A 288358-nucleotide genomic window follows, 5' to 3' on the forward strand; every position below is an offset into this window, starting at 1 on the left:
GACAGTATAGCTGATAATAATACGTACATGTGCATCCAAACACAACTACCAGAATGTAGAACAACATGACTATACAACACTGGATTCGCAGAGTCAAGTAGAAATTCCACTGCATATTTACAAGGTTAACTGACATATTGACATTAGACAGAGATTACAGCTGAGATTTGGGTTCAGTATCAGTAATACAAACAGATCCCATACAAACTATGCTGATACATGTAACATCGGCATCGCTTACCTTAAACATGTCAAACTACTTAGTCATTTTTATCTGATATAGATGACACTTAATAGGTGACACTGGATATTGATGGTCAAGTACATGTACACTTCGAAAGGCTATATCATCAACACCAGTTACGAACAACGATGGCGAACACAGTTTTTATTTCCCGAAGTACTAATGGATACATTCCATCCTGCTCAAAAAAAGCAATCTGACATTTTCAAATCGTTATATTGGCAGGAATATGATATTTAGACCTGTGCATGCTCATTTTGGATAGTATGATATGATGATTCTGATCTGCTACGTATTTAACAATATTTCTGGTTCTTGATTTATTGTTGGTTGCATGAAAACCCGTTACCTTGATTATAGCCCGTCCTCTATAAGAGCCGCGACTATTTTCAGCAAGATTGTACATTCAGAGACCTTACATGGAAAAGGGAAATGTTACGGGAAAAGACCTTCCCTGCGATGATCCAATATATGGCCAAAAGACAGCAACGTTTTACTACTGGAAAAAATGTGACTCAACAAACCAAAATGTTTCGATCGCAGAACCAAATATATCCCAATAGTTATATTGATCTTGTTACGAATCTGGGTTTTATACTAAAAAACGGAGAGAAAATGAAACCAATAATTTAAGTTAATTCAACAAACAATTTATTTCACTAAGTTATAAAAAGTTAAAATTCAAGAACCACTTATAGAATTTAGAACTAAGTCCCAAACAATCCTAAATGTTCTATAAATAGCCCAAATGTTCAGAAGGAATTCCAATGTGCTTGAATGTCATGACGTTATCTCATTGATGTGATCGAGAATGCTTTGAATAATCCCAAAATAATGCGCAAATCCAGTCAATGAGCACTTAGTACTTCTAATACATATGGGCGATAAACGTTTTTGCATTTCTACCAGTTGCTGCATGGGAAGTCTTTCAAAGACTAGCAATGGACCAAGCAGATGACTCTGGCGCGCTGAAAAAGGCACTTCTGTGCCATTATCAGCTTACCGCCGAGACGCATGGAAAACTTTTTCATGAGTCCACGAAGAATCGATCTGAAACTCAGTATCACACGCGCATTCGCGTTTTGTTCGAGAAGTGGATGAAGATGTCCGAGATTAAACGAACCTAGGACGGCTTGCGTGAATCGAGGGAAACTTCTTGAGTACGTACAGAAGGGAGTTAGCAGCGTCCCTGGCAGAGAGGGAGCACAAGACTTCATAGGAGAGAGGAAACATGGCCAAGAGATATAAGCAAACTCACGCACGGACTGGGAACTCCGAGAACAGATCGACTACGGATGCTTGAAAGAACGCAAGTCTGGCTTAAACATCCTTTGGATAGAAATGTCGGGGCTGGCCCTATGGGGAAGTACTCATCCTACCGACCCGCTAGGACTCAAACCACGGTGAAGGGCTTGTGTGATTGTGAAGGGATAGTGAAGAATTCACTCTGTCTTCTATTTTGTAGTAGAGGATGATGAGGTCTCCTTATCTCTGGCACTGATAGTGATGGCTGCAGCTAACGTTGTTGTGGTGCTGGTTGTCGTGTTGGTTGTAGTGGTAGAGGTGTTCAAACCTCAGGCTTGACCTCACACAGAGGTCTTGGTATGAGGTGAGGCAGGGTTGTTCCTTTGTTTTCCTTCTTCTCTTCTATTTTTTTCTCCTCTTTTATCCTAGTACTTTCTTCTATGACCTCCATGCCCAGTTCATTTAGTATGCGCCTAGCATAATGCAGCTGCATTGAAGTTCCAAGAGTTTTGCGATTCTACTAATTTTTCAAGTTGATGTATAAACGATGGGTAGCCAGACTGCTTACCTACTAAATTACTTACTTAATTCAATTATATTCGTATTCCGCCCTTTTGGGCATGCAAGACTGTTTTATTTCCCGTTTGTGAATATTGGATTATTTCGAGAGGGAAGGTAGGATGCCAATTCCTCCAAAGCATTAATGCACTTATAAATTGCTATCTGATTGGTCCGATTTCGAGACATTTATGTCCCACGGGACTAAAGTGGGTGTGAATGGTCCACACACACTCACCTAATTATTACATGTCCGGAGGCGGCAAAGGAGGATCAGGCTAAGCATAGGGTCGCACCCTACATCCGGTATCTATTTTTGTTCCCATTTGTCGAATAGCAACGGCGTCGTTTGCCTTATTTATAGTTTGGAAAATCATTTTGTGCTGTCTGCTGGAAGAGTATAGATAAAGATAGCATGATGAATATCCTAATATATGTTTGGGGACAAGTTATTTAAATGAGTGGTATTTGGTGTTTCTATGCTAATAGTAATTGTTTCCGCCTTGTGCGGAGGGCCTGATGACTGGGTTTTTAGTCACCTTATAGTTCACTATTTTTTGGTCCTAATTTTGTATTATATATTTTGCTGCCACCTTGAGTGGCTGGCCCTGATGGCTTGGGTTTTTGGCCACCTTATAGGTATAAGTTGGGGTTGTTATTTTAATGTTCTAGCTAATTTATAATCCATTTGTTGCCGCATTGTGAAGCGGGCCCTCATGGCTGGGATTTAAGCTACCTTATATGTTTAATGTTGTAGGCCAGTTATAATTAATACATTTTATTGTGATTCGTCATGCTTTGAGTAGAAGTAGAAAAATAGGAAAAGGTGTTAGTGATAAGTTATATTTATAATAATCCATTACTCCACCCGATCGGCTATTCATCTGGCCAGCTCATTGCGCTGAGGTAGGTGACAGGTGCAGGTGTAGCATCGGCCCGCGCACTGACGGTACTCACCCCGATTGGGCTGTAAACCGTATGCCAATCCTGCCCTCACTTCCCCACCCAGCAGCACTAAGAATGGTTCCAAGTAGCGCACAGCCCAACGGCCGGGCACGAGTATAAAATATTCATTTATTTAATTAGTTCTATTTCTAATTTTAATTTTAGTATATATTCCTTATGTGCTCATTCTAATCGTCCAGTCAGTCTAAGTATCGAGGTGTGGAGGTATATTGTTGTTGTTGTTGTATGGTTTAACGCCATTTTTCAGCACACGATAGGCTATACATGGCGGCCAGTATTAATGGTGGAGGAAGAACCCAGAAAAGCCCGGAAAGAACCACCGACCCACGAGAAGCTACTGGCAAGCTTTCTCACATATCCACATTAGCCGAATCCGAGACTCGAACCCACGCAGACAGAGGTGAGATGGCAGTGATCCGTAACGGACAGCGCTTTAGACCACTCGGCCACTCTGTGGAGGTATAGCTTATAACTTACTGATTTTGTCAATTTCCTTGAGGAAAATCAACATAGCATCAATCATTTGGTTGGGTTTGGGTTAGACTGGTGGAGGAATTCAGGGTAGGTATATGACGAATTAATTGACTTAAGAGTATTGATCAAATTTTTCCTTTGTTTGTCATATTTCGGGCATATGTTGAAAAAATGCCTAAGGTCTTCATCATCAACGCAATTGGAGCACTTTGCTCCCAATCCCCAATTAGCCAGGACATATTTCCCCATACTGCTTGCAAGTAAGGTTTTTCCTGTGTTGATTCGGTTAATGATCCGTTGATGATGCTTGATCTTGGTTTTCGGTGCTTTGATGTTGCGACTCACTGTTTTTTGCGTCGAGTACAGCCTGCGTCCTTTGAGACATGTATCCCATTGCGTTTGCCATTTGGAAGCAATTTTTGCGGTTATCATGCTATAGAGTTTAGGTACGCTGTAGTCGATGTGGGTTAACTCAAGTTTGCTTAGAGCGTATTTAGCTGCTTGATCTGCCTTTTCGTTGCCTTGGATGTTAATGTGTGATGGAACCCACAAGAATTCTACCGTTTGCCTTGACTTTTAATGTTGTTAATTATCAAGTAGGTTTCTTTAAGGAAGTTGCCAGGTCCCTTAGAGTTGCCTGTTTCAATTGTTTTTGAGTACACTAAGTGAGTCGCTTACCATTAGCGTTTTCTGGATTTTCTGTTTGTGTGCTATTGTTACTTCTTCGAGTATGGCCCAAAATTCTGGTGTGTATATTGAACATTTGTCTAGGAGTCGATATCATATTTCATTGTTCAATTCCGGTATGGTTACTGCTGCAGCAGTTTTGTCTGGGTTATTTGATTTAGACCCGTCTGTGTATATTTTGACAAACTCTGTGTATGCGTTGTCTAATATATCGTGGATCTTTGATCTTATTTCTAATGAAAATTCTTCTTTGGATCCGAATGATGTTGCTATGGTGTTGATAATTGGTTTGTCCCTTGACCATGGGGTCGGATCTGGATATCGTATCTGTTCTTCAAAGGGGCAATCGAGTTGAAGTTCTTGCATAATGTGTGGATCATTTTTCCAGATGACGGGTAGGGGCGAGTCTCTGGCTAAATGGGATATTGCATTTGTCGATGATGTTTCTTGTTGGATGATTTCGATTATGTATCGAGTTTCTGGCGGCGTATTTAAGTATACATTCTTCTCGCCTTAGTGTTAGAGGTGTTTCACCTGTAAGGATTTGTAGTTCTTTTTTTGAGGTGTTTCTGAGTGTGCCTGTGCATATTTGAATTGCTTTTAATTGGATTATGTGAAGGAGTTTGGATAATGTTGGTTTTGCCGATGCGTAGATTTGGTATCCATAGTCCATTTTTGATCTAATTAGGGCTCTGTACAGTGTCACCAACTTGTCTTGGTCTGCACCCCATTGTGAACCTTTGATGTTTTTTCAAAAGATTTAGGTCTCCACAGTATTTCTGTATTAGTTCGGTTATGTGATGGTTCCATGTGAGATGTTGATCGTAGTACATGCCTAAAAAAAATTCTACCCTCTCAAATTTGATTTGTTCGCCTTGGATATATAGGATAGGTATTTCTATTTTATAGCATGGGGGGGGGAGGTAAAACTCCCGTTGTTTTCCATTTTGATAGCTTAAACCCCCATTTATCGGCCCATTTGTCGATGTTGGTTAGGATATCTTGAAGTACTGTTAGTAGTTGTTGGCTGTGTGGGTTGCCCCCTTTCCATAGGCCATCTATTTTGGGATCTATTTTGCTTAAGTTGGTGGAACGTTCTAGATCGTTTATCATGATGTTGAAAAGGGTCGGACTCAGGATACTTCCTTTTGGGGTGCAGTTCTGTAGCACGTGTTCTTCTGAGTACTGCGTTCCTATTCTGGTTCTGATGTGTATATCTTTTAAAATGTTTTGATCCATTTATGCCTATTGCCATTGGTTCCATAATGGATCAATTTGGCAATGAGACTATCAGTCCAAACTAAGTCAAAGGCTTTCTCAAAGTCTAGGAAAAAAGCTATGAGGTGTCTATCGCTTTTCTTTTTAGCATTAAAGGCTAGTTTGATACTAGACTCAAGCCTTATTAGTAGATTTCAAGTGGATCTTTTGTTGCGGAAGCCACTTTGGTTTTGTGAGAGAAGATTATTGCTTTCAAGGTGATATTTGAGTCTGTTAATCATCGTCTCCATTACCTTGTATATTGTATCTGTAAGGGAGATCGGTCTGTAGGAGGATATTTCGGTGGGATCCTTGCCAACCTTGGGGATCGGGATGACTATAGCCTGTTTCCACTTTAGGGGGATTTGTCAAGTCTGCCATGATTGATGTATCAAATTTAGTATGACTTCTTCCATATTTGCTGGGATATTCTTATATATCTCGTATCCGAGATCGTCTTCCCCCGGGGAGGTGGGTTTTTTTTATATCTAATTGCTATCTAATTTCGTCCAGGTTGAACGGGTCATTTAATCTAGTGCTCGTTAGATCTAAGTCAGTAAATAGGTGCGAATATTTACACTCTATTGTTTTTCTATGTGCTTGGAATTTACCTGTGTGATTATCGTTTTTACTCCTTCCAGCGAAGTGTATTGCTTGTTTTTCTGCTTTGTCCTTTTCAGTTGTTGCAGCTTTAATGTTTGGAATGCTGTTACTATTTGCGCTTCGCGTTGCTTTAAGTTTGTTCCAAACTTGTTTTGAATTACTTTGATTAATTTCAATGTTAGAGCAATATTTTTGCCAAGATATTTCCTTTGCTCTTTTGAAGATGTTCTTTAGTTGTTTAGCTATTGTTTTATAATTTATATAATCGGTTGAAAGTAGCCAGACTGACGACAGCTTCACTTTATATTTGTCGAGCAATAACGTGAAGGAAAACATCCCCCTGATACTTCCAAAACCGATATCATTATCAAAACAAATATGGAAGCGCGGACCTAAAAGAAACACTCACACGCTTTGTATCTTTAATCTCAAGCTACCAACAAAAACACACTATTTGACAAGACAAGGAAAGAAAGTATTCATAGACACACTTATATTTTGTTGGACATAAAACAAATAAACGAAGTGCTTATAGACACAGAATAATATAATTGGCAATTGAATTAGTATCTCTTTTCAGGAGTATTGGGCTAACCATGAAAAGGGCTGTTTTGTGGCCTGGGAGTAAAGGAAATCTTTTATAGTCTAAGACTGCGTCTCCGTCTGGCGGCAGGCTCTCCCAAAGGATAGGTCTGCTTCTTCGGAAAGAGAAGGAGAACTATATCGTGTCTACACGGCTGTCGACAAAACCTCTCGTTCCTGCAGCTGCTGCTGCTGTTCTCACCGCTATCTTTGCTTCTTTGGCACGATTGACAACGTTGTGAAGTGAAGTGAGATTTCCACTGATGGAAGTCAATGGACCATTGATGTGCACTATGTTTCCTAGCTAAACACAAGAGATAGCCATAATGGTCACAAAACCATCGATCTACTGTGTCACCGGTTCTAGAAGAGTGCCGATCAAAATAAGTCACTAAATGTTCTAAAGAATATCCAAGACTTCGTCGATCTGTGTCTTGTAATCTCACATTATTCAATCGTGTCGACTGGGCATTTCTTCTGATAAAATCGATGATGTCGTCTTCCAAAGGTGGCAATCCATACGAATCGAAATACTCCATTCAACCCTCTTTGCGAAGTAGACGGCTACCCAGTGGGTTCCTGGGAGATGACTGTCGTCTTTGTTGATGGCATAAGCTTGATGGTCTTGAGGTTTGCAATGAGGCAGTTCATCTTTAGCACACACCACTGGACTCCTAGAAGCAGAGTACGAAATGTGGTTCAAAAGGTAATAAAGTTCCCAGGTATCCATTGTTTTTGTGTTTTTATCTTGTTTCTTTCTCCCCATCCGAGGGTTTTATAGATTTGTAGCTCTTGATATTAGGTCTACCATGGGAACGTGTACACGACAGACCCTCCATCTTGACACTAGTGGTGAAACAGATGGGTACGAGATCACAAATAATCGGGGTGGGTGGATTTTAAATCCACAGGTAAAAAGGCATGTGGGGTTTAAGTGGCATCGGCGTACGCAAGAGTAAGCCAGGCGTTCCTAATTATTTGGCTAACATTTGCATTTGCGATTTATCTCAAGGGCTTTTAAAGAAGACCACATAATGAGCATTGAGACTGATGGTACTATGGACTTTACTTTGTTGAAAAATATTCTGAGCGATGAAAATTACGATAATGTCCTTTGCGCGTAAACCACGGTTTAAGTTCTTCTTCGTCTTAATAATAATGATTATTATTTTTGTGGTGTAAGGGAGAGAAATTTGTGAGATTGTATTTCCTTCTCTTACATTCTAAGCAAATACATAACGATTTTGTTGTGCTGGTATTGGTCTTTGTGTTTGTGTGCTTGCACGTACGTATGTGTGTATTTGTGAATTTGTATGTGTATATGTGTGTACTCGCGTATGCTTGTTTGTGTGTTGTGTGTGTGTGTGTGTGTGTGTGTGTGTGTGTGTGTGTGTGAATGTATTGGTAATTGTTTGCCCCTATAAAACTCCCTTTATCCCTATCAAATTCATTTCGCCTACCTACCTTGTAGCAAAAGGAACGAGGCACGACAAACCAAATTCGTCTCGCCCGCGTCAAGTTTTACAATGTCTGACCACTGGAACACTTTTAGCTGAATCAGTCCTCTTGTAGTATTCAGGTTCCAGTGGTTTAAACATCGGTGACGTAACGGATGCAATGTCCCTTGCGTTTCACTTGTATTGTTCTCTCACCTCTAGAGGCAAACCACGAGTGTTCTCTTGTAAAGTATCCATGATCATGTCGGTCAGTATTTATACCCATGTTGTCCTTATTTTATTTGAAATTTTCTTCTAGAGCGAAATAAATGGACATAGTGAGTAATTTCGGACCAATGCCATTCAGAATAACGGTCTACAATGGTAACAAAATCTTTTGATATAAACGGTCTAAAGCGGAATAACCGAATAGACGCAAACTTGATCCAGACAAATCTGACAAATTTGTTGACTTTTATCAATTTTCTCTTGTGAATTTCTCGGCACAAAAGTTTCTCAGTCACCAGTTGACATTTTGCTCTGGCAAGTCCCTACCAAATTTCCTTGCAATTCGTTTGGTAACCTTGGACATTATTTTTGAAATGGGGTTTAAGCATTTATCTAGGTGTTGTCCAACGTTTGACTCCTAGCCAAGCTAGTTTCTTAAACGAAATGGTACGCCACTTCAATGACTAGGGTCCTACTAAAGGTAGGTAGTGACAATACGGAAACCATCAATCATTTTCCAGGTGAGCCGTATCTTTCTGCTACCACTCGCGAAGTGACACGCCGCAACTAAAGCACTTTACTTTATCTGCTTCGCCCATGTAGAAAACTCCGGCTGTGGCTAATCCTTCGTGGGTAGTTCCTCACAGATATTTAGGCCTTTTTCCTTTTTAGGTTTTGAATCGACTTTCAAAGTTGCATTATTCAGGCAAACGCACAGGGAACGAATATGCGTCTTTCACAGGCTCATTTCGATGAGGGTACAAAGAAATCCGCAGGAGTTTGCTCAGGGTTGGATGACATCCGTATGGTGGTAGACGCATGGTCTCGCGTGGAAGATGACATTGAAAGCTAGCAAAGGGTCCACAATTACGAGTGGCATTGCTTTCGCATCCGACAGGTTTGACACGTACATAATCACTTTCCATGATAGGTACGGTAGCAGTGGTAGTAGTAGTCATAGCACAGTTTCCATGAAGTCCTGCTGAAGTAGTCATAACGAGGATCCCATGATGTAATACTGAATTCCTAAGGTCACAACGTACAGCATCCCTGCAATCGCAAGGCACAGCATCGCACTCCATATGAGAATCCTCGAACTTGAATAGTGTCTGTTTAAAAGCATTCATCTTTCTTGATTGACGTTGGTAGTTACATTGAAGAATAGGTATTGGACGTTTTCCCCTTTATTTTCGTCGGCTTCTATAAAGCCCGGTTCTTCTTCGTAATTGACTAAGATCAAGTCCTCACAAAGGAAGTCAACGTGTCTCATTTATTTGGTTTTGTCGTGAATCACCTGGAAATAGCAGAAAGGTTCTGTCAAATACTCTGTTTTGGGTAAACACTGTCATTGTACCATTTTGCCCCACAAGCAATTTAACATCACTTTGGCAAACGATCGCCTTCATTCGTTTTTCTCCACGTGGTCTAAAGTGATGCATTCCTGCTCCCAGTATTTCTCTCTTTGAATTTATTTTGGTCTTCTGGAGTGTGACAGGATAGCTGCTGCCATCTTGTTTCAGTTTCGAAAAGTCATTCACATAGTCTGCGAGAATGCTTTTCTAAGTCTCGTCTCCCTTGTCTTATATGTGTATGTTGGGAAAGTGGTAAATTTCGTACACTTCTAACTATTGGTATTCCAGGTCCAGATATTCAAGCAACTCTATACTGATCAATGTTCCCGTCAAGGCGCGTTCTTCTTGTATGTGCTGATAAAGCTAGTCTTGGTTGCATGTGTCTGCATAATTACAGCACAAGTGAAACATCAGTTCTCATTGGCAATGGTAAGATAAAAAGGAATGGTACCGTTCCGTGTGAGGCAAGACTTCGCATTTAATCAATCCTGTTGCTGGTTCCCTAAGCGAAAGTGACACTATTTGCACACATAAGGATACAGCGAATATTCGACCAAATATTTGATTTCTTATCCTTTCTCTTCGTCGGTGTGGTACAGCAAACAGGTGGCATTCGTCCATCCTACGTACAAACTACCCAGCGGGTTCAGAGGGCCCACCAGCTTGTAACTTTCAACGATACGTTTAAACTCGGGATCTGTTTTCAAACGGTGATCGTACTCTTGTTCTCACATTTTCACCATCTGGTATCCTTGCTGTTCTAACTTCAAGCGTCGCTGACAAGTGACCTGGTACAAGTCTTCAATGGTACGTTGTAAAACCTGATTTTTAATGTCACGTTGAGGATAGCAGAGGGGACATCCGTGAAAAAGCATCCGTTAAACTCGTTCACGATCTTGCGGTTTTCTATGTCTCATCCATCCGCTGTATACGTTCCGATGGTCTTTTCGCCTCCTCTGTTGCCGGCGGGGGGGGGGATCCATTTGTCTTCCTTGTCGCACAAGCAATGTAGCCAGAATGGGGCTTTGACCGAGTATTGAAGTTTGACAAAGTTGGTGTTTGTTTAAAGGCTGATGACAGCCAGTGTGTTTTCCGGCATGAATCGTTGGCGGTATACCGAGGAACACGATTTGGCAATGGTGCAAGCTTCTTTCAATCGATCGATCCCACCTCCCGTGTTCCATGATTAATTCTCGAAATTTTCCACAGCAACCACGTAAATTGTATACGTCGGCACGACAATACTTTAACATTTCTTCCTGAAAGTCGAAGGGGTCTGCGTTGTGAGTCTGGTACCAAGCGTATAAAGCTTCTCATTGTTCGGTGCGCATGTTATCTTGTCTTAGTAGTGAGCAACAGGCAAACTGGGTGTTGATTTCCTTCGATATTGAAAAAGTGCGTAAAATAACCTTTGACTATTTCTGTCATTACAAACATTTCAGGCATTTGGCTCAAAGGCATGGCCATGTAACTTATATAATCTTTAAACTGTACTTGTCCCACTTGCATGCAAATGAGCTTGGATCCGTTCACTGTCACCTTCGGACGTTCGGTACTTTGTTCATTATATTATCTGAGAAGAAGATGTTCATCGTATCCCGAGCAATTGTGAGTTATCACCGTGGCATAACGATGGCAATGTCCGTGACGTTCGATGTCCTCTTGTTTCTCGTCGATTGGGTCTAAGATCAAATAGACAAAATCGGCTAGCGTGTTCGGTCCCCGAAATAGTTTATCACGCCCTCCAGGAATCTTGCTGCAGTGAGGGCAATGACTAAAGACAGGCCCTTGGATGCACTTCTCGCACGCTCGCTGAGCCAAGCAAAAATTTGGAATGTGAATGCAAGTCTCTTGCATGAATTCGAAATCGATAAAGATAAAATTGCCTTTCTTCTGGTCATCGCCTTCCTCTTGATATTTGGTATGGCCTTTCTGAATGTAGCATTCGTGTTTCAAGTCTACGATTTGGGGACAAATGTGACATCGTTTCTTTCCTGAACATAAATGTGCCTTGGCCTGTAGATACGCATACCTTGTCCACAAGGAGGGCACAATCTTAGCAGTTGATAAGCACTCTTCTTTTGTGAACTTTGCGTCTTTTGATGTTGTTGGTAACAGGCAGGGCTGACAAAAGTGAGCTGAAAAGTGGGCAATGCACCCGTTCTTGTCCTACGTCCAGACAGGGTTGAGAGGCCAAATATCCCTCACATTTCGATCCACAATGTTTGTGTTGCTCTCGATTGTTATAACCATAGTCACATTTCTCACAGTAATAACTGTATCCCAGGAATGCGGAGATACTGGTAATGGCATCGATATGTTCATCGTGATGATAGACGTGAATGTATTTTCCGTCTTTGAAATATTTGCCTCAAAACAAAAGAGGTCCGCGCACTTCTTGAGGATGCACTTTCAATTCAAGGTGTAGCATGTTTGCATTTCAGGAATGCCACAGGGTGTGTCTTTGGATAGTCCAGCTTGTTGTGGCAGGCGTTCTGCTTCACTTCGATGTTTGGCTCGGTCTGATTGTTGAATGATCTCCCATGCTCTTTTCATTCTGCCGTGTCGTTCTTGTCGGCATACGTTCGTCCCACCACGATGGCACGGCCTAAACACATCTGGTCTTGAGGGTTGTTAATTTGGACGAGACTCTTTCTGTGCTGAGAAGGTCGTGCACCAATAACAACACTTTGCGTTCTGTCCCTTGGGAAACAGAAACGTGGGTAACGAACAGTGTCGCTTTTTCATTGTTGATGTAAAGCTTGTCGTTGGATTGTTGCACGCGTTGAATCTTGTCGATGACTTTGGAAGGTGTCAATTCTGCCGGGCTGCTAAACTCAATCCAAACGGGGGACTTCAAACTGTCGTGATGAATGGAAAGTCTCAAAGCGATCGTCCGTTTTTTTGGCTTCACATTGCCGTTTCAATGTGGTTAACAAAGAATCCCACCCGTCGGTGATGAACCCCTCTGCTTTCTCCAACGGTACTTTGGACTTGAAATCGTTAAAATTCACCGTGTGCGTGCAAGACGTATTTCTAAATTTTCTTTTTCTCGAATGTGGTAGCACTTTTCAGGGATTACTGGTGGTAGACTTTGGTTGGGAGTATACTCTCTGGTTCTGGATTCTGGCTTTCTCATGTCATCTTCACAATCACTGGTTTTCACACAAGTTGAGACTATAAATAGATAGTGAGGTTTTCATAAGAATTTTCACAGGTTGTAGCTATAAATAGATAGTGGGATTTATTAGGGATTTCAACAGGTTATAGCTATAAATAGATAGTTGCTTTTCCATAGGAACTTTCCACAAGTTTGGGCTATAAAAAGATAGTGGGTTTTTCATATGAATTTCCACATACATAGTGTGATATTAGGAATTTTAACAGGTTATAGTTATAAATAGATAGTTCATATGACTTTTCTACAAGATGAGAGTATAAATAGATGGTGGGGTTATCCATATGAATTTTCCACACGTTGTAGCTATAAAAAGATAGTAGGTTTTTCTATACTAGGTTTTTTCACATAGTGCTTTTGGTAGTGTAAGAGATATACCATTTTGTGAAATTGTATCGCCTTTCTTACAGTTTAAGTTAACACAGCGCGTTTGGATAATTGGTATGATCAATGAATTGTACGATGGATGTAACGATTATTATTTTTGTGGTGTAAGGGAGAGAAATTTGTGAGATTGTATTTCCTTCTCTTACATTCTAAGCAAATACATAACGATTTTGTTGTGCTGGTATTGGTCTTTGTGTTTATGTGCTTGCACGTACGTATGTGTGTATTTGTGAATTTGTATGTGTATATGTGTGTACTCGCGTATGCTTGTTTGTGTGTTGTGTGTGTGTGTGTGTGTGTGTGTGTGTGAATGTATTGGTAATTGTTTGCCCCTATAAAACCCCCTTTATCCCTATCAAATTCATTTCGCCTACCTACCTGCTGTAGCGCGTATTCAGGTCAGTCACTTGCAACACTGTTGCCATTTTTCCCCTAGTGTCCAATATAGTGACGTCACTGAAGCTAGAAATGTAGACTTGGAGTTTTCCATAGGAATTTCCACACGTTGTAGCTAAAAATAGATACTTCGGTTTTCAAACAGGATCGCCACACAAGCTGTGACCATAAATAGTGGGCTTTTCATAGGAATTTCCACAGGTTGTAGCTATAAATAGATCGTTGGTTTTTCATAGGAATTTCCCACAAGTTGTGGATAAAATTAAATGCTAGGTTTTTCCAAATGAATTTTATACCAGTGGTGACTATAAATAGATAGTGTGATTTTCATAGAAATTTCCACAAGTTGGAAATATAAAATGATAGTGGGATTTCATAGCAATTTCAACAGGTTATAGCTATAAATAGATACTTGGGTGTTTATCCACGATCGTCACAAAAGTTGGGATTATAAACAGTTACTACGTTCACTCATTTAAATTTAAATCAATGAAACCTAATGTTCGGGGATATGTTTAGTCTCCTTTAAATTCTGAGATAATTTCGTCATTTTAGTGTTACATCCATTTTGGCGGTGGTCTTTTCCTAAATTATAACTATTTATAGCATCATTACAATTATGCAAATTTATGAACACCGCCAACATAATTTCAGGTATAGGTAATGCCTTTTATAGAAATCTTGGGCTTGTACTAGTATATGTCTGTCTCTGTCTGTGTTGTCTGCTCATCCATGTTCAAGGTCCCTTGTCCCTTGGTGTTTATCAATATATGTATATGTGTTATATATCTTTGTCTATATCTCTACTGTATTTGTCTTTCCCTATGAGTAGCATGTATTCAGGTTAAACCCTTGCTACATTGTTACCAATGTCCAGTACCGTGACGTTACCTCACATGTTCCTTTCATATTGCCCTTATTAAACAACCCAGCTTTCCCTTGACGCTGTACAGGCCCAATATTCCCCATGTTCAATTCCCACTGATCCTAAACGTGCCCATAACTTTTTCACTGAGATTTAAATAGACCCTAAACAGCCCAATTCACTACTTTCAGCTGATGTCAATTGAACATCTCACAAACATGCCGTATCATCCCCTAGGTATCGGATTGGTCAAGCGCTTCAATGGCACCCTAAAACACAGGCTCAAAACGTTTTCTGAGAGCTGTCCAACGGATTGGGATTGCTGCATTCTAGCCAAGCTATTTGCATATCGCAAGGTCAAACAAACTAGTATTTTCCCCATTCGAGCTACTGTACTGGAGAACTGTACAACATTCCATAACCGCACTGGAACAGTTGTGAACCTACCAGTATGTCAACGACCTACGTAACACGCTGGAGGAAGTTTTTATGATAGCTTGGGAAAACCTCTGGCAGGAGAATACTAGTCTAGCGAAGTACTACCACAAGAGAGCTGAACCAAGCCTATACGAGATGGGAGACAAAGTGTTGTTGCTGTTACCCCAAGATCGAAACAAACTGCAAGCTTTGTGGAGAGAAGCATACGTAGTTACAGAGAAGGTAGAGGGTCAGACCTACTTTATCCGACTCAAGAACAAGTAGAATCTATACCAGGCAAATATGTTGAAGAGATACCAGTAACAGGAGTCATTGGCCGATTTTGTTGTTGCTATGATCGTCACAGACAAACCCGATGGAAGATGCCTACACGGGTCTGAACTGTCCGCTGGTGATGTGATGTGATATGGATTTTTAACGTAGCTTTGAAAAATGTTCAGTCATATAACTACGACGTCGGCAGTGTGGCAGGTTATAGTGATGTCTAGCACTGGGGCATCTTGCCGCAGACATGTATCATTATGTCCCACCCAGTCACTTTATCCTGACACTAGGCCGACCACTCCTAACACTAACCTCTTAATGCTGAGCATCTAGCGAGACAGCTGTTAGTACCATTTTTATAAGTCTTTGGTATGACTTGGCCGAGGATCGAACACACGACCTCCCGCATCCGAGGCAGACACTCTAACCACTAGGCCACCGGAGCGGTGTGTCATGGATAATCAATGCATCCAAAACAATGTGTGCTGCCCTATTCTGATGTCATGTACTTCAAAACAGAATGGTTGCTTCTTGATGGTGGTACATTTGGTAAATTATATGATTATTTTGGGGTTAATCTCTAGTCCTATCCCCACCTCTTACACATTATTGCCGTTTTATTTTAAGAGATAATTCTGATTTCAAAAACCAAGTGTTGTGCATTCATATAAAATATCATGATGTAAAAAATGTTGTGTAAACGTTTGATCCATCATGTAGTGTTTGGATATTCACTAACTGTTTTAGACACTGTATGGGAACAAGCTGATTGAAAGAGAGTCAGAGGGGCCTGGGCAAAGCTATATTATGTTTGTGAGGCATAAAATCTTGAATGGAATATTGAGACAAAAACTACAAATCCACAAAGTAGATACCTCAACCCTACCCAATATATATGAAGAAAGAAAATAAATGTTTTATTACTCCCTGGTTTGCTCTGGCCTGTGTGTCAGTTTGTTGCGACTTGTGTGTCTGGTTTGGTATAACTTGTGTGTCTGGCTTGGACTGACTTGTGCATCTGGTTTTGTCAACAATACTGGTAATTCTTAATACTATCCTAAGGCAAAGTTCACTGTAAAAATCCATTAAAAAAGACGTGTCTTTATTTTCTGTTGCTAAAGGCCAAGTAATTATGTTTTCATCTTGGGCAATTAGCATCCCAGTAGGAAAAAATTCTCCACTCATTCGACAACTTATACTCTATCAGAAGAATTGTCGATAAGCTGCCTTGAGGAAATCAATATTATGGTCCAAAGAAAAACTGGTAAACATGTTTAAAATAAAAGCAATGTTACAGGAAATTGTATCCATGTTTTTCATTTAACAGTACTGCTGAACTATAAATAAACAATGAAACATACAGCACAACCCCAACACATACAGAACATCCCCAACACATACAGCACAAAGCCAACACATACAGCACAACCCCAACAGAGGATACACTTATCTCATACATTATGTCCTACACATTCTCCATCCATTTTACAGCTTTCTCTTTGATAAATGACCCTAGAAATTCATGACAGATGGATAAATATGGTAAATCTCTTATAACTTATATTTTGACTTAGATGTCATATATGAATCTCTGATGTCAGTTTTATAATGGGTTCATTAAGTTTGAAAGCAAGTCTGTACTAAAATTGTATTCTTTTCCACTGAAATGTGACCTACAAAATGCAATATCTATTACTATTTCTATTTTCCAAGACTGTTCCATTGGTGGCAATCACTATTAATAATAGTATTTTTACTGATGACTTCACAGATTAGCTCTTGTGAAGTTAAATTACTGTGAATGTGTGACAGCATTATAGACGATGTGTTTTTCTGTACTAAAATATGTATATTATTCAAAATAGGAGTGCAGAGCCTGACACCTACAGAAAAAGCAAAATAATATATTATAATCCCCTTTATTTTCCCCAATTTAGTAAATTAGTCTCAGAATATGCTACTTTGTCCTGATGCAAGTAGTGCTAAAAGCAGTTACCTCCCCTGCACTGAGTCTTCTATACCATAGGTGGGGGTATGGTCAAATAGACTAAGGAAGGCAGCACAATGAGGCTAATGCATAATAGTTATTTACATATTTACAAGTAAAAAAATGTGTTTTTTCAGCAGAAAATTTAGCCCAATCAGCAGACAATTTAGCCCAACATAAAAAACCAGTTTCTAATCTATCATTATTAGTTTTGGTGGATCAAATACCTGCAACAGAAGGACTGGGGTGGTAATCATCAGACTTGATAATTGGGAGATATTAAATTTAATCAACAAACATTAGGTCAAGTTGGAACATTGATATGCTTCTGTCTAAGGCCCTTCAAATCTTTTATAGTGACACATTGAATGAAAATGGTCTCTGATGAGAAATAATTACAGGGTCAATATGTAAGTATGTCTGCTATGCATGAATACTACATCAGCAATTTTGTTCCATACTTTATTAGGGGGCACAGTTCCTAGTCAAGCGGATATAGAGGCTAGTGTGTGCATGCAAAGTTATGGGTGCCTTAACCTTGAAACCCAGGTCCAAATCTCAAGTGTGTGTGTGTGTTTGGGGATTTTTAATGTAGCTTTAAGAATCAGAGTCATGTTGGTTGTTGTTGTTGTGGGGTTTAACGCCATTTTTCAGCACACGATAGGCTACACATGGCGGCCAGTATTAATGGTGGAGGAAGAACCCGGGAAAACCCCGGAAAAAACCACCGACCCACGAGAAGCTAATGGCAAGCTTTCTCACATACCCACACTGGCTGAATCCGAGACTCGAACTGTCGCAGATAGAGGTGAGATGGCAGTGATCTGTAATGAAGAGCGCTTTAGACCACTCGGGGCCCCTACTGGTATGATTCTGCAGTGTGGCAGTTTGTAGTGATGTCTAGCACTGGGGCATCTTGCTGCTGACATGTGGCATCATGTCCCAGTCAGTCACATTGTCCTGACACCAAGCTGACCAGTCCTATCACTAACCTCTTAATGCTAAGCACCAAGTGAGGCAGCTGTTAGTACCATTTTTATAAGTCTTTAGTATGACTTGGCCAGGGTTTTGAACTCATGTACTTCCACATCCAAGGCAGATGTTCTAACAACCAAGGCCACCAGAACACTGGTCCAAAATTTCAAGAGAGTTCTAATTAAAAATTACCTAGACTGTATAATAATATTCTTTCTCCATATTTACAAATAAACACCACATCATCCTCCACCCTCCAGATCCAAGGTAGCACTTTCTGTTTTATCTGGTTACATGGTATATATTTGCATCTTTCAAAATAACTGTGAAGTAACTACAAGAAATGTACATGCCTCATGTCTATTTCAAGAAGGGGGAACCAGGTGATTGAGTGGTCCAAGGTACTCACCTTTACAGATCACTGACAACTCACCTATTTCAACATGGGTTCAAGTTTCATGGATATGTGAGAAAGCTTGCCAGTAATTATCTGTAGGTTGATGGTTCTTTCCAGGATTTTTCTGGGTTCTTCCTTCCTCAGATATACAATCTGCCATGTATAGCCTATTATGTGCTGAATAATTGCAATCAACCCACAAAAACATTTAATAAACAAAAGCCTGAAACGCCTAATTTATAAATATATCCGTACCTTCAAGTATTACCCCAAAATAGCCTAAATAGTCGCATAATGGCCACACGTCAAGAAATTTGATAGGAGCCAATTTATTAAGTTGTTTCCTGCAGCCTAACAGCAGCAAAGGATAGTCACTTCCTGATAAGTTTGTTTTAAAGAAGTCCAAGGTATTCCAAGTCATGATCTGTAATCATCCAGAAAGTAAATACTGCAAAAAGTGGTTGGCAAGAAGAAAATTAGGCTCAGCAAGGTCTAATAGATCTGAATAAATCATATTTCCTTTTTAAACATCTGATATGAATTAAGGATGTACTAGATAATACATCTAACATCAGCATGCGTACAAGAATTTTTTTTAATGTAAATAACACATGTGTAATGGCAACCACCATTTGCCCAGTTGGTATAACATTATAAGATATTTAGATTCAATTTTTTTTCCTGATCTGCTACTAAACTGGCTGATTAAGAATACAAGATTTTATTCTCTTTTTCTAAAAACGAAATATTTCTATGGGGAAAAAAAAAAGAACCTACCATCAGTTATGTCAAATTGTCCCAAACACACACCAAATAAAAAAGTATTTTAAAATCATTTTTCAAAACACATTTCATTTTTTTAATTAATTTTGGTGGACTGTTTTATTTATTTGTTAAATTTCTTTCTCTTTATTTTATTCACAACAGCGACTTCTTTGCATCATCTTTTTTACAGTGTAAAATTTTATTAGAATTTACATACAGCAGAGTGAAAACCTGTAATTACAAAAGAAAAAATGGGAGGACCTTTGAAGGAAAATAAAATGACACTTTGCATGTCAAACACACCCAAAAACATCCAGCACAGCACAGGCTATTTATAAGTAGGAAAAAATGCAAAAACACAATTTTATACATTAACCATTTTTTATTTAGTATTGTCTAGCGAAAAGGCAAAAGTTCCAAAAATGTGGATACTTTACCAAGAATATTTACTCACAATATAACCCATAATCCCATTCTTGACTATTCATAAAATAAAACCGGCAATAAAACAACTATACTATGAATAAATGAAGACTTAGATCAAATAAATTCACGGTGGCATGTTTTAAGTTGGCTTTCTCTTTCAAACAACAAGAGTATATACTTCATGCTCAACAAATGCAAGTCACACCCTAAAATTAATATATGCATAATACTTCAGAAGGGTTCATAAATTACTTACATTTATTGTAATGGATTTCAAGTCAATAATGTTCTTGGGATTCACACTATTAATATTTGCATACTTTCAATTCCTTTACTAATACTGAAAAGGAAAGAACAAATAAATTACAAGAGTCCTAAGCAGGCTTGACATTGCTCATCAGACTGAGTGTGCACTGCAAATCAAACATAACTGGAGCTAAGGAGAAAACTTTGAATAACACAATGCATCTATCTATAAGATCATATTTTTTGCAAAACACTCACTCGAATCAAGACATTATTTATAGATTTAAATCCCTTGCTTTTCTTATGGGTCTGTAATTAATTACATACATTTAATTAAAGGTACTGCAAGTATATTTCATTATGCATCAGCTGTACCAACATCAAACGAGATATCCATGAACATCACATTATACACCCATCCCATGCATGATAGTCCTCTATGTATATAACTCAAATTTTTATTTACAAACTTTTTCTTCTTTCTGTTACAATGACCTTGACCTTTGCTTATTTTACCCAAAATCAAAAAGGCTAATTTCTAACCCCATGTGCAAGCCATCTACAAAGTTTGGACCAGGTCTTTGACACAGAACTCAAATTAGTGTGTGGTACGCCATTTTTTTTTCCTTGCACTCAGTTACCTTGACCTTTGATCACAAAATCAATAACCTTTCTTATCCAAAGAACAAGCCAGCAACAAAGTTTGTAGTGCATCATGCAGAACTAGTTATAATGTGCTTAAATATTTTTCCTTCTTTCAGGCAGTGGCCATGACCTTTGACTTTTTGAGTCCAAATTGAATATGGTCCTTATTAAATCAAGTGTGAGCCATCCACAAAGCCATTTTCCTTTGTTCATTCAGTGACCTTGACATCATCATGTTTCCTCCTTACAACAAGTACAAGTTATCCACAAGCTTGGTAAATGCAGATGGTTAATAACTTGAGTTATTATGCAGACACTGTTTTCCTTCTAGTCAGAGTGACCTTAATATCTGGGCTTTAAGACCCAAAATCAATAGGGTTTTTCTTTACTTCAAGTACAAGTCATCCACGAGCATGATAACTGTAGATGGTGGGCAACTAAAGTTATTGAGCATAAACCAAATTGGTACGAGATGGCTGGGCAATGTCATAACACAATATGCTTCTTCTTATGAAGGGCAAATAAAAAGTTGTGTTACTGACTGATTCCCATTTTTAAGACTGAAATATAATGATATATCTTATGTTTAGTCCTCTTGACTGGTTTAAACTTCACCTCATTTTGTGACCTTTAAAACTTAATGACAAGAGCACTTGAAGTGTAACCAATACTAAAACGGAGTGAAGGTCACTATGCCAATAAAAGTTGAACAGCTGTTAAATCGTGCAATGCAACAGTTACACTCTACAGAAATGAATGATCTGCTTAAGTAATGCTGTACAACATTATAACAGATGTAAAACAATGCAACACTTCCAGCGCAATCATACAACAATGACACAATGCTGTGCAACAAAAACTACAACAATGTACCGCAATTATAATCCAGCAAAATGCAATGGGTATTCTGCATTGTTTTCTGACCAACAGTAAGTATAAATTTGTGTAATTAGTTTCCTGAAGATGTCATCAGCTATAACAATTAAGATGCATGCATTTGTTGATGCACCTAAAATGGATAAGAGATGAATTGTCATGCTATTTGCTAACTTGTTTGCTAACTTGTTTGCTAGCTTGTTTGCTAACTTGTTTGCTAGCTTGTTTGCTAACTTGTTTGATAGCTTGTTTGCTAACCTGTTTGCTAACTTGTTTGATAGCTTGTTTCTCCCACAAGCAGTAAAGAATTAAAATATTCCAACTCTAGAAATATCTGCAATTCTTAAATATTTTATGAAATCATTTATCCTGAGGGAAGCAAACTAGTAGAAAACTACAATAACAACTTACTGAAAAAGATATACGCAAAAAAACATCATAAAAACAAATAGGAAAATTTAAATGACTTTCAAATCCTTCCTGTTCCATAAAACTACTCATTCTATGTCTATCTGAAATTGGTCCTCATCTGATGTGAAATTTATGACAAGAGTTCAATAATGCTACTAAAGTATTATCCAACAAGTTGCATAAACTGAGGAGTTGAATATTTTATTTGTCATGTAACAACAAAATTTATGTTGTACAATTACAAAGTGATATCAGGCATTGCAAGATGTTATGAAACAGAGTAATCTGCAACATGACTGATATGACCCTAATATGTAATAATTACAGGTCATTACATTTTAATCAGAAAATATTAACAAATTTATTTTGAATAATACTGCACTCCTAGTATTGGGGTTTATATTTTCCCATTCGAATGTTATATCATTTTTATTACATGTTCACATGGATAAAAAGAGGTAATTATCTGTCACAATAATTACCTCTTTTATTTATGTGCATCACAAAAGAAACACTCTTTATGATGCAACATTATGACATCATCACTGGTGCAATGGGGGATAATTTAATAGTGCACCATCAAAATCAGGTCTTGATTGATTGAAATAGATGGCTCTTATCAATTCAATATTTACTAAATAATACACTACTATACGCAAATACTACTCAAAAGTATACAAATTTCTTGACAAGAAAAATGTCCAAGCAAATATTACACTTGCCTTTACCATAAAATAATTCTTGTATAGCACTAGGGTCGGACATGAATTATTCATATTTTTTTAAAAAGTAAAATACCTGAATTTTACCACATATTCATTTTTCACCAGGAAAAAGAAATGAAAACTGTTTTCTTCCATTAGTGTTTTCTTATCAGTATATAATAAAATAACAATTTGAAAATTTATAAAATAATAATTTGAAAATTAGCATCTATCTGAATTAATCATTACCTGTTTTTGATGGTATCAGAATGTTATTGACTGTTACAGTTCACAACATGTACAGATATTTAAAAAGTGGCATCTACTGTGAAAGATCAGAACTGCAGAACCTCTTTTTCTCCATGCACTGTATCAGGGGAAAAAAATCGCTTCATGTTGCGAGTTGGTCACAGATAATCTACAATTCTACACCTGAATGAAAATATGAACTCCTGTTTTGTTTTCCCTGATTGATAATGAACATGTAACATTGTACAGTGTTGCTCAGAAAAGGCTTGTTCATATTTTCCATTACATAAAGGGAGTAACATTATAGTATTGAAAAGATATGGAGAACTGTTATATTTCTGCTAGTTTACAATGAAGCTGTGAAAATACATGACTGTATACCATTAACGTTCTCTTCCATATATATCATTACATAAATTGGTATCAAAAGCACAAGTGTAATGTCAACGACATGACAGAACTCGAATTCTTCGACCTTGTTTTGTTAGAACAGACACAGTGGTACCCTGAAATAAAAATAAAACAAGACTTCCGCTGTCTTGGTATTTCACAAACAGATCATGCAATGCAAGTTCTGCTGAATAGTGTTTCACCCATAAACAGCATTATGTGTCGATATTTATTACTTACCCATTTAATATTACATGGCTGATCTGATGTTTGACATGGATGTTCAATCCCATTATTTGGTCCCATCCAGACTGTAAATATTTAAGTGTTTTCACTGATGTCTGCATGTCATTATTTTTATGCATTTGCTTATGCAAGAATGAAGGAAACCTTAGCAAAGATTGGTGTAAACTTTAGTCACTAACATATTATTAAAGTTCCAGTTGAAAAATAACTTGTGTTGAAGATATTTAACTTTCAACAAAATTTAAACAAAGAATCTATATTATAATTATATATATATATATATATATATATATATATATATATATATATATATATATATATATATATATATATATATCTTGCTACTTTAAAGAGACTGCTTTTCCCTTTAATGTATACATAAGAGTGTGAAACGTCTTTTTTCCCCATTGTAGATATAATCTGGTCCTCATTTGCATTCACCAGTTTACTGAAAAACTAAGGTCACAGGTCATCATCTGTTTTTCTTCTCTTTTCCATAGGCACTGTCTAGGGACAGACCTGCAAACACAAACATGGTCCCAATCCACTGTTTGGCACTCATGGGATTTTGGAAAATAATGACTGATCCCAATATTGTGAAGAACTTCCTAGTGGTAGTTATAATGGAGCAGGTCAAGGGTCCAAAACTTGCTACAGACAGAAAAATGAACATCTGAAAATAAATTAAAGAAAAATGTAAAGATCTTCACAAATTTTTCTGAACAAGCAGAGCAGGGGAAAATGTTTATTATATAACAAGCAATATAGTACTATAAATTGTATAATGCTATACATTACAAGCAATATAGTACTATAAATTGTGTAATTCTGTACATAACAAGCAATATAGTACTATAAATTGTGTAATACTGTACATTACAAGCAATATAGTACTATAAATTGTGTAATACTGTACATAACAAGCAATATAGTACTATAAATTGTGTAATACTGTACATTACAAGCAATATAGTACTATAAATTGTGTAATACTGTACATTACAAGCAATACAGTACTATAAATTGTATGTAATACTATTATATTACAAGTAAAATAGTACAACAAATTATGTACTGTAACATTTACTATATTACAAGTAATATACGAGTGGCAGAGTGGTCTAAAGCGTTCGCCGTTACAGACCACTGCCATTTTGCCTCTGTCTGCATGGATTCGAGTCATGGGTTCGGCCAATGTGGGTATGTGAGAAAGCTTGCCAGTAGCTTCTTGTGGGTCAGTGGTTCTTTCCAGGGTTTTCCCGGGTTCTTACTCCACCTTTAATCTGGATGTCGTGTATAGCCTATCCTGTGCTGAAAAATGGTGTTAAACCCTACAACAACAAGTAATATAGTACAACAAATTATGTACTCCATCATTTATTATATTACAAGTAATATAGTATAAAAAATTATGTACTGTCATTTATTATATTAAAAACTATAGTACTATAAATTGTGTGTAATACTGTTTGTTATATTACAAGTATTACAGTACTATAAATTGTGTGCAATATTATTATATTACAAGTAACAAAGTACCAAAAATTGTATGCAATATTGTTTATTATATTACAAGCAATACAGTAATATAAATTGTGTGCAATATATGTTCTGCCACATAGCAGTTCACAAAGTATCATCCCGCAAATATGATGAATCAACTGTTTTATGAAAACTGATTGATCTGTTCTGGTTTTGTGGGGTTTAATGCCATTTTTCAGCACAAGACAGGCTATACAAGGCTGCCAGTACATCTGGTAGAAGAACCATGGAAGAACCAGTGACCCATGGGAAGATACTGGCAAGCTTTTGACACATACCTTCAGTGGTCAAGAAAAGACTTAAATTCATGCAAAAATAACAGGTGCAAGTTAATCTGTAAAGGTAAGACAATTAAAAAGTGCAGCTAAAATAATATTAATGACCATTCGCAATTTTCCCATTTGACCAGTAAATGCAGCGTAAGATATAATGTCCACAACTGAATGTAATAAAACACATAGCATCTTGGTCTAATGGGATATACAATTAGCTAATACTGTATTGCTCGAACGTGAAAATTGCAAATTGTTACATATCTGCAACTATGAGACACAATATTTAAACAAGTCTTAAATTTTATAAAAATCTCATGAAACAGGCTATAGCCTGCATGTCCCATGCTCTCAAAGTTTGAACGAAATGCAGATCAGAATGACCTGCTTCTGGTGAAAAGGTGCTGTACCCATCAAGACACACTGATATACTAGTTTCCACGACTCACTGTCCATCCTTACCAAAGAAACTGACCATAATAAAAGCTTCAAGCCCCTGAAGGAAATCTAGGTCACACTGGCCTACTTCTGGTGATTCAGTTGATATTTCTACCCAACAAAATGTATTGATGAACTAAGCTTCATGACACTCTACTCAACAGGACAAAAGAAACTGAATTAAAGAAAAACTTAACCTACGAAATGAAAGCCTGAAATGTATATAGACGTGACTTCCATTGGTAAACTGGTGTCCTACATATCAACATGTATCCAAGTACCAAGAAAGATAACCCAATAGCAAACTTTACTTGAGTAGCGTACCACTTTACTAAAAGTTGAAGGAATGTAAAAAACTTTAACAACAATGTTAATCTCACACTTACTGGACTATCAGATTAAAAGCTGGTGATAAATCCACACCCCAAAGGATGATCCATGAAGCAGGATGATAATAAAGATAAGTGCATACTGGCGTTACATTCTACATCTGAGGAGGGAAGGATAAAAAGGTATTGGAATAAAAGGAAAGATAAAAATTGAGATTAATCTAGGGTGTAAATGGATGCAATGACATAAACACAAATGGATTCCAAAGTGAATGTGGAGTTTCAACATGAAAGGATCAACAAAAACTGAATGTTATGTTTCCATTGACCAAGTAGCAAATTCTTAAAAGACATACAAATGTTTTAAGTTTCTTCATGTGGTAGATCATTCCATGGTCAATGCCAATCATGAAAATCAGATAAAAACAAATATATTTTAAAGTAATTACAGACTTGTCACCCAAAATTGTTAGCAAAACTTAGACCTGACTCACATCCAAACCAGCAGCAACGAAATTTTTTTAATAACAATTGATCTGTATTTAATGAATGTCAGACACCTTTTATGACATTTCTTGTAATAATAATGTAATATAGAATTTGTTTCCTTTCTGGTTTGCTGTATGACCCAATCACAACCTTAAGTTTCCTATATGGTTACACTTGCATTTACATGTCTTAAGTTGAACTTGAATTTTTTAACTGAACTACACAGTTTATAATCTTTAAAACACTTAAATTACTCCAGAATGACATATCATACGAACCTGTCCTAATGCACTAGCGATACCAAAGGTCACTATTTTGATGAGAACTGAAGGATATCTCTGCACAAATCCAGGGAATGTCCATATCTCACCAGTCAACACCAAACCTAAAAAAACATGTTAGAAATTATAAAGATATAATCTTACTGGCTCAGTCTTGGTTGGCTCAATCTTACTTGATTATTTTAAATTAGTTTGTAAGACCAGGCAAAAAGTTTATAATTACAATAAATTTTGGTCACCTGAATTACGAATTTCTCAAACTAATTTGCCAAGTCCCTTAGGTGCTCATTTGAAATGCCGATTTCTCAAACTGATTTGCCAAGTCACCGAGCTGTTCACTTGAGTTACTAATCTCTCAAACCGATTTGTCAAGTCACTGAGCTGTTCACTTGAGTTACTAATCTCTCAAACTAACTTGCCAAGTGTTCACTTGAGTTACTAATCTCTCAAATTGATTTGCCAAGCGTTCACTTGAATTGCAAATCTCTTAAATTGCCAGGTCCATTAGGTATTTAAACGATTGAGATTCACTTTTAAGTAATGCTGAGAAAACCCAAGAAACATAAAGCAATTTAAATTTTTCACTTTTGTATTCAGTACATAATTAAACAAAACAAAACCGGAATAAGGTAATGTAGTTTACACATGCTGTGCGATTATTTCCAAGATTCAATAAAATAATGTCAATTAAAAACATGTTAGGCAATTATTTCCAAGACTGTCATCCTAAATTCAGATGCTAAAAACTGTGAATCTTTAACCAACAAAAAGGCACGCTATCCTTCACATGCACTGGACCATAGTCTTGTATACTGACACAAAATATCTGACCCTTGCTGGAAGTTTCCGATAAAACACTAAAAAAGTATTATTCTCACTTTCCTGACACTAAAAACCTGTGTCAGTGTACAGAAGGCATGAAAAGGACAAAATACTCATGAATTCTATTTAGAATAAGTGAATAATATTTGGTGTAAACTCAAAATTCAATGTAAAATTGCAAATGCTGTTAAAGTGAAGATAACAGATCAAATCACTAAAATTGACTGAAAATATAGTCAATAGAGGTATCACATAATGGTGATATCATACAAACAAGACAAACTGGTGATACACCAATCTAAAAGTTAATTTTTATTTCTTGTGAAGCAAAATAAAAGTGAAAGAACAAAGAAAAATAATGTTCAGGTGTTCCACACATGACATCAGAATTATATCTGTAGGAATGTAAGAAATACAACCTACCAATGGCCAGCCATAGAAGTGACCACAAATTAACACTAGCCATCATACTGTAGCCACCAGTCTTGTGTTCTGCCCTCATCTTGTCCTGTGAGGCCCCTGTCAATCCATCAAGAGTCAAGGACACCAACTTTAAAAGAAAACAAAGACATAACAATGAAACACATATAACAGGGTCAGACCTGCAAACCAAAGCAAGACCTTCTCAGTAAGGCAGTCAAAAAAAGATTTCCACAAGCAAGGCAACTTTTCAGTCAGTTGTAACTAAATATCATATACTGCTATTGTCAACATGGAAGCATGCATTTGAAACATTCTGAAGTGTGAATCTGAAACCAATGCAGCAAATGCAAATATTATATTCAACTAAAACAGTTTTTAAGGTACACTTAACCTTAACTACCACTAGCACATTTCAGAAATTACAATTCCAAAACCTATGGAGTTCCAAGGCTTCTTGCCAGATCTCTCTAACTAATGTAATCATTATGTTCCTTTTTTTTTAATAAATAAAATTTCATGAGACGATGACAATCATCTTTCCTTCTATGAAACATATTAAATCAACAAGATGCCCAATAAACATAATTGTTGTCTTTCCTGTTTTTTCTCAAGAATCTGAACATTCCTTTATAAATTTCTACGCTGACTGTTTCAACCTTTTAAGAGTTTGTTTTTTTTCATTTTGTCTTCAAAATGTTCATGTTTGTTCAATGCCATTTCTAGCCAGTGCTATAAGCACCAGCTAGGCTTGATCATACTACTGTAAATGTTAGTCTGGTTCCCTGACTAACTTTACTGACTTTAATATAAAATCTGTAACTTGCTCAAACATGGACAAATCAGTTTCTGGATTTGGCTACAATGATATTATTTTCATAATTTTAGCTATTATTCCAGAATTTTGTAATTTAAGGGTCATTTCAATCAAATCACAAGTGTTGGCAGGTCAGAAAGGTGTATACACTTAACAATGAATCCCCTCAAATCAGTATACTATACGAGCTACCAAAAGTATATAGACTGGTATGAAGGACTGATGCTAAGATAACTGGAGTTATGGTCCTTGCAAAGATGTGCACCATGACAGCTGATTAAGAGGCCTGGACTGGATTTAAGCCTATTACCCACTGGATCTAAGTATAAGGTAATGACTAAACCACGATGTGGAGGAGGAAATCAGTAAATACTGTCTTGAGAGATTACCCCTTTCTGCCAACAAAAAACAGTCTCTCAAGACAGACAGTCTCTCATAACAGTTTTGTGCAAGTTGGCCAGTTTATCATGTGAAAATTCAACTGGGTTTAAAAATACCCACAATAATAATTTATTACAGTACACACAATTTAATTTTTTATTTATCATTTTTACATTAATTTCATCCCCAAATAATTATGATTTTACAACAGTATCAAGATATACATCTATCAAAAGATATTCAAATCATATTTTAAGATTACATGTGTATGTATTAAGATATGAATTGCAACATCATCTAAGGTAATATTAATTTATTCTGAGTATGAATTGCACTGTAGCGGCATGTATATATATATATATATATATATATATATATATATATTAAGAATACAAATCATATGGCGAATAACAGTCCTTTCAAGTGCACTGGAACGCTAGGTTCTACCAAAAACTGGACTATGATCCAACACTGGAATATACAAAAACCATCACAAATATTATTGACGAGGCATACCAAATCGGGCACATAGACCAGCAAACAAAAAACTACTTAAGCCCAGAAAACCCAAGGGCAAGTAGATTTTATCTTCTACCTAAAATCCACAAACAAGGAAACATGGGCAGACCGATCATCTCTGGTAACTGCCATCACAGAGAGAGGATATCAGAATATTTGGATCATTTCATGAGACCACATGTCCACAAATTACCATCATATCTTCAGGACACAACAAATTACCTCATAAAAAGCAAGTAAGCGAGCCATTACTGCCAGATATATTGCTTGTTTCCTTAGACGTTACACCTCTGCAGAAACCTCCTACTTCACTTGTTAAAATTGTTAATGAAATTTTAAAGCATGATAGTAGCGATAACAGTGTGTGTAGTCTACAAATTTCATAAAATTCTGCACCTAATGTTTGTCGGACATTGATGGTCAAAACTGATCAGATGTTTAATGTGTAAGGCAGGTGCAGTTAATTAGGTCTTTGGGAGAGGTATACTAAGGGGTTTTATAGTGAGTGGTTACTTTATATGGGATGCAAGACCATACTCATTTTATAAAAGGGGGAGAGGAATAGCAAAAGGCTTTACAGAGATGGGTCACTGTATAAAGGATGCAAGACCATACCCATTTTATAAGAGGGGGAGAGGATTAGCAAGAGGCTTTACAGAGATGGGTCACTGTATATAGGATGCAAGACCATACCCATTTTATAAGAGGGGGTAGGAACACTAAGGTGCTTCATACCATGGGGACAATGTAATTATTTTATATAATGATAAAAGATGGTAATTGATAATTGAAATTCCTTAAAGCAACACTTCACTAATTATAAAGTTTCCATCATGATAATGAATCTACATAATTAAGACTTAGATCAGTAGTTATATCCCCCATACCAAAAATTAAAAGATTACCTAAAAATGAACATGACTACAAATATATTTATTCACAAAGAAATTAAGCTGTGTTAAATATCATACCAGTAAAATTTCTCCAATTCCAAATACACTACTATCAGCCTCTGTCACTGTAGCGGGTTTATCCTTGTACATGAACAAGGCTACACCAATCACAATCATCAGCACAAAGAGAAATTTAGCTGCTGGATAACGTTTCTTGGCCAGAAGTATTCCAAGAACCATCACTGGAATTGGCTTTGCTGACTTGCCCAGAACCTGAAATAGTGGGAAACAAGCAATCACTATCATTGTCAACATTATCATCATCACCATATATGAACGCAACAACAATCATGATGTGATGATGTGGGTGAAAGTGATGATGTGGATACTGAAAAATAAACTGGTTTAAAACACTTTAAGCATTAAAACACTTATTTTGTACGAACAATTCAACATCTATTGTTAACAAAAGTCAATATTTTGACAAGAAAAGGCAACTGCTTTTTGAAAAGCAATTATCTGACATACTTCTCTAACCTAATACATTTTTCAAGACTGCATGATTAATTTCACCACACTTTCTACATTGATGCTTTTTAGACCCAGATACCAGAAGTAGGACATAAAAATTTCCTATATATACAAGTCTGTCAACATTCTCTCCAACTGGAATAATTCCTCATGACCTCATTGTGAAGAAACACTTACAAAAAGCTTGTTTCAATAACAATAAAAACCTACTCAACGGTAAAACCACTCAATAAAAACCCACACCAAAGTAAAAACACTTCCCAACAGCAAACACATTTGTTCTTAATTAATTTGGAAATGAGTGAATTTTTTCTTTAATATCACATCAAATGCTAAACGTTTTTCTCCAGACTGATTAGTGCTTTTCAATAGGGAGATTTGGTTCTAAATGTCTCCGGTGTAATGTGGTTTCAGATGGGGGCGGTAAGAGTTTAATCTCCACTAAAACTACTTTATTCATTAAGATAATCCTTTACATCAATCATTTAATGTGTGAACTCTATTGAATAATGGATCAAATGGGAGTAAAACCCATGAAAATGGTTATATTTATCATTTTTAAACATTCACAGATAAGAAAAACTATCATCTTGAAGTTGTAATGGTTGAATTTCAAGGTTAAATAAGGAGTTATTTCCCTTGTTTCATGTCTTAAATTTTAATGTGTTCGAACGTTATTACCTCTTGCAAAGAAAAACTGCTTTTTGTGCATCTAAATCACTTGTGTATATAGTTTTCAAAAATCAAGTGGACTACTAAAAACTTCTGCTGTAGATTGTACAAGAATTGATACATGACAATAGTACTCTTGGAGAACAAACTTTGTCTAACAACACAATTTTTGTTTATATATATATATATATATATATATATATATATATATATATATACACACACATTTTTTAAATATAAACTTAATTTGTTTTTCACACAATGAAAATGCAGACAATATGTTTGAAGTGAAATTCTGTTCTAAGTAGTTTTATGACTGACTCACAGAGAAATGAAATGATATGTAATGTCCTGTCATGACGGACATGCTGTGGTATCAGAAATAAATAAATAAGCACTCTCAGTGCATTCTGGACCTTCAAATGCAAGACTGGGACCCCAGTATTTGTCTGACACAAAATTCTAGCTGCTTACATATCAACGACATCAGAGTTTAATAGTCACCTGATACCATCAAAAAACATGTAGGCTCTGCTTGATGAATCTGGCATTTTCTAGGCTGCTGCCAGAGTGAAAGGGTTGTGGTTGTTGTTATTGGAATAAAAACTATGGAAAATGATGTGTCTATAAGATTTTGTTTTATAAACATTACACAGCTTTAACCTTTCATTTAATGTTTTCAAGTGGGTTTGGATAGTTGATTTGTTAGTAACAAATGAAAACTGAACATCTCATGTCATGGATATATAATAGCCTATGAGATTTTGGTAGGCATGTGACAACCAATATATAACGAAGCATCTGTCTCACTATCAAAAACCTTTGCTGGTATGCTTAATATAATTTATATGATGGTCTGTGACAAAACATGTTCCCAAATCTCAGGCTCTCCATTTTGTCCAGTGACTTTTTTTGTTGTTGAGTTTAATTATAGTGGCGTGCGCACAATTGTGACTAGTGACTAATACCACACAGTGATGCATAAGCAGTGACAAAGGTGATCTTTGTCTATTTGAACTGCTTACATCAGTGTGTCCATTTTGTTTTCTGATAACATAAACAATCGCATATGTACTTGCTTTAACTTTAGTATTTGTTGTTATGATAAGCAGCAAACATTTCTTAATTTATAATGTTTATTGTAATAATAATTATACAATGTGTGAAGGGCACTTTCAATGTATGTATCATTCTCAACATTTTACCTTATTTCATCATGAACTGTTAATAATAATAATAATAATAATAATAATAATAATAATAATAATAATTAATAATAATAATAAGTAATAATAATAATAATTAATAATAAAAATAATTAATAATAATTAATAATAATAATAATAATAATAATAATTAATAATAATAATAATTAATAATAATAATAATAATAATAATAATAATAATAATAATCAATAATAATAATAATAATAATGTTTTGGGTTTAATACCATTGCTCAGCACAAGATAGACTATAGCATGGTGAATGTAATGTCATTTATGTTTGCTAAGCCTCTTAATGCTGAGTGCCTAGTGAGGCAGTGTTAGTACCATTTTTGTAAATCTTTAGTTGGGATTCAAACCCCGACCTCTGCATCTGAGGTGGATGCTCTAACCATTAGGCCACCGAAGTGGTCTAGACATAAAATAAAATCTGATTTGCATTGAATGTGTATCTGATGTGCCTATACCCATGACTATACTTCACTCTTTTTTGGGGGGGAAGTACATTAAGTCGAAAAGATGTGGGGGTTTGGTCATGCATGCATAGTGTAGCCGTAACAAATTCAAAGCTGAGCAGAAGATAAGGTAAAAGTATTAAATTTTAATGAGTATATATGCTTATCATACCACCAGTAATTCATCAGCTTTCATTACCTGTGTTGGATAACTGACATGCTGAAGTGCGTGGTTGCTGGAGACCATCGCTCCCAAATACGACAAAGAGCAGGCAGCATAGTATTTCTTAGGCGTTGTGTCGTGCTCTCTGTTGAAATTCAACACTGCAATAAAATCAATACAAAATCTCAGCTGATTTAGATACAAGACATGCAAATGAATCCACACCTGAACATGACGGTCATGCATCCTGAAATCAAAATTCCACTTGCAAATATTTATTTATATAATAACCACAAATTAAAAAGTACTCTCAGTTTATGTGAATTATACATTATTTTAAATTCACAAGTATTAGAAGGTAATTATTTATGTGATTTGTTTGATGCAAGTTTTCAGTACTGGATGTCATACAACATGACTGGCTCATTTCTTCTGTTGCCAATATTTATACATTATAAGAATTGTATGGTGAGTTATCAACAAAATTGCAGTGTTTTAAAGTCATTACTTAGTGTTTTAATCATCAAATTGACATTACAGATTTAAGGAAATTTCTGACTATTCTTTTAATAAAGCTGAGTAGCTGATATGATTGCCGCAGTTTATGTATGTGTTGCCTAATGCCTTTTCGAAGTGGAAATGAACCTGACCTTTTATCAGAGGTCACCGAGTACAAGTGTTACATATATTTGATTTAATTTAATTGTTTGTAAATTTTAATATCTTTTTATTTTTAACTTTATTACATGTCAAAATAATGAAGTTTTGTTTACTAGAAACTCTATATTTTTTCAGAAAATAGTTTGACCATGACTCTTCAGATGTAAACACCTAAAGCTGACCTAGTTTCAGACCTTGATTTAGAAATCAGTGAGAAGTAAACAACATTTTTTTTTATTCTCGGAGTAACATGATTGGTTTTTATCAAGGTCATACTGGGGCTACATGATTTTTTATATACATGTAAACAGCCTCCATTTCACAATTCTGGGCTTTCCGAAATTGTGCATTAATTTTAATAGTGATGCTTCGACAGAGAGATCTCAGTTGGGCTTCTAAACACTGGAATGTAAAGATGTTCATTTTGTTGTGACAGTCTGAAGTTACAATTTTTATTCAAATTACATGTATTTGGATTCTAAAGAATAATTCTTTTTCCTGGAAATATTTGAGTGCTCATACAGAACTCTTGGACAAAGACATTTATTTAAATTTTATTTGGAAATTCAAACACTGGAATATTATTGTCTGTGGAATTAAAAAAGAACTGTAGACAGTACAGCACCATAAATGCTACAGTATATGTCATCACCTCCCATTTTCGATTTTTTGTCGGGACTAGCACTTGAATTCATTAGAACATTTCATTACTAGGACTTCTAAAATTTAATTCGTGGATTATTTTTGGATTTGAATTCTTAAAACAGTAAGTTTCTTATTTTTTCATTTTTTTTGTGCTTTTCCAGGGAAATAAATTATTTGTTAAATTTTTCAAAGCTTATTGTTTTCACTCTTTCTTTTGTAATTGTTTATTCGAGCCTAAACACGTAACATAAGACAAGGCAATACAAGATCGGTATGACACATTACTATTCTGCGCTAAAACTAAGTGGAAAGTGAGCTCCACTGATTTAGACGTCTGAAATCAATATTTATGAGCAACTCATTTTAATAAACTGACAAAATGTCACTTCAAAAAACAATGTTTTTAATGATTTATTGAACAAAAAAAGCTTTCATGTTGCATCACGTACCAATACTGTCAATTCAAAGATTTTTAGGTTTCACTTTTCCCATTCAGAAATGCATTTATGGTATGCACTGTGTTTATCCATTTCGTGGCTTTAATTAATCACCCAATACATGAATCTAGTTAATTGGATTTTAAGGATTTGAAAATATTACCGATAAATTAATTTTTACTGCACCTCCGAGTGAAGTGACAATCAATGTTGTTTATTGTGGATATTTAATAGTAAGTATAGTTCCTCAAATTTCAATCAAGTCCAAATAATCTGTGTTTATTATATTTTGTGATTAGCTATACAAACATTGTTTGTGACTAATGCAGGAAAAGCTTTGATTTGATTTATATTTTCCTTTTCAATAAGCCAGATATAATTCCCAAGTGATATTAGCCAATTTATCTGCCAGTGCATGTGGCTGATAAGCCCTTAGCTTGTAAAGGCAGCACTTGCCTTGTTTTAAACTTGACAATCCTTTTGATTGATCTGCAGATCTGATACTTGTTCAGTGCTGAGTAACAGATGACATTTATTTGAACTCTATGTTATCTTGCCGCACAAACGACACACGTTCATTTGCATCCTTTAACAGATTTTGCAGAATGTATGATAAAAGTTTATCTTTTTCCTGCAAACTCAGTCTCAATGTGCATTTTACAGAAAAGACAAGGAATCAGAGTCAAATGATATTTACAATGAAAGAGTATCAGGTCACTTGGAGGATGAGGATGAATTAATGGGCTTTGTACCAGATGACATTAGACAGGGTTCTCAGGGACCCGAGATTTTTGGTAAAATATGCATGAAATTCTTAAGGGATGTACCATTTCTTCTGTTGACATGCTTCATTTTCCCCCTTTTCATATTCTTGCCAGCTATGGCCAATCTGCACAACAGCTAAAGGCTAGACTTAATTAAACAGGCAAGAAGCTGTGTGATTAATTAACATTTAATCCTTCCCACTGCAATTATCTTGTGAAAAGGACTGGCATACTTCAAATAAACCATCTTTTATGGAGTGTGTTTGTAACCACTTGCAATTGATCAACAAATAAATGATGCCCTGTTTTAACAGCAACTGTAAAGCATTTAACACTGTTTATCTGTCTAATAATTAGCATATTTTTTCTGTATTAGTTGTTTTCAGCAAATATATGCATGGTATTTTTTTGTTCCTTTTCTTTAATTTAATGCTGGTAATTCATGTTTACATATATGGCTGGGTTCATACAGAATTCTGAATGATAAATTCAAAGACTTTTCCCAAACTTTCAAAGACCACAAACAAAGATTTCCAACACCTATTTTCATTAAAATTTTGTATACAAGTTATGTCACATGAAAAAACAACAAATGCAAAATTCTACAATAATGTTTAATGATGAACCGAAACTGAACGGGCCATCAAAAGAAAGAAACCAGGAAAACTTGACTACATCCAAATCTAACAATCATGGACAATTTTATTTGTGATTACGGAAAGAAATTACAATGTTTGGGTTTATTTAAATTTTCAAAGACTTTTAAAGACCTTAGGGTAATCTGCACAATTTTCCCAAATTTTCAAGGCCTTGAAAATGCAACCTCATATTTCCCAAACTGTCAAAGACCTTCAAAGACCATATGAACCCTGTATTGTACAGTAACAGTGTAATGCCAGGTCTTTATTCATGCTAGTTTCTTTGGTGGGAATTTTACCTACAGTATATAGAAATCTAGAACAGAACAGAACAAAACTGTTATTAATAAAAATAAATCTCAGGCCACACACAAGTGGCATATGACAATACCACAACTGCTACAATAGTGTAAGGTGAAGTCGCTAACATATGGAGATACAAATCACATCATAGGTCAATATTTACAATCATAGCAAGAATAAACATTTGGATGTAATACAAGATAATTTGGGTACATTAATGTAACATTGTTTTGTTTAAAGCACAATGTCTCTCATGGACTGTACAAAAGTTGTAAGAGAATTTTTTTTTATATTGTTGGAAAATTTATGCTTCCACAGATAGCTGAAAGTTTATGATATTGTTCTCATTATTACAGTAACGAATCTGACAAGATTTGGACAATTTTGCGATTTTTAGGGGCAAATAAGGTTTGAAAGTGATGGACTCCATGCCAGTTTATGCCAGATACTCTCAGATATAGGCTGAGGAATCTTTAGTCCTATGAATGAAGAGTCAATGACTAAACTTCCTGAAATTCTGTTGAGAACCCTGATTAGACAGTGACATTTATAAGATGCTGTAAATCACAAGTATGGACATTGTTTTGTGAGATATACTGAATTTATAATGAGATACTGTGAATTAAATAATTTGGGCAACTATTTGTGTACTGGTATGTGACCTAAAACAAAATTCATGAATTTTTATCTCAACGAATTTAAAATGTCAAGCATTGTGGATTTCTAAGGCTTTTACTACAGGAAGATGGACAAAATGTAAGTTGTCGATTTATCTGCAACATATACCACTGAATAATATGACTGTATTTTACACTGGTTTTGTCTTTATTTATCCTTTCAATCTACATATCCATCCAGTTTGGCATGTTTATTTTTACAAAGTGCAACTCAACTCACTGACGACAAGTCACCCCTTCAAAGCGATCTGACTTGCAAAGTACACCCGAACATATAGGAAGGTCAAAGAGAAATTGACTTTTTTTACATCCCCAAGGGGAGGGGGTCAACTCATTGACTTATAATTGTGTATATACATGTTTGTTATTTGCTTTCAAGTCAAGCCAAACTGCAAACACCCAGATAAGCTCTCATACAATGCACCAGCAGACCATAGTCATATTTCATTATGAATAACCACTAGAACAAGCACCATAGACAATGATCTGCCCAAGCATGATGTCATGTCATACCTGGGTCTCTGTTGTTTGCAACTGGAATGGACTTACGAGCTAGTAAATACAGTAACCAAGACATGTTCAGAATGCAAACTTACCTATCCATGCAAAGTATTAATAACAGATTATACGAAAACAATGGATGTGGTGTAGGCATACTTACCTATCCATGAAAAAAGTATCAATGAGTCATTGTAGAAAAATAATGGATGTGGTGTGGGTAAACTTACTTATCCATGCAAAATATTAATGACAGAATGTATGAAAATAAAGGATGTGATGTAGGTAAACTTACCGATCAATGAAAAAGAGTATTAATGAAACATTGTAGGAAAATAATGGATGTGTTGTAGGCAAACTTACATATCCATGAAAACAAAGCATTAATGACAGAATGTAAGAAAACAATGGGTACGGTGAAGGTAAACTTACCTATCCATGCAAACACAGTATTAATGATGCATTGTAGGAAAACAAGGGATATGGTATAGGTAAACTTTTCTGCCTTATCTCCATCTCCATACTTTCCTTTTGTACTGAAATTTGAAACAAAATTCCAATATCAGATAAATTATATTAGATAATTTTTGACAACGTAATTAAAATTAATAAATGCATATCAGTTATCTGTTTTGTTTAATCCAAATAAGCAGAATGATACATATACAAAAACTCATAATAGGAGGGGGAGGTGGACAGGGGGAGAAGTAAATTCTTAAAATTGAAATCAAATGAAAAAAGTGAGAATACATGATAGAAATGATCAAAAACTTTTGATGTTTATACAGGATGCAATTTTATGAACATGAGAGCTAAATCAAATGCAACAGAGGGTTTCACGGTTCCGTGTGTGCGTGTGTGTGTGTGATTTGGATTTTTAATGTAGCATTCATAATTTTTCAATCATATCACTACAATGTCTGTAGTGTGACAGTTTAGCACTGGGGCATTGTCCCACAGACATGTAGCATGATGTCCCACCCAGTCACATTATCCTGACACCAGGCCAACCAGTCCTAACACTAACCTCTTAATGCTGAGTGCCAAGCGAGACAGCTGTTAGTACCATTTTTGAAAGTCTTTGGTATGTTTTGGCCAGGGATCAAACCCATGACATCCCACATCCGAGGTGGACACTTTCATTGTTGTGATAGAGTTACTGATTGTAGCGCTTAAAATTACCTCCTCAAGCTTAAATGTGCATGCCCACCACAAAAAATTTCTAGATAGTTCAGAACTATGCACTCTTTTACACTTGGTTAGCGAAACATAAGTCAACCAAGGAAGGAATCTTAGCTGTACTACAGATCATTATGGTTAAACCAACGAATAAATTATGTGTCTAACATCTTTTGTTCATACTAGGAGAATAATTATAGACATTACATCAGATAATTAGATTTGGTGTCCATACATTATATCAGATAATTAAACAATATTTACTATCCATAATTTCACAAACATTTGTAGGAACATTTCACTTTGCTCTCCGATTTTAAACATTTATTGCACATTTTTGGCTGCATAGCTTTAACAAAAACATCTCAACAATTTGCATTTTTCATACGTTGATATATCCTTCTTTATGAGATATTTTCTCAGTGCTAATAGTTCATTTATAACACGAGTTAAGAAAGTTATAATATGAGTTCAGTAAGAAAATTATAACACAAGTTCGATACATCAGCTGTTCTGTAATGCTGAATATTTTAAACCAGAAAAGATTTTTAAAATGGAACACAGTATATTAATGTATTCAGAGAAACTTAACAAAGCAATAATTACATTACCTATCATAAAGATAAAGGAGTGTAATTAATGCAGATTGTATATTTATTCATATTTGGGTGTAAATATCTTACAATATTCAGATTAATTAACATGCCCAATGACGCTTTTTTGTTTCATTTTCTTTTTGGTGGGAGAGGAGAGGTTCTCCCATATTTAAACAATCAGAAAAGTACATCATTACTAAAAATTAGAATAACATTTTAACAACTTGTAAGAACGAGAAATAAACTACAGAATTTAAATGATGGCCATCATGGTGGCCATATTGGATGTCAAATTGGCATCATTTTCATTTAGGAACAGTGATTGCAAATTACCAAATATAACACACATCTATGTATTAGCCACTTTTTCTAATGTGTGTAAAAAGTATATTAGATTACCTGTGGATGTACATAACATGATGGTGTTTGCAAATAATAATAAACAACCAAATCTATGTTGGCTTCTTTTCATTATAAACATAGCATAATACAGAAGGGTATGGTGAATCATCCTTTCTGATTAACACTGAATCCCTAACTGTATAAATTTCAATCCACATGCTCTGTTGGATAAAGGGACATACTGCAAACAGAACTATTTCAACCAAACAAGGTCAATTCAAAATTAGTTTCCTCAACTTGAGACATCTCAACAATTTTGCGAGGACAACACATGCTTTCTTTATTAAATGCAGGAACAAAGCCATACACTATCCATTAATTCAAAATCAATAAAATAATCACCTGCCCAAAAATATCTGCCCTATGATATGAACTACACACCATCCAATTTTACCCCACAAGGAGAGAGGGGTGCATGGTAGGGAAAAACTTGGATAACCAGCTTATTTATATTCTCCAATTTATGAGTCACTACAAGAAGTCTTCTGGTGAAAACCCATGCTAATATCAGATTTAATTTAAAAGGAGCAGTGACAACAATATGTTTAAGATGGCTATCCAATCAGCATTAAGGACCAACTAGACATCAAAAGATGTCTTTCAGTAAAAACCCAACCATCCAGGAGGAGTAACAATAAGATTTTCAAGACAACTGCAGTGGTGACCATATTGGAAATAAAGTCACAACCATTCTCATTTAAGACCAGCTAGATATGATAAGAAAGTCTTTTAATGAAAACCCCATGATGATATGACCACCCAGTCAGGAGCAGAGACAAGATCTTCAATCTGGTGGATGCTGGATTATGAGCCGCAGCAACTTCATTTAGGACCAAGTTGACCGAAGATTGACCATGTGTGTAAAGTTTCATGTCAATCCTCCAAGTAGATTAGGAGAAGCAGTGTTCAGAATATTTGTGCTAACAGGTATTTGGACAATGGACAAACTTCCAGCACATAAACTTAGCTGCTCAATGACCAGTAGAGCTTACATAATAATAATAATAATAATAATAATGATAATAATAATAATAATATTATTATTATTATTATTAATGATAATAATAGTAATAACAGTAAGTCCAACAATAACAATGATAATAATAATAATAATAATAATAATAGGTATATCATTTTCACAACTACAGTCCCTACTTCTATCTATAGACGGAAGCAGGAACTTAAGTTGTGAAATGATATACCTATTATTATTATCATCGTAATTATTTCTGTACAAGATACTGTATGCATTTGTAACTCTTGAATTCTAAGCTTTCTATTTTGGCTGGCTCATACATTAATAAACCAGTATATTTAGAAGAAATTTCAGCATGGAAAATTAAATATACCAAAGATTTCATGGATACAAACAATGCTACAAAGTATACACACATTTTTCAATCAAAAAACTTACAACTGTTAAAGACACAATCCCTGTTTAAAATGAGATATCTCACATTCCTATATATGTGTGATATGTCTGCCCATGTGAGAAAGGATATCCCACATAAGTGTACTCACTGACATTATAGACAACATTATGTTTATGACATTATAAACAAGTACATTTCTCAATGTCATGCAAGCCTTTATACACTAACCTAATTATCTTCATTTATAACAAATGTTTTGTCATAAATGAAATCTTTTATGAGATTTCTAATCAATTAATCATTTTAAGAAAATACCCTATTTCTGATTTTATATCGATATCAATATGCCATCTATTTTTTTCCATGCCTATTTCCAAGTTAGAAATAACAAATAATCCACTTTTGTGGAATAGGGAAATCTCACCTTCAGGATCAAAATTTGATGGCAGCAACTCAGCAATGCCTTAATCCCATCAACAAATTCTGACCTTGGGTGGGATTTCCCTAACCCACACTGATAATCCCTTGATCAGCTAATGTACAGTAGAGAAATTCTATTTAATAAAATAATAAATGCTTACATGTTTTCTTGAATGATTCCATAGTAAAAATGACACACTAAAATCCCCAATGCGCAAGTAAACAGCAACCTGTAATTGTCTTCACTCTCCACTTTCCTAGGAATGCTTATTGTCAAAGTCTCATTGTCCACATTTCTGGACAGGCTTTTCAACGTGTATTTCTGCTTTTGCATTGTTTGATTTTCAATCTCACCGCTGACACCAATAATTTCCTGTTCATCCATGATTCAGTTTAGGTATAATAGTGTTCACTATCACACAGTAGTATAACTCACTAACAACAAAATACTTGCCAATCAGGGATCCATGTAACATGAAACGTCCATGAGTTGCAAGTGTATGCTCAATAATGAAATATTGCTTGATTCAAAAGACACAAATGTAGGATAATTAACATCATACAATTTTATTTTATAATGATATGAAAACTAAGAACAAAAATACTGATAAATAAAACTTCTGCAAAGAAAACATGAAAAATTAAAAATATATGCAAAATTAGCAATAAATCCTTGAAATAGTATAAATCTTTGAAACTTGAACATAACTGTATAATCAGAAATAATATGCACCAACATCTGACTGACAACTCGAGACTTCAAAGTAAATTTTCAGTCCATTGAGGGTGCCAGCCAACATGTCAAATATCAATCAATGATCAGCTGTGACCATAACAAAGCAATCTCTAAACATGCAATGGAAGCTACATGGCAGCTGAATAAATTTAAATAATGATTTAGATTTTCAATTAAATGTAATAGGCGATGATGTTGATTTCAAGGGATTATTTAAAGTGTAAATTAGTTCATAGTCATGTAAAATCAATCTGATGCAGAACCTAGTACTCGATAAATGAATATCTCTGGAATATTGTGCCCTGCATAGGAACTCTTCAACAGTGTCAGGGCTCACAAATTCCACTAGTTCAATAATAAATATAGAAAAGATCTTCAAGAATACCTTTACAACATTATTTAAGTGTTAAATATGGCCCATAATGGAAAATAAAGTCCTAAACTAAAAGAAACAACTTTTCACAACATGACTAAACAAAACCGATGACAAACTTTTCACATCAACCAAATAAGGGATCACATAAAAAGAAAACATTTATAAAAACTTCTTACAGTAATATTTCATGAAAGTTTTGCCTGAATATAGCAACTGATGCATACATTACTTCAAAATATTGACAAGGAACCTAATAAATGGTTACATTGTGGTCAGCAGCACCAGCTTTATGACACATACAGAATTTGACTCATTTCGTACCTGTATGTGTAACTATTAAAACACTCCGCTATGTACTCGTACACTACACTTGTATGTGTAACTATGTATTAATACACTCTACTATGTACTCATACACTACACTTGTACATGTGACTATTAATACACTCCACTATGTACTCGTATGCTACACTCATATGTGTAACTATTAACAAACTCCACTATGTACTCATACACTACACTCGTATGTGTAACTATCAATACACTCCACTATGTACTTGCACACCACACTCATACCTGTAACTATCAATACACTCCACTACATACTTATACACTACACGTGTACATGTAACTATTAACATAATACACTTCACTATGTACTCGTACACTCCACTTGTACATGGAACTATTAATTCACTCCACTACGTACTTGTACACGACACTCGTATGTGTAACTATTAATACACTCCACTATGAACTTGTACACTACACTCATACATGTACTACATGTATTAATACACTCCACTAATGAAAATTACAAGTACCATATGCACTCACTTGCAAGTTGAGTCCAACTGTAAACTTCCACAGACACAGATCTGTCGTCACTTAATGTGCCAACAGATCTGGGTCCAAGAAGTTAGGAGAAATCAGAATAAACAGCATAGATCTTGATTCTGCTGAACATTATATAATGGCATCCACTGTATCATATATTTTCTTAATTAATTCACCTATTCATATATACATTTTATTTTTATCAGCACTACTCATCAAAACTCAAATTCCCAGTCCCATATCCTAGCTCATTCATTCACCAACCACATCCACATACATTCTCATTCATGCTTGCTTTCTCTTCCTTTTCTCTTGGGGCCCAGAGTGGCCAAGTGGTCTAAAACGCTCTCCGTTACAGATCACTGCCATCTCACCTCTGTTTGCGTGGGTTCAAGTCTAGGATTCAGCTAATGTGGGAATGTGAGAAAGCTCACCTGTAGCTTCTCGTGGGTCAGTGGTTCTTTCCGGGGTTTTCCTGGGTTCTTCCTCCACCATTAAGACTGGCCGCCATGCATAGCCTATCATGTGCTGAAATATGGCGTTAAACACCACAACAACAAATCCTTTTCTCTTCCTTCAGTCATTCATTCACTTGTAATTTATGCTCATATTTTCTATGCCTATTGCTGCACTGAACTGATTTTGCTCTGGATAGGTCTGTCAGAGGGGGTGCATGATAGTTATCTCAGATGAATTCAAGTCATTTGTTGTCTCTTGTCCACTTTATCAATATTCAACTGTCAAACGTACAGAATGTACTGCAAAATGCTATTGACGGTTTATGATAGATGTTTGTATTTTGTGTGAGTATGAACGCTATACATATAATAAATTTGAGGTGATACTTCCTTTATATATTCCTGCATAAGAACACATGTACAATTTCTGCCATTATGGATAACTACCTAAATATTGTGTCCATGAATGTTAGAAGCCTGCAAAGTTCTATCTTTAAAGTAAAAGATATTTTCCGCTGGGTAAAACAAAAGATTGTATCCATAGTATATTTGCAAGAAACTTGTAGTACAAAGATCGATGAAACATACTGAATCGGAAAACAAATGTATATTTAGCCACTTGACTGGTAGTAGTGCTGGGGTCTCAGTATTCTTTAGACTTTTGAATTTGTGATCCATATAGAAAAATGTGACAGTCAAGGATGATTTACTATGTTAGATATTACAATTAATGGAAATATAATAATGCTCATGAATCTGTATGGGTATAACGATGGTAATCCTAAATTAAATACAAATCTGATGGATGAAATTTTAGTTTTTCAGAACTCAACAATTATAACATGTGGAGACTGCAATAATGTACAAGACTTAGATTTGGATCCTTATCATATTTTACATGACAAACACTGACAGTCTAGAGCATCAATCCAAGACCTGAAAAATGAAGTGTAATTAATCAACCCCTGGAGAAAGACTTGAAGATGTGTATCTGGAGGCAAAATTCTCCTTGAAACAAAGTAGATTTGATTACGTTCTTGAATCTGATGCTATTTATAGGAATACAACTGATGCATTTAGTTATCGGGGTATCAGGTATCGTGCCCCCCCCCAAAAAAAATATATGTTTTTCTGGACAGCCAAACATTCAAAAGGTATTATCATTCCAAAAACTGGATAACAATTTTTTCAAATACTTGTCCATAATATCCAGAATTCCAAAATCATGGACCAATGCAGTTAAAAACCATTTGGCTGACAACACTATTTATAAGCAGGAGGATAAAATAATGAACATGCAAAAACAAACTTTAGTGAAGTTTGTTTACTAAGATTTTTAAAAATAGCAAAGGCGCATCACACTGCTAAGCAAGAAACTTTGATGCAAGTAACAAATAAAAGTATAAGTAGTGAGGACTGGTTTGAGAATTAAAGCTGGATAAAACTTTGTACTAAAGATATAAAGTCGATCTCTTTTAGTTTTCAATTAATTCATAGGATAATGGTCACCAACAACTTTTTTGAAAAGAATGAACCTAGTCAATTCTATTTAAGTTATATTTAAATTGGTCTGGGAAATTTACTCAACACTTTACTCAGTACATTTAGAAGCCATGAAATGTATGTGTTTGACTAGTCAAATGGGCACAGCAAAGGTTGCTGGATCAAGTCCTGCCCAGATCATACTGTGTTGGATGCATTGATATGCGTGTGTGTGTGTGTGTGTGTGTGTGTGTGTGTGTGATTTGGATGTTTAATGTAGCTTTCACAAATTTTTCAGCCATATCGCTAGGATGTCTACAGTGTGGCATTTTGTAGTGATGTCCAGAAATAAGACATGTAGTATCACGTTCCACCCAGTCACTTTATCCTGACACCAGGCCGACATGTCCTATCACTAACCTCTTAATGATAAGCGCCTATCGAGGCAGCTGTAAGTACCATTTTTATAAGACTTTGGTATGAATGCAACCTCCAAAATCCAAGGCAGACACTCTAACAACAAAAGCTACCTGAGCAATCTGCATAATTGGTTCTAACATGACAAACTCATTACATCTACTTTCTTGTTATGATAGAAAATTTTAAGGATCAAATGATTATATCGATTTATTCAAGCGAATAAGAATAAATATTTTTCATGAACATCTATGAAAAGCATCTATATTGTGTGAAAATGTTTCAACACTTACATATGATCCAGTGGTAATATTTTGTCAGTCGATTATTGTTTATGGATAGAGCACTTAGGCAGTTGAACCTATTGTTGAAGGCCCCTGAAATTATTGTTTATGCAGGTGAGAGCCAACAACTTTGTAAGTTTTAAATAAGAAATATATGAAAATGATGATCTATGATAAATTTACATTGCTTTTAGTAGTAGTGCTATTTCATAGTTCAGAGATACATGCCAATTAGCCATCAGCATATTTTGAAATGTTTATAGGTATTTATGTGTGTGTGTATATATGTGTGTGTGTGTGTGTGTGTTACTATATATATATATATATATATATATATATATATATATATATATATATATATATATATATATATAATAAACACGTGATCTTACATAGATTCTTGTAGTATCCCGTAGTAAAAGTAGCAAAAGAAAATGCCAAACGCATATGCTAGCAGTTTTTTGCTGCTTCCCGCGACAGCCATGCCCGTCTGATTAATGTTCAATGTGTTGCTCTTTCCGGAGTGTGTATCAACTTTTATCCCCACCTCTGCATCAGGCTGTAACATAAAGCACTCTATTTAAGGCTGAATTAGTCTTATTTCAAACGCATTTAAGTGCAACATATGTTCTGTAGATGATGAAGAATACGTTGACATACTAGTTATCGGAATCCCCCTACTTCCGTTGTGGATGTATGACGTGTACGTTGCCTATTCGTTTACGCATTCATAACGAGAATTTCCCACTAGATGGCAGTCCTACCGCGAAATGACCAGTTAGTTTCAACAGCGGTTGTGCCCCTTGAATTAGTACTACAAGAATGGCTATAAATAAATAAATAAATAAATAAAAGCCAAAACAAAAAATAAATATGTTGTATATGCATTTTTGCAATAAAATATCAATCAAAAGTTAAATGTCGCTTTCTGTCCATCCATTACACACATAAATCAGATACAGGTTCCACCAATCTAATTAAAATTAGATATCCGCTGTCCTACGTGAAGATCTGGAAGCGAACGCTTAGGGAACGTGTTCTACTTGCATATGTTATAACCATAATCGCTAATTTTAATAGCCAATCAGATGAAGTCGTATATGTTCGCGTTTGGGAGACTAAGGCATTATAACTAAAGAGCATATGTGTGCCTATCGATTTGATTCACTTTCAAATTTCTGAAACCTGCATTCCCATTGGCTAACTCAAAGGTATGGGGAATATGACAACTAAGCAGTAAATGTCACATCTTTACCATGACAGTGGTGATCTGATTTTAATCAAATTGATCTTGATACAAGAGTCAGCCAAACTGATTATTATCAAAGTGAAAACTAATCAAATTATTGCTGGTGGAAGTGCTATCACTACTTGAAAGACTTATAAGTATTATTCCAAGACTATGCATGCTTACATTTACACTGGACCGTGTATGGGTGTTTATATAATATGCCGTGGAATCGTGATTCAAAATGGCATGCTTTTCACATTTACACATTTACTTAGTCTAGGAAGGATGAGCGCGCGTGTTTTTTCGTCAGTCTTGTTAGTTCAAGTATGACTACTTTCACTAATTCGTTTAGTGAACTTGGTGAGCTAATTACTTACCATGTTACGTTCTGACAGGGACATTGCAGATACGAATCACACTTGCGGAAAATAACATTTCTCGTTAGTAATGAGGAAACGTCTAAGCTTAGACCGGCTGTACATGAAAATGAAAAGTTACTCTGACCACATACGAGGCGTACATACAGGGGCGGATTAAGGCTCACTGGTGCCCTAAGCACTGACAAATCTTGTTGCCCTCCTCCTTTCCACGTACACCTGGGAAGATAACCCTAGGGTGCCCCATGATCAAGAAACAGAACATTATGATCAATTTGCACTAGTTTTATCAATAATTTTTTTTTTACAAATCTTCATTCTTTTTCTTTCTTTTCACCCTTTTCTGAACTTTTGGTGCCCTCTTTGGCACTGGTGCCCTAAGCACGTGCTTAGTCTACTTAATGGTTAATACGCCCCTGCGTACATAATTCTTAATAGTAAGTTGGTATCGATAGGGTACTGTGTTGTTATCCAATTATATATAATAATATACTATATATAATTGGGTAAGAGCACAGTGTGTGTGTGTGTGTGTGTGTGTGTGTACAAGGGTGTGTGCCTTGGAAAATATGATCAATCCTCCAGAACATGCCGTTACGATTACTGTAAATCCCAATAGTCTCAGCGAACCTATGATTGTACAAACACCCGATGAAGCAACCACTTTTGTAAACGATACAGAAGTCAATGAAAAAAAAAAAAAAAAAAAAACTCAGCTAGTATTGAAACAATTGCAGTTTCTAAACCTAGTAAAGTAAAAACAATAATATAAAATGTCACAATTAGACAATGATTTTCCCATTATATACCAGTATGCAGACTGTCAAACCGGCTGAAGCAACTCGTTCGAGAGCGTGGAATGGGCATTGCAAACGGAATAAAAATGCTGATATGCTAATAATGTTAAGACGTTCGTCAGAGGCGACATAGTTGACTATGAAGCAACTTCGTGATCTAGCAGCGCAGTATTATATCAAGTGTTACGATGTGATTTGAATTTATTTTTTTTACGTAGCTTTAACAATTTTTCAGTTATATCGCTACGATGTCTGTAATGTGGCATCATGCCGCAGACATGTAGCATGATGTCCCACCCAGTCACATTATCCTGACACCGGGCCGACCAGTCCTAACACTAGCCTCTTAATGCTGAGCGCCAAACGAGGCAGCTGTTATTACCATTTTTGTAAGTCTTTGGTATGACTCGGCCGGGGATCGAACCCACAACCTCCCGCATCCGAAGCGGACGCTCTAACCACTAGGCCACCGGAGCGGTTAGAGTCTGTGCTCGTAAAATAAATAACAGAAAAAAGTGAAAAGCAAAAGGCTTTGTAAAATTCAACAAATAATTTATTTTCCAGTGCCGGATTACCAAATAGACAGAGTAGGCACCTTCCTGTGGGCCCCACGCCTTTTAGGGACCCTGCGACAATGGTTCAAAATAATATTTTATTAATTTTTGTTTATAACATAAATTGTTAATTTGTTTAATAACAATAATAATTGTTAATATTTGTTTTGTGTAATAAAATTTGGTTTAATTAAAATTGTTGTTGGTAAAATTAAAAACATATTAGAAGATAATTTGCGATTGAGGGTGGGAGTGACAAGATTTTGACTGCCTCAGGGCCTCCACGGGGTTTAATACGGCACTGCCTCCTACGGTATTATTTATGATACCGGCGAACGATGGACAATTAAATTTTAAGTAGCTCTGAGCCCTTTGTCAGCAATGCCGACGGTCTAAGTATATAAATAGCTACAGGTGGACAGTATAACAATATAATAAAATATCACAAATAAATTTAATACTTCCCGTGACAATTTCTCAAATTCAACTCAGAAGAAAACTAACGAGGTTAATGACGCCATAGCAAAATCAGAAGATTTCCAGAATGAAAAATTAAGTTTGGTCACAGAAATTAAACAGTCTAAGTGGACTTTCTCTTGATATACCTCAACCAATAGAGGCAACTACAGCAAAGCTAGCGAACAATAGGAACACGCTTCCAAGCAGTTATTTTTTCCCCCGACATTCCGGGACAATCTAAACCTAAGGATTGACACCTACATTCTAATAAATAGGTGACTTATGAATGTTATTTATGTACTGATTTTGCAACGGTAGCTACTGGCTGTTTTATTTTCAAAGAAATTAACGTATGTATTCTTTTACATCTTTATTTTAGTTGTACATTTGTCAAAGATTTCACCTTTCTTGATATTTCTTTCCTTAAACACTTCTCCATCTTTCTCTGGTGAAGGCATGATTTATTTATTTGCCTAATATTTTAATTTAATTTCATATGTTAAAAGACTCGACAGATCAACTCTGATGATTACTGCTCATATCCATTTTTTAAATGACTGATTCACCAAAAAAAACTACTTGCTTAATTGTAAATATGTCCTCACCAAAGTTAGAAAGATTGCCATTTTCCAATAAATTCTTGTTTGTTTTTTTTTCTTGATGACTTTTTCTTGTTTTTTGAATTTAAATCTTCCAAATGTATATGTTGTTAGGTGACCAAATATGCCGATGTATAGTTCTGATCGATTTCCTTCTTTACTGGGTTCAGTTGGAGCCATTCCTATTGAAATATAACGAGTTTACATCTCTCCATGAGGTTTGGTACAACGTTAACCCATTTTCGGTTTTAGTTGGGAGTGAAATACTTCCACGATGTAGTTTTTCTTAGGTTCTGTTAATTTTTGTTTCATTACATATGTTTTGTTGTCTGAATACGCTAAAATACATTTATTTTCAAGAAAATCATTAACCATTCTTGTAAACTAATTTACTTCATCAAATCATATCTTGTTCATGTGTTCGCTGTTTTAAAATTTCTGTACAAAGCACATGATTGTTATCATCCTTCTTTCTTTTCAATTTTCCAGCTCAACTGCATCTGGAGAAAACACTTATCAATATAATATGTTTCACATACTTGCACATCAGTAATAACGGCCTGTCTCTGGTCACCGAGGTGATTAACATAAACCCCTTCTGTATTGTCTTTTTCTCTCGCTTGCGTGTGTGATGAGTAATTTGGTTGTTCATTTAACGGTTGTGTTTTATTTATTTCGTCTAGGTAGATTATCCAACCCATGACAGATATGTTGGGAGTTCAAACTCTTTGCCGCCAAGCTGTTTTGAGTACTCTCGGCCAGGAAAATTTCGAAAGCTCACCTTGTGAGAACTATTGGTTTTGTTGCAAAATTAGCTGATAACAACATTGACTCAAGATAGATAACTAACTATAAAACTACACTGTTTTTAGAGTGCAGTATCGTGAGAATTTACCTGATCTATAAAGAGGTTGATACCGTAGTCTTTGTTCAGCCTATACATTTACAACTTACCGAAATCTAATTCCTTCACACCAATAATGATTTACAAATGGTGTCCATTTAACGTTGTTAGAGTCGCTACTTAATAATTTAAGTGTTTCGTTGTGAATGTATTTCTTAGCTTGTAAAATGTCGCTAAAATTAGTTACATAAAATTACTGTATATTATCGATATCTATAGATGGATTGCGTTGCGACACAAGTTAGTTGGGCTATGTTATGACAGAAACCACGTCAGAGGCGGCGTTATGAGAACGCGGGGCCTAGAGCCGACCATGACCGCGCGGGGCCTGAGTATCGGTATCTCAAATGGTTACGAAGTTGACCAAGTTGACTTCGCAACTTTGCGTGCATTACGTGCGGCCTGTATCAGCGGTTCCAATTTACCGGAGAATATAGCTTGACAAACTCGTATTTGATGCGTTTATTGGTCAGGCTTTTGATGAGCTCGCTTTACAAGATCTACATAAATTTCAGCAACGATGTACTTTCGTCTCGTCTGTCAGCGGATTAAAGACAGAACGAATACTATGATTGCAATTTCTAAGAAAATAAATCATATTCCTATCGCTTTCATGCAGGTATATCGCGATGAAAGGTCGTTCAAGTTTTGCTGGGCCGGCTAGTAAGCGGCTACCCCATGCCGACACCAAATGATGTCGGCGAATTGCAACTTTTCGATAGGGAATGGGCTCTGACCCTACACCCCAACATAAATGTCCAAATATAAAAAAATGGGGTGACAAGGGTCAGAGGAACTCGGACAATAACATATATAACACGAGTGATTTACAACACACACACACACATATATATATATATATATAGAGAGAGAGAGAGAGAGAGAGAGAGAGAGAGGTGAGGATGGTACGGGAGAAGTTAAACCGGTATAATATCTTTGTGCTAAACAAAAGGTAACGGTGACATATATTTCAAGCAATTTGCGTCATTTTTACATGAGTAAAGCACGGTTACAAGCGGGCAAATGGTCACAAGTTTACTATCAGGAGCACAAGCTGACAGCTGACCAAGTAGGCAGTATGTTACAGTGATGTTACAACTTACCTATTCTATCTAAGATCTCGAAGAGGGACATTAAGATATTAGTTAGCTGAACTTGATTTCCCCAAACAAAGGCCCATTTAAGTAGTTTGTTTTGTCGTTGTATATGCATAACCCTTGATACCAAATATGTCCTAGTTAACAAGTTTTACTAGCGAATATTTCGGTTTCCATAATAATGTTGACAGTGATGTAATCTTTAATCTCGAAAGAGCGTCAATACGTAGTAAAAAAAATACCGGCAAAACCCAGATACCTGGTACCGCATACATCAACGTAAGGTCCGTTCACTCTTAACTTGGGGAAAATGAAATATTCAGAATCTATATCGATAAATAAAAGTTTTAAACCAATTGATATTAAAATTTTACAAATCAGGGATACTGTAATTTTTTAAATTTATTTATAGTGTCAACAGTCTAATTGGCAACTTACTCGAGTTAGAAAATATATTTATCGGAATTCAAAAGGACTAGAAAATGTCAGATTGTCAATAAGTGACAGGAACTGAACAATTTATTTGGCTGGCTTACCGCCACCCCCACCCCCACCTGTTCTAATAACGGAAATAACTTTTTTTTTAAATTGAAGAAAAAAATATTTTAAAAATAAAACCAAAGCAACAGGTAGGAGTATCACTCATAGTGTTCGAACTCGATGTGTTTAAACATAACGTGGTGTTATACGTCATACATTGCAAATTCAAAGTTGATTGCTTAAAAGTGGCTGCCATTATGCGATGAATACGGCTGCGACGCTGTAGGCAATAGTAGCCAAAGAACGATGGCCCGGTTTTTCTGATACCATGCCTTCACAGACTGGGGTACTAATCAATATTAGATCACGTCTTTGCACTCTTTCGTACACGTGATCTTAACAGTTGTGTTGTGAAAGTTCATACCGTTATTGCTGGATGTGATCTGCAAAAATTGGAAGAAAGACATTTTTTAAGGTAAGCTATTTGCGAAGAACCATTCCGCGTAACTTTAAATCTCGCTTGCATATAAATTGTGGTAGATATTTAAAGATCTCGAAACGATATCAAAACACATCGTCTGAGCATTGTTGACTTTCTTAACATTGTTGACTTTCTTAACTGGATTTGATCAATGTGTATTTTAATGCTGGTTTTCATTAATTTTAGATAGAATGGCCCGTTAGACACAAATTGACCAAAAGAGTGGACTTTTGATTGCACCAAATTACCTACTACAATAACTTTGATGATTTATGGGTTCAACGGACATTTGTATATTTGTATTAGGGTACTGTATCTTTATAATTATCGGGTACTTTACTCTGGAGTTATTTTTTGTGAATTATATTGTACTGCGTAAACGTGCAGGTTTACCTTATCACGCTTGGATTTACCTGTATCAGGATTAGTGAATAAAAGAATTTGGAAGTTCTTGTTTTACAAACTTGCAGGATGATATACGTGACGTAAAACCTATCATGGATTCCCAAATGAGCGTCTTCTCAATGATCGTCAAAGAGTTTGGTAAACAGGTTTTAAAAAATATACCTGTTTAGTATTATCCGCAGTTTTATTGGGTTGAAGATAAAATGAACACGCAGATGTTAACTTAGAATGATTTTAACGAAGCAGAGTAAAATGGTGCTGAAAAAAATGATCACAAAACTTTAATATTGTGTCAGAAGTCTCTTATTAAATGAAAATGAGCTTTATACTTCAAGTAACCTTTGACCCGATGCGGCTAAGACATAACTCCGATTATTATACAATTCTCGCGAGACGAGATATTAATTGGCTGGCACAATGTAATCTGCTTGACAATAATTCACACTGTACCACCATGATATCATAATGTACTTTATGGCCTTATTACAGTTGAAATGGCAGTTTCACTTTACTGAAACAAAACTGATTTTCAAAATTGCTACTCTTAAGTCATGCAATAAAATAGTTGCAGACATTTTGTTTCTGTAATCTGATGTTCCGTGAATCATTCAGCAAAATTATATGTATATTCGTCTCGCTGATCACTATAAGGTGCACTGCTTCATAACGCTTATATTCACCTTTAGAAAAAGTCATTAATTCTTTATTCGTACTTAAAAATGCGTGTGCATGATTACCGAACGAGATGTATCGTTGTGGCATACCCCTGCTTGATTTCTATGAAAATGTACAATCTAGGGTCTTTCAGTTGCTCAAACCCGTACATCTCATCAAATTCAGTGACTGTAATAACTGGAAATGTAATATAATTTTCAGGCGAAAATATAATAGTTTTTTCCTTAATTAAAATGGGAGTACAATTTGATCGCACGTGTATGTAAATATGCTTCACACGAAATGTACATGCAATGTAATAATTCCAGTAATAGTGAATAGAAACATGTACAAGCTGTTACGTATTACACTCACCTTTATATTTTTCCAGGTAAATTAAAAGATGTGCATCCTTAAAAGAACATTATTTTTGCTTTTTTGGGGATCCTTTACTTCCAATGGGAACTTGCTTCATCCAAGTAACAATTATCAATTACCATCATTAACGATCCAAAACAACGTTCCTAGCGGTTCTTCTGTCGCAAGGCAAAACAATGGCAGTCATGCTGGCACAAGTAGTACAGGTTCAAGTAACTCTAGTAATACGCACGTTAATTCTGCTCGTAATATCCACGGAAACGCTTCATCCCTTGTTATTGGAGAAACGAAAAGCTCTTCTTCTAGAGGCAATGGAAACTCGGAAACACTACTCAGCGCCTCCGTTGGTGGCTCCAGTATGCAATCTCAGGCTCAAAATAGTAGCATCTTTGCTGGAGATTTGGCTAAATTGATACAACACATCTATGATAAAATTGCGACTTATATGACATCCGTTCAAGAAAATGGTCACCCCCCTGCCAATTCCATTGGATATATTCACAGCGGAGGACACGCTATCGGCCCAGATAAGGTCACCAGTGAAGACCCCACCAACGGGAACGGGAATGTAAATGCGCTGTACCAGAAACTAATTAATCTCTGCCAGCAGCAATGCCAGTAACTCTCATTCTCTCTCTCTCTCTCTCTCTCTCTCTCTCTCTCTCTCTCTCTCTCTCAATATTTAGGGTTACCTGATTTGAGCTACATACATTTTCTCAGGCAAGATTTAAACTGGATTTATTGTATTTTTCGAAAAAAGCCAGTCACTTTTCAAACAAATTCAAGTGCAGACACAATAAAGACAATATCAGCAGTACCACCACCATAAAAAAGAGAAACGAACAAAGAAAGAACAATAAACAAATAAACATCAAAAGAAAAGAAAAACAAACCGTGATTAGCAAAGCAAATCTATGACAATGATTTTGCCTTACAGTTTCTTCCTGATCCTGGAGATCAGTATGCGATCCAAACAACTCCTGTGGTACATTCTTTTATGAACACAACTTTCTTCTTGATTTCCAAAGTTTTGCATGTGAGTCAGGCTATGACATAATTTGCGAGTGATGTTTATATATACGTGTTTGTGAAAGTGTATATGTATATACAAGGTTGATAGTTACTTCCTTTTTTTAGAAGTGTGTTTGTGACTGATTTATTGTAATGTTTTTAGTTACATTCTTTTTCCTTCTTCATCAAGGCACTTAGAATGGTAGAAATTTGGCAAAAGGTTGCTTTTTGTAGAGACCAAACAGCTACAGAAAATTGGTCACTGTGTGTGTGTGTGTGTGTCGGAGTGGGGGGAATAAGGATTCAGATTTTAAACATCTTTATTGTTTTTTAGTAGAGGTAAGTCGCAATAATACAAATCATTTGACAAATCACTGCAAAACAGAACCAGTATGTCCTACACTGTCAGTCTGCTTAAAAGCGCGGCCTTTACTACTCTTTCCATTACTACTACTACTCATTATTATTATTGTTATTATTGTTATTATTGTTATTATTAATATTATTATTATTATTATTTAACACTTTGGAGGATGTATTATGATCAGTCATCTCCACACGTCCGTGCCTGTCTTTTTCTTTTTTTTTTTTTTGTAACGTAAATTCCGTGTACATCGATTAGGAATAAGGTTTTAATCAGCTCAAGGTTCCACAAGAAAGAGCAGATAATAACGACAGTATCAGATACTGGACGGAACCCAATGGGAAGATGTGTGGTTGTGTTCCTGTTGTGGGAGGTTCAAGCATCACATTTTCATAGGTAATAAAATATACTAAAAAGTATGTATATTTGCAGTTCCGTCCATAATTTATTATTAATTTATTTATAATTTTCTCGGTTTCCGCAGGTCCGGACCTTGCCCAAGTAGCTGTCCACAGGCATATCTCGGGGCGTGGTCAAGACTGGTGCGGTCTGTGCGTGCTACCAAGGAGGCGTGGTCGAGAATAAGATTACACATACCTTGACCAACATTGAAATACTGCTGAATTAATGTACATACTTCGTGTCATAATCCTTATTCTTTCATAGAAAATTTGTTATAGCTCCACATTTGAGCGACGCTTCCTAAAAAACATTCTGAATGCAAATAGCTATTAGTTTCTTTTCAAAGTATGCTTTGTTCTGAAAAATGCATAATTTTCGCCATTTATATGTCCGGGTATAAAAAAGGGACGGAAGCATCTTGGAATATTATGCACAGTTCTTCTGAATTTAGAGGAAATATATGTCTCACCTGCATCTCAGCCTAATATAATACAGTTTCGTTTTCAAATAACTTTTACCTTGACTTTAAGGGCAGAATGAGGGTAGGGGTGCACAAATGTAAGTCATTGTTTCTGAATTCTTCAGAGTTTAATAGCTATCCCTCCTTGAATTCGGGCATATTTACCGTATCCCCACAAAGTATTCTTCAACCAAAAACTATTCAAAGAAAATCCAATGAACTTTATCTTCCTTGTGGGTTAAATGAAGGACAGATATGAAGAAGAAATGGATGAGCTTCATTATTCCACAATTCAGATATCCCTCCAAAGGTATGGGACTTTAGACCACGAAGAAAAGCTTTCATTGAAAACTTAACCAAGATTTTCAACGATTTTGGTTGAGCCTGAGGGTCAGAAGTAATTAGGGTGAATGAATATGAAAGGGAAGAGCTTCCTGATTCTGCTGTCCAAGCATTATAATTGTCTTCATCACGGTTTAGGCTCTCATGTCCATACCGAATAATTTTGAAGAAAAAAAAATAATGAAAAATTGACCACCATTTTCAACAACCTAGATCCTGCTTGAGGGTCCAAGGAAGGATGGGCGTGCATGGACATGAAAGGGCACAATTTCCAGATTCTACCGACCAAAATGAAGAGCCATCTCTCCCATGCTTGTGACTTCTAATAAATTACTGTTGACGATGATGACACCATCATTGGAAGATAAACTGATACCTTTATGTCACCTTTGCTGAAGCAGGCAGGCAAGACAATATATAGCTCATGATATTTGGTACAAATGTTCTGTTATACACCAGAATATCTTCACGAAGAATGAAGGGACATGACAAAGTCATAATTTTTCCAGGTACACTCCCATAGCTCTAAATGCACAAGAATTTTGCATGTCACAAAATTCACCTGTTTAGATTAAAAATGTTTATATTATTCCATTAGTGTTATTTCATGGCACTTTCATGTCAAATAGTCTTGTAAACCTTTACTTCATGTTAAAAACTTCAGGTGACAATTTGTATAGATATCATGTCAATATTTAGTTGATCAAAGTACCATTAATACCGACGTTTTGGCTGGTATTGGGAATATGGTACATTAAGCAGGACCTATGGGATGCACATACATTGTTAAATATTATGTGTTTCTCTTTTGACCATAAACAAATACCAATATCATTCTTAAAAACACACAATCTGAATTTTAAATGTGTCAATTTTTTCTTAACTTTGTCTCTTACCAGAAACTTGATTAAGAGATTTATGAAAATTTTGTAATAAAAAATATTTAATTAAAATCTATGAGCATGCAGAATTGAAATAATACCAAATAAAAGCTGTCAAACAATGGATAATCACCAAGTAAAATAATTTACTCTTATTATTAAAATTGGAATTAGGTCTCTTTTCAAAGCTAAAATTTTCACAGACCCCCAAAATTTTACAATCCTTAGGCAGCATGTAATGGGGATTTTATGTATACACACAATGTTACTTAACCAAAATCTATTTCTGTTAATGTGATACTTTGTATATATGTTTCAATGTATTGTCAATTTAATTTGGTCCACTTAGTATTTTGTCTGCATTAAAAAACATAAAGAAGAAAAAAAGAATTATGTCAGTTTTATTATTTATTATCATGTTTATTACCAACAACTGCACAGTACAACATGACTGTATTGCACTACCCCAAATTATAGGCAATTTTCACAATAACATCAAGATGAAAAGTTACGAACATTTCATTGCAATTAAATAAATCAAAATAAAATGTGTTAGGTTAAAGAGAAAGAAAATGTCAGATATAAGATTTCTTATTCATTACTGTACTACCTGCGACTAAGATACTCAGTAGATCCATATCTGTAACTATACAGCTCTTAAGCTGTCATAAATATATACGGCAACAGTGGAACAATTCATAGCTAAATTGTACTTTATTTATTGGAAAATAAGACAAAGGGATGATTTAACTCAACAAGGTTATACACCACATGTAACCGTTCTTTCTAACTAATAAATTTCATTTAATTTTTTTTTTGTAAATATATAAAATGACGATTTCAAAACAAAAATGTAAAAATCTCTATGAATAATCATATCAGATTTAATAAATTGTAATTTACTATGTGCTAGTTACAGTCAAGGGGGCATTCTGTCAGTCTTATCTTCATCCAACAACAGTTCTTATCCAACATCTTGCTTTAGTATATAGCATATATGATCATTTATAAGACAAGTCCAACTGCAACTAGAAAGATGACGCGTCAGACACAGTAATTGGGGACCATCCATTTAGTACGTACGCAAAAATCTGGCAAAGCTTGGCCTCTCCCCACTACCTGTGCACATGCATACTTTTTACACCCCCATCCCCACCTGCATACGTATGCTTGATGCCCCCCCCCATTCTATAGAACTGCCTATATTTAATCCATGCAGAAACAATGAATGATAAATAATATTAACGTGCTTAATAAAACAAATAAACGTGTAAAAAAGATAGTCCAGCGATGTTGAATGTCTGGCTGCATCAAAGAAATAAGCTGTGTAACTTTAATACGTTTGTCTAGTGTCTGCTAAATTCAAACGCTGACCGAACAGGTTACGTATTAGTCAAATTATTATCGAGGTTTCACCCCCCCATTTCCTATGCATATGTATATTATCAGCAGACCCCATATGCAAGTGTATGCATTTGGGTAAACCCCACTTCCAACATACATACTAAATGGATGGCCCATCGCTGTTTTTCCCTTTGCAACATTTGTTGCTGGTGTGAAAGAAAAGAGAAAAAAAAGCAAAATAAAAGCTGACATATCAAGCAGAAAACTGAAAATGAAAAATGTTATACATGAAAAAATACTTGCATGAAAATAACACATGCAAACACATCTCAAAATTATACCAGTACAAATAAATATGCGTGTACATTTATTCCTGCATACACACACAAAGCAGCAGAATCTATCTATAACACTTAGACTTAGCAAATAAGAAATACTAATGCAAAAATTTAAATAACTTTTGGAATCAATGACACAGAATTATTCCATGTTTATGAATAAAGTATTTCATAGTAAGGATAGTTTACTTAATTACCAAAACATTTCACTGTACATGTACAATGTTCACATTAAAAAGCACTTGCCAGCAAGAAAAGCAATCACTTAAAGTGAAACAACCTACAAAACTTGTGTTATATCGATACACAGTCAATTCACTTTAAAAACATTATTTCCAATAGGAAACTAACATTCTGTAACAGAAAAGTACAAACAAGTTTGCAATATTAAAAGGTTGAAATCTATGAAATGGGCATTAAATGACTTTTGAGTTATTGTTGGCAATTTCAAGTGAATTAAGAATTACTGCTGACACACCCCAACACTATATCATTCACCCATACGTTTAATCTTAAAGGCACCATGTCAATAAAGTCTCACAATGTATACACAAATCCATCTAACCTGTGCCAGATATAAATTCACAGTAATAAAGTTAAGCAAAATATGAGTATTTTAAATAAAAATGTTCAACATTTGCAAATATTCAAAATTTGAAGAACCATTGGTAGGAAGAGTATTTGCATATTTTACACAAATAAAACGGGGAGTCGATGCTGGGCAAAATTCTTTAATGAATTTGTTAAAGGAAATTTACTTTTCTCTGATTGTTTTGTTTCTTCCTCACAATGTTCATTCTCCAATAAGAGCTCTAAGGAGTAAATCATTCAAAAAGCCATAAACAGAAAACCACAAATCAAGACTTCTTTTAATCGGATTGCAGTGCAGATGATATGTGTTACTATAAAAGTTCAGTCTTTTGCTACAATTATACAGCAACAAAAAATATTTTGATAGGGAATTTAGCAATTCCAATAAATTTTGGATAATATTTTTAATGTTGCAGATGATGGTGTTAGAATGTAATAAGTCTGTCATTAATGTAATAAGTCTGTCATTAATTAATACTCTGACCAATTATTTTATGATGCTATAAAAAAAAGTCCCAATGATGCTATACAAAAGTCCCATTTATGGTATTTTCCTTATGTCATAATTAGATCTTTAAAATATAAGCAAACAAAGCTAGAATGTTCATAAATGAAGCCAAGAAATTAACATAATGATCGAACAAGTATATAATGACGTAAGTAGCCTTCAATATAGAATCTTTGAATTTGTAAACAGCATGAGCAAAATGCCTAACTAGGAGTGAGACAGTTTCTGGGTATGTGAATCTAGATTTCAAAACTAATTCATTTCACTTAAAATCTACTGTCAAAAACTTTTTACAAATATCTTGAATAGATTTAATATGTACATCCTGAAAATAATCTTTTGACTACCCTCCTTTCCATCCAGGTTTGTGGCCAAACTGATGAAGAATCCTCATGCAACAAATCTCTTTTACATCTTAGCAAAACAATCTTTTGCACTGGTCCAAATAGCAATTCCCTAAAAAGAGAGAAGAATCAGAATAATTTAATTTGACCTTTAAAGAAGAATTATGAACAAATCTTGAAGTACAATTTTTTAAAACATGAAGATTTTTATTCTTTGACCGTACAAATTCTGTTTCTGAAATTAAATCTTTCCTGGAACAAAATTTCTGCAGGTACATAGATAATTTGTGTTCCTGATCTGTATGCATTTTCACAGTCATGACTTCATATGTAACCATTTTCAGCACTCAAAGCGCTCAATGGCAGCCACAGAGTATACTACCCTACACTCAGTATTTTTTTATGGGTTATAACAGCACATATAACGCATTATTGGCTGTATGATGCCAAAAAGGGAGGTGGACTAAATGTCTTTCCTCACACAATGAGGCAGCCAAACATGACCGGTCAGGGTGGGTTTGAACCCATGACTTTGGATTAGGAGTTTGATGTTCTACCAACTAAGCTACCATAAGACTGGCTTATAATGCAATACATGATAATATAATTTTACCATAACTCTAACTAATTATAATGCCCCTCATGTAACATTATAATGGATAGAATGTGGTAGTGCTATGAACCATGTGAATAAAATTAAAACATTGTAATTAAATTGGTCTATCAAATGTATGACAAAATAATGTCAGAGTAGCATTTTATCATTATTTCCTTTCAAATATACTATAATGACAAAATTAAATGCAAAATTCCATGAATTAAAAAAATATATTTAATTACATAAAGAAACATTGCTACTATGTTACAATGATGCTTATTTACCACTGTTACACACACACACACACAAATTTTTTTCTCACTCGTTTCAAAATCAATTGTTATGGACCTCAATTACCATGGTATGTAGCGGGTACATATATATGTATTTAGTGCTTAATGGTACCTCTGCAAACAAAATGTTTGACAATTAGAAATAAAGTTCTAAAAATATAAAATGAAGAATTGCATAACAACTTTAAGAAGACAAAGTTGTTGTTTAGAGTTTAATGCCATTTTTCAGGACACGATAGGCTGTGCATGGCGGCCAGTATTAATGATGGAGGAAGAACCTGGTAAAACCCCGGGAAGAATCACCAACCCATGAGAAGCTACTGGCAAGCTTTCTCACATACCCACATTGGCTGAATCCTTGACTCAAACCCATGCAGACAGAGCTTAGATGGTAGTGATCCCCAATATATATATATATATATATATATATATATATATATATATATATATATATATATATATATATATATATATATATATATATGCCAGCCTGAAATTACAATGGCTCTGGACATTTTTTCCTGATAATCCATGCAGTGACCATATATTTGCAAAATTTAATGTAAGAGGAGTCAAATGTGGTATAACAAGTTGTGACAAAATTAAAATTTTAATATAACAAATTATTAAATGTGCTAAAAAATGTACATTCTTTTCATTCCATATTTGCTGCTGCTTTAGCATTAGAATTATCCTTCCATGTTTATTACATGGCTTTCTTTCAAACTAGTTATTGATAATTTTTCTTTCAAAAACTATATTACAGAATTTCACCCAATATTTTATTCAACTCTCCTATTTTTAAAATAAATTATCAACTCATGAGTATTAACTCTTAAAAATTAATTATCGTACCAGACATGTCCAGTAAATACTGGTATTTAATGATGTAGTTCAAATTTGTTTTTTAAGTACAGCATTAAATAAGAATTAGACCTAATGATATAAAAATTCTATAATACCAAAATGTAGATATAATTTTAATCAAATAAAGTCAAACCTGTTCTAACTGTTATATTTATATAACAGTTACCTGGTCATGATATCCATTTTCAATTCCACTGCCTGGAATATTTGCTATAAAATGTCATGTCTGTAATGGTCACCAGATTTCTGTGGTCAATGGCCAGGTGTCTTCGAACCAAACAATGGTTTCTCATTACCTTAAGCATGGTACATATGCTCAGTCTATACAAACAAAATATTTGCTTCATGAAGATGTCCATATAACTTAAAAGAATTATCATTATATCAAATTCAAAAGCCAGGTAATTTTATCATTGGGGTATAAGGTCAGAGCAATATGTTTGCTGGACGGTGGGCAAAGTAGTCAGGTTATCACAGTGCGACAGGTGTAGCTCAATATCTTCATCTATTTACCAGTGAATTAAAACTAACTCTGATGAAAAAAGTTCATTGAGATGAGATATGAGTTACATCCCTTTTCATCAGGGTCAGCGGTCATTCAATATTCAAAAAATTTCTGTAAAGACAGGCAAATTTTTGGTTCATGTGTCAAAAAGAACAGCCATACATGACTCTTTTTTGATCTTGGCAAGCTGAGCAACTGTTTAATCCAGATATTGTTTTTAAAGTTTGAACAGCTGTTTCCAAGCCTAATTTATACAAGCTGGGCGATATAAGAGCCAGTTAGTTGTTTGTTTTACAGTCTACTGTCAATCAGTTGTGAAATTTGTGTTTTGTCATGATGCACAAAACAAACTAAATCAGTGATTATTTTAAGTCAGTGATGATTTAGTTTACATGAGGGATTAAGGTTAACATACTCGAAAGCCCACAATGATGGATACTTTTGTTGAATTGGGTCAGACTGTTTTGAACAGATTTTGAAAAGTATTTGTCAGATTTGTTATATTTTTAGTAAATGAGGTCATATGAGAAAGTGCATCAGCATCAATTTTTTTTTTTTAAAATAAGAATTTTAATGGTTTTAATGCCAGGATGCTTTGTATCACTTTTTATCAAATACTATTAAGCAATTTTCTGGAGAAGTCATTTAAAGTTTTTAGCTATTATTCTGCATGGAAGCCATATCTGACGGTGTAATGGCATCATTTGTAAAAATTTGAAAGTGGTGTGTGTGTGTGTGTGCAAGGACACTTTCTGTCACATAAGACCAGATTAACTTCAACATTTTTAGAGAAGTCATGTAAAGATTTGTACTATGTTTAATAACAGTAACCATATCTGATGGCAAATTTACATTTTTTGTACAAATCTGAAAGCCCTCTATACCAAATACACTTGTTGACATTTTAGTCCAAGATGGTCAAGTTGCTTTTGAGAAGTTTAAGATAAACAAATTTGATGGACTTATGATGCATGGGCACACGTTGCATTATAGGTACATGACCATACCGCTAGCTCGCTTGACCTTATAGTCATGTGCAATAAATGTTTGGCAGAAACTGGAGCAGTTGTCCGTATTTAATTACATCTAGTACCTTCTTGCATGTCTTAATTTGCATTATGGCATAATTTGTGAATATTTCTTTTAAATCCTTTGTTTTCTGTCTTTTAAACCGGTCAATATCTCGTAGAGCTGCATCAATGAATTTCCTGGAATGAATAAGAAAGAAGCAGTAAATTATGTATCGCACTGCAATTATATTGCACAAACTTTATCTCTCTTTCGATAAAAGAAAGGGTATGCATCTAACAAATACTGTAATTAACAATAAAGTAATTAATCAACTTGAATGGGAATTGATCCCTGTAGGTATACAGTAAAAACTTTATTTGTGGGTACTTAAATTAGTGGATGCGAAATAGGACCTTTGATTGCAAAGATGGACTGTTGTTGATTTGGGTCTAAATTTTGTGGTATTGAAATTTTAGGATACGGAATGAGGCCCTTTTGACTGCAAAAATGGATGGTTACTGATTTCTGTCAAAATATTATCAGTACTAAAATCTGTGGATGGGAAATGATGCTCTTTGATTGCAAAGATGGACTGTTGTTGATTTCTGTCAAAATGTTATTGGTACTAAATTCTGTGGATGGGAAATGATGCCATTTGATTGCAAAAATGGACTGTTGTTGATCTGGGTCTAAATTTTGTGGTACTTAAATTTGAGGATGTGGAATGAGGCTCTTTTGACTGCAAGTATGGACTGTCATTCGATTGGTTTTAATTTTGTGGTTAAAACCACCATAAAATTCACTAATAATCTATACCTCACAGAAAAGTGAACTCACAGTTTATTATAATTTATATTAGGATGACCAGCACACATTTATACATATCTAAAAATGGGTATGTGTTCAGTGGATTCTCTATGTCACTATATACTGACTCTTTGGGGACAATGTGGGAACTAGTTAGATGACTGTATGTGTGCATACATATAAACAAGTGATATAACAGATGACAAAACAGCATTTGAACACATTATTGGATATGTTGTGCCAAGCAAATGGGAGCTAAGTGCATTTTACCAGGACAGCTGACATGGTCCGGTATTGAATCCACAACTCTTGGATTGCAAATTTTACACTCATTCCAACTGTGCTACCACAGCTCCTTTAATGCTGCACTAAGGGCACCTATGTCTTGTTATGTGTAAAAGCAGGGGAGACAATCATAATACACTCACTGTGCATCCGTGTTGACTTGTTGCAGCTCTTGCTCTGTCTGTTTAATCTGTTCATCTAATTGCTTGATCTTTTGCTCCCTTTGCTCTGGTGTGTCACCACCAAATATTGCCTTTTTCATCCCACTCAGGGAGAAACTACCACCTGTCTTTCCCTGCAACTGAACACAGTATGAAGTGAGACAAAATTCTCAGGATCCTGACTGGTTATAATGGGCATAAAATTCAGATCTGACATTTTTCTTGGCAAGTTTGGAAGTGCCTCCATGCCCATAAAACTAGGAAAGTATCTTTATTCTTTGTATCTTTATTTTATAAGAGATGTGCATGACTATACTAAATGTACTGGCTACTGTGGCTTACATTTAACTCTTGAGATAATTTCTCAGATACTAATGACAGTAGGATTTAAAAATATTGCAATGATGTCTGCAGTGTGAGTGTTTATAGTGACGTCTAGCATTGTAGCATCATGTTCCACCCAGCCACATCATCCTGACACCAGGCCAAACAGTCCTAATACTAACCTCTTAACACTGAGCACAAAGCGAGGCAGCTGCTAATACCATTTTTTTTAAGTCTTTGGTATGACTCGGCCAGGGTTTGAAGTCGCGACTTTCCACATCCAAGGCAGATGCTCTAACCACTAGGCCGCCAGAGCAGTCTTAATTTGAGAGGAAACATTTATTAAATTATTCATTAGAATTACAAAGAGCTCAATGACTATTCTGACTAAAATACTATATTGGGATTTTTGTGAATTCATTCTGGATTATATCATTGTGATACATCAAGACTGTTAGTACATCAACATATTTAAGACTATTGGAACATCAGCACATTCAATACTCAAATTCATTCAGAACACACTATACTTTTGGACTTGTGATTGAACATATAGGATTATTTGGGATTAATTTTCAATATTGTAAGTTCCTCTTAAATCTTCACTTTTTAACTTTGAGAAATAAATTTATTTATTGATTTTGCTAAACTTAGTGATTTCATTTCTTTCTGTTACTAAGTTTAAGACCATTGAATCATAATAACTGTGCCTACAACAATGTACTGAAAAGTTATTTCATTACACTTTTTTGAGGTCTTATGGAAACACTCAGTTATCTTTGTTGTATATTAATATTATGGTCTTGCACATGTGTACTTGTTTCCATGGAAATTAACAAATTTAATAATTTTTTTATTTCCTTTTATTTCACTGACTTCTTCAAATTTTTACTACTTAAGTTTCATACATTTTTGAAATAAAAAACCCAGGTAAAATAATAATAATAATAATATTAATAATGATATTAATAATAATAATAATAATAATAATAATAATAGCAGTAGTAGTAGTTTAATTTGCTTTGGTTTGGTGCTTTATGGCACAGCAACACAAGTAGGTTATTTAGTGCAGAGGTAATTGGAGTAGAGTGCATTTCCCAAAGATATATTATGGTAGCTAACTTAGGCTGATCTTGTGGCAGGATTCTAACCCACAGCCTTTCGGTGTTGAGTCCAGCATGCTAACCACTGAACCACCACAGCTCCCACATCAGTAGTAGCAGTAGCAATAAAAGTAGTAGTTGTAGAAGTAGCATTAGTAGCAGTAACATTAGAATACTACATAATACCTGTATCATGAAGAAAATACTCCTTGCCTGTAACCTGATGAAAGATAGGTGGGTCATTTATGTGAATTAATTGATGAGCACCTGCATAATATCACATTATCAAACAGGAGTGATACCAAGAAAACTCAGGCATTGGGAAAGTTATACTAAGAGCTGTACAAGTCATAAAAGGACTTTACAGCTACAGTCTGCATGTTGAGCCCATGACAACAGCATTGTTGTAAAATGTGTGACTTTGACTCCGAAGATTGAGTTAGCAAATTGCAATGTGTACTGTCTTAGTGTCTTAATGAGTCTTAGCGTAATAACGAGTCAGCCTATGAATGAAATGTTTTATTGTCACAATGACTCAGCCTGTGAATAAATTGTCTGTGTCATATTAAATTCGCCTATGAATGAATTGTCTTAGTGTCATAACTAGTCAGCCTATAAATGAATTGTCTTAATGTCATGAATTGGCCTGTGAATGAATTGTGTTAGTGTTATAAAGAGTCAGGCTGTGAATGAATTGTCTTAGTGTCATAATGAGTCTGACTGTGAATGAATTGTGTTAGTGTCATAATGAGTCAGACTGTGAATGAATTGTCTTAGTGTCATAATGAGTCAGACTGTGAATGAATTGTCTTAGTGTCATAATGAGTCTGACTGTGAATGAATTGTCTTAGTGTCATAATGAGTCAGACTGTGAATGAATTGTCTTAATGTCATAATGAGTCCGACTGAATGAATTGTCTTAGTGTCATAATGAGTCAGACTGAATCAATTGTCTTAGTGTCATAATGAGTCAGACCATGAAAAAACATTTCATCAAAGGATTAAGGAATTATAAGCAATGGAAACTTTTAAACAAAATAGCACAAATGTAATTCTATAATTTTGATCTTAACCCAAGAACAAAGGGGCAACAGCATGTGGTACAGGATGAATTGTGTAAGCTGCATAATGATTCATCCCAAATATTCAGAAAATCCAAAGGGTTTAGGAATTATAAGAAAACTGAAGAAGAAAAAAACTGAACCAAAACAGTAGCACAAATTGTTTCTAGGGGCCCCAAGTGGCCGAGTGGTCTAAAGTGCTCACCATTCCAGATGACTGCCATCTCACCTCTGTCTGTGTGGGTTCGAGTCTCAGGCGGTTAGCATAGGTATGTGAGAAAGCCTGCCAGTAGCTTTTCATGGGTTGGTATTTCTTCCTGGGGTTTTCCAGGGTTCTTCTTCCACCCGTTATACTGGCCACCATGTATAGCCTATCTTGTATTGAAAAATGGCATTAACCCCTACAATAACAAATTGTCTCTAACAGTAATGTAGAACCCAAGGTAAAAAGAGGCAAGCAAGCATGCCACTAAATGAGTTGTCTTAGCTTCATAATAATTCACCCCAACCATTAAGAAAATTCACAAAGGTCATTAATTTATAAAAATAAATTAAAATTCTGTAACCAAAGCTTTCGATCAAATGTTCTATGACTGTGACGTTGAGTCCAAGGTTATAGGAGGAAGCATGTTTGTCATAGAATGATTTGTCTAAACTTGATAAAGATTAATGCCAACAATAAATTGTGGGCTTTAGGAAATACGAGCAAGTGAAAACTTTTAACCAGAACATTAACCCAAATTTTCTATGACCAGGACCTTGACACTAGAATAACAGAAGCAAACGAACATGTTGTTGCCTTATGACAATTACTGCCACGTATTATGATAATCCATCATGTGATTTAGGAACTGTATGCAACCCGTAACTTCTGTTATGACATTGTCAGTGTTGATGCCAGAAAAGAAGCTATTTCTTTCTTCTCACTAATACTGACTTAACAAAATCAGCAGTTCTTCTTATGGTGCAGTGGCTTTATGTAAACTAATATAAATGTCTAAATTAATGCATAATTTAGCAACAAGCAAGATTCTCACGTCAAGACTAAAATCAGTTTATTACACTAAGCAATTTTCAATATTAATAATCTGACAAAACTTCCAATCATAGATATAACCATACAGACTAATTCCTATCTATAAAAACACAAAGATGAAATATTAGTACACTGGTCTCTCACTAAAATGCTTTCCAGGATACTGTTGTTATGCAGCATGGGTAGAGTCATGGAGCCCACTGAATTGGTCAACAATACAGTATGGGTACAGTCATGGAGCCCACTGAATTGGTCAACAGTACAGCATAGGTATAGTCATAGAGCCCACTGAATTAGTCAAAAATACAGCATGGGTACAGTCATGGAGCCCACTGAATTGGTCAACAATACAGCATGGGTACAGTCATGGAGCCCACTGAATTGGTCAAAAATACATTATGGGTATAGCCATGTAGCCCACTGAATTGGTCAACAATACAGTATGGGTATAGCCATGTAGCCCACTGAATTAGAAAAAGATACAGCTTGGGTATAGTCATGGAGCACATTGAATTGGTTACAAATACAGCATGGGTGTAGTCATGAAGCCCACTGACTTAATCACAAATACGACATGGGTATAGTCATGGAGCCCACTGAATTGGTCACACATACGGCATGGGTATAGTCATGAGTCCACTGAATTAGTCACAAATACAGCATGGGTGTAGTCATGAAGCCCACTGAATTGGTAACAAATACAGCATTGGTGTAGTCATAAAGCCTACTGAATTGGTCACAAATACAGCATGGGTGTAGTCATAGAGTCCACTGAATTGGTCAATTTTCTATCAGATATGGTATGAAGACTCTGTATGGCATATTGCTGATTTGCTTACAAGATGTACCAGATTTGTGTTTGATTCAATAATACACACAGATGAGTTACTGTATGGAATACTGCAGTTTGCAAGTTATGTTGTCAGTGTAAATAAACATTCTACATAAAAAGCCTGAAGCCTAATAAAACAAGAAAAAATCATTTCAATAACATAAAAATCAAATAAAGTCATCTATGTACTATATATACATGCTTATAACTAAAATCTGACTAACTGCTTATAACTCAAATCTGACCAACTGCTTATAAGTCAAATCCAACCAACTGCTTATAGCTCAAATCTGGCTAATTGTTTATAACTCATATGTGACTAATAACTCAAATCTGCTAACTCTGTAGATCCAGATCTGCCATCACATAATGCACTGGCAGATCTCGATCAATACAGTCTTTTAGAAGTAATCAGTAGAATAAATTACTGTCGATGGGTCATATATCTGCTGTATTCAAGATTATTATTTTTACCCTTAAACACTACAATACCAAATGACAGGGCATATCATCTCTTCACAATAGAAATACAACACTAAAATTCCTACATGACAGGGCATGTTATCTCATCACAATTGAAATATATCACTAAAATCCCTATGTGATGGGGCATGTGATCTTGTTAAAATGGTAGTACAATTTTGATTAGAATGGGAATAAACAGTTGTAAGTTATATCTTTATTTAATTATCATGTTTTCTGAACAATCAGTAACCTGCTCATAGATGACCTACTTAAAAATTAAAAATGCCATTTTCAGAAAAAACACTGAGACAAAATTCTCACTGTGAGTAAATCTAGGAGAATTAATCAGGTTTAGTTTAAAGTGATGATATAATTAAAGCCAAAGGTATATACATACCAGCATATCTTTCTGGTTGTGTTTATATGTCAAATTGTCCTCTACCTTTTCCACATCATACTGGATACACTCGTATTTCCTGCAGACAGTTCTGTTATAAGATTTTAAAAAAAACAGAGTAAGCTCCACTCTACTTTCACTAGTTTCCAGTAGCCACTATAAACAATATCATTCTGACAACAAATTAACTAAAGACTGTTTCAAAATCCTTTTTCTTTATATTTGAGCTTTAAATCATTTTAAAATTTAAAATCTCAACTTTTGAAATGGTACTATATAGACAGTATTGTATTGACATAAAATGAAAAATCCACCGCCTACCTACCCACCTCTAAACCCTCTTAGATGTATATAAAACCACAAAAGAACATTGTTTTTTATCACAAAGTATACTAAGGCAAAAAGTTTCTAATAAACAGATTGAGAAGAAAACTTAAAACATAATTTACCTAAGTCAGTGAAGCATGAAAGATAGGGCTGTGACCTACTTTTGTGATGATGGTGCAGTACCCATCAAGATGCATCCCTTCACCAAGCTTTTACAAATCTAGGTATAATAGTATATTTACTGTGCTGAGAACCTATTTGCTCATGAGCTAAATGCAAAAACTAAACCTATGCCAGTATTGTGAAATGTAGCTCACAGTGACCATTATTGTGGTAAGGGTGTAGCAGTAACATTGATACATACAATCATAGTTTGATTCTGTAATGAATTTAGTCTGTGAAATGAACTTAAACCTCAAAATTTAACTCAAGATAGTGACCTACTTTTGTGATGAGGGTGTATTGCTCAATGCATCAATATGCATCCCCCCACCAAGTTTTATGATTCTAGGTATATTAATGTTAACAGCGTGCAAAAAGCCTGAGCTAATCATAAACATTCTACAGAAAATGTGCAATTAATATACATGCATGTTCAAATTTAGACTCCTCAGCCCCCACCCCATACCCACTGGGAGCAAATGCTATGAAACCCACTCCAAACTGTTGCATAGGACCTAGGAAGAATGGAGTGGTTGACATTCAGTGTTTTCGCTCCTGCTCCTCACTGATGCTAAGGAGAGAAGAAAAACTGTCTTAAGGGCAAACTTCTCAAAGGAAGCTTCACTCAAAGCTTTATAAGAAGTTTTTAATAATGCTTGAAAGATATGCACAACGTTTCTAAGATCCAAACAAGAGTGGGCCTAAGAAGGCCTCTATAGACTAGAAAGAATCAGACCCCAAAGGCTTGGGGTAAAGGTCTGAGGAAAGGAGGCATCAAATTTCATTTACCACCTTATCAAAACTCCATACTTCGTTCTCCTCTACAACCTGACCCAAGATGGTGGGAATGAGCATGGTACCCTGATGGAAGGGAAGGACCTGCTGCAACTGGTTCTTATTCAATCTAGTCCATGAGAATGGAAATTACATTACTTTCTTGAACTCATTCCCAAGGCAAGAAAACTGTCCTTCCTGATCTCTGTCTCTGGAGAGAGATTCATTAAAATGGGTTCATCCCATAACCACTAATGGGAATAATGGTACCAATCCTAATATCTTTTCTCCTTGGCAAATGGGACTGATGATCCCTTCTCAACAATCTTGGAGGTGAGTGGTGATCTGACTCATTTCTGTTGGACAAGACCACAGGAGACAGTGCAGGACTATGGCCAGCCATGTGCCGGGTACCTGCAGACCAGTATGGTGCAGAAGCTCAGACAGACAAAACTTTGGTGAACCTGAGTCCATTATCATATCTGTATTAGCAACAGTGCTGCTCTTCCATATCTCTGGAAGGGTGTGACTCTGGCTTATCAGTCAATATTGTACCTCTCTTGAGAAAATACTGCTTATCCCTGCTGAGAGGGTGCAACTCTTTCAAAGACACAAGCACTGTTCCTCACTTGGGAGGGGCGAAGTACCTGTCTCTAAAAGACACAAATGACATTGTAATTAGTATCAGGTATCAGAGGATTTTTGGTCAGTGAAGCTGTTCTTGGTTACAGCCCCACTGTAGACTTCTTAGGACTGGAAGTGATCCTGACCACTCCTTGGAATGAAGGGTGTCATACTGGGATGAAGAGGAGGAATAGGGACCTTTCTTTCTGCAATGGCAATGTGTCATGACTTTCTGCCCACAGGCAACAAATAGGACAGCCATCCAAACTTATACATTTAATGCATCACAGACAGGTAAGGTGTGTCCCAAACTGCTATTTTGTATCTACATTTACCCATACCATATAGCATATTAACATCTTGAAAGAGTAAAATTTATGAACACAGTATAACCAGGAGCCACGAAAGTGTGGGTGATACATTGACACCAGCAGTTTGAAGCAGAAACAATTAGGAGAGGCACCACTTCACTTAGTAAGGTGCAAAACCCCTTAAATTTCTGCAAAAAGGAACACAATAACACTCAATAAATACAAAAACTAGGGAGAATAATACACGAACAGCTCAAAAAAGGATGTTTCTTTGATAAAATAGTTAAAGTTCAAAGAATAGCAAAATTTGTTCAGCATCCAGATGCACACATATTCACCCTATGTTCCAAGAAAAAGAGGAGAGCCATCCACAGATGTAGCTAAGGCATAAAACTGGGATCATGTTCTTTCCCATTCAGGGCTACCAATTACTAACTGGAGAAGGGAACATGCCTGGACTGAGGACCTGGCATCCTGGCAAAGTAGAGCAATGCAAGAGTCTACAAAATTTATCACGAGTGTATTAATTCAAACTGCCATCTTTTCTAAGCTGAATACACACTCATTATGACTTACTGCATCTTATAAATATACCTGGGGGATAGCATTTCATGGTTTGGGAGTAAACAATCAATTTCATGGATATAAAATTGCATTAAGTAACCATTCTATTCTTTAACAAAATCATCTTTCATGGTAGACATAATTTTGTGAACATCTGATACCCATGAAAACGATGCAGCTAAATCCACCAAAGATATTTCTGATTAAACAACCAGTTTAAGAAAATTGTGTTGATGGAACAAGAATACCCACAATACCCTCAATATGGAACTATTTTCTTGTTTGCTGTTTTACAGCACAGCAACAGAATCAGTTCAATTAGTGCCAAGCCAACTGGAGCAAAATGTCTTGCCCAGGGACAGATGCAGTTTAAAGCAGTTTTAAAGCTGATCCAAGTTAATCTGAGTATAGAATTGAAACCCAGTCACCCTTTTGGCATCAAGTCTGGCATGTTAACCACCGAGTCAACACTACAAACCTGTATTCATGGTGTTACATTAAAAAACTGTGCAAACAAGGCTAATTGATCATTTTGGGATAAAACTGTAATTAAAATCAAACCTTAATGAATCCCCAAATGCCAAGTATTCTTTTAGTTGGTCAGAGTACTGCTCTTCTTCCTCCAAAATACCATCAACTGCTTCACTATATCTGAAATGTGAGTTTAAAAAATTCCAGAATATACTATATATACTTGCGTATAAGTCAAATCTGCCTGCAAACAACATGGACCCCAATCTGCTGTACCAGCAGATCTGGGTCTATGTTGTTTGTTCTACCTTAAGAAACTGCAATGACCCAGATTTCTCCAATGGCAGATCTGGCTCTATGTTGTTTGTTCTACCTAAGAAACTGCAATGACCCAGATTTATCCAATGGCAGATCTGGGTCTATGTTGTTTGTTCTACCTAATATTCCTAAGAAACTGCAATGATCCAGATTTGTCACTGACAGATCTGGGTCTGTGCAGCTTGCAGCTGGACAACTTAAAAGCAAGTATATACTGAATAATGAATGTTATGAGCAGAATTATAAACACGTGAGCAATACCATGGGATGCCATTCCTATTGGTTTAGAAGTATTGAAGACGGATCATATGTATATATATATATATATATATATATATATATATATATATATATATATATATAGCATGTCTCTACTGAAATATAATTTTCTCAATGTTCCTAAGGTTGTGTACTCTGAACATGAGAAGGATTAACATGTATTAATTTTAAAAAGAAACTTAACTGTGATCTGTAATTACAACAAGAATGGCTGAAAACAGAACAGTCAACTTAAATGTGTGTGTGTGTGTGTGTGTCCTTCTGCAATGATATAACACTACTTAATTAACATATTAAACTTAGGCCTGAGCCTAATTAAAGGTACTCATGGTCAGAAGGCACATTAATGGAACACTGGTGGTGCGGGTAAGGACTTCATGTTAACCACCACCACCCAATACAGTTAATTTTGAAATAGTCGTTTGGTGTTTCTCGTTTTAGTTCGGACAGTTTGGGAGAGAGCTTAAGCAGGCAAATTCAGTGAATTTTTGTCCCCTGTCTACCATGGTGAGGATGTGAAAGTTCACAATCATGAAATCTGACCTTCATTTATAAGACAGCACTGTAAAATTACTGGCAGACATCAGAAGAAGCTAAGTTTTATTGCTCTTCCATAAAGATGATTATAGAACAAACACAGAAAATGGGTAAAATAAAGTGTTCAGTCACCTTGACCATGGAGATAAAAAATTACATGTGATACAGGAGATGCCACTTAACTGATTGGTGAACTTCAACTTGGAGTTAAAAATTACATGTGATATATAGGAGATGCCACTGAACTAAGAAACACTGCAAACTTCAAACATGTTTATGACATCAAGCTGAAACACACAAAAATTACATGTGACCAAACACACAAAAATTACATGTGACCAAACACACAAAAATTACATGTGACCAAACACACAAAAATTACATGTGACCTTGATGTTGACCTTGAGGATGATACCTCAGATATGCAATGCAACACATCTTCCAGTGAAAGTATACAAATATACTAAGCTTAATCGATTTATATTGAACAGTGTGAATCAAAAAGCAGAATAGCAGATGTTTCTAAAACCTTAACTATTGACATCTGACCTGAACCTTCAAGATGGGAACTGTGATGAGGCAGGCAACACACTTTTTAGTGATGATATACAGTAATAGCAAGTTTCATTCCTTCATCCCAACTGTCTCTAATGAGTAGAAAGCCTAACATTAACCGTAAAGATAAGATCCACAATTGTTACACATCTACTGGCAATTACACACATGAATACCATAAAGATAAGACCCACAATTGTTACACATCTACTGGTAATTACACACATAAATACCATAAAGATAAGACCCACAATTGTTACATATCTACTGGCAATTACATACATAAATACCATAAGGATAAGACCCCTAATTGTTACCCACCTAGTGACAATTAACACATGCATACCATAAAGATAGGAGCCAGAATTCTTACACATCTACTGGCAATTACACACATAAATACCATAAAGATAAGACCCACAATTGTTACACACCTACTGGCAATTACACACATGAATACCATAAAGATAAGACCCACAATTGTTACACATCTACTGGCAATTACACACATAAATACCATAAAGATAAGACCCACAATTGTTACACATCTACTGGCAATTACACACATAAATACCATAAAGATAAGACCCACAATTGTTACACATCTACTGGCAATTACACACATAAATACCATAAAGATAAGACCCACAATTGTTACACATCTACTGGCAATTACACACATAAATACCATAAAGATAAGACCCACAATTGTTACACATCTACTGGCAATTACACACATAAATACCATAAAGATAAGACCCATAATTGTTACCCACCTACTGACAATTAACACATGCATACCATAAAGATAGGAGCCAGAATTCTTACACATCTACTGGCAATTACACACATGAATACCATAAAGATAAGACCCACAATTGTTACACATCTACTGGCAATTACACACATGAATACCATAAAGATAAGACCCACATTTGTTACACATCTACTGGCAATTACACACATGAATACCATAAAGATAAGACCCACAACTGTTACACGCCTACTGACAATAACATGAATACCATAAAGATAAAACCCACAATTGTTACACACCTACTGGCAATTACACACATGAATACCATAAAGATAAGACCCACATTTGTTACACACCTACTGGCAATAACACACATGAATACCATAAAGATAAAACCCACAACTGTTACACGCCTACTGACAATAACATGAATACCATAAAGATAAGAGCCACAATTGTGACATGCCTCTTGGCTATTACACACATGAATAAATAAAGATAAGACACACAATTGTTACACACCTACTGGCAATTACACACATGAATACCATAAAAATAAGACCCACAAATGTTACACACCTACTGGCAATTACACACAAGAATACCAAGTTGTACAATAATTAATCTGAAACACTGCTGTTATTATAGAGTGAAAAACAAAGTGTCATGGAAAACATAAAATACTGAGCTATGACCTTGACCCATGAGACAGGAACCCCAATGTGGTACATGACACACCGTCTACTGATGATGTACATATATGCAATACAAATTCTAATAATGACTTACAAGTTAACCAAGTTTCATGCCCTAATCTTAAATTGCTTAAAAATTATATAGAAGAAGAAAGTGCAGTGAACAAGAAAAAATACTGAGCTGCTACCTTGACCTTGAAGACAGGACACCCAATGTGGTATATGATACACAGTCTAGTACTGATGTATAAATATACTAAGTTTCATCCCTCAATGTTACAGAGAACCATGACAAATTTAAATAATAACATGTAATGATGGAAACCAGTCTGACTCAAGGTCTCATCATCATAAATCTATGTCAAGCCTGACTGAAATCCAACAATCCCTGGGAAAAGTTAGAAAGTAGAAAGGACGACAGTCTATCATGGGCCAAAACTCCTCTAACTTAAGACAAAGAAGGCTGAAAATAAATAATTTCCATTGTGTAATCAATATCGAGCAGCATCCCAAATTTGGTTAAAATTGAGCAATTATCCTTCTAGTGTTGAAATCCAATTAATGATGGACTGATACAGATGGATGTAGTTTGCAAACCATTTATATGTATCTCATTAAATCTGACAAATCTATTTGCATGATTGCTATATGTAACTCATTAAATTTAGTCTATTTGAATGTCTGTTACTTGTATCTCATATTAAGTCTGACAGGCTATTTGCATGCCTGTTCCCTGTATCTCATTAAATTTACAGTCTATTTGCATGCCTGTTACATGTATCTCATAACAAATCTGAGTCTATTTACACGATAGTTACGTGTATCTCATAATAAATCTGAGTCTATTTTCAGAACAATTATGTTTATCTCGTAATAAATCCAACAGCTTATTTGCATACCTGTTACTTGCATCTCATTAAATCTGACAGTATATTTTCATGCCTGTTATATTTATCTCATGCCTGTTATTTGTATCACATTAAATCTGACAATCTATTTACATGCCCATTTTTTTTTCTCATGCCTGTTATTTCTACCTAATTAAATCTATGTCTATTTGCATGCCTGTTATGTCTATCTCTGACAGTCTTTTTGCATACTGGTTATTTGATCTCAATAAATCTGAGTCAGTTTACATGTCCATTATTTTTATCTCATAAAATCTGACAGTCTCTTTGTATACCTGTTATATTTATATCATTAAATCTGACTCTATTTGCATGCTTGTTATTCTATCTCATTAAATCTGACAGTCTATTTACATGCCTGTTATTCTATCTCATTAAATCTGACAATCTATTTACATGCCTGTTATTCTATCTCATTAAATCTGACAGTCTATTTACATGCCTGTTATTCTATCTCTGTCATTAATCTGACAGTCTATTTACATACCTGCTATTTCATCTCATTAAATCTAAGTCTATTTGAATGCCTGTTATTTTATCTCATTAAATCTGACAGTCTATTTGTATCTCCTGTGTATTTGGAAAGTCAATGTCCAAACACTGTAGCTGTTGTGACTGTGGGGAAGGTCAAAGAAGCAACACTGATAAATGCTTGCTGGTTCAAGGATCAAGTAATGACCACCAGTGGTAACTGAGTGAAGACTAGAGACACTATTCAGTATTGCAATGACTCTAAGTAGTCTTATCTTAGTACATCATTATACACATTATAAACACAAGATGATAGAATTGGCAGGATATAGCCAATGTGTTAACAAGACCGATCTTAACTGAAAATAAAAAAAATTCCTTGTTATAACACTGTCCTTTAGGCCACTGTATAATTAAGTACATTATATATATATATATATATATATATATATATATATATATATATATATATATATATATATATATATATATATATAATTTTACTATTACGTAAAGAAATGGGTTCCCTGACCACTGTCAATTGTATAAAAGGAACAGCGTTATATTGATTAGTCTTATAGTGAGTAAGTGCTGTATTTCTTAATGTATTTTCAATTGTGTTAAGATCGCCTGAATATGTTAAGCTGATTTAGATATACTGATGACTACTGCTGACCATTTTATGTGCTTAGTGTCTTCAGCTAGTATTCTGCATTTTAGTGTATTTTACATTCAAATCAATTAAAGTTAAAAACGTTATGTACATTCTATTCTAACACATGCAAATATTTTACCACAGAATTTATTTCTCTGATTACAGATTATTCCCGGTTTTATGCATAGACCTAATACTTGCATATTTTTCACTGGCATGCTATTGTATTTATTCAGGTTTAAAAAAATTCAGTTTAAAGGATCACATTCAATGTTTTCTTAAAGATAAATAAAAAATTCCATAATACTATGCATGCTTACACATTCATATAGTGGCCTGCACTTTGTAACTGGTCAACCATGTCCTTCTCAATTCCACTCCACTCACAAAACACACGACCGAAGTTACCATGAACCTTGTGTATCCCATACAGGCGGTCAGCAAGTTTCTGTACAAAAAAAGCAATGCTCCAGTGATTTCTCAAGGATTTTAACACTAAAGTGGAATTCTCACTTTAGCATTTTTAGAACAGTGGATATTCAATGTGAAAGGATTAGATACAAATAACCATATTTAACAGACCACTTATAGTATATTTCAACCAGCACAAAGTCATAAATAACTATAAAGGAATCAAGATAAAATTTAACAGTCATCTATTTTATCTGCACAGTGGCTATCACTGTGTTTTATGAACTGCATATAGCAGCTGACACATTAACACTAAATACAGAGAACAGCTGGTCTGCCCCTGTACAATTTTTGCCAGGTAAAGTTTGTAAAATGCATTATAATAACTATGTAATTAAAGTAACTTACTGCTGAATTGCAAAAAGCCTCTTAGTAAGTGCTTCATTATAACAGTTCATCTAGACCACTGACAACTTCTTAATATTACGATTGTTACATTAATGATTGTTATGCTACTACGAAATCAGCTTCACAATTTTTTCATGCTTGTACATTCTTAAGTGTGGGGAATTCATCAAATTTAGTGAGGATTTGCACAATCACAGATCATAAAGAATTCCTGATGCTCTTTTTTACATGTAGTCTATTTATAGAAGATGATACTATTGATGATGAATATTAAATCAAGATTAAATTTGTAAGAATTGACATTTTCCATCCACCCTGATCAGAACAATAAAAAAATTTATCAACAAATTTCATAAATTACATAAAAATCAAATACTTCTTTTATTGCATGATTATTTTATTTTTTTAAAAATTTCAACCACTCTTTTGAAAACATCACAGTTTGCTATGACTAATCAGCAGAATATACAGCACAGACCCTAATCTGCTGGCACAATTAATGATGGCAAATCAGGATCAATGTTGTTTGCAATCGGCCTGGACTTATAAGTGAGTACATATATGGTACTACAACTTCAGATTGTAATACATGGGATCTCAAACTAAAACAACTCTGAGAGCCACATGAGGGTATTTAAGATGACCCAAGGGCCGCACCACCTTTGTTATCTCTCATGTCACCTTGTGATGCCAATCAATTTGTAGGGCCACAGGATACAGCTTGGAGGGCAGTATGCAGGCCGCGTGTTTGAGACCCCTTTTGGAATACATTCAACACATTAAATCATGATGAAGTAAGTAGCAAATTAAAAACAGAAATGTGTAAAAGCAGCAACAAGCTGATGATGTCATTCAATAAAACAAGAAATAAATTTTTTCAAATACCATAATGTACCATTTTTCATTGTCTGGATAACTTATGTAATGACAGTATAGAGTAAGAAGTTCAAGATGAATTCTTTCATTTCTCTCGTGAAACCTCGCCACAAATTAAAAGATCCACCAGTCAAACTGAAGAGAATAAAACAACTTTACCTCCTTTTTTTGTCACTTATATACTTTATCAAACTTAAAGACCTAATAATGGTTCCTACCTGAACGATTCTCAGCATGTTTTTTTCTATTTTTTAATGTTTTTCTAATTTCATGGTGTTTGTTTTTGTAATAATATTATTATATGTATTTTTTATCTTATAGGTGTTGTCTAATGTTATAAAGCGCTTAGAGCTTCTAAACATTAGGCGCTATACAAAGTCCTCATTATTATTATTTATCTATAAATTAAACACTTTTGTTATGATAAAATGAATGAAGTCATAACAACTTAATCACAGAGCATGCAAGTATATCTTACACTATGGAATATAAATAATCAAATAACCAAAGCAAAGGATCAAACATTAATACAGTAAAGTCTCATTTAAATGACTTTTTTTAGCAACGTATCATTGCAAATTCCATTTTTAAGTTCTGAGGAGTTATTACCCTTGTCATACCACTATCAAACCACAATGTATAAATTATAAAAATGGGTCAGATGTAGGAACTGTATTAAAAAAATATAATTATCTAACTATAATTAACTGTAACTAATTAACTATATTTCACATCTAATATTATAATAATTATTGTTTTATTTTTATGCATATTTTCCAAAAATATTAAATCTAATGAAATGAAATTTGTGCATACACTCCTCTTTTCTATTTGGAGTAAATGTAAAATCTCATGGGCTGACAAGGTCACTGTAAAGAATAATTCCTTATATATTTGCTTATGTGTTTTTTCCAACTGCAAACAACATAGAATCTGATTTGCCACTGCATAATGTGGTGGCAAATCATCGTCTCTTGTTCTACTGATTACTCCAAAAAATAGCAAAGACCCAGATCTGCTAATGCATTATGTGACAGCAGATTTGGGTCTGTGCAGTTTGAAGCTGGAACCAATTTATATACAGTAAAAGAAATATATACACTTGTTACTGGTGAACTGCTGCTCAATGCGCTATTAGGATCAAAGTTTGAACTAACGTGTTTGTTTTCACATGTTAATTTGTACGAACTTGAATATTCATATGTGATGAATGTCATTATAAGGGGAATTGACTGTATCATAACAACAGTAATGTTAAGCAGAACTACCACCATGAAACACAAAACCTTAACCATTAAATAGTAAAATGGTTTAAACTCGCGACCATATTAAATATACTTACGGCTCGTAGCTTGAGTATGTTGGCAATGTTACATTGGATTTCATTACCATAGTTCTTCAACTCCTCAAACCGCCTGAAATTGAAAAATGCAAGGTACTGATAACAACATGGTGGTAATATGATGGTGACACAAATATACATGAAAGTTAATCTTTCAAAAGTCATCAAAATTAACGACCTCATGGCCATATTACATTTGATCATACAGAGCTCAGTGAAATTAAACTTGGTTCAATGAAATGAGACTTGCAAACTTTAAAACTTAAAAATTCAACTACAAACCAGACTATAATCACTGACGAACAGCTCACCATTATGAAGCCTCTGACAGCCACTGTAAATATGATTTATCAGTACAAAAATTAAATTCAGATCACAGTAATACTGACCTCTAAAATGCTGGCCCCTGAAACAAGAGACTCCACTGGGCATGTTATTGATGGCTTATATAACTTATCAGTTCACCATTTCAGTACGCAGGCTTACGCAGCACTGAACAAACAGCCGATGTAAAGCATCTACCAAAAGTTTATATCATGCAGATTTTACCTATTTTATTACAATAAAATTCTTTTAAAGGTATAATATGCAAAGTCACCTGACTGTAACAGAACAATTCTGAGACATTGATGACAGAAACCCATTTCCCAGGTTTTATAGAAATTGGAGGAAAAATATAGGGGTTGCTCACTAGTTATTACGTACTTTTGAGAGAATGATGTATGTGAGGTAAAGTTGTTTGCATTTAAAACATGCACAACGGAGAGAATGTTGGCATACCTCTATTCTACATTAATGTAATGTGGATGATATTTCTTTGGATATTGTACTTTTGGAAATTGTACATGATCTAAGCACACTGCTAACTAAATTGACTGCTCCCTTGTGCTAAAAATTCAGCCTGAATTAGTCTAAAGTACACTATCCAAAGCAGCTTTTAAAATAGGGAAAATGGATTTTGCCAGACTAGACAATACCAGCTTCTGAAAGTGCAATGAATGAATAACCAAATATATAAAATGTAAAAAAAGTTATCGGCTCTTTTTTATACGATTTACCTCTAAGTTCAAGAAGTGAAAATGACTTAGTGGAGCAAGCACTTTTTTGAAAGGTGTACACCTGGAGTAAGGCCAAGCTGTATACTCTATAACCCATATTACACCCATCAATCATACACCAAAATAAAGGGAATTAAAGGTTTTTTGAATTATACCTAAGATATACAAGGTCTTTTTTTTAAAAACAGTATAACCAGTGAGGAAAGCTGGGGAAATTCTTTTTCTTTAAAATTCTAACCCTATGCAAATTGCGAAACTGTAGAGTGCCACCATAGTCGCTTAAGCTAATGAGATAATGAGCTGAGTCAATCAGATGCAAGGTATCTCACTAATATATGCAGATCTCACAACAGAATGTGTCACAACTATGATAATATAAGCCTATATACCAAAGTGAAACAAAACACAACTGAAATCCAATCTCCTGAGTTAGCTAATCAGAAACATACTTGTCCAAAAGTTTGATAATACAAGACTGTAAACAAGTTTGATTTTTCAAATGCAAGTTACTGACATTTTTCTTGTCTAAAATTATAACATACTTATATAAATAACAATGACAATTTTACTTTGCATGAAAATTTATTAACAAAGCTGCACTGCCTTCAAAATACTGGCAATCTGGCCAAAGCATGACAATTTCTGCCAAGATGAAAATCATGAAATGTTGACATTCTGTTTCTTAGCTTCTGCCATATCTTAATGATGTTCACTGTAAAGGATATGTATCATATCTATATTACTGAAAGGTTTTACTGTAAATGTGAATACCACTAAGAAATCAATGGCTATGTGTGCAACTGCAATTCCTTCAGTTACACACCTTGTCTCATATTATATGTTTGTCTAAGAAGCTATGCATTAGAACATACTATTTCTATGATCCACATATAGTACCTGTGATTCGTTAGAAAAAGGGAAAAAGTACAGTGAAGAAGTGGACTGTACTGAGTGTATTGACAGGGGCAGGTAACTTTTTCCTCAGTCCTGTATTAATTTCCTTAATGGAGTTCATATAGGTGGCGCTATACAGTTTCGCATTTTGCATAGGGTTAGGATTTTAAAGAAAAAGAATGTCCCCGGCTTTCCTCACTGGTTATACTGGCTATTTAAAAAAGACCTTGTATATCTTAGGTATAATCAAAGAACCTTTAATTCCCTTTATTTTGGTGTATGATTGATGGGTGTACTATGGGTTATAGAGTATACAGCTTGGCCTTACTTCAAATGTGCACCTTTCAAAAAAGTGCTAGCTCTACTTGGTCATTTTCACTTCCTGAACTTCAGAGGTCAATTGTATAAAAAAGAGCTGATAACTTTTTTTACATTTTATATATTTGGCAATTCATTCATTGCACTTTCAGAAGCTGGTATTGTCTAGTCTGGCAAAATTCATTTTCCCTATTTTAATAGCTGCTATGTATAGTGTACTTCAGACTAATTCAGACTGATTTTTTAACACAAGGGAGCAGTCATTTTAGTTAGCAGTGTGCTTAAATCATGTAAAATTTCCAAAAGTACAATATCCAAAAGAAATAAATTCCACATTACATTAATGTAGCATAGAGGTATGCAAACATTCTCTCCACTGTGCATGTTTTAAATGCGAACTACTTCACCTTACATATGTCACTCTCTCAAAAGTACATATTATCTGGTGAGCGCCACCATAAAGAAGATGTAGATATTATTTTTTTATGATTTAATTATGTTTATATGGCTGAAACATTTAAGTTGCAAGCATCAAAACAATCCTTATGAATAATTCTCCTGCCTTTTTCCCCACAGAACAGTATTTATGAGTGTCAGAGTCTCTAACAAGTCCAGCCTACTCCCCCCCCCATGATAAAAGTGAGCTATTTTAAGAATGCACATTACATTTTGTAAACATAGCAACCAATGTTATGCTGAATGACAGGAACATGAAACTAGCCAGAATTATTTCTGAGATATCAACAATGAATTTTACAATTAGAAAAGGGAGGTAACTCATCAGCTTCATAAAGGTCAAAGGTCAAAGTGTAAAATATTGGCCTATTGTTTAATATGGAAGAAGCGAATTCACTTTCTCTTCATTTATTTTTTTATTTCATTGCAAATAAATGAAAAGAAACATTTTCACCATATATTTCTGTCACTTATTGCAACAGTTTTAAATTTAAGTTGACTCTATTCCTATATTCTAAGTCTTCTAATTTCCCCATAATTAAGGTCACTACTCACACAACCATACCTCATGGCAAATTATGTAAGCAAGAGAAAAATGATCATAATTGGCTTATTTTCATGCTTAAATGCAATATGAATGTACCATTTTATTCAGAACATCATACATAATTATATGAAAATAAAAAAAAATAATTGCAAACATTTTTTATTTCTTTAAGGTGGCGCTATACAGTTTAGCATTTTGCATAGGGTTAGGATTTTAAAGAAAAAGAATGTCCCCGGCTTTCCTCACTGGTTATACTGGCTATTTAAAAAAGACCTTGTATATCTTAGGTATAATGCAAAGAACCTTTAATTCCCTTTATTTTGGTGTATGATTGATGGGTGTACTATGGGTTATAGAGTATACAGCTTGGCATTACTTCAAATGTGCACCTTTCAAAAAAGTGCTAGCTCTACTTGGTCATTTTCACTTCCTGAACTTCAGAGGTCAACTGTATAAAAAAGAGCTGATAACTTTTTTTACATTTTATATATTTGGTAATTCATTTATTGCACTTTCAGAAGCTGGTATTGTCTAGTCTGGCAAAATTCATTTTCCCTATTTTAATAGCTGCTATGTATAGTGTACTTTAGACTAATTCAGACTGATTTTTTAACACAAGGGAGCAGTCATTTTAGTTAGCAGTGTGCTTAAATCATGTAAAATTTCCAAAAGTACTATATCCAAAAGAAATATCATCCACATTACATTAATGTACCATAGGGGTATGCAAACATTCTCTCCACTGTGCATGTTTTAAATGCGAACTACTTCACCTTACATATGTCACTCTCTCAAAAGTACATATTATCTGGTGAGCGCCACCATAAAAAAAACTTCAGTTTCAAATGGTAAAAATCAATAAATTCAACAAGACTGTCGTCCACTATCAGTAGATGGTATGCACTCTGGTCAAGAGGTAATGGGTATGCACAAGTCAGGTACATGTGAATTTCTGTACCACAGTGTCTCCTAATAATAAAGCATTATTAAGGGTCCCTTGAAATTTGTCATAAATGCGCATAGCTGTCTTTTCCAACAACATTTCGGGCTAAAATCTGCATTGTACCTGCTGTCATATTTCTTGTTAACTGATTTGTTTTTGTATTGTGCTTCAGGGTATAACAACACATAAAGGTTATATAGTGATAAAGCAACTGAATTCCTACAGTGTCTTGCCCAGAGATGCACCAAATTAGCCTATTGTAGGATATGACCCTGCAGCATTTCAGTTGAGAGCCTGGTTTGATAACCATGGAGGAAAATGCGTCAGAAAATCTCACCTGTCAGGTTTCTTCAATCTGAAGGAAGCATTCAAAGCCTTCAGTCTTGACTCTCCCTTAAAAGATCAATGAGAAAAAATTACTTTCGTGTTGCATTAAATATTAACACAACTTATTGAATAGATCTTTATACCTGCATTGCCAAACTTCAGGCAGTTTCTCATCTATAAATACTGAAGATGATTATGTATCACATCTGTTGTGCAGGATTTTTGAAGCCTCCCAAATACACATATAGGTGGAAATTATAGAAAATGTTGTGAACTCAGTACACATATTAATATTAATAAAATACTGGCAGTGCTAAGTTTGAAACTGTTTGCAATTTCTACTAACATAACAAAAATTAAACATGTCAATTATGCTGCTATAGAGAAACAATGACATCATTTATTTTTTTAATTTGGGGAAATTAAGACAAGTTAATTTTGTAATTTTTAGACCATTAAATACCAACACACATCACATACTATCAGTATGGACAAGTTTATTTTGTATTTCTAAACCATGAAATATCTATACACATCAAATACTGTTAGTATAGACAAGTTAATTTTGTAATTCTCGACCATGAAATGTCTACACACATCAACTGCTATTACTACAGACAAGTTTTTTTATTTTGTATTTCTTGACCATTATATATCAACACACATCAAATGCTATTAGTACAGACAAGTTTTTTATTTTGTATTTCTTGACAATTAAATATCTACACATATCAAAAACTATTAGTACAGACAAGTTTTTATTTTGTATTTCTTGACCATTATATCTACACACATCAAATGCTATTAGTACAGACAAGTTTTTTATTTTGTATTTTTTGACCATTATATATCTACACACATCAAATTCTATTAGTGAGGAGAAGCTTTTAGAATTTTAATTTTAATTTTATGGAATGCAAACCACATTATTCTGGTATTCCTCTACTTTAGAAATAAACAGATGGATGGATCAGGGAAAGTCCAAAGGAACTAGATTTATATTTGTACAATACATATGCCTCCACCACATACAAAAAAGACACTGGACAACAAATTTTTACAAAAGTCATGTTACTGAAATAAAATTAGTCAATTCTTATCAATTTTTATGTGCTGAACACGAATATGACAGTCAAATTGCAAAATTGGCTCTAGTTTTTTTGTAATCTGCAAGAAATTAATGTTTACATAACGAAATGCATTCCAATAGTAAAAGGTCAACTGTAATAGCCTACCTATAAAAAATCAAGTCATTGACTACATCTTAGATTTCTTCGCCTGTCTCTTGTACAGCTGTTCGGGAGCATCTCTGAGGAGTGTCCAGCAGTAGTCAGCCAGCATTGTAGTGGACCATTTTCCCTGGTATCTTTGTTCCATTGTTGCGATATCTTGATGAAAACATTCGCCGTGTTCATCACTAAAAATACCACAGTTGCTAGGAAAGAAATCCAAATGGGAATGAAGGAAGTGAATCTTTAGAGACATATTGCAGCCAAGTTTCTTATACTTCATCAACATGTCTTCTACTAGTTCCTTATAGTTTTCTGCCCTAACATTTCCGAGGAAGTTTGTAGAAACTAGGCGAAAAGCATTCCATGCTTGTTTCGCGTCACCTTCCAGCAAGTTGTTGAACCGGTCATCTTTGAAAAGCTCTCGAATCTGAGGACCCACAAAAACTCCCTCTTTAATCTTTGCTTCGCTGAGTCGAGGGAATTTTTCATGCAGGTATCGGAATGCTGGCAAAGTCCGGTCAATGGCTTTCACGAAGTTCTTCATCAAACCTAGTTTGATGTGAAGGGGTGGTAGCAAGATTTTCTGAGCCTCAACCAGAGCTGGGTGTTGGATATTCTTCTCTCCAATGGCTACATTCTGCCTGTGAGTCCATTCCTTCCTCATGCAGTGCATTTCCCTTGCTCGGCTATCCCACTCGCATAAGAAACACATGTATTTTGTATATCCTTGCTGCAGTCCCATTAAAAGGGCAACTACCTTCAAATCACCACAGAGGTGCCAGCTGTACTTGTTATACTCAATGGAATTCAGTAGCTGCCTTAAGTTATCGTATGTCTCTTTCATGTGGACAGCATACGCTACTGGAATAGATGGAAGAATGTTTCCATTGTGCAAAAGCACAGCCTTGAGACTCAGTTTCGAAGAGTCCACAAATAGTCTCCATTCTTGTGGGTCATGAGTGATTTTTAAAGCATTCATGAGGCCCTCAATATCGGAACAGAATATCAGATTACTTTCCTTTCTGAAGAAAGGCTCCAATTGCTGGTGGCGCTTTCGATATGCAGTAATTGTGACATCTTCTTCTAGAAGATTCCATTGTTGGAGTCTTGATCCTAGCAATTCTGCCTTGTTCTTTTATAAGTCCAAATCACGAATCAGGTCATTTAGTTCTTCCTGTGTTATTCTGTGTGGGGTTGATGATGCACCACAGTGAAAATCTGGATCACTGCATGCTGATGGACCAGGAGAAGAACAGGTCGACTCACCTTTGTCTTCGTCAGATGAATCAAGAGAATATTCTGCTGGAGGTTCTGGAATAGGAAGTCCCTCACCATGTGGAACTGGTCTCAATGCAGACGGAATGTTTGGGTAGACTATTCTCGACTTCTTTCGCTTCGTTATTCCGCCGGAAAGAGGAGGAACCAAGCAGAAGTAACAGTCATTTAGGTGGTTGCTTGGCTCTCTCCACACCATTGGGACTGCAAACGGCATTGATGACCTTTTGCAATTCAACCACTGTGAAAGCTGTGTTGTACATGTAGCACAGCATATATGCGGAGCCCAAGGCTTGTCTTGGTCACCAACCTTGCATCCGAAGTAAAGATGATATGCCTTCTTCACTTGAGAATTGATACTTTTCTTCTGGTTGGCAAATGTCACTTCCCCACAAATATAGCAAAAATTGTCCGCGGTATTAACACACTTTCGAGGCATTACTGTTCTTTATTGTACGTAAATGGATAAAATAATAAGTTTTATGTAACAGTAGCTTGAACTGTCTCGCACAACGTCTAAAATATTTTAAATGCTGAACCTATCTGATTGGGCTTTATATAGTACACTGCTTACGTCAGCTTCAGCAGCCGCCTGGCATTAGTATAATAGGCCTACACATGTATAGTACACTGCTGATGTCAACTTACTTCAGCAGCCGCATGGCATTAGTATTGCATTGCATCAGAAAATGATGCAATCAGCTGTGGATGATGTGAGCATGATGGTATTATGCAATGTTACATCATTATTCCGGATGTTGCTGCAGTCCTACTGGAGAAATTTACACAGTGAAACATAGAAAATGAGGTATATGAATATCTTCAAAACGAGAGCCAATACAAATTTTTCACGGTTATATTCGTGTTCGGCACACCAAAATACTACAGATTAGGGCCTTTTCAAGTCAGTAATGATTTCACTGTTGACCAGTGAGATCTGTCATTTAGCTCTCTTTTTTCAGTAACCTTGTTCAATTTTGAGAACACATAAATATGAAATAAGTAAATATTTATTGGAGACTATAGGCTAACTAGTAGGGGTGAAACAATACACCTGTGCCTCATATCAATAAGATTCACAACACACAGCATGCGATACAATATATATCAATACACATATGAACTTGATAGTCCTTCCATCTTTGGAAGGTCCTTAGAATAAATTAAATTAAAATGTTGATTTTTCTCATGAACAAACCTTGCTGAGGAAGTCTGTAGCATAAACAGAATCCTTCCATCCATCTTCCTAAAAAGAAAAGAAACAAAAATCCAAACTGATGACTGAAAAGCAAGGCTTAAAAATGTTTTACACCAAACGATTAATGATGATTTAAAATTAAACTTGTTATATTGTATAGTCATTGCCTGAATATTAGCTGGGCATGATGATTCCCAAGCCCAACTAACTATGTAAACTAAAGAATTTTTGAATAAATGAAATGAGACATAACAACTTAGCCCAACTTTAACTCATAAAAATAGAATAAATTCATATTTCATGACCATTTTCCCTGCAACGTCATTGCCATGCTAGTCGGTTTACTTAAGTCTGGAATTGTCACCCCTGATGAATGGGAAAGAATTAACTGATTTAAAATTATTAAGAAAACTTGCAACAGCTGACAATGTTATCAAATGGTTGGGTGGGTACGGCAGGGATTTTTCCGTACTTGATCTGTCAGTAAGCAATAATTTTCTCCCCAATTCTAAAAGCAAAAGTTGGACAAATCCCATTTTTACATATATGATAAAGTCTTTTGCCATGCCACAATGTAGATCACACTTTATGAAGATACCTCAAAAAATGGTGCACAAGGTAAGAACAATCCAGAGTCTATGAGACGGCTGAACACACTTTTTTATATAGATATGACAACAATTCTTAAAACGCCGATCAGAGCCCATGTATAACTAGAATATACGAGCATATAAAGTTTCACAAAAATATCTGAAACAGTTCAAGATATATAAAATATGAATATAATTTTTGAAATGGGGACATAACTCTAAAAGTACTAATCTGTCAAAGCTATATCTTAAATGGGACACAAATTTGTCATGATACAAATGCATCCCAAGTTTCATGAACAATCTCAGATGATTCAGCTCTTAACAGGAGGTGACCATGACAAATAAAATTTGGAAAAACCATTTTCACACGTACGTAAGAGGCACCTTTTCATATAGGACAATGTATATGGGTCACTTCAATTATGTTTATGATCGATTTTACATTTATATAAAGGACACCTTCTCATTAAGGACAATGTGCATGGGTCCCTTGTATTATGTATATGATCGTTCTTAACATGAATATAAAAGGACACCTGTCCAAAAAGACAATTTGTTAAGGTCCATCGAGTGTCCCTGGTAAACATGTTCCAATATAAAATTCTGTTTACTTGTAATTGCCAGAAAGAAATAAAAATACCTTTTGAAGAAATCCTATAAAAATCTTGTCCTGTGATAGCAGGGGATGAGCTGCAATCCTTAACAAGAAGATCTGTAAAGGAAATTAGAATAGTCTGTAATCAGACAAATAGGTTGACCCAGTACATCTGGAAACAGATCATAATTAATAGTTCCGGTTCAGTACCCATGAATGTAGCCCCAGTACATTTTTAGAGCATTTTTTTCATGTCTCCTTTTGGTGGTGATGCAAGAGTTAGATTTAGGCAATCTTGTTATGGATTTAAACGTAACTGTTTATTCTTTAGTATATGAGCTTATGGTGTGGCTGTCTGTGTGTGTTTCGACGACAGTGAGTAATAAGGTCTTGGTGATGACCCAGAAGTGAAATCTGTGTGAACCTATAACAAGAACTTCACCGTGAAGTCATCTTTGAAGGTATTTTTAGATTAACATGATTTTTATTGATTTTTATTGATTGTCACACAGTGGAAAGTTCAGTACTGAGAATATATAGTAAAATAGAGAATATATAGTAAAATAATTGTGTTCTGGGTCCATCTGTTAATTTATGTAGTCTGTAATCAGACAAATAGGCAGAACCAGTATATGTGTTATCTAATGTAGTCTGTAATAGTTGCTCTAATTGGATGCATGCTAATTGGAGGCAGTGGTTGTAGGGTTTGGGGTTGTGGGGCTTTGGGGTCATGGGGCTTTGGGGTCGTGGGGCTTTGGGGTTGTGGGGCTTTGGGGTCATGGGGCTTTGGGGTCATGGGGCTTTGAGGTCGTGGGGCTTTGGGGTTGTGGGGCTTTGGGGTTGTGGTCTGATAATGCTTACTTATATTCAATGATTTTCAAACTGATGGAGATAAGTTTAGCAACAGACAACAACACAGCAACTGTGGCTGCTGAAGTTAAATTACCAATAACAAATTAAATAAATCACTATATTCAAAATTAAATAAAATTATAAAACAAAATCCATTTACAGGATAAAAACAAACATTTGGACAGCATCCTGTTTTTAAACAATAAACTTGTTACCCTTTTGTAAAGAATGGCACCAAAGCAAAGTAAATCGGAATTTAATTTACAAAGAATTCCATATAACAGAAAAAACAATATGGTGAAAGCAAGAACAAATTATGTACCATATATTCTTGCTGACAAGTTGAACTGTAAAAAGCATAGACCTCAATCTGCCACTGTAAAACAAGCTGGCAGATCCAAGTTTATGTTTGTTCTACTGGTTGTTCTGATAACAAAATGCAGTTGGACAGCCTATTAGGCTGATTGCATAAGTAAAGTACACTAAGTGAACAACACAATCCACTTCAAGTTACATAAATCAAAAAGATGCATGTTGAAGAAGAAACATTTATACATCATTGCCTTTAAGGAAAATGTTTAAGCCCTCTTTATTAAAATTTACTTTCAACTTCATGATCAGTGGCAATGTCTTTTTCAGCTGCATTTTACTTCTTATATAGAATGCAAAACATCATTACTTTGGTAAACAGAATTGTGTACAAGTGTGATTCAATTCTGAATGCAAAAAATTGAAACATACTTGTGATTCAAGCATGGATGAGCCATGTGTGTATCCTATCAAAACTAAATTTCAAAACTCCTGTCTGTCTGACGGATTTTGACAATGTAAAGCACATCAACTGGGGGAGTTTGCATTTTATTCTTTCACATGCAACAAGCACTGTATTGAGTTTAGTCATTCTGGAGCGTACAATATCTGTTGACACAGCAACAACACCCAGCATTGGGACAATGCACAAATGCATAGCTCAATCCCAAAAGTAATCATTACATTTAAACAATCACAAATAGACCACATCACAAGAGCTTAAAAAAAATTCAGTTCTTCTACTGATTACAATCAAGACGTTTGCAGATGTAGATCATTTTTCGGACATGCTTGTGTGACGCTCAATCACAGCAATGCAGATCCTTTTCAATTCTGTGAAAAATTCAATATGATCTTCATAAGTTGTAACACTACCACTAATTCTCTAATGAATGCAAATATAAACACTGTGATACCTTCAAGCTGCCAAATGAACTATTAACAGCAGTGAAGATCGAATCTAACTAACACTGTATTCCGCTGTCAAATGGATTTTAAAGAAACTTGTATTTTTTATTCAGTAACTGTGGTTGTGATTATGTTAATAATAATAATATTTGACAATGCTAAGTCTACAAAATAATTTTGTCTGTAAGTGTATTAAATTCTTGAAACAAAACTAGCAACTAGTTAGTTATGTCATGGTCATCTTTGAACCAGGAGGATGAACAACAGCATATATATGTGTACCTCTCATTACAATTTTAAGATTCCTTAACTCATTTGGCCATGGAGGTTTTTGTCGTTTTCACCTGAAATGCGAGTAGGAAAGACATTTTGGGGGCTATTTCTGAATACATCAGCTTTCAACAGATTTTCCATGAGACAAATGCCTAGTTGTAATAGAAACATCATTTTCCATTGGTTATTTTGCTTGCGCATGAGCAGAAGGATAAAAGTTTTTGTATGGAGACCACTCTTTATTCCAAATGTCTACCTTATCCTAGATTGTGCAAAGGTTTACCTGTCTGTGTGCAGTTCAGACCAGTCTGCCTTAGATCTGAGGCCAAAGGGTCTAAAACCCGGGCACAAAATAGCATTCCAACCACGAGCGAAATTTGGGTCAAGAAAAAAAAAGGTCCAAAAATGAGGTTTTTCCCTCTGTATTTTGTAGAGCAACCAGAACTTCAAGATTATTTGGTATCATTGTAGAGTTATATCTGTCTGCTTTTTTGTAATACCACCCACTTTGGTGTATCTTAAATGACCTCGATGTTGCAGAACTCGGAAATAGGGTACAGCCTTATCATGCCTACAGGCATGATTGGGGCCGAATGAGTTAAAGTAGCAAGAACTTGTCACTGACAGATTATGTCCAACTGGCTTAATAAACTATTTGTAAGATTGCAGTTGAAGCTTATGTATGTAGATTTCATGCATACGTACTTCCAGGGCAGCCCTTCTTCTTTCAATAAACTCTGCATCAAACTTGTCTGTAGCGGAATTCTGCCATGTGTAGCTTGCCTACAAAAAATAAAAATATTGTAATTAAAAAGATATCAAGTTGAACTGTCCCAAATGAAATCAAGCTGAGCTGTTCCAAATGATATCAAGTTGAGCTGTTCCTAATGATATCAAGCTGAGCTGTTCCAAATGAAATCAAGCTGAGCTGTTCCAAATGATATCAAGTTGAGCTGTTCCAAATGATATCAAGTTGAAGATGTTCTCTTGACTTGAACTATGAATGTTAATAGGGCCTTTCTCTGATCCTTAAAAGCAATTATTTCACCTCATTAAATAATATGTGCTGTATCGCTTGCTAATGAGAAAATTAATATATGTAATAAAGATGCCCATCCTAACAAAAAATTTCTTCCAGATCAATGAACATTTATATCCAGTAATGATGCTTTATTATTATGAATTATTATTATTTATTATTATTAAATCTACGTAACATTATGTGCTGGCAGTTCAGGGTCTATGTCATTTGTTCTACTTATTATTCTTATTATGCAATGGCAAAAATGGGTCTGTGCTTTTTGCAGTTGGACTGGACTTATAAGCAAGTACAGACAGTAAGTACATGTAAATGGTGCATGGCACAAAAACGGCACAAATTTGTGTTCTTTTTTATTAGCCTTTAGTCTTCTAAAATGGTAGATATGAGAACAATTGATACAAATACAATAATATGTGAAACAGGCTAAAACTAGGAATGAAAATATGACAATGAACATTTGAAATACATATCGGCATATATATATATATATATATATATATATATATATATATATATGTATATATATATATATAAGAAAAGACTTCAAAACAACATTTTTTACTGTTATAAGCGATTTCAAGTGCTTTTGTCAAAAGCAATGGACCGCTTTCACAATACACATTTCCGACAAGTTGCCATTCCTGATATTGATCACTCAAAATCAAACTGAGGCTATCACTGCTGGGTGAATGTTCTTTATATTGACTGGGAAGTTGGAAAGTCTAAATAATATCATGATTTCATGCACATGGACTTAGTGTTGATAAACAATAATAATAATAATAATAATAATATGAATAATAATAATAATAATAATAATCCCCAATAATTTTTTGCTGAAAAATTAAAAACATGCACACAGACAAGCAAATGAAAAATTTCTCTTAGAAATTGGTTTTATACTAAAAATTTGTTTTAAAACATATTTTATCTTATTTGCATTAAATAATTAAAGAAAGTTCTTTTTTTTAGTTTTAATATTTGTCAAATCATGTTTATAAGTATTTACAGTTTAGCTTTCAAAGCTTGTTTGGATGTATGTAGTTTAAATAAACTGTAACAACAGTCAGTGGAAAAACTATCCTTGCAGATGCAGATGGCAGCATTCCATCCTCACCATTTAAAATAAAATTTTCCTAGGTCCCATTTGACTAATACCAATTGTGTCTGTAGTGAAATCTACTAGTCTTCAACTAACAGACAGTTGTTAGGTTCAAACTATGAAAATGTCTACATAAACCCATTTTTAAAATCCTGGCTCTAAGTCAGACAATTATCTAAACAATTTTAATTCCAAATAACTTTATTCTATTGTTCTGATATTGTAATATAAATTAACATTATTTGATAATTTTGATAATTAAAATAACATTATTCTATAGTTTTGGTGTTTGTTAATTAAATGACTTTATTCTATGGTTTTAAATTTTAACTGAAATAAAAGTATTCTGTAGTTATGCTATTTTTCAATTAAATAACAGTACTCTATGGGTTGTAATTTTAACTAAATTAACAGTATTCTATAGTTTGGGTATTTTAATTCTAAAAAAAACATTTGTCTACATTAGGTTTTTAAATTTTAAATAATATTATTCTATAGTTTTGGTATTTAATTTAAATATTATTCTATAGTTAAGTATTTTGTTTTTCATCAATGCAATCACTTTTGACATACACAAATAAGGTCTTTCTTCCTTGAAACTTTAAGTTCTGTGACATGCCTTGCTGAGAAAAATGCAAATGCAATTTCTTCTTCAAACTTTTAATTTCATCACTGTTTTCATTTCCTCTACTAAATAGTCATAAATATGATGTAAATTCATTTCTGACCATTTTTTAAATTTCCAGTTCACTGAACATTTTCAGAGAGCCATAACAGACTGTGAAATGTTGGATGACAACATCATATTTACACATTATTTTAACTAATAGGCAACATCTTTCCTGCAATAGCTGTTTGTATACTGAGACTATCATTGTTAGATTTAAGATTTTCTTTAATTGTTTTACAGTTAAACATTGTAAATTCTCTACTTTATAAATGACATACTTCTCACGTTCTGACATTTTGATTGTAAATCTCCCAGCAGTGAGCGCCTCGTCTTGCAATTGCCAGATTTTGCAAGATAACCCAAGAGCATTACGAACACAAAATAGAAGGAAAAAAAAAATGCTAAACTTACAAAATATTATATTGTTTGAAAGGTGTAGTTCTATCTGCATTACACCTTATTTATATGAACTCAGAGATAAAATGGCAACCTAGCTGGCATTGACCTGGAAACAGAGACTACCGTCTATTTTCTTAATATAAAATGGTGAAACTGTAGATTATATAAAATAAATCATTGTTTCTGTAATATCAACAACAAGGATAAAATATCAACAACGAAAATAAAAAGAAGAAAAAAGTAATAGTTGAAGGTAAAAGAATGAATAATGAACTAAATGAATAAACTGTTTAATGGAAAATTATGAACTCCAAAAGCAAGAAACTGTTTAATGGAAAATTATGAACTCCAAAACAATAAACTGTTTAATTGAAAATTATGAACTCCAAAACAGATGATACATTCATTTGCAAGAGGTTGCCTGTTTGATGTTTTCTAGGTTTAAATGCTTGATTTCAGTCTTTGTAAGCAGTGTTTCCAATAAGATTCCTCCTCTTTCCTGATTTCAGAACTCCAGCTGAAGTTCTGGGCAACTAGAGTTAAGTATGATATCACTGAAAAGTATGCCAGGGGAAGAGAAGCTTTCCATTCCTGGATTTCTGTGCAGATTCTTTGTCATGCAATCAAATTTGTGAAGACTGATCTTTTTATGCAATTTTAGATTTCTCCAACATACTGAAAACTGCAAATCTTACATGTGACCAGATGATTTACTTTCTTTGTTTTTCATATTCTGTTTGGCCCATGTAGAATACATTTGTCACACACTGCTGTGCTAACCAAAGTGTTGGTTCATGTATGTATCATACGTTGACACATTTTGTACCTTTGTCAGTACAGAACCCAGAACTACAAGCATGGTCTTGGCTTGAATAAAAGTCACTCCTGATTAAGGTAAAATTATTATTATTATTTTTATTATCATTATTGTTATTATTATTATCATTATTATTATTATTATTATTATTGTTATTATTATTATTAATGATGCACTTGTTTGTCATTGTTCAGTCTTCAAAATATGCTAAAACATTTAATGTTGCAAATTTTCTCAAATGACTACAAAGCAACATGAACTGGTTTGTATATATAATCATTGAAATACCTAGTTTACTGACTGTAAAAGAAAATAATAAGATCAAGGATTAGCTCAGCTTTAAATGAATGAACATTCATATACTTTAGTCTTAATCCAGTGAATCATGTTTTAAGTCAAGATTGTCAACATTGTTCAACAATGCATACTTTCCACTTGTAACAATACATACTGACAGATCGCGTAAGTTCTGGTCACGATAAATAATGCTCAAATAATGGATCAATCCTATGACATGCCATACAGTACTGACAATCATTATCAACCAAACAAGACACAAGTATATACTTCTGGGGTTTTAAATTTGATACAGGATAAAACATTCTCAGTGAACTAGTTTGATTAGTTGTCAATTGGCGTGTAACTAACATATTTCCAAAGGACCTCGTCTTGCCACTATGATCATAATACACAATTCAAACATACTCTTTGAATATTCAACTGGTGAAAATGTCTTATGAGAATAGTTGTTGTTGTTGTTGTTGTGGGGTTTAACGCCATTTTTCAGCACACGATAGGCTATACATGGCGGCCAGTATTATTGGTGGAGGAAGAACCTGGGAAAACCCCTGAAAGAACCACCGACTCACGAGAAGCTACTGGCAAACTTTCTCACATACCCACATTGGCTGAATCTTAGACTCAAACCGCCACAGACAGAGGTGAGATGGCAGTGATCCGTAATGGAGAGCGCTTTAGACCACTCGGCCACTCGGGGCCCCCTCTTATGAGAACAATGATGTAATTAATGTACAAGTATGTCAATTAGATTTTTGATATTTTCAACATGCTACAGAGTGAAAGTTTTGTTACATGCAATTCTTTACAAATAGACTCAACTAAACAAAACAAAACATGATTGTTACAAAGTTTGACGAGGTCAAAATATGTAATTGCCATCTCAAGAGCAGAATGAATAAGTCTGAATTTAATGCCAAGAATACCAATGATGACTTGTATTAAATATTTCAGCAGGAAAAACAATTATTGGCCAGACAGGCATGCTCATGGTTTAGTGTACTTGCCTGGTGGACAAATTTCTCAACTTTTGTCCCAGGCATCTTGGCAATGGATTTTTCTAGTGCTGAGATATAATGGTAGTCCGATAAAAGACTGGACAGTTGAATGGATAAACAGGCAGACAAAAATATTCCCAATACCTTTACAAGAGGCATGGTAATAATTACCTACTGATTTGAAAATACTCTCCAAAAATTTAAGTACAATTAGCAAATAAAGCATACCAATTACTGCTTACAAAAGCAAGAGTGCCAAAGCCAACTGGAACCTGCAAAAGGTTTTGCTTTAGTTTTTCAAAGACAGACAATGACAAGAGTTAGCTTGGGGACCCTCACCAATAAACAAGATAAAAGATATACACACAAAAAAAATAAGAAAAAACCCATGGCAGATGGGTACACTAATTCAACCATAACCTATACACCGATCCACTTCATGAAATTTGATTTTCTTGTTAAACAATCAAACAGATGTGCGATTTCACATTATATAAACAAAGCAAAATGCAAATGAAGGTTGGACAAAAGTATGACATGATGGTTGTCACCATTAGTGTGTGTGTTTGTGTGTTTTGGGCTTTTTAATGTACCTCTAAAAAAAATTCAGTCATATCGCTATGATGTCTGCAGTGTGGCAGTTTATAGTAATAGTCTACCACTGGGGCATCATGGCACAGACATATGGCATGATGTCACACACAGTCACATTATCCTGACACCAGTCTAACTAGTTCTAACACCAATAACCTCTTCACTTCTTCATGCTGAGCACCAAGTAAGGCAGCTGCTAGTACCATTTTTATAAGTCTCTGGTATGACTATCAGGGTTCGAACCCATGACTTCCCGCATCCGAGGCAGACACTCTAACCACTAGGTCATTTATCTTCACCATGGCGATAGCCTGTATAATGAAGGCAACCACCAAGGACAAGAGATTTGGAACACAGTAGAACTTCACAAAATGTTGTGAAGATTTGGACTTTGCAGATGACCTGAACCATCATCTGAACCCCAAACATCAACACACGCACAAGTCAAGAGCAACTGCCTGACAAAAGAATCAGGTGGATCAGGCATACAATATCGCTAGGCAGGCCCCAGAATGAAACGCTGAATGCAACAGAAAGTATGGGAGACCAAGGGAAGACATGGCACAGATCTGTCAAGAAAGAGATCAAGGTTGCTAAAACAACATTGGGTCAAACTGAAGAGAACAGCCCAGAACTGGCTCCACTGAAGAAGCACAGTTAAGGCCCTAGGCTCACACAGGGGCAAACAGGCATAAGACATAGTGCTTGCCAGTAGCTTCATGAGGGTCAGTGGTTCTTCCCAGGTTTTTCCTCCACCAAAATATACTGTCCACATGCATAGGCTATCATATACTGAAAATGGCATCAAACCCCATAACCAAAACCTTATAGAATTTCCTCTGAGACACATGTGTAAGACCATCAAAATAAAAGAACAATTATTCCAAAAGATATTTCTTTTATATATGTGCCATTGCTGGCATGAGAAGTGTGTAAACTTTTGCTTGTATTGCATACATTCAACAATGTTTTGATGTACTGCATGTCTTTCTACTGAACAATATAATTCTCTGGTATTAAATATAAAGTTTATTTTTGTCCAATTGAAACATTTAATACATTGCTTTCACAAATAGCAATTACTGAGCATATTTGTTTCTCATAAAAAATATCACACTAATGAGGAGAAACTGGCTAATGTATATGGCTGCCAAATTGTGTCTACGATGTCCAACCGGAAACTTTGCAAGCATTATAGACATGTGGGTGGAATAATTATATTGACAGTGGATCGGTGTATTTCCAATGAAAGGTAAAACGATAACCAGAAATATATACCTACCTTCATATCCATTAACAATGTAGGTACATGTGTGTATTGCCACAGTTCCTACAATGATTGTGATAGATGGAAGTCTACTCAATGTCTTTATTTACATCAACTTTATAATTAGTACATGTAAGTTTAAGAGAACATTTTAATGTTTGGATAAGAAATGTGTCATGACTTCTGTATTGTGATTTTCTAAATCAAAGACTTTGACACATCCTTATTTCAAAGTTCCATTCTGACATCAAAATCAAAATATATTTTGAGTGATCAATTCTTAGTCAAATATCTTCTCCTGAACTGGTAAATTTAGATATTAGCTACAATGAACAGGTTATACTTCAAATCTTCATGATATATTTTGATTCAAATCTCCAATTACACATGTACACTTGTAAAACAAAAAGCAAACTTATAATGAACAAAGTGAACTAGTTTTTCAACCAGCCTTATAAGTTTTGACTCTCAAGGAGTCTTTGTAAGTGGCAAATTAAAAAAACCAAGACAAACAAAAAACACAACAAAAAAAGCCCACTCAGGTTACAACACTTTACATGTCTATGGGTCTAACAGAAGGATTATTTCATTTGCTGTACATTTCTTGGCTCTTGCTATGAAATGGTTCAATTTGTAATGCATGTCTTTATCAAATATATCAGACAATTCAGTAAACCATCTCTGGGATCAGTGTAATATTACTTACAACTACCTACATCTACAAATGGGGACTCCACCTGGGTATGTATGAGTAATCTAGGTGCCATTTTAATGTGGCGTAAATTTTATTTTCAATGAGCTCTCACACAACTAACGAGTTCAACATGAGAGAAAGTATGAGGCTGAGGATGTAAAAAATTTCTGAATTTACCTCAGACCTTTCATATTCTCATGACTGTGCAACTTTATCAATGCCAACCAGTCCTAACGCTAACCTCTAAATGCTTAGTGCCTAGCAAGGCAGCTGTTAGTACCATTTTTATAAGTCTTTGGTATGATTTGGCCAGGGTTTGAACCATTGACCTCCCACATCTGAGGCAGACGCTCTAACCACTAGGCCACCTGAGCAAGAACTGCTTGGTTGTTAAGGGTAGAAATAAACTCATGTTTATTCTTAAGCAGCAAATCTGGATTCTCTCAGTTCAGGAACTAGTAAGAATTAAAGTTTATTCAGTCCAACCAATTTTTATCTGGCCTAGAAAAGAGGATAACTGATTTTCCTGAGCCCTGTACAGGCCTCTTCCATCCTTTAAGTACTCGATAGACTTTGGTCAAGGTAAGTGGGGCAGAACTATAGTTATCATGCAATATCCAGTTTTCTTCTTTTAAGCAACAGACATGGTCTCCACTTAACTTTGACAAACAGGCATCTTTCCTGCCACCATACAAGTCTGTATTATTTTGTTTTGTTGCTTTAACAGCACTTTTGGCCATGGACACACAGATGCAGCCAACTTGGGTTCGCCTGGGCAGGTTCTTCTCAAGTGCAAGGCAGCCATAAATTTGATCCAAATGTGTGTTGTAGAATTCAAGTTATTGTGCAGATACAATCAGTCAGAATGATCTTATCTTTGACTTTCTGACCCCCAAATTAATACGGTTTTTCCTTACCCCAAGAGCAAGCCATCAACAGAGTGTAATTGTATATTGTGGAGAACTGAGTAATTGTGTGGTTTTCTCATTCACAGTGACCTAGACTTCTTTACCCAAACCATCCACAAAGGGTTGTAACTGCAGATGGTGATAAAATCAAATTATGGTGCAGAAACCATTTTTCTTCATTTAATAGTGACCTTGACCTTTCACATTTAGACTCTAAAGATCAAAGGACCGTTCCAGTGGCCTAAGTGCTTAGAGTGTCCATCTCAGGTCTGGGAGGCTGCAGGTTCGAACACCAGCTGAGTCATACAAAATAGCAGTTGCCTCACTTGGAACTCAGCATTAAGAGGTTAGTGTTAGGACTGGTTGGTTTAGTGTCAGGATAATATGACTGGGTAGGACATGATGCCACATGTCTGTGCCATGATGTCCCAGTATAAAATATAAACTGCCACACTGCAGACATCTAAGCAGACAAGCATGAATGTCACTGAATGAATGGTCTTAGCTTCATAACCATTCATAACAAGTATGAAGAAATTTGATTAAGATGCTTACACAACACAACCAAATTGAAATTATTAAAAAAAATTGAACCAAACTTTAATGCATAAAGTTAAAATGGATAAAACTAACATGTCACTGAATGAAGTATCATGGCCTCATAATGAATCAACCCAAGTATGAAGAAACTCTATCAAGAGATTTAGGACATAGATGCCAATGAAAAGCTTTAACCGAAACCTTAATGCCAAACTTTGATTAATTGTTACCTTGGCTCCCAAGATCATAGTGGTGAGCAAGCATGTCATTAGTTTTGTATGATTACTTCCAAGTATGATGAGAATATAAAAATCTTAAATATTAAAAACTAAATATATTAAATATTAAAAACTAAATATATTAAATATTAAAAACTAAATATATTAAATATTTAAAAAAATATAAAATCTTAATCAAACCCTGAAGACAATTTTTCTATAGATGGAGCTTTGACCAAAACATAAAACAGGCAAGTGAGCATGCTGTAGAATGAATAGTCAAAGAGTCATCATAATTCATGCCAAATATAATGAGAATTTATTAAGGGTCAATAGGAGATAGATATATATATATATATATATATATATATATATATATATATATATATATATATATATATATATATATACATACACATACACAGATGCTGAGTATTTAAATTTGTAGTCAGTAATGATCACTGAATTCAGTGTATTTTGTATCCCACAAAAATACAGGAATCCGTTGTAAATACAGACTTAATACTGTCATTATTTTTCTGAAAAAAGAATCAAGACTGGTACCTGATGCTGCATCAAAAAATCTCAATGCAAAAAATATCAAAAAAATATTTTTAAAGTTGCTTTACTTATTTCAAACAGTTGTTTCCTCCATTAAACAGACAGTTTACATTCAAATCACCTGGAAAAGGTCATGGCCTACGTTCAGTTAAAATTGCCATGTTGTCAAATGATTTTTCCCTGCATGGCTGTGCAGGCTCCAAAATCTGGGATATTTCCAGTCATGCACTGTTTCAGTAATTTATCCACAACATTTTGTTTGGATTCATAAAAAAGTTTTCCTTTGTCCAGAAAAAGTTTTTTGGATATCAACTATTATTCTGATGTTTCCAAATTGTGTAGCAAATGGCAGCAGGACATAACCAATCTAGGATACACACCCTGTAGAGTTATACCAACTTCAAGCCACTGCTAATCATGCCAAAAATTTTGATTATAAATGCCATGACCTTTCAAGAGTGAAATGAAGGCATATCATTAAGGTCAATGGAGGCATGAACAATGTGAAATTATTGAAGCCAATATAAAAGGAACTCATTTTAGCCATTTTTCACTGATCTGAATTACTACATTATCTCATGTAGCAGCTAGCAGCTGCTATCATTTGTGATGTCATTGGAAAATAGCTTTTGGCAACCTTAGTCATTTTATGCTGCATATGATGTGTAGGATTTAAAACAACAGGAAATAAATAACTTGTTATAATGATACATGTAGTAAAATCATGATCCTGACTAGCACATACTCTTGACATCAAATATTATTTGGTACATACTCTTAATATAAAATTTTATTTAACATATACTCTTGATATACAATATTTAGCACATTACTCCTGATGTAAAATATTAGTTAACACACTCTTTATACTGAATATTATTTAGCACATAACTCTTGATATAAACTAACATTTAGCACATCCTTGTGATATAAAATATTATTTAGCACATAACTCTTGATATAAATATTTAGCACATCCTTGTGATATAAAATATTATTTAGCACAAACTCTTGATATAAATATTTAGCACATCCTTGTGATATAAAATATTATTTAGCACAAACTCTTCATATAAATATTTAGCACATCCTTATGATATAAAATATTAAGCACATAACTCTTGATATAAATATTTAGCACATCCTTATGATATAAAACATTTAGCACATAACTCTTGATATAAATATTTAGCATATCCTTATGATATAAAATATTTAGCACATAACTCTTAATATAAATATTTAGCACATCCTTATGATATAAAAAATTATCTAGCACAAACTCTTGATATAAATATTTAGCACATCCTTATGATATAAAAATGATATAAAATATTTAGCACATAACTCTTGATATAAATATTTAGCACATCCTTATCATATAAAATATTTAGCACATAACTCTTGATATAAATATTTAGCACATCCTTATCATATAAAATATTTTTTAGCACAAACTCTTTATTTAAAATATTATTTGATTTAGAAAATGAAAGTACTCTGAATACTGATGGTTTAGAGTATTTAACCAACATTAAATGTTATCAGACAAGATATAAGTACACAACTCCATACAGATTGATATTTATGGTCTTTTTTACCATCTTAAACTCCCCATCAGCCTCAGTGATGTAGAATACATCTAATGCACCATACTGTAAGTTGTAAGAGCTGCCTAATGGCGATGAAATCTTTAATTATGCAGTGGTTAGCATACTGAACTAATGAATGAGTGGGAGCTGGGCTATTATAGTGTGTTCCTACGCAAAGCACTTTATTCCACCTGCCTCAGCATTAAATAACCTACCTACTTGTGTTGCCATGTCATTAAATCAAACAAAGCTATCCTAAACATACTGCTCTTAATAATATATAAACCATTTTCTAAATTTTCTGGGGTTTATTTTATATGTCACTAGCGAGTTTATATTAACATTTAAAATGTTAGTTTGAAAAATTATTCTTTTATAGTCAGTGGTAATTTTCCTATAAAAGTAGTTTCAACTCTTGTTTTAATAACTATTATCAATAGAACAATACACAAAGGGAGATAATTACTATCCAGCCTCACCATTTACCTGAAGTTGAGTTTTCTCCCCTGATACAGAAACATTTACCTGAAAGGCCATCGGATCAATACTTTAGTTGTTATTTTTAGTAACACCACAACATGAGTTTATAATGGAGAAACTGAAACCCCTTCATCCAAATTATTAAATAGCTTGCATTCAAATAACCTGATGAGATATTCCTACATAATGTCTGCAAAAAAATCCTGTGAGTTACTGTTCAATGCAATGACAAACCTTTTTCTCTGGCAAAGGGGGGATAACCATGGCAGGGTAGATGCTTTCCAGATAGCTTCTTAAAAGCTCAAACTCATTGTATCGTCTCCATAGAGATGTGGTTCCATCACCAGAACATTTGATATTGTTATCTGTGATCCTGCAAATATGAATGAACAAACTGTATCTACTGTTCTCTGTGTCTGTCTATCTGTGTGTCTCATTACTAAAAATTTGATATAACTGTTGCTTCAAATGACTGTTGTTGCTACATCTAAAAGTGTATTAAAACAAATGGTTTTAAAAAGAATTCCTTTTACACTGGCCTCAATGATTTCATACTGGACAGTCCACACTACTTAACTCACCTTAAAAAGATCAAAGCATCTGTACTCTAAAAACTGCCACCAAGTAAAATGGCATTTCTCAAATTGGTTTACAGGCAACAACTTCTGGAATAAAATTCTGGTCATGCACCATTTCACTATTTCATCTTATTTGTTTGCATGTTCTTTTATTATTTTTTCTAAAGGATCCTTTCATGTGTCACTAATAGGCAACACAAGGTCGCAAATTATGATGCAGATGATAGTGGCATAGGACTATTCATGGGTGGTCACCTCTGTTAAGTCATTGCTAATTTACATTATGGGTACTTTGCCTTGTTCAGGATGATATGAATTTGACTTTACATGCACCATGCTCATACTAAATGGCCAAAATAATCCACAAGTCAGGATAAAGGTCACATGCGATGTAGGATAGAGATATCCCACACTGGAGTTCCACAGAGAAAAACATGATTGTATACATATAGGAATGAGATAAATGATTGTCTCACATTGCTTTCTTACATACAAACATAGAAATGAATGAAAAATCAAACCAATGTGGGTGCAAAGCACCACATGACACCATACAATACCATCATCAAAGTTCCTGCCACAAATTTAAGAAAGATTCCAGACCAAAAATTAAAACTTTCCAGATCTCCCAAAGAGCTCAGAATCCACATACTAACACTTCTCTCTAACCCGGAAGAAGAGTAGTGTTGATGGTTTCTGACTAAGAAGGTTTAACAACAAAAATGTAAGACTTTTTAAAGATTTTTTTAAACTCATTTTCAATTTTTTTCAAGACATTTTCCAGACCTGGAAAAGCAATTTTCAAATTTAAGACCTCTATTAGAATTCCAGACCCATGCAAGAACCCTGCATCATGCAATATTTCTGGTCATTATAATATTGAAAAGAGCAAGTTCTACTATTGCCAAGTAGCAAACTCTAGTTTACAAAAAATACTTTGTTTTAAAGTAATAAACTTCTAATTCCTTTCTAATGATATAAAATGACAAAAGTATTTACAAACTGCACTGTATTTTACTACACCTAGTCTGACAACTGGTTATCTTTTTCCTTAAGCCATTGTTACTATACATGAAAGATTCATAATGATACATCCTATGGACTGGATACATGTAGAATAGGGAAATCAACTAAGAACTGATACATAAGGTAATAAATAAACCTACAGATTCTGGGATTTTAAGGTCAGAGGTCAGGATAATGGCTCAAACTCACTAAAGCCTTGTTTATACCAAACTTTGGACCGGAACAACTAAATTTTTGTCACACATATGTTGGAGTCTATTGATCTAAAATGTTTTGATTTAAAAAATCATATATGCTTTTAATATAAATTTTAATCAGTTATGATCATACATTAAATATCAGAGAAAGTCAACTCTCAATTTTACCTGGTCTCTACAAGGTAAACGATATAAGTGTCCTGCATCTTCATTGATGATGTTGTTCTTTTCTCTGGTTCAACAACAGTGATCTCCATCCACTGAAGCAGGTTGGTCTAAAAAAAAACACCAAAATAATATATGAACCTGATAGTAAAAAATCTGCATAATGTAAACAGTTACAAAGCAAGATATATTTTACAGTGATATCACAAGAAAGACTTTAAACGTGGTCTTTTATCTTGCTCTTAAAATTCCTGACAATTTATAGTACAGATTTTCAAATTTCCTATACTCTGCCCTCTCATTAGCATATTAACTTCTCTGAAATTCAGAATACATACTTTAATGGCACTTCGGTGCATGAAATGAAAATGTCATAAAAATTGGATAAACTTGAGTACCAGGAACAGTAAATTCACTCCCACCTCATGCTCAAGGTAAGAAAGACTCCTTAACATTCAACTCTTCTAGCCCAAAACCTATAGTTGTTTCTTACTCCAAATGCAAGCAATCTGGAAAGTTTGGTAAAAAAAACTTACTCTAGAACAAAAATTATAGTGAAAAAAAACCCCCACAATTTTCTTTGATTCTCAATGACCATGACCTTTGACTTGCAACTCAAAACACCTCTACTAAACCTTAAATGCAAGCCCTTCGCAAAGTTTGGTCAAGGTATGTGTTCTCTAACTCATTATTATGCAAAATCGTTTTTTTCTTCAGCTGCCAAGACTTTGATCTTCGAACTCAAAATCAATCGGCTTCATTTTGACCCAAAGTGTAATCCATCCACAAACTCGGGTGGAGGTCCATGTACATGGTCAAGAACTTGACAGTTTATGCCAAAACCCATCTTTTATTTTTCAACCAGTCAATAACCTTGATCACTGACCTTGTAATCCTAAAATCGTTTTGATCCAACTCCATGTGCAAGCCATCCAAAAAGATTACTCCAGGTCTGTGTATTTGTGATGCAGAATTAATGCCACTGAATAAAAACCCTTTTGTCTTCAGTTATGGTGATCTTAACCTTTTTACTCTAAAACTGATTGGATTTGTTTCTATCCCCTATATGAAAGCCATCCACTAGGTTTGGATAGGGTCTGTAATGTAGAATTGATGTTTTCTGTACCAAAGCTGCATCTTCCTGTCAATGTGACTTTAACCTCTAACCCAAAATTTATAAACTTCTTCCTTAAACCAAAATGAAAGCTATTTACAAAGCCTGGTAACAGCAGAAGGTGTATAACTAGAGACAGAGTAAATGCCCCCAATGCGGATCAAAAAGGTTAAGATCAAATAAAAAGTCACAGACTTACTGAAAACTGTATCAACTATTATAACTGCATAAAAGTCTGAGCTGGTCATGTACACATGCATACAAAAACGTATACAAAATTTATCTCCATGCATACAAAAACGTATACAAAATTTAATTTATCTCCATGCATACAAAAACGTATACAAAATTTAATTTATCTCCATGCATACAAAAACGTATACAAAATTTAATTTATCTCCATGCATACAAAAACGTATACAAAATTTAATTTATCTCCATGCATACAAAAACGTATACAAAATTTAATTTATCTCCATGCATACAAAAACGTATACAAAATTTAATTAATCTCCATGCATACAAAAACGTATACAAAATTTAATTTATCTCCATGCATACAAAAACGTATACAAAATTTAATTTATCTCCATGCATACAAAAACGTATACAAAATTTAATTTATCTCCATGCATACAAAAAAGTATACAAAATTTATCTCCATGAATACAAAAACGTATACAAAATTTATTAATCTCCATGCATACAAAAACGTATACAAAATTTAATTTATCTCCATGCATACAAAAACGTATACAAAATTTATCTCCATGCACACAAAAACGTATACAAAATTTAATTAATCTCCATGCATACAAAAAAGCATAAAAAATTTAATTTATCTCCATGCATACAAAAACGTATACAAAATTTATTAATCTCCATGCATACAAGAATGTATACAAAATTTAATTTATCTCCACGCATACAAAAACGTACACAAAATTTATCTCCATGCATACAAAAACGTATACAAAATTTAATTAATCTCCATGCATACAAAAACGTATACAAAATTTAATTTATCTCCATGCATACAAAAACGTATACAAAATTTATCTCCATGCATACAAAAACGTATACAAAAATCATCTCCATGCATACAAAAACGTATACAAAATTTATCTCCATGCATACAAAAATGTATAAAAAATTTATCTCCATGCATACAAAAACGCATGCAAAATTTATCTCCATGCATACAAAAACGTATACAAAATTTATCTCCATGCATACAAAAACGTATAAAAAATTTAATTTATCTCCATGCATACAAAAACGTATACAAAATTTATTAATCTCCATGCATACAAAAACGTATACAAAATTTAATTCATCTCCATGCATACAAAAACGTATACAAAATTTAATTTATCTCCATGCATACAAAAACATATACAAAATTTATCTCCATGCATACAAAAATGTATACAAAATTTAATTTATCTCCATGCATACAAAAACGTATACAAAATTTAATTTATCTCCATGCATACAAAAACATATACAAAATTTATCTCCATGCATACAAAAACGTATACAAAATTTAATTTATCTCCATGCATACAAAAACGTATACAAAATTTAATTAATCTCCATGCATACAAAAAAGCATAAAAAATTTAATTTATCTCCATGCATACAAAAACGTATACAAAATTTATTAATCTCCACGCATACAAGAATGTATACAAAATTTAATTAATCTCCATGCATACAAAAATGTATACAAAATTTAATTAATCTCCATGCATACAAAAACGTATACAAAATTTAATTTATCTCCATGCATACAAAAATGTGTACAAAATTCATCTCCATGCATACAAAAACGTATACAAAATTTATCTCCATGTATACAAAAGCGTATACAAAATTTATCTCCATGCATTCAAAAACGTATACAAAATTTAATTTATCTCCATGCATACAAAAAACGTATACAAAATTTAATTCATCTCCATGCATACAAAAACGTATACAAAATTTATCTCCATGCATACAAAAACGTATACAAAATTTATCTCCATGCATACAAAAACGTATACAAAATTTAATTTATTTCCATGCATACAAAAACGTATACAAAATTTAATTTATCTCCATGCATACAAAAACGTATACAAAATTTATCTCCATGCATACAAAAACGTATACAAAATTTAATTTATCTCCATGCATACAAAAATGTGTACAAAATTCATCTCCATGTACAAAAAAACGTATACAAAATTTAATTTATCTCCATGAATACAAAAACGTATACAAAATTTATCTCCATGCATTCAAAAACGTATACAAAATTTAATTTATCTCCATGCATACAAAAAATGTATACAAAAATTTAATTCATCTCCATGCATACAAAAACGTATACAAAATTTATCTCCATGCATACAAAAACGTATACAAAATTTACCTCCATGCATACAAAAACGTATACAAAATTTATCTCCATGCATACAAAAACATATACAAAATTTAATTTATCTCCATGCATACAAAAACGTATACAAAATTTAATTTATCTCCATGCATACAAAAAGGTATACAAAAATCATCTCCATGCATACAAAAACGTATACAAAATTTAATTTATCTCCATGCATACAAAAACGTATACAAAATTTAATTTATCTCCATGCATACAAAAACGTTTACAAAATTTATTAATCTCCATGCATACAAAAACGTATACAAAATTTAATTTATCTCCATGCATACAAGAATGTATACAAAATTTAATTTATCTCCATGAATACAAAAACGTATACAAAATTTAATTTATTGGCATCATGAGGTTTCTACTCAATCATGCTCTCTTGCCTTATCTGAGGTCAGCAATGAGAAACACGAGTCCAAAATGGTAAAAAAGTCCAAGTGGTAAAAAAACAAAACAGTTTTACAGATCAAATATTTGCCATACTGGTCTGAAAATCGTATCACTTCATCAATACATGCACACAGATATGTGTGCCAAATTGTATTTGTCTATTACATGTTTTGGACACAAGCTTCTAAAAACGGATGGATGGAAAAATAAAAAGGACTGAATCAATATGTAACTGGTGAACAATCCATAGGTGTAACAACTAATCTATAGCATACTGAAGGCTATTGATAGATCAATCCAAGCACACTAATTTTAGTTTAATATGTCACATGTATAAAAAGACACATACTTTTATTTTTTTAATTTTTAAAATCAACAGCTTTTTTAAAAATATTCTAGTCTTATTCCATAAATACATAACCTTTCAAAAGAAAGTTTCTATTGATTAAATAAATAAAGCTTACTAAGTGTGGGTTATCCCTTCATCTTTGGAAACATCTCTGCAAGCCAAGGTCATCGATCCACTTTGTTCCACATCAGTGGATCAACAACTTTTGGCTAGTGAAGATGCTCTGGGAGCACCTCCAACAACATTTATTGTAGTGAGATCGTAATCATGGGTATAATGCCATATTTCAACACATGACAGGCTACACAAGGCCACCAATATATTTCGTGGAGGAAGAACCCTCGGAAGAACCACCGATTCACTGGAAGCTAATGGCAAGCTCCATGACATACTATGATGAATGCGCCGAGACTCAAACCCACGTGCACTGAGGTGAGATGATAGTGATCTGTAATGGCAAAGTGCCTTAGAGGACATGGCCACTTGAAGTCCCACACAACCATATAGGCCACTTGGCCACCCAAGGTCCCCTTTTGTTTAGTGAGATTAAGAGATGATCCCGACATTACCTGTGATCTCTACCTTATTCAAGTACCCAAGGCTTGTGAAGATTTATATATATATATATATATATATATATATATATATATATATATATATATATATATATATATATATAAATTCTTAATGAAAACTCAACAATAGCTTCTTCTATATTCCCTACCAAACTTACTGTCCTAGAAGATGAACAATTTACAGTCTTAATAAAGTTTATTTGTTGCTTAATGGACACATTGTTTCTATTCAACCAAAGTTTTTTTATTAATCTATGATCTCTAATCCTCTTTTGACATCATAATATTTTGCATTATATAAATATATAAGCAACTTGTTTGTTTGTGTTTAATTATACTTTGTTTTCTTTATATTCACATGGGTAACAAAACTAATGACTAATAAATTTCAGGAAATTTTGTAACTTTGCCATATTACCAACATAAAATGTTAGCATATAGCCGATGGGGAAAAAATATATTAAATTATAGCCTACATTTTTTGGTCACCTTGTATGAAATAACATACATACATACACATATACATATGTATATGTACCTAATAATAACGCATCAGATAAATTCTCTGCTAGTTACTTTTGTCTGATTTACACTATTTGGCACATGGAAACCTCCATGTACTGGTAACATGTACTGGCATTTATGAGAAACAGAATACCTATTTACTTTTTTTTAAAATTTGTCCTGTGGCTTTACTATTTTTTCCCGTTACAATTTCAAATATCAACATGTCAATCAATTCCTCTTGTCATAACAAACTTGTCCAACATGTCAGTGAACACCTCGTGTCATAACAAACCTTTCCAACATGACAATCAATACTTTTTGTCCAAACAAACCTTTTCAACATGTCAATACCTTGTCATAACAAACCTTTCCAACAAGTCAATAAATACTTTGTCATAACAAACCTTTTCAACATGTCAATCAATACCTTGTCATAACAAACCTTTTCAACATGTCAATCCATACCTTGTCATAACAAACCTTTTAAACATGGCCAAACACCTATTTATCTAATTACCCATGATCAATGTCCAGCCACCCATATGAATCTTCACTACTATATGTTGATAGTGTGGTTTCTTATATCAAACGCAACGATTGTGAGGATGACTATATCAGGGAAACAAGCAGAATGTTAGAAACAAGGATCAAGGAAAACATCAGTAGAGAGTCATCAGTAAAACATGAACACTGCAGCAATATGGGACATTCCACTGTTCCCCATCAGTAAAACATGAACACTGCAGCAATATGGGACATTCCATTGTTCTCCATCAGTAAAACATGAACACTGCAGCAATATGGGACATTCCATTGTTCCCAATCAGACCAAGGTCATCACACTAGAGGACAACATATGAAAAACCAAGGTGAAGGAGGCTATTGAAATACAACAGTGGAGGCCAATACTAAAAAGGGTCGAGGGGCTTTTATTACCACTCATCTACACGTCTCTTTGTATCACATAACCATTATAAGTCACATGATCAACAGTATTTCATGATGAATGATGCGAGTTAAGTGCCAAAATTTTTCTAAATCTTAAGATACTTATGTTCTGAGTATGGGAAACTACTAATGATCATGAATTATCATGAGTATGGGAACTACTAATGATCACAAATTATCCTGAGTATGGGAAACTACTGATGATCACGAGTTATCATGAGTATGGGAAACTACTAATGATTATGAATTATCCTGAGTATGGGAAACTACTGATGATCATGAGTTATCAGGAGTATGGGAAACTACTAATGATCATGAATTATCATGAGTATGGGAAACTACTAATGATCATGAATTATCCTGAGTATGGGAAACTACTAATGATCATGAGTTATCATGAGTATGGGAAACAACTAATGATCATCAATTATCCTGAGCAAAGAAGCAACTTTTCAGTTGTATGTTTTGTACTCAGTATTAGTTTTGTATTGGACTGTATAATCACTGATCTAAATATTTACATAAAAAGTACAAATGGGGCACTGTCTTATGTTTTTTATTATTTCTTCAGGGAACAAATGCATAACATAATTCTGTGCAACTTAATTTATCATTATTAAAAGTTGTTTCTTTTTCAAATCAGTCCTTAAAATCTCTTAAAAAGTTAAATTAACATTCCATATCTGCAAAAAACCTTCATTATCTTTTGTGATTCTTTATTAAGTTGTATTTAAAAGCAATTGTTTTGTTTGGGAAATTGGTCAGCTGATGTGTATTTGCCTCAATAAGCAGAAAATGTGTTCTCTGTCAAATGTTTTTTAATATTTTACTGACTGCACTATTTTCTGCTGATTTATGAGTACAAACACCTTGCACATATTCCAGGTCTGGTCCAACTATTACTGCCATTCCGGTCAGCTCAATCCACCAAGAAGTTTCCATCATTATTCAGTAAGCACAGCAAAATATTCAAGATAATACTGAAATCACTGACCTATTTAAGTATAAAAATTTACAGAAACATGAAGGAAAAATGCAACCAAACAACAAATATAAAGATTCTCTTTTTAAACCAAATTAGGATTAGGCCAAATAATTTTAAAAAAAACAATTAAGTGTGGTTATTGTTACTCGACTGCCACTCTTTGTTTCATGTCAAGACTACCTATTTTGTTCTGGAAGAAAAGAAATATTGAACAAAACGGGCAGGAACAAATTGGAGAAAAAAGAATTAACAAATGGGTCTAGCTACATTTGATGTAAAATCCATGATGTGATTTTACACTTATTTTCAAGTTATGATCCATTTAAATCTGTTTAGACAAACAAACAGAAATTTAATTTTTTTATTGACCTACCTACCAACCAGGTACCCTTCTTCAATGTAAACAAAACCACGCCTATTTATGATTATTTGGTTTTAAGAATATGAAACGAATATTTTTGGGTCTGAAACCTCCAAATCTAAAATGGCCAAAATCTCTGGTATCCAGACCTATTAGTAAAAATAGCCAAATCCAAATATTCTACAACGGGATGGCCTAGGTCGGAGTAAACTCGAAAAACATACCAAAATCGGCTCACTTCCTCACCATATTCTTCGTAACAAACTACTTAAAATGACAATCTCATTTCTTTTTTTAATTTTTAAAAGGACATCTACTGTGTTTTTCTTTGATTCAAATGACAATAACCGAATACGATACAATAACGTTTTTGTCTTCTTCTACTCCCTCCTCCCAGGTCATAATCAATACGTGTAACTCAACCTCGAAAATATATAACATTCCTCGTCTGCAGTGCCTGCCACGACGCAAACGTTGCTAGGAATATATGTACTTATTTATTCTAAACAAGATTAACCTTGCCCATCTTTCGAGCATTTTCAAACGGGTCCTCATCAGGAGTATTTGGAAAATTCTCTGGCGAATACGTGGGAACTTCGTCGGCCATGATGGATAAATTTAACTACAACACACACGGAAGTACTTGAAAGATAAATTGATACGGAAAATTTCATTTGAGACAGAGAGGTAATTCGTCTTATGCTAATGTCAATGTTTCATCAGTTTAAGGATATTTTCCTTTGTGCAGCTCAAACAATATTTCCTAGGTATTTAAAATAGCATTTTATTAATGATTGTCATTAATAATGTAATAATAATAATAATAATAATAACAATTGTCAGCAGGAAATTAAGATGCAGGGTCTCATGAGTATCTGAACTAAAAATTCAAAAAGGAGTTGCTAAGCGGTCAATGTCATCTTTGCTAGCCAAAGTCCCGATAGGTTAACCAAAGTAGATAGGTTAACATATCGGAACCTTGGCAAGCAAAGATGGGGTCAATCCTTGGACTTTTGCTCCTTTCTTTTATCGATAATTTTCTTTTATTAAATATGCGCTCTATACAACTACATTGATGACAGCACTATGTCCTATTTTCTCATTGATCTCTGAACACATTTGAAGAGATTTCACAACAAACAAAATGCAAGCCATCCCTGAAAAGTTTCAAGCACAAGCTGTGGGTATAAAGAGGTTCAGTATGAAAAGTGTACTTAACATAAGCACTGCTGATATAAACTGTGAAGAAATCACCAAACTGCTAGGAATTGATACTGACTATCAACTTCATTTTTATTCACAAGCAAAAAAAAGCTTTATGTCAACTAAATGTCTTGAAATATATCCAACAAACAAAAAGCAACAAACTGACAACTGTATCCTCTCCAATTTCAATTTTTGTCCCTTAGCTGGTAAATGTAACATTGTCAAACACTAGCAATCGACCTATCTGTTACAGTTTTGTTTTACAGTCTTTGTCTTATATACAATCAAATGCTCTACTGTTATCTCTTTTTTTTTTTAAGTAAGGAGTTATCTGCAACTCAGCATGATTTTAGTTCTAAATTTAAAATCTAATTTATAATTTTAAGTTATGTCGATCATCTTTTAGCATCCTTCTGGTCAAAACCTGTTATTTTTATCTGCCAAAATAATATAGTCACTTTCAATTGCTGCCTTATTTAAATGCTTTGCACATGTTTCAAGCTATCTATTATGTGAATTGTCCCAACATATTTATTCATTATCCTGTGTTTGTGTCTTGCAAATCAAGCTTATTAAATATTTGTATTGTCTTCATGTCATGTTTGTAAGTAACTCTTTAAAATTTCTGATGAAGTCTTCTTTTAAATCATGATATCCATAAATAAATATTCTCTTCAGTTATCTATTGTAAGTGATGATAATGACAAAAGCTCATTAATAAAGGCAGTAAAGAGTAAAATGCTGTTCATGTAATATTTTTAGTGGATTTATTATCAGAAAGCAAAACTGTTGTATACCTTTTTATTTACCAATAGAACAAATATTATCAATAAAAATGTATCAAGCGTACAGGAAGCATGCTTTTAATTATCTGTTATTTTTTTAAAATAAAATAAAATGGTCAAAAAAATTAGTTGGAAAATGATTCTTTCAGCATAGGTACTATAGGACGGAGAACTTGCATATGAGTATCATAATTTAAAACGTGAGTTTTATATGGATTTTGTTTTAAATTAAAATATGATTCAAACTGACATGACTAAATTTAAAAAGCATTGTAAATTTAACAATATTTAAAACAAAAATGTAATATTTGATAACAATTAATAGCTAATGAAAAATGTTATTGGAAATCGAGACTGAATTTGTAATAAACTTGATTTATTGTTCAAATACCAGAATGATCGATCTGTTTGACACAATATTCAGTCTCAAATTATTTGTCATACAAATAATGATATGCTATAATGTTATGACATCCTGTGCAGGCAAAATTTCATACATACATAATAAATTTGATACGTACAAAAGAGACAGACAATAGAGACACAGTCAAACTGTGAAACAGATGGATAATTAGTATATAAAAGATCATTTGAAATTCATTCATTCTGTTTATTTGTCAAGCATATTTTCAAATGTAACATAAAATGAAGAGCAGGGCTATCTAAGCATATATCGACTCAAATAATTCAAACTGGGGGTGTGGGGGTCATGAAACTTTAAAATCAAGAGTACATATTGAATAAGCAAGGTTATTTCATGAGGAAAAGCCTAGAAATGAAGAAAGAAATGATAGCAATATCTTCTGCAAATATGTATTATTTCTTCTTTTCCATAAAATTTTCAATTAAATAAATTCTATTATTTTCACACACTAATCCATGTGAACAATGTTTCAGTTACAACAGGCACATTATTATTCCAACATGCACCTCATGCATGCATGTTCAAACTATCATGATAAAAAAAACTGGTGTACAAGGCACACCAAAACATCCAGATAATTAATACAGCTGGTTAGTTGCAAGAATAATATATATGCAGGACATCAATATATATATCAGACGACTGCAATCTTTTGACAATGTCAATAAACAATTTATACACTGTTTAATGTCTATTTCTATGGATTTTCGTGTTAAATGATAATACAGGTTATATACATGACTGATTTCCACTTACTTTGCAGTCTATCACATGTAGAATCTGAATGTTTTAATTGAGAACTTAAATTTTAATAAATGAATGGTACACTACTGGCTCTGTAAATTACCAACCATAAGGGTTCAATGACTTTGACAACTAGTCAAGTTATGTGATACTGAACTAACCTTATGGGGCATAGACCATTATTTTCTTATCTAACTATAACATACACAAAATCCAAAGGTTTCTTTATTATCCTAACTTCAAATCATCGTCAAAGTTTGGTCAAGGATCATATTATTAGACAAAAGTTATTGAGCCTCAATATTATGTACATCATTATGACACTGTTCCTGATACAACACAGATTTGGTCAAGGACCCCATTATAATGCACATCATTATATCACTGCCCATGATACAACACACTTTTGGTCATAAACCCCATTAAAAAGCACATCATTAAAACACTGTTCAGTATACAATGCAGGTTTGGCCATGGACCCCATTACAATGCACATCATTATATCACTTTCCCTAATACAAAGCAGATTTGATCATGGACCCCAGTATAAAGCACCTCAGTATAACAATGTCCCTGATATAACAGATATAGTCATGAATCCTATTCTATCAGCTAAATTATGTTTTCCATGTCGCATATCCCAAGATGACCTTACCTATACCACAGTACTCTGTTATGGCATCCTTGATCAGCAAATATATATTACTCTTAAACTTTGTAATTATAGCATAAAAGACATATGCTGGCAATGGTGTGTGTGTCTGTCTGATATGGATTTTAATGTAGCTTTAACAATTTTTCAGTCATATTGCTACGATGTCTGCAGTGTGACAGTTTACAGTGACACCAGGCTGACCAGTCCTAACACTAACCTCTTAATGCTGAGCACCTAATGAGGCAGCTGTTAGTACCATTTTTATAATAAGTCTTTGGTATGACCCGGCTGGGGTTTGAACCCTTGACCTCTGCATCTGAGGCAGACATTCTAACCACTAGGACACCGGAGTGGTGCTCGCAATGAAAAGGACACTGGAGAACATGCCCACAAACACTAGGAAATAGTAAGCAGTATAGTTAAAAAAAGTGTTAAAAATATTTATTAGAATGTCTGATGGAAATTACCTGTAGACTTGTTTGTAAAAACAACAAAAGTACAAAACATTTTGAAAATTTAATCTAATGACAGGTTATCTACTTTATTCACTTACTTATAAGTTGGGTCCTGCTTCAAACATCATGTACCTTATCTGCCATTGCATTATGTGCCAGCAGATCAGGGTCCATGTTGTACATTATACTTTTTACTCCTAACAAACTGCCTAGACCCAGATCTGCTTGCAAATTATGCAAAGACAGATTAGGTCTATTCAGTTTTGCAGGCTGACCCGACTTAAAAGTGAGTATACTAAATTGATCTAATTTGTTAAATAATACCAACAAGATTTTAGACGTTTATAAATGCACAGAAATTTGGAATAACTTATTCAGTGGACTGATAAATGATTGGGTCATCTAAAGGAATACAAATATACCTGCCAAGTTTCATTTGTGATCCTCATGTGGCTTTTACTGTACCTATCATGCAAACAAGTTTTTGTTTAAAAAAATGAAAATTTTACAAACAGATCTTAACATTTAATATGGTCATCTACATTTATGCCCTAAAAAGATTATTTATTTATGCTGCATGGTTTTTGCGTAACTGCTCTAACAAGAATTTGTAAAGAAATTCAAATCCCAAAACTTTCAAGATGTGTAAAAGAGAAATGAAAAACTGCTACCATATATAAGCATTTATATGCTGAGTCCAACTGCAAACTGCACAGACCCAGATCTGCCATACACACTGCACCAACAGATCTGGATCAAGAGAGTTTGTTGGGAGTAATCTGTAGTACAAAACAACATAGACCTTAATCTGCTTGTGCATTATGCTACTCACATGGGGTGTCCTTGGACAAGACATTTTACTCACCTTGGCATGATATAACCTTGAAAATGCTGTTGTGCTGTGAAACCAAATTTAATTTCAAGAGTCATACCAGATCTGATTAGTTGTACATTAAATCCATGTGTGTGTGTGTGTGTTTATATATATATATATATATATATATATATATATATATATATATATATATATATATATATATATATATATATATATATATATATATATATATATATATATGTATGTTGTGGTTGTGTTAGTCTTCCCTGTTGTCTTCTGCTGTGCCTGACAGAGTTGTTATAAAATCAAAACAACAGATAAATAACAAAAAAGAAAATAACTCATGTAGCAACTTCAGGTCTACCTGATTTTGATAACAGACCATACAAAATATTTTGAGAGAGTCAGACAATCACACATACATGAAATTGAATTATCTGTTATTATGTTAGAAACAACAGACAGCATGGTGAATTTTATCTGTAACATTTCAAGTCAGTGTCATTCATCTAATCAGTTTTAAATACTTCACGTGAAACAAATTTGGTACTTATAGCGAGATTTAATGATGATGACCTGAAAATTTACTGAGCTATAGATAGGATAAAATTCTTGATGGAATGACACTATAACATAAAATACTGTTCCATATACACAGGCAATACACATCAGTGACTACAAAAATCCATACTCTCTCAAGAGCATCTGCAAAGCTGGAAACAACCAGAAAGCAATTTTTAAAGTAAATTATGTTTCTCCGAGAATGCGTACCCAATCACATTATGTTAGGAATATTTGCCTGCTAATTCATGAAATTAGCAATACTAACTGACAAAATTTTCTTTTTTTCCTGTACATTTCAATAAACAAAGGGCAATAACTCTTGTCCATGTTATGTGATTTGGGAACATATTTGAACAAGAAATGTGTTATGTGATATCTGTGTTCTTCAAACTTTGTTCAACAACCCCAACCTATCCCAGCTGAATCAAACATTGTAGATAATTAAAATGCTTGCACTTACCAATCAGAGTGGTTCTTTTCTAAGAACATCATATATAGCTAGATTTAGCTTAGATAATTATTCAGATTGCTCAAAAAAACAAAAAAAACAAAAGAGTACAAAACTTGATGAACTTTATGCAGAGTGAGTGGCAATAATAGTACCTAAAGAATACTGTGTTTTGAATCGGCTAATTATATTTCAAAAGTGAGGGTTATTTTAATTTAAATGGAGAAAAAAAATTTGGGTGGGAAAAATAATCTGGGTCGTGTTTGTACCAAGACAAAGAAATCCCAATCACAGGCTTACATTGCAGAGCCTTGTTGGGAGACAATTAATGTAACCCCATGACTAGGATTTCCTTGTCTCAGCATAAATCCCAACATGGTTGATCAAGTGTACGAATTACATCAAAAAGCTGACATCTGATTAGCCACACACTGAACTTGTGTGCGAGTGTATATATGGCAGTTGATAAATTGCATCAATTATATTAGGTAATTTGTTTTAAATATGTTTCCCATTAACTGCAAGCAACTATACATTTGTGAGTGTATGGGTATCAAGAACAATAATTTTTTTTTAAAATTATGACATAAATTACAATCAAACCCTCTTTCTTTTAATCCCACTGTTGGCTGCTTAACTCAGGTTTGACTATAATTCATATGCAAAAACTATCACAAAGATTATCATAAGTTTCTTAATTATTTAATTAATTAATAAACAACAGCAAAACATTCTTCAAAAATGCAAATATATACAAAATAGTGTAAAAAATTAGTAAAACCACTGCTTGGCTTTGCTAGATCTCATTAAGTTACAGCTTCTGTCCTAACAAAATTGTGTAGCAACTGCAGTGACAAATCGGTCAGTGCGCCCAACTTGCAACCAAAAGGGTAAGGTTTGAATCTTACCATTGAATCAGCATGGTTCACCAAAATAACATGTCATTGGGAAATGCATTTTACTTTGCCTGCCTTGGCACTAAATAACATAACTTCAGCTGTGCCCCAAAATACTGTTTCAGGGGAGACAAACCATGGTACATGAGGAAAATGATATTGTATTCTTAAAAACTCCATACCAGTAATGACCTCTAAAACTCCATACCAGTAATGACCTCTAAATATAACCTTCAGCCATATATACTTTACTAAAAGTGCTAAATGACCATTGGCAACCCTCATCAGGTTAATCCTTTCCTTCCTTACACCATTGTTCATGTTGCCTTGGCAACCACATTTGAACTAAGCATCCTGATCACAACTTTCTCAGAATCCAGCCATATCTGGAGATTAGCTGGGGTTTGGGTATACTGTTAGACCAACAAATGTAAATAAACAAGACCTCTCACAGAAAAGCATATCACTTCATGATATATTTCATCTCTCTGGCAAAGATCTAATTACTGCAGTTGTATGGAATCTATATAAGAGAGTCTTGAAAATGTCATATGACAAAATCTTACATTTTTTCACAACACATCTTTTAAACAAATTTTAATTGAAATGTGTTCTCACAAGAAAACACTGAATAAAAATATCCATGACTACTGATGCTGTTTATTTCCCGAATCATCTAATTTCTCTTGCTGATATAGCCAAGCTTGATCAACCCCTTCTCCTTCTGTGTTAACTGGTGGCCAGTTTGGGAAAGGAAATCTGCAAGCAACTACACAACTCCCAGGCTTCAGTCCTGATTGAAGTTTCCCTTCTAACTTTCCCATCTGAAATAAAAAAAAGAAAAAGAGCAAATGAAATTAATTATATTTTAACAACAAATGAAGCATTCTCTGCTTTTTCAATGAAACAACCTTAAATGCATCGAAAGAATGCCAGTTTGAATTTCATTCTAAAGAATCAAAGGATGGGATAACATGACAAAATACCACATCTTGGTGTATATGAAAACTCTGTGTGTGTATGTGTGTGTGATTTAGATTTTTAACATGTTCCAGTCATATCACTACAATGTCTGCAGTGTGTCAGTTTAAAGTGATGCCTAGCGCTGCAGTACCATGCCACAGACATGTAGCATGATGTGCCACCCAGTTACATTATCCTGACACCAGGTCGATCAGTCCTTACACTAACCGTTTAATGCTGAGTGCCTAGCGAGGCACCTGTTAGTACCATTTTAAAAAGTCTTTGGTATGACTTGGCTAGGGTTCGAACCCACAACCTCCCGCATCCAGGTTGGACGCTCTAACCACTAGGCCACTTAATTGGTTTATATGAAAACTAAAGTATTGATTAATTTTTAAAAATTATTCAGATGTTACTTAAGATCACAATATATCTCTCAGCATGAATATGTTTAATTGACCGGTTATCTAGTCCAGAACACTGCATATTACTTTCTTGTGCAAGAATTTTGCGCTGTTTGTTTTTCAGTTTTCCCTAAAACTAGAAGAAATCAATCTATCTGACTTTTTCTGGATTGACAGGAAAAAAACAAGTATATGTTAAATGATTTTAACAAAGCATTCAAATAATTTCATCAGTAAACAAGTTTTTCATGGCATAATGTACCTCAAGGAACTGAATAATCTTCAATGCTTTAGATGTGGACAAAATTAACATTAAAATTATTTTTTATGAGTTTCTTTACTTTTATAGAGATGCAATGATGGGCATACATGCTCATATGTTATTGTCATATTTCAATCCAAGACATGAATTTCAAAGACAGTACACCAGGATATAACAGTACCCGAGAGGGTCATATGTCATGTCACTATACTGAAATAATCCTCAATATATAGAATCAGTATGACTTTGCAATGTACATTGCAATAACTGATGTATTATTGTATGCAATATCCTGTTGAGCGGAATTTACTGTACAATATATGCACCTTGTTACATTGGCTTCATGTGTGTTGATGTTTCTCTAGTACCATATGTACATATATTTGCGTTGGAGCCAACCGCAGACTAATGTGATGGCATAGTGGGGTCTGTGCAGTTGGTTTGAAGTAATCAGTAAACAAACAACACAGACTCTGATCTGCTATCGCTTAATGCACTGGCAGATCAGGGTCTATGTTATTTGCAGTTTGACTCACCTTGTAATGGAGTGTATACGGTATGTATACAGGTGAAATTTTTCCTTAAAAATAGGCACAAAAAAAATCTTTTAACCATAGCTACTTCTTTCTTACCATTTGCTCTGTTCCAAAGGCTATAACATTTTCATAAGGTGACATGTCTGTCTGAAATATAAACATTAATGTTTTACCAGGCAGAATACATATTGAAGAATAGTTAATAAGTATAAATGTTCCTATTTCGACTCAAATTGACAGATTACTAAACCGAACTTTTTTTTATGCGTATGAAATATCAAAGGGAATACTGTACAATGCCAGACTGGGGCTCGAATCCAAATCATGCCAGTTGGGTTTTACCACCTAAGCTATCTGAACCAATGTACCTTGCAGATGTAAGTGACACATTAATTTCCCTGCATTTGGTAGACATTCCCTTGGGTCGTCATCAGCTCCAATGACCAATTTTTAACTCAGAGTAAATGACCTGAAATGGATGGTCCATTTGTTGTCACAAACATGTCACAGCTAAATATGTGGATATCCAGACAGTACCTCAAACCCAAGTCTTCCAAATGCAAGCCAGGCACTCTACCACTTAGGTCATCAAACTAATATCTGATACAGGTATCTATAGCATCACTGTACAATTAATTTTATGTTAAATAAGTTCATATTTTGGTCAGCCACACAAACTAAAAACAGGATAGAATATTCCAGTATCTCAAATGGTGGCTCATGCACTGGTCCACTGTTATGACTCAATGTTCTTAAACTAAGTGACAGAAAGAAACAAGTTTAACAGAATTCAACAAATAATTTGTTGTTGTGGGGTTTAATGCCATTTTTCAACACAAGATAGGCCATACATGGCGGCCAGTATTAATGGTGGAGGAAGAAACCAGAAAACCCCAGGAAAGAACCACCAACCCACAAGAAGCTACTGGCAAGCTTTCTCACATACCAACACTGGCTGAATCCAAGACTCAAACACACACAGACAGAGGTGAGATGGCAGTGATCTGTAACAGAGAGCACTTTAGACCACTTGGCCACCCAACAAATAATTTATTTCCCAAGAATACGAAGAGAAAATCAAAACACATACAATATTGTAAATTAAATCCCTGATGAACCTACATGTTCCATCCCAAGTCCAAGGGTACTGAATGTTCCGAATGTAGTCAATAATCTTTAATGTGCAGATGTACCAATGATCTTGAATATGCTGATGTACCAATGGTCTTGATGTATCAAAATGATATAATCCAGAATGTTTTTGAACGAGTCCTCAATAATCACAAAGTGTTGTTTTAGTCCAAAAAGTCAATAAGCACTTTGTAATTCCAATTAATAATCTGAATAAATAATTGCTCTCAAATTATAACTAAACACAATGAAAAATGATTCCACAGACTGATTTTATCATAGGAATGAACAATTGTTTACCTAGTCCTTTATATACAGACTGTCTCCTGACCTATGACACAACGAAAAATGCCCTAATTGTCAATGATTTCTAATGGTAAACTTAACTAATTCAAAAGCAAGGTTCAGTCTTGAATATAAATCTTAGCAAACATCTTGCTTACCTCTTATGACAATGACAAAACTGACAGGTTGACATTACATGGCAATAGTCAGGCAGGATAAAAATCTACCCTCAGACAAAGGTCAATGACAAATTAAATATATATCACCATACATACTATGCAGTTGGTCACCTCCTTTGAGAGCATCTGCCTTGGATGAGGGAGGTTGCAGGTTTGAACCCCGGCTCAGTCATACCAAGGAATAATAACAATGGTACTAACAGCTGCCTCACTATGCACTCAGTGTTAAGAGGTTAGCGTAAGAACTAGTTGTCCTGGTGTCAGGATAATGTGACTAGTTGGGACATCAAGCTACATGTCTGCAGCATGATGCCCCAGTGCTAGACATCACTATAAACTGTCACACTGCAGACAACGTAGTATTATGGCTGAAAAATTGTTAAAGCTACATTAAAAATCTAAATCACACACACCTTTTGGAAGGATAACATCAATTCAACAATGCTGTAAATTTGGTGGTAAAATGCCACCTGGAGAAAACTGTGCTTTGACAACATTGAATTTAAACTGATGTCATTATTTCTTTACTTGTAGAGATGGGGCACAGGGCTGAAGATGTTATATGGCTGCAGGTGGTCAGTATCACGATATACCAATAACATCATAATGAAATGCACCTGAACTGCCAAGGTCAAGTATTTTATCCCTGAGATTTATCTGATTTTGATCTGTAATCTGTTATGTATATTTAATTTGCATTGTTTGCTAATTAGTTTTTATTTTTAATTTCTTTTATTATTACATTATACATGTACATTGATAATGTAACATTATATGTCAGACTTGACCTTGTTCAAAATCAAAGAAACAGAGACTTGAATTTGTAGTGAAATTACAAAGAAGGATATATTCCTGGATAATAGTAGTAGTGTGATTTTAAAAAAAGACCGTTGACATATCAGTACTACATGGACCACCTAAGGGCCATTAACACCTCAGGGATTGGATTTAACGGGACTTCCACTAAAGTTTATTCAGAACTTTAATCATGAGGACTTGTGTCTGTAATTAAAGGATTATTTGGGACTTAATTCACAATAATGTAAGTTCCTTTTTGTACAGTTTCACTTTGCATGGTAATGGAAATAATTTTTTGAATTTTACAAAGCTTGCTGCTGTCACTCTTTTCTATTACTTATTTTAAGACCATAGGGTCATAAGGTAGCATCAGCTTGATGTGCTTGTGTACTGATGCATGGAAACAATAGACCAGGGTTCGGATGACCGAGGAGTAAAAACAGCCTTGTTAAGTTCTTAAAGAGTACAAATTCTGAAGAGAATATGGCAAATATATTAATGACAAATTTTGCTCCATCTGGAGCCATAGGCAGATGTATAGTTGACAGGATACATTTAAAAGAAATTTTCACATTTAAATCCAAACATGATACCTATTCAGTCATGAGAATAATGGTATTCATTCCATTATAACATTATACCTATTCAGTCATGAGAATAATTCTATCCATTTCATTACAACTATACCTATTCAGTCATGAAAACAATTCTATCCATTTCATTACAACTATACCTATTCAGTCATGAAAAGAATTCTATCCATTTCATTACAACATTATACCTATTCAGTCATGAGAACAATTCTATCCATTTCATTACAACTATACCTATTCAGTCATGAAAACAATTCTATCCATTTCATTACAACATTATACCTATTCAGTCATGAGAACAATTCTATCCATTTCATTACAACTATACCTATTCAGTCATGAAAAGAATTCTATCCATTTCATTACAACATTATACCTATTCAGTCATGAGAATAATTCTATCCATTTCATTACAACTATACCTATTCAGTCATGAAAACAATTCTATCCATTTCATTACAACATTATACCTATTCAATCATGAGAACAATTCTATTCATTTCATTACAACATTATACCTATTCAATCATGAGAACAATTCTATCCATTTCATTACAACTATACCTATTCAGTCATGAAAACAATTCTATCCATTTCATTACAACATTATACCTATTCAGTCATGAAAAGAATTCTATCCATTTCATTACAACATTATACCTATTCAGTCATGAAAACAATTCTATCCATTTCATTACAACATTATACCTATTCAATCATGAGAACAATTCTATCCATTTCATTACAACTATACCTATTCAGTCATGAAAACAATTCTATCCATTTCATTACAACATTATACCTATTCAGTCATGAAAAGAATTCTATCCATTTCATTACAACATTATACCTATTCAGTCATGAGAACAATTCTATCCATTTCATTACAACTATACCTATTCAGTCATGAAAAGAATTCTATCCATTTCATTACAACATTATACCTATTCAATCATGAGAACAATTCTATCCATTTCATTACAACTATACCTATTCAGTCATGAAAAGAATTCTATCCATTTTATTACAACATTATACCTATTCAGTCATGAAAACAATTCTATTCATTTCATTACAACTATACCTATTCAGTCATGAAAACAATTCTATCCATTTCATTACAACTTTATACCTATTCAATCATGAGAACAATTCTATGTATTTCATTATAACATTATACCTATTCAATCATGAGAACAATTCTTTGTATTTCATTATAACATTATACCTATTCAATCATGAGAACAATTCTATCCATTTCATTACAACTATACCTATTCAATCATGAAAAGAATTCTATCCATTTCATTACAACATTATACCTATTCAGTCATGAAAACAATGCTGTTCATTTCATTATTACATTTCAAAATTTTTCAAGAAAATCAATATTTTGATAAAGAACTTTTTACAAATCAATACCTTCCACAAGTCTTTCCTAAAAAACTTGGCACTTGATGAAAGGCCCAATCTCTTCGCCTGAAATCTTGAAAAGAGTACTAGCCAGAAGTTTAACTCCACTCCATATGCCTGGAAACCCTGCTTGGCTGCTTCAAGTACCTTAAGAAAAGAAAACAAAACATACCAGTATATTAAAAAAGTTTCACAGGGATACTTACATTTGGATGGATATTGTATGTGTGCATTATTAATCTGTATTTATTGCTTTAAGAATGGCTGCAATTATTCAAGAAAGGTTTTCACTCAAAATTCATAATTTCAAGTGCCATGTAACTACAGATTTATAAAAAGATTGCAATGCATCAATTAAAAGTATTTAACTTATGCTTTGCTGTGCATCTGATTTCTGAATTTTGAATCAAATAGCATCTTTAAAATCATGAGAACCACTTCAACAATTAGGTAATTCACCTTTATTTGATTTGCTTACTGAAATTTTTGCTGGACATTGTGAATTTTTTCAGATTAGTTCAGGGAAATGTTTTGTAAAAATACCCGGTTGGACAAATGTTATTTTCTATGAACAAAAGGTAGTTAAAAACATAATGCATGCAGTCAATGTAGTTTGTTAGGAGTAATCAGTAGAACAAACAACATAAACCCTGGTTTCTGGTGCATTATAGATCGGGTCTCAGTCATTGCAGTTGAACTCTACTTACGAGCATGTACTTAAGGTAAGTGATTAATCAGGATATTTTCTCCTGTACAGCAACTATACAGTAACTAAAATGACCAAGATAACCAACTTATAACTATGCATTTCAAACAACCTCATTTTTGCAGCTTATATTTTGGTGATGTGATATTTCATTTTTGAAAGAAATCTTTCGTTTGGCAGTGAATTCTCTTAAAGTAACAGTTAACTGCTTGATTGTAGGGTCACTATGCAGTGATGTAGCCTACTGTAATTAAGAAATGATACGATGTAGAAACCTATCATAATTGATCAATGATGTTGAGAGATTTCAAACAATTCTGCTATATATGTGTGTGTGTGTGATTTGGATTTTTAATGTAGCTTTAAAAATAATTCAGTCATATTGCTATGATGTCTGCATTATAGCAATTTATAGTGATGTCTAGCACTGGGGCATCATGCTGCAGCCATGTAGCACTAACACTAACCTCTGAATGCTGAAAACCTAGCAAGGCAGCTGTTAGTGAGTGTGTGTGTGTGTGTGTGTGATTTGGATTTTAAACAGAGCTTTAAAAAAAATTCAGTCATACTGCTATAATGTCTGCAGTGTGACAGTTTATATTGATGTCTAGCACTGGCGCATCATGCTGCAGACATGTAGCATGATGTCCCACCCAGTCACATTATCCAGACACCAGGCCAACCAGTCCTAACACTAACCTCTTAATGCTGAGCGCCAAGCAATGCAACTGTTAGTACCATTTTTGTAAGTCTTTGGTATGACTCGGCTGGGGATTGAACCTTGGACCTCCCACATCCAAGGCAGATGCTCTAACCTCTAGACCACTGCAGCAGTCCTCTGCTACTTAGTGCTTTTTGGGGTAAATATAATTTCTTTCACTTGGCAGTGAGATGTCTTGAACTAAAATGTTATCAGCTTGACAGAAATGTTGCGGTGCATCAACTTGGTCAATGGTAACTGAGAACTGATGCAATCTGTAAACCTATTCTATCAGAAATTGATCAATGCTATTCAGCATTTTGCCTATTATAAATATGTTATATACTTGCTTATAAGCTAAGTCCAATTGCAAAATGCATAGACCCAGATGGTAGTGTCAAACAGCAGATCTGGGTCTATGCTGTTTGCAGCTGGACTCTATGTATAAGTGAGTACATATAGTAACTAATGCTCTGCCATGCAACAACTGTCTACCCTAAAATATTAAGGTTATTCAGCATCATAAGACAGCTGATGCTATGAAACCTATCCCAAACTATTCAGTGTTATTCAGCATTTTGACTAGTATACACTTAATAAATGTTATTTAGCATTTTGACTAGTATAAATTTAATAAACGTTATTCAACATTTTGACTAGTACACACTTAATAAATGCTATTCAGCATTTTGACAGTATACACCTAATAAATGCTATTCAGCATTTTGACACTATCCACCTAATAAATGTTATTCAGCATTTTGACAGTATACACTCAATAAACGCTATTCAGCATTTTTACCTGTCCTAATACTGCAGTCAGTGAGTTCTTCATATCATGAATCTTGAAATAATCATTAAAAATTATCAGTGCACTGCATAAAAATTTAATTATCTGAAAGTTTTCAAGTGACAGTATTGGAAAATATCTAAAACATCAAATTCTACATTGATGTCCAAGTATAACATTACAAGTGCATGAATATAGTTTATTCACAAGTAATCAAGGGAGCCCCAGGTGGTGAAGTGGTCTAAAGTATTCATCTTTACAAACCACTGCCATCTCACCTCTGTTATGTGGGTTCAAGTCTCAGTCAATGTGGGTATGTAAGAAAATATTTAAACAGCTTCCTGTGAGTGTTGGTTCATACTAGAGTTTTCCTCAGTTATTCCTCAACCACTTACACTGGCCACCATGTATAGCCTACTGTGTGCTGAAAAATGGAGATAAAACCCACACAAAAAACACAAGCAAACAAAGTTGCCCAAATAAAAGTTTAAAGTTTTACTTTGATCATTTCTCATAGTTAGTAACAATAAATTTATTCCTTGAATATATGATAACATGAATTTGTTTGCTAGCATAAGCAAAATGAAATAAAAGCTGTTTTACAGCAGTCCAGACTGTAGGAACTGCTATTCAGCAGCTTTCGTAGCTTTCTGAATTGTTAACATTTTCTACACACCCTTAAAAAAAACATCATTTTGAACACAATTTTTAATTTCATTCACTTTTCAATTAATAAAAAAACTGGCTAATTTCTTATTACAATTGATAAAACTAAGAAAAATACTTGTTAAATAAATTAAAAGTTGAGGGTCTGGAACAGGGAATACTGGGTGATCTGCTTTAGGTTTGGCTTCATCAACCAAGGGGGTTTAATTGGAGAAGACATCAACTATTGCCTCAGCCTGGAAGATGGATTATTCACTTTTCAAGCTGCTTTTTGTACAACAAAACCAACTTTCATCTTGCTAACATGCCCCTCAGATGCTAATCTCTTATTTGCTGTATTCTGAGGTCTGCAAGGCAGATTTCTCTACTGTTGGATCCATCTGAACTTTAGCATCCTGTTGTTACCTGCCAATTTAAACCTGCTTCTTTTTCAAAGATGGAAGTCACCCAGATGGATACTAAGAGTTCTATGGGAAGTCAAAAATCTGCATAAAATAATGTTTATGTTTCAAACGCCAAGTCCTCTGTACAAGCTTTTTACTCTCTTTAATCTGATCTGTTCCTAAAAAACTGAGTAATACTCATGTAGTGTGTAGATTATAAAACAAAGTCCAAGTGAGTGCAAAGCAATTTAGTTAAATTTTGTAACTCAGATCATAGCAGATAAGGAGATTAAAAGACCTGTTAATGGACAGTCAGTGTTCTATCAACATTTAAATTCAAAGACTAATTACAAATCCTTTAATACCATGCTCCAAAAAGCATTATTTGGTCCCCTTGAATTCATCACACTTTAAATATGTATGCAGAGTTTGCAATACTTGCATTACATCATACCGGTATACCATATTAATATAAGTTGTACTAAGATTTTAGGACTTGTTTTGTTTGCTAGAAAACATATACCTCTGAACTTAATTATGATTCAACATAAAATCAGCTGTTTTTGAATGTGTGTGTGTGTGTGTGTGTATAATATGTATTTTTAACATAGCTTTAACAATTTTTCAGTCATATCCCTACATTGTCTGCAGTGTGGCAGTTTATAGTAATGTCAGGCACTGGGGCACCATGCAGCAGACATGTACCATGATGTTCCACCCAGCCACATTATCCTGACACCAGAGTGACCAGTCCTAATACTAACCTCTTAATGCTGAACGCCTAGCAAGGCAACTGTTAGTACATTTTTCTTTGGTACTCAGCAAGGGTTGAAACATGCAACCTCCTGCATCCGAGGCTGATTCTCTAACCACTAGGCCACTGGAATGTCATTGCTTTGGAGTGTGCTTTCCAATGGAAACTTTAAATACTTCCTCTGGTGCCAAACACGAGTTACTGATAAGCCTGATTATGGAATAAACAACACCATAGGACCAGGAAGTGGAACAACCCATTATTGGTAAATCAGAGATATGCTAGATGTGTGTATGAAAACAAAAGTTATTACACATCATTGCTTTGAATGAGAACGTTTAAGCTAAATGCAGTGGCATACAAGGTGGGGGTATGATGACGGCCAGTCGGCCCAGGGTGACAGCCATCAGGAGAGTTTGAATTGCCAATACAAGTTTTCAAACCAGAAGAAACATTCACTAAAGTAATTTCCAATTTACTTATGGCAGCTCTGTACTGTCTAAAAATCTACTTGCAAACATAATTTATTTTTCTGTGTGTTTACATTTTAAAATTTTTTGTGGGGGTGCCAAAGGAAGGATCTGCGCTGGGTGTCAAATACTTTAGGTATAACCCATGCCAAATGTATTATATTTTTGACAGGTTTGTGAACAGCAGCAATGTTCTCTGAAGTCCAATTTTACTACATATATAGAATGGAAAGCATGATCATTTCATTTGTTGAAACAATGTTCATGTAATTAATTTTTTGAAGCCGATTTCAAAAGCAATTAGGTATCAGCAAAACCTAACAAAAACAATTTTCAGAACTCTTTGTTGATGGAGTTTTACCTTTGTAAAGTACGCCAGCAAAAAGAGAACAAAAATGGAGGGGGGGAGCTATTAGTTTATTGCACATACTGCAAACAACAAACATCAACAAACGTCAACTCGGTTATGACCAGGGTTCACTCAGAGAATCTAGCAGAGAAGTTTAAACACCAGGACCATCCTGTGAGTGTAGTGATAAACACTAAGGACACTTGCATTCCCTTCAAACCCCTTTGAACCCTATTAAATTTATATTCAAACTTAACTTAATAACTATTGCAACCCTGTGTGACAATATTAAAAAAGGGGAAATTTTGGGCATATGGAAATTGGAGTCCAGGCTTGTGGTAATTTAGTCACGCTTGTGAGTTTATTTAAGTCACAAGCCTGGGGTTTATATTTATAAAAAAAAAGTTTTATTTTAGCACTGGAAACGTAGTTCAGGACAGCAACTTCCAAAATTATATGGATATCATTGGATAAATCTCCCTTCGAAGATGCCACATCCTTCCCCAAACTGCTGACATCCATTGCAGCTCTAACAATGTCAATGGACTGGATAGGGTCCTTCTCTAATGTCCAGTACTGATCAGTCTCCACTATGTTTTGCTTACCAGTATCCACAATGATGTCTTCAATCACCGCATGATATAGCCTCTCCCGTTGATCTAAAACACATATCATTTGATGTACAGATCAGCTGCATCACAAATGCAACCAGATGTTACCAATACGTTTTAGCATGCCATAGCAACTATCGCCTATCTTGGGCCTTGTACAAACACACCAGCTATCAAATCATGTATCTTGCAATTCCAACCTACCCTGGATTTCTAGTTTACAATGTTTTGGTCTGAAATTCCCCCTGATGCAAATACATGTACACCCCATGAAACCAGAGACCTGGAGAATTTCTGGTCTTGGCTGAGGTGGGATTTGGGCAGTAGTGTGTACTTTGTGATTAATTTTTATGCATCAGTCATTATGATATGTGCATATTATTTCAGTTTAACTTAGTACTGATGGCATCATCAAGAGAGATTGTCACTAAATTTTGATCTACTCTCTTTACATAGAATTATTATTATTATTAAAAGCATTTTCTTTCTCTCTGCATAATGTTCTTGAAATGCAAATAAAAATTAAATAGAAGAGGAAGAACATTTTTCAAACTGCATTGTTAACCATCAGACAACCAAACTGATACATCTGGTTGTCCAATTACAAATCCTTATGATAATTCCAACCAAAACAGTAATTTAATACTAATTCAAAATCTTTCATTCACAGCAAATTAAATGAAAATGAGAGACAACATTCATATTATTAATGTTCACTCACTTAAAGACCTAATAATGTTTTCTACTTTAAATATTTTCAGCATGTTTTATGCTTTCTAATTTCTTGGTGTTTGTTTTTTGTGTGATTTATATTTAGATTTTTAACATATCTTTAAAAAAAATTCAGTCATATAGCTACGAACGTCTGCAGTGAGACAGTTTATAGTGATGTCTAGCATTGAGGCATCATGCCACATACATGTAGCATGATGTCCCACACAGTCACATTATCCTGACACCAGGCCAACAAGTCATAACACTAACCTCTTAATGCTGAGCGCCAAGCAAAGCAGCTGTTAGTACCATTTTTGTAAGTCTTTGGTGTGACTTGGCCAGGGTTCGAACATACAACCTCCTGCATCTGAGACGGACGCTCTAACCACTAGGCCACCAGAGTGGTGATGTTTTTTGTAATCATATCATTATATATGTTTTTTATGTTAAAGGTGTTGCCTAATGTTGTAAAGCGCTTCAGAGTTTCTAAAGAGTAGGTGTTATACAAAGTCCTCATCATTATTATTATTATTATTATTATTATTCGTGGGGCCCTGAGTGGCCAAGTGGTCTAAAGTACTCTTCGTTACTGATCACTGTCATCTCACCTCATTCTGTTGCTGTTCGATTCTAAGATTCAGCCAATGTGGGTATGTGATTCTTTCCGGGGTTTTCCCGGGTTCTTCCTCCACCATTAATACTGGTCGCCATGTATAGCCTATCGTGTGCAGAAAAATGGCATTAAACCACACAACAACAACAATTATTATTATTAAGATGGTCAATTTTATTGACTTGAATATTTGCATACTGAAAGCTGGTGTGGTTAGGCTCTAGCCTTACAATGAAAAATGTCTACCCTGATACCTATGTTTTGGGGTCAACCTAAAAGCATAAATATCAGGTAGATATTTTACATTGTAAGACTAGCTATGGTTTCACTTCTAATCAATTGACTGTCTATTCCAATAACCAACTCGCAAACCTGAACAGATACTGAATGTTTGGGTCCTAAACAGATCATCAGTATTAGTTTGGCTATATCCTGGTCCAAAAAGGCCGTCTTTTTATTCATTACTAATAACTACCATCATTTATACTAAAAAAATAGATAATGCAAATATCATCACCTTACTTTTTTGTGAAATATCTATGAATACTGAAAAAGAACCCAAACATTTAACTAAAACAAATTATAGAGGTACTTGATGGATACAACAGCCAAAACAGGATAAGAAAGCATTGGAAGAAGGGTAGAACAAACGACTTTGACTATGAATGCTAACAGGGCTTTAAAAACTCAGTATAAATTGCAGGTACAATTCGAAAGAAGAAAAAAGTGATTAGAGACTTATTTAAAAACAAGGAGACCAACATTGTGAAATAGAAAAATTATTATTATTATTATTATGGCGGTCATTTTTAACGAGGGCCTTTTATGTTCTGGTCCTTTCTGACCCGTTACCGGCCTTTCAAGACCGGACCTTTCTGACCCGAAACGATGACGAGCTAAGATACTAACTATTCTACCGTCACCACTTCCTATGTCAAGAAGCGTGCCTTTCCTTCCTTTCAACAATGTCATCACGTTCTGTATCTGTTTTGGTGTAGCCGGTACGAATGGCAAGCAGATTCTACGGAGACCAGGAGTGATGAAAGGTCCCGTTATTGCATAAAATGTTACGAAGGCTGCTGCAAAAATCCCTAAAATCACCTTCTCTGATTTCGATGTAGGCTTTGATTCAAAAGCCTCCACACTTGAGCTTGAAATTTGCTCACAAATTTCACAAGTTGCCGGTGAAACGGCAGTTTCGCGTGACTTTTCCAAGGGCGCAGCCATATTGATCTACGTCAAGAAACGCTTTCAAATTTACTACAAATAAAGGGACAAGCATATTAACGACCAATGTGGGAACGGTAGTTAAACCAGGCACCGAAACCCTTAAAGACAGTCCATAGCGATTTAAGGTTTATGTTATCTCATTCAATACTTTTGAAACACTGACCAATGGCTCTCAGTATTTACATATAGAAAGGAAGGATAAATACATGGAAACCTAACAAGATTACATAATATTGTCATTCTTTGATGAGTGTCCAATAGAGACAGAAGTATGTAAAATAAATCAAGAAACTTGGTTAAATTATGCTATAAATTATGATTTGAGTATGATAATAATAATAATAATAATAATAATATTATTATTATTATTATTATTATTATTACTTTTTTAATCATGATTTGTTTTTAATGTGACTTTTCTAGTTATTCTTTTGTTTTCTGAAGAAAAAAACAATAAGAGTTTCACCAAAGTAATGAGTGGCATAGATCTTGCATTAGAGATAGATTATATTTTTGGTTCTACATCCTAACTTTGGTTTGATATTGGAGCTAACTTCTGTCATTAAACGTTTAAATGATTTGGTCTCAAGAATTTCTTTGCAAGTTAGGCAATGTTCGTCTCACCAATCACTGGAAATGCAATGCATATTGCTGCATGTACATGCCATCATGCCAATCAATTGTGCGTAATCGTGATCATTAAGTCCAGCAAATTCAGATAAATTCTAAATGTGAAAATTGACTAAACCTATATTTTTCAAGAAATGTTTTTATGAAGTTATTTTCTTATTTTGTTCTACATTAACATGACTATTTCTTAATGCATGTGACAAAAAAGGCATCGACATATTTATTTTTTTGTTTTGTTACTTGACATAACTGATTCGTTTAATTATGAGGTAATTTATTTTATACAGTTCTGTCTGCAATGTTATTGGACCAGGTGTAGCTTCTTTATGACTTTATTACAGCTAATTAGTTTAACATTATATAATTAGGATTCTTGAATGATTGATCACAACTAAGGTTTCATTCTCTTAAAAAATGAATAGTAAATTTTAGCTTTTAAATATTTTTATGTAAATTAAATTATGAAGTTTAAGATTGGTCTCACTGATGTATTATGAGCAAGAATATGCAATTCTCCAAGGTTAATAAACTTCACTGAGTAATCTCATATTTCTTCTAATTCAATTACATGTGCCACATTACACCAATGAGAAATAGATATAGGCTGTACAAGTTAATTTTGTTGGGTAAACTGATTTCTTGCATCATATAGATCACACCACACTAACATTTGAGGCTCTATATAGATGGGCCTTACAAGTGATTTTCACTTGGTAATATCAGGTTTCTTGCACCTTAAAGATCATTATACTACACCAGCATCTGAGGCTCTATATAGATCGGTCAGACAAACGATTTTCACTTGGTAATACCAGGTTTTCTGCATATTAAAGACCAATCTAGGCGATATAGAGATGGACCTTATTGATTTTTTCCTGCTTAAAGATCACATTACACTAACATTTCAGGCCATACAAGTTGACTGCACCTTATTAACCTTCGCTTGGTGTATACCTTCTGCAATAATGTGAAACCAGATTTTAAGTTAGGCTACTGCAGAGTTGGTTTTCTAAATTTCTGGAACCAAGAAAAGTAGTCAGTTTTTTCCAATGAAATATAATCAGATGACAATTATTATTCTAAGAGTTATAATTCTGACATAACATGGACATTAATTATAGTGCCTGAAGCTTCATTCCTATTCTTGAAAATTAAATTCATACATGTACATTTAAATTTGAAATGTGGTTAGGAAATGTACAAAAAGGTGTTTTGCAATATTTGAGTAAAATATTAACTGTGCTTTTTTAAAAAAAATTGTGAGGAAGCATCATTTTTGAACTGGTTTTTCTTAGAATCTGCGTATCAGGAACATTTTAGTATGTTATTTTTGAGATTTAAAAAAGCAATCCTTTTTGAGGGATGCTGGAATATAAAATGTAACCACATTCACGAAATCACAAAACAGGTAATTTTCAGCCAGACAAATTCTAAAAAAATTAGAAAAGAAAGGGCAGGTTACTTGTATTGAATAAAATAATCATGCCCCGATATAAATGTTGAATGGACATACAGTATTACATTCGTCTGGCTCTCCATCATTTCATTGGGCCATCAATCCATCAGTGTTGTTATATTGTGTCTTTAGGTCAGTTGGTGGGGCATTCATTGTCCATGAACACATTTAATTTTATTTTCTAAAATGGAACAAGCACGATTACCAATTTCTAGTAAGTGTGACACCTTGTAAAAAAATATTTAAATGCACTGAATAAAAACAGAGATTCAGTTGAAGATCTGTTAAATATTATATATAATCGTATTCAAAGGAAAATTTTTACATGTTTTGAATGCGTATAGTTTCATATCTGATTATAATCAGATAATTACAAAGAAAGACAAAACATCAGTGTAAAAGCAAACAACTTTTATTTTCATGGTATAACAAGATTGCCATAAATGGTACATAATATATCTGCCTTGTGTCCAGAAATTTTCTGTAGGCACCAGTAGTGAATGTTTTAGACTTGGGAGATTACTGACCAATGGGAATCACTGACCTTGACCTTTTAACCATGACCTTCCTCTGGTCAAGGTTTGCATTTCAATTAAACTCTACAGAAACTGTTATTCTGTTATCATACTTATGGTACTATATGTCCATGACCTGTTACTCTCAGTCCCCAAAATCTATAACTTCTTTTTTAATCTAAGTGTAAGTCATCCACACAGTTTGGTCAAGGAGCTTACTCTAAAACAAATGTAATTGTGCAAAACCCATTGTTCATTTAAGACATAATAACTTGACCTTGACCTTTGATACCAAAATAAATAGGTTTCCTTCTTATCTTAGGTGCCCTTCACAAACTTCAGTGAAGATCAAGGCATGATGTTTCAGTGCACAATCACACTAATTTGACTTTTGATATTTTGGCCCCAAGATTAATAGGCTTCTTCTCAGTCCAGAATAATATTTTTGTGTAAAACATTTTTCTTTTATTCCATCACAATATCCTTTTCACCACAAAACTGACACTTCTTCTTTACCCCTAGTGCAAGCCATCTACAAATTTTGGTCCTGGTCTGTATTGTGGAATTAATGTTATAGTGCAAAAATGACTTTTATTTCTTTCCTTGACCTTTAAGTCCTACAATCAACAGGTTTCTTCAGTACCCCAAGTGCAAGTCAACAAGAACCTAAAGTCACAGTGCGGAAACAGAAAACAAAAAATAAAGAATGTAAGTGTTTGGACATTATAATAATGTAAATATTTGGACATTATAATAATGTAAGTATTTGGACATTATAATAATGTAAGTATCTGGACATTATAATAATGTAAGTATTTGGACATTATAATAATGTAAGTATTTGGACATTATAATAATGTATTTGGACATTATAATAATGTAAGTATTTAGACATTATAATAATGTAAGTATTTGGACATTATAATAATGTTCACCAATGAGGCTTTGGGTGGGCATAAAAAGGAATCAATAGGCAAATGGCAGATAAATTATAGATAATGTAATCTTTTGCTTGGTAAAAGAAAAATCATTTTTTGTAACGAAAACAAAATGATGATAAAACAAGTGTTTAGCATAAAACAATGAAAAAGCTTAAGACATAATAAATATTGCATACATTTCAATATTTCTCCAAATAAATGCAAAATGCTAAAAATGTTTAAAAATATTGCATTAACTATAAAAATTATACATGCATATTTATGTAAATCTGCTGGAAAGAATATCAACCTTCCAATAACAACTAAATGTCTGCAATATAGGCACAATATTTAGTATATGATTAACAGTAACAACTTTTCACCAAAATTATAATAATCAATGACTAGTAAACAACAATCAAAATAATATCTGACCAACGACTAGCGCACAACAGGATGGACAATGTAAATCAGACAAGTTTAATAAACTCCATTAGAACAAATGTGTATAATTTATCACATAATGTTCATCTTTAGCAGCTTCATTAACTAAATATCATTTATGTGTTTATTAATTTATTAATTACTTTTATTTTTCAATAAGGTCTAAGTTAGAACTTGGCAAATACTTTTGATCATTTAACATGGGTCACTCTCGTCATTAAACAACACAATAGTTCTCTATAGTTATGTGATGAGCAGACTCATTGTTCATTTGTTGTACAAATCAATGAAGAGTCATCAAGTTTAGTTATCACCACCTCACAGGGCCGGCGCCACCATATAGGCAAACAAGGAAGCCGCCTAGGGCGCTGATTTCAGGGGGCGCATTTCTCCAAGTCAACAACAGTTTTGAAAAATAAATAAATAAATTTCAGTTTTATTGAGGGTCGTTTTTTATCCTGGTTTATTTCATACAGGGACAAATAGTCGGGTAGATTCAGTCTTATATGTTTGTTGGGTATGAAAAGACAAATGTACATTATGTTTATAAATTTTGAAATTTAGATTTTCCGGGCGGTGGGGGTGGGGTGGGGGGCCAGAATCTAACCTTGCCTAGGGCGCCAGATAGTCTGGCACCGGCCCTGCCACCTCATATATTTTTACTTACCTGAAATCTTGTGAAGCTCCAATAACAAGACTTGTCTAAAGACAGCATAGTTAGCCTGTACTCCAATAATAAGACTTGTCAAAAGACAGCATAGTTTACCCTAATAATAAGAATTGTCAAAAGACAGCATCCTTAGCCTGTACTCCAATAACAAGACTTGTCTAAAGACAGCATAGTTAGCCCATTTGTCAAAAGACAGCATCGTTAGCCTGTACTTCATTAACAAGACTTGTCTAAAGACAGCATAACTAGCCCGTACTCCTTGTTAAAAGACAACATATTTAGGCTGTACTCCAATAAGACTTTTCAAAAGACAACATATTTAGCCTGTACTTCAATAATAAGACTATTCAAAAGACAGCATAGTTAGCCTGTACTACAATAATAAGAGTTGTCAAAAGAAAGCATAATTAGTCATGCTCCAATAATAAGACTATTCAAAAGACAGCATAGTTAGCATAGTTAGCCTTATTCCAATAAGACTTGTCAAAAGACAGCATAGTTAACCTGTATACCAATAATATGACTTGTCAAAAGACAGCCTATTTAGCCTTACTCCAATAATAAGACTTGTCAAAAGACAGCATATTATAAACATTAAACATATAGAAATATTATCCTCACATAATCATGTATAAACCTTAGACCTCACACATCCGTGTATAAACTTTAGACCTATAGTAATATTATCTTCACATATCCATGTATAAACTTCAGGCCTATAGCAATATTATCCTCACATATCCGTGTATAAACTTTAGACTCATAGCAATATTATCCTATGTTGAACATAACAACTAATGTCAAAGACAGGTCCCTTTCAAAAATGCTAATAAAAGAATGATTAAACATACTTCCTACTTAAGCCGACAGGACAGGAAGTCCAAGTATATTGACATGTAAAGTTTAGATTATAACATTGTACCATGGTTTTAGTTCAAAAGAGCAACAAATGTAGAAGATATCTGACCTACTATGATGGCATAAACTTGAGATCAACTGTGATGGCATAAATGTGAGACCTACTCTGATGGTATAAACTTGAGATCAACTGTGATGGCATAAATGTGAGACCTACTCTGATGGTATAAACCTGAGAAAAACTAAAACATCCAAGATTTTCACTTGCTTGCAGCATTTAAAAGACAATTCAAAAACTTAAACACAAAATGTTAACACTGCCAATGATGGTACTGCTGGATTTAAAAATGACTGCTGCATCTTACCATGTTTCCACAGGTAACTTAAAAGAGGATTTCTAAACTTTGACTCGAAAGAGCAAGTATAAAGATGATAAAATTAATCTCATGCAAATTGTAAGAAACAAAGGCAAAAATTGCATTAAAAACCAAAAATGGCAAGAAAATGCAAATAAATACAAAAATGTGACATCAAAATGCATAGTTCCTAAATAGACATATAATAATAACATCAAATACAAACTTTAACCATACAAAATGCAAAATTTAACATCAACATTGGTCCATATATAAAAGGAGATGTTTTACAAATATTTATAATGTCATGGCAACTTATAGGGTTTTCCAACATAGCAGACTAGTCAAACCCTTCATCAGGGAAAAGAATATAAACAAGGACATAAATATATGAATGACGAGATTTGAAAGAGAATGGTTCTATATCTTTAATGAGGTACAGAAAAGATAACATAGAAAAAATAAACTTTTTAAATAAGACATTACTTCTCAACAGCAAAAATGAGCAGAAAGTTCAAAATTTAAATGAGAACTTACAAAGGAATGAAAACAGTGACTGATGAATATGAAAGATAAGCATGAAATGGTGAAATAAGTCTCTATAATGCCCACAGAGTGACCTAATTAAATAAAACATCTGTGAGAATTAGACTCCAAGTAAAATAATTTCTAAAAGAAAGTCAATTAGCAGAGTGTTCTAATAGAAAAGCAACAAGACAATTTTGTAAAAACGATGAAACATTTAACACTGCAACTACTAAACTACTACTGCTAAAAAACATGCAAGGAGGGTTATATATATATATATATATATATATATATATATATATATAATGACCATGTTATTTAGGTTAATATGTCTTTATTGTAATTATTCAATAGGCATAACATATATGGAGAGAGGTAATATGGCTCTCTGTGTGAAACAGACAGTTAGGACCTCTATCCCCCTCCCCACATCATGAAAATATTTGCTGATAAGGAAACTTATAAGATACTGCTATTATTACCAAAAAATACAATTTTTATAGGAAGAAAAAAAAAGCAAAGGTTGTATTTCATTTTAGCTCCCTTGTCTCATTTTTGTGCCCCTTTTCTTCTCTGATTTGGCACCCTTCATAAAATGCCTTCCTTTGCAAGAACACTGCTTGCACATAGCTTGCACCAACCCTGTAAATAGAATACCTTATACATTGTGGAAATTTACTTTCTGCTGTCAATTTGCACTGTTGATTCCTTGTATACAGATCTGAATTATGTCTGTAATAATTCGCATTTTGTTGCACATTAATTTTAGGGGCTGAGGACCCTTAAGGCCCTGGAGAACTTCAGTATTTCCACAGCCACTAAGCCATAGTCATTTCTTAGCATGGTGTAGAGAAACTCGGGGGCTGACTGATGGATCTGCTTCAATTCAAGTAAAAGAGATCCATCAATTTCATTAAACCTGGAAAAAAATTTAAATATATAATTTATGGATACTTGTAAAAATGTCAGCATCAATAGCAGTAAAATTCCACAAGAAAGATCTTATTTTTTTTATATAATAACATTGTTATTATAAAGACCTATTAAAATGATAAAATTCATAATGAACTTAAAACCAGTTTAATTTTATACTTTCGGAACACTAGATTCATGCACTGTAGGCAAAGGGTAAACTACTTCCATCATCAAGGATCAAAGCCATTAATTTTATGACTCTGTCAGGCACATATACCATGAGATCAAATGATTCAAATCAGCAATTGTTAAGTGACCTTGTAATACATATACCACAACCACTAAATAACCACATCCAATTTAAAGTCATCCCTGTATCTTGCCCAAACTTTCACTTCAGAGTTGTCAAAATGCATTCTGCACAACATCATCATCTTCTGTGAGGTTTTCAAAACACAAAATCTGGTCACAAAAAAAGACCAATATCAATGATCACAGCTGTTTCTTTTATTTCTCAGTATGGTACTGTACAGGGTCCAGAGATGTTATGATTTATACTCACATATAAGTCATAAGTCCAACTGCATAACATGCCAGCAGATCAGGGTCTACTCCAAAGAAATTGTACAGATACAAATCATCCACTGCATTTTGCAATGGCAAATCCGGGTCTGCAGTTGGAATTGACATATAAGCGAGTATATATGTTATAAAGGAATCACATATATTTTGTAATCATGGTAACAAGAAATATTTGCAAAGATATGATCTGCAGGGTCTGCTAAGTTCCTCCATCTCAATGCAACTTCAATGCTATTTCTGCTTCCTGAAAACTGCATGCCTTGCTTAATACTCAAGTGCATATCTTCATTGCTAAATAATGGTTTCCTAACCTTTCTCAAAGGGATTACCATGCAATTCAAAAAGTTTTTTCCCATTCAACAAAGAGTTATTTAATTGTTCTCATATTAATGGTACCTATTCAAATCTTTATTTCTTTATTTTAGTAGCCTCATTTTCCTCTAAAATTATTTACATATTGCCACTTCAATACAGAACATCAGTCAACCAGACTGAAATCAGATTGACACAGACCTATGCTGCATGGAGATCTGAGTTCTGATGATGTGTATAAAATTTATTGACCGCTTTATGTGCCCAGAGCCTATAGGCTGTTACAATGCTTGGACTGTTATGTGCCAAATGCCATGGGCTATGATAATGCTGAGACTATTATGTGCCCAGTGCCTGAGGGCTATCAAATGCTGGGTATGTTATATGCCCAATGCCCAAGGGCTATCACAATGCTGGGTCTGGGCTACTTTATTTGTTGAATTCAAAGAACTCAGTGAGTTACTTAATGAGATCATTACATGTTATTCATATTCATTTTCAAAACCAGGGGCCCCAAGTGGCCGAGTGGTCTAAAGCACTCTCCGTTACAGATCGCTGCCATTTCACCTCTGTGTGCGTGGGTTCAAGTCTTGGATTCGGCCAATGTGGGTATGTGGGAAAGCTTGCCAGTAGCTTCTTGTGGGTTGGTGGTTCTTTCCGATGTTTTCCAGGGTTCTTCCTCCAACATTAATACTGGCCGCAATGCATAGCCTATCATGTGCTGAAAAATAGTATTAAACCCCAAAACAACAACAACAACAACATTTTCAAAACATTAAAATTCTTCACTACAGAGAAACAAAATAGAAGGAATTTTACACCTACACTATTTAAAATTATAAAGACTCCTCTATACTAAAACATGACCACCTGGAGTCCTTTCCAGGGACCCCACTAGTTTATTAAATGATGCTGCTGGATCCTATGATTATATAGTTCTGGTGAAGTAAAAACAATGTGGGGGTCTTATATTCAACATACCATCCCGTTTATCTTTTGCGGAATGCATGCAGAGTGGCAACTTTCAGGGTCATAAATGAAGCAACTACCTTCGCAACATTAAAATCGCCAGGACATAACTAGTGATGGCTGATTGCCAGATTTCTACATAATATATGTCTGTGGAGATTTGATTTAAATCATGCCCATATCATTGTCCGAATTAATATTTTCATTATAATGGCACGTAACATAAAAGTTCAACAAGCCTATTCTTAGAATTAATGCATTTCTTCTTCCATTCAAGTAAATCATATTTGGTCACATTAAAGGAGAGCTAAATTTAAGGGAGATATCCAAGACTCAAAGACAAACATAAAATTGTCTTTGAAATAACTTGAACTGCTTTTCCATTACCACTTTCAAATACATATCAGCTGCTCTTCATCTTCATCAATTAATAAATGTTCTACTCATTGTACAAGTTTAAACACCTGAATAAAATTTAAGTTTAAACACCTGTATAAAATTTAAGTTTAATCACCTGTGTAAAATTTAAGTTTAAACACCTGTATAAAATTTAAGTTTAAACACCTGTATAAAATTTAAGTTTAATCACCTGTGTAAAATTTAAGTTTAAACACCTGTATAAAATTTAAGTTTAAACACCTGTATAAAATTTAAGTTTAAACACCTGTATAAAATTTAAGTTTAATCACCTGTGTAAAATTTAAGTTTAAACACCTGTATAAAATTTAAGTTTAAACACCTGTATAAAATTTATGTTTAATCACCTGTGTAAAATTTAAGTTTAAACACCTGTATAAAATTTAAGTTTAAACACCTGTATAAAAATCCGACTCTGAAGTAACTTGTAATGCTTTACTACTGCAACTGTCAATCACGTATCAATTGCTCTGATTTATGTATCTCTTTGGCTTCCATTCAAATAATTCATTTTTGGTAACATTTAAAAGCTGTATACATTTTCTGCTCATTGCACAAGCGTTTAGAAAGATAATTTGAAGGAATCTGTACTGCTTTTCTGTCGCAACTTCCAAATATATTCCAGCTGATCAATTGTATGCATTTCATCATCTTCAATTAAGTCATATTTAATATAATTTACAAGCTAAATAAATTTTTCCAAAATTACAGAAGCCGCAGGAAATCTAATTTTAATTTTAAGGGCCATATACTAAGGTGTAAGGATAATATTTAGTGTCTAAACATAGCGTATATACTCGCATATAAATCAACCCGCCCCCAAATTTGAGGACTGCAAAAAGCAAATCCATCTGCTAGGGGCGACATGTTGTCATTGAGTCAGAGTTGTACATGGGGAAAACAAACTGGATAGATGGACAGATGCAGAAATAGGACAAATAAAGACAAAACCGAATTGTGGAATAAATACATTTGTATTATTGAGTTGAATTTGTACAAATAAACTGACAACTTACATTTTGTCCATTTTCAGGAAATAAAATCTATAATGCTTAAATTTTTTATTTCATCTATAAAATATATCCATGTACTGAGTTATATGTCATATATGGGTATAAAAATGGTAATCCAGAATAATGTGATTCACAATATCATGTAATGAATGAATTTCGTAAGTATTATAATAAACAAAGTAAAGTCAACACTTTTATGATTCACACCATCTAATATCATGTGGTTCAAAGCCCAAGAATTCATCTTCATCGTCGGGAGATAATAATAATAATAAAGACTTTATTTAGAGAAGGTAACTCAATTAGTTACAGCACTAATTTACCTTGAGGCCTTCTGTCTGTTATGTACAATATATACAGTATATACAACAGATGTGAAGAGTCTGGCTTGACACTAAATAATTAAGTAATTTTAAAATTCAAAGTATCAAGCCTGGTACACATGCACAGGCATCAGTGGAAACATAAACATATATAAAACATAAAATATAATCCTGCATTGAAAAATTCAGCTATGAAAATGATGTAAAATTACAGAAAAGCAGGCGGTATTTTTATTCTAGAAATGTTCAATTTTCTAAAGAGTTCATCCATTTAAGCCACTGACTGTGAAAAGATGAAATGATAGGAGCCTGCCTTATGTCACTGGGAATGTTGTTCCATACAAGTGGACCAGAATATTGAAAACTTTTTTTAAACAATTCCTTCTTTGGCCTTGGTATAACGTAATTTTTTCTTCTTATGGACCTTAAATTTGGAGTACCATCAGCATCTCTTTGGTGAAAGATATTGCTTAGATAGACAGGAATGTCTTTTCTGGATACATCAATTTGGCCAAATAAAGTTCTGAATTCCTCCACTGTAATCTGGTCATAGTAAACATTGTCCGACTGATTATCTCAAATTAAATCACTGAAGAGTTCATTATCCTCTGTACCATCCACTGCATTGGCAATACCGCATTTCTTAAATGATTTTACCACCATCTCATAAGGAATTTCCTCCAATGCATTACACACCCACTGAGATACTAACTCAGTCTCTGGATGCTTTACATTTCCTGCCTTGGTAAATTCTTTGGGCCCATCTACGATCTACTTGTGCCACTGTTTATGCATATCTGCCTTGAATGACTTGTTTAGACAAACATCCAATAGTTGTAGTACTGATATGGTGCCTCCAAGGATCACATCTTGGTATCTTTGAGGTTGATACAACTTCTGTTTCACATGTGTCCAAAACACATTGTTATAGAACCCACTCATTCAAAACAAACTCCCAATTTGCAAAAGGGCTTTCCACTGTTAAAATTTTCTTCAGATGTCTGGCACTATCAACTATGACTGACTTTCTTGCACCAGTCACACACCTGTTTCTCCAACCACAAAATTCCCGTTCTGCAACACTAATGTTGTTTTTCTCTGTAAAGTCTATAACATTTGACTTTAATGCTCCTTCATACACATTGTTTTCTTTTCCCCATACTGGTGAAAGTACCGAAGTTTAGCAATTTGTGATGTATGATACTTAAGTGATATAGTACAATGAAACTGACAGAACAATGACTATTCATCAGGCAAACAAAACAAAGTATATGTTTTCGGTCAGCCAACTGTCCCTGTTTTTCATTGCCAACCCTAGCACATTTCCCCCCCATGGTAAAAAAATCACACTAAATAAATAACTATATACATAGCTGCCAACCTTCCAGGCTCACAATTAGTGAAAATAGGGACAAAAAGTCGTGAATTTCGACATGAATTAGTGAAAAATACCATGACAATAACTCCATCCACTCTGACCTACAATACTACACTATATCAAAATCGCATTATAAAACTAAAACACTACATATATGCAGAAATATATCTGCATTTCTATTATGGTATTCATAAACTTCACTTGTTCTTGTGGTTATTTATCAAGACATGATATTGTGGCAGACTTGAAATTCCTCAACTGCTTGATTGTAAATTTGTTTTCTAAACAGTTTAAATTTCTTGACTGCTGGTTGATCTTGGTGACTAAAATTGCTGACAAATTTTCTGCAGCTAAGGAGGCCCTAAAGACTGTCTTATTTTTCCTCACTAGAGAAAATACTCTTTCGCTGTCACTGTTGCTGTGAGGAATGCACAGGAGCTGCATCACTTTTGGTTCTTCCACAGGAAAATTTGGAAGCGATTTTCGAGTCTGGGAACATTTGTCGGAACAAATGTTTAGCATGGTCTCCAGATGATAAAGGTAGATTGTGTTCAACAAGACAACTCACAAATAATGCTTCGGCATTGGTAGCTTGCAGGTCTTCCGCCAATGGCTTAAAATATTCCAAAGCTGAAATCTGCGAATTCTTAATTTTCCCAAATTCTATGTGCTTCCTCACATCGTCTCTGCGCCTCTGCCCAATACTACAATTTGTGGCTCACTGTGTGCAAAAAGCATGATGTATATCAATGTTTAATGGCAGAATGCACAGCCTATTTTTGATATATTCCAAATTAAACTTCACTTTTTGAGCAATACATTTCTTTTTCCTTGGTGGTGAAGACATTTTCAAGATCTTGCATGCGATGCTGAACGGTAACTCAAATCAGTGTTGGTGACGCATGCGCAGAGCAAAATTCCGGTTAGGCCCCAGTTTTTCTCAAAAGCATTCATAAAACTACTCTTATACATATAGATTAAAATAGGCTAAAATGCTTGCTACTGGGCCAACTGTAGTAATCGGCTGTAGCTCTACTAATATCGTGACCAGCAGTACCAGACCGTTTTGGCAACTGCGAATATCATGACTAGCGCTTAATGGAAAATTGGTTATTTTATTAAAGCTTTAAAATAATTGAGAATTCGTGAATTTTTGGCTTGTGGCATGAATCCGTGAATCACTGAAAAAGTTGTGAAATTCACGCCAAATTCGTGAGGGTTGGCAGCTATGTATATATGTATGTACGTATGTACGTACATAGGTAGGTACATACATACGTAGGTAGGTACGTACGTACATACATACATACTGTTTAACAATAAAAGAGACCTGCCTACCCTAACTTTAAACCAGTGCAATAGGAAACACACATATATATTTCTTTTGCTGCCTAAACTTGGACCATTATTTATGTAAAGGTTGAAATTGGGGTCTGTAAGAGCCACTTTGATAATAGTCTTTGAAATCCCATCAAAGGATTGCCACCACTGAACAAGTGTCAGTTTTGTGTTATGATCAAAGGGTCTCATGGCTCTGAACAAATATCCACATTAGTTATAGACTTATCAGAGAAAAACAACAATCGTGTTGCAGATTGTCCACTGGGGGAAAACGAAACAGTTCTGATTTTACATATTAAGGTCAGATTAATCTAATTAACAACTCTATCAAAACATTGTGAATTGAGAAAACAACACAAGTTTGCCCTTTACAAGCTAAGACAGTAACGTCAGATTATATTTTTGTATATCTAGCTTATTAGACGACTACTACTCTGTGTTAATACATTGTGTGTGTGTGTTTGTGTGTGTTTTGTATTTTTGACATAGCTTTAACAATTTTTCAGTCATATCGCTATGATGTCTGCAGTGTGACAGTTTATAGTGATGTCTAGCACCATCACAGACATGTAGCATCATGTCCGACATGTCCCACCCAGTCACATTATCCTGAAACCAGTCTGACCCATACAAACACTAACCTCTTAATGCTGAGTGACAAGTGAGGCAGATGCTAGAACCATTTTTACAAGTCTATGGTATTACTTGGTTGGGGTTCAAACCCAATAACTCCCACATCCAAAGTGGATGCTCTAACCACTAGGCCATTTGAGCAGTATATCTTTTGTAATAAAGGTCAACATTAATGCAAGTATATACAGTAAGAAAAATCTTCCCTTCTCTACCTGAAGATAATAAAATATCTGATGCAGACATGCAAACAGTGCCCAAATGTATCCTGAAAAATCTTGATCAACTGACGTTACATTATTGTGGAAATTACATCATAAATTGTTTACTTAAAGTTTATTACTGTCAAAGATAGTTTCTTAAACCAAGTGTCATCACATATTTACTATCATATATGGAGTTGCCAGTAGTTTACATCCCTGCCTCATCAGGCACAGTGCAAACCTAAATGGCCACTTAGGACAATCACCATGTCAGCACCCTCATCTTAATATGAAAAGGATGCCACTAGATAGTACAAAGACAGTGGGAGGGGGATTGCCAATCTTTGTGTCATATATGTCTCTACTATTAAGTAAAACCATTCAGTTTCTTACTATTATTAGTAATAAAAACATATTTGGTAAAAGAGACTTGATACGATGCCAAACAATAAAGGGATTTCATCCTCCTACCTTAAAATTAATTAAAAGATTTATCATAAATTTATACTCAACAAGTATTCTGCAGATTGTGATGTCTTACTGTGATATCATGTAATCACACTTTCTTTCATTCCTATATAAGATTTGACATGAAATAAATGTCTTTTAACATAAAACTTGAACGCAGAATTTCATCTTGCTGTTGCCACTGCCATGGACTACTGCCTTGGTATTAGTTAACCTATGGGAGACAATCGAGTCAAAACTCACCTTTTTTTTTTGTTTTCAAGCCCCAATGTAGTCAGCCAGGTGGCTACATTGTTCGTGGTCCAATTCTGGACATTCATCTCTGCCTTGGGTGGGGAGTTTTCTCTGGACATAACTCTTTCCAAAAGAGGGGCTGGAAAAATAGGAACATGAACATTAAAAACAATGACCCAAAAAATCTACAACACAATCAGTTTAAAACTAAAACTCGTTTATAAGAAATAGCCTTTTAATTTAGAAAATGAAAAATCACTAGAACAATAACAATTATTAGTGCTCGTCAGATTTCATAATGTGAGAGATCTCAACTTTTCTGCAGATTGATATCTTTTGTGTCAGATAAATTCAAGACAAAATTACCCAAGATTCAGTGCTCACTCTTTATGCCCCTAAATGTATTTCAGCCTGTTTTATAGCATCATTGTGGCATGGATCTTGTTCATATTTCAGCATGTCTTACAACATCAGGTGGAAAAAAAGAACTACTTTCCTAATCCAAGTGGAAACAAACAAACCCCTTCCCTAATCCATGAACATAAGAACCCATAAAAATACCATTCTTCAAAAAACACAAAAATTAATAAACACAAATATAAAGTTACCATATATACTTCCTTGTAGGTTAAGTCCAAATGCAAACTGCAACGATCCAGATCTGCCATCGCATAATATGCTGGCAGCCCTGGGTCTATGCAGTATGTTACAAGCAATAAGTGGAGCTAATAATATTGACCCTGATCTGCCAGCACATTGTCTGACAGCAGATCGAGGTCTATGTTGTTTGTAGTTGGACTTGACTTATAATTCAGAGTAAATAAATATTATAGCTGTTTGAGACCCTTTTATTCTATGTTAGCTTTGGACTAATAAACTCAGCCTGGGCTGATAAAGTCCCTGTCTTGGCAGTCTTGGTTGATACAATCGCTATCATGGCAGGCTGGGCTGATAAAGTCCCTGTCTTGGCAGTCTGGGTTGATACAATCGCTATCATGGCAGGCTGGGCTGATAAAGTCCCTGTCTTGGCAGCCAAGGGTGATAAGGTCTCTATTTCTGCAGCATGGGTTGATCAAATCAGAATCTTAGCAGCCTGAGACAACTTAAAATGATCACTTAAACTTTTGGAACTTTTACACTAACTGTTCAAACTTTTACTGAAAATATGAAATAAAAAGTTAGCTATTTCAGGTATTGATGCCTGTGGTGGTAGAAAGTCCCCCACCAGTATGCAATGGTCTGGGGACTTGGTTCCTCCATGGCATTTGAGATCAATCACTGTAGAGCTGTTGAATAGAATGAGGACTCTCTTTACAGTTAAAATTCCTGCCACCTGAGAAAGGCTTTCAAAATAGCCTTCATCTCAAGGATATTGATATGTAGATACCGGTTTTGGTGAGACCACAATCCACTGGCTTCCCGAAAAGGTGGAAGTAGGTGTGCTCCCCAGCTTTCAGTACTACTGTTTTCTCTGACAGATGTGCTTCCACTGTGAGTCAAGTCAGGTCACTCCAAGTCTGTAGATGGTACCTCATATTTGTGCAGATGGGGAGTGGTTGGTCCAGTGGGCCAACTTTTGACCTCCATTGGGATAAAAGAATCATCTGTAATGGGCGCATACAAAGGTAGACCATATGATGAGGTCTACTGCCACGTTTAGCAAGCCTATAAGGCGAAGGAACTTCTGTGCAGAGAATAATTTCCTTAAGAGTAACAAAGCCACAATGGTCCTGATTGCAATGCTCATTCTTGAGGGACACAAACTGATTACCTGTGTGTTGACCAAGAAGACCCAACTGTTGAGCTGGTATTAGGTTGGCTTTGTACTAGTTGTTGAGGAAACTCAAATTGTAAGCAGCGTGACAAGGATAATCATACTGTGATCTAGTAATTAACCTGATGTTTTGTGCAGAACGTCATACAGGTAACTTTATGCTGCCACCTTGGAGACAGTCTGGACATGAGCCATAACACAGTTCATCAGACAAGTGATGACCCAGAGACTGATGTTGAGTCCAAGTAGAAGCACTCAGAATTGATTAATTATGTCAGCATATGCAAAATGCAGAAACTTCCCTGAAGCCTTGTGAATGGGGATGTGAAGATAAGCATCTTTAATTCCATACTGATTGCAAAGTCTCCCTCTTGAATGTCAAAATGTGCCATGGTGTTTCCATCGAGAACCAAGGGGCATGAATGAATTGAGGGTGGTTAGATCACTGACAGGGCGTAGAGTGTTGTTTGCCTTTGAGACCATGAATAGTCTGGAATAAAATCCCTGGGAATTATATTTTGAATGATTCCTTCCACCCATTCCTGCAGAAGGTTGTCTATTTCTTGCTGCCAGGTGGTGGCTTTGAATGGGTCCATTGGAAAGATTTAGCTGATGGGACTCTGGACAGAGAAGGAATTTTTTGAAAGGGATGCAGTGTCCCTTGGAAATCACTTGTCAGGTCCAATGATCACCATGGCAAATCTTATCCCATCTGGTAGCAAAGAAATGAAGCCTTTCTCCTTCCAGGACCTGTGGGAAGGGTGGTGTTGGAAGGGCGGTGTGGAGACAAGAGTCATTTATTGAGAGATGGAGATGGTCATAATGAGAAACTTTGGTGCAAGCAATCACTACTTTTCTGTCTTTTGTCTGGTTTGGTTTGTGAGAACTGCAGTTTACAATGCGAAGAACTAAGATAGGACAAATTGTCAGAGGTTTCTGTTCAAGTTGTGTCCCTTGGTTCATGTTGCTGGTTTCCCAAAACTTCCCTGTTTCAGAAGTCAGAAACTTTGTCTTCTTAGTGGCTTGCCTGTGTATCTCGTCAATCTGGCTATTAAAAAGCAGATTAGAGTATAATAGTTGTGATTATAGCTTGGTATTATAATGATCCTTATGATAAGGAAGGTGGAGGTGGAGAGCAGTGCATATCTGTGACAGTAATGGCTAAAGTATGTTGAGCAGCTCTGTTCAAGACCCAGGCCATTCCGGAGACTGACTCCCATGCATGTACTTTGGAATTCAGATAAGATAAACCGTCAATACCAAGTCCAAAATAGTGCCCATGGCTACTACATTGTGAACCAATTGTTGAGTTCCATTGAAAGATGTTTGATCCAAATGAATGGTTTGTATGGTTTGTCATACCTAAAGCTGTGTTGTCCCGGTCAACTGTTGGGGTTTCCGAATAAAAAGCTGGTGTATGGCAATAGTAGAACTGCCGACAATAAGATGATGGAAGGCATTTTGTGAGAAAAAGGAATGGTTGATGCTGATGTAAACTTTTCGAAATGTCATTGATTGTGCCAGACTGCAGAATTAAATTAAGTAGGATTCCTCATTTTTTGCAAAAAGATCAACAGATGCTGGAGCTCAAGTCAAGCTGATTGATAAAGTAAGAGAAGGAGGACAGAACTATGGAGGTAAAAGACAGAAAACTTCTTTAATGGCGGCTGTGAAGGCTGTCTTCCACAACATAGGGAATTCAGGAAGTGAAGGAGCCTGAGACCAAGCATCATCAACTCTGCCTGAATGAGTTACGGCTGATATCTCTTGAGCTGCCTGAGACTGAGCTTGCATTGCGGGATGAGGTTTGTCGCTGACAAAATTCGGCAACCTGAAACAGAAACAATGATTTCCAATCAGTCACTGATTAAAGAGTCCCTTCTACTGACCAAGGGTTGAAATAAATGAGAGGTGGCATCTGTTGGTGGCTGAGGTGCTAAGCTCAGCATTGTAAATGGAGCGTGCAGTGAGGCCATATGTGACTGGTCTCCATAACTGCCTGAATACATCGTGTTTGACAGACTGGACAACAGATTGATTTCCAGGAACTTACTGTGTTGAGGTCTTTGTCCTTGAAGACCCCTTGTGGTAAGCCTAAACCAGTCAAAACAGAAACAGGCCATGTTTGTTGGGTGGACATCATCTGAGTCATAATGATGGAATGGATTATGGGATGTTTGATCCACGTGACCAGTCGGTGTATCGGTGGAGCAAAAGGATACTTTTTGTTCATTTGCTCAACGTTGATCATCAGGAGCTGTAGAGTGGAACCCTGAAGAGGCAAGGCCTAAAGGTATAGCCAGCAATGAGGAGTCCTTTGCTGGTTACAAAGGTGCTGGGGCTGTCAATGATTGTGCAGATTTCCAGCATTTTGTAACTGGAGAACATTTATTGAATTATCTCCCTTATCCAAATTAAATTCCCACATTGAGGACATGTCAGCATAGCGTTTTCATCCTAAGTCATTTGTTTCTGCACTTTGCCTATTGTCTAATCTGTAAGAAAAAATTGTAAAATGTATAAACTGTTGTAGCTCTGCGCTGAGCAGAAAGTCGGCGCTGAGCTATGCCTTATAGCGTTACCTGGACAACAGCAGACAAATTTTACCAAAATAATTTACCATACTACCTGTGAGAGGTTCAAGAATGACCTGTACAGGTAAATGCAATGAAGCATGATGTCCAGACACTAAATCTATTATTGCAGAAAACTCACTTGTATGTAGCCAGTAATTATGGACTTACACATATGTTAAGAGTTTTCTAAGGTCTCAGGGACTTGCACATAAACATAATAAAAGTACAGCAGTGAAGTGTTATAGGCTACCCATGCAATAACCTAAGTATAATTAAATGTGTAAAGATGACAAAGTGTGGCTAAAATTGTAAAGGAAGAACACTGTTAAAGTAGAGAGAAAAGTTGGAAATATAGATGGAGTATCCTTTCCTTCTGAACTCCAACTTGCGAGGTCTCTTGTGGTGAAAGTGCGCTTCTCGACAAAAGTGGAAGTAGTAACTGACATTTTCACTGGTTTTGCCACAAGTCTCTATGTCAAGGGGAGATCATTCGGCCCTAAAGCCAACTATGTGGGCAGATAACTTTTAGCTCTTTTTAGCTAAATGTTTTATCTGGGACAGCTGGATTTGCAAGGAAATAGCAGTTCTCCCAAGGCATCATGATTGGGATATGTATTTAAAAAAGACATGTATTTGCACAGGCTTAGCTTTTTAATTCATTGATGAAGAATCACTTGTTTTGAACTCAACACTAAGGTTTACTTCCTCACCATCAACAGTGTCCATATAGCCAATCTTCCCTCTGTTTCCAAGCTCCTTGATAAGTTTTGATAGCTGAGTGTCCAGCTTACTAACATCACTGAAGTCAAAATACAGCCTTGTACCAACCATCATTCCAAGCCAGCCATCAGGAGTGTATGTAGGTTGGAGTCTTAATGGAATGAAGTCCTTCCTAAGTCTGTATACATACTCTGACTCTGAAAACATAACATAGTGTTCAATTTAATAACATTGTTCAATTTAATTACAGTGTTCAATTTAATAACAGTGTTCAATTTAATAATAGTGTTCGATTTAATAAAACTGTTCAATTTAATAAGTGTTCGATTCAATAACATAGTGCTCAATTTAATAACAGTGCTCAATTCCATAAGTGTTCAATTCATTTCAATACAGTGCTCAATTCAATACAGTGCTCAATTCAATAAGTGTTCAATTCCTTTCAATACAGTGCTCAATTCAATAACATGACATTCAGTTCAATTACAGTGCTCACTTCAATAACATATTGTTCAATTCAATTCAGTAACACAGTGTTCAATGTAATAATATAGTGTTCAATTCAATACTAAGTGTTTAATTGAATAATGTTCGTTTCAATAACTGTTCAATTTAATAACAAAGTTTTCAATTCATTATCACAGTGTTCAATTCAGTAATACATTGTTCAAAGGAAAAACTGTAAGATATTACACACACTTTTAATAAAAAACTGCATTACAGTCAACATTACAGATATTTTTAATTTGAAACATAAAAGCATGCAAATTTATTGTTTTTATCTTCAGAATGAAACCAATAACAGTAGTTGCTATTGAGCTGGTGTTTAATGAATAATAGAATTGCAAAGTTACAGATACATGCATACAAAAAGATCTGCATTTTCGCCATTTTGATATGGCATGGTTTGTACACTAATGCATTAAACTTAAGGACACATGATACTAATTGAATGGAAAATGGGAACCAGCCTGGAAATGGGTGAACATGCAATCGAGTACATATGGGTCTGGGTGGCCAGGATTGATTGATAATGAAAGTTATTTTGTTGGAAAACAAATCTTTTGAGAGCTTATCCTAGTAGGAACTTAAAAAAATAAAGACATTGTTTTCTTGATGGAATTTCAGTCCTTTAACAGTCTTGAGTTTGGAACACTCATTACTGAAATAAGCACCTGATTCTTTGGTGCGGAATTGAAACACATGTTTCAAATACTTGTAGGTCCAGAAAATGCCGTGGCTCCTATGTTTTTCTCTACATAGAAACTATCATTCAGGTTTCATCTATACTGATAAACATTGGCACTCAGAAATGTAAAGTTACTGAATTTTGAATATCATGGTGTTTCCATAGGATTACTATGGGAACTGGATTAGTACTGTGAGTTCTTAAGAGCCCAGTTTCTACCAAACATTCATAACCACTATGATCAAGCACTTACAAAGTGAGTTTCTGCATCTGAGCAACAAGATGCTTTCAATATTGATAATCAAGTAATTAAAAGCATTTCACCAACTGTACTTGGTGAGGTTCTACAATAGCAGACATGCAGATTTTCAGTATTTGGTGGTAATGCCTCTCCTTTATATGCACTTCTAATGCACATGATGCAGTGCCATTATCACAACTGCTAACGCTTTGCTAATATTGAAAATAAGAACCATAAGTTTATCTGTATTCAATGAAAGCTTGTTATCACACACCTCTTTGAAGAAAGTATAAACTTGGTTCTTCGATAGATACTGTTGTCATATAAAACTTCCCTCTCATAAATCCAGCATCTGAGAACGCTTGAAGGGGAATTCCATCTCTGAGAGAAAATCCTGAAAACAACTCTGGTCAGATATTCCAGCAACAAATCTGCATATGCCAATGTTTTCATATATTTACCACTAATGTACTCCTATCACTATGACCTAGATTGAACTGTCAGGAAATCTGTTTAGACAATTAAAAATTAATTCACCAATTAAAATGTTATGAGATGGAAAACAATACATGTGATAGAGTCCATAAGCGCAATAACATTCCACAAAAAATCTAGTTTCTAATTCATATTGTGAGCAATGGGACACTAGGGAAAAAGCTGAAGTGTTCCAAATGCACATTGAGCTATGAATAACATAAAGGAAGGGATTGCTATGAACAAGCTGGTTTTCAATATTACTTTATTCAGAATCAGTCTGATATTGTATCCCTTCAAACTATTAGTTCCAAAGCATTTGTTAAAAAGGTCATGCATTTATTTATGTAATAAATGGTACAGGAAACACTGTACTTGCTAAACCATATTGCAGGCATGCTCACAGTAATAAACAAGTATGGAAGATGAACTAATGGTTACAGGAAAGGAAACAGGCTTAAGGATAAGTGCAGAATTTGGTATTTCCGACAGAAGTACTGAGAAATTGGAGATATCACAAAAATAAATGCAAAGCAACGCAAGCAAAATATGTCTATATTTGGCAAAAAAATGTTTTGTTTAATGCAGCAATGCATACACATATAGACTTTCAAGAAAAATGGACTTCAACAGACACATATTTACCAACTTGCCTTTTCCTAGGTACAACTTCCACGATATATTCACATAAACAATAATGAGCTTTCTTTAAATGCTAATCTAAAATATATATAATGAAAAGTGACAGGAATATTTTAAACATCACCCATTACAAGCAAATAGTCTGTGGCTACAACAACAATGTACGTGTCATTAGACGACTGCAACAAAATAATGCTTTATTACATCAATGTTTATTTTTTTTAAAAACAAAAAAGAAAATTGTGTTTTGTTAAGAATACCGAGTTCAAAATACTTTATTTGAATAATTTTCTGCTATTAGTCAGGGACAATTTAAATAAACAATTTTGAAGTAACCACTCATGTATTTGTTTCTTTCTTTATTTGTTTTATCACCAGACACTTGTACAATGCAAGTAGCAAATGACAGATTCAGATGAGGTGAATGACAAATGTGGGAGATGCATTGGTTATTGAGTTAGTACAATTATCTATCTTAAAACATTTATTAATGCATATAACTGTTTTAATCAGGAAAACCTATAGACTTTCAATTTTCGACAAACGTTTCCAAAAGTTTTATTAAGTCTTGAAAGAAGAGTTGATCTGCATCAGCCCAATCTTCCTCATAGAAAATGACAGATATAGACACAGACAAAGTTTATTTAGAGCTGGAAATGCATTACATATTAAGAAACATTAATTCACTTTGGCTATTTTATATAATAATTTACTTCAGCAAATTATAATTTGTTTCTAGTTGTAAAATTATGCTCCTTTGCTAAATCTCCACACCCCTTTCCCATTTATCGTTTTATATTTTTAATAATCAATGCTGGAAAATAATTTTACATGAAAAGATTCTACTCTCTCTTTAGGTATGCAGAATTAAATTACACATACATTATGACTGGCCAATACATATTTAAAATACTTCCCATGGAACTTTTTTTTATAGCATTCACCAGTGCAAAACGAAGGGCATGGTGACCATGGCTGCTACATCAAACTAAATGAAAGAGCCTGAAATGGCCTAAAAGGTTGATTTTTAATCCCTAACAACCAGCAGGTAGTCTTTGTTTTAAAATCCCTAACAACCAGCAGGTAGTCTTTTGGGAAGAATTTTTGTTTTCTTCTCTATATTCGTAATATAATCAATATGTCAACAAAAAAAGGGCACCTGCCTAACTGCTGACAGAAATAAATATGAAAAAGTCCATGAAGTTGATATGTGTATCAATAATGTATCATATCATATGTTGTATACTGCAAATCATATTGATATGCAGCACACGTGTATCATTTTACCCCTAACTGAAACATTGTTTTTGTAAAGTCATATAAAAAGAAATTAATTCTGTGTAATCAGGCTAATAAATTGATTTCACTTTTATGTTATTTATATTATTTTCACCACTCCATTTTGTTAAAACTAATATTTATCATCAACTCTCTTTTTGCAACTTAAATTTCTATGGAATGTAGATTTTTTTCTCCAAAGCAGTTTGCATTTGATAATATTTCCCTTGCACAAGATTAGGCTTGCATAAACTGATTAAATTTAATAAAATTGTTTTATAATACGTTTAGTATACTTGTGTAATGTGCCCAGTCCAAATGTGCTGTTTTAGAAATATGCCTTTTTATTTAAAAGCGAATACAATTATCAGCATATAAGAGCACTGCAAGTGTACAATTATCAGCATATAAGAGCACTGCAAGTGTACAATTATCAGCATATAAGAGCACTGCAAGTGTACAATTATCAGCATATAAGAACACTGCAAGTGTACAATTGTCAGCATATAAGAGTACTACAAGTGTACAATTATCAGCATATAAGAGTACTGCAAGAGTACAATTATCAGCAAATAAAGAGTACTGAAAGAGTATGAATATCAGCAAATAAGAGTAGTGAGAGTACATTATCAGCAAATAAGAGTACTGCAAGAGTACAATTATCAGCAAATAAGAGTACTGAAAGAGTATGAATATCAGCAAATAAGAGTAGTGAGAGTACATTATCAGCAAATATGAGTACAACTATGAATCAAATCACAAAATACCACAATGCCTTCAAATATTTCTGAGAAGAGCCCTGAATATCATTATTCTTATTACAATATAACATATCCAACCACCATGCCCATATCGTCTTTTCCTCTATAAAAAAATAGTGAACTAAATATAAAACAGATGAAGTACCTGGCAAAAATGTGTTAGGAGACAGAAGGATTCATCCAAGATTTTATATGTAGGCATCTATACTTACAAAGTAACATATATACTCACTCTTAAATCAAGTCCGACTGTAAAGAACACAAATCCAGATCTGCCATTGCATAATGTGCCAGCAGATCTGGGTCTATAATGTTTATTCTACTGATTGCTCCAAACAAACTGCATAGGCGCAGATCTACCGGCAGATTATGTGATGGAAGACCTGGGTCTTTATAGTTTGCAACTGAACTCAACTTCTAAGAGAGTATCTGCCGTTTGCAGGCAATTATTAAGCTTAGACAGAAAGATGAATTGGGAATGGAAAAATGAAGAGATAAATGAATGAAAAGCTCGTAATGTTTGAAAGTGAAGAACTGTGAATAGCCAAATCTCACACCTATACCATTAGTTGAATACATGTAGCAAATTTCATAATGATATAAAGATTTATCATGGAAGTCAAAGTATGGATTGGATGAATGGATAAAACTATGACAATATAAAAACCTAATGAATTATGAATAGCAAATACACATAGGAACCATTAGTCTAATATATGTTGAAAGTATCACAGATATATCTTGAAAAGTTGTAGAGTCATGCTCTTGAGACAAAAGTAGTATGGATGGAAGGAAGAACAAACAGATGAATACATTAAAACTTAGAGAAATGGTTTTCATTTTACTCACATGAATATACTACATACTACCACACCCTCCACAATGGAAATGAGTCTATAATTTAAAAAAGCCATAGCTCTTTTAAAAATAGTACAAGTTTAATAATAATAATAATAATGACTTTTTTTAAAGAGTGCAATACAATCAGCTGAAGAACTAATCTACACTGAGGTCATCGTACAAAGGAATTTATTTATTTTAACTGCATCTGTGAAGCCACTGGCTATGTTGGGTTTGGAAGAAGGAAATAGAGTGGGCATTTATAATCTCAACTGGAATACTATTCCACAGCAAAAGTTTCAGAGTATGGAAAACTTTCTTTTTTAATAATTCCTTATTTGGTTTGGGAATTTTATACTGTTTGGAAGACATGGATTGCAAGTGGGGAGTATTACCAGGTAGTCTATACTGGAATTGTGATTGTATATATTCAGGAGCACTATTATTGGATATCCTGTAAATTGATTTGGCTTTTCTCAAACAGATTCAGTCTTTAACAGGTAATACTTTTAACTTAAAAGCTAAATTTTCCTTGCTCTCTTTCTGGATTGATATTTGTCAAAATGTTCTTTTTTTTTGAAGATGTGCTAGCTTTGATATGACTTTATCATTTGAATTACTCCATACTGAAATACATAAGTCTAAAATGTGATGTGTGTAACTGGGTCAAAATGCATAACTTATGATAATGAATATAACATTCATCAAGTCAAAAATGGCAGCAAGTCAAAGAAATTAAAAATTGTGGAGGCACAAAGATTTGTCAGCTTGCACATCTTTAGATGATGGCCATAGTATGCACCAAGCTTTACTGCAGTCCATAAAAATGAAATGCAAGTTGCATTCATTTTATTGTGTCTTATGAGATCATGAACATCTGGTACCTTAATCTGATTTGTGAGCATTGCATATTTACCAGAGCGACAATTTGGACTGTCCTTGTACTTCTGGGACATGCAAATTAGAACCACTGAGGCCTTCTCTACAGCCAGTGCCATAGCTTCCAATGTTGACCCAGCTGGAATAAAGAACTGTAATTAGTTTATACTTGTATCACCAGAACACATTTTAGATACCAATTTTTGGAGTAAAACATGTTTCTTCTGCAATACTTACTGACAATTATACATTAAAAGTATACAAATACCTCATAAACTTCTCAACAAAAGTGCAAAAAAAATCTGCCAACCAAGGGGAAGTCAGATGAGAGTGATCTCCACTTGGTTAGTGGGACTGGTACCACATCCTGTTCAAACTTCTTGTGCTACTGGAGCAGTAAACATGGTCTGACAGGTATTAAAATGTAACTGTGGCAAGGCTAGAAGGGTGTGCCTCCTATTACAATCAGATATCTATTATCGAAGAAATATTATTTTACTCCAAATATTCATTTTTTTCTTAAACATGCTGCCCAATCATAATACATTAGTAAAATAGACAAGGGGTGGGAAGTTACTTCCCATTAGCTGGGAGGAGGTCTCATCTCTGATGCACTAATGTATGTCAAACAAAGCTCAAATCTCACGAAGACAGGGGTTGGAGTTAGTGGATAGATAAGCACTTTGATGTGGCTTGTTGGGACCCACCCACCCACCTTCCACCATGAAAATCCAGTGAAGATGTTGAGTAGACTTGTTTATAAAGCTGCTGTATAACCCAGGAAAGTATCCTGTTGTGCTCCTGACATAAGAGCCTTTTTGGGGGGATTAAAGGTTTCTGAGATAAAAGCAGGAGGAAGTCATCTCTGTCCTCCATCCTACAGCATAGATAATGTCAGTTACTGAAAGTTGGATTCCGATGATGGTGGCAAAAGTGAACTAATATCCACAAGAAACACATCTGGTTTTGGATTAGTTCTTCAAGCAAAACGTGTTCTGAGCCAGAATAATAATGTCAGAGCTGAAATAATATCCTTTGCTTCTCTGTATAAACAAGGTCAATTATTCTTCTCATTGTCTCGGTTCACTTCAGCTACCACCTCAAAATCCTTAATGTCATATGGAATCCTGCAGATGCCCTTGAGGTGAAGGGTCAATAAGGAAAGAGTTTTCCCAACTAAGGACTGATTTACCACAAGCAGGTGCCTGCCCTGAGCAATGAAAGTAGAAACCACCATAATGAAATCCAACAGCACTTCAGAATGTTCAGGCAAACCAACAAGGCATGTATCTCACTGCTAGAATGACATAGAAACAGTTTTGTACCAGATCAAGAGCCAAGGAGACATAACTTCAAAAAAACACTTTATTCAGCCATGTCAGAATCCATGGAAGATTCCATTTTAGGCACATGGCAAATGCTTTTGGTTGAGACAAATCAAAATTTGCCAGTAGATTAAAGTGGTCTTTGTTTTGACCTAAAGTCTCCTTTTCATGATGACAAAACGTGTTTGAGATCTTAGAACAGTTGCTTTATATAGTGATGGAGGCAAACTTCTTCTCTTCAAAGAGCCAATGGAAAATGTTAGCTATCGTGGTATCAATGTTCTTAATGGAGTGATCTGTTTCTGGAAGAAGCTTTCACTTCCCTTACATATGCTTTCAAATTGGTGGGCCTTCTTGCCTGACTGGTTCTGTCCATCACTTATACTGAGAACTCTTTTCCACCAAGCATTTACCTGATAGGAGCCACAGATGCAGGTTCATCAATTCCAGTTTTGAATGAAACACCTACATACACAGTTCCTTGAGCATGTGAAGAAAAAATTTCAAATTTACCTGGAAATTTCTGATAAGCTTAACAGATCATTTATCCATGATTTTTCTACTCTCAGTGAGACCAGACAGCACTCTGATTTCCTTGCTTCTGCAATACCTTGTGGACAAGACAGGATGGAGGTAAGTTTTACTAAGAACTGGAGGGACAAAGGTAGGTAGCTTGCATTCAATCTTGCTACAAATACATCCACGAGTGGTTGATCCCGTGGCAGAAGGTGCAGATTAATTTGAATGCCAAGAGGTAAACAGACAATTCAGTCTGAGCTAGCTGATTCTGTTGGATCAGTGAGTCTGCCTGCTATGTGGCAGACACATATGTGGATTTGTCAGTGATGACACCACTTCAAAAAATCCAAAAATAGACTGCAGAGGTCTGGGGATTTGGCTCCCCTTGCCTTCTGATGTAATTAACCACAACAGAGTTGTTGGATAGTATGAGAACACCCTTGGTAGACAGAGCCTTATGACAGGATTGAATCACATTCACTATGGCCTTCATCTCCAGGAGGCTGCTGTAAACTGAACACAACTTAAGGGGCCATATCCCAGTGACATTACAAAAGATGACTGGAAGTGGCAACTAGCATGCTGTGCTGGCATTCATGCACATCGTAATAACCACAGGGTGAATCTGCAAGCCTATACCTGCTAAAAGCCAGATAAGACTCTCCCATCTGCTGAGATTGGACCACATGGCAAACTGGCAGAAGTTACACGACAAAAGTTACATGATCAAAGTTTGCAGTTTCTGAAATCTAGTGAAGCTTATGAGTTATACCTTCTGATATAAAAATATTTTCAACTTGCTTTGACCGCTCTGGCAGACTATTGGTTAGAGTGCCCATCTCAGATGCAGGTCACGGGTTTGAACCCTGGTCAAGTCATACCAAAGAAATAAAAATGGTACTAGCAGCTGCCTCACTTGGCACTCAGCATTAATGTGCAAATTTCTTTATATGTGGTGCTTTTGTTTTTTATATGCACAAATTTGTACTTATATGATGTGCAAAATTTCTTTAAATGCGTTGCTTTAATTTTTATACAATGCACAAACTTCTTTATATATGTACTTTTGTCCTTATATGATGTACAAAATACTCTATATGCTGTGCTTTCGTCATATGATGTACAAACTTCTTTATATCTGGTGTTTTTGCCTTACATGATGTGCAAACTTCTTTATATGCGGTGCTTTCATCCTTGTATGATTTCCAAACTTCTTTATATGCAGTGCTTTTGTCTTTATATGATGTGCAAACATCTTTATATGCGGTGCTTTCATCCTTATATGATGTGCAAACATCATTATATGCAGTGCTTTCGTCCTTATATGATGTGCAAACATCGTTATATGCGGTGCTTTCGTCCTTATATGATGTCCAAACTTCTTTGTATGCTGTGCTTTTGTCCTTATATGATGTGGAAACCTCTTTATATGATATGCTTTTGTACTTGTATGATATGCAAACATTGTTATATGCAGTGCCTTTGTCCTTATGTGATGTGCAAACTTCTTTATATGCGGTGCTTTCGTACTTATATGATGTGCAAACATCGTTATATGCGGTGCTTTCATCCTTATATGATGTGCAGACATTGTTATATGCGGTGCTTTCATCCTTATATGATGTGCAGACATTGTTATATGCGGTGTTTTCATCCTTATATGATGTGCAAACATCGTTATATGCGGTGCTTTCGTCCTTATATGATGTGCAAACATCGTTATATGCAGTGCTTTTGTCCTTATATGATGTGCAGACATGACTTTATAGAAGACCCTTTAAATATGACTAAAAACATTTCATTTAGTGTCCCATGTACTAGCCATAATATTGGTGAACATATAACCCTCCGAGTAGGTGAAGATTTTTTATCAAGTCTTCTGTCTGTGTATATTTTCTTCCGCTTGAATATACTTTGTTTTCCGTGAGACCAAAAAGTCTTTAAGTGATGATACATCATCATCACCATATCAAACAAGCTTCACGGTTCTACGAATCTTAACATATTTCTTCATTGGCAGCGCAACCAGATTCCTCCCCTCCAGAAATATTTCTGGAGTGGGTCTGGGCAAACATGTAGTGGTCAGCCATAATGTTTAATGGATGTAGTCCAAAACATATTTAAAGGTAAAATCAGGGACGGGGGAGGGGGGCAAGTGCACTCCCCTTGCCGTTATATGTTTATTAATAATTTTCAAATCATTCAAACTATAGAGGGAGTTTACAGACATTGCTAATTTAATTAACTGGTGTTCATCGATGTATGGACAAAATTTAATCTATGTAATCAACTTAATAGTTACACTGGATACATATAATTAAATCACTGTTTAATTTCAATTTAAGTTTAGGTCTTGTATCACCCATTTGGTGTTTATATATGTTGATTCTTATATGTGCCACTAACCGATTTTTTTCATCCATTTGGTGTCAAATGTTTTTTCTTGTATATGCAAACTAATCCCACATCATGTTATCATCCATTTGGTGTTAAATGTTGATTGTTGTATGTGCAACTGGTCCCACAGCTTTTTATCACAAACTGTTTTTTAGTTATTAAAATTTTTTGAGAAACTTCTTACTTAAATAACACAAATGCTAAAGTACAAATTGGATTATATATATATATATATATATATATATATATATATATATATATATATATATATATATATATATATATATATATATATATATCTATCTATCTATACTAATTTTGAAACCATTATGTTCCGATGCAAACTCTTAATAGTTGTGTCAACTGCCATTTCATCTCATTGTAAATTGCATAGCCAAGCTATGATCAGAATATCTGTCTTTCCTGTCTATCCACTATATGAACACCATTAATAACTTGTATTTTTACTTTATTTGTTACATCTGTTGTTAGACCAGAGTTGGCAACAATGTTCCGTGCTGTTTGTTTTATTATAAGTGCTCTACTGTTTCAGTATCTTAACTGTGTAAGTGATTGAAGGATTTGTAAAGGATACTATATTGCCAAAAATCACTGTTTAACAGATGAGAGAGAGAGAGAGAGAGAGAATCCTAATCCAGCATACACAGAAACTACTTGTGTGTGCCTTTTGTGTGTATTTTCACCCAATATATTTGTATATCACCATTGTATTTTAATATTATCATTAATTAGACCTAATAGTAAAAGTGCTTGTTGTATTTTATCAATATGTTCTGTAATAGATAAATTGCTGAATTTTCTACCAAAGAAAATTCTTTGAAAATTGGCAACTTGACGTACATTAAAACCTGTAAGAAATGACCGCCATTACATTTGCTAAATTCAACATTCTATAATTCTGAATGTATCTATGTTTTCTCTGAAAGAAAAGAATGAAATCATCTTTCTAGGTTATATTGCGCCACCCCAACCCCAAATTTTATACTATGATATATCTTTGAATTCTGCCCATACATCGATGAACACCAGTTAATTAGAAATGTCTGTTTCCCTTGACCTAACACTATTAAACAACTGAATAAATTTAACATTAAAATAATTATTTTTGTAACAATTATTTTGAGGACGACAATATGGTCATCTTTATAAATTCTTTGTGTCTCTCTCTGTTCTGAATGCCTGAAAATTATTAAGACATACAGACATGTGGTTACAATACTAATGAATAATTTGTTTTAGATTCGCAGAACCGTGTAAACTATTTGATGAGAGGATAATAGTCACTATCACCCAAGACTTTCTTCAGAGAAAAAAACGTATTCAAACCAAAGAAAATATATACAGATGGAAGACTTGGCAAAAATCTTCACTGACTCATAGGGTTATATGTTTACCACTTTAGTGAGATTTTAATTTGTTATAAACAAAATCATCCATATGGCTAGTATGTGGAGCAAAACAAGAATCCTGGGATAGTCTATAATAGCTCTCTCTCTCTCTCTCTCTCTCTCTCTCTCAAAAGAGGTTCGGGATTTAATGAATGCACATCTTTGTATAAACAACAGTTATGTTTTCGATCAGGGTGGCAATCGACTTGGGCATAGGTGGGATTGGACTTGGAATTTTTATAAATATGTTTTGTTTGTTTCTTTTATCTTGAGAAAACAAAACCCTGCTCTAAATGATTCCAACTTGATGGGAAGATAACATTTAATATCACCGTCATAAGTGATGTCACACATTTATATCATGGATTCTAGTAATTTCCTGAACCAAGCTGCCCAGCACTTCATGGTTATTGGTTGGAAGCTGTTGTGTGTTTAAGACAATTTGTCAGCACATGATAGACTATACATGGAGGCCAGTATGACTGGTGGGGGACAAACCCGGGAAAACACATGTAAGACCCACCGACACATAGGACACTACTGGCAAGCTTCCTCACATACCCCCATCAGCCTAGCCTCAGACTCGAATCCACACAGACAGAGGTGATCAGTAAAGGCTATCGCTTTAGACCATTAGGTCTCTGAGATCCCCTGTTTTGGAAGTCCCAGTCCCACTTCCAGAACTACTGAAAGTTTCAAAATGTTTAGGGGTATAATCAGTTGAAATTTCTTTAGTGTTAACATATAAGTACAATGTACTCTCTTGTATTTGTGATATCCAGGGAGTGATAGAAAGAGGCAACGATTTTAGAGTTTAGAAGATAATTGTTTTGCTGTTTTGACTGAGTGAAGAGAGAGGGGTTGAAATTTAGGCAAGCCCACAAATGTGATCTTGGTATAATCATAAATGGGGTTTGAGATTGAGAGGGAATTCTATCAAACCGGAGAAATTCTAAAAGAACAGTGTGATGTACAGTACATTTATTTTTATTCGCAATGCACAAGGATTTCATCTTTCAAACAAAATAAATACTTCAACAGCATATTTTCTTACTTGGCATGCATATGCACAAATTATTGTATATGAACACTATATATAAAAACTACAATACAAAAGCACAGATAATGATTATGCACCCATGTATACTGCAGTAGCACAAAATATTTATTATATGGTTAGTATAGTGTAATGTAATCGAGCTATCACCCTTTGAGATTGAATGTGGTTTAAAAAATAACAAACATGTATGTGAGTGACAACGAAAAGAATGTATTATCCTCTCGCACTAATGATTGTAAAATAAAAAACAGGACATCAAAAAAAATACAAAGGTACATAGTATGGATTCAATGGAAAACAATGAGAAAGAACAAATAAATATCTGGAATATTCAATAACGCTATGACATTGTCTTAGTCAAACACTATTGTGCTTCTTGTCTCTATAGTCAACCATTATACTGACATTTCTCTTATAGTCAAACACTATACTGATATTTTTCTTATAGTCAAACACTATACTGACATTTCTCTTATAGTCAAACACTATCCTGACATTTCTCATACATATGACCAATGTTTACTTGACATTTTTCATATGATGCTCTTGACAAGCTTTCCCAGCTTGGTCACTTTAACCACTCAGGTCTTCTATGCACACAAACATTGGCACTTCTTCTGGCGGTCTTTCATCTCTCCTTACCCAGTTATCCACACCTAGTTATCCACACCTAGTCAGCTGAATATGAGAAAACAACTTTCCAAATAATCTGTTTTCTGATTATCATTTGGGTTAATAACATCTGAGCTTTTAAAACACTGATTGGCTAATAAAAAATATGATATACTAAAACTCTAATATATGTATATATAAACATCTTCAATATTAGTTACATGTATAATAGCGAAAAAATAACCTACAAACAGGAGCACTGCATATATGCTCATATCCCTGTCAATAATCAGAATCGTACCATCTCTACCAAGTTACATAAGCCATACACTCTTGGTTAATAAACTAAAAGTATGATAAAACAACGCAAGCATATAATATAACATTGAAAGAGTTTTGCAAAACTGAATATTAATTTGAACTAAAAAGAATATAACTCACCAACTCATTGGCACCAACTAGGCAAAACATAATGGCAATCCCGCCCTGACAGCTAAATGTACAAAGAGCTTCCCTCTAATGGGTGTCCCAGTCAAGATCCCTAATATATATATAGTCGTGCGTGGTAACATGTATTACGCATGTGCCGAGCAAGCGATGAAGGTATCACGTGATGCAAAAATACTATGGTGCTCCAAACACGTCACTTTAATAATACTGGAATCTATGGTGGTCTAGCCAAGCCATATCAGGTATGTCATAACATCTAGTGCTATACTTTACATTTCAAACTGTTCTCATTTCTTAGGTATTTCTGAGAACTTGGCTGGTAACATCTCTCCTATTCAGTTACTGAATGGCATTATTTTAGCTTCTATCTGAAAGAAAGCAATGAATGCTTACACATGATAATCAAAATGTTACTCTGCGCTCACTTGGAAAGAAAGTCTAGAAAAGACATAAAAAATTTTCATCTTTTCAAATTATTTGATTCATAACGTTCATTTAAAATGAGCAAGTGTACAGACTTGGAATTGAAAATACATTTCTTTGTAGCCATAATCATTAGTGGAGTGAGAAATTTACTTGTCCTGCTGAATTTTCACAAGTCTTTCACATAAAATGCTGTCAGACAGGTATGAAGATTAACTAGCCATTAACCTATTGAAATTATGTAAATCATTTGTCAGACATAAAATGTACTTGTCTTGCACTAGTAGACCACCATTAATTTTGAGGCTTCTAGGATCTCATGTTGTCTGTCCATTAATATTTTTGTTATCACCATTTATTGTAAGCTAATTTGGAGGATTGTCATGAAACTTTATACACACACATTCATTCTATGGTGTAGTTGGTCATGATTGAAAATGGTGTCACTCTGACATTTAATATGGCTACCACAGCAGTCATCTTGAAATCTTGTTATTGCTGCTAGTGAATGGAGTGTCATGTCAATGTGGGGTTTACAATGAAGGACTTCTTACAATGTCTCAAGCTGATCCTAAATAAATACATTACTGCCCAGACATACAATATGGTGACCACAATCACCATCTAGAAAATCGTATCACTACTCCTCAATGTACTGTCATACCAGCATGGAGTTTTACGGAAAGATTTCTTTTGATGTGTCAATGGTTGTAAAATGAAAATGGTGCTGACCAGACTTCTGATATTGCCACTGCAATGGCCATTTTGAAACTTCTGTTATCGCAACTCCTCCAAGATAACTAGAACTGATATTTTGATTTCACAAGACTTCTTAAAAATGTCTTTATTGCCTAAATAATGTCTTGGTTTTTTATAAATCAATATGGTTCCAATGTGATGCCCACAGTAGCTGGTTTGAAAATCTTGTTATTGCTGACAAATATCAGAGATGGTTTAAAACACTCAGGAGTTAAAACAAACAAATAGTGTTATCTTGAATTTCTGAACATTCTTTTGCACCAGTAGCATGTCATATCCTTATAAATCTGGAAGAGATTTTCTGTTCTTCAAATATACCAATAAAAGAATCTAAATTCACTTGTTTAAGAACATTACACATAGAGTCTGCCATTTTATTTCACTGTAGTCACTACAAAATTAATCAGTGTAGCAAAACAATATATCCCCCTTAGGCCTCTTTGCGCGCCTGTGAAAGTTCAGTCTTTGTTTATCACCATAAAGATGCCTGCACTGAACATAGGACGTTTCAACTGAATATAAGATTTTTCTGTTTTACTACATGATATAAGGATAAGAGCACCACATATAAAGAAGTTTGCACAACATATAAGGATATAAGTACAGCATACAAAGAAGTTTGCATATCATATAAGGACATAAGTACAGCATATAAAGAAGTCTGCACATCATATAAAGACAAAAGTACCGCATATAAAGTAGTCTGCATATCATATAAGGATGAAGGCACCACATATAATGAAGTTTGCACATCAAAATAAGGATGAAGGCACCGCATAAATAGAAGTCTGCACATCATACAAGGACAAAAGTACATCATATAAAGAAGTTTGCACATCATATAAAGAAGTTTGCACATCATATAAGGACAAAAGTACAGCATATAAAGAAGTCTGCACATCATATAAAGACAAAAGTACTGCATATCATATAAGGATGAAGGCACCACATATAAAGAAATCTGCACATCATGTAAGGACAAAAGCACTGCATATAACGATGTTTGCACATCATATAACTTCAGCCGATGTGGGTATGTGAGAAAGCTTGCCAGTAGCTTCTCAAGGGTCAGTGGTTCTTTCCAGGGATTTCCTGGGTTCTTCCTCCACCATTAATACTGGCTGCCATGTATAGCCTATCTTGTGCTGAAAAATGGCGTTAAAACATACAACAACAACAACATCATATAACAACAAAAGCACCACATATAAAGAAGTTTGCATAGCACATAAGGACAAAAGCACTGCATATAATGATGTTTGCACATCATATAAGGACAAAAGCACCACATATAATGATGTCTGCACATCATATAAGGACACAAGCACAGCATATAACGATGTTTGCACATCACATAACGACAAAAGCACTGCATATAAAGAAGTCTGCACATCAACATATATATCCCTAAGTGTCTCTGAGAACCTACCGGTAAGTGCTGACTTAAAATCTCTGACCTGCTTATGTGTTTTCTGCATTGTTACAATTAAACGTTGACTGCTTCACAGTATCATGTTTATTAAATAAAGTAAGTAAAAGGCATTCAAAAGTCCATTATATTTAAGAGCTAATGGTCACCTCTATGTATCAAGTCATTTCATTTCAGATGACCAAATGAACACTGTTATGAATATTAATATGCAAAGCACCATAATTAAAGTATCACACATTAGTCGGTAATTAATTCTACTCATTCACGCATGTGATCAAGGACAGCAAGAGAACTGAGCAAAAGGATATACAGCGCATGAAAACTTAAGTTTCACAGATGGGGTAAATCATTGGACATGTTATTTCCAATGTTTGTAGTGAACTTAAAATTCCCAAATTAGTACTTGGAGGTATGCTCAAGGATGAGCAGAAATTTCACTGTCATTTGCAACAAAATCACAGCATCAATATTTTACTAATAGAACAATTTTAAAAAAATAGAGTTTCAATGTTGTTGCTTTATAAAATAAATGTTTTTTTAAAAAAAGAATCTTCTATTCTAATGAATCAACAATAACATTAGAATGTGCAAAAAGCAGTGAGAGGTTCAAAATCAAGCTGAATATAACAAGTATGAATGATCCAATCACTAACATAAACTGTCTGTCACAGGGATAACATAAACTGTCTGTCACATGGATAACATAAACTGTCTGTCACAGGGATAACATTTTACAGTTGGACCAGAGATTAAACAATGAACAACCTAGCAAGACATTCTACAACTTGTATGTATATGTATGTATGTATGTATGTATGTATGTATGTATGTATGTATGTACTATGTATGATATTCATGCAGAACTGTGTAAAATACAGAAATCCAGATGGAAAAATATCCTGCCTTGCATCCAAATGACACTGAAAATAGGGAATGGCAATCAACAGAATGGCAAGTTGCCGGAGTTTTGTTTGTCATAATTCTCTATAATTCTCCATGGGGTGGGAAATGTGTGCAAATGACCAATGCAAATATTATATCATATTTCTTATCTCACAATTAGTTAAAAATATGTGCTCGGCCCTGATCAAGTGCATCTTGTATGGTAAGTGTAAATCATGCCAATGGTGAAGTAGATTTTGGCCTCTGTATTTGTCATGTTCTTGATATTTCCCTAGTAACTAATATATTTTGTTGGAGTATCCCTAGTTTGGAACCAAACCGCTGAATTATTCAAGTTCCTTATCCATTCCTAGTAGTAACTAAGATATTAAATTCGAGTGTCCATAGTTTGGAACCAGACACCTGGATAACTCTAGTTCCTTATCCTTCCTTAATAACTAAGATACTGAGTTTGATTATCCAAAGTATGGAACCAGACCCATGAATCACTCTAGTTCCTCAACCTTCCTTAGTAACCAAGATATTAAGTTCAAGTGTCCATAGTGTGGTACCAGATCCCCGCACACTATATGCTCTGTTTAGCATAAACATCCTGAATTCTACGGAAAGTTTTCTTTTGCAAATATACACAGAATATACTGTATTACATTTGTTAAGAAGCCAGATCTGTTGAAATTCAAAGAAATGTACAGTTTTGCAACTTTGCTACAATACTACTGGTGGATGCAAATTCTGATCAACATTATGTTAAAATTCTCTAAATACAACACTCCATATTGTCTGTTGATAACGAGTGCATAATTTCACAAAACTGGGGACATAGGGGAAAAAATATTTGCTGTATGCATTCTGTAACACGAACATATATAACTTGCATTACCACTAACAATAGATACAACAGATTGGAGAATGTAGGAAAGAACAAAAGCAGTTACTCATATGTTCCACATCCATCCAGACTTTATACCCAGCACATCTCAATTTGTCCTTGACCTTCATCATGATTGGCTGAGAATCCCACTGATAGCTGATCATAACATGGGGGCATAAATGTTCATGTAGTAACTCTGAAACAAAAGATGTAAAATTTTGTTAGCTAAACCCCAAAATAATTTGAACAGAAATCTATAATGTAACCATCTTCATGCAACTCTAAATTGAATTGCACCTATTATTTAAATGTTGTTTTCATAAAAAGTCAGATTTCCTTTAATTCTTTTAATACTCAAATCAAATGGTCAAAACTCTGAAATGAAATCATGCTGACATCACTGGCTAGGTGATTAAACAGTATGTCATATCTCCTAGTACTTTTAAATACCTTGCATACTCAAATCTTATCCATCCGCAAACAAGATAAACCTTGATCTGATATCTAATGCAGCAGGTGATCAGGGTCTATGCTGTTTGTTCCATTGATTACTCCTTACAAATTGCACAGGGGGCCCCGAGTGGCCGAGTGGTCTAAAGTGCTCTCCGTTACGGATCACTACCATCTCACCTCTGTCTGCGTAGGTTCAAGCTCGGATTCGGCCAATGTGGGTATGTGAGAAAGCTTGCCAGTAGCTTCTCAAGGGTCGGTGGTTCTTTCCATGGATTTCTCAGGTTCTTCCTCCACCATTAATACTGGCCACCATGTATAGCCTATCGTGTGCAGAAAAATGGCGTTAAACCCTACAACAACAACAACAACAACAAACTGCACAGACCCAGATCTGTTTGTGCATTATGCAATGGCAGATGCTGGGATGTACAGTTTCCAGTTGGACTTGATTTATGAACACGGTACTCAGTATGTACTTTAGGTATAGGTTATGCTCAATTCATGCCATTATGCAATCCTGAGGTTTCGTCAGAACTCAGACTTGGCATATACTGGAAGTAATTTTCCCATAGGACACTTGTAAAATTAAGGAAAGTAAAATAAATACCTCCAAGTTTTCAAGCAATTCATATTTATTTATGAATAATTTTCAAATTAAATTAATGTAAATTAAATCGGCGGATAGTGAGAATCACCTGCACATACACCCCCACAATAAAACCACTGAAAATACTCTGGAAGCTCTTTGTGATGTGGCTGCAGTCATAAATCACATAAAGTTGGTTCAATTTTAAAATTAGTTTTATATTTGTTACCTGAATTATTTCACTTGAATTCACTTCCTGGTTGTAAATGTTTATACGATTTACCATAATATCCTTAAATACAGTCTGCACAAAGAGTCTCAACCATTTTCCACGTTATACCCGACAATTATTTATATCCACTACAACGATATATATCATGGTGTCACAAATTGTGGAATCTTGCTCAGCTACGCTAATGTGTCAGACTTTGTTAGACTTTGTTATTTAGGACCAACTGATTTACCACCTACTGCAAGTCTTTTAGGGACTTAGTTGAATATGCAAACTAATTCTATAAATTGGCCATGTAGGCTGGACTGGGCACTTGTGGAGTTAAATGCAACTTATACCTGGTGAGAGTGTACAACTGGAGGTAGAATGTTACATCAGCCAAAGTCACCTAACAACACTCAACTGCACTCAACATCTGCAGGAGTGTAATATTGTCAAACCACTTTCAAACTGGTGTACTGTACCTTTCTTGTGTTTGGTATACTGTACCTTTCTTGTACTATGTGTACTGTACCTTTCTTGTGTTTGGTGTACTGTACCTTTCTTCTGCTCTGTGTACTGTACCTTTCTTGTGTTTGGTGTACTGTACCTTTCTTGTGTTTGGTGTACTGTACCTTTCTTGTGCTCTGTGTACTGTACCTTTCTTGTGTTTGGTGTACTGTACCTTTCTTCTGCTCTGTGTACTGTACCTTTCTTGCATTTAGTGTACTGTACCTTTCTTGTGTTTAGTGTACTGTACCTTTCTTGTGTTTGGTGTACTGTACCTTTCTTGTGTTTAGTGTACTGTACCTTTCTTGTGTTTGGTGTACTGTACCTTTCTTGTGTTTAGTGCACTATAATGACACAGCAATGTCTACATCCAGATAAAAATGGGAGAAATGAAAGAGTTTAAGGGAGGAGTGAGAAAAAAAATGAAGCATACATAGCATTTTTATTTGATAATTTATATTTATTTTTGACAGACAGTGATTCTTTTGCAGAACAGAAACTAAAGTGATAAAATGCTTTCCAACAGTAGGTGTAGCAAAATCATGATATAAACAGACTTACTTGCAAACATGATGTATGAAAAATTCACTTTAATTTCATAAAAGATAAACCATAAAAAGAGAATCCTCAGTTCCTAAATCCCCCCAATAATACTGACATAACTGATGAACTAATACTGACATGACTGATGTACTAATACTGCATCAGCTATAACCTAGTATGTTTGTATAAACTAACATCAAACAAATTAATCCAAATACTGTAATCTAGAACATGGATGGGCAAATGACCAAGAAAATCTAAACACTGCAATCAAATGTAATGAGGGTTGCAGTGTAAACTTGACCAGCAGAATACCTACTATTATAAGCAAAAACAGTAACAAATGACACACACACAAACATAATGCATACATATGCAAAAACAGTAACAAATGACACACACACAAACATAATGCATACATATGCAAAAACATTAAGTTATATACTTAGCTGTTAACTAATGCATGAATTGTCTGTTCTATAACAACACTAGTGGTATATATCTAGTGCATACACACACACACATACATACACACATACATATATGTACATACTGTATATTTAGTTCATGATCCTTCAATCTATCATCATTCCCTCTCTCTGTTAATTCATTTGATGTGTACTGACTTATTAACTTGTAACTGAAGTTTCTTTTCTTTACACTCTTGATTCTAATCAAGGAATTAAGCTGCTCTGTTTGGAAGTCCTTAGCTTTCACCCTACATACAATGTTTTATATGGTTATTTATGCTGGTATTTCAATACTTTGTCTTTCAGAATGCAGTATTTAACAGCACTTTAGCAAGACAGAAATAATGGGATGTGTACCCCCAACATCCATGACCTTCCTCTGTCCTCTGTGCCCTTTTAACCACTCCCTTCTGCCCTCTAAAAACCCACCTTTCTACCTTTCTCAGGATCACTAAAACACCTGTCTTATCACTGCTATTTACTATTTATTTTGACTTTGTTTTATGTAAATTTAATGTGGGATAAAAAAAATGAACGTAAGAATGTGATTTTACAAAGATAAATTTATAAATTTCATTACTGGTAAATTACTGTTAAATTTTTTAATTTACAAAAAATGTCTTTTTAAAAAAAAAAGGTGTTCCTTTCTTCAACAAAAGTGCATCTTGTCCCCTCCCCTCTATCAGAAAGCCCTAGCTGAAGCATATATTTAAGGTTAGTGGAAAATTCTCAATTTATTAAATCACAGCAATGGACTAAATTGGTAATCACATCCATCCACACGACTTCAAAAGGGATCAATTACTGGTAATTGTTTAGAGGCTCCTGGATCCAAGTAATGAATGTGCCACCAACTAGTGTCCAAGGGATATTTGCTCACATTACCAAGTAAAAACCTAGATAAGGTGCTCCATCAAACCTCCCCTCCTCCCGCAGTGCCGATCCAGCTGATCTCCTCTGCCCTCAGTGCCCATCCTGTATCCCCCTTCCAATCTGATCCCATTCAGTCTCTCCCCTCTGCCCTCAGAGCCATCCAGTCCTTCCCGTTTGAATGCAGAGCCCATCCAATCCCTACCCTCTGAACTCAGTGCCCATCTGGTCTCTCCCCTCTGACCCAGTTACTTAACTATATGATCACAGATGTTGATTGATGAGTCAAGACTCCAAAGCCTGAAACTTTCCAATTACAGAGTGATCTGATGTGAAAACTTAGCGGGGAAAAATTCCTTTTTGAGTCTGCTTTCAAATTTTGCACTCAATACATTCTGTAACTATGGGACCAGGTTCAAGTAGAAGCCACAGTAGCTCATTGATTAGCTGCCTGTCTGGACTCATATTTTCATGGTTGTGTGTTCTAATTCAGCCCCAACCAGACTACAAGTTAAGATAAGTCTTAAGTAAATTTAACTTGTATTGTGTGCTTGACCTTTGTCAATGACTGAAGATAAGAGTTTTTGTGTGTACCTGATTTTTGTCATTTTTGTGTGTACCTGATTTTTGTCATTTTTGTGTGTACCTGATTTTTGTCATGTTTTTAAGTAAAAAATAAGCTGTTTACTGATATATGAGTTCAAGGTTTAGCCTTATTTAACAAACTTAGAATGTTCTGGATGTTAACTTGTGACCCACATCCTGGTCATTTTAATGAGTCTTAGGTTTTTATATAAGGTTGTGGTAACAAGATCATTCCATCCTATTTTTAATACAGTATCACTCGTTTGGAATCTATATTCACAGTTTTTAGTTTTATTCAGATATAATTTAAGGGTAATCATTATAAATATTAATTGGATTACAAAGTGTTCATTGACGTTTTGGACTAAAACATTACTTTAGGATCTTTGTGAATTCATTCAAAGACATTTTGGATTATGTCACTGTGATACATCAAGACTATTGGTACATCAACATATTTAAGACTTGGTACATCAGCACATTCAATACTGGAATTCATTCGGAATACTCAATGGTTTTATACCTGTGATAGAACTTTTAGGTTTATTTGGGATTTAAGTCACAATATGCAAGTTCCTTTAAATTTTCACTCTTAACTCAGAAATAAATTTATTTGTTGATAATACTAAACTTGTTGGTTTTGCTTCTCTCTGTTACTTTGTTTAAGATCATAGAGTCATAATATAAGATAAGATTTATTTAAAGTTGGCATGATTTAAAAGAACAATTCAATATAAGCCCTAATGAGCTTTCTACCAATATTACTTTAAAAAAGCAATAATTGGATTAAATCAAACAGAAATTGCTAGACATAAAAACATGGTACAATACAACTGGACACAGCAAATAACTTATAAGATAAGCTAGCAAAGGATTTCAATAGGCAGTAATTAAAAGTGAATTTAGTATAGGCAAAAACCAAACATTAAATTAAAAGCAGAAGCACCAAAAGGAAGTAGGGCACTAAAACAAGGACAGTAAAACAAAATGGTAACATAGTTGTCATCATCACAGCAGGAGAGCTGAGATGCGAGATGCTATTATTTACAGATATTACAATTAAAGGCTTTACTATTCCTGGACAAAATTAATGATCTCAAGGAAATAAAGTCTGATTGTTCTCTAAAGCTGTTCCATAGAATGACAGCTGCATATCTAAATGAATTTTGCCATATGCTGATGTTGTAATTCTAAAATATTTGAATATCTAAAACACATCAAATCCTCCAAACATTTGGAAGCATGCTTATTCATTATTTTCAAAGTCTCTAGAACTATAATCCAAAGTCTATGCACCTTCAGGTTGGTATTTCTGCCGAAAGTAAGTTTATGAGAATTGTTTGTGTAATTTTTTTCCAGTTCAGTAGTGTTTACATCACTGCAGAAATGCCAGGTGTATGGAACAGAAACTGGAAAGGATAAATGTACGTAATACTGTCAGTTTGCTGAGCCTTGTTAACTTCTGACCAATATACTTCTATATAGATAGTTGCCTTGAAGTTTTTCTGCATTGATGTTTTATATGTGAATCAAATTGCAGTTGATAGTCTGTTATGTATATGTAATTTAATTGTTTGTTTGTTAGTTTTACATTTTTTATTTGTATTCTTAGTCTTGCCTATGAAACTCCTTTGGCTGGTCATTTAGAGATTAATAAAACTTGTCACAAGATCTTGAATCACTTCTATTGGCCAAAAATCAAAGGTGATGTTTGTAAATACTGTAGATCTTGTCATACTTGTCAAATGGTAGGAAAACCCAATCAGAATATACCTGAGCCTCATCTACAACCTATTCCTGCATTTGACAAACCATTTAGCAGAATAATGATAGAATGTGTTGGTCCCTTACCTAAGACCAAGTCAGGTAACCAATACTTGTTGACCTTATGTGTGCATCAACAAGATTAACAGAGGCAATTCCTTTGAGGAATATTAAAACTAAAACAATAGTAAAAACTTTGATAAAGTGTTTTACTCAATTTGGCCTTCCAAATCTGTCCGATCTGGTCAAAGGTCAAATTTTAGGTCTGGAATTTTCCAGCTAATTATGCTTGAATTTGGCATTCAGCAATTCCAGTCAAAAGTGAAACTATGCTTAGACAGAACTACAGTGGAGAAAAACTTTGAGTCTGGTAATAGAGTTCTGTCTCTTGCTCATTCTTCAAAATTTTCTTCAGCTCAGGTATTACAGCCCTTACAAAGTTCAAAAGAAAAAGAGTGAGTTAAATTATATTTATACTACTTCTGGAATGTAAATAAATTAATGGAGTAGCAGTATATCAAGAGTGATAGCCAGGTTAAACATACAATTAATTTAGTTGTACCTGTCCCAGTCAGTGAGGATTTAAGTGAAGGAATACCAACAAACTCTACCAATTTTGGATTGACAAATCTTTGGAATTCAGAAATTATGAATAATCTGCACCAGAAACTTTCACATTTGCAACAGCAAGAAAGGAATGAACCTAAACAGTTATTACTTGAATATGAGCACTTATTTCCAGATGTTCCTACATGAGCGGGGCCCCGAGTGGCCAAGTGGTCTAAAGCACTCTCCGTTACGGATCACTGCCATCTCACCTCTGTCTGTGTGGGTTCGAGTCTAGGATTTGGCCAATGTGGTTATGTGAGAAAGCTTGCCAGTAGCTTTTCGAAGGTCGGTGGTTCTTCCTGGGGTTTTCCCCGGGTTCTTCCTCCACCATTAATACTGGCTGCCATGCATAGCCTATCGTGTGCAGAAAAATGGCGTTAAACCCTACAACATCAACGTCCTACATGAGCACACAAAATTTACCATGACACTGAAAGTTTAAATTTTATACCTGTGAAACAACACCCGTACAGGATGAACCTCTCAAACAAGGAATACTTGAAAAAAGAAATTCAGTATTTGCTGGAAAATGATCTCATAGAGCCCAGTAAAAGTGACTGGATTTCACCATGCATACTTGGTGCAAAACCAGATAAAACATTCCGCACGTACACAAATTACAGAAAAGTGAACAATGTGACTAAAACAGATTAAATTCCATTACCAAGAATTAATGACTGCATTGATAACATTGGAAATGCAAAGTATGTCACCAAATATGTCCTTTAGAGAGGATTTTGACAAATTCCATGGACGTAAAGGTCAAAGGAATTCATGACTCCAGATGGACTTTATCAATATAAAGTGATGCCGTTTCAACTTCTCATGAATATGATCACCTGTGATCTTGATAATTGTGATGCTTACATCAATAACGTCATCATCTACAACGAAACCTGGAAAGAACATTTAGCAAAAATTCAGAAATTCTTTGATAGACTCAATGATGCAAGTTTGACAATCAATTTATCCAAAAGTGAGTTTTGCCGTGCATGTGTCACATTTCTAGAACATATCATGGGACATGGACAAGTTAGACCTATGGATGAAAGGGTCAAGGCTATCACTGAATTCCCTGTGCCTATCAGTAAAAAGCAACTGATGTGATTTTTGGGTATGGCTGGATACTACTGGAAATTTTGTTCCAATTTTTCCATAACTGCTGAACCCCTGAAAAATTTACTGAGCAAGAAAACCAAGTTTAATTGGACTGAAAAATGTCAGGAGGCTTTAAAAACGTTAAAGGCCATACTTAAAAGTACATCAGTTCTTACAGCTCCAAATTTCAGCCAATCATTTAAACTATCTGTTGATGCAAGTGATATTGGGGTTGGAGCAGTATTGATTCAAGAAGATAAAAATGGTGTTGATCATCCAGTGTGCTATTTTTCTAAGAAATTAAATAAGCACCAGAGAAATTATTCTACAATCAAGAAGAAATGTTTGGCTTTGATACTGGCATTACAACATTTTGAAGTTTACATTAGTTCAGCTCCTTCTCCGATTATTGTGTTTAGTGATCACAACCCCCTTACTTTCATCAGCAAGATGAAGAACAAAAATCAAAGATTACTAAGGTGGAATTTGTTATTGTATGAATAAAATACTGACATCAGGCACATCAAGGGAAAAGATAATTTAATAGCAGATGCACTTTCCCGTGTATAGAAATGTATTATTTTATGTATACTTTGTATCAATCATAAGATATTTTCTTATGTTTTTTTATATAAACCACATGTATAATTTGACCTATGGTAAAAAGAAAGCTTTATTATATAAATCTATCTTTTTCTTTTATGGGGGGAAGTGTTATGTATATGTAATTTAATTGTTTGTTTGTTAGTTTTAATTTTTTTGTTTTTATTCCATTACATGTTACTGTAATGTAACTTTGTTTACTGGATTTGATATTGTCCTGAATAGAGTTCAGTTCTGACTGACTTATTTTACTTTTATATTTTTGACATAAACAACTAATAAATGAAACATTGCATCTAGTTGCTGACCTTGGTACACAGTCAGTGACAGTTTTGGTAAACAACTTTAAAAAAAATAAATTATTCTTTCTCAGAGTAAGAACCAAGAAATTGAGCCAAGGTTACAGCTAGTCGACGTGATATTTAACATGTAAGAAACTTCCATATCTTTCTAGAAAATTGAACTCTTGACCCTCATTTAGGAATCTGTTTTGTGTTGTAGTTAATTTTATAGCTGATGTTATGATAAGAATTCTAGCGGTTGTGCCTTAACACTTGAGACTTCAAGTAGTTTTATGCTGTGACCAGTTTGGGCTGAGTTTTTTTTTTTTATTTTCTTCAAATTATTGAAATTCAAGTGATTATTTTCCCTGGAAATACGTAAGTGCTCTAATAATTCTTGGACAAAACATTCATTGGAAATTATACAGATTTAAAAACACTGGAATAATATTTTCTGTGATTCAACAAGAGATTGTTGACACATCAGTGCAGTGTTGATCATTACAGACATCATCGCCTTCCATCTTGGATTCCATTGGGATTTGAACTCTGATTCACTTAGAACTTTCCATTGATAGGCCTTGTTTTTTTATTCTTGGATTATTTTTGGACTTAATTCACAATACCGTACATTCCTTTTCTCATTTTTCAATTAGTATTTTAGGGAAATAAAGTATTTGTTAAATTTTACAAAGCTTGTTGACTTCATTCCTTTCTGTTACTTATTTAAAGAGCATAGACTTGTAACAAGTCAATGTCAATAACCTAGCAGTTTAACAATTTCCTCGCAGACTGTGACAGCAATGCTTATGTTAAGTACAGGTTTCATAGTGAATTTCTTTTAACTGACAACTAGATCTTGAAATCTGTCAGGGCTTGCTTGCATTTTGTTAGCAACGAACCAATCGGAATGTTGGACTTTTTGCGTCAAGTGTGTTAATCAGAGTGTCACAATTCAGTGAGGAAAATGGCAAATAGTCTTTATTGGCTTACTTATATTGAACTCTATTTAATAAAATAAAAAATATCAGTAATAAGAACATTAAAAAGATTAATGGTCCAAGGATTGACCCCTGAGAAACACCTTGCATTTTGTTAGCAGCAAACCAGTCAATCAGAATGTTGGACCTTTTGCTTCAAGTGTGTTAATCAGAGTGTCACAATCCAATGAGGAAAATGGCAAATAGTTTTTATTGGCTTACTTATACTGAACCCTATTTAATAAAATAAAAATATCAGTAATAAGAACATTAAAAGGAGTAATGGTCCAAGGATTGACCCCTGAGAAAACACCTTTCTGAATTTAAGTCCAGCTATCCAAGACACCCAGCATCTTACTTTTCTGTTTACAATTTGACAGATAGCCAGCTATAAGCCATTAATTTACAAAATAAGAATATCATGAGGAGAGAGGCTGTCAAAAGATAAATCCATCAAAACTGCAGCTAAATATTTGTTTTCATCAAGATCGTTCTTCCAGTCTTCAAGTAACAGTGTGGCTTGGCATCCATGACCTGTATGAAAAGTACCCAAATGTTTCTTAAAAATGTTCCCCAAAACATTATGCAAACTGGGTTTCAATTGATAACTCCAACAGTCTGTAAATGATGGGTTGACAGGTCCATAGTTACTTTAATCAATAGGACAGCTCTTTTTGAAATTCAGAACTACTTCAGCTTCCTTCAGACATTCATGAAAAATATTTGACAAACTTTTTTTTTATAGATCTGTAACATGGCCAATAAGGATTAGTGCCACAGCTTTGAAGAATTTAATAGGAATTTGATCCCCTCCAGTAGATTTTTTAAAATTTAAACTTCTAATCAATTTATACACTTCTTCATTGTTAACTTGCTTCAATTAAACTACTCGGATGAGTTAACGGGTCAAAAAGAACATCCTTTCCACATTTACATAAACATTAATGAAGATTTCACGTATTTCTCTGGTACTGTTTACTTCAATAAGAACAATCCTATCTAGACCCTCAAACAGTTATTAGAAAAATACGATTTAATAATTGACCAGAAGTTCATTACATCTTTCTAAAAGGTATGTTCTCATTCTTTAATTAGTTCACCAACTTGACCTGCTTTCTATAGATTTCCCAGTGTATTTTGCAAAACATTACATGCCTAGCACATATGGCTTTTCTTAGTTCTTTGCTGATAAAAGGCAGTGGCTTTCTATGTGGATGTTTTTTATATTATTAGAGAATGTCTATAACGTTTAACAGAACTGTTTCAAAGTTAAGCATGCAAGACCAAAAATATAACATATATCACACAAAGCATTGAGAATTCAAAGGTTCTGTATATCAAAATTTAGGTTGCTAACAAAAATAAGGTTTTCACGTTTTACCAAGCTTTTGTCAAGCATTTTACAAGATTTTCCAAAAAGAGCTTTTTATTCATGGAAAGAGGCCTATATATGCAGTGGATTAACCATTTGGAGAAAGTTCAGAAGTAACCTGCTCCTGATATGAAGGCTCTAGTTTGTCATTCCGCATGCTGAGATATCTGAATGAAAAAAGACCTAATCCCACCACCAACGGCAGTGGGGTCATACCTCTCAAGTTTGTACCCATCAACATAAAAAAGACTGTCACTGAAAGATGACTCAAGTTTGCTTTCCAAGGAAATCAAGTTTTATTCACTAGAACTTCATGAATACATTGTTTCCCTAAACTTGGACCATACTGCATCTCTGGGCAAGATAATTTTGCTACCACCATATTGGCACTAAATAGTCTTGCATATGCAAATGTGCCATTAGATACCAATCAATTAGTGTAGAATCTAGCAGTGGTGAATACCAACCTGTAATAGGGGATGTACATGCATCTGTAATAGATGCTGTGACAGGGATACTCTCCAACTCCCACACAACCCCTCGAGCAGCATGGCTTGTATCCTTTCTGTCACAATGATGCTGAAGTTCATGCAACCCTACAACAAAATATAATGTTATTTATTGTTAGTAAAATGAGGAAATAAAAAAAGAGAAGAAAATAAAAATAAAATTAACTGCTTGTTATAACAGATCAACTTTTGTTTTCTTTCTATAAAAGAAAAATCGATTTTAACATCACAAATGTGGACGATTTCTCCATCAGTTTCTACAATGAAGTTGGTTTGCAACTAAATTTAGTCATCCTACAGAACTGGCAACATTTATATATAGTCAACTTGTTCAACTTTGTTAAGCTTACTGTAGTGTAATCCTTAATCTAATTAGCATTAAAATAACACTTGACAGTTAAAGTAATCAGATATTCCAAACTGGATTAGAACCGATATACACCAACAGCTCGTTTATGTTATACATTCACTAGGGTTTAAGCGGAATGGGAAAAACATTTTCAAGGCAGTCTCATCTTCTCATCACAACTGTGTTGATGTCTTGTAATTAATAAATAGTATAGATCACATTCTGGAGTTATTCTTCAATAGCATATAACATTACAAATGCATAAAAATCTAGATTTTTGCTTCATATTCTGTGACAGAAAACTTTACTTGGCCATCCAACTGTTCAACATGACTTGGACTATAGGACATATATACAACACTTTCTAGTAGGTGCCCCTATGGCTATTTAATATGGAAAATAACACTTTCTAGTTGGTGCCCCTATGGCTATTTAATATGGAGAATAACACCTTCTAGTAGGTGACCCTATAGCTATTTAATATGGAAAATAACACTTTCTAGTTGGTGCCCCTATGGCTATTTAATATGGAGAATAACACTTTCTAGTATATATATATATATATATATATATATATATATATATATATATATATATGTATGTGTATATATATATATATATATATATATATATATATATATATATATATATATATATATATATATATGTAATAATAATGAAGACTTTGTATAGCACCTAATCTTTAGAAGCTCAAAGCGCTTTACAACATTAGACAACACCTATAAGATGAAAAAACATAATGATATTATTACAAAAACAAACACCATGAAATTATAAAACATAATGTAAAAAAAATATATATGTACAATATTTAAACAAAAGTTACAGCCAGGCAGAAGAAACATTGCAGCATTGCAGTATTCATTGCAGTTGGGGTAGTAATAAAAATTTAAAGCAGTTAACCTTTACTTACTGTCCAAGATGCCTGGTGTATCTCTAATTTTTTGTTTATTGGACAGACTGAATCCAAGACTCCATAGACCACACACAGCCAAGTGTACCTCCTCACTGTTTCCTACAGCTAAAAGTTTGCTGTATAAAGGCAGAGCATTATTTCTCACTATCCTCACTTTGTTACTGTCATTTATTGCCAAATTGTTCAGCCCATGGAGTGTTTCTTCAACATACATCCCATAGGTGGCTGAAAAATGCTTTTCAGAGTCCATAGCACAACCCAATACTCTGATGATAAAAGATATATTTTGGTCATCGGAGTTGATGATTTCATTTTCCGCTTCACTTATAAGGTAAGACAGTATAATAAGAACCTTGGCCGTGATGATCTGTACTATGCTGCCTGACAACAAAGACTGCAACAAGGGAACCACGTCCAGATCTCGTAGAACCCACTTGCTTGATTCTAAATGTCGGACAATGTTGTGAAGTATACCTAAAATAGCCTTAACAAAATATATTAGCTTCTCTGAGGACATATATGGAATGTTTGTAAGATATCTGAGAAGATTAATCAAAGTAGGGTTCATTACTTTGCTGTCCAGGATATGCTGGCAAAATGCTTCACTGGCATCACATAAAACCCAAACAATAGTAAATATTTTCTTCAATGTCAACCATGTTTTTTCACCACTTTGAACTGTATACTGAACCAAGTTCACCTCAGTAGAATTCATTTCTGAGAATGAAGCTGTATTCATTTCTAAACTATTGAAAGCATTTTTAAAAGTACTATCAGAATAAGACTCAGAGGTTGAGAAACCAAGAAATTGAAAATATTTCTCAATGATGCTCACAAAATGATGTTCCATTAGAATCTCTGCAATTTTAGCTCGATTTACTCTATCTGTTGCACTCATTCCTTTCAAAATTAAATTCACATTTGTGCTCCAACCCTCTGCATTGATTGTTTGACTATTAAGTATTCTTATAGCTGTACAAATATCTGGAAATTTTTGAACATCATGTGAGCATGACTGTTGCAATGTTCCAAATGTACTGTCAATGCCGCTTTCCTTTTCAGTCAGAGAGAAACTTTCCACTTTTAGTACGAACACTTCATCAGATTTATCTTCCAGTACATTTTTTGTACTCTCTGTCGGTGATATATTTTTATTACAAAAATGTTTATAAGTATTTGTTACATTCAAGGAAATATCATTTCCAGACTCAGCTTCTAATACATGCTTTGTAATCTCCTTCAATGGTAAAACTTTATTATCATCATTTTTCTCAGAATTTAGCATCTTTTCCACAGTTATGATTGGTTTTTCTCCCGTTTCAGCTTCTAATACTTGCATAGCATCCTCATCTAGCAGTAATATTTTTTCATCATTTTTTTCATTGGTTTGTAACAATTTATTTGCTTTCGTTACTTGAACAGCTATACTGACTGATGTACAATCTTCTTTGGTATCAACCTTTCCATCGGAAGAACTGTGCCGATTTACATCAGGTAGGGGCAGATTAGTCACTGCTGATCTGTCACCAGTCTCAGAAAATATGTCTTCCTTACAAATTGATAAATGATGCTGAGATTTCAAAGAGTTGTGGCTTGTACTCATGATTTCTGCTTGATTCCAAATTTGTAATCTAATCTATTCGGGAACCTATATTTTATAGAGCTGTAACCAAATTTTGTATTACAAGATTTTACTTGTGTCATTTTGAGAATAGGGCCATACAGTTTGTTATAATAAACTCTCTCTCTCCTATTCAGTAAAAAAAATGCACAGTGTGTACTATTTTAACCGGAAAAAGTGGCTTTGACATAACTTCACTTACTCCCCCCGCCCCCGATCCAAGGGTAGTTTAATATGAACTTTTTTAAAAACTTAAATATCGGCCATTTTCAGAAAGTCTCTTGCATGTTTTGCCATTTTTTTACATATCATTTTATCAGCATCACTTCTGTGGCGTTAAAATGTCCACATACTGAAACAATTCTTTAATAAGTACATTGTTCCCCAAATAACTATTTGGAACAGCCAAAAATTGATACTTAGTCGGTATAATTATTAGCAGAACATTATGTAACAATCCTTCATAACTGTTTAAAATTGTCACAAGTTATACGCATTGGGTAAGACTTTCTTTTAGCCTGTCACCCTTTACATACACGTTGATTTAAAATGAAATGAATGGCACTAGCCTAGATCAACCAGTTACGACAATAAATACACAAACAAGCAAGTATAGAGAGCTTCCAAGGGACATAACTCCATATATATATATATTCCATGTACTTTGTGATTGTCCGTTGTGAGCAACGTGTAGACTCATGGTACTAATTCAGTTCCCATAGTAAACCTATGCAAACACCATGATATTAAAAATTCAATAACTTAAACTTTTAGTGCTCATGATCAAAAATATATTTATCAGTATAGATGAAACATGGATGTCAACTTCTGTGTTGAGGAAAGGATATGAGACGCTGCATTTTCTGGACTTGCATGTGCTTTCAATTCCGCACCAAAGAGTCAGGTGCTAATTTTAGTAATGAATGTTCTAAATTCAAGACTGTTAAAGGACTGAAATTCCATCGATAAACAATGTCTGTATTTGTTTTCACTTATAACTAGGACAAGCTCTCTAAAGATTCTTTTTCCTACAACATAACTTGCATTATTAACCAATCCTGGTCGGTGTAACCCATATATACTCTATTTTATGTTCACCCTTTCCAGGAGGGTTCCCATTTTTCCATGTCATTAGTACCGTGTGTCCTGTAAGGGCGCATGTAGAAATCTTTTCAGGGGTGGGGTGCAAACACGTAGTGGTCAGTTGTTAAGTTTTGCGGATGTAGGACAAAAAAATGGTTAGAGGTGAAATGGGGGTAGTTATTAAGTGCCCCCTCCCCTTTGTGCGGGCCCCCATTAGTACTGTGTGACTCCTAATATATTTGATTTACAAAGAGTATTTGTTTTAACAACTTTAATCCAAATAGCCCACAGTCAATGAACACTCTCCTCCTCATCTTCACAAGCCTCCCACCACGTACTCTTGACCCTTTATAACGATTTCTTCACTTGTTCTATAAAATAAAAAAAAATGTTTTTAAAGTAACACAAACTTAATACTGTGTGTGCGTCATTTGTATTTCTCATTAAAATTATCTTTCACTATATTCTTTTTTTATTTATCTTGAAAATGAAAGTCAAGCTGATAAAACTTCTCTGTTCTAACATAAAATGTACCTCTCGACTAGGTCCGGCTTTTTATAATTTTTTTTTTTTTTTAAATATCAAAAACAATACCATCATATAACAAATAATTAAGTGAACGGCTGCCCAGTTAGTAGCATAGTATGACCATCGAGCTTTAATGGCAACATGGCAAAAAGATTTTAGTCTCTAACCGAAATTTAAATTAGGACGATATTTTTATTTTTATTTATATTTACTGTTATGGGGGGGGGGGGGGGGGGCATTATACGGTATTATCGGGACAAGGGGAAATGTACAATAAACCGGACCGTCGTGTTAAAAAGGGTAAAAATAGTAAGAGGAAAAGGCGAATTGAACATTAGGCAACCATGTTGATATTTACTGGGCATTTTGACATGTATGAAAATTGATATATAGGTGTCACACGATGAAGATTCAGGGTTAGAAATGTAATTGTAACCGTTGCTTTAAACTATATGGGGGCAAGATATAATAATTAAAAATTGGTCTATAAGTTTGCGGGAAATGGGAGTTTGTTTGCCCTTTAACTAAAATGAATATTACGTCATATGTTTCTTGTAATTGGTGTATGTGGTCTCCCATATTAAAAAGATCAAAAGAGTATCGGTGTCTCCAAGAATGTAGCATTAGATCTCCATCTTGAGCTGTATTGGGAACAATGATTACTATTTTAAAGGTAGTTCATATATTTTCACAGGATGAGCCTGTCTGTTTAGAAATGTAACACTGTGATCTGCTAGGTCCATTTCAGCAGGAAATATAAACGGTCTGTCCTGTAAATGGAATAAATATTACGTCAGTAGCATAGGATGACACTTTCGGTTTCAGTGGTTGATCATATATTAAACAGAGTAAAATAATTATAGGGAGAAGGTGAATTTAATATTTGGCCGTCATGTTGAAATGGATAGGTGAACAAAAAAGTATTGTGAGATAATTGGTTAATATATTTTTACAGGTTGTGTCAGTCTGGTTACGAATGTAACATTGTAACATGAAAGTTCCAAATGATAGCTTGTCTGCCCTCTGACTGGTTTGAGTAACAAACATCCCAGTCTTACTGCCACCCCAATGTGTTGTGACGAAATTTAGCATGCTGAATGTGAGGTGGGTAGTCGTATTGTAATATTTTATTGGCTGCCCTGTTTATTTACTTACGTTTAAATGGCCCTATGAAAAGGTAATATATATATATATATATATATATATATATATATATATATATATATATATATATATTTCAAACTTTCCTGATCATACATAGATAGTAAAAAAAAATTGTTTATACAGATTAAACTGGTTCAATTTAAGGCAGATACGCCAATAGACGATCTTTGTCTTTTTATTGCAGTCTCAAATTCATCGATTTAATATATTACCAAAGTTATCAAAAAAACTGCATAATCTGTATAATACTATAAAGTCCGCTGTCGTTGTTAATTGATAACGCTCGTCATGTGTTGAAACCAAGTGAGGATACAGGCACGGAATTGCCATATATCAATATATATCCATTCATGCACAGAAACACCAACCCCTGTGTTAAGGGAACTTCAAGATGGAATTTTGCTTTCATTAAAGTTGAGAGAAAAAAACAACTTAATTTGATAGTATACAGATTAGATTTCACTCAAGTATGACGTTTGTGAAAAATATATCGAAATGTAAAACTGAATATTGTATGACAGTTCTCAGATTTGTCAGGTTTTAGTAATAATACTGAAAAACAAATAAGGCATTGCGGTTTGTAAGTAAAGTATGTAGTAGCAATACATACATACATACATACATACATACATACATACACACACATATACACACACATACATAATACATACATACATATACCCACACATACATACATACATACATACATACATACATACATACATACACACACATAAATAATACATACATACATACACACACATACATACATATATACATACATACACGTACACACACATACATAATACATACATACATACATACATACATACGCACGCACGCACACATACATACATACATACACACACACATACATACATACATACATACATACATACATACATACATACATGCATGCATGCAAACATACATACAAACACATACATACATGCATGCATACACACACACACACACACACACACACACACACATACATACATACATACATACATACATACATACATACATACATACATACATACATACATATTGGAGAAAATCTCTTTAGATCCAAAATCATTTGTGACAATATCTTTAGATTTGGTGGCATCACAGTTCACTTATTTGGACCTCAGTCTTTCTTCCACAAATTTTATCTGACAGTGAAAATAAATTATGAAAGCAAAAGAAGAGATATTGGAAATCTTCTTTACTGAGCAAAAAGAATAATGACATCTTTTGGTATAATAAAAAGTGTGGCATTAAGAAAAGTATTATAATTTACCTTTAATGTCACCAAATCCTCCCAAAAAATTAGACTAGGCTTTCTATAAATTTTTCTTGCAGTGAGACTAAAGACAACCTTAAAAGAAACATTATTGTCAATAATTATCAAGAAGGTGTCTTTAAATATAAATATTTATGTTTGAGGAGTCTAAATAAAATGAGACCAACCTGTCATCTTAGTCAATGTCTTTGAGAGGCTCATGAGACACACATAGATAAAACGTTTCCTTTTGGAAATGAATTTATAGAAAAGGCAAAGAAACACTAAAACAATTGTTTATCATGTGTCTTTTCAACATATTTTACACTATTTAACAAATTTAATAAAGCAAATGTTAAAGATTTTCAAATGTTACAACATGAATGAACCTCTGTATAACACTTGGAATCTACAGCATTGCATTTTATAAGCATTAGTTTTAAGGGCATTTCATATACACGTCATTTTGTATAGCGGCAAGGTCCTGGCTATATGGTGCAGAGAATATTTGGACATGAAAGGCACACAAAACAAAGATAAGGCTAAGAAAGGTGACATCTTTAAAATAAAAAGTAAATTTTTTAAATAAAAAAGAACCAACAATATTTTGTGTTTAATTCGTACTGTTGTAAAGATTCTCAGCTGGACATCATCATGGGATGGGATGCATTCCAGGAATAAAAGTTGCTTCCATTAGTAGCCTCATACGATATATGTGAGTGAGATTCGGACATATTTTAAATCCCTGAACCAGATGAGACCGAATGATTTATAAACGAAGATGATTGATGAAAGTCTAATGAAAATTTGTCGTCAATCAAACTTTGGATTCAAACAACTGAATATATTTGGTAATTAAGGGCTAAGAAAGACCAAGTATTGTTTGGACTCAAAATGTTTCCCATACCTTTTTTCACTTATTATAAGAGATGGAAAAGGTATTTGAATAATTTACTAGGAACTAATCTTTAGTAATAATGATCGATCTTCAGCGACAAACTGAAATTCAGAATTTATTGATTTAGACGACAAATGGTTGGGGAGTCCTTAAGAGTTAGTATGAATGATATGGACTGGCTTTTCCGGTGGCGACATTTAATGTGGAGATGAACGTACGTCCATATCGGCAATTTTTTTGTAAATAATGAATTTGATAATGAATCTGAATCGTTTAATTCGAAAGCAAATATTATTGCTTATAGTGTATATGTAGTGAGGGTTAATGACACTATATACAAGGATGAAGAACATGGATGTTTAAAGAGATATAGAGAGTTCTGAAGACAACAATGTAAAGATGGGGTTAATGGTATTTTATACAACGATGAAGAACATGGATGTTTAAAGAGATATAGAGAGTTCTGAAGACAACAATGTTAAGATGTACACAAATAAAATATAGGTTAAATATAGTTTAAAATGACGGACGGAAATTATTCTCAGTAACGATTTTCATGAAGAATAAAAAGCAAAAAAAATAAATAAATATAATTCTAACTCAAAGAACTGTATCTGGTCATCATGTTTCCATGTATATTTCATCATTTTCGAACAGTCATAGTGTGTCCTTTATTTACATTAAGTTGCATCTATACAAGGCAGTAAATCTGATGCCATCAATCTTAATCGCAAATATACGGGAAAACAACTGGCTGATTTTTCTATTAACTATACAGAGTGAGATGAGGGCCGGATTATCTATAGGGCAAAGTGGGCAACGTGCCCAGGGCCCCTGAGGCTCAAGGGGCCCCGTATATTATCGTCTGATTTCACAGGCATGGCCCCCGAGGCTCAAGGGGCCCAGTATATTATCGTCTGATTTCACAGGCAGTGTTGTTAATAGTACTGTAACCATATCTATGGACAAGGCATGATAGCTATGGGCCCCTATGTTGGCTGTGCCCAGGGCCCCCAAAGGCTTTAATCCGGCCCTGAATGCGATGATTGAAATAAACTCTTGTAATATCTAAGACAGTTTTCACAAAATATACATCAACAGAAAGAGAAGTCCCTTGTATGCTGATTGTGATTGATTATAATGATCAATACCAGAGGTAATATGAAAACCTTCTGTTAATGACCATGGTCCACTTGATAGTCAGTCTGACATTTCGTTTGAGAAGGCTTTGTCATCTATTAATGTTTTCTTATGCATAAACGTGCAAATAAATGAAAACGATGACACAAAAAACCACTGTGTTAATTTGTCAACTTAGAATGTTACTAAACACACACACACACACACACACACACACACACACACGATAGTTAATATACGCATCTAAGGAAATAAACTCTTTTACTTCAGTAACATATACCAGACACGCTCTAATTGACCCCCCCCCCCATGCTTCACATATGAAACTCTTGGAATTTATCTTCATGTCCGCTTCACTCACCCCCAACTGGACTTGTACTTATTGTACTGGGGAATGAACTAACAAATTGTATATGTGTTAATGGATTTGCCACTCTCAACCTTTCCAGCCATGTGATTCTGCTAGTATCCTACGGCCCAACAATCTGAATCAAGGTAGATGGTTTTAAAATTGCATTCTTAAAATAAAATAAAAATATACCTTAAGGTTTGGATTTAGAGCTACTATTATAATGTGTAAATGTAACAATAATCCATTCAATCGCTGAAGGAAACTGGTTGCTGGGCGGAGCGGCAGTGAGTTAAAGAAACCGGTACGGCCATTTGAGCATTTTGGTTTCTTCTAAAAGTTAGAGATTCATATATTTATGAACTAGTCTGAAACATGATGAACTTGGGTGGGGGGTAGGTGGGGATATAATTACAGGGGATACTGCAAACTGCTGGATGATTGCCAATGGGAGTAATGCTTAAATGTGATCCCAAATGACATTTTCCAAAATGATACATACGGCTATGAGTTGGTTATTACAGAATTACAACTACAGTGAAATCTTACTGGATCATTCGGGCTCGACGTTCCAATATCATTTGGTTACTGTCGCTAAATATTACTTACAATTTCAATCAATAATTAAAAACTCCAACATTCTCTTTTTAAAAAAAATAATATATATATATATATATATATATATATATATATATATATATAAACAAATTAAAATATCAGTCATGAAAGTTGACATCGTGTATTGTCAGCAGAAAATAAAATCTTATTTTATCACTTATTGTTGCTAAATTACAAAACAAAACAAAAACTTAGCTAAATTATATCTTAAGAAGAAACCCTCAACAACCTTAAAAAGAAAAATATAACAACAGTAGAAATGATCGGGTAATTTGCACTGGAAGATCTCGATAGGGTGATAAATCCGTCAGATTTGTTTTCAAAGTGGCTAGACGGTTTGCGATGTTTCTTTCAAGTTCTTCTTTACACAAACACGGGATCTGCACGACCCCTACTGTAGCTATCATTACCGGAGGCATTCTTTTCCAGATGTTGCAATACAATAGCTCCAGTTGCATTTACTGAAGTGCCAAAGTGCGCATTTTCTCCTTCAGTTCCTTGTGAGATTGCAAGTTTATGTGCACATTGAATTGGTCTCAGTTGCTTTTCCTTACTCTGATCTTTCGCGATAAACGAACGATTTGTCCCAAACTGATAGGATCCTTGGTTGCTTTGTTTGTGTGACTCGTCTAACTGCGCACAGTGCGCAGTAATCACATCTGAGCCTTGAGAAAGTGGAATGTTATCAGACCTTTTGAGAGATGGTGGATACATCTTCTGACCACCCGTTATAGGAATCGGGAACTGTCTTTTCGTCACTGACTGATCACTCGTATCCCTTCTTCCTTGGGTATCTACAGATGTGTGTATCAAATACCCATCTGGACTTTGTCCGGAGGAATTATGAAAGTGTGCCTGTCCTATGGCTGTGGTATTTAAATCTGCTTCACAATTCTTCATGTTTTGCTGTTTCTTTTCTTTACATTCCACGTCCTGCGTGTCGGTTGAACTACATTTTCTTGATGACAAAGTACCATGGCCGCTGTCAACGCTGTCTTCATCCAGATTTAAATTAAATGGCATGGGTTCTTGAAGATCGTGCAAAATAGCATATCCATTTGAGTCGGTAAGGGGTGTAGCCTTTTTCTTGGAATTTGTGTTCCGAGCGATCTGGCTTTCTGGTATATCTTTTGCAGCGCCACGTACACTGAGACCATGCTTTTTATTCTCTGATGTTGCTTTGGCGTCGTTTCCATTTATAAGATCCTCCTGCGTTGCTAACTTGACTAGTTTCATTGCGATTTTGTTAAACTCGTCCTCTTCGTTCTGTGCTTTCTCCTTTTTCTTTCTTTTTCTTGTAGATAAGATGTTAAAAAAAGATCCAAACAAATTCTTTTTATTTTCTTTTGGTTTCTCGTTCGGCTCCAAAGAAGATGAGTTTTGGGACTGAGCCGAGGAAGAGGAGTTTTGTGAATCGCGAGCTGATTCGGTGGTTGATTGTTCTTCATCTACTTCAACATTAAACACCTCTTTGAAGGCAGCTGTTTTTAGTTCTAGTTTGATTTCATGTAGAGATGTGTCTGTCGTGTAGTCATCGCCCGGGTCTTCTTCCCCGATTTCTATTGCTGGTACTGGAGCCCTAAGTGCACATATGAGCCTCTCTAGGACCCATTCTGCCATTTCAGTCTGGGTGAAGTCACACACTGTCACGAATCGCAATATCAGCGGAACCGGTGTGCCAGGTTCAATCATTACCGGTATTATTTTCTTTGTACGAACACCTGCGATAGAAATTAGGAAATAAAAACAAATAAAAAATAAGAAATTAAAAAACTGCATACTAATATTAAGACTTTATTGGTGCCTACAATTTATTCTTGCATGTACTACGCGTTAGATATATATTCGCATAAATTTACGCAAATTTTAAAATGCGAATTCAAATTTATGCCTATCACAAATAAAATGAGAATTCAACAGTAAATGGAGCCCACATCCCATTGTTTGTATGATAATGTATTGCCAATAAGCACAAAAGGCGAACATTCATGAAATCAAATTGTCTAAAAATTAGTTATTTACGTTATAAGTGATAATGTGCAAAGGTATGGGACTTCATACCATGTACATGAACTAAAGAACTTCATTTACTTACTTGGGTGTAAGCACTGTGCAAATTTCAACTGAAAGTCACAAGCTGAACTTTTCAGAAAGCTTTTGGATAGGACGACTATTACTTTGTTACATCTGAAAGGAAAAAAAATTGATATGTCTTTTACTTCAATTAATATTACGGCACTATTTCTATTGTTCATATTACCCCCACTCTCATACAAGGTAAAAAAAAATGAACAGACATACGTACACATACAGAGAGAGAGAGAGAGAGAGAGAGAGAGAGAGAGAGAGAGAAACGCATGTATGCCGCATTATGTCTCAAAAATAAATACAGTGTAGAAACCTTTCATGCAATATGTTTCAACCAAAAGACGAAGGTAATTAATCTTGCCATCGGGCAATAGGGCCGATTACGATAAAAAGGGTAATCGGTTTAATCGATTACAGTGTCATCTGTAATCGTAAATTTCAGTAGCTCTCTAATTATAATATCATAATCGTACTCGTCTTTCATTGGCAGTGTAATCGCGTAGTGTAGTGATGATTACAAATGATTACACCAACAAAAAAATCACTAACTATATTCTTAATAATTGTAAGAATAATAAAACTTTCCAAAACGAAATTCCACGAATGTTGACTGTTGCTTGTTAGTTTGTATGTAAATAAAAATAATTGTCAATAAAATTTACACCGAGCTAAAACTGATTCTTTGTTTTAGTTATACAATGTATGATATCTGCCAGGAATAAAAAAGATAACAAGCAAATACAACATAATCGTAATAGTAATCATACCCTGTAATCGTAATTCAAGATTTCCAAATGAAGTGTAATCGTAATCATCCCCTGTAATCGTAATCGTACTCATACGCTGTAATCGTAATCGTAATTCAAGATTTCCAAATAAAGTGTAATCGTAATCATCCCCTGTAATCGTGATAGTAATTCAATATTTCCAAATGAAGTGTAATCGTAATCATCAGTGCCAAACAAACAGTAATCGGAATTGTAATCGAGCACCTGTAATCGACCCCATACATGCCTCCCATATTGGGGAAATGTGTACAAAATACTGGAAGAAACATCTTTCTATTAAGGCCTGTCATACGTAATGCACAATCGAAATTGCAGTTTGTAGAAACTATTAAAATATATGTACAGAAGTATTTAAATATATGTACAGAAGTATTAAAATATATGTACAGAAGTATTAAAATATATGTACAGAAGTACTGAAGCATACGGAAAGAAGTTATGAAATATATTGAAAGGAGCATTAAAATATCTGGACAGAAGTATTCAGATATATGTACAGAAGTCCTGTTTTTCCTTAAAATATATGCGTTTTGAGTTTTGAACTGTTGATCCCTTTGTCGCGAAACATACTGACTAATGCTAAAAACATCAGATTTATTAAAAGAACAAGTTTTTCATCCAACATTAATTCGAAACAATCGGACAAAAGTATGTTGAAATGCAGTAGCTGAAAGATAATGGGACATTGTAAAGTCTACTAAATTTGAATGGAATCCAGAAGTAGATAATGGGAGAACCGGAAGTCTGTTTTAGTGGAATCCATGGAATCCAAAGACGATGCAGTGATGTGATACCGATATGTTTCAAAGACGAATCCACTATACAAAACGTTTTAAATCTTTTACATGTCACTTGCGGCCATCACTGAAGTCATCTAATAGATCTGACTATAGATAATGTTCTGCAAGTTTGTTTTTATTGTCAGGATGCTAGTATAAATAATTAACCTTGTACTGTCTCAGTGTGGCTTTTCAGAATGAAAAATTGGGGTTGTCTTATGTGAAATCAGCTTCCAGCTTGCTCTGTAAATATGTAATTTTATAAGCACTTAAGTTTTAAGTCATCAGCTAATTACAAGACCATTTTAAGTTTTAAGTCATCAGCTAATGACAAGACCATTTTAAGTTTTAAGTCACCAGTTAATTACAAGACCATTTTAAGTTTTAAGTCAGCAGCTAATTACAAGACCATTTTAAGTTTTAAGTCAGCAGCTAATGACAAGTCCTTAAGATCAAGGTTATTAATCTTTGACCGTAAGATCGCGTCCTCATCGTATGCGTGTCCTCATCGTACGCTTGGCAATGGTTTTCTGCGAGACATGGCTTGAACAAACAAATAAGAAAATTTCTGTCAAAGTCTGAAAATAACAATAACAAAAATCATGTTGTCGCGGGCACCTCAACACCTTAATAGTGTGCGATTTAAATTACATAGCGCAGCGGTGGATCAGACGTCATCGTGCCGGGTTCGAATCCTATCATCGGATCAGCTTGGGTCGGCTACCGTGGTGTGCCCATGGCTGAGGCTCTTTGCTCCAATTGCCTCTGCACTAAATAGCCTACTTGTGAACTTATGGTGCCGTAAAACATCAAAACCAACCAATCAAATTACCTAACATCAATAAGGTAGGCTGACATAGAGTGTTCAGCGCTACCTGGGATGCTGTCACGAAGAGGTATGAAGAGTTTCATATTGAATTTCGTCTCGAGAATTTCTGCCATTCCCTTCACAAATCTCAGATCTTTCTTGGAATCAAAGTTGACACTCACAAATGCGTCGTATCTAACTTTTTCCTCGCCTGGGTTCCTCACTGAAGAGAAATGAGCACGTTTGTTACAATAATGATTTCATTAACTGATATCATAATATACGCGATGTTGCAAGTTTAAAAAATAATATAATAGCACAACATATCACCGAGTATATAAACAGATTTAAGTTTATATTACTTATCGGTTTTAATTTCATTACATTATCTGTTACTGTCAGTTCTCTTTAAAACGACCAATATGGGAGCAAACAATGTATTCCTTCTATCGATTTTGACAATGAATAAATGAAATAAAGACTAACACCTGATCAGCGAGATTTAGGTTTTGTGGTAGTGTCGTTTTAACACATGATCAGTGTGTGTGTGTGTGTGTGTGTGTGTGTGTGTGATATGGATTTTTAACGTAGCTTTAACAATGTTTCAGTCATATCGCTACGATGTCTGCAGTGTGACAGTTTATAGTGATGTCTAGCACTGGGGCATCATGCCGCAGACATGTAGCATGATGTCCCACCCAGTCACATTATCCTGACACCAGGCCGACCAGTCCTAACGCTAACCTCTTATTGATGAGCGCCAAGCGAGGCAGCTGTTAGTACCATTTTTGTAAGTCTTTGGTATGACTCGGCCGGGGATCGAACCCACGACCTCCCGCATCCGAGGCGGACGCTCTAACCACTAGGCCACCGGAGCGGTTGATCAGTGGGATTTAGGTTTTGGGGCAGTGTCGTTGTAACACCTTGTCAGCGGATTTCTGATCTTCGGGTAGTGACGTTGTAACGTCCGATCTGTGGATTTAAGGTCGTGGGTTAGGTCGTTGTTATACCTGGTCAGAGGATTTCCAATCTTTGGGAAGCTTCTAAGTAACACCTGGCCAGCCGATTTCAGGTCTTGGGGTAGTTTCATTGCAAAGGTCAATTTTTATAGGCAATGTGCATGTTTAGTACAGAAATCAATGTCTGCGTTGGAATATTTCGTTGAAACAGATTTATGGATGTTAATCGAGTAATCTATTATAAAGAATGTCGTTGCAATCAGAGCTGACTGCACTAATTACATTATAGGTTAAGCTTTTGTTACATACTCAGTATCACTTATCGATTATTATTCAATTATCGCAATTATTACATTATCGGTTGTCATACATGTTGACTACCAAGTAATTCGATACTTGTCGAAATATTTGCACGTTTTTTATATTCATGCGATCTTTTTAAATTAATATTTTTTGGCACTAGTGTCTCATTGTATACTACATTATATACATGTAACTTACAGCATATAAGTATATGTCTATATGTTTGCAGTCGTCGGATTGGTGATTATTATTATTATTATTATTATTATTATTGTTGTTGTTCCTATAAAGATTGTGTCTACATTTACTACAAAATGTATGAATAATGTTCAATATTATTTGATATTGGTTTCATGATGAAACATATATGAATTATTTGCCTGCAAACTTAAGTAATTATTAGTTTATGTTTGTTTATTAACAAAAAAAATAATATCGAAAATTTTGCAGGGAAACATAGTGAAAATCATTTGATCTTCAGCAAAACAGTAAATTTAAAATTAGAGTAAGAGATAACTGAAAAGATGAGAATTTATCACATTATTTTATTTATATATATGTGTGTGTGTGTGTGTGTGTGTGTGTGTGTGTGTGTGTGTGTGTGAGAGAGAGAGAGAGAGAGAATTACGGTCATCCAAAGTAGCTGCTTTCGTCTCATCAAGAAGAAATTTATCAAACGCTGCAGCTGTAAGGTGTAAAAAAAATCTAAGATAATGAATTTTCTAATCAGTTGAATGTTAACTATTCAATATGATTAATTAACATTTTCTAAAAATTCAATTTAATTACTTGTGAATTAATTCCACTATTCAGTTGATTTTTATTCAATTTCAAATTTGGGTTTTCTTTATAATTATTACGAGAAAACAAAATCAAGAATAACTGGAACATTTTTTTAGTGATTTTATATATATATATATATATATATATATATATATATATATATATATATATATATATATATATATATATATATATATATATATATATATATATATATATCCTTTACCTCTTCATTAACATTGAAATATATTTGAAAATGATAATCCATGTTAAAACGTAAATTAAAAATATTCATCACTCTTTCTAAATTCAGACGCATTATAAATTTGCAAGAATCGTTGACTTTCTTATTTTTTGAGCCGATTTGGATTCAGACAGATGTATATGTCTTACAGTCGTCAAGATCGGAAGAAAATGTCGTTTCAGGACCAGGAGTTTGTTTCTTGTTCTCAGTTTCCTTGCTTCCATTTAAATTTGGGTTCGATGCAGTTTTCCTCTCCACTGTTGGTGTTAAGCTTACAGCACTAGTGACATCTGGTAGGGCAGACATAAAGGACTTTGCGTCATTTTCTGAAAGAAGAACAAGAAATCGTGGAAACAACAAAAAGCTAAATCAAGAATAATATGCATTTTTTTTTAATCAGTTGGTTATCGTGGCCGACATTCCTATATAAAAATATATAGCCTATATTTGTTGAATTATGAAAATTTGTGACCCCCTGACAACCATTCGGTCGTCTAAATGACTAAGGTTGGAAATATGTCTAACTAATATATCAACAGAATTCCGCAAAAGAGTATGTCTCGTCTGCAAATTAGCTTTAATGTGTGGTAGACATTTTGCTGTTAAATCCCCTCACACACCACACCCCCGCGAAATCATATACTGTCATCACGACCGCTGTTGCAGCCTGGTCTCAGCTAGTACTACTGGCATACGTAATATGAAACGCTCAAGGTCTGCGTGCACGTATCATTAAAACAAAATTGTACAGGAAGCCTAAGTAAGTCATACAAGGACAGTCCGATCTCTTTCTCTGACGAAGATTTTATTATTCACGTATATGCTATCCAAAAATATGGCACCTGCCCATCCCAAGACCCATTATTCAGTGAGGGGAAAATAAAACCAATCATATTTTTTTCTCCAAATAAATATATTTATCAACTTCAGTAACTTTCTGGTTTATTTCCTAAAATAAAACGCTACAAAGATTGTGTAAATGAAAAGACCGAATAAAGAGCATATTTGGAAGAAAATTAAAATGTGAAATTCTTATTGTTTTTATTTATGTGACGATGAACATACGTAGATATCATACTTTTTCTCCTACTTACCCACGCATCTAATACAATCTTTAATGACGTCATCTCTACCCAAGAATTGTAGACACTCAAACAATTTTCCAACTGTAGGTTTGCGCAGTTGCCATTCCGCAAGCAAAGCCTCCGTAGGACTCTTTTCCTGGGAGAATACTTCAATATTAGAATCACTGAATCCAGCCAATCTTGCTAAGTTTATATAGCCCCTTGACTCCTGTTCAGCATCACCACAGTCTAGATGCTTCGCGATTTTCCTCCGAGGTGTGACACGAAGTATTTCTAAGGGCAGTTTACTTATGTGTTCCGAAAGCTGTGGACATGGATTGCCCGCCATGATGGTCAAAACTTGCGTACAGTAACTAACAACATAAAAAATAAAAAATAAAAATAAATAAATAAATAAATAAATAAATAAAGGCCTTTAACTGATTAATATAACTGATCACTAGATAAGAAATTGTTCATAATGCATAATCAAAAATAACCGCAAGAAGAATGATCACTTCCGGATCGACCGTACGTGTTACACATACTCTCAGCTATGACTTAATTTCTTCCCGAAGACAATGCGGCCTAATTGAAAAGTCTGACAACTAAGCAAAAGTTGAAGTGTCGCATGGAAGTCAGCATAACAATCTTAATTCCATAGCCATATGGCCATTTACCACTCGTCCTTTGTCAATCAGTAAGCACTTGCCTCTACCCAAATATGGCCCACCCGTGAAATTTGCCTAGAGTAGGGTTCAAGAAAGTTTACTTTTCTTGTCATGAGGAAACCAACATACAATTTTTACTCAATAATTACCTTAACTTTTCATCTTCGAGTCCTAAACTGATATCTTGCCGTCTTTGTCTTATTACGGTAAGTTTAAGAGGCTTAATGGAAACAGATAGCAGAAAACGATACTTATCCTGCGAAAATTAACATCGCAATTTCAATTTCAGTTCCTGAGACCTTGAACGTTAATGCTAATATTTACGCATTGAAATCAATAATACGTTGCCTATTTTAAAGTGTTTTATAAAGGTTGAAAACCATTCGACATACTTTACTTATTTATCATATAGTAAGCAATATTACAATTTGATCTCCAATTATCATGAAGATTGGTATTTTTTACACCCAACATTATAACTGCTTCAGTGCATTTAAAACTGTTATTTTGAAGAAAACATTTGCTACTTGGAGAAAGCCTAATAGCGTGCGGAAAACAAAATCTAAATTTAGCTCCAGCGACATTGACATTCGTCCTTTTGACCTTGACAATAACAAGTAGAACTTTGAAGGCTTGATTGATCACAAGTTTGATTTACTGTTCATCATAATTTCGAGATTCTTTCATCGCCATGATCATTATTGTCAACTGTATTATCATTTTCTTCGGCTTACTAATCATCCTTTTGTTGTTAAGTCGTTGTTGCTGTTGATTTTTATTATTGTGTGATAGAAGTTGTTGTTGATTACATTTTTCTCTCAGAAAACAAGCAAGATTCGTGACCTAAAACATATTTAAAAGTGACTGACCTTTATCAACCGAGTTCAGGCCCAATATTGAGTGTCCTTCCTTGGTAACAGAGAAATAATGTTAATGTATTTTGTTGACACAGTACAAAATATATGTAATCTTTTCAAGAATCATGCAATGAGTTCTATCAATAAAGAATATTTAACTGCAGTTGACACAGTTAAGCTATTTTCAGGAAACTGCGCTGCATGAACTGTACCGTCATGTTTGTCAAGAGATCATTTTTCGACTGTTCAAAAACACACATTAGTAGTATGTGTGGTGACATAGACGAATTTCACATGGTTAGATACATTAAGGCGAATCGATAAATGCATGCTACATGACGCTATAACCATGTTCTCTGCTTCGTATGTTAAAGCTGCGAATAAACCACTTAAGTTATTTAAGGACATAAGTATGTTCCTGACATGAAAATGAAATAAAATTAAATTGCTTAGTACATGGATTTTAGTCGCAATTTCTAATATATTATTGTTAAGTTAGTCCTTTCATATTTGTGTTATACAGATACAATGATGCAGCCTTCAATCTCCTCTACTCTAAAAGTACATGTTGATATTTGGTCACGTTCATGGAAACAATTATTCATTGTTTTGGAGTATGTCTGTGTGATAACACATTTTTTCATGTCATGATCATAGACGATAAACAAGGAACAAAAAGTTTAAAAAAAGACAAAGTAAATAAAGGTGGAAATGCCAGAAAGACATGACAAATGTCAGAGGTTAAAATGCTAAAGGTAAAAACAGCAGGAATAACAAAATATAATCAACAGAATGAAATAAATACGAGATATTACTATTTAACATCAGACGAGACATACAGTGGTAATAATGCGGACCAACAACGAAATTTGTGCACAATCTTTCTTTGAGAGCTCTGAGAAAAGTTAAAATGTCTTGAAGTTGGAACAAGAATGGAAACAATTTTGCATATTTGTTTTGTCGAAAGTGAAAAGAATACCTGTTTCGTATTCATAATTTTTTTCATTTAATATTTTGCTTGACCTAGCAATCTGCTTTGCTCACTTCCACAAATAAATGAACTATTAATTCCTATATTTAATTTAAATGCAGTTATTATATTCGTTCAAGTCTGGAATAATATTCTTGATGTTTGAGATGGGCAGGTTAATGTTTTTATTTTTCATGTTATTGCTTGAGGCAACTACGCCATACCAAAGATTAACGAAATCGACACTTTAAAATAAACAAGAACTACTTTCAAAAACCGGTCTTTTTAGAAAAATAAAATTATATAGTCTACTTTTAAAATACATTAGAATTGATAACAGCACGAAGACTTTGAGGAACAAAATAATAAACATAATTTGAGACATTTAACTAAGAACCTTACGTTCAGCTATATACACAAGAACCAGCTGATTGTTGGAGAAGAAGTAAACGGACTGAAAAGAGGATAAAACACTCAGTTTTCAAACAATTGGCTAATTTAGCAATTATGTATACATTGCAATAGCAAACGATAAAGGTGTGCGTACAGAAAGATTTATGCTAGTCACGTGGATGATCAGTGGCAGGAGGACAGATGTGACATACAACGATATGATAAAATACAACAATGTATACAAATACATTTTGACAGCAATAGATGTCCTCTCTAAATATGATCGGGGTAAGTAATTGAGAACGAACAAGGGAGACGACGCTTTGTGAGAAATAATTAATGAGCAAAAAGCAGAAAAGACACAGTTTGATGAAAGAACAGACGTAGGTAACTGGAAAGTTAAGGAATTATTGGAGAATGAAAGCATCAAATACTTTTCCACTCTCTCCGACAAAAAATGCTTGCAGTGAGCAAGTCAATAAAACCTTGAAATACAGAATGTGCTGAAAATAAAACTTGAAAATAAGTACATATATTTTCTAATCTCATCAACTGATATAACAATAATCATCATATGTTAATTGACTTGGTCCCCAATTAAAATTAGCAAGGAAGAAAATGAATCTAAAGCATGGATCGATTTATTTCATTATCTAACAACCAATACGCCCTAAAAGCATACATAACGAATAGCGGAGAAAGTTAGGATCACAAAATAATAATCTTGTTTTGCGAAGGGTTATCGTCATAATTTTACGGAAATGATATAAAAACAACAAAAAACAAGTGATTGTAAGTGTCCCTGCTGTGTATAAATTGGAGCGCTTAAAACAGAGAATATTGAGATGATCTGTTTTATAGGAGAGTTATTTTTATGCGATAAACACGGCTGAGAAAATTTCAAAGACGAAATAAATGTGCAGTAAAAAACTATATATTGTAGGGAAAAGAAAATAATATGATAATGTTTCTATGGTTCGGAGCCCTGCGAAAATAGCATTATTACTTAAATAAATGGATCACAAATTGGCTTTACAAAGAATTCAATGCACCTCCTCAGAAATAAAAATAATTCTTTTCCCGAAGGACAGATATTGTGAAAACAAAACATGTCACTGTAATAAATCATTTAATTTAAAAAAAACTACCACAAGCTGACAAAAGACCCTCGCAACCACTTTCAGTTAGACTAGAATGGAAATAATCATAATTATCAGACAGAATAAGAATAAAATGACCATAGAAATGTTATAACCCTCGCTTATAATTTCGTAAAAAAATATAATATTGTGGAAAGAAGGATTTATCAATAGTGTCATCATCTCAACAAATTCTCCAAAGAAATTTTTAGTTTGAATCGTCATCACGAGATCACAAAAGATTTGTCATTAAATTGAACAAACAGAAACTACAGTCATCTAATGAAATTTTATTGTCTTCTATATTGTGATTTTGAAGACAACATGTTGCTAATTAGGAATTGTGAAGTAAACCCCAATATATATTGGATAATAAAAGCATTAAAACATCTGCCATCAAAATTAAATGTTCTACGTGTAATTATAAAAAAAATACGAGAAAGAAACAGAACTGATACGAACTAATTATACCTCGAAACATTGCTAATCTTATATTCACAAAAGAAGAAGGAAGTAAAAGATAATAATTTAAGTGGTAAAGGTTGTCTGCCATAACATAATGTGTATAATTTAAATATGATATATCTCCCAAATATGCGATATTTATTCATAATCTGTCTAGTTACGATTTGGGTTGGATGTTCAAAAGCTTACTAAATAAAAAGAATTCCGATAAAGAAGTAGCAATAATAATAATAATTAATGATGAAAAAATGCATTGCATTTCATTTAGTAATGATTGTTTCTAAGTGTCAATATATTTAAAGAGCCCACGATGAATAAGACTTTTTGATGTTTCGGTGTATGGGACAGGGACACAACCAACATGGTAAAAATCTAAATCATGATAAATTCAAGCAAACCACGTGATATTTAGCAACGAGAAGCCAACTGAGAAAAGAAATGTATTCGCTTGATTATATATTCAGTTTGGAAAGGCTTACTGAAATTTAATTACCATAAATTAAATATTTTGAATGTAATCGTGAGAGGAAAAGGTATAACAGAAGAAAATTACGAGCAAGTTAAAAATAATATGAACGAATCGAAATTGAACACTTTAGTTGAACTTGATGAATACTAGATGTGTAGTGGATGCTTTTATCTCCTTAAGTATTTCGTGCAATGTATCAACTAACTGTAGCATTAAAATGAGCTACAGGACACGGATAAGACGCACTGCTTGTTACTTGTTAAACTGTGCATTAGTTTGATCGCTTGTAACACATTTACCTACCTCAAATATATAAAGAACGTCTTTGTATATTTAATATTTAAATTTGAGGTATACTGTAATTTGGGTTGAACGAATAAGATCATAAGGATATTTCAAAATTTAAAATTAAAGTACACTGTAGTTTTCTTTGAGTGAACGAGATCTTAAGGGATATTTTGATATTTAAAAATGAAACATCTGATCACACAAGGCCGTTAAAGCAATTATATTTGAACGTAACAATAGAATAGACCAGCATATCGGGAAATATTGGATGAACTGTGTTCAGTAGCTAAAGTAATGATTTAAAAAATGTATCTTTGATGGTACGATGTTGGATTTTAAAACGTATCTTTGATGGTACAGTGTTAAATTTAAAAATGTATCTATGATAATACGGTGTTGGATTTAAAAATATGTCTATGATGGTACGGTGCTGGATTTAAATATGTATATTTGATAGTACGGTGCCGTTTGTAAACAAAATTAAGAATGATGGTCGGAAACATCACAATATTTTTTTTCATGGGTACATTAAATTAAAGTGTTATTTTAATTTTAAAAAAAGAATCTTCTTGAGGATGTTGGCTGAGTTGATATACTTTATCTGCTACTAATGCAAATCTATTTTATTAACTATGTATGTTTGCATGTATGTATGTATGTATGTATGTATGTATGCATGCATGACTGACTGACTAATAATAATAATAATAATAATAATAATAAACTTTCTTTAACAATTATAACATATTTGGTCATTAGTATGTATGTATGTATGTATGTATGTATGTATGTATGTATGTATGTATACATGAAGAATGTATGTATACTACTACTACTACTACTACTACTAATAATAATAATAATAATAAAATTGATAATAATAATATACTTTCTTTAACAATGATAACATATTTAGTCATTAGTATGCATGCATGTAAGTATGTATGTATGTATTTATGTATGCATGAAGTATGTATGTATAATACTAATACTAATACTACTACTGCTACTACAACTAGTATTACTACTACTACTACTAATTATAATAATATAATTGATAATAATAATAAACATTCTTTAACAATGATAACACAATATGTATGTATGTATGTACGTATGTATGTATGTATGTATGTATGTATGTATGTATGTATTAAAGCATTAGTTTTAAGTTTTTGGGTAGGTGAAAAGGTAGATTTATAAGTATGTGTGCAGGAAGGTTTGGTTTGGTGCTCTACGGCACAGGAAACAAGTATGCAATTAAATACGTAAGTATGTCTGTCTGGGTGTATCAGGTTATCATACTCTCCCTTTTTATATCGAAATATCATATGTATCAACCGGAAGGCCGTGTCTTTCCGGTACACTTTTTATTTCTTCTCTGTGTTCTTGTCAATCCTGGTGTGTGTGTGTGTGTGTGTGTGTGTGTGTGTGTGTGTGTGTGAGAGAGAGAGAGAGAGAGAGAACCTACCTGTTTTATCCGCCGAATAAAGAGGTATAACACAACGTATTCGTCTATCTCCAGTCAATTGTGTTGAACTAGATATCCAAATTGAACTGTTTTCGATCTGTTTCACAATCCTCACTAATAATATGTCATACAGTCACATCAAAGATGTTCTTGTCTGTACATATTTTTATTTTCCCTCTGATACCATTGCTAAAATAGGTATTGACTTTTCAAATACTCTTTGATTTTTATCACGATCTAAATCTATCCATATTAGAACTGGCTCGTTCACTCCTAAGAACAGTGTACGAATTTTGTTCTCTACATTGAGGGTACTCCGTGTTCGGTAGCTTATGGCAAATGTTATGTGGAATCGATACTTGCCGAAGGTAGGTCGTGTATAGTAAGTTAGTCGCACATTAAAAATACGGTGCTTGCACTAAGTCTATTGAATGGGGACTTTTAAACTCGGAACGGGAGTTGGGATGGGGCAATATGGAGGTAGGATATCTTCTATTGGTTTGCACACTTTAAAGTATGGGCGTAATTGTTGTGCAAATGAAAAGTAGGAAATAGAATTGTAATTATACTTTTGATGATATGGAGTGATATTGGATCTTACAAGGACATCTGGGTACGATTGTTGGTCTGAAGAATTTAGTAAGGAAACAAAATTCCATTACGATTCGCTTCATACAAAATATGAACATCCAGGTTTATGCCTTGTTCGTTATCAATTAGCTAATTGTGGGAGAAAATGATATATCAACGTCCTGCTTCAAACGTATCGTGTATTTAATTCATAAGTATGTTATGGACGCTGTCCCTGATATCAGCCAACTAAAAGAATGTATTCTTTCGTTGACTCTATCAAAGACTTACAAAAAATGGTACTAACAGCTGCCTCGCTAGGCGCTCAGCATTAGTCGATTAGTGTTATGACTGGTCGGCCTGGTGTCAGGATAATTTGAATGGGTGGGACATCATGCTGCATGTCTGCGGCATGATGCTCCAGTGCTAGACATCACTATAAACTGCCACACTGAAGACATCGTAGTGAAATGACTGAAAAATTGTTAAAACTACATTAAAAATCCTAATCATACACACACGCAGCTAATTACGAAATAGTATTACAGACATATATTATTTGCTGAATTATTCGTCCTGCTGTCCTATACGGCCACAACTACGCCATCAGTTATCAATAAATTGTCTTGCTATGCGAAGATCGAAGCTATTTTTCTAGTGTATGAAATAGTGGATGAACAGAACGTGATGTATAATTTGTATCAATAATTATATATTTATCTGGGTCACAGGGTGGTCGAGTCGTCAAAGGCGCTCGCGTTTACAAATCACAGATATCTCACCTCTATCTGCGTTGGTTCAAATCTAATTTCGGCATACCCAACATGGATATGTGAGAAAGCTTGTCAATAGCTTCGGTGGTTCTACCCGTGTTCTCCCTTCACCAGATATACTGACCATTTTGTATAGCCTATCATGTGCTAAAACCTGGCGCTAACTCCATAACAACAACAACAACAACATATTTTTTTACCATTGCTATCGATGTTTAGCTACAAAAATGTATTGTCTTATCCTCTGTTGCGTATGATATTTTGAAACGTAACTTATCCCATAGAGTGCACACGACACTATGGTGCTTGGAAACAAAATCTTCCGGGTTGGTAGTACTCTGTTTTAAAATTATGACGATACCGATTACATGTATATTGTTAGACGTATACCTGGAAAAACCAATCGATCGTATCGTATCATTCACAATATATGTGGTATGAACCTGATATCCGTTCCTTTAATGGGAACGCAAACACTCAAACCTTTGTATATCTTAACCGATTTGTGTTTCGATTAGCTGTCGGATTCGCCGCCAATCGGATTTGCCAAATGTGCGACATTTTCTATCATGAAAGGATCAAGGACATCCATATTAGGCTTCTAATCTTCCTTGCTTTGAGGCCTAACTCTTCCTGATTGATTAATTGCTCCCTAACCTGTGGAAAACTTCACTTTATTTCGAAAAGATTCACTGCTCCGCAACCCTGTCGAAAACTTCATTTTATTCCAGAATTATTCATTGCTTCTTAACGCTGTGGAAAATTTAACTTTATTCCTCTCAGGTTAATACAAGTGACACGTGTGGAGAAAATATAAACTAAACAATACAAGAGACACATATGGAGGAAATGCAAGGTAAACAACGATTAGCAAGTCGATAAAATGAAAAGGATACACACATTTGTAAATACACCCCCCCATCTAATAATATACACACAATGATCAATGTAATTGCGTTAAATGAGTGACGTATTGTTACAATTATACGAACGATCACATATAATGTTAAGAATTTATCTCTTTTACAGAGGACCCTACGTTTCAACTATTTAACAGCGTAACTCCCTTGACAAGTCTATTCAACAGAGAACAATACACATATCGAGTGTTTAGATTTATGGACTAATGCTAGAAAAACACAATTCAATACAGGTGGGTCGGGGATACTCTGGCTTGGAAGAAAATGACTATAAATTTGGTAATGGTATTGCCTTATTTCCTTCTGTTTAAAATGATATAACACTTGGCCCTGATTTTGTGAATGAATAATTAATCAAATTCATACCTTTATGTGGACAGACTATGAACCAGTGTACAACGATAGGTAGTTTATATACATATATATATATATATATATATATATATATATATATATATATATATATATATATATATATATCTCTTCCTCAAGAAAAACACAGCTGTGGTCGGTACTGTTCATAGAAGAGAAAATGTTGAAACGTGGCAAGTACATATTGTTACAGAGTTATTCCTTTGTTTACATTTCACGTGCTTTTCCTCTGTCGTTTCACAGCGTGTTGTGTTGTAAATATTAGGTAAAGTGGAAGGACCTTCAATTTTACATAAACATGGGGCACACACAGACGTCATCTTTAACTCTTTGTTTTCAGTACAGTCCTATGCATCGAGGTCATATCACCGTCATAACAGCAACCCGACCACTCCTTGCAATGAAGTCGTTCAATTCCATGTTTGTGCCGTTATCTATTACGCATAATATGTGCAATATCGAATTGCCAATATTACATACTACGAATACGTTCGCTGCAAAACAAACTGTTCGTGTCCATTTCACTGACAGTTTTGTAAGTAATAATTTAGGATTGTCATCTTATTATTTTCTTTGTATGATATACGGCAATAACACACCCACACACCCTGTAAAACCTGCCATCATTAGCAATCACCCTGAAGCCGAAACTTCATTGAAACGTGGCAATCTATCTCATGTAACCTGTTTTAATCCTAGTATGTATGAAGTAGCAGAATTCCTCATGTCTTAGAAATTTAGCCAGGATGAATTTAAAAGTATCTCTGATCAATAGTTACAAACCTGGTGTTCTGATCTAGAGAATAAGACAAAATAGTTTGATGCAGAGAGTGATGAAAGAGAATGGCCCTGAATTTGTCGAACAATGCACAAGAGGAATATTATTGTTTTGTTTTAGCGTGCACATATTTCAGCATGCTGAAAACAAATGAGTCAGATGACAGTATTTGATATGAATAATGCCAGGGATGATGTCATGTAGAAATTATCGGGTGCTGAAGCTCTTTGTTTTCTAACAGAACTTTCTTCAGATGCATTTTCCCCCGAATTTAGTGTTTTAACTGACACGGAAAATAGTACGTATCTGAGGGAGGCGCGAGAGCACGTGTCATAGTATAAACATTCGCATATGGAAAAGTTATGAGCATTTCTCCGAAATAGCTGTTTAAACGATCAGAATGGTATTTTCAATACCGCGTGTCTCACGTTTGTTGTGGACATTGCAATATCGCGTTCATTTGTTTGCTTGCTTGAAAGTTTCTTTTGTGACTCAGTGAACTCTTCCACACCGTCAGCTATATCACCTCTACTTTTAAATTATCGAAACAGTTTGTAACGTTCATCCCCCCAAAAATCTAGTAAACCATAAGGCTACATGAGCGTACATTATTTGTTTACAAATTAGTTCCTAATACACGATACTAGTTTTAGTGTTATGTGTCGTGCAATATGAAGCCGTGCGGCATAGAAAAATACTGCACAATTCAGAAAAATGAGAATATAATAATAAATAAAACTTAGTAGGCCTTGGGAATCTGGAATACAAATCCTCTTGATAGTTTTGATTTTGTTAGCGGCACATTTAACACATTATTAGCTAGTTCATGCCGGGGAAATGGGAGCAAAGTATCCTTATCAGGAAACATCGAGGGAGCCGACCCGGTTGGCTTGCACGGTATCGATTCCGCGACCCTTGGACCACCAGTCAGACACTCTACCAATCACACAAGGTTCCATCCCTCTTGATAGAAGGTATTTAGTGGGTTGTGTTTAAAAATATTTTGAAGTGGTATGTTTATACTTTTCTACTAGTTGACATTGTAGCAGTCTCATCTATAATATTCGCACACCTCTAAAACGGTCGCCATATTTGAATGGGTCAGTCTATGTTTTCAAGTAAAAGATGTGATGTAGTTCACCGTCCTAGATGATCTCAATAATTCCGTAAATTTCAGAGTTGCATCTCTTTGAATACATCTATTCAAGAGTTACTTCATTTACTTTGTTCCTTTTTTTTTTTTATAGAATCATTAAAACAAGGCAAGGCAAATGTTGAACATAGATGACGCAGTTTTTGCGGAAATGGTCTAGCCAAACAAATGACAATTTGCAGTCTATCGTCTTGTTTATTTAGAGAGTTTTCGGTTGGTTTGAGACGCCAATCAGTTGACAGTGTAAGGCACCCCCTGGCGACAATTATTTAGTCGATTTTAAAATGGGGGGGAGGGGTAGAAAAAGGGAGGCTATTTGAATACTACATTAGACAGACACCATACATTTTCTAGAGTGTTGCGGAAATAGCCGTCGTAAGCCCATGATGGGGTGTGGTGGGGAGAAAGGATCACCGGCAGTTTTCGGGTAACTGTGAAATCAGAAAAAGAAAAATGAATATATATATTGGAACCAGCAACTTTTCGAATTGTGATTCATTTAATTAAAAACGACAGGTTAGACACATTCAAGTTTAGCTGCTAGTGCGAATATTTAGCCTAAGTTAACTGACATTCGATAGTGAAACGTATCGTGAGCTCGGTGTAAATGATATAAGGGAGTACATTTCACGATAATAGAAAATGCACACATGCATGATTAAAAAGTGAATAAATCTGGTATTTGACTTTGAAATATATATATATATATATATATATATATATATATATATATATATATATATATATATATATATATATATATATATATGAAGGAGGAGAGTTGTGAGAGAATTTATACTAATCAGTTATACAAACTGAATAGGAATCGTATCCAAACACAAATAATTCTACATTGCAGCTATTTTTGGTACACTAGATAGTCCAAAATGTACCGGTATACATATTTGTATGGGAGACTGCATGGGAAATTACATCACCAACAGTTTCCCAAGATAGCTTGATTACATATAAATGCTTTGAGCTACTGAACATAAAATAATATTTTTGTTTTCTCAATATTTGCAAATTTGTATTTGAAGATAATGCATTTGCCATTGTCGTCAATATTGGAAACTTAATTTTTTAAGGTGCATACTTTCAGAAGTTGTTTACTCTTTTAATTTTAATCAAGAAATCTGGTTGCTCTATTTGAAAATTCTGGTAATAGCCCAGGCTGGTAGACCCTGCAGACGACTTAGCCTATATCTGGCTGTCCTGTGGGTTTCTAAACATCTTGTCTTGCAGAATATAACATTTAGTAATGCTCTTGCAAGATAGGCGTGGTGGGATGTCCGACACGCCTCCAGCCACCCATGACGTTCCTCCGTCCTCAGCGTTCTTGTAGTCACTCGCCTCTGTCCTCTAAAAGCATACGTTTCTTCGTTTCTCCAGATCACTAGAACACCTTTCTTATTGCTGTTATTTACTATTTATTTCACCCACTTTTCTGTTTATTTAATGTAAATTAACCATAAGAATATGCCTTTGTCTATTTCACAAAAGATAACATTAAGTCTTGTTAAATTTGCAAATAATGCGAGTTTTAACAGTAGTGATTCCCTCCCCGCTGTCAGAAACTCATATCTGACGCAGTGATTTAAAGTGAGTGGCAACATTCTCTATTTAATCATTTCTTATCAAACCACTTTACCAGAAATGTAATAAATAATACTTATCAAATCACTTTACCAGAAATGTAACAAATAATACTTATCAAATCACTTTACCAGAAATGTAATAAATAATACTTATCAAATCACTTTACCAGAAATGTAATAAATAATAATTAGCAAATCACTTTCAAACAACCTACAAACATGGTAATGGCCCAAGCTGGTAATGACATCCATCCACAAATCTTCAAAAGAGACCAAGTACATATAAGTGATTACAGATTCATGTGTGTTCCTGATGTGCCCAAGCAATTAATGTGCCACATACTATTGTCCAAGGGATTTTGTTCAAACATTACCACGTTAAAATCTAGATAAAGTGCTTTATATACCACCACCGCCCGCCTCAGTGACTTCAATTCAGTCAACTCTGCCATCTTTGACCATCCAGAATTTCCCCTCTGCCCTCAGTGCCTTTGACCTCGTACAAATGGAAGTCAAGGTAGCTCAGTCAGTCCAACTCACATTTTCAGGGTTGCAGGTTCTGGTCAAATAACTTGATTTAAAACAACAATTCAATACAAGATCAAATGATTTTTTTTGCCAACATTACCAAAAAGAACAAAGATATTAAATCAATCATAATATACAAGATGTTCAAAACGGCGTAATACATAGATACAATTGAACAAAGTTCACATCACATATCTCAAAACATTAAGAAGGAAAGCATTTTAAAAGGCAGTAATTAAAAGTGAATTTAATGTGTAGAGAAATTAAAAACGACAAGTTTGGATAATTTACAGAAAGAAGACTGTGTTTCGAATAAATGAGGTAAAAGTTAAAGTTTCAATTAAAAGCAGAAGCACCAGTTTAGGACTAAGTTATTCGTTAATTAGGAAGAAAGGAACTAACAGTAGTACATAATACATGGACAGTGAAAGAAAACGGTAGCACTAATATTAGTTGTCGTCATGGCTGAACACTTGCCGGATATTAATTGCAGATATTACGCTTACTGCCTTTATCATTCCAAGATAAAATTAATAATATAAAGACATTCAGATTTGATTGTTGTCTAAAGCTGAATTGACTGCTCATTCCATAGAATTACAGCTTCATATCTAAAAGATTTTTGACATATGCTGAGGCTTAATTTGTGGGAATCTAAAATAGTTGAAAATTAACATTGTATATATTATCTTTACATCATGCCTAATCATCCAAAACATTTGGGAGAACACTTATTCAGGACTGTTAAAGAGTATGCTTGTATATTCACCGTACACAAATCTCAAAGCATGCTCGTGTAACTTTTCAAATTGTTTATTATTTATGTCACTGTAGAAATGCCAGGGAAAAAAACACCGAAGTTAAAATTGGAAAGAATAAAGTATGCAAGTTTTCAGCTGGCTGAGTCTAATTAACTTCTGACCAATACTTTTCAAGAGAGAGAGAGTTGCCGTGAAGCTTTCGTACAAAGATTTTTTATTTTATTTTACATGTGAATCAAATTGCAGTTTGATAGTCAATGTGATTTACCTGCCGTTGAACAATTCCTTCACAGTTTGTGACAGCACTGCTTATGGCAAGTGCAGGTTTAATGTCTGAATGTCCACTTACCCACAACTAATGCTTGAAACGTTTCAAGGTTGGCTTGCATTGTGCTCACAGTGAACCAGTCAATCAGAATTTTGGACGCTGTTTCAAGTGTGATGATCAGCGTACCAAACTTCTTTGACGAAAAGGACAAATTGTTATCATCGGCTTAGTTATAAAACATATCATTGATAAGAGCATTAAAGAGTAATAGTCCAAGGAGTGACCCCTGAGGAAATCCATTTGAATTTCAGTCCAACTACTGAAGACACTCGGGAGCTTAATTTGCTGCTTTCCATTTGACAGAGAGCTCAGTAAGGGTACTACTGAGTCATCTTTCATAAAAAGTTTAAAAAGTCCTTCACATCAAAATCGTTGAAACTTCTCGATATTCGCTTCTGGTTTTTGAATGCACAGTGTCTCTTTGCTGAGTAAAAACCATCTTGCGAAAATTAATAATTACAGAAGACGCATTTCTCGTATTCCTTATATTGGCTTTGCTTATTTTTTAAGTATGAAGTCAACACAAGATGGATTGCATTCATTCTTAAAACATATAAGTTCTCGAAGAAAGCATGCCAGAAGAAAAACAAAATATTACATATATCCCGCAGTGAACTGGATTTGGAAGTTCCTGAATTACAAACTCTATGTTACCAGCGATAATAAGGTTTTCACATTTTACCAGACACTTGTCAAGAGCTTTGACAAAATTTTCCGAAAAGAGCGTTTCATTCAGTGATGTAGATCTATAAAAGCTACGGCTTATCCATTCAGTCATATTCAAAGTTCATAAGTAATCTGCTCGAGATATTCAGATTTTACTTCTTTTGTCCTGCATGTCTGACATTATACCACAACAAATGACAGCCTGATCCTATGAGCTTCCACCCATTAACACGAGAAAGATGGCGGTTGAAAGAAGGATCAAGTTTGATATGCAATATAACAACGAAATCAACAATGTTATCAAGTATAAATTCTTTAATTTCTGTAATTTTGTATCTTGTTGCTGTAACTTGTATCATAGTACACTAAACAGTCTTGCATATGCAAATGTACTATTAGATCCCAATATATGAATTAGTGTAGAATCCAGCAGTGTGGTGAATATCAACCCGTCATAGCGGATATACATGCATCTGTAATAGATGGTCTGACAGGGATACAAGTGGAAAATAAAACATGATAAAACTATTGTATCATAGTAAGTCCGCTGTCGTTGTTTGTGGACAACACTCATCATGGTTTGAGACCAAGAGATGACATAGGCAAGGAAATCACATTTGTCCATATACATTCATTGATCCGCAGGAATACAGCTGAGTATTATAAGGAAACTTTAGGATGGAATTAGTTCCATTAAAGTTAAAAACGCCCACTTTTAATTTCACAGTATGCAGATTATACTTCATTCACTCAGTACGGTTCTGAAAAATATCTGGAAAAATAACAGTGAATCTTGCATGACAATTCTCGGAATCGTCAGGTTTCGGTAATAATAATGATAATTAATTAAGGCAGTATGGTTTGGGAGCAAAAGATATGGTATCAATATACATTGGATAAAATACCTTTAAATTCGGAGCCATCATAGTTCAGTTATTTGGACATTAAATCTACTTCTTAATCGGTAGAATAAAAAGTCATAGAAAGACTGGCATCAAGAAAAATATATAATTTACCTTTAATGTTACCTCCTAGCAATAAACCCTCTTTTCTAAAATGTTTCAAAAAGTATCCAGAGGTGTCTTAAAATATTAGATAGTTATGTTTAAGGAGTGTCAATAAAATGAATGAGACGAATCATAAAATTTCAAAGTCGTTCAGAGGCAAGTTCTACACGCATATAAAACATTTTACGTTTTGAATATGATTTTATAGGAAAGACAAATAATCAGTTAAATATTGCTGTCACAGATGTCTTTCCAGCTAACTTTACACTATTTAACAAATATAATAAAGCAATAGCAATATTAAGAATTTTCAAATAAGACTATATATATATATATATATATATATATATATATATATATATATATATATATATATATGAGCTGATTCGGTGTTTGATTATTTTTCGTCTGCTTCATTATTAAAGACTTCATCGAAGACAGCTCTGGTATTAAGACTGCATTAAAAAATGACAGATCTTGTATAAAGACTGTACTATACAATGACAGATCTTGTTTAAGACCAACTGTCCTAGAATATGATAGATTTTGTATTAAGACCAGTTGTCATAGAATATGACAGCTCTTGCATTAAGACCAGCTGTCCTAGAATATGACAGCTCTTGTATTAAGACCAGCTGTCCTAGAATATGACAGGTCTTGTATTAAGACCAGCTGTCCTAGAATAAGAGAGATTTTGTATTAAGATCAGCTTTCCTAGAAAATGACAGATCTTGTAATAAGACAAACTGTCCTAGAAAATAACTGAGCGTGTATTAAGAACAGCTTTACCAGAAAATGACCAATAACTCTACTAGAGGTAAAATTAAAAAGACTGATCTTGTAATAAGACCAGCTTAACCAGAAAATGACCAGTAGGGGAATGAAAATCTTTTATTAATGCCAATGCTGTGAAGTGTCCATCTGATTGTCAATTTGCTGTTTATTTTGAAATCTCCTAATATATTTTTATGAACAAAAATGTAAATAAATGAAAAAGATAACTTTTATAGCAGAACATTGCAATATTTTGTCAACTTAGATTTTTTCTAACACACACACACACACACACACGATAGTCAATATACGTTAGGATATAAAAGTTTTACTTCAGTCACATATCTTCTAACACACAATCTTGTAACACCATATGCTTCACATGTGAAACTGTTTATTTACATCGAAGAGCGCTTCACCCTCCCCCAACTAGACAGACATATTGAACAGACAAATTGGAATCATCACTTTCAATCTTTCTAATCACATGACTATGCTACTTCAATACAGCCCTACAAGGTGGGTCAAGGAAAATGGTTTTAAAATTTCATTCTTAAATAACAAACACCTTAAATGTTGGATTTGGAGCTATTTGTTCAATGTGAAATGAAAAATACTCCATTAGGTCACTGAAGGAAAATGGTAGCAGAGTGGAGCGGCAGTAGGTTACATCAACTGATAACGGTCATTTGAACATTTTGGTCTCATTCTAAACGTTAGAGATTCATGTATCTATTAAACTAGTCCGATCTATACTGAACATGTTTGGGGTGGATACTGCAAAGTATTAGAAAATTGCTGTAGTGAACCATTGATTATCGGTGATCCCAAATGACCTCTTTCAAAATAACGCAATAAAGTGGATACTTAATCGTCAGTGGGAGTAAGTGCTGGTGTACGGTGTTAGGTCCCCTCAAAGGTCTCTTTCGAAATGATACATCTGGATACCGTGAGTTATAACGGAGTCTCAACTACAGTGAAATCTTAACCGGAGCATTCGGACTTGATGTTCCAGTCGTAATAAGTTACTGTCATTAAATATCACTCCCATTTTCAACCAATAATAACTTCAACATTCCCTTTGGAAATAATCCTATTTTATTATTATTATTATTATTATTATTATTACATCGTATTATCATTTTGCATTACTTTATATGGGGTAAAGGGGGAGGGGCATATAATTACGTTGTACAATTAACAGACAACCGTATATCCACTCTGGTGATACCGTCATAACCCTTCCATATGGAATGTCCCTTCCATTAAAATTACAAATATTATTTTCCTAAATTATTTCCATTTCACAATAAAGCTTCATTGTTATTTCCTTGGCAATGAAGGTTTAATGATATCAAATTTAACAGCATACATCCATCCATCCATCCATCCATGCATGCATGCATCCATACATACATACATACATACATACATACGTCATAAACATTCACTGATTGTCAATCAAATACAAAACAAAACTTAGCAAATTTTATCTTTGCAAGAAACCGTTAGACTGCTCACCAGCCTTAACAAGAAACCTTTAGACTGCTCACCAGCCTTAACAAGAAACCGTTAGAATGCTCACCAGCCGTAACAAGAAACCGTTAGAATGTTCACCCGCCGTAACAAGAAACCGTTAGAATGCTCACCAGTCGTAACAAGAAACCTTTAGACTGTTCGCCCGCTTTAACAAGAAACCGTTAGAATGCTCACCAGCCGTAATAAGAAACCTTTAGACTGCTCACCAGCCTTAACAAGATACCGTTAGAATGCTCACCAGCCTTAACAAGAAACCATTAGACTGCTCATCAGCCGTAACAAGAAACCGTTAGAATGCTCACCCGCCTTAACAAGAAACCGTTAGACTGCTAACCAGCCGTAACAAGAAAACGTTAGACTGCTCATCATTCTTGAAACAAAAATGTTACAATAGTATTAAATGACTGGGTAATTTGTGTTGGAAGATCTCGACAGGGTGATAAACCCGTCAAATTTGCTTTTAAATTGTCACCGGGGGCTCGAGTGGCCGAGTGGTCTAAAGCGCTCAACGTCCCGGATCACTGCCATCTCACCTCTGTCTGCGTGTGTTCGAGTCTCAGGTTCGGCTAACTTGGGCACGCGAGAACGCTTGCCAGTAGCTTTTCGTGGGTCGGTGGTTTTTCCCGGGGTTATACTGGGCGCTATGTATAGCCTATCTTGTGCTGAAAAATAGCGTTAAACCCTGCAACAACAACAACAACAAAACCGTCTTTACACAAACACGGGATCTGCACGATCTCTACTGTATTTATCATTATCGGCGGCATTCTTTTCCAGATTCTGCAATAAAGTGGCTCCAGTTGCACTGACTGAAGCATTGTTTACTTCAGATCCTTGTGGGATTGTAAGATTGTGTGTATATTGAATTGGTCGCATTTGGTTTTTCACTCTCGTATTTCGCGATAAATGTATGATCTGTCCCAGTCTGAGAGGATTCGTATTTACCCTCTTTGTGTAATTCGTCTAACTGAGCAGTAACCCTATCTGACCCTTGAGAAAGTGGGATGTTATCCTACCTTTTCAGAGATGGTGGATGCTTCTTCTGAGTTTCGGATCTTGGAGTAAAGAGGTTGAAACATCCATACACCGTGTCCACAGATATTCAGGTGTTGGGGGATAGTGCCTTTGCAATACCTGGTCATCGGATAGGTTTTGAGGTAGTGCTGCTGTAACATATGGTCTTCAGACTTGAGATTTTGTGTAGTTTCGCTGTAAATCCTAGCTAGCAGATTTCAGGTCTTCAGGTAGTTTCGCTGTGGCCAGCAAATTTCAGGTCTTCAGGTAGTTTCGTTGTGACACCTAGCCAGCAAATGTCAGGTCTTCAGGTAGTTTCGTTGTAACACCCAGCCAGAAAATGTCAGGTCTCGAATTAGTTTTGTTGTAACACCTAGCCAGCAAATTTCAGCTCTTCGGGTAGTTTCGTTGTAACACCTAGCCAGCAAATGTCAGGTCTCCAGGTAGTATCGTTGTAACACCTAGCCAGCAAATTTCAGGTCTTCAGGTAGTTTCGTTGTAGAGGTCGGTTTATATAGGTGAGGTGCATGCTTGTTACAGAAATCAATGTCTGTGTTGGAATATTTCGTTGTAACAGTATTCTGGTACTTAAGTGAGTACTTCGTTATAAAGAATGACTTTGGAACCAGAGTTGACTGTACTAATTATATTATCGGTTAGGTTTTATTGCATACTCATATTGCATTATTTGTTAGTATTACATATTTGCACCTATTATAGTATCGGTTGTAACACATGCTGCTACCACGTGAGTTCTACAATTTCAAAAGATATACACGGTTCTGTGGTGCTTACAATCTTTTAAAATTCAATTTTTTGGGTACGAATCATCCGTGTTATACATTATATATCTTTCAAAAAGTGACTTCATGTCTATTTTTTGTAGATATTATTATTATTATTATTATTATTATCATCATCATCATCATCATCATCATCATCATTATTATTATTATTATTATTATTATTTGTATTATTATTATTATTGTTGTTATTATTATTATTATTATTATTATTATTATCATAAGCCGTGTCTACATACTTTGCAAAATGAAGAATAATGGTCAATATTATTTGATATTGGCTTAATAATGAAACATATATGAACGTATTTTCTAGCTTACATAGTAAACAGTAAGGTATTATTATTTTTGATTGACTTCATAATGAAAACGATCTGTAATAATTTGCTTGAAAAGTTTATGCAATAAATTGATTTTTATCAAGACTGAATGAAAAATTAGAGTAGGAGACAGCTGAAAAGATCACAATTTATCACATTATTTAATTTATCGTAGTTAATAATCAATGATGATTGTGCGTGTGTGTGTGTGTGTGTGTGTGTGTGTGTGTGTGAGAGAGAGAGAGAGAGAGAGAGAGAGAGAGAAATCGTATTCTATGAAGAAAAATATCATTATTGTGGAATAAATGATTTATTAAGATAGTCATCTCAAATTAACAAAATCACCAAATTACTATTGTAAAGGTCTCTAAATAAATTTTATTTTGAATCATGTTCACGAAGTCACAAAGAGTCTTTAATTAAATTGAACTCAAAAAGCTACCGTCATCAAATGAAATTTTCTTGTCTTTTGTATTGTGATTATGAAGGCAACATGATGTTAATAAGACATTTGTGAACAAAACCCGAATATATTATGGACATTAAAGGCGTTAAAATTTATACCATAAAAATAAATGGTATCCGTCCAATTCTTAAGAGAACACATCTATATACTAATTATTAAGACGTAGAAAGGTTGCTATATACTAATTATTAAGACGTAGAAAGGTTGCTAATCATATGTTCACAAATGGAGATTACAAACGAGGAACAAAGTGAAAGATAATAATAATTTTATCGGCAAATGCAGACCACGGACACATGAGTATAATTTAAACCTGAAATATCTGCAAAATATTCATAATCTGTCTGATTACGACTCTGGTCTGATGCTGAAAACCTTAATAAATAAAAAGATGGTAAGTGTTGCTTGTATTAAGACTGGTGGCAGGAAACATTGTAACTTTTTGCATGGTTACATCAGGATAAGGTATTGTTTTGAAGACAAAAAAGATTTGAGGATAATAGAGTTGCTGACCGTGCAAATATACTTTATCTACTACTATGCAAATCAATTTTATCTGCTACTAAGGTATGTATGTATGTATGTATGTATGTATGTGTGTGTGTGTGTGTGTGTGTGTGTGTGTGTGTAGGTAGGTAGGTAGATAGGTAGGTAGTTAGATAGATGGGTCGGTAGGTAGGTAGGCATTACATTTAGGTTCATCAGTAGGTGAATAAGTAGATGGATATATATGCATTTAGGAAGATTTGCTTTGGTGCTTTACGATACAGCAGCACAAATAGGCTATTCAGTGCAGAGAGAATTGTAGCTGACCAGTCTGGTCTGATGCTATGATTCGAATATGCACCCTATCGTTCGTGAGTCCGGCACGTGAACCACTGAGTCACCGTGGCTCCTTTGTGGGAAGATATGTAGAAATGTACTAGGTTTAGGATAAGATTTGTTTATTGTGTAAGTGAGTAGGTAGATTGGTATGTAGTCGAGACATTTTGCATATCAATCTACAAGTCATAACGACACTGCTTACCAACAAAATAAGCTGAAGCATTTGCAGATTTTGGGAAATTCTGATTACCTTAAGGACGTCTTTTAGATACCAATATTCTCGCTGCGAAACCCTCCATATTTGATCGTAAACCAATATATATGTATTTAAAATAAACAAACCTAACGATATTATGAGAAAACTGGCAGTTGGATTCACTCGAGTCTATTTAAAACGAAGCCACATAACAAAAATACTACTGGCATCGGCTCCCTGCTGATGAATCAAACGTTCGTTCATGTATGTATGTATGTATGTATGTATGTATGTATGTTTGTATGGATGGATGGATGGATGGACGGACGTACGTACGTACGTACGTACGTATGTATGTATGTATGTATGTATGTCAATCCCTTGGAGAGAGAGAGAGAGAGAGAACATACACGCTTATTGGCGATTTCCAGTCAATTTGTTGAACCAGAGTTCTACATTGAACTGTTTTCGATCTATTACCCAATCCTCACGAATAATACGTCTTTCAATGACAGAAGGGTTGTGTTTTTCGGTTCAGAAATGTATTCACTCACGGGAAAGATGTAAGCGTTTTGATATAGCAGAAACTTGAGAAGTCGTGTATGGCGTATGGCCAATATTAAAGGCTGGTCGATAGTTATCGAAGTAATACGTATATGGTAACGTATGGCCAATATTAAAGGCTGGTCGATAATTATCGAAGTAATACACGTATGGTAGCTTATGGCCAATATTATGGGAAATCGATACTTATCGAAGTTACGTCGTGTATGGCAAAGTAGGCTAGATAAAAAATACTGTGCTTGTGACAGTTTATATACGAATGGAAATCGAAACGGGGATGGTGCTAATCAAAAGTAGGAAATGGACTATATTTGTAAATTCATATTATATGACTAGCAAACAGACAAATCATTTGATAAATGTTTACTTTTCTCTCACTTTCGAAAAAAAACGTATACGGTTGTTGGACTGAATAGTTGAGGAAGGAAACAAAATCCCTTTAATAGAAGTCTCTCACAAATATGAACATACAGGTTTCTGACTTCGCTATCGATTGGTAATTGTGTGGAAAAATGATACAATAGCATCTTGCTAGAACCAGGTCATGCATTTAATCTATAATTTCATCATTGACTTTATCTCTGATATCAACCAATTAGAATAATATATTGCTTCTTTGGCACTTGTTATTTTAACATTTGTGTCCACAATTTTTTGTAAGCTTTATTTAAAATTCTTATTAATGAATGATTCACGAATTTTACACAATGCAACGTACTTGGTCCGTGTAAACCGAGTATGTTCACCTGTAAAACTTAGGGTTGTAACCCGTTTGGTAGAAATAAGGACAGATGATGATGACATGTTATTACGGAGGCAACCCAAAGGGCTAAACAAACAAACCGCGATGACCTACTAAAATATGGAAAGAAGGAAAAGGCTGATAGGATAGCATTTATCCACACCCACCATCCAGACAACCCCAAAGTAGGAAAATACTTGGGAAACACTGTCCGATCGTGGAATCGTTGGACGCACCAAAGTTAATACTCCCTAACAAACCTGTAATAGCCTATCGGAGTTCAAAAAAACCTCAAGGACATCCTAGTCAGGGCGAAGCTAACGCCAATCACTAAACAAGACCATCCTAGTCAATCTGGCCCCTGTGGCGATAAAAGGTACACAACCTGTCACCATATGATCGAGACCAGGACATTTTCTAGTACAGTGACTAGAGAAAAAACTAAACATACATGGTCCAAACCAAACGTGTAAAACAGAATGTCATTTACCTCATCACATGTAATATCTGTAGCCTTCAGTATGTCGGAGAAACTGAAAAGAATCAACCTTCATAGATCTAATTGGATGACAAAGAAGCTGTACAGAAGCCCGGTTGCAGAATACTTATCCTCCCCTGGCCACACTTTCAGTGACATAAAACTTATTGCAATTGCTCACAACCTCAACTGGAGTCCCCAAACCAGGACAAAAACGAAATCTTACTGGACCCGCCGCCTTAGAACATTGAAACCAGGCGGTTTAAACCAAGACTAGAAAAAGACAACCATGCACAAATTAAAATTATATTTAGCAGCCGACACATCTTCTTTTAAATAATTCTCTAAATTTGCATAATAACCGATGACTACTATAACAATGAAAAAAAGGAATCTTACTGGATACGCCAACTTAGAACATTGAAACCAAGTGTCTTAAACCAAGAACACAAAACGAAAAACAATGCACAAATAAAACAAATAAAATTATCTTTTGCAGCCGACACATTTTCTTTTAAATAATTCTCTAAATTTGCGTAACAGCCTATGACTACTATAACAATAAAATATCTGGGATACAATTTGCGATTACATAAATGTACATAAAATAATCGCTGTCGTTATGGGTCATCAATTTATGGTTCAATACAAATATTTTCTAGTATCAGCAACAATCTGAAATAAACTCTTTGAAACATAAAAAAGCTAAAAGGTTTAATTCCTGTAGAAACATCCATGTAAAGTTTCGCAAACATAACCGTTTTTCTGTTTTATTTGTTTTCTCTTGTCTACATTTTGTATTTGCCTTTTAAAAAAACTCATTAAAGAGTCGAAAGCGCTCAGGCTAATTAGATACTAGTTTCGCACTGTTCGTTGTCAGTTTATTGCATTTATCTTAATCAATCCCTGACACACGTGATTCCTTACTGGATCCAGTGTCCATGATAAACCTATACAGTTTCCTCAGTTGTGGTAAGTACTGAAAGTAACAAAGAAAATACTGAACGTGTGAAGTGCATACTGTCACCTGAGTTATTCCTTTGTTTACATTTCACTTGGTTGTCGTCTGCCTTTTCACCGCATATTGTTCTGTGATTGTTAAACAAGATACAAGGAGCCTTCAATTTTACATACAAAAAGGGCATGGACAGCTGTCATCTTGGAAGTCTTCGTTTTCAGTATAGTCTTATGAGCAAAATACTGAACTAATGAAGCTTGGTGAAGGGATGTACCATGAGGAGTACTACGTCATCACAGAAGTAATTAAAGGTGACCTGTATTTCACCCTTAAATGACTTTAGTACAATTATTTGGTTCGAGTTTATTACTCACGCTCTGTTCATGCTAGAATTGTTATAGCAGACGATTGTTTGCAAATAAATTACGTCCACATCTTTACCGTAATGGAAGGACTAAGTGACCAACATTTCACTTTATCCTGGCTTGGGTTAAGGCTTTGCGTGTAGCCTTTGTCCAGAAGGGCTTTTGTGCAGTCTGTGCAGATGTTTGTATAGATTAATGAATCTTGGTGCATAAATTCACTCACTAATCATGGTGCGGAGATTCATTTCAAAAGTACCAAAACCACATCGCAAAAGTGAATCATTGCGATCTTTGTTTTACACTTTATTGATTTCGATTAAAATTTATGGATTAAGTTTATTTCTCAAACTTTTTTATGGTCGAATCATTAAAGCAGATGACTGTACGCATCACTGTTAGTACCACAGAAGTAACTCACTGAGAAAATGAAGCCTACATTCAACATTTCACTCACGTAGGTTCAGTGTATGCGCGTATCTCATGACCAAATCGTTGTTTGCATACTGTTATTCCGAATTTTATGAAGCTTGGGGAGGGTATGCATCATTCTGATCAATATTGCATGACTAAATCAGGCTACTGTAAACCATATCTCAGACCTTACTGACTTACGATAAAATGCGTTCTGAATTTATTTATCAATCTCCGCTCGTGCTAAATTCATCAAATCTAGATGACTCATTGCAGCTCTATTAATACCACGCCATTACAAAACAAGCTCTTGCCCGTGTTTACCTGTATCTAACACTCTATTTGATTAGGCAAAGTTTTGGCGGTTACTCAAGACCAAGTAGTACTCAGCACCTTGTACACAAACTTTTATACCAATATCCATGAGACTTGCTGATACGACGAGTACTGTATTTCGTCACAAGAGTACATGGCTGTGACCCATATATAATTATTCACTGCCTCGGGTTAATTTTCATTGCATACATCCATTTTTGGTGCAGTCTTTGAGCCTAGCGACAATTTGCAATCAAGAGTCGCTGCAGAAATACTTTGAACCATTGCAGAAATTTAGCATCGGCATCCTTATCAAACACATCCTTCTTGAAAGCCATTGTGGGATATACCATCAGCTCTCTAGGACATACCAGATCGTTAAGAAGAATAATAAACAGAGTGGTTCTGTTGGAACTGTCATGGTGTATATCTTGGGCTATCTGTAAATACTGCTTAAAGTTTGGACTCTGTGTGTCTTCCTCTTCCATGATCACTATAATGTAGGCACTATCCTCCATTTGCTTGATTTGTTCAGGTCTTATGTTTGTTCCTGGTCGGACGTTCTCTGAATTTACTGTGATGTATAAACTACTTGCACTATCATCAGAAAGAGCAAGATATTTGGTAAATTCTTGTAATAATATCTCCTTTAGATCATCCCCGAGGGCCTCCTCGTTATGAAGAAGGAATATATCAAACTGAAAGTTATATTTATCACCATCCGCTTTCTTAGATGTATAAAACGCCTGTCGAAGTCTCTTACGGAGTTCTTTGGGTGGTCTGTCGGTTTCAATGCAATAGAAAGCGCACTTGAGATATACGTCTATATATAAGTCTAGTGGGATGAGATTTTCTTTTTCTGTACACGACATTAGGTCCAGAAGAGTAGCAGCGTCCTCATACAGCCCGGCATCAACATAGGTCCGAACCTTTCCGCTGATGAAAAGGGGATTATTGCTCTGCTCTGGGTCCATGTTTACAATTTCGTCATAAAACTTGAGAGCATCGCCATATTCCCCAAGCATTTTGCTTAATTCTGAAAGTTCTCTTAGGGTGTTAACATTCTTTTCCTTTGCCTCAAACATTTCTTTTAATGTTGGAAAAGCGACGCATTCCTCCTTCCAGTGTTTGAGCTGACTTGCATTGCAGGCTGCCAGTCTGATGGATCTTTGAAAATAATGATTGGCATCTTCTTTAAACTGGCGTGCTTTTTCTGCATTGTTTTCCGTCTTGGCCATGTCCAAGCGACAAAATCCTTGTTGCTCGGAACAACTTATTTCCATTTTCAAGCTTGATACTGTCCTCAAATCTAACGTCTCCAGAAAAGTACCAAAAGCTTTATCGGGTTGACCAAGGGATCGGTACCACATACCCAGTTCAAAGGATGCCCATCCATTGCTGCTCATATCTCTGGCCTTTTCTAAGTAATGGATGATCTTTGCAGCCACAATCTTGTCATTTTCCGGTATTTGATACGCGTGACTGGTGGCTAAATTGTGTAGTATTGTAGCGCCGTCTCCATTGGAGAAGCATGTGTCTTTTTCCTTGGCTTGATTTTGTATTGTTTGTATCATTACCAAAGCCAAATGATGATATGCGTACGAAGTCTTACGGAGTTTTAGCGATCGTCTGAGACAATACTCTGCCCTGTCGAGTTTATTTATATATCTAAATATTTTGCCGCATACTTTAAGTACATGGGTATCACTCTGATTTTCTGTTAAAGCATTATCCAGAAGTGTTTCAATTTTTGTTTCTGCCAATTCCTCGGGGAAAATGTCTGACTGGTTTATGCTAGGCCTCTGACGTCTTTGAAATATGGCCAAAAGTTCTCCTAAAGATGCCCAACAAATTGCTATTTTCCTCTTACCAATGCCAGAACTTGTTAGTGCGTGCAGCTCATGTGCAGCCCTTTTCATATAGTCTTCATATTTCGATTCCCTGTACTCTTTACTTTGGGTAATGTTTTCATCATTGCATATCTTTCGTAGCACGATTGCTCTATCAAACCTCCACACATCAGCCTCATCCCCTATGCTTTTCGAAATGACCTCATCATATAGGCGCACTGAGTGATGAAAGTTTGTAGGTCCGGATACAGAACAGTAATATGCAATTTCTGCTCTGGCTCTAAGGTAATGTTCTTGGAAATCATCTGACGATTCATCTATTTTACAAAGTTTCTCAAGTGCTTCTTTAGCAGCCGTCTTGAGCCCACTCTTCCAATCCATCCATATCTGGCTACAACGCGCGTTAATATTTATTTCATCCTGACTAACTACTGACTGAAGGCATTTCTTTGCTTCATCTTTCTCGCCTTTATTCCAGTAAAGAAAAGACAAAACATTATTTATTTGGACACGTTCCATGGTGCATTCTACTTCACATGAATTCAGTTTCCTCACTAGCGTTCCAATATTGTCCGCTATATGTCTGTCCGTTTGCTGGCAAGCGATTTCCAGGTTGAAGAAAGAGGGTAATTTTTTAAATGTTTCTTTAAACATCTTTTCGTCTAGGTCATCCATCTTATCTAAAAAATGTAGTAAATCAAAAGATAAGCATTTTATTCATTTGATTTGACAGGTCAATGGAAGCTCATATCAGAAGAAGTTTATGCACTCTAGGCCCAAATCCACAAATGTATGTTTCATGTCTAAAGGTCATCTTTTGTGTATACACAAGCGGATGCTCACAGTGCAAATCATGTCCTTTCCCTATGTGATAATTTTCAGAAACATTGCATGCTAAACAGCTTGATGCAATAAACGGAATACTTGCCGTAAAGTCATCTTTTAGACTTCTACTTGCCTGGAACCCACATGTCTACTGCTTCCTGGTTAAATGATTATATTTACTATCTAGACAATGCGAAGTAACTATTGGACGTGCGCATGCTTCACATCAATTGCAAGAACACCACAAGTACGAGACACCTTATTTACAAATGTATCCATAACTATAATTAATAAACAATAATAACCGAAACGTTCACACAATAGCGTTAAGAAATTTATAGGGGTAAATTTACGAGCTAATTCCGGTTAAACTTAAACATTTTTATTCAAATTGGTTTGTGTACAACGTTTTCTAAATATCACATATTTAGAGAATAATAATAATGAGGACTTTGTATAGCACCTAATCTTTAGAAGCTCTAAGCGCTTTACAACATTAGACAACACCTATAAGATAAAAAAACATATAATAATATTATTGCAAAAACAAACACCATGAAATTAGAAAAACATTAAAAAATAAAAAAAAACATGCTGAGAATATTTGAGGTAGGAAACATTATTAGGTCTTTAAGTGTGTTCTTGCAGTCGAAATAAGTGAGTTTTGAGAGCCCTCTTGAATGTGATCACTGTGTCTTTGTGTCTAAGTTCAGTAGGCAATTCATTCCACGTTGCTGGGCCCTGGTATGCAAAAGAACGCTGTCCATATGACTTTGTTTTTATAGTGGGAATAATGAGTATACGATTGTCAGAAGAGGAGCGTAAGTATCTTGCTTGTGTCTACACATGGGTGAGATTGGATAGGTATGTTGGACTAGAGTCCGACAGTCAAACGTAGCACAGAGAGAAAAAATTGTGTTTGATTCTGGATCGAATGGATAGCCAGTGTTGGGTACAGAGTAGCGGGCAGGTGTGCTCTGATCGTGGTACTCTAAGTATGATCCGATCAGCTGTGGTTTGAACTTTTTGAAGTTTCTGGAGTAGATATTGAGATGAACCAGACAGAACTCAGTTACAATAGTCCAGTCTTGAAAGTACTAATGAACACACAAGTGTTTTAGTGGCATCAACTGAAAGATATTTGCGAATTGAGCTGATGCGTCTCAGCTCAAGATATGTAGCCTTGCATATGTTCATGAATACCAAATAAACTTTGGTATAAAAGAAATTATATTATATGCAAAACTAATAGTGACATTACCATATAAAGACGTTACAACTTTGCAGCAAAAAGGTATTGCATTGTGTGTACTGCGACCTTTGGCTGCATTTGTACAAACATTTAAAATTCTTATTGGTCTTTTTTACCACTATATTGGCACTACTTTACCATCATTCATTTACATTCCTGCTTGATTAGCACGAAGGGATTTTGGAGTTATAAATTGTGAGGGAGTGCAAGATATTTTGTTTGATGTCAGTGAGAAACTTTATTCAGTTTTGAAGCGATTTATTTTGTTGGAAATGGTTTTCTACAGTGCACTAACCTAACAAAACGGCAACACACTAACTTGTGAAGAAAGCTGAGCGTGACATTAAACCTAACCGTTTCTAATTTTTCATTGTTGTTCTGGTAATGTCATTAGCAGCAGCAAAGGGTGTCGGTAATCAGAGTTTAGCTAATTGTAAGAGATTACAGTTTAACCAATGTGTAATAGGCCACGTTGGAACATTGCTACGGTGCTGTCCAAGGACCCTGCTAAGGTTACACAGTTGTTGTTGTCGTTGTAGGGTTTAACGCCATTTTTCAGCACACGATAGGCGGCCAGTATTAATGGTGGAGGAAGACCCCGGGGAAACCTCGGAAAGAACCACCGACCCACGAGAAGCTACTGGCAAGCTTTCTCACATTGGCTGAATTCGAGACTCGAACCCACGCAGACAGAGGTGAGATGGCAGTGATCCATAACGGAGAGCACTTTAGACCACTCAGTCACTCGGAGCCGCCCAGGTTACACAGCAAAACATGAAACAAATGACAACTGGCCATTGAAACTGACGACATACATACATACATACATACATACACTCACATACATACATACATACATAAAAAAATACATACAATTGACCACTGAAACTGACGACTAGTATACATACATGCATGCATACATGCATGCATGCATGCATGCATACATACATACATACATATCCATCCATACATTCATGTCCATCCATCCATCAATACATGCATAAATGGAGTTTACAGAATTGTTGTAAATAACAACAAAAGCTACAGGGCAAATACTGACAGTTTGCACTGATTGGCTTCTAATAAGTAGATACCAAAAACAAACAAACAAAAAAAAGAACAAACCCACCAAACAAGCTAAGTCTATCCGTAAAAATCGATCACGTGTGCTACTGGATCAGAGCGAGTATCTGGATGAGGTCCAAACTAACGCATCTATCGGTATGACTGGGGAGGCAAATAATGTAACCACTTGACCGAGATTTCCTTGTCTCGGTGCAAACCCCAACATAGATTCTATTAGTCCGGAAGCAATGCACTTTTGGTACGAAACTAGTATACAAGAAGAACGAAACTTTAAAACAGGAAAATAATATCGAAGTATATTTTTACTACGGCAGAAACTAAGTCAGCGTACTAAATCTTTTATAATTCTCTCCTGAAATATGTCCCGCCAAATGCCGTGTCCATCACCATTTGCAATACTGTTCCATTGGTGGCAATCACCGTTCATAACAGTATATTAAGTTATGATTTATTTAAGTGTATTATCTCCACTTTGAGTTAAATTGCTTCGAAGAATGTGTGACGTGTTACGTTTTTTTTGTTACTGTACTCAAATATTAATTTATCAATAAGCAAGGGCCGAGATTGACACCAATAAGCAAGGGCCGAGATTGACACCACTAAGCAAGAGCCGAGATTGACACCAATAAGCGAGAGCCGAGATTGACACCTGCAGAAAAGCTAGCAAATACATTATGACCCTTATTGTTTCTTAACATCTAAGGTACAAGTATATCTTAACCTTGGACTGCCCACGCTGTATCTATATAATTATTTTGCAGCTCTCATGGACCAAGTACGCTAAAGAATGCATGGATCATTAGCACACGTGCTAGCATCATCGATATATTAAAGTCTCAAGGAGAGTGAAATATAAAAAAGTATGTTGTGCTAATATACAGACAAATTTATACTACAACATATGACATATAAATCTTACTTTTGTTTACTTTGAAGGTCGTCTCTTTGTCAGCATTCAAATCACTGCATGGAGCCCGGAAAGTAAGGACGTCGCATTATCGTTTCACTTATTCTTTTTTCCCCTAGCCCTGATTTATTTTAACATTACGAAGCGATGAAAGACTAAGTGGATCTGATGACCCAATTTCTACATCAGTTCTATTGCAATGCAATGCTGTGTAACTAGCTATAAGAAGGTCGAATATTTGGAATAAACAATATCTCTATAAAGTCATGCGCAATAGCAATTCGTGACGTCGCGTATCATCTGCAGTCAGTTGTGCTCGTCCTTGACAAAGCAGACTTAATATTATTTGTTATATCTAAAAGCCACCGCCCTGTTTCTTAAACATCCTCATTGTGTATGTCATATTTGTCTTTACTACTATTACTCTTTATGCACGCTTTTATTAGTATACCCGCATACAATCTGTAAGATTGATGTCCCCTTGGTCAACACAATAGGTGTTAGCAATATGACTCCAATGAGCACATCAGAACCTATACACTGCAGTTAAGTCTAACTGACGATTGTACCAAGATTACAGTTGTGTAAATTACAAATTGGTCACAGTATTCAAGTAGTTGCCCCTTAAATAGCAATTTGATTTTTCTGAGCTCATTAAACTTCACCAGAAAGTGACAAAGTTGAAATTATTTTAAAACTTTTTTGAAATAACCCTTATAAATGTACATGAGAGCACATGCACATGCACAGGTATCGATTTCATTTATCATATGGAATATACACTCGTTTAGTCAAACTCTACCTTTGTACCGGCTAGAATTGAAATGAGACGAATTGTGTAGCGTATAACTATTGTACCAGTAATAGCACCACTTGCCTATTTCCAGGACAGAAACTAGAACTTTCCAAGAATGTTATGAATATCATGAATTAGATAAATCCTGACAGACAGTATACACTTCATTAGGCTGAGTTGTGTACTTTATCGTACCGTTGCGTACCATAGAGTTTTTTCAACTTAGAAATGACGAAAGTTACAAGTTTCACGTTTAAAAGATATTAATTTCTTACTGTTATTTTCACATGACATCCATCGATTAAAAGTGATAATACAGTAATAATATCAAATGATTTTATGTTTCTATTTTCTCATGCGCAGAACTTGTGTACTTAGACTCGGCTGTGCACCCCATTGGCCTCATTAGCATAATCGTGTTATTTGGCGTTTACAAATATGAAATCACGTGGCTCGAGACCCTCATGATGCAATACTGCAGCATACAGCACTTATAACTTTTTTAAAATTATTTTGTTTCTTTTCTAAGAGCAGCATATATAGCTAGATTTTACTTTAAAAAATTATTCCGATTTTGATAAAAAAAAGTACAAAACCTGATGAACTTTATAGGGTGAGAGGCAGTTTTAAATCCGCTAACTATCTTGCAAAAGTGCGTTTTTTTAATTAAAATTTCAATGGAAAGAATGGGTGAGAAAAATAATCTGTGTCGGTATTTGTACGAAGACAAAAAAATTCCAGTCGCAGGTTACAATTTTTGTCTGCCCCTGGGGAGGCAAATAACGTAACCCCTTGACCGAGATTTCCTTGTCTCGGTGCAAATCCCAACATAGATTCTATTAGTCCGGAAGCAATGAACTTTTGGTACAAAACTAGCATACAAGTAGAACGAAACTTAAAAACAGGAAAATAATATCGAAGTATATTTTTATACGGCAGAAACTAAGTCAGCGTACTAAATCTTTTATACTTCTCTCCTGAAATATGTCCCGCTAAATGCCGTGTCCATCACCATTTGCAATACTGTTCCATTGGTGACAATCACCGTTCATAACAGTATATTAAGTTATGATTTATTTAAGTGTATTATCTCCTCTTTGAGTTAAATTGCTTTGAAGAATGTGTGACGTGTTACATTTGTTGGTTACTGTACTCAAATATTAATTTATCAATAAGCAAGGGCCGTGATTGACACCAATAAGCAAGGGCCGAGATTGACACCTGCAGAAAAAGCGAGCAAATACAGTATGACCCTTATTGTTTCTTAATATCTAAGGTACATGTATATTTTAACCTTGGACTGCCCACGCTGTATCTATATAATTAATTTGCAGATGTCAGTCTTGACAAAGTACGCTAAAGACTGCGTGGATCACCAGCACACGTGCTAGCATCATCGATATATTAAAGTCTCAATGAGAGTGAAATAAAAAAAAATATGATGTGCTAATATACAGACAAATTTATACTACAACATATGACATATAAATCTTACTTTTGTTTACTTTAAAGGTCATCTCTTTTTCAGCATTCAAATCACTGCATGGAGCCCAGAAAGTAAGGACGTCACATTATCGTTTCACTTATTCTTTTTTCCTCCAGCCCTGATTTCTTTTAACATTGCGAAGCGATGAAAGACTAAGTGGATCTGATGACCCAATTTCTACATCAGTTCTATTGCAAAGCAATGCTGTGTAACTAGTTATAAAAAGGTCGAATATTTGGAATAAACAATATCTCCATAAAGTCATGCGCAATAGCAATTATTGACGTCGCGTGTCATCTGCAGTCAGATGTGCTCGTCCTTGACAAAGCGTACGTAATTTTATTTTTATATATAAAGGCCACCGACCTGTTTCTTAAACATCCTCAATGTGTATGCCATATTTGTCTTTACTACGTTTACTCTTTATGTATGCTTTTATTCGTATACCTGCATACAATCCGTAAGATTGATGTCCCCTTGGTCAACACAGTGGATTTTTAGCCATATGACTCCAATGAGCACATCAGAACCTATACACTGCAGTTAAGTCTAACTGACGATTGTACCAAGATTACAGTTGTGTAAATTACAAATTGGTAACATTATTCAAGTAGTTGCCCCTTAAATAGCAATTTGATTTTTCTGAGCTCATTAAACTTCACCAGAAAGTGACAATGTCAAAAACACTTGAAAACTGTTTTGAAATAACCCTTATAAATGTACATGAGAGCACATGCACATGCACAGGTATCGATTTCATTTATCATATGGAATATACACTCGTTTTGTCAAACTCTACCTTTGTACCGGCTAGAATTGAAATGAGACGAATTGTGCCCATGACCATGATGTATACATACTTACATTTACGTGTGCTAACGCAGAATAATCAATGTTGACTGATGGTAGAGAACTAACACGAGTTATTTAATTTCCTTATCAAGGCACTGTGCTTGTTTTTCAAGCAGCGACTTGTATATCGTAATGCTTGTACCATTTCTGAATTGATAATTATCGATTAGTTATGTATGACAGCAAAGGGAATATTGACTGTTGCGACGGGCCCCAGTCACTATTAGTTTGTTTTGTTTTGCTTGTGTCTTGTTTGGGGTTTCTTGTTATTGTTGTGTTTTATTTATGATAGCACATTCGCATTTTGTTCGTGAATGTAAGTGCAGTGAGAAATCACAGTGAATGCTATTGGTAATGCACAATTTAGTAGAAGTGTGTGGAAGATGGTACTCTGTGAAGAAATGCATACAAAATAATGGTAGCTGTAATACTGCATTTGTTTCAGTTAAGTATCCTTCAACATTTAGCAGTGAGTGCTTGAAAGAATAACTTAACATTGAAATCAAAGTTCATACCTTTTTGTGTTTTGGTGAAAATAATAACGACAATTTTTACTAGCAAAAATTATGATCATCCCCAAAATGAACAGACTGGAATATTTTTATATTCTCTGCTCAGGTGTCTTTCTGTGCTTGCTGTACATCTATCTATATATTCTACCACAATTAGTAATTCAGTTTTCTATACTTTATTAATGAATGAATCTGGAGTTTAAGTCTCTAAGCACTTTCTTGGCATCCTTATAATGGTTTCAATGCGATATGTACAAAATGTCAGACTTTGGTCTCATTCTTCCTTTTCATGTGGACCACTAGTCACTGCCTCATTGTATCCCGGTTTCTAAAGCACTCCATGTCTTGCAAATGACTGATACTTCATTGTTGTGTTAGTTGTCCTTATGTGTCGAACTTTCGAAATTCTTTCTGGGATTTCCTTACTGATAAATTTCCCCTGAGCCTGCACATTACGTTATTTAATGCAGCAGATGAGCTGCAACTACAATATATTTTAGGTAAAAGGTTACCATCAGGAGTAATCGACAAAGAAAACTCCAAGCTATTCGTCCTGTATACAGCATACTTTGTCATGCAGCGTGCAGCTATCTTCTGTAAATAAGGTACTGAAACTTGCAACTTATGAGTTGACGAACACTTTGTTGATTGATATTGTGTAAGAATTTGTATTCTAATATAGAAATTATTTTTTATTTTTTTTTTTTTTTTTTTTTTTTAAATATTTATTGATTGTATTCAGATGATTTATTCTTATATCATGTAATCTTCCATGGAAGGAAATAAAGATGATGATGATGATGATCTCAAAATAACAAAATCACCAAATTACTATTGTAAAAGGTCTCTAAATAAATTTTATTTTGAATCATGTTCACGAAGTCACAAAGGGTCTTTAATTAAATTGAACTCAAAAAGCTACCGTCATCAAATGAAATTTTCTTGTCTTTTCTATTGTGATTATGAAGGCAACATGATGTTAATAAGACATTTGTGAACAAAACCCGAATATATGATGGACATTAAAGGCGTTAAAATTTACACCATAAAAATAAATGGTATCCGTCCAATTCTTAAGAGAACACATCTATATACTAATTATTAAGACGTAGAAAGGTTGCTAATCATATGTTCACAAATGGAGATTACAAACGAGGAACAAAGTGAAAGATAATAATAATTTTATCGGCAAATGCAGACCACGGACACATGAGTATAATTTAAACCTGAAATATCTGCAAAATATTCATAATCTGTCTGATTACGACTCTGGTCTGATGCTGAAAACCTTAATAAATAAAAAGATGGTAAGTGTTGCTTGTATTAAGACTGGTGGCAGGAAACATTGTAACTTTTTGCATGGTTACATCAGGATAAGGTATTGTTTTGAAGACAAAAAAGATTTGAGGATAATAGAGTTGCTGACCGTGCAAATATACTTTATCTACTACTATGCAAATCAATTTTATCTGCTACTAAGGTATGTATGTATGTATGTATGTATGTATGTATGTGTGTGTGTGTGTGTGTGTGTGTGTGTGTGTGTGTGTGTGTGTGTAGGTAGGTAGGTAGATAGGTAGGTAGGTAGATAGATGGGTCGGTAGGTAGGTAGGCATTACATTTAGGTTCATCAGTAGGTGAATAAGTAGATGGATATATATGCATTTAGGAAGATTTGCTTTGGTGCTTTACGATACAGCAGCACAAATAGGCTATTCAGTGCAGAGAGAATTGTAGCTGACCAGTCTGGTCTGATGCTATGATTCGAATATGCACCCTATCGTTCGTGAGTCCGGCACGTGAACCACTGAGTCACCGTGGCTCCTTTGTGGGAAGATATGTAGAAATGTACTAGGTTTAGGATAAGATTTGTTTATTGTGTAAGTGAGTAGGTAGATTGGTATGTAGTCGAGACATTTTGCATATCAATCTACAAGTCATAACGACACTGCTTACCAACAAAATAAGCTGAAGCATTTGCAGATTTTGGGAAATTCTGATTACCTTAAGGACGTCTTTTAGATACCAATATTCTCGCTGCGAAACCCTCCATATTTGATCGTAAACCAATATATATGTATTTAAAATAAACAAACCTAACGATATTATGAGAAAACTGGCAGTTGGATTCACTCGAGTCTATTTAAAACGAAGCCACATAACAAAAATACTACTGGCATCGGCTCCCTGCTGATGAATCAAACGTTCGTTCATGTATGTATGTATGTATGTATGTATGTATGTATGTATGTTTGTATGGATGGATGGATGGATGGACGGACGTACGTACGTACGTACGTACGTATGTATGTATGTATGTATGTATGTCAATCCCTTGGAGAGAGAGAGAGAGAGAGAACATACACGCTTATTGGCGATTTCCAGTCAATTTGTTGAACCAGAGTTCTACATTGAACTGTTTTCGATCTATTACCCAATCCTCACGAATAATACGTCTTTCAATGACAGAAGGGTTGTGTTTTTCGGTTCAGAAATGTATTCACTCACGGGAAAGATGTAAGCGTTTTGATATAGCAGAAACTTGAGAAGTCGTGTATGGCGTATGGCCAATATTAAAGGCTGGTCGATAGTTATCGAAGTAATACGTATATGGTAACGTATGGCCAATATTAAAGGCTGGTCGATAATTATCGAAGTAATACACGTATGGTAGCTTATGGCCAATATTATGGGAAATCGATACTTATCGAAGTTACGTCGTGTATGGCAAAGTAGGCTAGATAAAAAATACTGTGCTTGTGACAGTTTATATACGAATGGAAATCGAAACGGGGATGGTGCTAATCAAAAGTAGGAAATGGACTATATTTGTAAATTCATATTATATGACTAGCAAACAGACAAATCATTTGATAAATGTTTACTTTTCTCTCACTTTCGAAAAAAAACGTATACGGTTGTTGGACTGAATAGTTGAGGAAGGAAACAAAATCCCTTTAATAGAAGTCTCTCACAAATATGAACATACAGGTTTCTGACTTCGCTATCGATTGGTAATTGTGTGGAAAAATGATACAATAGCATCTTGCTAGAACCAGGTCATGCATTTAATCTATAATTTCATCATTGACTTTATCTCTGATATCAACCAATTAGAATAATATATTGCTTCTTTGGCACTTGTTATTTTAACATTTGTGTCCACAATTTTTTGTAAGCTTTATTTAAAATTCTTATTAATGAATGATTCACGAATTTTACACAATGCAACGTACTTGGTCCGTGTAAACCGAGTATGTTCACCTGTAAAACTTAGGGTTGTAACCCGTTTGGTAGAAATAAGGACAGATGATGATGACATGTTATTACGGAGGCAACCCAAAGGGCTAAACAAACAAACCGCGATGACCTACTAAAATATGGAAAGAAGGAAAAGGCTGATAGGATAGCATTTATCCACACCCACCATCCAGACAACCCCAAAGTAGGAAAATACTTGGGAAACACTGTCCGATCGTGGAATCGTTGGACGCACCAAAGTTAATACTCCCTAACAAACCTGTAATAGCCTATCGGAGTTCAAAAAAACCTCAAGGACATCCTAGTCAGGGCGAAGCTAACGCCAATCACTAAACAAGACCATCCTAGTCAATCTGGCCCCTGTGGCGATAAAAGGTACACAACCTGTCACCATATGATCGAGACCAGGACATTTTCTAGTACAGTGACTAGAGAAAAAACTAAACATACATGGTCCAAACCAAACGTGTAAAACAGAATGTCATTTACCTCATCACATGTAATATCTGTAGCCTTCAGTATGTCGGAGAAACTGAAAAGAATCAACCTTCATAGATCTAATTGGATGACAAAGAAGCTGTACAGAAGCCCGGTTGCAGAATACTTATCCTCCCCTGGCCACACTTTCAGTGACATAAAACTTATTGCAATTGCTCACAACCTCAACTGGAGTCCCCAAACCAGGACAAAAACGAAATCTTACTGGACCCGCCGCCTTAGAACATTGAAACCAGGCGGTTTAAACCAAGACTAGAAAAAGACAACCATGCACAAATTAAAATTATATTTAGCAGCCGACACATCTTCTTTTAAATAATTCTCTAAATTTGCATAATAACCGATGACTACTATAACAATGAAAAAAAGGAATCTTACTGGATACGCCAACTTAGAACATTGAAACCAAGTGTCTTAAACCAAGAACACAAAACGAAAAACAATGCACAAATAAAACAAATAAAATTATCTTTTGCAGCCGACACATTTTCTTTTAAATAATTCTCTAAATTTGCGTAACAGCCTATGACTACTATAACAATAAAATATCTGGGATACAATTTGCGATTACATAAATGTACATAAAATAATCGCTGTCGTTATGGGTCATCAATTTATGGTTCAATACAAATATTTTCTAGTATCAGCAACAATCTGAAATAAACTCTTTGAAACATAAAAAAGCTAAAAGGTTTAATTCCTGTAGAAACATCCATGTAAAGTTTCGCAAACATAACCGTTTTTCTGTTTTATTTGTTTTCTCTTGTCTACATTTTGTATTTGCCTTTTAAAAAAACTCATTAAAGAGTCGAAAGCGCTCAGGCTAATTAGATACTAGTTTCGCACTGTTCGTTGTCAGTTTATTGCATTTATCTTAATCAATCCCTGACACACGTGATTCCTTACTGGATCCAGTGTCCATGATAAACCTATACAGTTTCCTCAGTTGTGGTAAGTACTGAAAGTAACAAAGAAAATACTGAACGTGTGAAGTGCATACTGTCACCTGAGTTATTCCTTTGTTTACATTTCACTTGGTTGTCGTCTGCCTTTTCACCGCATATTGTTCTGTGATTGTTAAACAAGATACAAGGAGCCTTCAATTTTACATACAAAAAGGGCATGGACAGCTGTCATCTTGGAAGTCTTCGTTTTCAGTATAGTCTTATGAGCAAAATACTGAACTAATGAAGCTTGGTGAAGGGATGTACCATGAGGAGTACTACGTCATCACAGAAGTAATTAAAGGTGACCTGTATTTCACCCTTAAATGACTTTAGTACAATTATTTGGTTCGAGTTTATTACTCACGCTCTGTTCATGCTAGAATTGTTATAGCAGACGATTGTTTGCAAATAAATTACGTCCACATCTTTACCGTAATGGAAGGACTAAGTGACCAACATTTCACTTTATCCTGGCTTGGGTTAAGGCTTTGCGTGTAGCCTTTGTCCAGAAGGGCTTTTGTGCAGTCTGTGCAGATGTTTGTATAGATTAATGAATCTTGGTGCATAAATTCACTCACTAATCATGGTGCGGAGATTCATTTCAAAAGTACCAAAACCACATCGCAAAAGTGAATCATTGCGATCTTTGTTTTACACTTTATTGATTTCGATTAAAATTTATGGATTAAGTTTATTTCTCAAACTTTTTTATGGTCGAATCATTAAAGCAGATGACTGTACGCATCACTGTTAGTACCACAGAAGTAACTCACTGAGAAAATGAAGCCTACATTCAACATTTCACTCACGTAGGTTCAGTGTATGCGCGTATCTCATGACCAAATCGTTGTTTGCATACTGTTATTCCGAATTTTATGAAGCTTGGGGAGGGTATGCATCATTCTGATCAATATTGCATGACTAAATCAGGCTACTGTAAACCATATCTCAGACCTTACTGACTTACGATAAAATGCGTTCTGAATTTATTTATCAATCTCCGCTCGTGCTAAATTCATCAAATCTAGATGACTCATTGCAGCTCTATTAATACCACGCCATTACAAAACAAGCTCTTGCCCGTGTTTACCTGTATCTAACACTCTATTTGATTAGGCAAAGTTTTGGCGGTTACTCAAGACCAAGTAGTACTCAGCACCTTGTACACAAACTTTTATACCAATATCCATGAGACTTGCTGATACGACGAGTACTGTATTTCGTCACAAGAGTACATGGCTGTGACCCATATATAATTATTCACTGCCTCGGGTTAATTTTCATTGCATACATCCATTTTTGGTGCAGTCTTTGAGCCTAGCGACAATTTGCAATCAAGAGTCGCTGCAGAAATACTTTGAACCATTGCAGAAATTTAGCATCGGCATCCTTATCAAACACATCCTTCTTGAAAGCCATTGTGGGATATACCATCAGCTCTCTAGGACATACCAGATCGTTAAGAAGAATAATAAACAGAGTGGTTCTGTTGGAACTGTCATGGTGTATATCTTGGGCTATCTGTAAATACTGCTTAAAGTTTGGACTCTGTGTGTCTTCCTCTTCCATGATCACTATAATGTAGGCACTATCCTCCATTTGCTTGATTTGTTCAGGTCTTATGTTTGTTCCTGGTCGGACGTTCTCTGAATTTACTGTGATGTATAAACTACTTGCACTATCATCAGAAAGAGCAAGATATTTGGTAAATTCTTGTAATAATATCTCCTTTAGATCATCCCCGAGGGCCTCCTCGTTATGAAGAAGGAATATATCAAACTGAAAGTTATATTTATCACCATCCGCTTTCTTAGATGTATAAAACGCCTGTCGAAGTCTCTTACGGAGTTCTTTGGGTGGTCTGTCGGTTTCAATGCAATAGAAAGCGCACTTGAGATATACGTCTATATATAAGTCTAGTGGAATGAGATTTTCTTTTTCTGTACACGACATTAGGTCCAGAAGAGTAGCAGCGTCCTCATACAGCCCGGCATCAACATAGGTCCGAACCTTTCCGCTGATGAAAAGGGGATTATTGCTCTGCTCTGGGTCCATGTTTACAATTTCGTCATAAAACTTGAGAGCATCGCCATATTCCCCAAGCATTTTGCTTAATTCTGAAAGTTCTCTTAGGGTGTTAACATTCTTTTCCTTTGCCTCAAACATTTCTTTTAATGTTGGAAAAGCGACGCATTCCTCCTTCCAGTGTTTGAGCTGACTTGCATTGCAGGCTGCCAGTCTGATGGATCTTTGAAAATAATGATTGGCATCTTCTTTAAACTGGCGTGCTTTTTCTGCATTGTTTTCCGTCTTGGCCATGTCCAAGCGACAAAATCCTTGTTGCTCGGAACAACTTATTTCCATTTTCAAGCTTGATACTGTCCTCAAATCTAACGTCTCCAGAAAAGTACCAAAAGCTTTATCGGGTTGACCAAGGGATCGGTACCACATACCCAGTTCAAAGGATGCCCATCCATTGCTGCTCATATCTCTGGCCTTTTCTAAGTAATGGATGATCTTTGCAGCCACAATCTTGTCATTTTCCGGTATTTGATACGCGTGACTGGTGGCTAAATTGTGTAGTATTGTAGCGCCGTCTCCATTGGAGAAGCATGTGTCTTTTTCCTTGGCTTGATTTTGTATTGTTTGTATCATTACCAAAGCCAAATGATGATATGCGTACGAAGTCTTACGGAGTTTTAGCGATCGTCTGAGACAATACTCTGCCCTGTCGAGTTTATTTATATATCTAAATATTTTGCCGCATACTTTAAGTACATGGGTATCACTCTGATTTTCTGTTAAAGCATTATCCAGAAGTGTTTCAATTTTTGTTTCTGCCAATTCCTCGGGGAAAATGTCTGACTGGTTTATGCTAGGCCTCTGACGTCTTTGAAATATGGCCAAAAGTTCTCCTAAAGATGCCCAACAAATTGCTATTTTCCTCTTACCAATGCCAGAACTTGTTAGTGCGTGCAGCTCATGTGCAGCCCTTTTCATATAGTCTTCATATTTCGATTCCCTGTACTCTTTACTTTGGGTAATGTTTTCATCATTGCATATCTTTCGTAGCACGATTGCTCTATCAAACCTCCACACATCAGCCTCATCCCCTATGCTTTTCGAAATGACCTCATCATATAGGCGCACTGAGTGATGAAAGTTTGTAGGTCCGGATACAGAACAGTAATATGCAATTTCTGCTCTGGCTCTAAGGTAATGTTCTTGGAAATCATCTGACGATTCATCTATTTTACAAAGTTTCTCAAGTGCTTCTTTAGCAGCCGTCTTGAGCCCACTCTTCCAATCCATCCATATCTGGCTACAACGCGCGTTAATATTTATTTCATCCTGACTAACTACTGACTGAAGGCATTTCTTTGCTTCATCTTTCTCGCCTTTATTCCAGTAAAGAAAAGACAAAACATTATTTATTTGGACACGTTCCATGGTGCATTCTACTTCACATGAATTCAGTTTCCTCACTAGCGTTCCAATATTGTCCGCTATATGTCTGTCCGTTTGCTGGCAAGCGATTTCCAGGTTGAAGAAAGAGGGTAATTTTTTAAATGTTTCTTTAAACATCTTTTCGTCTAGGTCATCCATCTTATCTAAAAAATGTAGTAAATCAAAAGATAAGCATTTTATTCATTTGATTTGACAGGTCAATGGAAGCTCATATCAGAAGAAGTTTATGCACTCTAGGCCCAAATCCACAAATGTATGTTTCATGTCTAAAGGTCATCTTTTGTGTATACACAAGCGGATGCTCACAGTGCAAATCATGTCCTTTCCCTATGTGATAATTTTCAGAAACATTGCATGCTAAACAGTTTGATGCAATAAACGGAATACTTGCCGTAAAGTCATCTTTTAGACTTCTACTTGCCTGGAACCCACATGTCTACTGCTTCCTGGTTAAATGATTATATTTACTATCTAGACAATGCGAAGTAACTATTGGACGTGCGCATGCTTCACATCAATTGCAAGAACACCACAAGTACGAGACACCTTATTTACAAATGTATCCATAACTATAATTAATAAACAATAATAACCGAAACGTTCACACAATAGCGTTAAGAAATTTATAGGGGTAAATTTACGAGCTAATTCCGGTTAAACTTAAACATTTTTATTCAAATTGGTTTGTGTACAACGTTTTCTAAATATCACATATTTAGAGAATAATAATAATGAGGACTTTGTATAGCACCTAATCTTTAGAAGCTCTAAGCGCTTTACAACATTAGACAACACCTATAAGATAAAAAAACATATAATAATATTATTGCAAAAACAAACACCATGAAATTAGAAAAACATTAAAAAATAAAAAAAAACATGCTGAGAATATTTGAGGTAGGAAACATTATTAGGTCTTTAAGTGTGTTCTTGCAGTCGAAATAAGTGAGTTTTGAGAGCCCTCTTGAATGTGATCACTGTGTCTTTGTGTCTAAGTTCAGTAGGCAATTCATTCCACGTTGCTGGGCCCTGGTATGCAAAAGAACGCTGTCCATATGACTTTGTTTTTATAGTGGGAATAATGAGTATACGATTGTCAGAAGAGGAGCGTAAGTATCTTGCTTGTGTCTACACATGGGTGAGATTGGATAGGTATGTTGGACTAGAGTCCGACAGTCAAACGTAGCACAGAGAGAAAAAATTGTGTTTGATTCTGGATCGAATGGATAGCCAGTGTTGGGTACAGAGTAGCGGGCAGGTGTGCTCTGATCGTGGTACTCTAAGTATGATCCGATCAGCTGTGGTTTGAACTTTTTGAAGTTTCTGGAGTAGATATTGAGATGAACCAGACAGAACTCAGTTACAATAGTCCAGTCTTGAAAGTACTAATGAACACACAAGTGTTTTAGTGGCATCAACTGAAAGATATTTGCGAATTGAGCTGATGCGTCTCAGCTCAAGATATGTAGCCTTGCATATGTTCATGAATACCAAATAAACTTTGGTATAAAAGAAATTATATTATATGCAAAACTAATAGTGACATTACCATATAAAGACGTTACAACTTTGCAGCAAAAAGGTATTGCATTGTGTGTACTGCGACCTTTGGCTGCATTTGTACAAACATTTAAAATTCTTATTGGTCTTTTTTACCACTATATTGGCACTACTTTACCATCATTCATTTACATTCCTGCTTGATTAGCACGAAGGGATTTTGGAGTTATAAATTGTGAGGGAGTGCAAGATATTTTGTTTGATGTCAGTGAGAAACTTTATTCAGTTTTGAAGCGATTTATTTTGTTGGAAATGGTTTTCTACAGTGCACTAACCTAACAAAACGGCAACACACTAACTTGTGAAGAAAGCTGAGCGTGACATTAAACCTAACCGTTTCTAATTTTTCATTGTTGTTCTGGTAATGTCATTAGCAGCAGCAAAGGGTGTCGGTAATCAGAGTTTAGCTAATTGTAAGAGATTACAGTTTAACCAATGTGTAATAGGCCACGTTGGAACATTGCTACGGTGCTGTCCAAGGACCCTGCTAAGGTTACACAGTTGTTGTTGTCGTTGTAGGGTTTAACGCCATTTTTCAGCACACGATAGGCGGCCAGTATTAATGGTGGAGGAAGACCCCGGGGAAACCTCGGAAAGAACCACCGACCCACGAGAAGCTACTGGCAAGCTTTCTCACATTGGCTGAATTCGAGACTCGAACCCACGCAGACAGAGGTGAGATGGCAGTGATCCATAACGGAGAGCACTTTAGACCACTCAGTCACTCGGAGCCGCCCAGGTTACACAGCAAAACATGAAACAAATGACAACTGGCCATTGAAACTGACGACATACATACATACATACATACATACACTCACATACATACATACATACATAAAAAAATACATACAATTGACCACTGAAACTGACGACTAGTATACATACATGCATGCATACATGCATGCATGCATGCATGCATACATACATACATACATATCCATCCATACATTCATGTCCATCCATCCATCAATACATGCATAAATGGAGTTTACAGAATTGTTGTAAATAACAACAAAAGCTACAGGGCAAATACTGACAGTTTGCACTGATTGGCTTCTAATAAGTAGATACCAAAAACAAACAAACAAACAAAAGAACAAACCCACCAAACAAGCTAAGTCTATCCGTAAAAATCGATCACGTGTGCTACTGGATCAGAGCGAGTATCTGGATGAGGTCCAAACTAACGCATCTATCGGTATGACTGGGGAGGCAAATAATGTAACCACTTGACCGAGATTTCCTTGTCTCGGTGCAAACCCCAACATAGATTCTATTAGTCCGGAAGCAATGCACTTTTGGTACGAAACTAGTATACAAGAAGAACGAAACTTTAAAACAGGAAAATAATATCGAAGTATATTTTTACTACGGCAGAAACTAAGTCAGCGTACTAAATCTTTTATAATTCTCTCCTGAAATATGTCCCGCCAAATGCCGTGTCCATCACCATTTGCAATACTGTTCCATTGGTGGCAATCACCGTTCATAACAGTATATTAAGTTATGATTTTATTTAAGTGTATTATCTCCACTTTGAGTTAAATTGCTTCGAAGAATGTGTGACGTGTTACGTTTTTTTTGTTACTGTACTCAAATATTAATTTATCAATAAGCAAGGGCCGAGATTGACACCAATAAGCAAGGGCCGAGATTGACACCACTAAGCAAGAGCCGAGATTGACACCAATAAGCGAGAGCCGAGATTGACACCTGCAGAAAAGCTAGCAAATACATTATGACCCTTATTGTTTCTTAACATCTAAGGTACAAGTATATCTTAACCTTGGACTGCCCACGCTGTATCTATATAATTATTTTGCAGCTCTCATGGACCAAGTACGCTAAAGAATGCATGGATCATTAGCACACGTGCTAGCATCATCGATATATTAAAGTCTCAAGGAGAGTGAAATATAAAAAAGTATGTTGTGCTAATATACAGACAAATTTATACTACAACATATGACATATAAATCTTACTTTTGTTTACTTTGAAGGTCGTCTCTTTGTCAGCATTCAAATCACTGCATGGAGCCCAGAAAGTAAGGACGTCACATTATCGTTTCACTTATTCTTTTTTCCCCTAGCCCTGATTTATTTTAACATTACGAAGCGATGAAAGACTAAGTGGATCTGATGACCCAATTTCTACATCAGTTCTATTGCAATGCAATGCTGTGTAACTAGCTATAAGAAGGTCGAATATTTGGAATAAACAATATCTCTATAAAGTCATGCGCAATAGCAATTCGTGACGTCGCGTATCATCTGCAGTCAGTTGTGCTCGTCCTTGACAAAGCAGACTTAATATTATTTGTTATATCTAAAAGCCACCGCCCTGTTTCTTAAACATCCTCATTGTGTATGTCATATTTGTCTTTACTACTATTACTCTTTATGCACGCTTTTATTAGTATACCCGCATACAATCTGTAAGATTGATGTCCCCTTGGTCAACACAATAGGTGTTAGCAATATGACTCCAATGAGCACATCAGAACCTATACACTGCAGTTAAGTCTAACTGACGATTGTACCAAGATTACAGTTGTGTAAATTACAAATTGGTCACAGTATTCAATTAGTTGCCCCTTAAATAGCAATTTGATTTTTCTGAGCTCATTAAACTTCACCAGAAAGTGACAAAGTTGAAATTATTTTAAAACTTTTTTGAAATAACCCTTATAAATGTACATGAGAGCACATGCACATGCACAGGTATCGATTTCATTTATCATATGGAATATACACTCGTTTAGTCAAACTCTACCTTTGTACCGGCTAGAATTGAAATGAGACGAATTGTGTAGCGTATAACTATTGTACCAGTAATAGCACCACTTGCCTATTTCCAGGACAGAAACTAGAACTTTCCAAGAATGTTATGAATATCATGAATTAGATAAATCCTGACAGACAGTATACACTTCATTAGGCTGAGCTGTGTACTTTATCGTACCGTTGCGTACCATAGAGTTTTTTCAACTTAGAAATGACGAAAGTTACAAGTTTCCCGTTTAAAAGATATTAATTTCTTACTGTTATTTTCACATGACATCCATCGATTAAAAGTGATAATACAGTAATAATATCAAATGATTTTATGTTTCTATTTTCTCATGCGCAGAACTTGTGTACTTAGACTCGGCTGTGCACCCCATTGGCCTCATTAGCATAATCGTGTTATTTGGCGTTTACAAATATGAAATCACGTGGCTCGAGACCCTCATGATGCAATACTGCAGCATACAGCACTTATAACTTTTTTAAAATTATTTTGTTTCTTTTCTAAGAGCAGCATATATAGCTAGATTTTACTTTAAAAAATTATTCCGATTTTGATAAAAAAAAGTACAAAACCTGATGAACTTTATAGGGTGAGAGGCAGTTTTAAATCCGCTAACTATCTTGCAAAAGTGCGTTTTTTTAATTAAAATTTCAATGGAAAGAATGGGTGAGAAAAATAATCTGTGTCGGTATTTGTACGAAGACAAAAAAATTCCAGTCGCAGGTTACAATTTTTGTCTGCCCCTGGGGAGGCAAATAACGTAACCCCTTGACCGAGATTTCCTTGTCTCGGTGCAAATCCCAACATAGATTCTATTAGTCCGGAAGCAATGAACTTTTGGTACAAAACTAGCATACAAGTAGAACGAAACTTAAAAACAGGAAAATAATATCGAAGTATATTTTTATACGGCAGAAACTAAGTCAGCGTACTAAATCTTTTATACTTCTCTCCTGAAATATGTCCCGCTAAATGCCGTGTCCATCACCATTTGCAATACTGTTCCATTGGTGACAATCACCGTTCATAACAGTATATTAAGTTATGATTTATTTAAGTGTATTATCTCCTCTTTGAGTTAAATTGTTTTGAAGAATGTGTGACGTGTTACATTTGTTTGTTACTGTACTCAAATATTAATTTATCAATAAGCAAGGGCCGTGATTGACACCAATAAGCAAGGGCCGAGATTGACACCTGCAGAAAAAGCGAGCAAATACAGTATGACCCTTATTGTTTCTTAATATCTAAGGTACATGTATATTTTAACCTTGGACTGCCCACGCTGTATCTATATAATTAATTTGCAGATGTCAGTCTTGACAAAGTACGCTAAAGACTGCGTGGATCACCAGCACAAGTGCTAGCATCATCGATATATTAAAGTCTCAATGAGAGTGAAATAACAAAAAATATGATGTGCTAATATACAGACAAATTTATACTACAACATATGACATATAAATCTTACTTTTGTTTACTTTAAAGGTCATCTCTTTTTCAGCATTCAAATCACTGCATGGAGCCCAGAAAGTAAGGACGTCACATTATCGTTTCACTTATTCTTTTTTCCTCCAGCCCTGATTTCTTTTAACATTGCGAAGCGATGAAAGACTAAGTGGATCTGATGACCCAATTTCTACATCAGTTCTATTGCAAAGCAATGCTGTGTAACTAGTTATAAAAAGGTCGAATATTTGGAATAAACAATATCTCCATAAAGTCATGCGCAATAGCAATTATTGACGTCGCGTGTCATCTGCAGTCAGATGTGCTCGTCCTTGACAAAGCGTACGTAATTTTATTTTTATATATAAAGGCCACCGACCTGTTTCTTAAACATCCTCAATGTGTATGCCATATTTGTCTTTACTACGTTTACTCTTTATGTATGCTTTTATTCGTATACCTGCATACAATCCGTAAGATTGATGTCCCCTTGGTCAACACAGTGGATTTTTAGCCATATGACTCCAATGAGCACATCAGAACCTATACACTGCAGTTAAGTCTAACTGACGATTGTACCAAGATTACAGTTGTGTAAATTACAAATTGGTAACATTATTCAAGTAGTTGCCCCTTAAATAGCAATTTGATTTTTCTGAGCTCATTAAACTTCACCAGAAAGTGACAATGTCAAAAACACTTGAAAACTGTTTTGAAATAACCCTTATAAATGTACATGAGAGCACATGCACATGCACAGGTATCGATTTCATTTATCATATGGAATATACACTCGTTTTGTCAAACTCTACCTTTGTACCGGCTAGAATTGAAATGAGACGAATTGTGCCCATGACCATGATGTATACATACTTACATTTACGTGTGCTAACGCAGAATAATCAATGTTGACTGATGGTAGAGAACTAACACGAGTTATTTAATTTCCTTATCAAGGCACTGTGCTTGTTTTTCAAGCAGCGACTTGTATATCGTAATGCTTGTACCATTTCTGAATTGATAATTATCGATTAGTTATGTATGACAGCAAAGGGAATATTGACTGTTGCGACGGGCCCCAGTCACTATTAGTTTGTTTTGTTTTGATTGTGTCTTGTTTGGGGTTTCTTGTTATTGTTGTGTTTTATTTATGATAGCACAATCGCTTTTTGTTCGTGAATGTAAGTGCAGTGAGAAATCACAGTGAATGCTATTGGTAATGCACAATTTAGTAGAAGTGTGTGGAAGATGGTACTCTGTGAAGAAATGCATACAAAATAATGGTAGCTGTAATGCTGCATTTGTTTCAGTTAAGTATCCTTCAACATTTAGCAGTGAGTGCTTGAAAGAATAACTTAACATTGAAATCAAAGTTCATACCTTTTTGTGTTTTGGTGAAAATAATAACGACAATTTTTACTAGCAAAAATTATGATCATCCCCAAAATGAACAGACTGGAATATTTTTATATTCTCTGCTCAGGTGTCTTTCTGTACTTGCTGTACATCTATCTATATATTCTACCACAATTAGTAATTCAGTTTTCTATACTTTATTAATGAATGAATCTGGAGTTTAAGTCTCTAAGCACTTTCTTGGCATCCTTATAATGGTTTCAGTGCGATATGTACAAAATGTCAGACTTTGGTCTCATTCTTCCTTTTCATGTGGACCACTAGTCACTGCCTCATTGTATCCCGGTTTCTAAAGCACTCCATGTCTTGCAAATGACTACACTGTCCAACGCTAAAATCTAATTTTCCAAGTATTCAAACGTCACACACAAAACAATATCAGTTATCACAAATACAAAAAATGTAGCTAAATTATCACTCTTATTTATATAGCTAATTGTACAAAACAAGTGTCAACTCTTTCCGTACACCTGGCCTATTCAACACACAGTAGAATCCATTGTAGAAAAGAAGATGGATATATACATGTACACGTCATATTCGTCGTCACTAAGAATGTTGCACTGTATTCAGTTTAACATTGAAGATTAGTGACCAAAAACAAATCAACAAAAAATATATTGAATGAAGTACCTTTGTCTAAAGTATACAACTTATCATGCACTTGATCTGATCAATTTGTAATTTTGTTAAAATTTGTCTTTTTCATTATTTAATCAACAGTTTTACTTTGCGGGAAGTGCATTCTCACACACTAGCTGGATATCATCCCACAACTACAACACAGTGGCGTCACTAGGGGGTGCGGGCTGCAACGGTGACACCATCGGGGTGGGTGGGGGTGACACCAAAATGACTGTCTATGAAAAGTTTTAATTTTTGTGCAGGAAGGAGGTCCATGGGGGTGACACCTTGATTTACCACACATGACGGTCGATAAAATGTTTGAATATTTGTGCGCGAAGGGGGTCCATGGAGGTGACACCATGAGTTACTGCACTGGGTGACACCAACCCTAGTGACGCCACTGCTACAACAGTTCTCGTACTAACAAGGAAATTCAATATATAAGGTTTATTTTTAATAACTAGCTAATGTCAAGCACTTTAATGATCTTTCGACGAGTGTTAATAACGAAGAGCTGGTAATACTCGAAGTTTACATTTACTGAACTACATGTTGGAAAAGAAGAGAGGAAAAAAGTAAAATGTACGCAAGAAAATAAGTAATTTCCGATAGCAAGTAATTAGTTACTTCTGACCTCTTCGTAAAAAGCAATACTCCCAAATAGTAATAAGTTAAAATATTGATATTCTCATTACGATAAGTCAACTGTTTAAGCTTATTCATCAAGCTCTATTCATGCTAGGACCGCTCCGGTGACCTAGTGGTTAGAGCGTCCGCTTCGGATGCGGGAGGGCCGTGGGTTCGATCCCCGGCCGAGTCATACTAAAGACTTATAAAAATGGTACTAACAGCTGCCTCGCTTGGCGCTCAGCATTTTGAGGTTAGTGTTAGGACTGGTTGGCCTGGTGTCAGGATAATGTGATTGGGTAGGACATCATGCTACATGTCTGCGGCATGATTCCCCATTGCTAGACATCAATATGAACTGACACACTGCAGACATCGTAGCGATATGACTGAAAAATTGTTAAAGCTACGTTAAAAATCCAAATCTCCCCACACACTATTTATGCAACTGAATCAGCGCCAGATCCTTACCACAATGTAAGGTCCATGTGACCTACATTTCACATTATCCTGGCTTGGGTTAAGTTTTTGCGTATACCTTATTACCGAGGCGGGTCTTTATTGAAACCTGTAATTAGGTTGTTGAACATAGATTCACGAATACTGATGAGGGGATGCCCTGTTCGAAGTTTGAAAACCTCATTACAAAAGTTGATCAGTGTAATATTTTTTTCATGCTTCGTTGATATTGCTTAAAATTTGAAGATTCAGCTGACAACTCATGCCCTTTTTATGCTGAACGATCAAACTATATGACTGTTTTATGCGTTACTATTAGTTCTATACCTTACCATAAGCGAAGGTGTTAAGCTCATGACCCATTTTGCATAATGTATGAATCTTGGTGAAGACATGCATATTTATGGGCATGACTTCGTGATAAACACAATTCGCTATAAACCATATTTCACGAGTCACGGACTTTTGTTAAATTGTGTTTTATGTTATTTTTTCAATCCATATTTGTGTTAAAATCGTCAATCTAAATGGATGTATACTTATGTCACGGAATTAAACTCTTTTATTTATTGAATACATGTACTCGGGTTTCGTTTTTTTGTGTACAACGATACCCGAGGGTGATTTATGTATAGTGTGTCGTATTTCGAAATATTGAGTTCGGTTCATCCCATGCCGCACGTGCAAAGTGCTCTCGATGGGACGAACCGAATGCCTACAATGCACAATGTGTATAAATACCTGACCGTACGTATATCTCTTGACAATACAGAATAGTCTTGTCAGCCGGCAGACTGCTTCAAGGACTTGCACATCTTCATCTGTAGAGCTGTCTGTGTCAAATGTCCGGGGTGTCCGGAGTGTCTAATGTCTGGAGTGTCCGGAGGGTCTAAAGTTCGGAGTGTTCCGAGTGTCCGGAGTCTGTAGCAGCTGTGAAGCTGAATTGTAGCAGCCGAAGAGCTGAAACAAAGTATACTGATGACGGGGTGTATCTCCGTACCTGTAATTTGTTAGCCGTGGGCTAATTTTGGGGTTCGTAAAACCCATTGTACCTTTCGGGACTGTAAAGATAAGTTGTATATCTGTCCCATTTTTATCACCATAATTTCTCTTCCTGAGTGAATGCATTTTACTACATGAGTACAATTTTACATCGTTTACTACCTGAGTAAACTATATCCATCGTTTCATTGTCAAATCATTGTGAACCATTCACCCCTTGTCTTTGTATTTGCTAAATTTAATTTATTTGTTTTTTCATCATTAAGTCTGTGCGTTCTTATGTTAATTAAATCCATTATTTGGATTATATATACACGCACATATTCATAATTAATAGCTCATTGAAGTCATCCATTATTAAACATTGTATTTATATCATCGTCAAGTGTTCTGTTGTGAATCCGAAAATCCCACCTGGTTATCTTCTTACAACATATATATTACCACCACACCATTACAAAAAAAAGCCGACTGTTATGTTCATTTAACACTATTTGCTTACGTTTCTGCGTTGACTTAACAACAATTAGTACTCAGCACCTTGTATAAATACATTTACACCAATATCCACGAAACTTGCTAATACGATGAACATCGATAAGTGTTATATTTCAACACAAAAGTACGTCGCTGCCGTACATGTGTCATTATGCACGAACTTGGGTTACACTTCTATGCTTACGTCCATTTTCGGTGCTTTCTTTAATCTAGGGCACCCTGGCAACTAAATTGGCTGGAAAAAAGTCTTTGAGCCATTGAAAAAACATTACGGCCAGCATAGTTTTTATCAGACACATCCTTCTTGAAAGCGTTGTGGGATATACCATCATCTCTCTAGCTCGTTAAGAAGAATAATACGTAGAGTGGTTCTGTTGGAACTGTCATGGTGTATATCTTGGGCTATCTATAGAAAATATTTAAAGTTTGGACTCTATGAGTCTTCCTCTTCCATCATCACTATAATGTAGGCACTATCCTCCATTTGCTTGATTTGTTCAGATCTGATGTTTGTTCCTGTTCGGAAGTTCTCTGAATTCATTGTGATGTGTAAACTACTTGCACTATCATCAGAAAGAGCAAGATATTTGGTAAATTCTTGTAAAATTCTCTCCTTTAGATCATCGCTGAGGGCCTCCTCGTTATGAAGAAGGAATATATCAAACTTAAAGTTATATTTACGATCATTGGTATTCTTGGATGCAAAGAAGGCCTGTCGAAGTTTCTTACGGAATTCTTTGGGTGGTCTGTCAGTTTCAATGCAATAGAAAGCGCACTTGAGATATACGTCTACATATAAGGCAAGTGGATGCTGTACAAGACTGTAGGTCCAGAAGAGTAGCAGCGTCCTCATACACCCCGGCATCAACATAGGTCCGAATCTTTCTACTGTTGAAAAGGGGATTATTGCTCTGCTCTGGGTCCATGTTTACAATTTCGTCAAAAAACTTGTGAGCATCGCCATATTCCCAAAGCAGTTTGCTTAATTCTGAAAGTTCTCTTAGGGTGTTAACGTTCTTTTCGTTTGCCTCAAACGTTTCTTTTAATGTTGGGAAAGCGAAGCATTCCTCCTTCCAGTGTTTGAGCTGACTTGCATTGCAGGCTGCCAGTCAGATGGCTCTTTGAAAAAATGCTTGGTATCCTCTTTATACTGGCGTGCCTTTTTTGCATTGTTTTCCATCTTGGCCATGTCCAAGCGACAAAATCCTTGTAGCTCAGAACACCTCATTTCCATTGTCAAGCTTGGCACACTCCTCAAATCTAAACTCTCCAGAAAAGTGCTGAAAGCTTTATCGGGTTGACCCAGGGATATGTACCACATACCCAGTTCAAAGGATACCCATTCATTGCTGTTCATATCTCTGGCCTTCGCTAAGTAACCAATGATCTTTGCAGCCAAAATCTTTTCATTTTCTGGTATTTGATACATGTATCTGGTGGCTACATCGTGTTGCATTGTTGCGCCGTCTCCACTTGGGAAGGATGTTTCTTTTTCCTTGCCTTGAATTTGTATTGTTTGTATCATTAACAAAGCCAAATGATGGTATGCGTAGGATGTCTTACGGAGTTTTAGCGATCTTCAAAGAGAATACTATACCCTGTCGAGTTTAATGATATATGTAAATATTTTTCCGCATACCTTAAGGACATGAGCGTCATCCTGATATTCTGCTATAGCATTTTCTAAAAGCGCTTAAATTTGCGTTTCTGCCAAATCCTCGGGAAATGTCAGAATGGTTTATACTGGGCATCTGACGCCCTTGAAAAATGATCAAAAGTTCTCCCAAAGATGCCCAACAAATTGCTATTTTCCTCGCACAATTGACAGAACGTGTTAGCAGGTACAGGTCATGTACAACCTTTTTGATATAGTCTTCATATTTCTATTCCCTATACTCTTTACTTTGGGTAATGTTTTTATCATTAGATATCTTTCGTAGCACGATTGCCCTCTCAAACCTCCAAACATCTGCCTCAGTCTCCATGCGTTTTGAAATAACTTCATCATATAGGCGTACCGAGTGGTAAATGTTTGTCCACATAAAGAATAGTAAAATGCGATTTCTGCTTTGGCTCTAATATGATGTTCTGATGATTCATCTATTTCAAATAGATTTTCAAGTGTTTCCTTATCATCCGTCTTTTGGCCACTTTTTCAGTCCATCCATATCTGGCTACAACGTGCGTTTATATTTCTTTTATCCTGATTAACTACTGACTGAAAGCATTTCTTTGCTTCGTCTTTCTCGCATAGTTTCCAGTAAAGGGGAAAAAAACCCCACATTATTTATTTTCACTTCTACTTCACCTGAAGTAAGTTTTCTGACTAGTGTTCCAATATTGTCCGCAATATGTCTGTCCGAGCAGCAGGGAGGGTGAACAGACCAATTTTGGAGCAAGTCTCCTTTGAAAATAAAGCTTCCTACGAAAAATGAAAATACAAGGTGAATAACGCCAAACCGAAGCCTCTAACCGACCGAGATTTTCTGTAATTGGGTTAGCTCATTTTGTTACTTTATCTTTGTCGCTCGTGTTTACAAATTTGTATGCGTGTTTGTTTACCCACCCAGACACTCACTGTTGATCGTCACCCTCCCTGCTGCTGTTTCTTAATCAAAAATTGTATCAAGACCTACACGATATCGCGACCGAGGATCATGTAAATTTATCGTGATACATCCGTGTGGGGTAGCTCGCGCACGTGAAAAGACGTTTTTTAATTTAATCATATCCATATCCTCTGAACACCAAGTCTGATGAATATTTTGCGGAGTATGTTTATCAACTCCATTAAACATAACTAAAATATTGCAGTTATCTATGATCTATTTAGTTATTTGTGTATATCGCTGAGTAAACTAAAATCACGTCTGTATTTTTGTGCCTGCCTCGATAAAATATCCGAGCTGGATTTGATTGTTTGTCCATCATCACATCATCATATACAACGAAATTATTAATAAATCCATCGAGACCATCTACAGATGGGGCTTCATCAATATCGGTGACAAAATCAATAATATCACTATCATCCTCGTCCAACAATTTTGCATTTTCTTTAAAATCTGTAAGTACGCCGTAGCATCTCTGATCATCTGCAGATGGTGCCACTAAATATAACTTATCCCACTTGAGCCATCTCATTATCAGATTAAGCAACAATTGCGTCTTACCAGATGGATCTATGATAATTACTCTGATAGAAATTGGTAGCGCTGGATGATGGTTGACTGGCTCTTGCTTTCGTGTCATTGAAAAATCATGACATCCATATTGTACAAATATAATAAATAAGATGAATTTATATTGTGCAAGATGCAGAGCATCCACTCCTACAAGTAGATTAACAACAATGGTAACAAAACAAAAAAAGCTTGCGCTTACAGGCAAGTGTGTGAAATGTAGTAAAAAAATACAAATTTATCTCCCTTGACAATTCAAGAAAACAGGTGGTGATATCGCTGCTTCACTGGGAAAATTACCAGGAGCTCCATTGGCTAAATAACCAGGAGAAAAAACATCTTCCCGGATATAATTATTGTGGTCCTGGAACCAGACTTGACATCCGACTTGACGAGAAAGATCAACCAAGACCTGGAGAGTATCCAATAAATGCGACTGATCAAGCGTGCCACGTCCATAATGTAGCGTATAAAAATAAGGATTTACAAAAACGACATATTGCAGATGTCAAGTTGATTCACTCATTAAATTCCATAAATCAATTAATCTTTCAGGGAAAAACTTGCTAGCTTTCTAGTACAATTCGCGATTAAATGTAAATTAGTATTAGGGGCCGGTAATTAATCAACCGATTATTAAAATAATGGAATCGATTCATTATAGAACAAGAGGATATTGGAGAGGTAGTGCAGCGATTGGTAAACTTGCTGATGCAGCAAATGTCACACGTTCTGTTGTTTAAAATTGGTTAGTACGACACGTAATATGGCTAACTTATTTACCACCACCTAAACAAATTCAGTACGCACATATGGATGTCAGCACTCCGACTGAGGTTCATCAAGCAGATATTTTGTTTTTACCAAAAGATACTATTAAAATTAGTAGACGTCAGTCACGCACATGCAAATACGCGTTGACTGTCGTTGATGCTGCAAGTAGATATAAAGAAGCAGAACCACTATCAACCAAAACAGGAACAGTTACTGAAGTTGCATCTGCGTTTGAACGAATTTATCAACGAGAACCCTTGCGATAGCCACAGTTGCTATAGACTGATCCTGTTAAGGAATTTCATAGTACAGTGTTATCTCTGATGAAAAAACATAATGTCAATATCAGACGAGGATATACTGCAATTCATCGAGATCAGACAATTGTTGAACGATTTAATCGAACACTTGCTGAGCGGTTATTTGGACATCAGTATTCGCAGAAAATATCCCTGATCAAAGTTAAAAAAGACAAGAAATCTCGTGAATGGGTTGCAAGACTACCAAGTGTGATAGCTGCGTTAAATAATGAAATTACTCGTTCAACTTCTATGAAACCCATCAGCGCGATCACAAAAAAAAAACATAAACGAGTACAACGACATGACTCCTTTTCAAAACAACCTGTACTAGGTAATGTGACTATAAGATATGTATATGAACTTGGTGAACTTGAAGGCGTTAAAAAAAAGCAACTGATTCTATTTGGAGTGTGACAACTAATACAATTTTCTGCTTGGTAAGATCCACAGGTAGACCTGCAATATTCAGATTCTATTCAACTGCTCCTCAGCATGGATTTGTATGTGAACAATTACAAGTAATTCCTGAAGACACACAATTACCACCGCTTTCACTTTAATTTTATGAATTTGCGCATCGACGCCGATTACATTCTTGACAGGTCAGCATCACATTTTTGCGTGTGTGACCAAGACTACTATTAATTGTATCTACGGTAAACTGTATTGGATTATTATTTTAATATTGTTACAACATTGCTGTGTTACAACTCGCGCAATGATTATTCTGTCGTTTCAGCGTCATGATTAATTCAGCGTCGAGATCAAAGTCGTGTTAAGTTTTTGTTTACACTGTTTATAACTAATTGTTTTCTTACTACATCATTAACTTCCTGACTTTGATTATTATTCTTTGGGAAGTCTACGATAACCCTCCGCAGCTGAGATATTCTTCTGGTTAAATTTGACCATTCGATACGATCATCAAAAATCCAAATATTTGTATCGGATACAGTTAATCCCTGTGACGAATGAATCGTTATAGCATATCCTAGAGTCGATGGAGTTTTGTCCATCGTTCACGCGCTCTTAACAATACTCATAGAAATAAAACAATATTATTTAACAAAAGATTTTGTTTACTACGATAACCTGGAATTTCAACGTCGATATTGTGCCGTCGAGTATCTGCTGGGCGATAACACAATGTTAAGGGTATATCTAAAAAATTTACTTTATGTAACAGAAATAATTGTTGGTCAAGTGTATCACGAAATATCTTTTTACTTGCAATTATGAAATCATATGGCCTCCACAAAATCCAAAAAATTATCTATAGGAGTTTCTGAAATTATCTCACGCATTATTTCACACTGAATTTTATTTAACTGTAGTCTGATTAATTTCTTAAGCTCTCTTAATTCTTGATCAAGCACCATATGATCATCAATTATTTTTCCATATTAATCGACGAACGTTTTCAACCACTTATGTGGGGATGATCCAGCAAAAGGCGGTGGTTGACCGTAATCGTCACACATGATATCATTATTTGTTGTCAACAACCAATCAGGAAATATTTATAATATCTCCGGCGACACTATATATATTTTATCCCAGATAATAATTTTTGGAATATATTTTTTCACCCATTCGTTCAGGAGTCCATGTATCTCCCTTCCATCGGAAAAAGCTATGATAAGTATGAGATTTTACTCCTCGCTCTTTCATTTCTCTGGCAAGCCTGTGTGTAGGGGCTTGCACAATTATATCAAAGCCAAAAATAATTCGATCGCACGTGTTGTTTTACTAGAACATCCCAGTCCATTGAGATAAACAGCCTTACGTCTGGTCACAGGATCATATACCTATGGTGCTGATGAAAATTTTGATATTTGATTATTTTAAAAAATAAATATCCTTAATTTCATCGTCGGCAGGTTCAGAATAACTAAGAATATTTTCTTCTTTGATTTTCTCCATTCGCCCCATGATGCTTCAGCGCCGATATCTAGTTGTTCTAGCAATCATGTATTTTGTTATTGTTATAAAATGAATCTGTGGCGACTCTATCAGCGGCATCAGGAAATTTATTTATCATCGATAATACATTTATCGAAACGTACGCGAGCATTGAAGATCTTAAATGAGTAAACAGCTGTTACTCACCATCGGTGTAACTCACAATTGTACCTAATTTAGTTCCGTCCGATAAGTTAACATTACTTCGATTTATAAATGTGTTTCTCTCCGTTGTATCAGTAATTATAAAATCGAGTTCAGCATCATCTTTAATTAATCAAGTACAATGTCGTTTATGATCATATGATCCTCCTTGGGTAAAGTTGCCAAAACATTTTTCTGCCAAGATCTGTTGCGATTGTATCTCAAAATCAGTTAAATCAGGATTTTCATCATCATAATATTTCTTTTGTTGTGGTAGCCAAACGTGTTTCTGCGGACTATACGATATAACTGCTTCACTTACAATCAACGATATCAATATTATTACATCAAGCATATATCGAAATATAACCAATGGAACCAGTTGCATTCGCTGAAATGTTTTCCAAACCAATCAGCGGCAATCGGATGAAGGTTTTTCGGTGCAAATTCGAATGATACAATGCATGCTAATCCAGTCAGGTAAAAATCTGGTAAGGGTCTGTTTATCGCGACTCTGGTCATCTCGTGTGATGGATGTCCAAATCTCTTCAAATATGAAGGACACTCTCCGTTTCCAAGAAAACTTCCGGAATAACATGCAACCTTATCAACGGAAATAACATTCTTATAATTGTATTTAATATTACACAATCCACCGTGTCCGTATTCCACACAATTACGTTGCATATCTTCAAGAAATTTCAACCGTGTTGGTTTCCATGAATTTTCCTTCTGAGGGGGCACTCACCAGTTATTATGTATTTTTGAGAGAGTGACGTATGTATGGTGAAGTCGTTTGTTTTTGAAACATACACAGTGGATAGAATGTTGGCATTCCTCTATGTTACTTTAATGTAATGTGGCTGACATTTCTTTGAATATTGTACTTTTTGAAATTATACAGGATCTAAGCACACTGCTAACTGAAATGACTGCTACCTTGTGTTAAAAAATCAGCCTAAATTAGTCTAAAGTGTACTATCCGTAGCATCTATTAAAATAGGGAAAATCAATAAGAAACTCCGTAGAAATGGCAAAGAAAGTTAAGTTACTCTCCTTTCATAATTAATCCTGTGCTTGCAATATTTTGAACTAAAACAGAAAAATTAAAAAGAACATTAAACCTTAAACTAAAGAGTTCGGCGGAAATAGTAATTTTAATGATACATTTTCGAGCATTAAAAAAATCAGTACATTTGGGTTGCCGACCTTATTTCAGCACTCTTCTGACCTCTCCTACCTAGTTTAAGATATTTTAAAAGTTGTGATGAGTTTACACCCTAACACTACTGTCCGAAGATGAGAAAGGTCAGAGAAAAATCGGACTGATTTTGTAACTATGAAGAAAAAAATATGTATAATAGAAAAACTGCGTACATATGATATAAGTTTTGCACTCATGACACAACAGTCGCTCAAGTTAACATCGAAATGTTACGGTGTTAGTGCCAAAGTTTTGCCATGTGTCAAGGGTTGTATGTTAGCTTTTGTGCACAGGGAAAAACGATACCTTACCCTAAGATTCCGGTCTGAGAGTTTCCAAATGAATGGAACGTTAGTACTTGTCATCTGACCTAAACATTATAATCGTCGAGTTCAAAAGAACTGCACAGTTTCGAGGCCCTTAGTCAAGTTGCGACATGTAATACAAGTTGTGTGCGAGTTTTGCTCCCGGAGCTACAATGTGCAAAGCCCCATGCTGAAATTTTGCATGCAATCGAGTTTCAGAATCATACTGCCTCCAGTGCATAATAAACTTAGAAATATAATACACGCAGTGGGAGTCGTTTGCACCCGGAGACCCCATCCCGCTACAAAAATTAAGAAGAAAAAAAAGAGAAAAAAAAGGATGAAAGGCTCCTGCTGAAATTTATACAGGTGAACTGAGAGAAATCTCAATGTGTATTTAAGGAAATACTAACGTACACATAAAATGGCACGATCCAATTTGATGATGAACATTTCATTATCTCTTTACCTATCACCAATAGTCGGGGTTTCAGCTTTAATCTAGTGTGAGATATTCCAATGTAACAAGCATACTTTGGAAAAGATGAACAGGCTATTATTATTGTTATTATTATTATTGTTGTTGTTGCTGCTGCTGTTGTTTTTGCTGCTGGCGTAACGACATTTCATCACATGATACACAGCGTCCAATATAATTAGTGGAGGAAGAATTCGGTAAAGTCCCGCAAAGAACCACTGACCCACGGGGAGCTACTGGTAAGCTTTCTAATACACCCACATTGGTCGAGCCTGAGAATCGAAGCCACGAGGATAAAGGTGAAATAGCAGTGATCGATAAAGTTGAGCTCTATAGACCACTCGGCCACCCGGGGCCACCATGATGAACAGCTAAGGTCCCATAAAATAAACCAAAATAGACAGAATGCGTAACAAATGTGATGTTTGACAACTCGGAAATATTGATTAAATTTATGACAAATTTTGACCTTAGTTTATTTTGACCTTATTTATTTTTGCGTCTACACCAATAATTTATGTACAGATTTACATTTTCATTAGTAAAGTTTATATTGGGTTGTTTCTATTTAACATATTCGTTGTTTACGTGTATGATGTACTAAACTGGTTGTGCTTGTTATAACAGGTTTTAACTTCCGTGATACATCCCCTCCCCCACCCAAAAAAGACCCCAACTTTCCACACACACGTCACAGCGTGCGCACCTCTGGGGGCGAAGTTAGCTTTTAAGACCTTATGATAAAAAATCACTGATAATAAAACAACGGCAACAATAATAACAACCCCATTCTATACTTTATTTCAGATTTTGAAGCTTTAAAACTTCATTTATGCACTTTCAGAAAATAACAGTGCAATATTTTGTCTATATTTTAAGAACAGGCAATCTTTGTGTGATTTGTAACATTGAAACTTCATTTTCTAGACATGCATGAGCAGTTATTTTGATAAGTTATCTGCTTCAGAAAGCACGTGTTATTTTTTTAATAGAAATTAAAGAAACATAAGACCTCACATGGCGCCATATATGAATGAAATCGATAGAAGCATTATTTGTTTTCTCAGCCATTGCGAGTATAATATTCATTGTGTCTTTGTTCCGTTGAAAAACGAGGCGAAACTATAGCGTTGATGAAATAATGACCTGGGTACTGGGACTAATGTGCCATAACCCCAGAGTGGAGCCTGTATCAGGACCGAGTTCAGCATTGGGAAAAGACCCAAAATCTCGAATCAATTAGACTAATTTCAGTCATTATGATATAACTAGTAAAAATAGTAGCAAAATTAGTTGCATATATATATATATATATATATATATATATATATATATATATATATATATATATATATATATATATCACATGCATTAAAAATAACATGGCATTTAAAGTGATGGTATAAAGCAAATTGATATGCCAGTACTATTTGTATATCAAATTTTGATCCGTCCATGGCGCAGTAATACGAATATATAAACGTTCTTTCAACACAAATGTATGAACAGTCTTTTAACTGCAGGCCTATAAGTCAATGATAAATTTTCACTCATTAATACTTAATGACGTATAAAAATAACGATATACCGTGTTTAGAGTCCCCGTTTTCTAAATTTATTTAACATGGTACACAATTTCATCGCAATCCTTTCTTTTTTCCGTTACCCTCTCCCATCATGCATAAGGGGCAGCATACGCAGAAACATAGAGTGAGAGAGAAAAACAATTTGGGTTGTATTGAAACTTTAAATCTAAACCTGCAACAAGTAACCTACACGAATATGGTTCGTCGTAACTGTATGTTTACACTTTCTTTGGGATCTATCTACAGTGTTCACAATATCAATGATACATAGGTACAATAGCCTGTCGACACTTACGTTAAATTTGTCGGTTACGAGGCACACATACTATAATATATTTAATGCTTTGTCGTTGCTGTTTTCTTAAACCTATTATAATGTTCTAAAAATCGAGTATTAATAATTAAATATGAAAATGTCCAAACGGCGCCCCACCTCCTCTCTCTCTCTCTCTCTCTGGACCATCGTAGCAAAAAAAAAAAATAAATATAAAAAATAAAAAACAAGGGCGAAAACTCACGAAAATACGAGCGCTGGGGATTTTAACTTGTGTCATACGACGATATCTCTGGACCTATGAATGATGGTAAAGTTAAGTCAAACCGTCCAAAAGGAAAAGGAGACAGAGAGAGAGAATTTTATGGTCAGTGGTAACGTTAATTAAATCAGAATAATAATTCAGATGAAATGTTATATTAAAATGTTTAAATTACCTCTTGTTGTTTCGTCATTTAGCTTAGTTTCTAGTCCACTCTAATTTCCATACAACCAGAATGCCTGAGCGTTCAGTGAGTACGAGAAGCTAACTTGTTTGCAGGGTTCTACTTTCTTCATAAAAAATCTTTCACGTTTAAGTCATAGGTGTGTCTTATATTGATTCAATCAATGTGAAAACAAATTAAAACTTAAAAAGCAAACAGTCAACTTATTAATTTGCAAATGTGATTGTGAACAACAAGAAAAGGCAGAGAACTACATTTTTTAGCGGACACACTCGCAGGGATGTGAGGAGTTTATGTTCGGTCAGTACACAGTTGCCCAGAGCAAATCTGAACTACGTTTGAAGGGCAAATATGGGTATTTGTATGTGATATAAATAAAATATACGTATAGTAAGTACGCCGTATCAATGACATACCACTCATTGTATACATTGTTAATTAAAAGGAAACTCGGCAGGAATCGTTTCCTTTAAATGAATTTTTTTTACATCTTGTGGTATATCGTGGTATATCAGTAATACAGCGTACATTATATATATATATATATATATATATATATATATATATATATATATATATATATATATATATATATATATATATATATATATATTAAATGCTCATTTTTTTTCCCCGTTAACTTTACATTGTCAGAATCGTTAAATATTCCCCGATTCTAAACGCGCGCGACAATACACATATAGCATTCGCGTGAATAAAGGAACTACTTTCTTTTGTAAATAAACAATGGACTCAGACACCAGCACTTTTGATTTGTAAACAAATCATGTACACTCGCGTAAGAGGCTTTTTACGTTGTGGTTGTTTAAATTTGTTTCTGAATGAACTAAAACATGTTTCGTGGACTGCAAAAACCCCAGCTGTTTTGGCACATTCCGCGTTGATACAATGTTACCGATTTAGGCTAGCTACATTATATAAATGACTGAAGATTAGGCCCTTACAAATAACATACAAGTGACAAGTCATATACTGTTTTCTTTAGCTGGTCATAAGAATGGCAAAATAAAATATACTTACAGTATTACATACTGAATTTCCTCAAAATGTATTTTCTTAATTCTACAAATCCGAATTACATGAGCCATGTCATCGGTTTTCAATCTGGATTACACATTTCGAAATTGTGCTGTAATTTCGATGATAAGTGCAATTGCATCCTCCTTACTGCACTCAAAATGAAATAAGCATTAAACTCCATAGCGTCTTTTTGATAATTGCAATTGAAAGACTTCATATTTTTCCCACATTATGATTTCAAACATTCAATGACAGAAACAGAAACACATTTGCAGACGTAAACACGCTTCTCCCGCGCCACTTCAATCCGATGTATTTCATGTATAATTTGCACAGATGAATCCAGTCCAAAATCACAAACTTTCGTCGAATCGAAACAAAATACCAAAATATATTCATTCCAGATCAAATGGAACAGTTGTTGCAATGCTCATTCATTCACAATATGACTGCAAATTTCAATTTTAACCACACACGGCAATTTCTTTCGAAAGTTATGTCGAGCGCGCGACTAAGTTCAAATTTATCTGGGCGGAGTTATGTGCGCATTAATAATGATGTCATTTTGTATTGACAAATCTGCGCTTGTGTGTTTACTTTGGAATACGGCATTCATTCATTTACGTTGTTTCTTGTAGTGTATTTTGTTTATATAATTAAACCGTAGGTAGAATTAAAAAAATGAGCATATAATAAAAAGGTTACTGCATTTGTATGGGAAAATATGAACTCGTTTTGTCGGAAGGATATACTGCACTCATAAGTTCGTGCAGTATTCCATTCCAAAACTCGTTCATATTTTCCCATACAAATGCAGTAACCTAAAAATATTAGGTGTAAAAATGGACAATAAATAAATATCCAGATATATCCAGCGCACTGTATTTCCTTTGCAGAAGCTAAAACTCCTTAAGCATCGCACTGAGACGCATCTTCGTAGTGTTATACACTCTGTCGTTATTTGACATTACGAAAAGTAAATCGTCTGTGCCGTACAGCTTACCCCGGCTTTACAAAAATTCCCAAAATATTTCTTGAAACGAAAATATACATTAGTATCATACGCCAGATATATTTCTGGGGTAGAGAACGCAGAAACGATGCATAACCATTCAATACGTGGCAATTTTTTATTCCTAAAAAAGAAGAATTTATTAATTCCTTAAATCTGAATAAACCCTCAATATTTTCCAAGAGATTAGGCAATATTCCTGTGAAGAGGATTAAAGATTATATGACTGTATTTTGATTCGATGTGCGTGCTGAACAAATCATTTTAACCAACCAATCACCGGTAGTAAGAATGATAGTTCGTTTAAATAAATCTCGATAGTTGAATACGAAAGTTTGTGATGTTTAGTTAAATCGGGACCAGACTGTCATAAGCATAGCCACTGCTTGCATCACCTTATTACAGTGGGATCAGCCTCGTTTTTAAAAGTCGATGTTTTATATGTAGCGATCTTTGACGAAAAGATCGATACATTTAGAAAGACAGCGCCACGTTTGTTAGCTTACGCATTCTTCTTTTCACTATAATTTGGACAAATCTGTTTTTGAAGAAAAGGTTAAATAAATAAGGATTATGCAGTGGCAATGACATTAGCCGAACTGAAGGATAGGCAACCCATCATCTTTTGGTGTAAGGAACAGTTTTATGCACAATGTTTATGCTGCATCAGCTTGGTTAGTATAACAATGATTTAACAAGATAAAGTACACCACTGCGGTCAAAATGGTCAACAGTTTTGGAGTAGCTATACTAAATCAAAAGATAAGCATGTTATTCATTTGACCTGACAAGTCAATGGAAGTTCATGTCAAACAAAGTTTATGCACTCCAGCCCCAAATCCACACGTATTATTCATGTATAAAGGTCATCTTTTTGCATACACAAGTTGATGCCCACAGTTCAAATGCATGTCCTTTCCCTTTGTAAAAATTATCAACAAAACAAAAGCATCGTTTACATAACAGCTTGATGCAATATATGGAATAGTTGCCATTAAGGCCGTCTTTTAGACCTTCTACTTGCCTTGAACTCACTTTTCTACTGCTTCCTGGATATAAAAAAAACGACATTTACTATGTAGATACGGTGAAGTGAGACTATGGGACGTGTGCATGCCTCACTTTATTTTCAAGAACACCATAAGTCTGAGACATCTAATTCACAAATATATACATATCTATAATTAATAAACAATAATAGCCGATAAAGTCACACGATAGCATTAAGTTAAGAAATTAACAGGGGTCAATTTGCGAAGTATATCCTGCTAACCTTAAATATTTTATTCAAATTAGTTTCTGTTCAATTTTTTTATAAAAAGAGTATCAGATATTTAGACATTACTGAGTAAAATCTGGTATAAAGGAAAAATGTATTATACGCAAAACTAATAGTGCTATTACCATTTAAAGACGTTACTACTTTGCAGTATAAAGCATTGCATTGTGTGTACTGTGACCTTTGACTGCATTTGTCCAAAGATTTAAAATTCGTACCACTATTTTGTCACGACTTTACCAACATTTCTTTACAATCCTGCTTGATTACCACGAAGTGATTTTGGAGATGCAAATTATGAGGGAATGCAAGATATTATGTTCGATGTCAGTGAGAACCTTTCTTAAATTTTGAAGCGATTTTTGTGTGTGTTGGAGATGGTTGTCTAAAGTGCACTAACCTAACAAAACACCACCATACTAGCTTGTGAAGTAATTTGAGCTTGATATAGAACCTAACTTATTTAACTTTTTCGTTGTGTTTTTGGCGAGGCCATTATTAGTAGCAAAGGGTGACTTTATTCATTACAGTCCAGCTAATTGGAAGAGAATAAGTACATACCAAAAGTTTAAAAAATTATTGTAAATAACAACAAAAGCTACATGGCAAATATTGATAGTGGAGAATTCAGTTCAAAATAGGAAGCGTGTCCACTAATTGACTTATAAGTACATACCAAAAAACACAAACTAGCGGAAGCTAAGTCTATCCGTAAAAATCGATCACGTGTTCGATTGTATCAGAGCGAGTATCTGGATGAGGTCCAAACTAACGCATCTATTGGTATGACTCATTCAGTTACTCCTAATATTCGATCATGCAAATTGATACCTGCAAAAAGAAAGAAAGAAAGTCACAAAATGGCATTTTCAGAGGAAAAACAGTATACTTATCTCCACCAAACTTTCTGAACTAATTTGAGTGTTTCAACCCCATAAATGTGAAGATGCTTCTTGTGTTGTTAAAATCGATAGATGGGAAGGCATGTGCCTTGATTTTCGGTCGCATAAAGGAGAGTAACTCTGAATTTGACTTGCACAATCGGTATATATCGATTGGAAAGAATGATCTACTATTTCGACAACATACACTCTATGGAAAAAATTCTCACCCATGCGACAGACAAATCTAGCTTTTTTTAACATTACTTTTCTTATCTCAGTCAGCTAGTCTCAGTCATGGTGTCCACCCGCTTAGAACTACTTTAAAAAGAAGATACCCCTGTTCGGTTTTTGTCCCTGACGGAGTTCTAATAAAATCAAACAACAACAACATTAACAGATATATAACAAAAAGACATTAGCTCATAAAGCAACTTAAGGTCTCTTAAACTTTAATAAAATACCATACAAAACACTTCGAGAAGGACACAACACTTGCACGAAGTTGAGGTATTTGGTATTATACTGGAAACTAAACACAGCATGGCGAATTTGATAAACTTAGTAAATGTTCAGGTCAGCGTCATTGACTGTACCTAAAAGTCTCTCATTAGCTTTAAATATTTCGTGTGAAACGAATTAGGTACTTTTATCTAGATTTAATGATGCTGACCTGAAACTTTATTGAGCTACAGATAGGATAAACTTCGTGATGCTGTGTAAAACGAAATATAACAGAAAACCCTTTCCAGACACACATGCAATATACATCACTGGCTATGCAAAAAATCCAAACTCCCTCAAGAGCGTCCGCAAAGCCAGCAATAACCAGAAATGTGCTATGTCTGACCTAAGTTCTTTAAACTTTGTCAAACACCAAAGCCAGTTCCAGTTGAATCTAACATTGTAAACAAATGAAATTCCTACACTTACCAATCAGAGTGGTTCATTCATCAGTCCACACGCTATTCCACAAGAAAATTTTCATGTAGTGTATAACCATTGTACCAGTAATAGCATCACTTCCCTATTTCCAGGACAGAAAGTAGAAATTTCCAAGAATATCATGAATATGAAATCTCCTCAGTCATTTCACACTTCGTTAGACTGAGCTGTATACTTTATCGTACCGTTGTGTACCATATAACTTTTACCAAATTATAACTGATGAAAGTTAAAAAATTTCCGTTTAAAAGATGTTGATTATTTATTGTTATTTTCACATGACACCCATCGATTAAATGTGATAATACAGTAACAATATCAATGATTTTATGTTTCTATTTTCTCATGCGTAGAACTTGTGTACTTAGAATCGATTGTGGACCCAATTGCCATCATTAACATAATCGTATTAATGAGCGTTTACCAAAATGAAAGCACGTGGCTCGAGACCTTCATAATGCAATACTGCAGCACACACAGCACTTATAACTTTTTATTATTTTGTTTCATTTCTAAGAGCAGCATATATAGCTAGATTCTGCGTAGATAATTATTCAGATTTTCATAAAAGAGTACAAAACCTTATGACCTTTACAGGGTGAGAGGCATTAATAGTACCTAGTGAATAATAGGTTTCGAATCTGCTAATTATATTGCAAAAGTGCTTGGTTATTTTAATTAATTGGAAAGAATGGGTGAGAAAAATAATCTATGTTGGTATTTGTACCAAGATAAGAAAATTCCAGTCGCGCTGTTACATTTTTTGTCTCCCTCTTCAACAGAGCATCGATGGGAGGCAAAAAATGTAACCCCTTGACCGAGACTTCCTTATCTTTGTGCAAATCCCAACATATATTATATTAGTCTTGAGGCAATCAACTTTTGGTACAAAATAGGTATAAAATTAGAACGACACAATAAAACAGGAAAATGATATGTAAGTATATTTTAATACGACAGAAACTTAGTGTACTAAATCTTTTATACTTCTCTCCCGAAATAGGGCCCGCAAAATGCCGTGTGCATCACCATTTGCAAGACTGTTCCGCCGTTCAAAACGGTATATTAATTTATGATTTATATAAGTGCATCAACTCCTATTTGAGTTAAATTACTTTGAAAAATGTGTGACGTGTTATGTTTTTGTGTTACTGTACTGAAATATTAATTTGTCAATAAGCAAGTGCATAGACTGACGCCTACAGATAAAGCGAGCAAATACAGTATGGTCCTTTTTGTTTCCTCTCATCTAAGGTACAAGTCTATCTTAATCTTGGACTGCCCACGCTGTATGTACATAATTAATTTGCAGATGTCAGTCTGGACAAGGGACGCTAAAGACTGCGTCCTCTTGTGGATTTGTTTCGTCATGCGGATACACTTTGAGCCCATTATCTGCACACGTGATAATATCATCAAGATTTTAAAGTCTTGTAGGTGAAATAAATAAATATGTTGTGCTACTATACAGAAAAATATCGATATTACAGAACTGCTTATGACATAAATGTTACTTTTATTTACACTAAAGGTCATCTCTTTGTCAGCATTCAAATCACCGTATGGAGCCCAGAAAGTTAGGACGTCACATTGTCGTTTCACTTATTCTTTTTTCCCCTAGCCCTGATTTATTTTAACATTACGAAGCGATGAAAGACCAAGTGGATCTGATGACCCAATTTCTACATCAGTTCTATTACAAAGCAATGCTGTGTAACTAGTTATAAAAAGGTCGAATATCTGGAATAAACAATATCTCCATAAAGTCATGTGCAATAGCAATTCGTGACGTCCCGTGTCATCTGCAGTCAGATGTGGTCGTCCTTGACAAAGCAGACTTAATATTATTTTTATATCTAAAGGCCACCGCCCTGTTTCTTAAACATCCTCATTGAGTATGCCATATTTGTCTTCACTATTTTCACACAATATGTATGTTTGTATTACTATACCTGCATAAAATCCATAAGACTGATGTCCCCTTGGTCAGCAGTGTATTTTTTTGCCATATGACTTCAATGAGCACAGCAGAAACTCTACACTGTAGTTAATTTTAACTGATAACAGTACCAAGATTACAGTTGTGTAGTGACAAATTAGTAAAATTATTCAATCAGCTGCCCATTAAATAGAAATTTGATTTTTCTGAGTTTATAAAACTTCACCAGAAAGTGACAAAGTCGAAAACATTTTAAAACTGTTTTGAAATAACCCTTATAAATGTACATGAGAGCACTTGCACATGCACAGGTATCGATTTCGTTTATCGCGTGGAATAGACACACTCGTTTAGTCAGACTCTCTCTCGCTTTGTACCGGTCAGAGTTGAAATGTTACCTATCGTGCTCATGATTATGTAAACATACCTACATTTACCTGTAATAAACCAGAATAATCCAAGTTGACCGATAGTACGGAACTATCACGAGTAATTCAATTTCGTTATCAAGAAGCGATTTGCACATCTCAAGGTTTCTACCTTTTCTGAATTGATAACTCACGTATAGATTAGTTATCATGAGTGCAAAGGGAGCTCCCGCAGCATAGGTAAAGAGAGGGGGTCACGTGACCCTCCCTGGAAACCATACTGAAACCATACTGCATGCATATATATATATATATATATATATATATATATATATATATATATATATATATATATATATATATATATATAAACTATGACAAGTTTAGTCATACAAATGAAGCTGAAAATATGTCACAAGATTTTGTTCAAAACGCTTAGTAAATATTAGCTTTAGTTTCAGACTGCTTACTATACTAACTACGCAACTAACTCTCTCGACCGTAACTGACTGCTCCCCCCATCCGCCGCAAAAAATCCTGCGGGCGCCAATGAATATTGACTGTAGAGATGGGCACCAGTCACTATTATTTTTTATTTTTTTGATAGCACTATCGCCCTTTTGTTGTGAATGTTAGTACAGTGTGAAATCACACAGAAGGGCTTTTGGTAAGCCACAATTCAGTACAGGTGGCTGGGAGATGGCACTCTGATCGTGAAGAAATGGCAACAAATTATTGTAAATAGTAATGGCGCATTTGTTTCAATTAAGTATCCTTCACAACTTAGCTGTGAGTGTTTAAAAGAATACCTTATATTTGAAAACAAAATTCCATACATTTTGGTATTTTGATAAAAATAATAATGACACGTTTTTAGTCGCAAATATTATGATGATCCCCAAAATGAGCCGTCTGGAATATTTTAATATCCTCTGCTCACATGTTTTTCTATATATGCTGTACATCTATTTTCTCACCCATGCTACAGAGAAATCTACTAGATTTGCTAACCTTACTTTTCTTGTCTCAGTCTAGTCATTTCAAACCAGTAGCAGCAGAGAGGGCGAACAGACCATAGAATTCCGACAAACAAATAAAACAAAAAAAAAAAAAAAAAAAAAATAAACACGTAGAAAGGTCCAGATTTTCACAAATAAACGTTTCCTTGAGATGATTTTATTTTTTTTGAAACCAACCCCATCAATAAAACCCTATCGAAAAGATAGCTGAAAAAAATAAAATATTCTACGTGTTTATTTATATTTTTGTTTAATTACTGGACGACCAACATTGGTAGGTGCCCTCTCTGCTGCTATTAATTAAAAGATTTTATCAAGACCCACACGATATCTTGTTCTTGGATCATGTAAATTTATTGTTATAAATCCATGCGGAGTAGCTTGCGCTCGTGAGAAGAAATTTCTGAATTTAATTATATCCATGTCACCACCACACCAAGTTTGATGAATATTTCGCAGCGTGTGTGTGTCTACACCATTAAACACAACTAAAATGTTGCAGTTGTCTCTAATCACCTTCGGAATTTGTGTATATCGTTGAGTAACATAGATCACATCTGTATTTTTATGTCTACCTCGGGAAAATATTCTAGCTGGATTTGATTGTTTATCTAGCATCACATCGTCGTATACAACTAAATTATTGATAAATCCGTCTAAAACATCTACGGACGGTGCTTCATCAATATAGGTTATAAACTCTATAACATCATTACCTTCATCCAGTAATTGCGCGTTTTCACTGAAATCTTTAAGTACATCATAACATCGTTGATCATCAGCGGATGGTGCTACTAAATACAATTTATCCCATTTCAACCATCTCATTATCAAATTAAGTAATAACTGCGTCTTACCCGATCCAGATGGTCCTATGATAATCATTCTGATGGAGTTCGGTAGCGCAGGATGATGCTTAACAGGTTCTCGTTTTCTTGTCGCTGAGAAATCAATTATATCCATATATATTATATCATGAATTTATATTGTTTACGCTGTAGAGTTAAAACTCCAACTGTTGATTTAGCTACGGTTACAACAAAAAATAAAAAAATAGCGTATGGTGGAAAATGTTCTGTGTGCGGTAGGAAGAAATTTTCGTTTTTACCTAATAAGCGCGGTGGTGATATTGCTAATTTGATGTCAAAGTTTCCAGGTACTCCATGGGCTAAATACAGCGGAGAAAAACATCTACCAGGATATAATTATTGCGGTCCCGGTACCAGACTTGATATCAGGCTCGATAATCAAGATCAACCAAAACCAGGCGAGGAACCAGTAAACGCTATTGATCGAGCTTGTCACGCTCATGATGTTGCCTATAAAAGTAAAAATCTACAAGATAGACATATTGCGGATGTGAAATTAATTCACGCGCTAGATTCTATAAAAAATAAAAATATCAAAGAAAAATTAGCTAATTGGTTAGTAAGATCCGCAATGAAAAGTAAATTAGCGCTTGGGGCTGGTAATATATAAATGGAATCGATTTATTATTCACCAAGAGGGTACTGGAGAGGCAAAGCAGCAATTGGTCAACTTGCTGATGCAGCAGCGGTTAAACATTCTACTGCTAAAGCGTGCTTATCTAAACAAGCAATATGGCAAATTTATCTACCACGTCCTAAACAAATTCAGTACGCGTATTTCGATGTCAGTGTTCCTAATGAAGTTCATCAAGCTGATAATCTATTTTTACCGCATGATACTGTGCGTGGAAAAACATACAAATACGCGTTAACCGTAGTTGATGTTGCAAGTAGATATAAAGAAGCAGAGCCGTTATCGACGAAAACATCATCTGAAGTAGCCGATGCGTTTGAACGAATTTATCAACGAGGTGGTGGACCACGAGGTGGTCTACGATGGCCACAATTATTACAGGTTGATCCTGGTAAGGAATTTCTTGGTCCAGTATCATCGTTGATGAAACAACATAATACCAAAATACGACGAGGTCATACTGCAATTCACCGTGATAGGCAATTGTTGAGCGATTTAATCGAACACTCGCTGAGCGGTTATTTGGATATCAATACGCGAGGGAATTTATTCAAAATAAAAGATCTCGTGAATGGGTTGCAAGATTACCAAGCGTGATAGCTGCATTAAATAATGAGATCACACGAACAATCAACATGAAACCCATTAATGCAATTACGAAAAAAAATATACCAACGCAACGAAAAGATGTTGAAAAACAAAAAATATTGGGTGATGTCACAGTCAGATATTTATATGAGCCTGGTGAACTTGAAGGTGGTAAAGCGAGAGCGACTGATCCTATTTGGAGTGTTACCACACACAAAATATCCACCGTGACAAGATCGCCAGGTAGACCTGCAATCTACAGATTAGATTCGGCTGCTCCTCAACGTGGATTTGTACGTGAGCAACTACAAATAATCCCCACGGATACACAACTACCACCGCGATCACTTAACTAGCACCCAAGGCGCTGGCGCCTCTACGTCGATTACATTCGAGACAGGTCAGCATGATATTTTCTCGTGTATGACCGCGACTATTATCTTTTCTATCTACGGTAAATTGTCTTGAATCATTACTCGAATACCGCCATAACATTATACAATTGCAACTTGTGCAATGATTATTCTGCTGTTGTTTTAACTCAATAATAAATTCAACATCAAGATCAAAGTCGCGTTTATTTTTTTTATCAGATTGTTTATATCCGATTAATTTTTTTCTTATTATATCATCATCAATGATGTTAAATTTATCAACGATTTCAGGAATTATAATTCTACGTAATTGAGATATCTTTCTCACCCTCGATACCGCTAAATAGACTAAATTTGACCACTCGATACGATCGTCCACAATCCAGACTCGTGTATCAGAAATAGTTAATCCCTGAGAGGAGTGGATCGTCATAGCGTATCCCAACACCCATGGAGATTTGTCAGCGCGTAATCCATCTTCGACCACACTGATATCAACGGCGACAATATCATTTAATACGAGATTCTGTTTTTCAGTCTGTCCTGGAATATCAACATTAATATTCTGTTTTCGTGTATCTGATGGTCTATAACACAACGGTACGGGTAATTCTGAATACTTTTCTTTATGTAGTTGAAATAACTGCTGTTGTAAATCGTCTCTGATTATTTTTCTGCTTGCTACTATCAAATCGGTGGGTCTCCATAAATTTAAAAAATTTAAAAAATCGCTCATTGTAGTCTCTGAGATTACTCCGCGTATTATTTCACACTGAATTTTGTTTGATTGTAATCTGATTAATTTTTTGAACTCCTTCAAATTTGCATCGAGAGCTCTATGATCATCATCTATTTCTTCGTAATAATCAGCGAAATTTTTTAACCAATCATGTGGAGATGGTCCAACAAAAGGCGGCGGTTGACCATGATCGCCACACACCACCACAGCGGTATTTTTCGTCAGCAACCAATCAAGAAACGTTTTTAATGTATCCAATGACACCGTACATATCTCATCCCAAATAATTATTTTAGGTATATATTTTTCTCCCATTCGTTCAGGAGTCCATGTATCCCCGCGCCACCGAAAGAAACTATGATACGTGCACGATTGTACTTGCCGTTGTTTCATCTCGCGTGCAAGTCTATGTGTGGGTGTCAGCACGATCATATCTGAATTTCTAAAAACATTAATTGCTCGAGTCGTTTTGCCGCATCCACCAGGTCCATTGAGATATACTGTCTTATATCTAGTTATTGGATCACTCACCGGCGGCGCTTTCGACATTTCTGATATTTTATTACCCTTACGATAAAAATCTCTCATTGGAACATCTGCTGATTCTGTGTAATTGTGTAATATTTCTTTTTTTATCCGCCACGAACCCCATCGTACATCATTACTTGTGAATTTCATAACGGATTCTAAATATTTACTCGAAATATAAAACGAATCTGTTGCGACTCTGACTGCGGTCTCAGGAAATCTATTAGTCATCGATAATAAATTTATAGAAACATAAGCCAACATGGAAGATCTTAGATGAGTATACTGTGGGGAGACGTCATTTATGTAACTAACGATCGTGCCCAATGTTGTTCCGTCGGATAAATAAACACCTTCTCGATTTACAAATATATTTCTCGCTGTTGCATCAGCGATTATAAAATCGTACTCGACATCATCTAAAATTAATCGTGCGTGATGTCTTTTATGATCATATGCACCACCTTGAGTAAATTTACCTATAATTTTTCTACCGAGATCTTTTGCGGTTTTGAGTTTAATCTCGAGAATTTTAGGAGCTTCTTTGATGATATCATCTTCGGAAACATCAGGACATTTTTCCTTAAACTCGCTAATAACTTCATCGAGATTGATATAATCTGGCATGGGTAACCAAACTTCGGTCTGTGCATGATATGATATATAATTGCCTCACTGACCACCAACGATGTCAGTATCGCACAATCTAGCATATATCGTAATAAAACTATGGGTGCCCAGCGCTTTTCACAAAAATGTCTACCAAACCAAACATAACAAATCTTGTGAAGATTTTCGTTAAACTCGAATGATTCAACACCAGCAAATCCAGTCAGATCAAAATCAGGTACTGGTCCATTAATTGCCACTCGCGTCATCTCGTTTGTAGGGTGACCGAATCTTTTAAAGTATAGGGAACAATCTCCGTATCCTAGAAAACTTCCTGGATAACATGCAACCATATCAACCGAAATAACATCATCGTAATTATATTTGGTATTCCACAATCCGCCATGTCCGTATTCGACGCAACTTGCGCGTACGTCCTCGAGTAAATCAAATCGTGTTGGTTTCCATGAATTTCGTTCTCTGGCGAAATGAGCCGCAACAGATGGAACGGTAAAACAATTAGTTAGTAATTTATCGGTATTTTCCGCGTGTTTGCACTCTAAAAACTTTTCCGCGAAATTTTTCATCTCGTCATGGAGGAATTCTGTTCGATATATTTCACCGTTTGGTCTAACAAACTGATCAAATTCACCTTCCTCATTACTTTTAAATAACAATACCGATACAGGATCGTTTTTACTTATTTCGTTGATAAAATAAAACATGTCTGCCCCAGAATTATCTGGGGGGTAAAATCTAACAGTTCGATCACGTGGAAATATTGTTACTGCGCTAGTCCATGCATGCGCGTTGTGATCAATAATATTTATTGAAGCTCCTTTTGATTTATATTTCGATTCGTACAGTACCTCTCCCGTTATTGTCGCTACGGTTATTGGAAATTTTAATATTTTTCCTAACTCAGCAACATCTTTTATTGTAGCACCTTTATCCTTAACTGAATCAGCCCACGAGTTTATTTTTTTACGTCTTAAATCAGTTAATCCGTTTCCACGCATCGCGTTTGTAAAGTGTTCTATTACTCGTTCGGCTACACAATTTAACCTTGAAAATTTCATGGGTGCCAGTTTATCAACGTTGGGTTTTTTATTTATCTCATAGATTCCATAAATAACCGCTGTTACAGGATACGCTCGCTCATAATACGGTTTGTCAACACCCGTCAGTAGACCCGGTCTGGAATTTTTACTTAATATGACAGTTTTATTATTGCCAAGAACAGGATCATATTTGTCACGGATAATCCAACTACCTGTTTCTGTTAATACAACAAATTTTACTTTGAAGAAATATTTTTGATTGCCCTCGTATTCAGTGATGTAGTTAATGATAGTTGCCGCTCGCTTGTCATTCATTGTGGCGTCCTTGACAGTATTGCGAATAATCTTGAACGTTGACCATGTATGAGATGCACCATCTGTGTAAAATTCCTTCTTGGCGTCGTGAATTTTCGAGATCAGACTTTTATTTTTCGGATCAACCAGATCTCGTATTGGCAAGTCTGGAGATAATCTGTCGAGGTTGAATTTATACTTAACAGGCCTAGCTTGGGATAATTTCTCAAACTCGTTCATATAATTAAAACAAATATTTAAATAAAAAACTATTATATATACAATGTCTCAATGCAGATGGTTGATGATCGGTTCAGTAAATCGATGCAATAAATCCTGTAGAGGTGAATTTTGTTGGATGCACTTACAGGGCATACGGCGAGGAAGTCTAGGACCAATACCGTGTCTGCGGTGTGGTATTGGAGTGCGAGGCAAAACAGAATTATGCGGAAATTGCGGTGCAAAACGGTTTAGAGAGCTTAAAAGATATTATGACAAAAAAAATAATAATGGTGAAAACGCTATAAAATCCGTGGAGGATTATATATCAAGATTTCAGACAAACAATGATTTAAACAAATAATATTATTATAATGGAGCAAAATAAATTTGTCCCACATCCCACAATAACAAATTACGAATCAGATCGTAATGGTGTCATCAGAAATTGTATGCTTAAAAGACCGGTTGGTTTTGTCACTAATACTGGTTATCTAATGTTTACTGCTGGAAGGAAAAATTATCTCTGTCATCGTTTCACATACGAGTATTTCAACGGATTGATCGAAGATGGTTTTGTTATTGATCATATTGACGGGATCCTCAGAACAACTCCTTATCCAACCTTCGTGTTGTCACGCAAAGCGTGAACTCTGCACGTGGTAATACTGGAAGATGTAAGACAGTTTCTAGGAGGGTGATCAAGGCTACAAACAGAAACTGGCAAAGAAATTATATTTCAGTCTATGAACGCGGCTGCGAAATATTTTGATATTAACTCGCGTGTGGTGAAATACGTCGCAGAAAATATAACCAAATCTACTTTCTCAAAGAAATATAAGCAGAAAATCATCTCTCAGTATCAATAATTATCATCACCACATTATTAACTATCATCACCACATTAAATTAATTTTTTTAATTTATGTCACAGTATGTCCTCCATACACTACTGAATTTTTGATTATATAAGGGGGAGATTACTTTGTAATATATAGTTTTCTTCGTAGACTTTTGATTTTTTATGATCGTAATTGGTCAGTTTAACTAATTACGTCGTAATTAATTACTCGTAGAAGCATATTTATGGTTTTTAAATATTTCCCATCATACAACATTACGAGAAATCAGGGCAATTTTACAACCGCTGTTATTGATCCGCAGGTAGCTATATACAAACCGTTGTTAGTGTACAGGTGCATTTCACAATCCGTTATTGATTTCTCAGGAATTTGCAGTCTGCATAATACAGATATATTCAGAAACCGCTGTTATAATTCAGAAACCGTTAATTTAATGCAGGTAGTTATTTAAATGTAGAAATTATTATTATTATTCAGAAACCGCTATTTCAGTGTAAATATATTTGAAATTAGTTCTTTATTTATATATTAACTTCTGAAACATATGTTTCTAACAAGATTTGATAGGTCAATCAGTATCGTATTGGACTGTGATGCTCGCGGTCCAGGATCGAATCCCATGACTGACAATTGGTCGGGTGGTTACGCATATTAGCGATTTTTATAATTAATTGGGGCACCGCCAGCCCCCCTCCGCGAGAACACCATCCTATCATGTCAAACGTGGTAGATACATGTTTTTGTATTTCCCACGGGTTGATTATTGTGGGTGGGTGTTCTCGCGGAGAAAATGGCCTCATTGCATTACATCTCATTTCATTCATTCATTCGTCACATCTCATTACATATATTTCATCTCATTACATCTCATTACATATATTTCATCTCATTACATACTTAATGAACCTGCTAAAAGACTCGAATAGAGGTTCCATTTCATAATATATGTTTGTGTCGTCATTCATTGCATAATGAACCTGCTAAAAGACTCGAATAGAGGTTTCATTTCATAATATATGTTTGTGTCGTCATTCATTGCATAATGAACCTGCTAAATAACTCGAATAGAGGTTCTTCATTCATTAAATGTTCTGTGTGCCTGGTGAACTTGGTAGAATGCGATGGCAATCTGCGAGTTCTTGGCTGTGCCGTCCATGCATAATCTGAACCTGCTAAAAGACTCGAATAGAGGTTCCATTTCATATTATATGTGCCGTCCATGCATAATCTGAACCTGCTAAAAGACTCGAATAGAGGTTCTTCATTCATTAAATGTTCTGTGTGCCTGGTGAACTTGGTAGAATGCGATGGCAATCTGCGAGTTCTTGGCTGTACTGTCCTTGAAACATCCCGACGAACTCGCTAAAGACTCGATAGGGGTTCTAGGGATAATTTTTTTTATTTTAAAGATTTATATATTACATAATGAACCACGAAAATATCGAAGACATTATTTCTGCTATCAAAAGACTAGAAGAAAACGGAATTAATATATCTGATGAACTAAATCCTGAAAAAATAATATCTGATTTTGAAACGTTGGAAGAGCTTAAGGACGAAAAAAAGTACGTTCTATCATCTCAATATAAGTTCATAAAGCGGATTCAGTCAGCTATGTTTCAGTCACTGGCTATGGTGAGCGATGATCAAGTAAATAAATTTGTTCCTCTTTCTGCCGCAGTAGAAAAGGTCAGATCGCTGTTATCACACGAGTACGAAACGAATAAAACAATCAGTACCCGCATAAGATACTTAAGAAAAATTATATCAGCGGGAAACGACCAAAGCACCTCTGTCTGAATTAATTATTTATTTATTCTGACATTATATTTATTCTGAAATATTGTATTTATTCTGAGATTATATTCATTCTGAGATTATATTTATTCTGAGATTGATGGGCTAGTTGGTACTCAGGATCATGCAAACCAATCAATTTCGTAATTTTGATGGATTAGTTGATACTCGGATTTATGTAAAATGATCAAATTTGCAATTTTGATGGGTCAGTTGGTACTCAGATTTATTATATTTATTCTCAGATTATATTTATTCTGAAATATTATATATTTATTCTGAGATTGATGGGTTAGTTGGTACTCTGAATCATGCAAACCAATCAAGTTCGTAATTTTGATGGGTTAGTTGGTA

The 288358-nt window shown here is 34.9% G+C and overlaps 8 protein-coding genes and 2 long non-coding RNA genes across 20 annotated transcripts in view; 2 read left to right on the forward strand and 8 right to left on the reverse strand.

Moving 5' to 3' along the window:
• Positions 1 to 108, reverse strand: part of LOC149771586 (peptidylaminoacyl-L/D-isomerase-like) — a 13611-nt gene extending 13503 nt beyond the window's left edge. Inside the window, exon 1 of the mRNA XM_089948284.1 lies at positions 28 to 108. Coding sequence (XP_089804410.1) covers positions 28 to 67 — 40 coding nt within the window. The 5' untranslated portion in view covers positions 68 to 108. The remainder of the gene's footprint in view (positions 1 to 27) is intronic.
• Positions 109 to 19646: 19538 nt separating this feature from the next.
• Positions 19647 to 48601, reverse strand: LOC149771587 (solute carrier family 35 member B1-like). The gene is made up of 8 exons (XM_089948320.1): positions 48516 to 48601; positions 47300 to 47466; positions 38780 to 38883; positions 33762 to 33886; positions 30759 to 30953; positions 28074 to 28200; positions 26826 to 26932; positions 19647 to 24150 (listed from the first exon to the last, which is right to left on the reverse strand). Exons 1-8 carry the CDS (start codon positions 48537 to 48539, stop codon positions 23950 to 23952), a joined length of 1050 nt encoding a protein of 349 aa, XP_089804446.1. The 5' UTR covers positions 48540 to 48601; the 3' UTR covers positions 19647 to 23949.
• Positions 48602 to 53728: 5127 nt separating this feature from the next.
• LOC149771588 (uncharacterized) lies at positions 53729 to 59173 on the forward strand. Its single transcript, XR_016418208.1, has 3 exons — positions 53729 to 53880; positions 55337 to 55941; positions 57183 to 59173. It is a non-coding gene; the product is annotated as an uncharacterized LOC149771588 (long non-coding RNA).
• On the reverse strand, positions 59168 to 117335 carry LOC149771589 (sorting nexin-4-like). 2 transcript variants are annotated; one of them, XM_089948317.1, is made up of 15 exons: positions 117212 to 117335; positions 109026 to 109132; positions 107291 to 107429; positions 102079 to 102126; positions 95583 to 95660; positions 92580 to 92651; positions 91347 to 91394; positions 87652 to 87707; positions 83099 to 83171; positions 80382 to 80509; positions 74977 to 75066; positions 71654 to 71744; positions 66418 to 66575; positions 65265 to 65379; positions 59168 to 62020 (listed from the first exon to the last, which is right to left on the reverse strand). In XM_089948317.1, the coding sequence occupies exons 1-15, from the start codon at positions 117299 to 117301 to the stop codon at positions 61973 to 61975; spliced, it is 1341 nt and encodes a 446-aa protein (XP_089804443.1). In that variant the 5' UTR covers positions 117302 to 117335; the 3' UTR covers positions 59168 to 61972. The 2 variants fall into 2 exon arrangements, with proteins under 2 accessions (XP_089804443.1, XP_089804444.1); XM_089948318.1 differs by lacking the exon at positions 102079 to 102126.
• A 1939-nt stretch (positions 117336 to 119274) lies between these two features.
• On the reverse strand, positions 119275 to 138266 carry LOC149771590 (ATP synthase subunit C lysine N-methyltransferase-like). Its single transcript, XM_089948288.1, has 4 exons — positions 137939 to 138266; positions 130283 to 130420; positions 125971 to 126021; positions 119275 to 124533 (listed from the first exon to the last, which is right to left on the reverse strand). Exons 1-4 carry the CDS (start codon positions 138254 to 138256, stop codon positions 124357 to 124359), a joined length of 684 nt encoding a protein of 227 aa, XP_089804414.1. The 5' UTR covers positions 138257 to 138266; the 3' UTR covers positions 119275 to 124356.
• A 2477-nt stretch (positions 138267 to 140743) lies between these two features.
• On the reverse strand, positions 140744 to 191911 carry LOC149771591 (uncharacterized). Its single transcript, XM_089948319.1, has 7 exons — positions 189683 to 191911; positions 188358 to 188486; positions 177020 to 177151; positions 164833 to 164934; positions 158482 to 158688; positions 153431 to 153560; positions 140744 to 145555 (listed from the first exon to the last, which is right to left on the reverse strand). Exons 1-7 carry the CDS (start codon positions 191286 to 191288, stop codon positions 145402 to 145404), a joined length of 2460 nt encoding a protein of 819 aa, XP_089804445.1. The 5' UTR covers positions 191289 to 191911; the 3' UTR covers positions 140744 to 145401.
• Positions 191912 to 195276: 3365 nt separating this feature from the next.
• On the reverse strand, positions 195277 to 238321 carry LOC149771592 (uncharacterized). Of its 7 annotated transcripts, XM_089948305.1 has the most exons (9): positions 219464 to 219600; positions 217804 to 217889; positions 213754 to 213936; positions 206200 to 206543; positions 205255 to 205431; positions 204707 to 204763; positions 202841 to 203039; positions 200449 to 200540; positions 195277 to 200074 (listed from the first exon to the last, which is right to left on the reverse strand). In XM_089948305.1, the coding sequence occupies exons 4-9, from the start codon at positions 206516 to 206518 to the stop codon at positions 198717 to 198719; spliced, it is 2202 nt and encodes a 733-aa protein (XP_089804431.1). In that variant the 5' UTR covers positions 206519 to 206543; positions 213754 to 213936; positions 217804 to 217889; positions 219464 to 219600; the 3' UTR covers positions 195277 to 198716. The 7 variants fall into 7 exon arrangements, with proteins under 7 accessions (XP_089804431.1, XP_089804433.1, XP_089804434.1 ...); XM_089948307.1 differs by lacking the exons at positions 217804 to 217889; positions 219464 to 219600 and adding an exon at positions 215522 to 215623; XM_089948308.1 differs by lacking the exons at positions 213754 to 213936; positions 217804 to 217889; positions 219464 to 219600 and adding exons at positions 207710 to 207749; positions 212893 to 213713.
• On the forward strand, positions 213932 to 215526 carry LOC149771593 (uncharacterized). Its single transcript, XR_016418207.1, has 2 exons — positions 213932 to 215091; positions 215265 to 215526. It is a non-coding gene; the product is annotated as an uncharacterized LOC149771593 (long non-coding RNA).
• Positions 227516 to 241357, reverse strand: LOC149771594 (uncharacterized). 2 transcript variants are annotated; one of them, XM_089948300.1, is made up of 2 exons: positions 241183 to 241357; positions 227516 to 234646 (listed from the first exon to the last, which is right to left on the reverse strand). In XM_089948300.1, exon 2 carries the CDS (start codon positions 234639 to 234641, stop codon positions 232353 to 232355), a length of 2289 nt encoding a protein of 762 aa, XP_089804426.1. In that variant the 5' UTR covers positions 234642 to 234646; positions 241183 to 241357; the 3' UTR covers positions 227516 to 232352. The 2 variants fall into 2 exon arrangements, with proteins under 2 accessions (XP_089804426.1, XP_089804425.1); XM_089948299.1 differs by lacking the exon at positions 241183 to 241357 and adding an exon at positions 240328 to 240846.
• Positions 241358 to 242848: 1491 nt separating this feature from the next.
• Positions 242849 to 256715, reverse strand: LOC149771595 (uncharacterized). 3 transcript variants are annotated; one of them, XM_089948303.1, is made up of 2 exons: positions 256537 to 256715; positions 242849 to 249999 (listed from the first exon to the last, which is right to left on the reverse strand). In XM_089948303.1, the coding sequence occupies exon 2, from the start codon at positions 249992 to 249994 to the stop codon at positions 247706 to 247708; it is 2289 nt and encodes a 762-aa protein (XP_089804429.1). In that variant the 5' UTR covers positions 249995 to 249999; positions 256537 to 256715; the 3' UTR covers positions 242849 to 247705. The 3 variants fall into 3 exon arrangements, with proteins under 3 accessions (XP_089804429.1, XP_089804427.1, XP_089804428.1); XM_089948301.1 differs by lacking the exon at positions 256537 to 256715 and adding an exon at positions 255682 to 256202; XM_089948302.1 differs by lacking the exon at positions 256537 to 256715 and adding an exon at positions 253403 to 253890.
• Between the last annotated feature and the right edge of the window lie 31643 nt (positions 256716 to 288358).

Source organism: Sinohyriopsis cumingii, unplaced genomic scaffold, assembly GCF_028554795.1.
Source record: "Sinohyriopsis cumingii isolate HCF-2022 unplaced genomic scaffold, ASM2855479v2 utg001752l, whole genome shotgun sequence".
Classification (NCBI taxonomy): Eukaryota; Metazoa; Mollusca; class Bivalvia; order Unionida; family Unionidae; genus Sinohyriopsis; species Sinohyriopsis cumingii.

What these genes read in the sequence shown, in the direction of transcription:
- LOC149771587 (XM_089948320.1), bottom strand. Translation starts at nt 48,539, where the DNA reads ATGTCCCTGTCAGAACGTAACATG. An exon ending in ATGTCAGTTATCCAACACAG is followed by an intron (nt 30,954 to 33,761) that starts GTAATGAAAGCT and finishes CCACTATTTCAG; the next exon opens with GTTCTGGGCAAGTCAGCAAA. An exon ending in GAATTGGAGAAATTTTACTG is followed by an intron (nt 28,201 to 30,758) that starts GTATGATATTTA and finishes TTTCTTTTAAAG; the next exon opens with TTGGTGTCCTTGACTCTTGA.
- LOC149771589 (XM_089948317.1), bottom strand. Translation starts at nt 117,301, where the DNA reads ATGGCCGACGAAGTTCCCACGTATTCGCCAGAGAATTTTCCAAATACT. An exon ending in TTATAGGATTTCTTCAAAAG is followed by an intron (nt 91,395 to 92,579) that starts GTATTTTTATTT and finishes TTTTCTTTTTAG; the next exon opens with GAAGATGGATGGAAGGATTC. An exon ending in AAATTAAGACATGCAAGAAG is followed by an intron (nt 62,021 to 65,264) that starts GTACTAGATGTA and finishes CTCTCTTTTTAG; the next exon opens with GGAATTGCTATTTGGACCAG.
- LOC149771590 (XM_089948288.1), bottom strand. Translation starts at nt 138,256, where the DNA reads ATGGCTGCGCCCTTGGAAAAGTCACGCGAAACTGCCGTTTCACCGGCA. An exon ending in TTAGGAAAGACTTGTGGAAG is followed by an intron (nt 126,022 to 130,282) that starts GTATTGATTTGT and finishes TTTATATTTCAG; the next exon opens with ACAGACATGTCACCTTATGA. An exon ending in CCTTTGGAACAGAGCAAATG is followed by an intron (nt 124,534 to 125,970) that starts GTAAGAAAGAAG and finishes TTTTTATTTCAG; the next exon opens with ATGGGAAAGTTAGAAGGGAA.
- LOC149771591 (XM_089948319.1), bottom strand. Translation starts at nt 191,288, where the DNA reads ATGAGTACAAGCCACAACTCTTTGAAATCTCAGCATCATTTATCAATT. An exon ending in GATGGATGTGGAACATATGA is followed by an intron (nt 164,935 to 177,019) that starts GTAACTGCTTTT and finishes TCTTTATTCCAG; the next exon opens with CTGGGTCAACATTGGAAGCT. An exon ending in CTTGAAAACAAAAAAAAAAG is followed by an intron (nt 145,556 to 153,430) that starts GTGAGTTTTGAC and finishes ATTTTTTTCCAG; the next exon opens with GTTTAATGAAATTGATGGAT.
- LOC149771592 (XM_089948311.1), bottom strand. Translation starts at nt 206,518, where the DNA reads ATGGCGGGCAATCCATGTCCACAGCTTTCGGAACACATAAGTAAACTG. An exon ending in TTCTTCCGATCTTGACGACT is followed by an intron (nt 204,764 to 205,254) that starts GTAAGACATATA and finishes TACACCTTACAG; the next exon opens with CTGCAGCGTTTGATAAATTT. An exon ending in GCCTACCTTATTGATGTTAG is followed by an intron (nt 200,541 to 202,840) that starts GTAATTTGATTG and finishes TTTTCCTTTCAG; the next exon opens with ATGTAACAAAGTAATAGTCG.
- LOC149771594 (XM_089948299.1), bottom strand. Translation starts at nt 240,349, where the DNA reads ATGACCTTTAAAGTAAACAAAA. An exon ending in GACCTTTAAAGTAAACAAAA is followed by an intron (nt 234,647 to 240,327) that starts GTAAGATTTATA and finishes TACATTTTTTAG; the next exon opens with ATAAGATGGATGACCTAGAC.
- LOC149771595 (XM_089948301.1), bottom strand. Translation starts at nt 255,703, where the DNA reads ATGACCTTTAAAGTAAACAAAA. An exon ending in GACCTTTAAAGTAAACAAAA is followed by an intron (nt 250,000 to 255,681) that starts GTAAGATTTATA and finishes TACATTTTTTAG; the next exon opens with ATAAGATGGATGACCTAGAC.